We start from the raw sequence: 288,358 nt of genomic DNA, 5'->3' as shown, positions 1-288,358 counted from the left end.
TGCTGCATTGGTTGAAATTTGAAAAGTGTCCGTGCAAGGCTGTGCTAGTGTGTTCCATGCTGTGCATAGGAGTTGCCAATCAGCTGACCGGGAAGTAAACTATGGTGGCTCGTGAGTTCAGTAATCAGCAGACTTGTCCATAGAAAGCAGAGGAAGATGACGGTGTGGCGGAGCCACACAAAATTGCTGGAGTGTATGGTAGAGCATGAGGCTAGTCTGGTGCTACCTCCGTCAATGCATTTCGCACACACAGCCGTACACTTATGACATATGACATGAATTATCCCAGTCATTTCAAAGGACCCAGTATCCAATCAGCAGTTACCATGTTGTAATACTGTTTAGAGGCCATCTTGTGGTGACAAAACATATTGCATGATTTAAATAAGACAAATGCAAGATAAAGTAAATTGATATAAGGATTTTACATATTTGCATAGTACTTCCACCTAATACCTTTATCATATTAAATCTGTGCGAATGGATAATGCCAAAATCACAATTTTACATCACCCATGGCTTTTGGTGAAGGATCTTAGTTATAATTAAATTATGATTGTGAATTTATGCTGAATGAATGGGATTTATAGGTCCCAAAGTTACCTCGGATTAGTGACTATCCTAAGGTTCAAGGAAAACCTTGAGACTCATTATTTAAGCCATTAGGCTATAAAGTATTATGCCTAAAAATCCAGGATGTTTACTTTTTAAGTAGGACATTGTCATAGTCACCACTACAGACTGACAAATCTATGGCAAAAAATCCCTTGAATCTCAGGCCAAGTGGGCTTACCATCATGGCACAGTATAAAGTGTTGTGCGACTGGTGTCTCCTCCTTCAAGCGTATGCTTTTTAGGTGTGCACTAATTCTGATTCGAAGTGGACGTTTTGTCTTACCAGCATATCATTTTTTGCATGGGCACTCAATGATATACAGTACCCGTGCAATAGAGCAGTTGATAAAATGTTTAATCACAAATTCATGTTTTCTTGTAGAATCAGTGAACACAGTTGAGCGTTCAACATGACGGCAAACTCTACAGTGACCACAAGGGAACATCCTATTAAGTCTGGCCATATCAGTGAGCCAGTTTCTATTAGATGTTTTTGCAAATTCAGACTGGACCAATGTGTCAGCTAGGTTCCTGGCATGTTTTGGGACCATATGTGGCTAGATCTTAAAATATCCCCCTTGGACATGTCAGAATATGGCAGTGGTTCCGAAGAATGGAGCCAATCTGGTTCCATTGGGCACTGTACTGCACACTTAATCTGACGGGTCTCTCTTGTTCACTGCTAGCAGGATCACAGATCGATAAAAGATCCTTTCTTGTTTTAAATCCAGCAGTTTTCCTTGTCCGCTTCAGGGCACGGTGAGAGTAACCCCTCTCCCTGAATCAACGGTATAACATAATGGACTTACAGTGAGAGTCCACCTCGGTGGAGCAGTTTCTGCAAATTCTCAGGAACTAGCCCACCGGAATGCTTTTGACAAGTGGTCTGGGCAAGTGGATATCTGACAATAATAAAGTATTAGCAGCTGTAGCTTTCCTGTATGTTTTGGTTAACAATCTGCCATTCTTCAACCTAATGGAGGGATCAAGGAATGATATTTCTCAATGGTCCACCACAACATGTATGTTCCTGGAGTTATGGCTTAACTCATCCATAAATGCCTTCAATTCAGTAGTGGAATCCTCCCATATCATCAAAATGTCATTGTTGTACCTCAGTTCTGGTGTAATTTTGTGACAACGTTGTCCAAATGTATATGCGTGTTTCTTTTAACCACTTCAGATCCGCGCTATTGCCAAATGACGGCATTAGCGCGGACCTACATTTCCAGGACTACGTCTATTGACGTCGTCCTGGTTACGAGCGGCCTGCGCGCCCCCTGAGGGGCGCGCGCGGCGCGCTCTGTGATCGGCGAGTCCGTGAGACTCGCCTGATCACCGATCCGTGTAAGGGGTCGATCCCGACCCCTTATCACGTGATCAGCTGTCAGCCAATGACAGCTGATCATGTGATAGAACGGAGCCGGTAATCTGCTATTATTCCTCCTCGCGCTGACAGCGCGAGGAGAGAAAAAAAAGCCGATCACCGGCGGCCGTGATCGGGACATCAGTCCCGATCACGGCCATCAATACAAGGGACCACCTGCCACCTGCCTGTGCCCACCTGCCTCCCGCAGTGCCATCCTGAAGTAAAATAAAAGAAAAAGTAAGTGCCCCCCGTCAGTGCCCCCTGTCAGTGCCCATAGTGCCCACAGTGCCACCCACAGTGCCACCCACAGTGCCACCCACAGTGCCACCCACAGTGCCACCCAATCTGCCTCAAAGGTGCTGCACCCCAGTGCCGCCCATCAGTGCCCAGCAGTGCCGCCCATCAGTGCCCAGCAGTGCCGCCCATCAGTGCCCAGCAGTGCCACCTATCGGAGCCACCTATCAGTGCCACCTATCAGTGCCCATCAGTCCCATCTATCTGTGGTACCTATCAGTGCCCATCCGTGCCACCCATCCGTGCCACTTATCCGTGCCACCCATCCGTGCCATCTTATCTGTGCCCATCTTTGCCCATCAGTGCCGCCTTATCTGTGCCCATCGGTGCCGCCTTATCTGTGCCTATTAGTGCCGCCTTAACTATGCCTATCAGTGCCCACCAGTGCAGCCCATCAGTGCCCACCAATGCAGCCCATCAGTGCCCACCAATGCAGCCCATCAGTGCCCACCAATGCAGCCTATCAGTGCCGCCTAATCAGCGCACTTCAATGAAGGAGAAAAATGACCCGTTTGCAAAATTTTATAACAAACTATTAAAACATGATTTTTTTTTTTTTTTTTTTTGCATCTTTTTTTGTTTGTTTAGCAAAAAATAAAACTCCGAGCTGTAACTAAATACCACCAAAAGAAAGCTCTATTTGTGGGAAAAAAATGATAAAAATTTCATTTGGGTACAGTGTTGTATGCCCGCGCAATTGTCACTCAAAGTGCATCAGCGCTGAAAGCTGAAAATTGGTCTGGGACTGAGGGGGGTTTAAGTGCCCAGTAAGCAAGTGGTTAATTGTTGGATATTTGGGTAAATTACTCCACATTAATGCTATTTCTGACATTTGTTAGTGTCCTTTAACATACTATTTGAAGATCAATAAAACTTGTTAGATATTTCCAATGATATACCGTGGTGGATTCTCCTTATTGCTTTCTTGGGATATCTCTTTATCCCAACCCCCTTTCCTATATTCTAGGTATAGTTAGAGGCCTGAGTTGACATTAACACCTGCTTTGTAGCATTGGAAAACATTAAATATTTGTATGCAATATTTAGGGCTAAAATAAATAATTTTAGCCCTGAATAATATATATTTAATGAGTAGAGATACAAAACATTATACATTACCTTCAAGCAATAGGAATTGGGAAATATCACTAGTACATGAGGCTATGAAAAAGTGGCTGACATGGGAGGAGCTGGTTTAGCAACATATAGTTAAAAATATTTGTCTATGCAATGTACAGAGCAGAAGATGCAATGTTCTCTTTTTTTTTCATTTACTCAAATAGATGAAAGGTGAAACACTTATTTCCATCTAAAAAATGTGGGTCATAAACTTTCCGTTGGAATTGCCTACACTTTCTGACATTATGACATATTTGTCCTCAGCATGCATACTCAATTTACATTGTGTTATGTTCAACCATCCATGTGAAAAAGGACAATGTGTGAATCATCCTATACATTTTAAGTGGGTAAAGCATGGCTGTAAATAAAGATAATAACCGATTACTGGCTAATATATACAGATGTATACAGACAAGGGCAGCCAGGTGTATGAATTAGGTTTCTGTCACTTTCTTACAGATCACTAAAGGGAGAAATTATTGTTTGAAGTTTTAATATTCTTGTTTTCTCAGGCACATAAAGTGTGATATTTATGCATTATTATTTTTCAGTTATGTTATGCATATTTAATACCTTTTTGCAAATTTAGCTACACGTCACTGCTTTGGACTGCATTTCATATCTTATCTCTATTTTTTTTTCATTTATTATTTCAGAGTTTGATTTGACAATTTCAATAATATATCATAAAATCAACTGTTTAGTGAAAGGAATAGTATGATTTGGATTAAGGATTAGCTTGATGTACGGGTCGAACATAAGTTCGACTTGAACACCGTGTGTTAGCCCGTTCGCCAAAGAGCGAATATTATGGGGCATGCGCGGCAAATTTGAGCACCACAAAATGCCCCATAATGCACGGAGAGATTGCAGTGCATTGCTGTATGATGAATGGCTAAAGAATGCACCTGACCTGCATGCTTTGGACGATCACAATGCCCTCTGCTAAGAGAGCCATAATTGGCCAAAGGCAGGGTGCCTTCGGCCAATAATGGCTCGGCAGGACTAAGTCCACACCCCACACTATATAAGGCTGCTTAAACGGCGGCCATGTGTAGTGTTGTTGGTGTGGACAGAGTGATAGCTTGATTTAAATTAAGCAGGCAGGTTATTCAGTTAGTGTATTTGATATAAATATACAGCAGAGATGAACCGAACACCCCCCCCCCCGGTTCGGTTCGCAGCAGAACATGCAAACAGGCAAAAAATTTGTTCAAACACTGTTAAAGTCTATGGGACACGAACATAAAAAAATCAAAAGTGCTAATTTGAAAGGCTTATATGCAAGTTATTGCCATAAAATGTGTTTGGGGACCCTGTTCATGCCCCAATCGACATATAGCAATGCAAAAAACAGTTTTAAAAATGGTTAATAATGCTTAAAGGGTAACAATAAAAAAGACCCAGTGGATGCTCTGTTGGAAAGGTGTCCAAGTCTGGTTATATGGTTGCTTGAACTGATCAGACCTTGGCCGATGAGGACTGAAAAATTGTTTAAAGGCATCGGTCAGCCAGCTGCCTTCTCCACCACTCATCCTCTCAGCAACACGTTGTCCAGCACCAGGAAATTGTAACCTCCTAGGGTCTGGAAATGCGTTGTACAAACCTTTCTTCAAGGCCTCCTGAAGATGTTTCATTCTCTGCTCCCTCTGCGAAGGCAGGGTGAGTTCTGCAACCTTACCCTTGTAATGTGGATCAATAAGGTTTGTCAGCCAGTAATGATCCCTCTCCTTGATACCACGAATCCTAGGGTCCTTTCGCAGGCTTTGAAGAATCGGGGAGGCCACGCTGCGTAAGTTTGCAGAGGCATTCAATTCTGAGTCCTCTGGATCACTAAGGATCACATGATCTGTAACTACCTCCTCCCAGCCACGTACAACTCCTTGGGTTTCTGGGGACTGAAAACGATCCCTTGAAGACTGCTCCTGAGTGTTATCATCTACATCCATGCTGACACAATCCTCCTCCTCTTCTTCCTGTGTGTTTGGTGGGCCCGCAGGAATGCTATCTGGATAAAGGGGGCGTTGAGAGGTAAGGAAGTCCTCCTCTTCCTTCCGCTGTTCTGCCTAAAGTGCCCTGTCCATTATTCCACGAAGCGTGTGCTCCAACAGGAAGACTAGAGGGACAGTGTCACTGATGCATGCATTGTCACTGCTCACCATCCTTGTGGCCTATTCAAATGGTGACAGGACAGTGCATGCATCCTTTATCAGTAGCCACTGGTGTGGCAAAAAGAAACCAAGCTACCCTAACCCTGTCCTGGTGCCATACTCACACAGATACTCATTAATGGCCCTCTGCTATGTGTGCAGTCCCTGCAGCATTGCCAATGTTGAGTTCCACCTGGTGGGCATGTCACAAAGGAGGCGGTTGGTGTGCAGATTGCATTCCCTTTGAATGTCATCCAGTCGAGCACTGGCATTATGGCATTATATGCACTGGCATTATATGACCAGCGGAAATGACCACAGACTTTCTGGCCTGCCTCAGGAGATCCTGTAAGCCTGGGTACCTACTCAAGAACCGCTACACCACCAAATTCAGGACATGTGGGAAACATGGAACATGGGTCAAGAGTCCCTGTCAGAGGGTGGAGAGAAGGTTGGTGCCACTGTCGCCTACAACCATTACTGGCTGAACCTGGTGTGGCGTCAACCACCTCTGAGCCTGCCCCTGCAGAGCTGACAGAATCTTTGCCCCAGTGTGGCTCCTGTCCCCTCGGCAGACCAACTCAAGCACCGCATGGCATCATTTAGCCTGACTGCTTGCGTAGCCCTTTGAATGCTTTCGGAGCACCTCTGGTTCAGAGGACAAATCTGTAGAAAAGGCCATAGAGGAAGAAGAAGAGGAAGGGGTGGAGGAGAGATCTGTGAAAGAATCACCACTAGCATTTTGGAGATGTGGTGGCGGAAAAATCTCCAACAACACTGGGGAGGCACAGTGGTGTAGTGGTTAGCACTTTTACCTAGCAGTAAGAAGGGTCGCTGGTTCGAATCCCAACCACGACACTACCTGCCTGGAGTTTGCATGTTCTCCCTGTGCCTGCGTGGGTTTCCTCCGGGTACTCCAGTTTCCTCCCACAATCCAAAGACATGCAGGTAGGTTAATTGGCTTCCGTCCAAAATTGGCCCTAGTATATGAATGGGGACCTTGGATTGTGGGCTCCTTGAGGGTAGGGACTGATGTGAGTGTACAATGTACAGGGATAGGGACGATTGTAGACACTCACTCAGGTTGAACTAGATGGACTGGTGTCTTTATTCAACCTTACTAACTATGTAACTATGTAACACTGAACCCTGTCTTGCATCCTTTCCAGCTGCCATCAGTTACCCAGTGCACCATGAAGGAAAGATAATGTCCCTGCCCATGTTTAACAGGGGCATGTAATTTAAATTTTTGATATAATATTTCAACACAGGGCCCATTCCTGCGCCCAACAAAAGTATCTGTGAGGGGTTTCAGTGTTGTGGCACCACCACCACCACCACCCAATGCCCAATTTTTCTGCCCCTGTTTAACAGGGCATGTAATTAAAATTCTTTATATAATATTTCACAGCAGGGCCCATTCGTGTGCCCAAGAGTAACTGTGAGGGCTTACAGTGTTCTGGTACCAGCACCACCAAAGGCCCAATTTTTCTGTGCCTGTTTAACAGGGGCATGTAATTAAAATTTTTGATATAGTATTTCACAGCATGGCCCATTCCTGCGCCCACCAAGAATAACTGTGAGGGCTTACAGTGTTCTGGTACCAGCACCACCAAAGGCCCAATTTTTCTGTGCCTGTTTAACAGGGGCATGTAATTAAAATTTTTGATATAGTATTTCACAGCATGGCCCATTCCTGCGCCCACCAAGAGTTACTGTGAGGGCTTACAGTGTTCTGGTACCACCAACACCTAAGGCCCAATTTTCTCCAGAGTATATAGGGCAGTCTTTATTGTGTATATACTGCTGTTCAGAGTATATAGGGCCTAGGGGTGCGGGGTTCCCTTTAATATCCATACCAGACCCAAAGGGCCTGATAAAGTACTAGGGGAGACCCCATGCCTTTTTTTTCAATGATTTTCATCTATATTGCCGGGACCTGACAATTACATTACAGCTGCGAGTACTTTTAAATGACATTTTTCCTTTAGAAATGTCATTTTGATGTGGTATTGTTCTAAACACAGGAACAATGCGCTACTTTATAGGCATAATAAGGACACCCCCCATGCACGATATTCAAAGGAATATAACAATTTCATTTTTATTTTTTCACTTTAAGCATATGAAAATCACTGCTCCCGAAAAAACTGCTGTTTTTAAAACTTTTTTTGCATTGATACATGTCCCCTGGGGCTGTACCTGGGTCCCCATGCACTTTTTATGGCAATAACTTGCATATAAGCCTTTAAAATTAGCACTTTTAATTTTTCATGTTCGTGTCCCATAGACTTTAACGGTGTTTGCATGTTTTGCCTGTTTGTATGTTGCATACCGCAACTGAACCGGGGGGTGTTCGGCTCATCCCTAATTTTGATTAGATGAAACATAAAAACAATGAATTTTAAAGAACTGTATTGGAATCCAAAACTGTTGGACATAATCTAGTTGGGAAATATGTACTAAATGTTCGCAATGAAAGCCAGGGCACTCCCACATGGTCTCGATCTGTTAGTAAAGCATGAATTGTCTGTAAAATCATTAGCTATATCTGTAGTGTTGGTGCTGTCCATTGTTCTGAAAAAAATAGATTGAAAGCCCCGTCACTTTTTCCCACTTCCTTTTAAAAAGGGGACAACTTTATTTGTTCTATGGTAAAATCACATAGTAGCACTGTCACCCCATGGACAAAGTGGTCCTAAATGTTTTCATTTTTACTTTGCCAGTAGTTCTATTTTACTGAATACCTCTTCTTTGCTAAAACACATCTTGTCTAAATAAGCTCCCTTTGGCAAATTCAAATATCCCATTACCTTCATTTATGACATTGCTTAGAAAGCAACTCCAGGCAACACATAAAATAATTTGTTGAATAGCTATTACTATGTAGGAAAATGAAAACATACATTTTTTATACCTCTTCAGATAGGGGGGTTGGCATTCCCTACACATTTTTCTATCAGGCCTTTAGCTATGCAGAACATAAAGAATTCATATGCATGGTTAAACTCAGTGAGGATTTATTTACCTTAACTTTTTGTTTTATACTAGGGTTGTCCATAATTATTCTCAAATATAGTCATTCAATATATATATATATACAGTGGCTGCCCGTCCATAGGGGACACACGGGTGCCGCCTCCCCAAAGCCAGTCACAAAAGAATAAAAAATAAAAAAAGGCCCTTTACGAAAAAAGTTCCTTTAAGTGCACTGTGTTCGGGCACCGGACCCAGTGCACTATGGGAAGCGTGACACCAATTCTATCCCATGATTGCAGGCGAAATGCTCAATTTTCTGGATTTTCTGATGCTTTGTGGTGCACTGCAGGGCGCCTCTACACTCCATTATGTGTCATTCTTCTTCATGTCTGCACCGCCGTAGGAAATGGGCAGTGCTTTCCCGGGTGGCAGCAATCACTTCTGGTTTTGGCTCTGTGGATGGAGAAGCCAGGTAATGTGTTATAACAACACCCTGTAATTGTCTGTAGGCAACACCCTGTAATTGTTTGTCCACCACAACCATATACAGCAGCACCTTGGGCTGTATGTAGTCTTCTCATCCTTTGAACGGACTGAAGGCGGAGGGAGGAGGAGGGTGTCATGCTTCGCCTCTGCCCCTGGAATGAACCGCGACTCACCCGACAATCTGCTGTATGTGTATTACATGAGGGGTCCCAGCACTGTGTCCTAGCGCCATGGTTTACAGGTCTCTGTTCTCTCATCTATCTATCTATCTATCTATCTATCTATCTATCTATCTATCTATCTATCTATCTATCTACCTGTATATCTATTCATCTATTGGTAGATCTGTCTGTCTGTCTGTCTGTCAGTCTACAGTTGCGCTCAAAAGTTTACATACCCTGGCTGAATTTATGATTTCTTGTCCATTTTTGAGAGAATATGAATGATAACACAAAAACTTTTCTTTTACACATGGTTAGAGTTTCACTGAAGCCATTTATTATCAATCAACTGTGTTTACTCTTTTTAAATAATAATGGCAACAGAAACTACCCAAATTACCCTGATCAAAAGTTTACATTCCCCAGTTCTTAATACCGTGTATTGCCCCCTTTAACCACTTTCGGGTCACCCGTCACAGTTTTACGTTGGTACTTTGAAGAGGAGTATCATTGGTATGGAAAGTAGGCAGTCCGCTTTTAGATAAAAGTGGTCTCTGTGGCAGATGCGCCACGAGATCACTTTTATCGTCAACAGGAGAGGGCCCCCCGCCGTGCTCAGGTGCCCTCCGCCGCTTTCCGGAGACGTCGGCATCGGCCAAGGTTTTCCAATCCTTCTCCTGGCTTGGTATAGAAACGAGTGAGCGGAAGATGGCCCCCACCTGTCTCCATATCATTGCAGGGCCTAAGCAACGTCAAAACGTCACTTCCGCCCATAGCTCTTAAAGGGACATTTTTTTTTTGACCCCAGATCTCATATTTAAGAGGTCATGTCATGCTTTTTTTTCTATTACAAGGGATATTTACAGTGTAAAAATAAAAGGTTAAATAAATAAGAAAAAACATTTTTTTAAACGCTCCCCGTCCAGCCGAGCTCGCGTGAAGTGAACGCATACATGAGCAGCGCCCGAATATGAAAAAGGTGTTCAAACCACTCATGTGAGGTATCACCGTGATCAGTAGAATGACCTCCTTTGTAACTTAAAACATGCAACCTGTAAAAAAATGTAACATTGTCTATGGAGATGTTTAAGGGTAAAAGTTTGTCGTCATTCCACGAGCGGGCGCAATTTTGAAACATGACATGTTGGGTATCAATTTGCTCGGCGTAACATTATCTTTCACAATATAAAAAAATTGGTCTAACTTTACATTTGCCTTATTTTTTTATTTAAAAACGTGTATTTTTTCCAAAAAAAGTGTGCTTGTAAGACCGCTGTGCAAATACGGTGTGAGAGAAAGTATTGCAAGGACAGCCATTTTATTCGCTAGGGTGTTAGAAAAAATATATATAATGTTTTGGGGTTCTAAGTAATTTTCTAGCAAAAAATAAATGTTTTTAACTTGTAAACAACAAATCTCAGAAAGAGGCTCTGTCCTTAAGTGGTTAACATCAATGACAGCTTGAAGCCTTTTGTGGTATTTGTGAATGAGGCTCTTTATCTTCTCAGATGGTAAAGCTGCCCATTCCTCTTGGCAGAAAGCCTCCAGTTCCTGTAAATTCTTGGGCTGTCTTGCATGAACTGCACGTTGAGATCAGTGGCTCAATGATATTGAGGTCAGGAGACTGAGATGGCCACTCCAGAACCTTAACTTTATTCTGCTGTAGCCAATGACAGGTCAACTTGTGTTTTGGATCACTATCATGTTGGACTGTCCAAGTACGTCCCATGCGCAGCTTCCTGGCGGATGAATGCAAATGTTCCTCCAGTATTTTTTTATAACATACTGTACTTCATTCATCTTGCTAACAATTTTGACCAAATTTCCTGTGCTTTGTAGCTCACACATTCCCAAAACATCAGCGATCCACCTCCATACCTTTCATCATAGGCCTTGTTGACTTCTCTCCAAATGTAGCATTTATGGTTGTGGCCATGACCAGTGTAGTCCAGATGTACCCAACCTTCCTTTTACTGCTCAACCACTTGTACCCCAACACCCCCATTTCTTAACCTTTTAAAATGATGAGAGTACACCTTAATTTGGAGTATAAATGGCCATAGGAGCCTATTTATTAACACAATATAAATAACTCCAATATTAAAAGATGACAAAATATATAACATCTGTAGCAACTTGTTTAACCCCAGTCTGTTGGTCTTTGACAGCACCCCAAACTCTAACACATATTCCACCAATGCACTGCAGGACATTTTCAGCATGATAGGCCTCCAGCCGTATAACCAGCTCGGAAACAACCCCCTTCCCGAAGTGCAACCATTACAGTATTCCAGCTAACCTTTCTGCTGGAATACACTGGAGAGGCACATACTACCGATTAGCACCCCACCCCTTTCCATCACATATGTTTACTGCCACCGTCAAAGTCCAACAAAACACAGCCAATCCACAGCTGCCATGATGACCATATTCCAATGCTCCTGAACAAAAGAAAACAAACACACAAACAACAAACAATATATAGGGAGGGCGGGTGGGAAAAACTGCCTCCTCCTTTCTCTCTCCCTAACTTTTGTTCCCCAGCCAGGTACCGCCTTCTCCTTAAATAACACCACACCCCCTCAGACTTTCCTCACTGTCACCTCCCATCTTAGCACTTCTCATATTAACTCCTGCATTGCCTTCCCTTAACACACTGTCATGCCCGGCCCTGCTCTACTTTCCTTTCTTTCTTTTCTATTCCGGGCCTCACTTGACCAGTGTAGTCCAGATGTACCCAATCTTCCTTTTACTGCTCAACCACTTGTACTTCAACACCCCCATTTCTTCCAATTCTAAAATGATGAGACCACACATTAAGTTGGAGTATACATGGCCATAGCACCCTATTTATTAACACAATATAAATAACTCCAATATCAAAATATAACAAAATATATAACATCCATAACCTGGCCAGCAGAGGATTTGGGTAGAAGATGAAGCTCTGAGGAGGCTGTTGGTGGCCTAGGAAAGGTCTCCTAGGTCTAGGGGGGGCTCCAGGCTGGGCTCAGGCTGGCTTGGGAAGGTCCTTTCAGCAGAGGACAGCCTAAAGGGTAGTAGGAAGCAAGGAGGACAGAGTGAGTACATCACACCCAGGGATTTACAATGAGAGAGACCGCCACATGTAGCAAGCTTTCAAAGGACAGCTCTGTGTTTAACCATTTTATCCCTTATTCTGGGAGATCTTCAGAGCAACCAGGTGGGCTGGTAGACAAGGGACTAAGAGCTCCTAGTCCGCAAGGGACTTTTGCTACTGATCCTTAAAGACTCATTATGTCCAGGAAGGAGAACAGTCCAGGATATTTTCTCTATACATAGTAAAGAAGCTGTCCCCATTTGTTGCTTCAATTAGGCTGGGCATCCCATAACCCCTCTACCCCATCCAAGTTGTTATCCCTAATAACAACAACAAAAACAAGCCCAGGGGCTGATTTCTTGTGTCCGGATGAAATTGGAAAATGCATGTTGACTGGCTGTGCAGGAATAGGGAAGCCAGGTACCAGCAGCCCATGCGGAGGCAGTGCTACAATATACAAATTAACCCATTGCATGCAGAATGTAAATAGTGATTCTTACATAATTATATGTAAGAAAGTTCCAACTATAACTACAAGGTACTGTATTCCGGGACCCCTTTACATAGAAATGTGTAAGGTGCCATTCGAGGTTAAGACCCTCTGGAATTCTAGTGCATAAATGGAACATCCAGTATACCTCACATTTGCACAGTAATTCAACTACATTACCCCTCTTTTAGCAGTAACCACTTTTTCTATTGCTTGTAAATGGATAGCCATTGTATTTTCTCCATGACAGTCAGACAGACAAATAGAGCTTTCTTTTGGTAGTATTTGCGCTATAAACAAAAATAGAGCTACATTTTTTTTAAAAATGTAAATTTTTTTACTTTTTGCTATAATAAATATCCCCCAAAAATATATATAAAAAAAATGTTTTCCTCAATTTAGGCCGATACGTATTCTTCTACATATTTTTGGTAAAAAAAAAATCGCAATAAGCGTTTATTGATTGGTTTGCGCAAAATTTATAGCATCTACAAAATAGGGCATAGTTTTATGGCATTTTTATTAATACTTTTTTTTTAACCACCTTGTTATCCTCCCCACGTACAGTATAGCACATTCTGCACAGGTGATAAGGTATACCATATTCCTAATATTACAGCTGACAAATGAATTAATATTGAATTCCTCATTACTAATGGTGGACCTAAATCTGTCACGTTTCATAATCTTGGGACAACAGAGACAGTCCTCTTTTCAACATTTAAAATTACCCTTAAAACTCAACCAGTTTAACTGTTAGATTACTGGGAAAAAAGTAACTAGGAGACAGTGGCGGCTGGTGAAGTTTTTGGATGGGGGGGCGCCAGACCACCCCCATCATGACCCCGCCCATCATTTTGGCCCATCCCACTTCTCATAAACCACGCCCCTTATGTAATCCACCTAATCCGTCCCCTGTATTCCACTTCCTTCCACCCATAGTGTCATAGTGAGTTATCTGTACACAACAATAGGGCTGGGCAGCTTTAGTAACAGAACTTCACACTGAGATATTGGGACATAGCACAGGACTAAAACCACAAGGGACAAGGGAATTTAAACTGGGATAGTTTGCAAGTATGAGGCAGCTGCTTGGGGACACACAACAATGCCAGGGCCCAGGGCAGCTGCCCCTTTTGCCCGGCCTTAAAGATGTCCCTGCCCTGGGTTTATGTATCTGACCGAGCAGTGATATTATCAGTCTTAAAAGTTATATACAGCAAATGCCTTCTGAACCACTTAAGGACCAGCCTCGTTATAATTTAGGTGTTTACATCTTTAACCACTTCCCGACCAGCGCACGACGATGTACGTTGACAGAATGGCACGGGCAGGCATATTGGCGTACAGGTACGTCCAATATTCAATGCCGCCCTGCCATCGGGAGCACACCGTCGCGGGACCCGTGGACTTGGTCACCGCGGGCATCCCCGCGATCATCTCATGGAGCGGCCGAATGGAGGAAATGCTGTGTAAACAACATTTCTCCATTCTGCCTAGCAACTAGTGACGCTGATCTCTGCTGTGATTGGAGCAGAGATCAGTGTTCACTAAATGAAAGCCCAACCCCCCCACAGTTAGTAACACACCCCTAGGAACACTTAACCCCTACACTGCCACCCACTGGTTAAACCTTTCACTGCCAGTGTCATTTACACAGGAATCACTGCATTTATATAGCAGTGATTACTGTATAAATGACAATGGTCCCAAAAATGTGTCAAAAATGTCCGATGGGTTCCCCACAATGTCGCAGTCACAATAAAAATCGCTGATCGCCGCATTACTAGTAAAAAAAAAAATAATAAAAAATTATTAATAAAAATGCTATAAAACTATCCCTATTTTGTAAACGCTATAACTTTTGCGCAAACCAATCAATAATCGCTTATTGCGATTTTTTTTACCAAAAATATGTAGAAGAATACGTATCGGCCTAAACTGAGGGAAAAAAATGTTTTTTTATATATTTTTGGGGGATATTTATTATAACAAAAAGTAAAAAATAATGCGTTTTTTTCAAAATTGTCGCTCTATTTTTGGTTATAGCGCAAAAAATAAAAACCGCAGGGGTGATCAAATACCACCAAAAGAAAGCTCTATTTGTGGGAAAAAAAGGACGTCAATTTTGTTTGGGAGCCACGTCGCACGACCTCACAATTGTTAGTTAAAACGACGCAGTGCCGAATCGCAAAAAGGGGTCTGGTCTTTGACCAGCAAATTGGTCCGGTCTGCAAGTGGTTAAAGCAGTTTTTTTTGCTATAAAATTACTTAGAAACCCCCAAATATTATAATTGGTTTTTTTTTCTAACACCCTAGAGAATAAAATTGCGGTCATTGCAATACTTATTTTCATACTGTATTTGCACAATGGTCTTACAAGCGCACTTTATTTGGAAAAAAAATCATTTTTTTAAATAAAAAAATAAGATAACAGTAAAGTTACCCCAATTTTTAGATATATTCCGAAAGATAATGTTACGCCGAGTAAATTGATACCCAACATGTCACGCTTCTAAATTGTGCCCGCTCATGGAATGGCGTCAAACTTTTACCCTCAAAAATCTCCATAGGCAACGTTTAAAAAATTCTACAGGTTGCATATTTTAAGTTATAGAGGAGGTCTAGGGCTAGAATTATTGAGCCCAGTCTAACGATTGCAGCGATACCTCACATGTGTGGTTTGACCGCCGTTTTCTATGCGGGCGGCCGGGCGCAATACTCACGTATGCGTTCGCTTATGCACGTGAGATCGTCGGGACTAGGTGCTTTAAAAAACATTTTTTTTCACAGTTTTAAAAAAAAATGTTATCACTTTTATTCCTGAAAAGAAGAAAAAAAGCATGACAGGTCCTCTTAAATATGAGATCTGGGTCAAAAAGTCCTCAGATCTCATATTTACACTAAAATACAAAAAAGGTTTATAAAATGTCTTTGCCAGCAAATTAACAATAACTGTGAGTAACAAGCAACAGAGCAGACCATTACTTTGCACTTGCTGAATAAGAATACCGCATGGCATGATGTGATCCTCCTGCAAGAAGCATGAAATTATTTGTTTCTTTTACAAATAGCTTATTGCTCTCTAATATAATAATTCCTGCACAAGTGCACAGCACACAGAGAGCGGTCTAGTAAGTAAAGGCTTAGGTCAGGTGCATTTGGTAATTAATTATTATTTAATTACTTAATTATTTCATTTTTTTGTCAGTCAGAGAGAATTATGCCACTCACCGTCTTGCAGCTCCACTCGGGCTGAGGAACGGAGCTGCCGACGTCACTTCCGGGTTTCGTGAAGCAGCCGAAAGCCGGAAGTGACCTGCCTGTCTCTGAATGACAATGCTCCCGCCCGTAGAATCACAGTGATTTTACGGGCGGAAGCTAGTCGGCGTTCTACAGTGCGCCGCAAGGCGGGTTTTTAACCCACAAATGAAGCAATGCGCCATGGATCTTGTGATTGCATCGATGTGGCACTTCTCATAGTGCATTGCGACCGGAGCCACAGTACACTATGTTAAATTGTTAAATTACATTATTATTTTTTTAAATGTCTTAAAGGGCCCGTTTTTTTTCATTTTTTTTTTTTCATTTTTTTTTCCCCGTTTTTTTTCTTTTTTTTTTTGTTCGACTGAGGGGGGGGCGGCGCCCCTATGGACGGGCCGCCACTGCTAGGAGATAAATGCTGACCCAAGGATGGAGTCTTTCTCTATATCACCCTAATACCCCTCTCACATAACTATATGTAAGCAAGTTTGACTTTGTATGTTGTTGTATGTAACGCAGGTTTCCATTACATCAGAGGGGGGCAAGGTCACCCACATGTCATTGTGGAAGCCAGGCTTTCCCCCCTGCATCAGAGGGGGCGGGGTCAGGTGACGGGTGGCCCCACCCTCCTCATATAAGAAATGTCAGGCTGCCAGGATCCCCACAGTGTCTCCACCAGTGGAGACAGAGGATGGATGGACTGCCCTGCGCTCGACTGGAGGGAGAGATCACCCGTCGCTGGATCAGATCAGCCATCGCTGGACCCCTGAGAGATGATTATCTGTCGCTGGATAGCAAGAGTGGATTACCACCACTGGAATCTTTAAAAAAAAAATATTTTTAATAAAGGACTTTTTCAAAAGTGTGTTTGTCTTTTTTAACATTCTTTTACACTTTTTTGTGAAATGGTAGGGGTACTTTTGTACCCCCTTACTATTGCAAACAGGGGGGGTTGGGATCTGGGGGTCCCCTTGTTAAAGCCCCACCACCAGCAGACCCCCACAACCACTGTTCCCAACCACCAGCCAGGGTTGTGGGGATAAGGCCCTTGTCCTTATCAACATGGGGACAAGGTGCTTTGAGGGGGCTGTGCCCCCCAAAGCATCCTGTCAGGTCACCTTGAGGCGAGGTGACAGGTGCACACCATTGGGATCAGGAGTGCACCGCAAGGTTGTGGACCCTACGGCTGACTGCTGCAGACGGGGGACAGATCCCACTGGGGTTAGAGCATAAGATTCCCTGGGGAGTCTAAGAGCCAGCAGGTGTTCACCAGAGCCTCCAGTGGTGAGGATGGACTTGGCTGCAACTGGATCCAGGTCGCGACTCCCAGGGTCCCCCAGCTCACACCCACAGTAGGCAACAGGAGGATAGGGATGGTGAGGGACAAAGCCAAGGTCGGGGCCACAAGCAGACAAGAATAGTCGGGTACACGCCAAAAGGTCAGGATCACAGGCAAACAAGGATAGTCAAGACACGCCAAAGTCGGTAACGGAAAACAGTAGCAGAGCACACGGCAGGAAACGGGAAGCTAACACACAAAGGAATACACAATGGTTGATCAGCACTGAAGGCCTGCAGTGCACAGGTTAATATAGGGCTCCCTGATAGGGCCTGGGGTGGAGCCATGCTTAGAGGAGAGTTTATAAAAACCACCAGGTGGAAGTGGCTGACCTCTTAGTCTGAAGACATTTGGGAAGGTAAGCAAACACAGGAAGATCACTGCATAACCATGACACATCCTCCCAATGTTGAGGGCATGTGGCCTGATACGGTTCAGGAGGAGGGAACCCCACGTCCTTTTTTTTATTTGACACGGGGTTCCCCTTAATATCCATACCAGACCTGAAGGGCCTGGTAATTGAATTTGGGGGAACCCCACGCTTTTTTTTTTTTTATCAATGACTTTCAATGACTTCTTAGTATTATGGGGAGCCGACAATTCCTTATAGCCGCGAGTGATTTTAAATTACTTTTTTTTCCTGCAGAAATTACACTTTGTGCAGGGACATTTCTAAGCATGGGAAACGTGCCCCTTTACAGGCATACTATACACACACCCCAGGTACGAAATTTAAAGGAATATTACACTTTTATTGTTTCACTTTAAGCATTATTAAAATCAGTGCTCCCGAAAAAACGGCTGGTTTTAAAACTTTTTTTGCAGTGTTTTACATGTCCACTGGGGCAGGTCCCAGGTTCCCAAACACTTTTTTAGGACAATAACTTGCATATTAGCTTTTAAAATTAGCACTTTAGATTTTGAACGTTCGCGTCCCATAGAATTTAATAGGGTTCTAAAGTTCACAGGAAGTTTAGGTCTGTTTGCAGGTTCTGGTGCGAACTGAACCGGGGGGTGCTCGGCTCATCCTTACCTAGCACCAGTACTGGGTCTTTTAAGGACCCAAGGGATCCTGGTGCTTGGGTATCTGGACGACCTCCTGCTCAGAGATCACTCATTACAGGCTCTAGAACATGCACAGTGCGGTATTTTAAAAGCTTAGGCTGGATCAGAAATACCAAAAAGTCCGCCTTGAAACCAGCTCAAGGTCTAAAATATTTAGGTCTGATCCTAGATATGGGCCAAGCAAGAGTATTCTTGCCACCCTCAAGGATCTGTGCTTTGAAGAATCAGGTGCATCAGTTAGGGGGCACCAACCAGACAACCCTGCATTCGGCTCTGTATAAGTGTTCAAGATGGTAGCCTCCTTTGAAGTGTTTCCCTATGCAGAGTTCCAGTCCAGGCCTCTACAACAAGATATCTTGTTGGGTTGGAACAGTAGAGCACAAGCCCTGAGTTATCCAATGTTCTTATCTTCTCGGGCACGCTTAAGCCTAAACTGGTGGTTCCAGGATCAGAAGCTGTGAAAGGGAAGATCCTTCCTCCCTGTAACTTGGAGAGTACTGACTACAGATGCCAGTCTCTCAGGCTGGGGAGCGACCCTAGAGGGGCTCAAAGTTCAAGGGAAATGGTCAAGGACAGAACAGATCCTAACCATCAATGTCCTAGAATTACCGGCAATACAACTGTCCCTATGGTCATGGATGGTGGAGCTTCAGGACTGCACCTATCAGGGTTTAGTGTGACAATACCACTGCAATGGCCTTTATAAACCACCAAGGTGGTACCAGGAGTCGTTCGGCTCTGGAGGAGGTGAACCACATGCTAGCCTGGGTAGAGGGATATAGGCGGATTCTATGGACAGTCCATATCCTAGGAGTAGAGAACTGGAAGGCAGGTTATCTCAGCCGCCAGCAGATTTGCCCAGGGGAATGGTCCCTACACCCAGGGTTGTTCCAGGAAATGTGTCAATGTTGAGGATGGCCAGAGGTTGACCTACACCTACATGTGTATGCAATTCCGACAAACAAAATCTCAGGCATGCTCAGATTCAACTACGAGATGGAAGCTACTGGCTACTGGATATTGAACTTCCTTTTTCTAGTCCCGTTGTTCGTGTTGTACATCACTGTGTTCTTGACGATTGGAATTTGGTGTGACCGTGTGTATGCAAGACAGCTTGAGCGAAATCCCGTCGGAATTCCGTCTGGAAAACCATCAGAGCTTTTTCCGACCAAAATTCCAATTGTGTGTACGCAGCATCAGACTGCGCTGTACAGGTAAAGAGTCTGTACCTAGATCGAAGTTCCTTAGATCATTAGAATGGTCTTGAGCAGGGAAAGCTTCCATTACCTCTTTGCTGTTGGAAGCAATCTTGTGAAGCCTGAGATTAGAACAAGAAAGCATTTCCTGTATTCTTTTAAGAAGACAGATTGCAGACTCACTGGAAGGTAAGGATTTCAAACCGTAATCTAGATAAAAGTCTGTCTCTATGAATTGTTTTGTATCTGAGCCATACTCAAGTTCACCTTCTTGGGCGGAATTTCCGTAGATAGCGGCTGCAGGTGAAGGTCTATTGCCAAAGATGTGTACCCTCATGCAATACTCTGAGATGTCTTTAGAAGGGTCATTGTCATTGAACCAAAGGAACCTTAGGAAGTTTCTCTCTTCCTCTCTAACCAGGAAGCAATAGAACATCTGTTGGATGTCAGCTATGAAGGCAATAGAATATTTGCTGAAGTGTAAGGGCACTCCCAGGAGTTTGTTGTTGAGGTCTGGGCCTGTCAAGAGGATATCGTTCAAGGAGACATCCTGAAATTTGGCACTAGAGTCAAACACTACTCTGATTTGACCTGGCATTTTAGCATGTAAACTCCAAATATAGGGAGGTACCAACACTCTTCAGAGTCTTTAAGGGTGGGAGCTATCTCGCGTCATTAAAGAAAATAAATGTTCTCTCATCTATGGCTTTCTTTGTAAATTACATCTAAGGGAAGTAAAACGCTGTAGCAATTGTTCTCTGTTATTGGGTAAGTGTTGTCTCTTTGGTCTGAAGAGAACAGGTGCGACCCAGCTGTTTGTGCTATCTTTGACTAGTCCTTGCTCCATTATTTCTAAGAAGAGTTTGTCCACAATAGACATTGCCACACAATTGTCATCTTTAGTTCTTTGAAAGACTGTGCACCCTAAATGATCCTGGTCACTGTCACAGGCAAAGTTGTCACTAGTGAGGCTTGTGAAGGGACAAGACAAGTGGGTGGTGTAGGCCGATTCATTAACAAGGAAATGGTGCTGGCATGGCTGGAAAAAAGAGGGACACCCATTCTCTAGGGTATTTGTGAGCATGCTGCTAACGAAGTTAGGTTTATGCACGCTTCCTATAAAGATATCTCCTATGATTACCCATCCAAAGTCTAACCTCTGAGCATAAGGAGCATTGTTGGGACCATTAATTTGAGCTCTTGATTTGTGGACTCGTAAGATATCTCTCCCAACGAGTAGGATAATCTGAGCCTGAGGATCAAGTTCTGATATCAGATGCGTTATGCGTTTCAAGTGTGGGTGATGAGCAGCCACATCTGGTGTTGGAATTTCAGATCTATGGTAAGGGATCTGGTGGCATTCAATAGTAGTTTGTCCATCAATGGACTTGACTTGGTAGCCGGATGATCTCCTCCCGACCGTCTCCACTATTCCCTCAGTTTTTAAGGAGTAAGGGATGCTGGGGCCTTTAATGCCAAAGATGTCAAAGGAAGTTGAGCTGGCTAATGACTTGTTACTTTGGTCATCCAGAATTGCGTAAAGCTTAATAGCTTTGTCTTTTTGGCCTGCTAGGTAGACTCTGACTAGGCAGATTTTGGAGCAGGACCTGCCACCTATGACTCCTTTGCAAACCTCTGTACATTGTGAAGTGATCTCTGGTGTAGTTGTAATGGTGTGCTCTTCCTCCCCGCCATGCTCACTAGTACTGAGAGTGTGTTGTTAAGTCCATGGAGCTGGCCCAGGATGTAAACCTGTGTTGTGATGTGAGCTGTCACATTCCGTGCATTTTAAACTGACCTTACAGTCCTTGGCAAGGTGAAATGTTGAAGAGCAGCACCTGTAGCAGATGTGATTCTCCTTGAGGAAGGCATTGTGGTCCTGCAGAATTTTCTCCCTGAAGGCTCTGCATTTTAGGAGAGCATGTGGCTTCCAATGCAAGGGGCACTGCTTACCAGGATCTTTGACTTTTTTGTCTCTGAGTTAGAGAAGCTGGCAGACCTGTGAAAAGAATCTGGTGGAGTCACATTCATTTTGTGTACTCCTACTGGAGGTTTGCAAGGGTTAAGTCCTGAAGGAGCAGCACATGACAATGTAAAATCAAAAATTGGATCATTTCTTGTTTTAGCTTGTTGACACAAAGTCCACAAAAACTGAAAACAGAGGGAATGGAACATCATGCTGTCTTTTAAATGGGGATCCTTGTGTAATCCACTGTTCTTGCAAGTTATAGGGTCAATTTTGTACAATGGGGTTGACACCTCTGACTGTGTCAAGGAATGTAGGTCCTTGTAATTCCCCCTCAGATTTAGCTGCTTGAAGTTCCATTAGCAAGTCACTTAGCTTCCTAAGTTTCTGGTAGGCTTTGTTAGGTATTTTGGGGAAGTTATCAAGTCTTTTGAATAGTGCGCTTTCTACTGCTTCTGCTGAACTATAACACTCATCATGTCTATCCCAGATCATTTTAAGACCCGTGTCTAGGTGATTTATATTTATTGTCGTAGCGTGCTTGGCAGACTCATTTCCAAGCCATTTGATCAGGAGGTCTATCTCTCCACTGCAAGACAAATCTAAGTCTCTGATGGTATTTTGAAAGGAAGACTGCCAGGCTTTGTAGCTTTCAGGACAGTCATTAACCTTTTCAAGTCTGCTGGTCTGTGTGGGAGGGGTTATATAGGGGATCACTTCCTGTCTAAAGACCTTTGGTCTACCAGTGTCCATTCACCTGGAGATGGAGTATAACCTAGCTGGTAATGACTATTAGTCTCACTCTGTCTCATGATGTACTCAAAAAAAAGGATTTTACAGGTAAGTATGACAAAAAAAAATACTATTTTCACCACACTGCATGTAGAAACACAAATGAACAATGTAGCCTAACTGGAATGAATTTATTTATAAAACAGCTTCACCAAATTCTCTGGGCCCCAGTTTTTGTAAACTTCCCCCACTGTTTTTCTTACTTTTGGATATAATAGGTAAGAGTTGAAACCTATATCCTATTGTCCAACTTTATATTGTTCTCTGTGTGCACATTTAGATGATTTTTGCAAATCTTTCTATCCCACCAACACAATAGGAATTAACACAAGATCCCCTTTGCAAATTGATGGGACATTTTTGTCACATTATTATTATGCTTTTGACATTTTTTTTTCTGCAAACCTGTTTCTGTGACTTTTACATTTTTGACAGCAATTTACATCGTTACAAAATTAGTCAGGTTGCAAAAAAACACAAGTCCATCTAGTTCAGCCAATAAAAGGGGGGGAAAAAATCATGCAATCTTATATACACAATCCTATACCCACAACTGATGCAGAGGAAGGCAAAAAAAAAACAGCAAAGTATGCTCCAATTTGCACCAGAAGGGGAAAAAAATCCTTCCTGATCCCCCAAGAGGCAATCGGATTTTCCCTGGATGTTGGTATTCAGTTATATTATGTACATTTAGGAAAGGATCCAGGTCTTTTTAAAGCAATCTACCGAGCCTGGCAAAACCAGGTATCTTGAATAGAGACACAGATGGCAATAAAAACTCTCTGGAGGCTCTAACTGTTTCTTACTCTATCAAAAAGAAAAACTTTTGGCAAGAGTTCCACTTAAGACCTCATGTACACTGGATGTTTTAAAAGCCGCTTTTAAAGGCATCTTTCATTTTGTTTTGCCTCTAAATGCCCCTAAATATTAGCCTCTGTGTTTACAGGCAATTAAAGGCAGCGGTATTTAGAGGCAGAAAAAAAAAGAAAAGAAAAAAACCGCTTGAGGTGAGTAAACACGTCTAAACATATCTAAACATGCTTAAGTGCTAGACCATCAAGCGTTTGGGTGTTCATTCATTTCTAAGGGCAGAATAAATGAATATTCTGGCCAATGAAATAAAAAAATGCTCAAGTGCTTGTCGCGCTTAAACGCATTTGCAAAAACACAACTTTAGGTGCATTTTTGGCGCTGCTTTTCTCCTTCCATGAGAAATGTGTTCAGAGGAGCTATACAAATGCCTAGTGTGCTTCTAGGCCTTAACCACGTGCTCCCTCTCCCTCCTATCGAGACCAATTTTCATCTTTCAGCGCTGATGCACTTTGAATGACAATTGCTCAGGCATTCAACACTGTACCCAAATGAAATTTTTATCATTTGATCACCCGTGCAATTGTTTTTTTGTTAAAAAAAAGTAAAAAGACTGATTTAAAAGAAAAAACTTTTTTTTGTTATAAAATTTTAAAACGGGTAATTTTTGTCCATCATTGATGTACGCTGATGAGGCGACAGTGATGGGCACTGATAGGTGTTAGTGATGGGCACTGATGGGTGGCAGTGATGGGCACTGATCGGTTACACTGATAGGCAGCACTTCTATGTGGCATTGATTGGCACCACTGGTGGGCATAGATAGGTGGCACTTGTGGGTATTGATAGGTGCACTTGTGGTCATTGATAGGTGACACTTCTTGGCATTGATAGGTGGCACTTATGGGCACTTTCAGGTTCAAAATATGAGGCATAATTGCATCTTCTGCTTCGGGACCAATTAAGCTGAGCCGGTGATCGGCTTTTAAGCTGAGCCGGTGATCGGCTTTTAAGCTGAGCCGGTGATCGGCTTTTTTTTTTCTCCTCCGCTGTCAGCGTGAGGAGAAAAAAAAACGATCACAGAGCTTTTGTTTTGATCATGTGATTAGCTGTCATTGGCTGACAGCTGATCACATGGTAAGGGTTCGGGACCGGCCCCTTACTCAGATCGGTGATCACCCAAGTCTCAATGATTCGGTGATCACAGCACGCGCCCGGTAGGGCGTGCTCAGGGAGCGTGCACAGGGGTGGCTGTCATATGACGGCCTTCCGGGGAATTCACATCCATACTGTGGCCGTCATTCGGATGTCAGATGGTTAAAGTAACCCTCTACTATGCCCACAGAACACACATTTCTATGCAAAGCTGTCTTTCACTTGGACACAAACTGATATGTGACAAATGCAAATGGCTGTGCTAAACCATCAGGAATGTCCATGTATGCCACATACTCAGAAATATCAGGCCTGCATCAGGGCTCTAGAACCAGACTAGAATGATATAGAAGACTGGTATAGGTAAAGCATATTTTATACATGGTTGCTATAGAGGGTAAATTGTATTTTCAGTACATTTATAGTAAAATTCAAGCTGAAATATTTATCCCTATATCTATGTTATCATCTTTACAAACATTTTTGTTGTGTGGCTGAACCCTGCATTAATTGAGTCTTCCAGGGATCTCATGGATTTCACACAACATGGATAATACATGTATTTTCTACTGAATTCATCACAAGAGAGAATTGGAACTTAATAGCTTTTCATTTTACCAGGCCACCTGCTTCCTATCGATATTGCTTCTGTTAGAAGTTAGTGAATAAAACAGAAATAGAATCTGAAACATGTTGAATCCCAGACTTATGAAAAGTGAATAAACCATTGTCAGTCCCTTTAGCTTACTGTAAAACCAGGAAATTATTCAAGGAAAACAACTATGCTAAACAGAGAGCAGAAAGCAACCTAATTAATCAGCAGCCAAATCAATACTGCCTTCACAATGTTTAATGGAATTGTTAGTCACTCAATTTAGAGGCACTATTAAGAAGCAGGTGAACATTCTTATGATAAATCATTTTTTTTTCTTGAAATATACAATTTTATCTGTACCATAATCTGTAGGAAAGAATTGACCAGCCGTCATTTACATTTGTTAAACTGTACAGTGTGTTTTCTTTCTTTTGCTGTTATTGTTGGAAATCTATAGACTAGTGTTTTCACTTGATCAACTATTATGAATAAATTTTAGTTCTAGAATCAATGGATTTTTTTTTAATTTATAACATATGATGTCTCACAGCACAGAATGGCAGCACAGTAAATGGAAGCTTCTAAAGCATACATTGGAAATGAGTTGCTCTAAGAAGTTTAAGGCTAGAGGTAATTATGTGATTTTTAGTAACTTAGGCATACTTTAAGAACATTCAATCCTGAGGGAAAGTAGTGTATGAACATTTGAAAAGAAGAGAAAATGGCCTAAAACAATAGTCTAATAACTTTAAACCAGATAAGAAAATAGCCTTAACAATAGACCAAGAACATTCAACCAAGGAGAAAACAATAGCCTAATAACATTTCACCAAAAATAGTCTAAAACAGTAGCTTAAGAACATTCAACAAAGGAATTGATAACCTAAAACAATAACCCAACAACATTTAAACAAAATGAGCCACAAAAATATCTAAGAACATTTGATTTTGTCCCATTTTCAAAACAACTATGGCTTTTTACACTGTTTGTAAATGTATTTAAAATCATTAAAACGAATGAGAAAATGCTGAATTCTGGTTTAAATTCACACACAACAAATGCACCTACAGTTTTGCTTGTTGAATAGTTATGCAATTGTTTTATAAATAGACTAGTAGTGATTAATCACTAGGGATTTTAGTAGTGTGATTGAACTAAATTTGTATTTATATTTCTATATATATATATATATTTACAGTATATATATCATCTTAACATGTTTGCCAACTGCTTTGTGTAAAATAACCCCCAGGGTTCTGTCCTGGGACTAATCCTATTTAATATATTCATAAATGATCTGGAGGATGGGATAAACAGCTTAATCTCAGTATTTGCGGGAGAAACTAAGCTAAGCAGGGCAATAACTTCTAAGCAGGATGTAGAAACCTAACAATAAGATCTAAACAAATTAAGGGGGTGAGCAACCACTTGGCAAATGAGGTTTAATTTTGAAAAATTTAAAATAATGCATTTTGGTGCCAAAAACATGAATGCAATTTACTCGCTAGGGGGAGAACCTCTGGGGGAATCTAGGATGTAAAAAAAGGACTTGGAAGTCCTAGTAGATGTCAGTCTCAGCTATGACATGCAATGCCAGGCTGCTGCAAGCAAGGCCAACAGAATATTGGCATGCATTAAAAAAGGGATTAACTCCAGAGATAAAACAATAATTCTCCCACTCTACGAGACCTAGAGTATGCCGTCCAGTTCTGGGCACCAGTCCTCAGGAAGGATGTGCTGGAATTGGAGAGGGTCCAGAGAAGGGCAAAGCTAATAATGGGACTAGAGGATCTGAGCTATGGGGAAAGACTGCAAGAATTTAACTTATTCTCTCTGGAGAAGAGACGCTTGAGAGGGGTATGATTTCAATGTACAAATACCATACTGGTGACCCACAATAGGGAGAAAAATTTTCTGCCGCAAGGGAATTTAATAAGACACACAGCCATTCACCAAAATTAGAAGAGAAGCAGTTTAACCATAAACTGCGTAGACGGTGCTTTACTGTAATGTCTGTACACACGGTCGGACATTCCGACAACAAAATCCATCTGATTTTTTACGATGGATTTTGTCCTAAACTGGTGTTGCATAGACACGGTCGGACAAAGCTGTCAGAAAATCCAATTGTTCATAACATGATGACATTCGTTCGTTACGATGGGACTACGTTGAGGCTAGTAGCCAATAGCTTTGGTCTCGTAATTTGATCTATGCATGCGTGGCACTTTGTCTAAACGGAATTCTCTACAAACGATCAGAAAAAGTCTGATCAGATTTTTTTGTTGTAAAATTTGAGATCCTGCTCTCAAATTTTTTCTGTCAGAAAAGCAGTGGTTTCAGTGGGGAGCATCGATCATTTAAAAAAACTATTAAATGGGCACCTAAACGACCACATCATACAGGGGTATACAATGTACTATTAACATAAAAAAGCCTACACAGGCTGGACTTGTGTCTTTTTTCAACCTTGCCAACTATGTAACTATATAATATAAAAATAAATCTTTTGTAGGGTTTTTTTGGTTTAGCTTTACTGGAAAGTCAAGCGTGCTAAAGTTTTTCTTACGCCTGAGTGAACTCAGAAATAAACAAAATACAATGTAAGTAGTAGCTGTCAAGTATAAATAAACTTTTAAAATACAGTCTGTCTATATCAAATTAACCCTTGTAAGATGAATGGTTCATTGCAATGCATAAGCTACTGACTTTCTATATGTGATTGTTTTAGAAGTTTTTATGAAAATCGAATTTAATTAAAATTCAGACTTCTCATGTTAAAGTTAGTTACTGTATGTGAACACAACCTCACATACACAATATTAACATCAAAGATAATCAAAGGCTATCAGAAGGCTCTACAAATAGTTTGAAAACTTTCTAGTAATGTAAATAAATTACCAAGCTAATTAGCATATACATCAAAATCGATATTGTGTAGCTACAGTCTATTCATCTTAGTAAGATGCTTAATGTAAAAAATATAACATTGCTTACACATTTTATCTAAAATATTATGGATAATTTACTAAAGGGCTAAAGCATGTTCACTTTGCATAGGAAAATACCATTTAGCTGGGGGCATAGGGGAGAAGCTGCACTAATTGATATTGTGTAATGATGTGCAATCAAACTTTATGTTGTATTTATTTTTCCCTTGCATATTACACATTTATTAAGGTAAGTGAAAATGTCCTTGCAAAGTCCATTAGTAAATTGACCACATTGTGTATACTTACCTATATTGAGCCTGCACAGAACTTGATAACAAAGACTAATGCATTTTGGAGATAAAGTGCTTGTTGGTAAAAATTCCATGAAAGTGGGTAGCAATGGAAAATGAGTAGCAGAGCATCCCTGTGTATTCTGCCAACAGTCATTGTCCATATCACAGATGAAATCACAGCAATTCCCAGCACAATAACAACTGGTTGGAGGACAAACTGATATGTTACACCTACAGCTCTCAATGGGACATCTGCCTGTCTAAGCCCAGTTTAAGGTTAGTTAAAGGTGACTGAAGAAATAACAAGCATGTGCCCAATCTCAGTGTCCCTCCCTTGTGAGAGCCAGTCCATAGAGGTACATGGCAAGTGAAAAAGTTTTATGATGAACAAAATGTTACTATACATTTCTGCATGTGTATGTTAACTGTATTGGGAGGGGGACCGAGCCAAGGAGTGAGCAGATTTTTTATTAGTTATTCTCTCTTAACTACTGCTGAGATAAATTATTAGGCACATGGGCAGCGTGTTGCCTTCAGTGAGTTGGCCAGCTTATACACTTGCAATCAGATAAGGTGCATTAAGCACAAGTATTGTATAGTACTGCAAGACAGAAAGCATATCTTGCATTTGTAATGCAAACATTGCTTCCTTATAATTACAGTTTTTGTAGAATCAGAATGAACACAAACTGGTGTAGGTATTCACATTAAACTGATCTCTTTTATAAGTTCAGAAAAAAAAGGATTATGCATTCTATTTAGAACTTAGGTATAAATGAGATGATTGCTTCACATTATTATATTATTATAAATCAAATCACAAACATGGATATATGTATAGTCAATATAGCAAATATGGTATAGTGCCTTATACAGGACTTGACTATAGTATAACAGATGTTTGATACAGTTGCCCAGCCACCCACTCCATACCTTTCCCCTTTTTCCAGTAAAGGAGACCACACCGTATTGGAGCAATTTGTGGCTGTAGCAGCCCCTTTATTAATAAACAATAAATTTAACATGTAACGATAAACATCTGTTGACTGGAAACTGATAGTGTTGGTCTTCTGCAGGGCATTCCCCTTCCCACCCAATTACCGTAAGCGATCAACCATACACTGTGGTCGTCATATTAACTGTAAACTAGGCCTCAAGCTGACATACTAGCTCAAAGACAACCAACTATTGACCGTAGTGCACCATCTCAACATATTCCATATAAATCCTTATATGTAATATCACCAAGGAGCCCATATCTCCAATGGGTCCCACATCACCTTCACTGTGGGGAGGGGGTATCTTCCTTCACCTGTAGACCAACACCCACCAACTTCTATGACATTCATGAAGAACCGCTGAAAAGGAATATATGTTATTACAATCCACCGTACTTAAATATAGGGAGGGAGGGTGGGGATCTGTCTCCTCTTCCGACTGATGCTGGGGTGGGATACTCCTCTGCTTTACCCGCTCCCAGCTCTGCCCCATACACTCCTTAACCACTCCCCCTGCCTGTATACTTCCCCTGTTCCCATACTCATGCCAGCCCTGCGCTCATTATTTTCTTGTCTTACTCCGGGCTGTTCTTTCTAGTCGCTTTAGGAAAACCTGCGAACATAGAGTATTGTCTGAAACCTTGCTAGCCATAGATACCTTTATAAAAGAATATTGGGTGTTACTCACCGTCTCCTACATACCTGGTCCTTCTAAGAGCCTAAACAGGAAGAATGAAAGAGTGAGTGCAGGAAAGGAATCCACTTCTTACATTGAGTGAATACATTTTTAAATGATGTGACTTGCATGAGATTATTGAATTTGGGACGAGCTTCAGGTTTGGGTCGACCATGAGGTCAACCAAAACTTGAGAAATTAGCAGTTCATTCAACTAAATAGACAGATTTGTTAATTTGATAGTATTTTTTTCAGGGTTCCTGGTGCATACTATACATAGAGCTCTAGATGCCTTTAATACATATTACAAGCTTAGGCACAGGCCTGATTTAAGATTATGGTACCGTATATACTCGAGTATAAGCCGAGATTTTCAGCCTCTTTTTTGAGGCTGAAAGTGCCCCCCTCGGCTTATACTCGAGTCATCGCTGTCTGCCTGCTCGATCAGCGTGTCGAGCAGACAGACAGCGGCCATTCTATAATTCAAAAGCCGCGCCTCCGGCTCCGCCTTCGCCTGTGATAGGCGGAACACTGAATTTCCCAGCAGCCTGTGTTCCGCCTATCACGGACATCGTCTCATCCTCGTACTACGGACGAGGATGAGACGATGTCCGTGATAGGCGGAACACAGGCTGCTGGGAAATTGTGTTCCGCCTATCACAGACAGGGAGGCGCGGCATTTGAACAGGGGAATGGGCGCCGACGAAGAGCGGTGATCCTGGGACGGGACCGGACGGAGGCTCGGCTCGGGACGGGACGGGACCGGACGGAGTCTCGGGACGGGACGGGACCGGACGGAGGCTCGGGACGGGACCGGACGGAGGCTCGGGACGGGACCGGACGGAGGCTCGGGACGGGACGGGACCGGACGGAGGCTCGGGACCGGACGGAGGCTCGGGACACAGGTAGGCTGGACACACAAGGACACACACACACACACACACACACACACACACACACACACACGGATGGACACACACACACACAGGGATGGATGGATGGATGGATGGACACACACACACACAGGGATGGATGGATGGATGGACACACACACAGGGATGGATGGATGGATGGACACACACACACACAGGGATGGATGGACACACACACACACAGGGATGGATGGATGGATGGACACACACACAGGGATGGACAGGCATATCTCACCCTCGGCTTATACACGAGTCAATAGGTTTCCCAGTTTTTTGGGGGTAAATTGGGGGCCTCGGCTTATACTCGGGTCGGCCTATACTCGAGTATATACGGTAGCTAAAACTTTATTTCGTAAATAGACCATTTTATAAAACCATGTAAATCCAGTTTTTTTTTTTTGGGGTAAACACACAAACATTTGTATATAAATTGTTCAATTAAAATCCAGGCCTGACAGATATGACTAGCGACCTATGCATTTGTCTCTAGACTAGACTAGATAATAACCATGTGCAAACAAACATGAAGAGACAAGCAGCCTAGGGGTTCTTTTCAAAGGAGGATGTTTGTTAACTGCAGGTGTGAATTAGAGAAGAAGGGAAGTTATACTGGGTTTGATAATGCAGCATGAAAAGTATGTGATTAAATTTGACAATTTAATTTAAAGGCTGAGAAAGTATAACAAAAAATATTGGCTTAGATAGCCTAAATGAACAAACTGAAAGACATATACTGCCTTTAGCATTAAAGGCATTTCACATGTATTGGTACAAACAAAAAATATGTTGAGGAAGGAACCATATTTCTTTTGTTTTGGATTGAGTGGGTATAAGTTAGGACTTTAATTAGGTTTAATGCCATTTGTGACCACACTGGGGTATTTCCAGCTTTCTGGGGGCAGGAAAAGACTATTCAACATGGAACAAACTGCATTCAAAAATGTTAGTTTAGTTGGGAAAGACTGGACTACCTTCTTGGAATGTATTGCTTTCTATGCCACCAATTTCGAAATTGACAGTTGTTACAGATAGACAATGAGCCAGAAAAATGTGACAGAAGCAAACTTTCCACATTCTATCACAAAAAAAAAAGTTGCTTGGAGGTACATTTTCACATTTCAATTTAGGACAGTTATATATTCTCATATTCTCTTGAAAGACAGGAAGATAAGTATACGAAGCCATATTGTTTTTTTCATGATCATTTAAAAGGATAGCCAAGTCCTGTATACAATTATATTTAAGACAGCCTTAACGCCCCATGATTCCAGGGTTCCTTGAACCTATAGGCAGCAGTCCAATTGTAATCATCTATGCTATTTTGCCAAATAAGGATGAGCTCAGGCGTGTTCGCATGCTCCACGTGCAGAGCCCGCCAGGAAGTCAGAGCAGCGCTGCGCTAATCACAGGCAGTAAGACATTGCCCTGATGTGTGGCTGCAGAGATCGGGCAGTGTCTCACTGCCTGTGATTAGCACAGCGCTGCGCCGACTTCCTGGCAGGCTCTGCACGTGGAGCATGCGAACATGCCGGAGCTCATCCCTATTGCCAAATGCCACAAAATGCATATCAACAGAAACTGATCAGGTGCTTTGCACAATAGTTGATGAAAAATAACCTGTGCACAGCTCAATACAGAAAAGGTTGGAACAGACTCCTAAAAGCCATCAACATGAAACCCTAAACAGGATACTATCAGTATGCATATTTATACAAAAGTTGTAAAGATCAATAGGCAGAGATGTTCCATTAACCACTTTCAGACCGGACCAATTTGCTGGTCAAAGACCAGACCACTTTTTGCGATTCGGCACTGCGTCGCTTTAACTGACAATTTGCGCGGTCGTGCGACGTGGCTCCCAAACAAAATTGACGTCCTTTTTTTCCCACAAATAGAGCTTTCTTTTGGTGGTATTTGATCACCCCTGCGGTTTTTATTTTTTGCGCTATAAACAAAAATAGAGCGACAATTTTGAAAAAAACGCATTATTTTTTACTTTTTGTTATAATAAATATCCCCCAAAAATATATAAAAAAACATTTTTTCCCTCAATTTAGGCCGATACGTATTCTTCTACATATTTTTGGTAAAAAAAATCGCAATAAGCGATTATTGATTGGTTTTGCGCAAAAGTTATAGCGTTTACAAAATAGGGATAGTTTTATAGCATTTTTATTAATCATTTTTTTTTTTTTTTTTTTTACTAGTAATGGCGGCGATCTGCGATTTTTATTGTGACTGCGACATTGTCGGGGACCCATCGGACATTTTTGACACATTTTTGGGACCATTGTCATTTATACAGTAATCACTGCTATATAAATGCAATGATTCCTGTGTAAATGACACTGGCAGTGAAAGGGTTAACCAGTGGGTGGCAGTGTAGGGGTTAAGTGTTCCTAGGGGTGTGTTACTAACTGTGGGGGGGTTGGGCTTTCATTTAGTGTACACTGATCTCTGCTCCAATCACATGGAGCAGAGATCAGCGTCACTAGTTGCTAGGCAGAATGGAAAAATGTTGTTTACACAGCATTTCCTCCATTCGGCCGCTCCGTGAGACGATCGCGGGGATGCCCGCGGCAATCGAGTCCGCGGGTCCCGCGACCGGACTCACGGGGGTCCCGACCAGCGCGGGAGCGCGCCGCCGGCGGCGCGCTCCAGATGACAGGGCGCCATCGAATATTGGACGTACCTGTACGCCAATATGCCTGCCTGTGCCATTCTGTCGACGTACATCGTCGTGCGCTGGTCGGGAAGTGGTTAAGGTCAAAAGTCTATTTTAATTCAGAAGTTTAACAGCTTTTACATTGAAGTTAGTAACACTTGCTATACTAATAGCACATGAAAAACATTCCCTATATGTATAGCCTCCAAATTGTAATCCATCATCCATTCTTTACTGTCTCTACCCTCCTTCCACGTTATTCATGTATTATTACATTCCCTGTAGGAACATCAGCAAGGTCCCTGGGAGAGGAGAGAGTAGATTCTTCATAAAGCCAGCTCTTCAAAGTCCTATCACCTGGCCAGGAAACATAATTGTAGGTAATAAAATATATTAAACTACTGCAACACTTTCTTTTTTTTTACCCCATTTAGGATAAAAAATATGCTTTGTGATAACAGTGAGTGGCATCACTATATCCATAGCAGTCCACATAGCTGTTATTTTTAAAACAACAGATAGAAATAGTTACATTCCGATAACAAGCTGCCACCATCCCAAGTGGAAAAACAATATCCCCAAGGGACAATTGTTAAGATTAAGGAGAAATTGCCATTCAACAGAAGACTATCACCTCCAAGCAGATATGATTCTAGAGAGATTCCAAGAAAAAGGGTATAGGCCGGAACCATAAATCCAATTAAAGAGAAATATTGGGGGTTTGGAGAGGAAATCGCTACTGGAGAAACAGAAGAAGAAGGATAGAAAGATGGAACTAGCTTTCATCACAGGCTTCAATACCCAATATAGGGATTTTGAAAAAATTATTAAGAAATATTGGCCTATACTTCAAGAAGACAGAATACTATCAAAGGTCCTCCCTAAAAAACCCTGTTTTGTTTACAGAAAGGCTCCTACCCTTCGTTCCTTTTTAGTACATAATGCAATAGATCCACCAAGGCAAGTTAAAATCTTTAATGATATGAAGGGATTTTATAGGTGCCAAAGATGTCTCCCATGTAAAGTCAGTAAAAAGCAGCCACGTAAAAAAGAAACGTTTAGGGCAAAAACAGATCATAAAGAGTATAAAATAAGAGAATTAATTACCTGCCGGAGCACACATGTAACTTACGTTATAGAGTGCCCGTGTAATCTGCAATATGTGGGTAGGACCACACACCCCCTTTTTGTTAGGATTAGGGAACATATTAACAATATTAAAAAAGGTTTCCCGAATCACAACCTTTCCCGTCACTTTGATGAATTCCACCAGAGAGACCCATCTGGGTTAATTTTTTATGGGATAGATTGTGTCAAGGGGAATTGGAGGGGAGGTAATAAGACCACCCTTATCTCGCAGAATGAAACTGCGTGGATATACAGGTTGGGGTCTCTCGTGCTACGAGGCCTCAACCTGGACATAGATTTGAATTGCTTTATAGCTAATCCTTAGTTTCCTTTTTTCTTGATGGTCTATCTTTTTGCTCTTTGATAATTGATGTTTGCTCTCCGTCAATTGATTATAGATAAATATTAATATACCCCTCTGTGTTAGGTTGGGGTAACTTTGGTTAGCATCACTATGTCAACTTATAATGTAAGCCTTTTCTATACATACCACCTTTGTTTGGAGGTTGCAGACTCTGTTGAGCCTTCTCTAGTGGTGTGATAATTATATAGATGGGATTTTTCTCATAGATCTGGTTTTTTGGTATCCATTGTCCTGGTTCACCCCTTTTTCCTTCTTTCCTTGCATATATTTATATTTTTTTATATATATATATATATATATATATATATATATATATATATATATATATATATATATCTTTTTTTAGTTTTAATATTACTTTATTGTTTATATTTTCTCTTCTCTTTATTCTCCTTTGTCTTCCATCCTAGCCTATGGGTTTGTGGAGAGAGGAAGGATTAAAAGTTTTAGAAGATTACGTTTTACTATATAGTAGCTGGATTGCAAGAAAAAATAGAAAGGTCTCTCTGATGTTAGTTTAATGCTCTAGTTCTTGTTAAGATTTATTGTATTTAACCATCTTAGCTTTAGAAATGACCTATCTTATAGATGGATGTATTCAGACATTTATTTAAGTTTGGTCTTTGTAAATGTTTAAAAATTTTTTTATAAGGTCATTATGTAAAAGAGGGTTATTAAGGTCATTATGTAAAAGAGAAATAAATTATTTTTAAGTTCCCCATCGGATAGATCACCCTTGTGGGTTAATTTCTTAAGTGAGAGATACTAGTAATTATTTGATATTATTTTTATATATCTTTTACAGTTTGGCCGTTTTCTCTAGAACTTCGGATGTTCTTCCCCGCATTCCAGTCTGTGACTGGATGTTACGAACATGAGGAATGAATAGGGAGTTGTTTTTCCCATAGTCTCGGATACCTGTCCCGCCCTTCAGTATCTGATTGGGTGCTGGATATGGGAATGACCAATAAGGTGTCTATTAGTTTGTTTATTTTTCTATCTAATGTGCAGTACGTAGAAGCGTGACACCGCCGCTGAAGACGTCAATGACGAAACGCGTTCAACGGAGTTACGCTTACTACGTCATTTCCGGGTCGCCTACGGTGGTTGGAACGCAGTTGGAGCGCACGCTGCATACCCACCGAACGGTACCCGCTGTTTGTTTGGAATTCGCGCTATAAGGGCTCTATCCTAAGGGGACTTACAAATATTAGAGCTGTCTATATAAACAGAATTAATCCCGGGACATCGCTCTTGGAGCGATCTACTTTACTCGAGACTGTTTTTTGTTTTTCCTGGGGCAGAGAGCCATTAGCGTGTTTTCCATAGTTTGTTTTTATTATATATATTTTTTATCCTGTTTTTTCTGGATTGATACCGGAGAAGTGGATCAATAACCCATGGAGTCTATGTAAAGTAGATCTCTTGGTGGACTGTGTTTCCATATTTTTATTATATGAATTTTGTTTTTTATTTTTGTGGAAATAAATTTGTTTTTTATATACGGATTACACTATGGAGACTATAATTTCTTTCCTATGAGGATATAAATGGAATTCCCTTCTGGATACGAATGATTACAAAATATACGGGCCAAGGAGCTGGATATCGTCAGATTTGGTTTAAAGGCGAATTACCCCTGCAGGGGTGTATTCTTCTGGTGAGTGGGGCACCTTGTGGGGGAGCACGGAAGTCACTTTGAAGATTGCACAACAAGCACTAAAGTCACTTTATGAACATTCAATGCTGGATTTACACTATTGAAGATTTTTTTTGGACAATTGGACACTATATCATCACTTTTATTTTTATTATTTTATTTTTATAATTATTTTTATGTTTTGAGGTTCACTTTTTATTTATATATATATATATATCTTTATTTACAGGTGTATTTTTTATTATACATTTTTTTATTATACACTTTTTAGGTCTTGCGATTCACTTTGGGCATTGGTTGTGTCATATATTTTGCATCTTAAAATATTTTTTTGTTTTTCCACTTGCACTTTTTAATGCACTTTTATATATGTATTTTTTCAATAGATTTTGTATTTTCATATCAGATTTATTATTTTAGTTGATAGATTGTTGGTTATAATCACATCTTAGCACTGATGCGATTTTAAGGTTAAAGTCGCATCAAGTATCACTTTCTTTGTCATTTCGTTTTTTCTTCATAGGATTTATGTATGATTATTTTCCGGTAATTTATATTGATTTTTCAAATACGGTTATAAATAATTACACTTGCCACAGCCGTGTTCAAGTCGCAATAGGTCAACCTGTGCGACTGCACACGATTCTGGTAGAGGTTGCTTGGTGTTTTTTCTTGGACTGAACTGAAGTGAGTGGGTTCTAAAGGATTACATTGTCATCTGTTAAAGAGCAATTATCTTTATCTGGTTGTAATTGGAGATATGAAAACTACTAGTTGTGAAATAGGTCGGTGTTTTTATTGGACCTGCTGGCATTCTTTGACTTTTTCCTCTAAAAATACATCCTTTTTAGTATTGAGAATTAATATTCTTCCGTGTTAAATAGGTAGCGCCAGTTACCCCGGTTGTTAAGTTGTATTTATAGCTGTTAAAGGGCCTAGGTGTGGGAGAGAGGGCCCAGCTAAAAGACTGTTGAGTTAATAGTCATAGAATAACTGAGAGATGTTAAGACAGTCCATATCCAGTGCATTATGTATCATTTTGTGTTGGAGAGATTCCAGTTGAAACAGGCCCTAACCCTCTACGAGGAGCATAGCCAAAACCTAATGACAGATAATTGAGGAATCTTCAAGATTATCACTAGTCATAGCTTTCCCTCTTTTCTTTGCACAGTAAAACATGAGGTTTGTTGTCCTATTCACAAGTTTACATTTTCTTTAAGATGCAGTATATTTTAGGGTTATTGTATATCTTAGCAATAACAATCATGTCCTAATATAAAATATTATTATTATTAGGGATGGGCTTCGTGTTCGAGTCGAACATACGTTCGACTCGAACATCGGCTGTTCGCCCGTTCGGCAAATTCCGAACGTTATGGGCCGTTCGCGCCAAATTCGTGTGGCGCTCACGGCCCACAATGCACTGCGCCATCGCAGTGCATTGCTGGCTCATGATTGGCCAAGCATGCACTGTGACCCCGCATGCTTGGCCAATGACAGCGCCGACAGAGAGGAGAGCCATGATTGGCCACAGACAGGATGCCTGTGGCCAATCATAGCTCAGGCTGTGTAGTACACGCCCCACACTATATAAGGCCGCCAGCGCGGCTGCCTTGTGTAGTGTGTCGGCGTCTGTAGGAGTTAGTGGGTGTTCTGTGTACCTTCAACACAGTATATACCGATCGTTATCGGCCGATTTTTCGTTCTTGCTCTTCTGTAGTGGTTGTTGTCTGCGTGCCCTGACCGCAATATATAACGCTATATTCACCTATATAGCTAGCTATATTTCTCTTTTTTAATAGAGCTTGCAGTCAGCGGTAGGAGATTGTGCGTGCTGTCTGCGTGCTCTGAACCCAGTATACACCGCTATATCCATCTATATAGCTAGCTATCTTGCTCGTTTTAAATAGAGCTTGCAGTCAGTGGTAGGAGATTGTGCGTGCTGTCTGTGTGCTCTGAACCCAATATACACCGCTATATCCATATATATAGCTAGCTATCTTGCTCGTTTTAAATAGAGCTTGCAGTCTGTGCGTGCTGTCTGCGTGCTCTGAACCCAGTATACACCGCTATATCCATCTATATAGCTAGCTATCTTGCTCGTTTTAAATAGAGCTTGCAGTCAGTGGTAGGAGATTGTGCGTGCTGTCTGCGTGCTCTGAACCCAGTATACACCGCTATATCCATCTATATAGCTAGCTATCTTGCTCATTTTAAATAGAGCTTGCAGTCAGTGGTAGGAGATTGTGCGTGCTGTCTGCGTGCTCTGAACCCAGTATACACCGTTCTATCCACCTACATAGCTCTTCTCTAATTGAGCCATCTGCCATCTGCAGGAGTTAGTAGATGTTGTGTGTGCCTCCAGCACAATATACACTACCCAATTGCTGGTTTTCCCAACTCCCTTCAGGCCATTACCATGTCTGGAAGGCCAGCAAGGAGAGGCAGACAGGTGCGAGCCGATAAAAGAGGGTAAGCAGGCTCTGTGTCTAGAGACAACAGTGCTGGTCATGGAAGCGGTGCATCGTCATCATCAGCACGTGGCCATGGGACACACTTGTCCTTCTTTTCGGCAGCTGGACATATTGAGCCGCAACATGCCAACGACTTGGTAGAGTGGATGACCAAGCCCTCTTCATCCTCCTCATAATCTCTCACCCAGGCTCAGGGTACTAGCAAAGCGGCTGCCAACGCATTGTCTTCCCTCCTCTCAATGTCATCATCAGTGACTCCTTCCCTAGACCCACCACGTCCTCCTGAGGAGTCTACTGAACTCTTTGAGCACAGTGTTGGGTACATGCTCCAGGAGGATGCCCAGTGTTGTGTAGGCTCTGATGATGATACTCAGCTAGAGGAAGGCAGTAGCGTGAATGCAGAGAGAGGGGATGCTCAAGAAGGACAGCAATCTGACAGTCATGTTCCACAAGCTGCAGCATACTGCCAGGTTTGCTACAGCGATGAAGAGGGAGGGGATGATGAGGGCACTGACTCCACATGGGTGCCTGGTAGGAGAGAGGAGGAGGAGGAGGAGGCACATGTCCAACAAGGCAGGATGCCCTCCGGGGGCCAGCTTAGGGGCAGCACACCGACTAAATTACACCGCAGAGCTCCACCTGTGCAGGGCGCTGCCTCTGCGCGTTATTCTAAAAGTTCTTTGGTGTGGGCCTTTTTTGAGACGAGTGCATCAGATCGCACCGCTGCTATTTGCAACATATGTCTCAAGCGTATCTCGCGTGGCCAAAACATCAGCTGCTTGGGCACCACATGTTTGACCAGACATATGTTGACCTGCCATGCAGCTCGTTGGCAAGCGTACCTCAAAGACCCACACCAAAGAACAAAGCGGGCCTCTCCTTGCTCCTCATCAGCTGGGATCTCCAACCCCACTAGACCTTCAGTCCTCTCTGAAACCTGCTCTGAGAAGAATGAAGGTGTACAATTAGGTGTGTCACAGCCAAGTGCTTCCGGGCACTCTGCTAGCAGTACACCCACGTCCGATTATAGCAGGCAAATGTCCCTGCCCCAGCTGCTGAACCGGCGAAAGAAGTTCACTCCCAGCCATCCACATGCCCAGCGGTTGAATGCTAGCTTGGCCAAATTGCTAGCACTTCAACTGCTGCCTTTTCAGTTGGTAGACTTGGCCCCCTTCCGTGAGTTTGTACAATGTGCGGTTCCTCAGTGGTAGGTCCCCAAACGCCACTTTTTCTCATGGAAGGTGATTCCGGCTCTCTACCGGCATGTGGAAGGCAATGTCCTTGCCTCGCTGGACAGGGCGGTCAGCGGTAAGGTGCATATTACCACTGACTCATGGTCCAGCAGGCATGGACAGGGACGTTACCTGTCTTTCACGGCCCATTGGGTCACTCTTCTGGCAGCTGGGAAGGATGAAGGACAAGGTGCAATAGTGTTGGAGGTTGTTCCGCCACCACGCCTCCAAAATGCTACTATTGGTTGTGACACACCTCTCTCCTCCACCCCCTCCTCTTCGTCTTCCTCCATGGCCTCTTCCAGTGCTCTGTCCTCAGAACCAGCGGTGCTCCGTAGGCGTTCCAGGGGCTAAGCAAGTACGCAGGCAAAACGATGCCATGCCGTGCTTGTGCTGGTTTGTTTGGGGGACAGGAGCCACACTGGGGCGGATGTTTTGTCAGCTCTGCAGGGGCAGGCCGAGAGGTGGTTGACGCCACGCCAGCTTAAGACAGGAATGGTGGTTTGCGACAATGGCACCAACCTCCTCTCCGCCCTCCGACAGGGACAACTGACCCATGTGCCCTGTGTGGCTCACGTCCTTAACCTGGTGGTTCAGCGGTTCTTGGGCAGATACCCGGGCTTACGGGAAGTCCTGAAGCAGGCCAGGAAAGTCTGTGTGCATTTCCGCCGATCATTTAATGCTTGTGCTCGGCTGGCTGAGCTCCAAAAGGAATTGAACCTGCCCAAGAACCGCCTTATATGTGACATGCCCACCAGGTGGAACTCAGCGTTGGCCATGCTGCAGCAGCTGCACACGCAGCAGAGGGCCTTCAATGAGTACCTGTGCGACTATGGCACCAGGACAGGGTCGGCAACCTTAGGCAGGGAGGAAGTGATGTCATTCTCCTCTGTCAGGGCAGTTAGTGTTAGGTCCAGGGTAGCCCCCTACCACCCCCCAATAAAGGTTTAACCCCCTGATTGCCCTTAGAGTTAACCCTTTCACCCCATTTTGCCAGTGTCACTAAGCGATCATTTTTCTGATCGCTGCATTAGTGTCGCTAGTGTCGCTAGGTAGCTAGTTATTTTTTTAGGTTCACCGCCAGGTTTTTATAGCGCTAGGTACCCCGATATACTACCCAATAATGGTTTTAACCCCCTGATTGCCCCTAGTTAACCCTTTTACCCCCTTTTTCCAGTGTCACTAAGCGATCATTTTTCTGATCGCTGCATTAGTGTCACTGGTGCAGCTAAGTAGCTAGTTATTTTTTTAGGTTCACCGCCAGGTTTTTATAGTGCTAGGTACCCCCATATACTACCCAATAATGGTTTTAACCCCCTGATTGGCCCTAGTTAACCCTTTCACCAGCGATCACCGTATAAGTGTCACTGGTGATGCTGGTTAGCCAGTTAGTTATTTAGGTTCCCCGTCAGGTTTTTATATAGCGGCGGAGACCTCCATATACTACCTAATAAAAATTTGAACCCCCTGATTGCCCCTAGTTAACCCTTTCACCAGTGATCACCGTATAAGTGTTACGGGTGACTCTGGTTAGTTTGCTTTTTATAGCATCAGGGCACCCACCATTTATTACCCAATAAAGGTTTAACCCCCTGATCACCCGGCGGGTGATATCAATTAGGTTTTAGGGTCAGGGTCTGCGTCACCCCAGGCAGCGCTAGGTTAGTGCCAGTACCGCTAACACCCACGCGTAAAGCATAAATCTCCCGTAGTGGTATAGAATCTGAACAGATCAATATCTGATCTGATCAGATCTATACTAGCATCCCCAGCAGTTTAGGTTTCCAAAAAAACGCATTGTTAGCAGGATCAGCCCAGATACCTGCTAGCACCTGCGTTTTGCCCCTCCGCCCAGCCCACCCAAGTGCAGTATCGATCGATCACTGTCACTTACAAAACACTAAACACATAACTGCAGAGATCGCAGAGTCAGGCCTGATCCCTGCGATCGCTAACAGGTTTTTTTGGTAGCGTTTTTATATTTAAATCCGGAAGGCAGTGCTTGGTTTTCGGGGTCCCGTACTTGGCTAGGCTCCCAAAAAGTCCCCCACATGTGGTATTCCCGTACTCGGGAGAAGCAGCAGAATTTATTTTGGGGTGTAATTTGACTTATGCCCATAGCATGTGTGAGCAATATATCATTTAGTGACAACTTTGTGCAAAAAAAAAAAAAAGAAAATTAATATTCCTGCAACTTGTGGCAAAATATAAAATATTTCAAGGACTCAACATGCCTCTCAGTAAATAGCTTGGGGTGTCTACTTTCCAAAATGGGGTCATTTGGGGGGGGGGGGGTTTGTGCTATTTTGGCATTTTATGGCCTTCGATACTGTGATAGGTAGTGAGGAGTGAAATCAAAAATTTGCACCCTTAGAAACCCTGAAGGCAGTGATTGGCCTTCGGGGTGCCATACGCAGCTAGACTCCCAAAAAGTCCCACATATGTGATATCCTCATACTCAGGAGAAGCAGCAGAATATATTTTGGGGTGCAATTCCACATATAACTATGGCATGTGTGAGCAATATATCATTTAGTGACAACTTTTTGTAAAAAAAATTTTTTTGTCATTATTCAACCACTTGGGACAAAAAAAGAAACATATTCAATGGGCTCAACATGCCCCTCAGCAATTTCCTTGGGGTGTCTACTTTCCAAAATGGGGTCATTTGGGGGGGTTTTGTGTTATTTTGGCATTTTATGGCCTTCAAAACTGTGATAGGTAGTGAGTAGGGATGAGCCAAACAACCCCCGGTTCGGTTCGTACCAGAACTTTCGAACGGACCCCAAATTCGAACGAACTTTAGAACCCCATTGACGTCTATGGGACTCGAACGTTCTAAATTAAAAGTGCTAATTTTAACGGCTAATATGCAAGATACTGTCCTAAAAAGGGTTTGGGGACCTGGCTCTTGCCCCAGGGGACATGGGTCAATGCCTAAAATGTTTTTAAAAATGGCCGTTTTGGCGGGAGCACTGATTTTAATGATGATTAAAGTGAAAAAAAAAGTGAAATATTCCTTTAAATATGGTGCCTGGGGGTGTCTGTAGTATGCCTGTGAAGTGCCACGTGTTTCCTGTGTTTAGAACAGTCCCTGCACAAAATGACATTAAACAGAAATAACATCATTAAAAACTGCTTGCGGTTTTAATGTTATATCTGGTTCCTGCAATATGGTTGAAAACCATTGAGAAAAATGGCATGGGTAGCCCTCCCTGCCCATTACCAGCCCCTTTGGGTCTTGTACGCATATCAAGGGGAACCCTGTACCCATATTAAAAAAAGGAAATGCGTGTGGCCCCCATGCCCTATATACTCAGAACAGCAGTATACAGGCGGTGCAAACAAGACAGGGACTGTGTAGGTTTGTTGTGTTAAGTTGAATCTGTTTGTAATTTTCAACTGGTACATTTTTAATCACTTTCAGACCGGACCAATTTGCTGGTCAAAGACCAGACCACTTTTTGCGATTCGGCACTGCGTCGCTTTAACTGACAATTGCACGGTCGTGCGACGTGGCTCCCAAACAAAATTGACGTCCTTTTTTTCCCACAAATAGAGCTTTCTTTTGGTGGTATTTGATCAACCCTGCGGTTTTTATTTTTTGCGCTATAAACAAAAATAGAGCAACAATTTTGAAAAAAAAACGCATTATTTTTTACTTTTTGTTATAATAAATATCCCCCAAAAATATATAAAAAAACATTTTTTTCCCTCAATTTAGGCCGATGCGTATTCTTCTACATATTTTTGGTAAAAAAAATCGCAATAAGCGATTATTGATTGGTTTGCGCAAAAGTTATAGCGTTTACAAAATAGGGATAGTTTTATAGCATTTTTATTAATAATTTTTTATTATTATTTTTTTTTACTAGTAATGGCGGCGATCTGCGATTTTTATTGTGACTGCGACATTTCCGGGGACCCATCGGACATTTTTGACACAGTTTTGGGACCATTGTCATTTATACAGTAATCACTGCTATATAAATGCAGTGATTCCTGTGTAAATGACACTGGCAGTGAAAGGGTTAACCAGTGGGTGGCAGTGTAGGGGTTAAGTGTTCCTAGGGGTGTGTTACTAACTGTGGGGGGGTTGGGCTTTCATTTAGTGTACACTGATCTATGCTCCAATCACATGGAGCAGAGATCAGCGTCACTAGTTGCTAGGCAGAATGGAAAAATGTTGTTTACACAGCATTTCCTCCATTCGGCCGCTCCGTGAGACGATCGCGGGGATGCCCGCGGCGATCGAGTCCGCGGGTCCGGCGACCGGACTCACGGGGGTCCCGACCAGCGCGGGAGCGGCATCGAATATTGGACGTACCTGTACGCCAATATGCCTGCCCGTGCCATTCTGTCGACGTATATCATCGTGCGCTGGTCGGGAAGTGGTTAAAGTGTAGCTCCAGTCAAAAAAAATATTTTTAAGCTTTTTGGAAAACATAGGGAAGGGTTATCACCCCTGTATAATTTGTTTTGTTGTCCATCTTTTTTCATCTCACTTGCTGTTGTCTCCTTCCGTTTGCAAGTAGGAGATGTTTGTAAGTTGGATGTTTGAAAGTAGGGGCCTGCCCTATATGCTCTGCAGAAATGGCGGAACAAGGTGTTGGTTTGGCCACAACATTGTAAGCCCACAAAGTGACTCGTGCTGGGCGCTGGAGCGCCCTGCTGTGAACGATTATATCAAGAATTGTAATTACATGCCATTGTTGAACAGTGGTAGAAAAATTGACCTTTGGTGGTTGTGGTGCTGGTGCCACAACACTATAAGTCCTCAGAGTTACTCTGGGTGGGCACAGGAACGGGCCCTCCTGTGAAATATTATATCAAGAATTGTAATTACATGTCCCTGTTAAACAGGGGCAGAAAAATTGGGCTTTAGGCACTGGTGCTGGTGCCACGACACTGCAACCTCTCCCATATACTCTAGTTTTATTGCAGGAATTAGCCCTGCTGCAAAGCATTGCATCAAAAATTGTAATTAAACGCCCCTGTTAAACAGGGGCAGAAAAATTGGGCTGATGGCATCACCCAGAACCAGAAATGTTCTTCCAACATATCAGCGGAGGAGGAAGAGGATAGACAATCAACATAACAGGACAGTCACTCAGCATCAGCATAGGCAGTCTTGAAGGGATGTGATATTTCAAAAAAAATTATTTGGTTACATCAGCTTCAGGTGCTTGGTAGCTGTGGGTGATCCAAGACTGATTCATCTTGATGAAGGTCAGACGATCAACTGATTCGGTGGACAGGCCCACCCTGTGATCGGTAACAAAGCCACCAGCAGCACTGAAGGTGTGTTCCGAAAGAACGCTGGATGCAGGACAGGCCAGTAGCTCAATTGCATACTGTGCAAGCTCTGGCCAGTGATCCATCCTCAAGACCCAGTAAGCCAGAGGATTTTCGGTGGGAAAGGTGTCCAAGTCTGACCTTGCCCCTAGGTATTCCTGCACCATGTAAATCAGACGCTGGCAATGGTTGCTGGAACCGATCATACCTTGGGGCTGCGGACTAAAAAATTGTCTGAAAGCATCAGTCAGACGGCCACCTTCTCCACCACTCCTTCTGATCGATGCCTCAGCAACACGTTGTCCAGGACCAGGAGTTTGTAACCTCCCAGTCTCTGGGAACGCGTTGCACAGACCTTTCTGCAAGGCCTCCCGGAGATGTCTCATCCTCTGCTCCCTCTGCGATGGCAAGATAAGGTCGGCAACCTTACCCTTGTACCGTGGATCAAGGAGAGTGGTCAGCCAGTAATGGTCCCTCTCCTTGATCCGAAGAATACGAGGATCCTTCCGCAGGCTTTGCAGGATCAGGGAGGCCATGCAGCGTAGGTTAGCTGAGGCATTCGGTCCGGAGTCCTCTGGGTCACTAAGGGCAACATGATCCGCAGCTACCTCCTCCCAGCCACGTACAAGTCCACGTGTTTCTTGGGACTGTAAATCATCCCTACAAGACTGCTGCTGCTGATGCTGAGTGCCAGCCTCCACCTCCATTCTGACACAATCATCCTCCTCCTCCTCTTCCTCCTCCTCATCCTCTTCCTGTGTGATGGGTGGCACAGCAGGAACACTGTCTGGATAAAGGGGGCCTTGAGAGGCAAGGAAGTCCTCCTCTTCCTGCCTCTGTTCTGCCTCAAGTGCCCTGTCCATTATTCCACGCAGCGTATGCTCCAAGAGGTGGACAAGAGGTACAGTGTCACTGATGCATGCACTGTCACTGCTCACCATCCTTGTGGCCTCCTCAAACGGTGACAGGACAGTGCATGCATCCCTAATCATGCCCCACTGGCGTGGTGAGAAAAAACCAAGCTCCCCTGACCCTGTCCTGGTGCCGTAGTCGCACAGGTACTCATTGATGGCCCTCTGCTGCGTGTGCAGCCACTGCAGCATGGCCAACGTTGAGTTCCACCTGGTGGGCATGTCACATATAAGGCGGTTCTTGGGCAGGTTCAACTCCTTTTGGAGCTCAGCCAGCTGAGCACAGGCATTAAATGATTGGCGGAAATGAACACAGACTTTCCTGGCCTGCTTCAGGACATCCTGTAACCCCGGGTACCTGCCCAAGAACCGCTGCACCACAAGGTTAAGGACGTGAGCTACACAGGGCACATGGGTCAGTTGTCCCTGTCGGAGGGCGGAGAGGAGGTTGGTGCCATTGTCGCAAACCACCATTCCTGGCTTAAGCTGGCGTGGCGTCAACCACCTCTCGGCCTGCCCCTGCAGAGCTGACAAAACATCCGCCCCAGTGTGGCTCCTGTCCCCCAAACAAACCAGCGCAAGCACAGCATGGCATCGTTTTGCCTGCGTACATGCGTAGCCCCTGGAACGCCTACGGAGCACCGCTGGTTCTGAGGACAGAGCACTGGAAGAGGCCATGGAGGAAGAAGAAGAGGAGGGGGTGGAGGAGAGAGGTGTGTCACAACCAATAGTAGCATTTTGGAGGCGTGGTGGCGGAACAACCTCCAACACTACTGCACCTTGTCCTACATCCTTCCCAGCTGCCAGAAGAGTGACCCAATGGGCCGTGAAAGACAGGTAACTTCCCTGTCCATGCCTGCTGGACCATGAGTCAGCGGTAATATGCACCTTACCGCTGACCGCCCTGTCCAGCGAGGCAAGGACATTGCCTTCCACATGCCCGTAGAGAGCCGGAATCGCCTTCCGTGAGAAAAAGTGGCGTTTGGGGACCTGCCACTGAGGAACCGCACATTGTACAAACTCACGGAAGGGGGCCGAGTCTACCAACTGAAAAGGCAGCAGTTGAAGTGCTAGCAATTTAGCCAAGCTAGCATTCAACCGCTGGGCATGTGGATGGCTGGGAGTGAACTTCTTTCGCCGGTTCAGCAGCTGGGGCAGGGACATTTGCCTGCTATAATCGGACGTGGGTGTACCGCTAGCAGAGTTCCCGGAAGCACTTGGCTGTGACACACCTAATTCTACACCTTCATTCCTCTCAGAGCAGGTTTCAGAGAGGACTGAAGGTCTAGTGGGGTTGGAGATGCCAGCTGATGAGGAGCAAGGAGAGGTCCGCTTTGTTCTTTGGTGTGGGTCTTTGAGGTACGCTTGCCAACGAGCTGCATGGCAAGTCAACATATGTCTGGTCAAGCATGTGGTGCCCAAGCGGCTGATGTTTTGGCCACGCGAGATACCCTTGAGACATATGTTGCAAATAGCAGCGGTGCGATCTGATGCACTCGTCTCAAAAAAGGCCCACACCAAAGAACTTTTAGAATAACACGCAGAGGCAGCGCCCTGCACAGGCAGAGCTCTGCGGTGTGATTCAGTCGGTGTGCTGTCCCTAAGCTGGCCCCCAGAGGGCATCCTGCCTTGTTGGACATGTGCCTCCTCCTCCTCCTCCTCCTCTCTCCTACCAGGCACCCACGTGGAGTCAGTGCCCTCATCATCCCCTCCCTCTTCATCGCTGTAGCAAACCTGGCAGTATGCTGCAGCTTGTGGAACATGACTGCCAGATTGCTGTCCTTCTTGAGCATCCCCTCTCTCTGTGCTCATGCTACTGCCTTCCTCTAGCTGAGTGTCATCATCAGAGCCCACAAAACACTGGGCATCCTCCTGGAGCATGTACCCAACACTGTGCTCAAAGAGTTCAGGAGACTCCTCAGGAGGACGTGGTGGGTCTAGGGAAGGAGTCACTGATGATGACATTGAGAGGAGGGAAGACGATGCATTGGCAGCTGCTTTGCTAGTACCCTGAGACTGGGTGAGAGAGGATGAGGAGGATGAAGAGGGCTTGGTCATCCACTCTACCAAGTCGTTGGCATGTTGCGGTTCAACATGTCCAGCTGCCGAAAAGAAGGACAAGCGTGTCCCATGGCCACGTGCTGATGACAATGCACCGCGTCCATGACCAGCACTGTTGTCTCTAGACACAGAGCCTGCTTGCCCTCTTTTATCGGCTCGCGCCTGTCTGCCTCTCCTTGCTGGCCTTCCAGACATGGTAATGGCCTGAAGGTAGTTGGGTAAAACAGCAGTGTAATGGAGTCATACAACACCCACTAAGCCCTGCAGATGCCTCTATTAGAGAACCGCAATAAAGGGTAGATACAGGTGTATATTGTGCTGGAGGCACAAAAAAAACCACTAACTCCTGCAGATGCCTTTTTTATAGAACACCAGAGATAAAGGGGTATATACAGATGTATACTGTGCTGTGCTGGAGGCACACACAACTTCCAATAACTCCTGCAGATGGCAAGTGGGTTCAAATAGAGAAGAGCTATGTAGGTGGATATAGCGGTGTGTACTGGGTACAGAGCACACAGACAGCACGCACAAGCTCCTAACACTACTGACTGCAAGATCTATTATAAAAGATAGATCACTAGCTATATAGGTGAGGTGAATATAGCGGTGTATACTGCGGTCAGGGCACACAGACAACAACCACTACACAACAGCAAGATCAAAAATCGTCCGAAAACGATCGGTGTGTACTGTGTTGAAGGTACACAGAACACCCACTAACTGCTTCAGACGCCAACACACTACACTAGGCCGCCGCGCTGGCGGCCTTATATAGCGTGGGGCGTGTACTATACAGCCTGAGCTATGATTGGCCACAGGCATCCTGCCTGTGGCCAATCATGGCTCTCCTCGCTGCTGGCGCTGTGATTGGCCAAGCATGCGGGGTCACAGTGCATGCTTGGCCAATCATGAGCCAGCACATGAGCGCCACACGAATTTGGCGCAAACGGCCCATAACGTTCGGAATTCGCCGAACGGGCAACCAGCCGATGTTCGAGTCGAACGTATGTTTGACTCGAACACGAAGCTCATCCCTAGTAGTGAGGAGTGAAATCAAAAATTTGCACCCTTAGAAATCCTGAAGGCAGTGATTGGTTTTCGGGGTGCCGTACGCAGCTAGACTCCCAAAAAGTCCCACATATGTGGTATCCCCGTACTCAGGAGAAGCAGCAGAATATATTTTGGGGTGCAATTCCACGTATAACTATGGCATGTGTGAGCAATATATCATTTAGTGACAACTTTTTGTAAACTTTTTTTTCCTTTTTTTTGTGTCATTATTCAATCACTTGGGACAAAAAAAAATATTCAATGGGCTGAACATGCCCCTCAGCAATTTCCTTGGGGTGTCTACTTTCCAAAATGGGGTCATTTGGGGGGTGGGGTTTGTACTGCCCTGCCATTTTAGCACCTCAAGAAATGAGATAGGCAGTCGTAAATTAAAAGCTGTGTAAATTCCAGAAAATGTACTCTAGTTTGTAGACGCTATAACTTTTGCGCAAACCAATAAATATACACTCATTGACATTTTTTTTACTAAAGACATGTGGCTGAATAAATTTTGGCCTAAATGTATGACTAAAATTGAGTTTATTCGATTTTTCTTATAACAAAAAGTAGAAAATATATTTTTTTCTCAAAATTTTCAGTCTTTTTCCATTTATATCGCAAAAAAATAAAAATTGCAGAGGCAATCAAATACCATCAAAAGAAAGCTCTATTTGTGGGAAGAAAAGGACTCAAATTTCGTTTGGGTACAACATTGCATGATCGCGCAATTACCAGTTAAAACAGTGCAGTGCGAAATTGTAAAAAGACCTCTGGTCCTTAAGCTGAAAATTGGTCCGGGGCTGAAGTGGTTAATATGGGTACGGGGTTCCCCTTAATATCCGTACAAGACCCAAAGGGGCTGGTAATGGGCAGGGAGGGCTACCCATGCCATTTTTCTCAATGATTTTCAACCATATTGCAGGAACCAGATATAACATTAAAACCGCAAGCAGTTTTAAATTACGTTATTTCCGTTAAATGTCATTTTGTGCAGGGACTGTTCTAAACACGGGAAACACGTGGCACTTCACAGGCATACTATAGACACCCCCAGGCACGATATTTAAAGGACTATTTCACTTTTTTTTCACTTTAATTGTCATTAAAATCAGTGCTCCCACCAAAACGGACGTTTTTAAAACTTTTTTTTGCATTGACCCATGTCCCCTGGGGCAGGAGCCAGGTCCCCAAACCCTTTTTAGGACAGTATCTTGCATATTAGCAGTTAAAATTAGCACTTTTAATTTTGAAAGTTCGAGTCCCATAGACTTCAATGGGGTTCTAACGTTCGTACGAATTTGGGGTCCGTTCGAAAGTTCTGGTGCTAACGGAACCGGGGGGTGTTCGGCTCATCCCTAATTATTATTAATACTACTCTTTTTTTTCTTTACTGACTATTAAGCTATGACATTTAGCACATTCTTGAATTGGTGGTGCATCCTGATTTCTTTTACGTCTAATCCATATATATGCTGATGAAAGGCTGATAAGTTACTGAGAACAAGAACAGTTAGCTGTAAAATTAAACTGTATCTTGCCCCGAAAGCAAAAAAAATGTATATTGCAACTCACCAATCTTTACATTTCATGGTTCCATTTGTTTTCTTTTGTAGGTTTTTTTTTAATTTTTTTTTTTTTTTTTTTACTTGGTGATCCTGCCAGTAAATCTATTGTTTTTCAACTTACTTTAAAGTGGCTCTAAAAGCAAAAGATAATATACCTTTGGTATGCAGCCCCCCTCCCACCTCCAGCCTCACTTATACTTACCTGAGCCAGATGTTACTTTAGTGATGTACATGACAGTGTAAAACCATTGCATAGAGCAGGTAAGTAAAACATGTTTTTTTCATTTTATCTTTACAATCACTTTAACATATTAAACTGTCCAGCAAAAGTGACCAGGCTTCATGGGCACTTTCTGTCCAGGTTTCATAAGTACTAGAGGCCTTGCTTCGGTCCCTGAGCCTGTACATTGTTTACAACACTGTGCCTGTAACATGCTTTGTTGTCTGATTCTATACATGGAGGCAAATGTCCTGTATTAGGTGAACCCAGTATACTTTCCACTAACTGGTCGAGACTGCTTGCTGTGCACCATCCTATAGCAACAAGTGACATGTGTTAGCAGGAATCATGCTGCCCTCTGTTTTTAGAGTCTCTTCCTTTATCAAATTGCTCCTTGGCTCCATTGGGTGTGACTGCGTCATCTGCCATTTTGGCTGAAAATGTTATTATGGTCATGAAGGACGTTATGACCCAAAGTACCTAGTTGTTTTTCAACTCTGAGCACAGAAGGTGTATGTGCAATACTGTGCCATCGCTTGCACATTCTCTTTACATTGGAATTGCCTGTGCATTTAGAAGCTTCTGAACGAAGGGCCACAAATATTTTGGCAGATTTGCAGTAGGCTAAGTCTTTGACTTATGATGTTTCCCATGAGGAGTCACAGGCCACTGCTAATACTCCCAAGTTAGAGGAGACTGGTTTGCCTCTTATTGGTGCAATGTGCACCACATTGATGCTAGGAGATCAGCCTGTCACTTCTATCAGGGGCCTTGGGTCCAAAAGAACATCTAAGTCCACAAAGACCTTCCCTTTGCATACCTAAAGTTTGAGATCAGTGACATTGCCAGGTGCCACAGAGAACGTCTGTCAGGGCAACCATCACAATCTTACTATGGGCCCATGAGCTGTAGTTACACTCCTGACTTTAAATATGATTACTTAGTTGCTAGAACAATTACTAAGACCGGAACTGTGGGGTTGATTTACTAAAACTAGAGAGTGCAAAATCTGGCACAGCTCTGCATATACTGGTAAGTAGAAAAAATGTCCTTATATAGGCAGTTAAAAAAAAAAATCACGGGGGGCGTGGCCAGCGGCGGACATGTAGACAGCGCGTCTTGAGAGCTCCTCCGGCACCGAATAATCCTTTACAGCATCCGACTACCCTGACACTGTCCCGACCCCGCAGACGCCGCCAGAACACCCACTGCTTTCCCGGTGAGCCGTTAAAATGGGTCGGAACGGCCCGGCGAGTCAGAAATCCGTTGCGGAGCGGGCGGCCACGCAGGCGGGGAACAAGGCCAAAGATGGCGCCGGCGCATCCTCCTCTATGGGCAAGCCGTCCAAAAGCAAGCCGCAATCAAAACATGATTCCGGACCCTCGGCGGGTACACAGCCATCCTCAGGTAATCCCGGTAAGCCTAAGCCCCCGACGACCATTAGGGAGCATTTTGCGGACTCCCCACCCAGTCAGCATGCCCCCCCGCCGGTGTCGCCGCATGCGGAGGAGGACGTGGAGCCATGGGAGGAGGAAGGGGCATGGGAGAAGGACAGTGACCCTGGTGATCCCACACCACGGGCGGACCGGGGGACGGAGGCAGAGGGGATGGTGGAGGGTGAGGAAGAGCTTACTTTGAAACATGTCATGGAGGCTATCCATCAATGCCAGACTACACTGACCACACAGATCGAAACAGTCAGATTGGATTTATCCATTGTTAAACATGACATGCAGAAGATCCGCTCTAGGATTTCTACTGCAGAACAGCGAATCAGTGATATGGAGGACAATATGCAAAGTTATGTCTGCTACTATCCGTACGCATCAACAGGAGCTTAAAGAGCATGCCACTAAATTGGGGGACCTTGAGGACCGGATGCGCAGTAACAATCTGCGTTTCGTGGGATTCCCAGAAGGTGCGGAAGGCAAGGACACAGAACAGTTCCTGGAACAATGGCTGAGTACCTTACTGGGACGAGAAGTCCTATCACCCTTGTTTGCGATTGAACGGGCGCATAGGGTGCCCATGCGCCCTATGCCCCCTGGAGCGCGTCCGCGCCCCATTTTAGCCAAGCTGCTCCATTTTAGAGATAAAGAATGCATCATGCGTACTGCCCGGAACCTACAAGATATACAATATAATGGAAAGAAGATCTCCATTTTCCCTGATTTTTCTGCTACCACCCAAAGGCAAAGAGCAGCTTTCCTCCATGTTAAGAAGCGCCTTCGGGAGAAACATCTTCCCTACAGCATGATGTATCCTGCCAAGCTGCGAGTAGTTAATGAAGGCAGAGTGCAATTTTTTCTTTCACCCACCGAGGCTTCGGAATGGTTGGATGGACTGTAATAGTCCCATTTTTCTATGGCATTGCATAAACGTTGCGGAGATTGCCCTTACCAACTATTGTGGCTGAAATCCCTGATTATGGAGGAGGGCGAACATTATGTGGGGTATTTTTGTGTTATTTCTATGTTGTCCTACCCTGGAGCCATGTTTATTGCTGAGCTCCCCTTACGTTCAGCTGGCGGACCTAGACTTGGTGCCTACACCCAACATAGGATGCGCACCTTTTCATTTGGTTACTTCATCAAGTGCCTTATATGTGCCACGTTTAGCCGGGGGATGCACAAGATTTGCCTTTATTGACCTAACGAGGTTTTCTCTTACTGACTGAAGCTGGGAGCTACGTCTGGTCACCCCCTAGACTGAACTGTTTTCCCTTTTTGTTTTTTTGGGATGAAGCTCGTTATAGTTGGGGATAATGAGCAGGGAGGGGGGAGGGGGGAACCTAGAGGGTTGAGGTTGGGTTGTTTGTTCTTTATTTCCTGCATAGGTAAAGCACGCATAAACTGGCAACGAAAATACTGGTGGGATGTTCGATTTTTGTATTCTATACATAATGTATGTAGTATGTTGGTAGGGGGGGGAGCTGGGAACTAGGCTTTTTTTGGTCTGTCCTCTCTCCCCTCTTCTGTTGTATGGGGCCTGCATCCCACCGATGAGTTTTAACTGTATCACTTGGAATGTCAGAGGTCTAAACTCAAAGATTAAGAGATCACTCGTCTTTGATTACTTAAAACGCACTAAGGCGCAAATACTTATGCTCCAGGAAACTCACCTGGTGGGATCGAGGGTCATGACCCTGAAAAAGAGATATATTGAACATGCTTTTCATGCTACTTACTCGACCTATTCTAGGGGGGTATCCATACTTATACTAAGATCCTTACCTGTCCAGATACTGGAAGTCAAAACTGACCCACAGGGCTGCTATGTTGTGGTAATATTACAATACCTGGGAGTGTTATATACTTTAGTAAATATGTATATGCCGCCACCGTTTGATTTGCAAAGATTGAGGGCCTGTATGGCGGTGGTGCTTCCCATGTTACAAGGCCACCTTCTTATAGGAGGAGATTTTAACCAGGTTATGAACGCAGATCGGGATAGGCTACGTTGCACTAGACCATCGACCACAATGCTGAGTGACTGGGCCGCGTCCTATGACCTCAAGGAGGTATGGCGTTGGAAGCACCCTGAGTTGCGGGAGTTCTCTTGTGCATCAGCATCCTATAGATCGCTTTCTAGACTAGACATGTTTTTCCTCTCTGGGGCTGCGCTGCCCGGAGTAGAGGAGATTTCCTATTTACCCAGGGCAATATCGGATCACTCCCCTCTGCAATTGACTATGAGAGCGGGTAATGCCCTGGGTGACCCAGTGTGGCGGATGAGCTCGTACTGGTTGCAGGAGCCCATGGTAACATCTACCTGTAGGGACGCAGTGACACACTTTTGGCAGGAAAACAGGAAGGAGGTCCCCGAACTGATAACTTGGATTGCTTTTAAAGCGGTTTCCAGAGGGGCCTATATGAAGGGGGTACTGGATCTCAGGAGGGCGAATGGGGATTGCCTACGAAAACTGGCCTCTCAGCTACAGGAGGCGGAGGATTCTTATGTCAGGGATCCCTCTCCCCCCTATTATCAGAACTTGCAGAGTATTAGTAGAGAATATGAACTTGCACTTCTTTCAAAGACCCAAAAGAAAACCCTATACCAACGTCAGCGGATCTTTGAGATGGGCGATAGGAGCGGGAAATTGCTGGCATTTTTAGCCGCACCGCTCTCTGACCCTATTTTCATCCCTTGTGTCTATGATACTTCGAATACACTTAGAGATACTCAGGATGAGATTATGGAGATTTTTCACAGCTTTTACACAAACTTATATCGTTCCTAGGCCCACTATACCATTCCCGAACTATATGAATATGTTGATATGATTGACTTCCCGGTGTTGCCCCTAGAACAGAAGATGTCCCTGGAATCACCCATTTCCGCCGAGGAGATAACGATCGCCATTAAAAGCTTTGCCAAGCACAAGACCCCGGGCCCAGATGGATTCCCCATTGAATGGTACTTAGAATATCAGGATATCCTAATCCCTAGACTGAGAAAACTTTTCTCAACCATTTTTGCACAAGGCTGCCTACCTCCTTCCATGAAAGAAGCACTTATTGTATTAATACCCAAACCCAATAAAGACCCGCAGTACTGCGAATCATACAGGCCCATCTCCTTAATTAATACGGACTTGAAAATTGTATCTAAAATTCTAGCAACTCGATTAAATGCTATCATTAGCACCCTCATTAGCCCAGATCAGACCGGCTTTATCCCCGGAAGATCCACCTATAGTAACATTCGCAGATTATATACCAATCTACAAACCCCCAATCCACTGACAGTCCCCAGAGCGATTGTATCTCTGGACGCCCATAAAGCGTTTGATTCAGTGGAATGGCCTTATCTCATATATGTTATGGAAAAATTTGGCTTTGGACATAATGTCATCACCTGGATTAAGATATTGTATGACCAGCCCGTAGCACGCCTTAGGCTTAATGGTATCATTTCTAAACCCTTTAAAATTCATAGGGGAACCCGACAGGGTTGCCCTCTATCACCTCTCCTGTATGCACTGGCAGTGGAGCCTCTGGCAAGGTTGTTGAGGAGTTCCACGGAGCTACAGGGCATGTGGATAGGGCCATTGGAAGAGCGTATATCACTATGTGCTGATGACATGCTGCTTTATTTGTCAAACCCCAAATGTACGATTCCCAAACTGCTGCAGTTGATTACTGCTTTTGGCGCATATTCGGGGTTGAAGATTAATTGGACTAAATCCACTATATTTCCTTTAGACTCTGATTCCCCTGCTCAATTGCCACAGAACTGTCCTCTACAGATTGCCACAACGTTTAAATACTTAGGGGTGGTTGTCCGGCTACCAATTTCAAAATACATCCCAGATAATCTTCTTCCTTGCATAGCTTCCCTTAAGGTTAAACTTAATAACTGGGTTAACTTGCCCCTTACGTTGATGGGGAGGGCTAATTTATACAAAATGGTGTTTTTCCCCAAATTATTATACATCTTGGCAAACTGCCCGTTATATGTGCCCAAGGCGATTTTTCAAGAGATTGACTCTCTGGTGTCTACGTTTTTATGGTCTCCTAAAAACCCTCGGATTGCACTGACTACTTTACAATTACCCGTAAATAAAGGGGGATTGGCACTATCAAATCTGAGACTGTACTACTACTCCTCACAATTGGTATATGTACATTGGTGGCTATTTCCACAATTGAATAATGCTGCTACTGCGGCGGAGGCAGCATTGCTCTCCTCCTATGAAGCACTGTAGAATGTGGTATTTAGGGGAGCAGTTTTTGAGAAGAGGGGTACAGACATGATCAAAGTTTCTCTCAAGATCTTTAAAGTTTGTCAGACACTGGTACCTGAAGCCCACCCCACGATATCGCCCAATCAGCCCATATGGAATAATCCTTTATTTTCACATTTTAGAGATTTCCCTGCCGCTGGCAGCTGGGCTGAAAGGGGTTTGAAATATGTCCACCAACTGTACGAGGAGGGGGGATTTAAAACATTCCCAACGTTACGACAGGAGCTGGGTATACCTGAGTCCTGGAGGTTTAGGTACTTACAATTGAAACATGCATCCGAGTCTCAATTGGGACTCAGGGATGTTTTCTTTCAGAACTCCACTTTGGAAGGGGCACTTGCCCGACCAGAACATGTTAAACTTGTTTCCACTTATTACAAGATACTGAATGAACCTAAATCCACTAGATTACAAATCCTGAAACGACAATGGACGAGGGATATACCTGGGCTGTCGGAAGATAATTGGGAGGAACTATTGGATACTTATTTTAGCACTGCTATCTCCGCTAGAGATAAAATGATCCAGATACGCATATTTCACAGGATATACTACACCCCCCTACGTCTTTTTCGTATGCGGAAAATACCTACCCCAGTGTGTCATAAGTGTGGTAAAGAAGAGGGTGACTTGTTACATATGCTATGGGACTGTGAACGGATAAGACCATTTTGGTCTCAGGTGACCCACTTTGTTGCGATCACTTTTGACCTGCCCAATATATGTAGTCCTAAATGGTGTCTCCTCTCGGTGTTTGAGGAGGTAGATCTTAGTAACTGTCGGAAACAATTTTTGCGTTTTCTACTATATTATGCTAGGAAGACTGTACTATTACATTGGACGCAAACCACAATGATCTCCTTGAACAGATGGAAAGCTTTGATTAATCAGGACATACCAATATATAAAATAACATACGAGACAAGGGGCAGGCCAGGAAAATTTCTCAAAATATGGGGAGACTGGGTAGATAAGATTGAAACGTGTGGATCTGCTGAATCGTGACCTACCATAATATGAGAATGTTGCCATGGGATTCTTGTGACCTCAGAGGATTGGGTTGATGCTTTGACCTCATAGCCACCCGACTGTCTTACTTATGCGTGCAACTGTTTATTTACGGGTTTGTTTATTGTTGCTTGGGGGGTGGGGGGGGGGGGGAATAAAAGCAAAACCAGTACACACTTTCTGTATAACTGAAGCACAGGGAAGTTATTACTGTAAGACTTGATACTATTTATGATGTCTTGTTTGTACTACACAAAGATGTATAATATCTGTTTTATCATACCTGTCTGTACCAATTATTACTAATAAAAAAAGAAGTTTAAAAAAAAAAAATCACTGTTGGCACTGGCAATGTTACTTCCCTGAGAACAGCAGGTTCCTCCTTTCTGTGTACAATGGGCACTGCCAGCACCAGAGTAATACAGATGTTGCCTGCTTGCCACCAGATAGTGCTTGCACTCAGATTGCACCTGCACCCTGTCAATTGTTGTACCTAGAACTGAGAAGATTCATGGCCCAGCTTTAGGTGCATCAGTGCACACAGTTACTTTTTTTGTAAAGTGCTTCATGTATCTTAGTATACTATACAGGCAATGGTTGAAGCTGGTTTGCCTAAATCTAGAGTGATGAAAAGGTCTAGATCTCAATCAGTAGTACTGGTAATTCAATTTACCTTTGAGTTCCCTAAGTGGATAAAATGTATGTGTGTAAAATTTTGACTAAATATTAATTCTACACAGTAAATACCAATTTTTTTCTTGCTGAACAAAAAAAAGTGTATTTGCAAAATAGAAATGTATTGGTGACAGATTATATGGAAATAATGCTCCCAGCAGATCTGCATGCATATTGTATACAATCGTTTGGTTTCCTCAAATGCACCTGTACCAAGAGAAATGGGAAGGATTGCATTGCTGACCTTTTTCTGAAAGAAATTCTAAAGATTTGCAAAGCTGAAATGTCTTAAAATAAATAGTGCTGAAGTGCACATGGGCCCCCTTGGAGTCTGGTTGGCTGCCAACAATCTGTTCTTCAATGGGAAGTGGTGCTTGACATAACATTACCCTTGAATACTTGTTCTCTCAGCTCTGGTGAATTGAGAATTTAAAAAAACGATGCATAGAGATGAGCCCAGTGTATTCACAGTATGTTACAAAAGTGAGTACACACCTCATATTTTTGTAAATATTATATTATATCTTGTCATGTGACAACACTAAAGAAATGACACTTTGCTACAATGTAAAGTAGTGAGTGTACAGCTTGTATAACAGTGTAAATTTACTGTCCCCTCAAAATAACTCAACACACAGCCATTAATGTCTAAACCGCTGGCAACAAAAGTGAGTACACCCCTATGTGAAAATGTCCAAAGTGGGCTCAAAGTGTCAATATTTTGTGTGGTCACCATTATTTTCCAGCACTGCCTTAATCCTCTTGGGCATGGAGTTCACCAGAGCTTCACAGCTGGAGACATGCTTGGCCAGTCCATCACCTTTACCCTCAGCTTCTTTAGCAAGGCAGTGGTCATCTTGGAGGTGTGTTTGGGGTCATTATCATGTTGGAATATTGCCCTGCGGCCCAGTCCCCGAAGAGAGGGGATCATGCTCTTCTTCGGTATGTCACATTACATGTTGGCATTCATGTTTCCCTCAATGAACTGTAGCTCTCCAGTGTCAGCAGCACTCATGCAGCCCCAGACCATGACACTCCCACCACCATGCTTGATTGTAGGCAAGACACACTTGTCTTTGTACTCCTCACTTGTTTGCCGCTACACATACTTGACATCATCTGAACCAAATACGTTTATCTTGGTCTCATCAGACCACAGGACATGGTTCTAGTAATCCATGTCCTTAGTTTCCTTGTCTTCAGCAAACTGCGGGCTTTCTTGTTCATGATCTTTAGAAGAGGCTTCCTTCTAGGAAGATGCAGACCAATGTAATGCAGTGAAGCACTGAAAAGCTGACCCCTCCACCCCTTCAACCTCTGCAGAAATTCTGGCAGCACGCATACATCTATTTCCCAAAGACAACTTCTGTATATGACGCTGAGCATTCAACTTTTTTGGTCGACCATAACAAGGCCTGTTCTGAGTGGAACCTGTCCTGTTAAGCCATTGTATGGTCTTGGCCAATGTGCTGTAGCTCAGTTTCGGTTTCAGAGTCTTGGCAATCTCCTTATAGCCTAGGCCATCTTTATGTAGAGCAATAATTCTCTTTTTCAGATCAGAGAGTTCTTTGCCATGAGATGCCGTGTTGAACTTCCAGTGACCAGTATGAGAGAGTGAGAGTGATAATGCCAAATTTAACACACCTGAGACCTTATAACACTAACTAGTCACATGATACTGGGGAGGGAAAATGGCTAATTGGGCCCAATTTGGACATTTTCACTTAGGGGTGTACTCATTTTTATTGCCAGAGCTTTAGACATTAATGGCTGTGCTATTTTGAGGGGACAGCAAATTTACACTTATGCAAGCTGTGCACTCACTACTTTATATTGCAGCAAAGTGTAATTTCTTTAGTATTGTCAGATGAAACGATATAATAAAATATTTACAAAAATATGAGGGGTGTACTCTCTTTTGTGAGATACTGTACATTTGTTCTGTGTAAATGGGGCAAAAAATATTATTAGAATATCACCTGTGTTGAACAAATGTTTTTGGATCAAACACAACAGTGGGAGTCTTTGACAGGGTGTAGAGCAGAGTCCACTGTGTGTCCACAAGTGGCTTGCTATAGGGACACTTGACAGGGGGGGGAAGAGCCCAGAACACTGGTGGGGGACCCAAGAAGAGAATGATCTGGGCTTCTCTGTGCAAAACCATTGTACAGAGCAGCTAACTATAACATGTTATTTTATTATTATGTTTCATTTAGTATCACTTTAATACTGCAGTTTGTACACATGCATGATGGTGGTGTGGAACTCCTATGTACACATTAGAAGAATAAACTTGTCTCTTTGCAAAAGTTGCCATGAATCATTTGTAAGCCTTTTAGCAAGTGGCATCAAGTTGAGATGCTAGAGCACTGGCTTATGGGCAAGTACGTTGATTTTTGGCTTGTACTTTAGGCATACCTTTGTTTTGCTTCAGTCAGCAACAGTCATATCTATTTTGATGTCTGTGATCTTGACAAAGGGAACAAAACCTCATACATCCATTAGACTTTGAACCACTACACTTATCCTACTGTACATTGAACGAAAGCTGAAGATAAAGGTCCACCCTAAAGAATTTCTTCACCCAAAAACAAAAATATATTAGTTATTGCACCTTGCCAATAGGGATGGGCCGAACAGGCAAAAAATTTGGCAGAACACACGAACACCGCTAAATAGTGATGGACGAACTTCCGACGGGACGTTTCGCGAACGCGAAACGCGAACGGACACAAACGTTCGCGAAAACGACCGTTCGCCGCGGGCTCCATTGACTTCAATGGGAGGCGAATTTCGCAAACCTTTAGGTCGAATTTGCGGCCACGGGGTAATTATTAGGGGGTAGCACGTAGTCCCACCACCTGGACAATAGCATAATACATGTATGAGGTGAATTTGGGATCGATAACTACAAGCATTTTTTTTTTATTTGGGAAATTGTTCTGACAATTCAGGACTATGGAGCTAATGAAGGCAATGGAGGAGAGGGAAGGTCAGGGACCAGGGTAGGCAAACAAGAGGGTGCAGGAGATACAGAGCACTGACAGCAGCACCGTAATACAGAGCACTGACATCAGCACCGTGACATACAGCGCTGACAGCAGCTCCGTGACATACAGCGCTGACAGCAGCTCCGTGACATACAGCGCTGACAGCAGCTCCGTGACATACAGCGCTGACAGCAGCTCCGTGACATACAGCGCTGACAGCAGCTCCGTGACATACAGCGCTGACAGCAGCACCGTGACATACAGCGCTGACAGCAGCTCCGTGACATACAGCGCTGACAGCAGCTCCGTGACATACAGCGCTGACAGCAGCTCCGTGACATACAGCACTGACAGCAGCTCCGTGACATACAGCGCTGACAGCAGCTCCGTGACATACAGCGCTGACAGCAGCACCGTGACATACAGCGCTGACAGCAGCTCCGTGACATACAGCGCTGACAGCAGCTCCGTGACATACAGCGCTGACAGCAGCTCCGTGACATACAGCGCTGACAGCAGCTCCGTGACATACAGCGCTGACAGCAGCTCCGTGACATACAGCGCTGACAGCAGCTCCGTGACATACAGCGCTGACAGCAGCACCGTAAGCAGCCCCAGGAGGAAGTCAGCACAGCACAGGGATGGTGTGATCCCCTCATAATAAGAACCCCCAGGAGGAAGTCAGCACAGCACAGGGATGGTGGGAGCCCCTCATAATAAGAACCCCCAGGAGGAAGTCAGCACAGCACAGGGATGGTGGGAGCCCCTCATAATAAGAACACCCAGGAGGAAGTCAGCACAGCACAGGGATGGTGGGAACCCCTCATAATAAGCAGCCCCAGTAGAAATATGACACCGCTCAACCTCTTCAAAGAGGAGGGTAGGGGCATATAGTACGGTGTGCTTTTTTGGGTCAGGGAAGTGAGCCAAATGAATTAAGAAGGTCTGTGTGCTTGATTCCAAAAATTGTTTATAGACATATACATGGTCTACTGATCACATGTGTTGAATTCCTCCGAGATCCATGCCTCATTCATTTTTAGAAATGTGAGGTAGTTAACACTGTCGTGAGCTAGGCGAGTACGCTTATCGGTCACAATCCCCCCTGCTGCGCTGAACGTCCTTTCGGACAGGACACTGGATGAGGGGCAAGCCAACAGTTCGATTGCAAATTGGGCAAGCTCTGGCCAGAGGTCAAGCCTGCCCACCCAGTAGTCTAGGGGTTCATCACTCCTCAGAGCGTCCACATCGGCCGTTAACCCAATGTAGTCGGACACCTGACGGTCTAGGCGTTCCCTGATGCTGGATCCGGATGACACCTGTCGATGGGTCGGCTGAAAGAATGACCTCATATCCGAAGTCACCAACACATCTTCAAACCGGCCTCTTCTTGCAGGCGCTGTTGGATTGGTACCCGCAAATCCTTCTCTGGGAGTGGGAATTGCTCCTCTGCCAGCGCACGCAAAAGCAGAATGCAGCATTTCTCGAAGCAAGGCCTGGAAGTGCTGCATTCTGACAGCCCTCTGCGACGGCGGTAACATTTCCGCCATTTTGTGTTTGTACCGGGGATCTAAGTACGTTGCCACCCAGTACTGGTCCTTGACCCTCATGCTTTTTATACGGGGGTCCCTATTAAAACACTGGAGCATGAAGGCCCCCATTTGCACTCAAGCGGAAGGTATGTGGTGGTGGTGGTGTTGTTGGTGGTAGTGTCTTTGGGGGTGCACATAGCAGAGAGTGAAGAAGAGGGTGCAGATCGAGAGGATGAGGAGGGTGCAGAAGAATAAGGCTGAGTGAGCCACTCAACCAAGTCTGGTGCGTCCTTTAAAGTAATTGAACGCACCTTCTGCAACTTCCCACTTTGGCTCAAGGCTGTTGCTCCTGCCCTACCCCTACCACCCCTGCGGAAGGGCCTGCCTCTTCCTCTGCCTGTCATTTTTTAAATCACCCTGTGACAAAACTCTTAGTCCCTATACCGCTGAAGGACTGCTGCAGTATAGGGCAGCGGTCAGCAGTAGTGCACGTCAACCCTATGTATTGTGGACCGATAGCGGTCCTTACAGAACAGCAGACTGTACTGCACTCAGGCCTATGTACCGTAGCACCCTATACCAAGTTACCAGTCCTTATAAAAACTTTTGTGGACCAAGCAGGTTGTGTGTTAGTGATTAGCAGACTGTACGTCAGTCCCTATACCAATGAAGGACTGCTGCAGTATAGGGCAGCGGTCAGCAGTAGTGCACGGCAACCCTATGTATTGTGGACCGATAGCGGTCCTTACAGAACAGCAGACTGTACTGCACTCAGGCCTATGTACCGTAGCACCCTATACCAAGTTACCAGTCCTTATAAGAACTTTTGTGGACCAAGCAGGTTGTGTGTTAGTGATTAGCAGACTGTACGTCAGTCCCTATACCAATGAAGGACTGCTGCAGTATAGGGCAGCGGTCAGCAGTAGTGCACGTCAACCCTATGTATTGTGGACCGATAGCGGTCCTTACAGAACAGCAGACTGTAACGCACTCAGGCCTATGTACCGTAGCACCCTATACCAAGTTACCAGTCCTTATAAGAACTTTTGTGGACCAAGCAGGTTGTGTATTAGTGTTTAGCAGACTGTGCGTCAGTCCCTATACCGCTGAAGGACTGCTGCAGTATAGGGCAGCGGTCAGCAGTAGTGCACGGCAACCCTATCTATTGTGGACCGATAGCGGTCCTTACAGAACAGCAGACTGTACCGCACCCAAGCCTATGTACCGTAGCACCCTAGACAGACCAAGTTACCAGTCCTGATAAAGAGCTTTGTGGAACAAGTGAGTTGTGAATGATTAGCAGACTGCAGCAGAAGGGCAGCAGTCAAGTATAATATTCTTTCTATATTTGGAAGAAAGAATATTATACGTGTACAAGCCTATTACCGTACCACTGATACCAGTCCTGAAAAGAACCTTTGTGGAACTAATAGTAACAGCAAGTCTTTAAAATTATCCTCACTGCCTGACACACTGCTTCCTGCCTGTCCCTATACAAATTGGCAAAAAAGAGTAGGCTGGAACGATTAGCTGGAACAGCTCTTTTGTGGACCTGATAGTAACAGCTAATGATGATGATGATGATGATGATGAAGAAAGACTAATCTGGCTGAGCTGTCCCTAAAATAGCAGCATACAGCGCTCTGTCCCTTTATCTAAACTGACAAAAGAAACTCAGGCTGCTGACCTAACACCTATACCAGTCCTGAAAAGAACTTTTGTGTACCAAATAGCTAGCGTTTTCTCTGTCCCTACTCCACACAGGATCCTTTCCCTACAGTGACAGAAGAAAGAATGTAAAATGGCCACCGGATCGGGTGTATTTATAGGTTAGGGGGAATGTCCAAGTGTCCATGAGCTGTCATGTCTCAATTGGTTGTCCTGTAACACATGATAAACGTGTCACGAAAGGTTAAAGTTCTTGTATACATTAAACACGTAAGTCCGCCGGGGCGAACGACGGAAAAAGGCGTTCGAACCCGCGGACGGCGAAAGTCGGAAATTCGCCGCGAAACGACCGCCGGGCGAACCGTTCGGCCATCACTACCGCTAAACTCTATGGGACATGAACATGAATAATCAAAAGTGCTAATTTTAAAGGCTTATATGCAAGTTATTGTCATAAAAAGTTTGGGGACCTGGGTCCTGCCTCAGGGGACATGTATCAATGCAAAAAAAAGTTTTAAAAAGGATGTTTTTTTCGGGAGCAGTGATTTTAATAATGCTTAAAGTGAAACAATAAAAGTGAAATATTGCTTTCCTGACAGACTCCATGGCAGCAACGTGTGGGTTAAGTCCCGCCTCCACTACCCTATAGGACACTACTCCCATAAATCTTTGCTCCCTGCCCCTGGTTGTGTTCTTTTTTTGTCCTCCTCCGAAGGACCCAGAGGTTGATCGTGGTGGGAGTGGTGAGAGGTGCTATTGTTCATCATGGCAGCAGTTTGTGTTATCTTTTTATCTGTCCTTGTTTTTCTGTTTGTTTGTCTGTGCAGGCATGGCGGCTGGTTCTTCCGCGTTCCAACCGCCATTTTACTTCTGGGTTTGCGTTCTCGGCCATACTGTGCATATGTGACCGCGGTACAAGATCGAGGCTTGGTTTCGTGCATGCGCAGTAGCGGCAAACTGTCGCTATTTCGCGCTTGCTCACATGCGCGCCAATGACATCACAGGGGCGGGCTATTTAAACTGGGAATTAGTCTGCAAGCTTTGGGAATGCTTGCGGGCTGTTGCGGTGACTTCCCCCTGCCTCTGTTTTGCATCTATTGGTAAGTGGCATTCTGGGACAGGGTAGCTATCCCTTCCCTGTCCCTTGCACTGATCCCTTGTCATCTTTTCAGCGTGTATGGATATCGCTGAGGACATGGATTCTCTGCCACCTGTCTGTGGCCAGCCCTTTCATAAAAGGTATTTTTAATGTTGTCCTTTCACCTGAGGGTCCGGTGGGTAGAGGGGTGTATATCTGTTATCTTTTTCCTGATGTCTTGTCTCTTGTGGTTTCTTGTCTTGTTCCTATTTCAGCCCTTCCAGGTCAGAACAGCATCGCAGCTCTCACAGAGGGAGCGACTCTTCCAAGTCGCATCACCGGCACTACTCTTTTAACCTTTGAAATGTGAGTTTTTTAACTTTATGTGATTAAAACTGTTTTTAAATCTACACCCAGAGGCGCCTCTCCTTTTGTGTATCTTTTACAGTTTGGAACATGGTTTCTGTTTCCTTTGGGGCTGCCCTGTGTGTATGAATTCCCTGCCATCGGATCCTCATCTCTGACTAAAATCCTTTATGGACACTTTATATTATATGGACTCTGTTTGCATAAACAGCATGTGTATATAATCTCAGGCTACCTGCTCTGTGTGTGTAAAAAATTCTTAGTGATCTGGTTCACTGTGCATTTACTTGTATATAGACTTCCTTTGCCAAATACTTCTAGATAACAACGAGTGGTCTCTTCACGAGGAAGTGTTCAATTGGATCCTGACGTTGACCTGTTTGACCCAGAAGTCGACCTGTTTGACTCCCCCTGCAACAAAAAACTGGAGAGGTACTATTCAAGGTACAGGGATTAGTGATGGCCGAACGGTTCGCCCGGCGGTCGTTTCGCGGCGAATTTCCGACTTTCGCCGTCCGCGGGTTCGAACGCCTTTTTCCGTCGTTCGCCCCGGCGGACTTACGTGTTTAATGTATACAAGAACTTTAACCTTTCGTGACACGTTTATCATGTGTTACAGGACAACCAATTGAGACATGACAGCTCATGGACACTTGGACATTCCCCCTAACCTATAAATACACCCGATCCGGTGGCCATTTTACATTCTTTCTTCTGTCACTGTAGGGAAAGGATCCTGTGTGGAGTAGGGACAGAGAAAACGCTAGCTATTTGGTACACAAAAGTTCTTTTCAGGACTGGTATAGGTGTTAGGTCAGCAGCCTGAGTTTCTTTTGTCAGTTTAGATAAAGGGACAGAGCGCTGTATGCTGCTATTTTAGGGACAGCTCAGCCAGATTAGTCTTTCTTCATCATCATCATCATCATCATCATTAGCTGTTACTATCAGGTCCACAAAAGAGCTGTTCCAGCTAATCGTTCCAGCCTACTCTTTTTTGCCAATTTGTATAGGGACAGGCAGGAAGCAGTGTGTCAGGCAGTGAGGATAATTTTAAAGACTTGCTGTTACTATTAGTTCCACAAAGGTTCTTTTCAGGACTGGTATCAGTGGTACGGTAATAGGCTTGTACACGTATAATATTCTTTCTTCCAAATATAGAAAGAATATTATACTTGACTGCTGCCCTTCTGCTGCAGTCTGCTAATCATTCACAACTCACTTGTTCCACAAAGCTCTTTATCAGGACTGGTAACTTGGTCTGTCTAGGGTGCTACGGTACATAGGCTTGGGTGCGGTACAGTCTGCTGTTCTGTAAGGACCGCTATCGGTCCACAATAGATAGGGTTGCCGTGCACTACTGCTGACCGCTGCCCTATACTGCAGCAGTCCTTCAGCGGTATAGGGACTGACGCACAGTCTGCTAAACACTAATACACAACCTGCTTGGTCCACAAAAGTTCTTATAAGGACTGGTAACTTGGTATAGGGTGCTACGGTACATAGGCCTGAGTGCGTTACAGTCTGCTGTTCTGTAAGGACCGCTATCGGTCCACAATACATAGGGTTGACGTGCACTACTGCTGACCGCTGCCCTATACTGCAGCAGTCCTTCAGCGGTATAGGGACTGACGCACAGTCTGCTAAACACTAACACACAACCTGCTTGGTCCACAAAAGTTCTTATAAGGACTGGTAACTTGGTATAGGGTGCTACGGTACATAGGCCTGAGTGCAGTACAGTCTGCTGTTCTGTAAGGACTGCTATCGGTCCACAATACATAGGGTTGCCGTGCACTACTGCTGACCGCTGCCCTATACTGCAGCAGTCCTTCAGCGGTATAGGGACTGACGCACAGTCTGCTAAACACTAATACACAACCTGCTTGGTCCACAAAAGTTCTTATAAGGACTGGTAACTTGGTATAGGGTGCTACGGTACATAGGCCTGAGTGCGTTACAGTCTGCTGTTCTGTAAGGACCGCTATCGGTCCACAATACATAGGGTTGCCGTGCACTACTGCTGACCGCTGCCCTATACTGCAGCAGTCCTTCATTGGTATAGGGACTGACGTACAGTCTGCTAATCACTAACACACAACCTGCTTGGTCCACAAAAGTTCTTATAAGGACTGGTAACTTGGTATAGGGTGCTACGGTACATAGGCCTGAGTGCGTTACAGTCTGCTGTTCTGTAAGGACCGCTATCGGTCCACAATACATAGGGTTGCCGTGCACTACTGCTGACCGCTGCCCTATACTGCAGCAGTCCTTCATTGGTATAGGGACTGACGTACAGTCTGCTAATCACTAACACACAACCTGCTTGGTCCACAAAAGTTCTTATAAGGACTGGTAACTTGGTATAGGGTGCTACGGTACATAGGCCTGAGTGCGTTACAGTCTGCTGTTCTGTAAGGACCGCTATCGGTCCACAATACATAGGGTTGCCGTGCACTACTGCTGACCGCTGCCCTATACTGCAGCAGTCCTTCAGCGGTATAGGGACTGACGCACAGTCTGCTAAACACTAACACACAACCTGCTTGGTCCACAAAAGTTCTTATAAGGACTGGTAACTTGGTATAGGGTGCTACGGTACATAGGCCTGAGTGCAGTACAGTCTGCTGTTCTGTAAGGACCGCTATCGGTCCACAATACATAGGGTTGCCGTGCACTACTGCTGACCGCTGCCCTATACTGCAGCAGTCCTTCATTGGTATAGGGACTGACGTACAGTCTGCTAATCACTAACACACAACCTGCTTGGTCCACAAAAGTTCTTATAAGGACTGGTAACTTGGTATAGGGTGCTACGGTACATAGGCCTGAGTGCGTTACAGTCTGCTGTTCTGTAAGGACCGCTATTGGTCCACAATACATAGGGTTGCCGTGCACTACTGCTGACCGCTGCCCTATACTGCAGCAGTCCTTCATTGGTATAGGGACTGACGTACAGTCTGCTAATCACTAACACACAACCTGCTTGGTCCACAAAAGTTCTTATAAGGACTGGTAACTTGGTATAGGGTGCTACGGTACATAGGCCTGAGTGCGTTACAGTCTGCTGTTCTGTAAGGACCGCTATCGGTCCACAATACATAGGGTTGCCGTGCACTACTGCTGACCGCTGCCCTATACTGCAGCAGTCCTTCATTGGTATAGGGACTGACGTACAGTCTGCTAATCACTAACACACAACCTGCTTGGTCCACAAAAGTTCTTATAAGGACTGGTAACTTGGTATAGGGTGCTACGGTACATAGGCCTGAGTGCGTTACAGTCTGCTGTTCTGTAAGGACCGCTATCGGTCCACAATACATAGGGTTGCCGTGCACTACTGCTGACCGCTGCCCTATACTGCAGCAGTCCTTCAGCGGTATAGGGACTGACGCACAGTCTGCTAAACACTAACACACAACCTGCTTGGTCCACAAAAGTTCTTATAAGGACTGGTAACTTGGTATAGGGTGCTACGGTACATAGGCCTGAGTGCAGTACAGTCTGCTGTTCTGTAAGGACCGCTATCGGTCCACAATACATAGGGTTGCCGTGCACTACTGCTGACCGCTGCCCTATACTGCAGCAGTCCTTCATTGGTATAGGGACTGACGTACAGTCTGCTAATCACTAACACACAACCTGCTTGGTCCACAAAAGTTCTTATAAGGACTGGTAACTTGGTATAGGGTGCTACGGTACATAGGCCTGAGTGCGTTACAGTCTGCTGTTCTGTAAGGACCGCTATCGGTCCACAATACATAGGGTTGCCGTGCACTACTGCTGACCGCTGCCCTATACTGCAGCAGTCCTTCATTGGTATAGGGACTGACGTACAGTCTGCTAATCACTAACACACAACCTGCTTGGTCCACAAAAGTTCTTATAAGGACTGGTAACTTGGTATAGGGTGCTACGGTACATAGGCCTGAGTGCGTTACAGTCTGCTGTTCTGTAAGGACCGCTATCGGTCCACAATACATAGGGTTGCCGTGCACTACTGCTGACCGCTGCCCTATACTGCAGCAGTCCTTCATTGGTATAGGGACTGACGTACAGTCTGCTAATCACTAACACACAACCTGCTTGGTCCACAAAAGTTCTTATAAGGACTGGTAACTTGGTATAGGGTGCTACGGTACATAGGCCTGAGTGCAGTACAGTCTGCTGTTCTGTAAGGACCGCTATCGGTCCACAATACATAGGGTTGCCGTGCACTACTGCTGACCGCTGCCCTATACTGCAGCAGTCCTTCATTGGTATAGGGACTGACGTACAGTCTGCTAATCACTAACACACAACCTGCTTGGTCCACAAAAGTTTTTATAAGGACTGGTAACTTGGTATAGGGTGCTACGGTACATAGGCCTGAGTGCAGTACAGTCTGCTGTTCTGTAAGGACCGCTATCGGTCCACAATACATAGGGTTGACGTGCACTACTGCTGACCGCTGCCCTATACTGCAGCAGTCCTTCAGCGGTATAGGGACTAAGAGTTTTGTCACAGGGTGATTTAAAAAATGACAGGCAGAGGAAGAGGCAGGCCCTTCCGCAGGGGTGGTAGGGGTAGGGCAGGAGCAACAGCCTTGAGCCAAAGTGGGAAGTTGCAGAAGGTGCGTTCAATTACTTTAAAGGACGCACCAGACTTGGTTGAGTGGCTCACTCAGCCTTATTCTTCTGCACCCTCCTCATCCTCTCGATCTGCACCCTCTTCTTCACTCTCTGCTATGTGCACCCCCAAAGACACTACCACCAACAACACCACCACCACCACATACCTTCCGCTTGAGTGCAAATGGGGGCCTTCATGCTCCAGTGTTTTAATAGGGACCCCCGTATAAAAAGCATGAGGGTCAAGGACCAGTACTGGGTGGCAACGTACTTAGATCCCCGGTACAAACACAAAATGGCGGAAATGTTACCGCCGTCGCAGAGGGCTGTCAGAATGCAGCACTTCCAGGCCTTGCTTCGAGAAATGCTGCATTCTGCTTTTGCGTGCGCTGGCAGAGGAGCAATTCCCACTCCCAGAGAAGGATTTGCGGGTACCAATCCAACAGCGCCTGCAAGAAGAGGCCGGTTTGAAGATGTGTTGGTGACTTCGGATATGAGGTCATTCTTTCAGCCGACCCATCGACAGGTGTCATCCGGATCCAGCATCAGGGAACGCCTAGACCGTCAGGTGTCCGACTACATTGGGTTAACGGCCGATGTGGACGCTCTGAGGAGTGATGAACCCCTAGACTACTGGGTGGGCAGGCTTGACCTCTGGCCAGAGCTTGCCCAATTTGCAATCGAACTGTTGGCTTGCCCCTCATCCAGTGTCCTGTCCGAAAGGACGTTCAGCGCAGCAGGGGGGATTGTGACCGATAAGCGTACTCGCCTAGCTCACGACAGTGTTAACTACCTCACATTTCTAAAAATGAATGAGGCATGGATCTCGGAGGAATTCAACACATGTGATCAGTAGACCATGTATATGTCTATAAACAATTTTTGGAATCAAGCACACAGACCTTCTTAATTCATTTGGCTCACTTCCCTGACCCAAAAAAGCACACCGTACTATATGCCCCTACCCTCCTCTTTGAAGAGGTTGAGCGGTGTCATATTTCTACTGGGGCTGCTTATTATGAGGGGTTCCCACCATCCCTGTGCTGTGCTGACTTCCTCCTGGGTGTTCTTATTATGAGGGGCTCCCACCATCCCTGTGCTGTGCTGACTTCCTCCTGGGGGTTCTTATTATGAGGGGCTCCCACCATCCCTGTGCTGTGCTGACTTCCTCCTGGGGGTTCTTATTATGAGGGGATCACACCATCCCTGTGCTGTGCTGACTTCCTCCTGGGGCTGCTTACGGTGCTGCTGTCAGCGCTGTATGTCACGGAGCTGCTGTCAGCGCTGTATGTCACGGAGCTGCTGTCAGCGCTGTATGTCACGGAGCTGCTGTCAGCGCTGTATGTCACGGAGCTGCTGTCAGCGCTGTATGTCACGGAGCTGCTGTCAGCGCTGTATGTCACGGAGCTGCTGTCAGCGCTGTATGTCACGGTGCTGCTGTCAGCGCTGTATGTCACGGAGCTGCTGTCAGCGCTGTATGTCACGGAGCTGCTGTCAGTGCTGTATGTCACGGAGCTGCTGTCAGCGCTGTATGTCACGGAGCTGCTGTCAGCGCTGTATGTCACGGAGCTGCTGTCAGCGCTGTATGTCACGGTGCTGCTGTCAGCGCTGTATGTCACGGAGCTGCTGTCAGCGCTGTATGTCACGGAGCTGCTGTCAGTGCTGTATGTCACGGAGCTGCTGTCAGCGCTGTATGTCACGGAGCTGCTGTCAGCGCTGTATGTCACGGAGCTGCTGTCAGCGCTGTATGTCACGGTGCTGCTGTCAGCGCTGTATGTCACGGAGCTGCTGTCAGCGCTGTATGTCACGGAGCTGCTGTCAGCGCTGTATGTCACGGAGCTGCTGTCAGCGCTGTATGTCACGGAGCTGCTGTCAGCGCTGTATGTCACGGAGCTGCTGTCAGCGCTGTATGTCACGGTGCTGATGTCAGTGCTCTGTATTACGGTGCTGCTGTCAGTGCTCTGTATCTCCTGCACCCTCTTGTTTGCCTACCCTGGTCCCTGACCTTCCCTCTCCTCCATTGCCTTCATTAGCTCCATAGTCCTGAATTGTCAGAACAATTTCCCAAATAAAAAAAAAATGCTTGTAGTTATCGATCCCAAATTCACCTCATACATGTATTATGCTATTGTCCAGGTGGTGGGACTACGTGCTACCCCCTAATAATTACCCCGTGGCCGCAAATTCGACCTAAAGGTTTGCGAAATTCGCCTCCCATTGAAGTCAATGGAGCCCGCGGCGAACGGTCGTTTTCGCGAACGTTTGTGCCCGTTCGCGTTTCGCGTTCGCGAAACGTCCCGTCGGAAGTTCGTCCATCACTAACAGGGATACCTCAAGCCTACGGGGTGGATGCCTTGACGTAGAAATGGTGGTTCCACAGGGCCTATGTCTTCCCTCCAACTCCTATCATTCTTCAGTTCCTGAGGAGACTCAGGTCAGAGACAGCAGAAGTGAGAGCCATAATCCCTTACTGGCCCAACAGGCCTTGGTTTCCGTTTCTGATACTCCTCAGTGTCAGGGATCCAATTCCTTTACCATCCAGACCAGACATTCTGTCTCAAGGGACGAGATTACATCCTTGCCCGGATCACCTGCGCCTAAAGGCTTGGTTTTTGAAAGGGGACGGTTGGAGGCATTAGGTTGTCCTGAAGAGGTCATTCCCACTCTTCTTAATGCACAAAGAAGTAGTACCAATCGGGTTTATGAGAGAATTTGGGCGAAGTTTACAAGTCACTTGTATTCAAGGTCCAGTTCCTGTAATACCCTGACAGTCCGGGACGTTTTAAGCTTCTTACAGTCAGGATTGGATATCTCTCTTTCATTTAGTTCCCTCCGTGTCCAGGTGTCAGCAATTTCAGCTTTTTCTGGAGTCGCATGGGCCAATCATCCTTTGGTCCAACAATTTTTCAAAGGAGCAGTCAGGCTTAGGCCACAGAGGAGGCCTAGATTTCCAAAATGGGACCTTCCATTGGTTCTGGATTTCTTCTCTCAACTTGACAAAACTCTCTCAGTCAGGGAACCCTTAAAATCTATTTCCTGGTAGCCATAACTTCGGCAAAGAGAATTTCCCAAATTCAGTCTCTAGGTGCAAAGGAACCTTTTCTCACCTTCTTTCCAGATAGGGTAGTCCTAATTCCGATGTTAGGAACAAATCCCAAGGTTACCTCTGTTTTCCATGAAAACCAGTAAATCACTCTTCCTACCTTCAATTCTGCTGGGAGTCCAGATCCACATCCACTTGATTTAGGAGTTACTCTAAAGCAATATCTGGATGTTACAGCCTCCTTTAGTTAAACTGACTTTCTCTTCATGTTGTTTAATGGGAAAAATAGAGGCTCTAAGGCCTCCGTCAGATCCATCGCTGCTTGGGTGGTCCAGGCAATCCAATGGGCTTATAGAGAGAAGGGCTTGGCTCCTCCTGAGTTGGTTACAGCTCACTCTACCAGAAGTCTCTCAACCTCATGGGGGGCTTCTCGTCATGTTGTGCCTGAAGTAATCTACAGAGCGGCCTCCTGGTCTTCAATTCTTACCTTCGTGTCTCACTATTGTGTTGAGCCAGCATCCTTATCCTCTGTTGATTTTGGTTTGAAAGTTCTGTCGGCTGACAGCGTTAAATAAATCTTTTGGGGGGGGGGCGTGGCTTGGCACATGAAGGAGAAGGCAGCCTGAGAACTCAGCTCCCGCTCCACAGCCTTTCTTTATGAGCTGGAGGGGGACCGGAGACACCCCCCGCACCTCGGGGAGTCACAAGAACGGGGAAATCGGCAATTATTTCACCACGAAGGGACCCGCAAACCGGACTACGCCGGTTTCCAAGATGGCTGCGACCCGTGCGGCAGCAGCACAGGCAGTCCTCACTACCTCACAGGTACTGGCCACACAGCCTGCACCCTCCCCTCTCTCGCCGCAATCCCCTGATCTGGGAAATCAGAGCCCCCAGAGCCCGGTGCAAACCAGGAGCCCCTCGCCTCAACCACACAGCCAACAGGGGACATGGGATATGGAGAGTTATATCAAAGCTCTTCCTACTAAAGGGGACATTGAGGCCTACATCAGCAGACTGGAGCACTCATACAAATGAGAGATCACTGACCTGTGTCATGATATAGGGCAGCGCTTTGACGATATTGAAGCCACTGTTGAGGAGTCAGTGAACAGGATTATAGAACATGATCACATATTGCAAGAGGACACAAATCAGATCCAACAGTTGTTCTATGGTCTTGATGACCAAGAGAATAGAAGTCGCTGCAACAATATCTTCAGAGTCGCGGGACTACGTTCAGAACCCTCTAACAGCCACCTTGATTACGGGCGTGTGCCTGAAACGGACACAAACTTCTGATGTTTCTCAGCCACTCATGTGGCTCAATTTTGCACTGTTAATTGTTGGTTTAAGCTCTTTTACTGCACTGTGCTGTGCGCTTTAGGCAAGCATTTTTTATTAGTTATCTTACTATGTTGGGGCGGAGCCCTTGAGATTCGCCCTACTGCGTTCCCCACGTTAGGGTGTGCAGAGTCTTCACTGCCTCTGTTTTTTTATATATTCATAGGATTACTGTGTAGTGTTCACCTCCCCATTCCCCACTGAACACTAGGGGTGTAGTTTAACTGCGCCCTGCTTACCCTACCTGAGGGTGTTATATACATTTACGGGGGACCGCCGGGGCCCTCTTGGGGGTGACGGTGCTCCCGTGTGTCCTACTTGGACCTTAGTCTTAAGCCCCTTCATTGGGGCTGGTAACCTTCCATTTCCTCAGAGCCCTCCCTTTTCCTGAGTTTTACCCTCCCTTTACTGATCCCTCACCCTCGAAGCTGGAGGCTGCCTCTTCCAGCTCCTTAGACAGGAACCCTAATACCCCCCATTTGCCCCCTCCCAATATGTCTTCCTTAGAAATCTAAATTTCCTCACTTAACTGTAGAGGTTTTAACACACCGGAAAAACGTAGACAGATTCTACAGCAATTTCACAAAGCTAAAACGCAAATCTTATTATTACTAGAAACTCATTTCCGGTCAGATAAAATCCCCTCCATCTCCGACAAACGTTTCACGACCTGGTTTCATAGTACTAACCCCGATGCTAGGACACGGGGTGCCTCAGTGGCCTCCCATAGTTCCTTTAACCCTGTAATACTTGATCAGGAGATAGACCCCAAGGGAGTATATGTATTTCTGAAGTTACAATGTCATCAAACAGTTTTAACCATTGCTAATGTCTATTTTTCAAATCAGAATCAGTATCGATTCCTTTTCTCCGTGGTGTCCCGCCTACATGCCTTTGGAACTCACAACTTAATCCTAGGAGGGGACTTGAACATACCACTTGTACCGAGACTGGACTCGTTTACTGGTAAGTCAAATATCCACACTGACTAATATACGCACCGCTCTGACAGACATGTCCCTAGTGGATCCATGGCGGGTACTACACCCGTCTGAGAGGGATTATACTAACTACTCTCCTGCACATAACTCTTACAGTAGGCTTGATGACATCCTTATCTCCCAATCAATGTTAGACTGTGACCCTGTTAGCGAGATTGGTCTGAAAATATGGTCTGACCATGCTCCGGTGCATTTGACTCTTGGGAAACCCCCACACCTTTCTAGACGTAACTCCTGGAGACTGAATAACAATCTTTTAAATGACCCAGTATGTAGCGCAGCGATAGCCGCAGCGATAGTAGAATTTAATCTGACCCATGCTCATGATGATACCTCTAACTTAACCAAAGGGAGACACTGAAATGTGTGTTAAGGGGAATTTTCATACAGCATGGTTCTAGGTTAAAGAAAGCCCGTGCAGCAGATATCAGTCGACTGTTTAAGCTGATATCTACCCTCGAAGATTCCCATAAACGTTCCCTAGATTCTAGGACACTAGCGGAACTGTCTAACGCGCGTAGGGACCTCAAACGGATATTCACCGAGCGTTCGGTGAATGTCTGTCTTAAAGGCAGACACTTCTTTTATGCACACGCAAATAAATGCGGGAAACACCTCGCTCGCACTATACATCCCCAACAACGTAGACAAAATATCTCACACATCATTTCCCCCTCCCACACGAAACATTCCAAAAACTCGGAAATTGTTTCGGATTTCCGGGAATTTTATTCTTCTCTGTATAACCTCCCAGCAGCTACCAATCCCGGCCCCTCCTCACATTCAGACCTTTTACAATACATACAAGACACAGCCCTGCCAAGGATAACTCCGGAAGCGGCGGCAGACCTGGAACAACCATTGACCACCTCTGACTTTTTAATCGCTATCAACAGTCTTAAGAATGGCAAGAGTCCTGGCCCAGATGGCTACACACCCCTATTTTTTAAACAATTTGCGCAACAACTGGCCCCAATAATGGCGAAAGCATTCGAGGAAGTGGATGACCACCATCCATTGTCTCTTAAACTTCTGCAGGCCCAGATAGTGGTGATTCCTAAACCCGGGAAAGACCATGCACTGTGTAGTAATTATCGCCCCATATCTTTACTGAACGTTGATCTGAAGCTTTACTCTAAAATACTAGCTACACGATTAACCCGCCTTCTTCCCTCTCTAATTCACGGTGATCAAGTGGGGTTTGTCCCTGGTCGCGAGGCCAGGGACAACACCACAAAATCGCTCCACCTAATCTCCTATGCTAAGGAACATAACATCCCCACCTGCCTCTTGGCCTGTGACGCTGAAAAAGCATTTGACAGGGTAAGCTGGCCTTTCCTACAAGCATCCCTACAACAAGTAGGCTAAGGCCCTATACTGCTCTCGAAAATCATGGCCCTGTATTCCCAGCCCACTGCTCGGGTTACAGCTAATGGGGAATCATCTGCACCATTCACACTTAGTAACGGTACGAGACAAGGCTGCCCTCTTTCGCCTTTGTTGTTCGCAATAACGGTGGAACACCTAGCGCAAGCCATACGCAACAATGCCTCTATCCATGGTATTCCCACTCCATCGGCTCCCCGCAAGCTGTCACTCTATGCCGACGACTTACTTTTGTATGTCACGAGGCCCCGTACTAGTATTCCGTTCATTCTAATGGAGCTGGACCGCTTTGGCAGTTATAGTAATTTGAAACTAAACATCACGAAAACAGAAGCCCTAAACATCTCTCTACCCCAGCAGGAGCTGGCTGCTATTCAGGAAAAATGTCCGTTTCGGTGGCAATCACGCTCAGTTAAGTATCTAGGGAATGAAATCCCTAGAGACGTGCAGGACATTTACTCCTTGAACTTTAGCCCGCTGCTGACCAATATTAGGCGATCACTCGAGACATGGCACAAACTGAAGCTCACTTGGTGGGGAAGGATGATCGCCATTAAAATGGATATATTACCTAAAGCTTTATATTTATTTCAAACACTACCCGTACTCCTCCCCAGGGCTTTCTTCCTCTCCCTCCGCTCCATGATAATTAAATTTATCTGGCAAAACCACCCCTCTAGGCTAAAACATAAAGTCCTCTGTGCCCCTAAAAGCAGAGGTGGTACCGGCTTACCCGACTTCCAATTATATCACACGGCGTCCTTATTATCCACACTACTGGAATGGTTTCAGAGACCCTTGTTCAAACCCTCAGTCACCATTGAACAGGATATGGTCCCAGTTTATCTGAGAGCCCTTCTATGGGGATATCATGGCAGGTATCACTCGTTCCGACAGATTTGACCGCTAACGACAGCGGTCCTTGCCAAATGGTATAGCACGTCTGGTAAACTCGGCGTGTCTACGGACCGCAGTCCTCTCTCCCCCCTCTTTGATAACACGCACCTGCCCAACTACATCTCTGGAACACATGTTGGGGCATACCGAAGAGAGGACTGGCCTACGGCTAATCAATTTGTTCACCCTTCCACGGGACAATTGAGAGAACCATCAACCCCACTGTCCTCGACTAGCTTGGACTGGCTACACACTACGGTTCATATCCACAGACCGCTCACCATGTTTGAGGAAATCTGCACCCTCCCGCACACCCCTAAACATACCCTTTCTCTTCTCTACAAAGATATTCAAACTTACACCTACACCACTCTTCCGACATACACGCACAAATGGTCTAGTGACATTGGTGTGGAGATTACCCCAACACAATGGCAAACAGCCTTCATACTTACCCACCAATCGTCCAGATCAGGATTCACTCAGGAGAAGAATTACAAATTGATCTCACGGTAGTACAAAGTTCCAGTCTCGGTGCACAGGATGTTCCCCGGATCAACAGATATCTGCTGGAGATGCCTCGGAGGAAAAGGAACATTTCTCCATATATGGAGGGATTGTACTAAAGTTCGTCCTTTTTGGGATAAGTTTTTTGAGACGTATAATGCTATGTATCAGACTTCCTTGTCCCCTTCGCCCTTGGTTGCTCTCTTGTCCATCATACCAGGCTCAATTAAGTCGCACAAAAATTGCCTCCTCAGATTCCTTCTCTCTGCTGCCCGCCATAATATCACCCTTTATTGGAAAAAAGATAGTACCCCTTCTATAGTAGGATGGGCTGACATTCTTAACGATATGATGGTCATGGAGAAGCTACAGGCGAAGGTTGATGACAGGTATGACAAATTTGTTGCATTATGGTCCATATGGCGCCACTACTCCGCCTCGGAACATTTTCTGGATGGTTTGCACCCTTGAGGCAAAGAGCGAGAGGCTATAGAGTACGGACCAGTGGGTTAAGCAGACCAGCTGTTGGGCTTCCTCTGCCCCTACGTACCAGAAATTTTATCAGGTATTCCCCCCTGACCACTGGTTAGCCCATATCTGATGTTAGAGCATTGTTGTGAAGTTGACACTATGGGAAGATACGAAAAGTTGGTTGCACGCCACATGGCGTCTGATATGTGTTATATTTACCCATCAAGGGCTATGGGCCCTAGGGCCGTTGTTACTGTCATCACAAGTAGTAATACAGACTACAGGGCCACGGGGCCCATACCTTGCTCTCTGTTATTTGCCTCCCTTGGGGTTTCTGTCTACCTCTATTAATCCTCTCCCTCCTCCCCAGCCTCCTAGTCAGCCTACCTCTTCCTATGTCTGGGATAAAAGTTATTATATAATGTTATACCTAAGGCTTGGACATACTTTTGTATTTTTGTAATTTTGTATTATTGAACTTTAATCGATCTTGCAAATAAAATATATATTCAACCTTAAATAAATCTTTTGTTCAGCATTTTGCCCACCCGGGTGTGTTTGGCGAGTTATTTCCCACATGTTGCTGCGATGGAGTCTGTCAGGAAAACGGAAAATTGCTATCAAAATACTTACCGTAATTTTCCTTTCCTGATGGACTCCATGGCAGCAGGAGTTCCCTCCCAAATGGCTGGAGTAGGCTAGTTACCGAACACAGCCAGGGGCAGGGAGAAAAGATTTATGGGAGTAGTGTCCTATAGGTTAGTGGAGGTGGGACTTAACCCACACGTTGCTGCCATGTAGTCCATCAGGAAAGGAAAATTACGGTAAGTATTTTGATAGCAATTTTCCATTTTAAATTTCGTACCAGGGGTATCTATAGTATGCCTGTAAAGTGGCACATGTTTCCCGTGTTTAGAACAGTCCCTGCACAAAATTACATTTCTAAAGGAAAAAAAGGTAATTTAAAAGTACTCGCGGCTATAATGAATTGTTGGTCCTGGGAATACAGATAAAAGAAGTCATTGAAAAAATGTCATGGGATCCCCCCGGTCCATTACCAGGCCCTTTGGGTCTGGTATGAATATTAAGGGGAACCCCGAACCAAAATGTAAAAAACTAAATTGTGTGGGGGTCCCCCCAAATTCCATACCAGGCCCTTCAGGTCTGGTATGGATATTAAGGGGAACACTGCGCAATTTTTTTAAATGACGTTGGGGTCTTTCTCAAAATCCATACCAGACCCTTACGGGGAACCCCGTGCCAAAATGTAAAAAGAATGGTATGGGGGTCCCCCAAAAATCCATACCAGACCCTTATCTGAGCACGCAACCTGGCAGGCCACAGGAAAATGGGGGGGGGGAGCGCCCTCCCTTCCTGAAATGTACCAGGCCACATTCCCTCAACATGGGGATGGGGACAAGGGCCTCATCTCCACAACCCTTGCCAGGTGAGGCACCCGTCATATGACGTGTCTTCGCTTTGACAGTTCTTATATAACTGAGGGTGGGCCCACGCGATGACGTTCCCGGGTGACCCCGCCCCCCCGACGCACAAGGACTTCCCCGTGGTTTTCCAGGGGTGTCAAAGGGTGCGGAGCCACCCCGTTACATAACCGGTCCATCAGCGGAGCGAGAGAAGAAGATGAATGGACTTTGTGGGACATTTTTATTTTTTTATAAAGGACTTGTCCCAAGATGTGTTTTGTCTTTTGTACCATTTTGACACTTTTTTTGGTGAAATGGAAGGGGTACATTTGTACATTTCACATAGGGAGGGAGGCTGGGATCTGGGGGTCCCCTTGTTAAAGGGGGCTTCCAGATTCCGATAAGCCCCCCGCCTGCAGACCCCAACAGCCACCGGGAAAGGGTTGTGGGGATGAGGCTCTTGTCCCCATCAACATGGGGACAAGGTGCTTTGAGGTTCTGCTAAACTGTCACAATTGTAGACCTATTGGATATATGAGCTTAAATCTTATTTTCCTGAACCAAAATGCTAAAAAAATTGTGTGGGGGTCCCCCCAATTTCCATACCAGGCCTTTCAGGTCTGGTATGGATATTAAGGGGAACCCACACCAAAATTATAAAAAAAATGGCCTGGGGGTCCCCCCAAAAATCCATACCAGACCCTTATCCGAGCACGCAACCTGGCAGGCTGCAGGAAAAGAGGAGGGGATGAGAGCACCTGAACCTTACCAGGCCACATGCCCTCAACATGAGCAGGGTGCTTTTGGGTAGCCCCCCCCCAAAGCACCTTGTCCCCATGTTGATTGGGACAAGGGCCTCATCCCCACAACCCTTGCCAGGTGGCTGTGTGGGTCTGCGGGCGGGGGGCTTATCGGAATCTGGAAGCCTCCTTTAACAAGGGGACCACCAGATCCCGGCCTCCCTCTCTGTGTGAAATGTACAAATGTACCCCTACCATTTCACCAAAAAAAGTGTCAAAATGGTACAAAAGACAAAACACATCGTGGGACTAGTCCTTTATTAAAAAATAAAAAAATAAAAATGTCCCACAAAGTCCATTCATCTTCTTCTCTCACTCCGCCGATGGACCGTTTATGTAACCAGGTGGCCCTGCCAGAGTATGAACAGCGATCTGTCATCTCACCTGTGAGTCCCTCCAGTTAGAACACACACTAGGGAACACTTTAACCCCTTGATCGCCCCTAGTGTTAACCCCTCCACTGCCAGTGACATTTTTACAGTAATCAATGCATTTTTATAGCATTGATCGCTGTATTAATGCCAATGGTCCCAAAAATGTGTCGAAATTGTCTGACGTGTCTGCCATAATGTCCAGGTCCCGATAAAAATTGCAGATCACCGCCATTACTAGTAAAAAATAATAATAATAATAATAAACATGCCATAAAACTATCCCCTATTTTGTAGATACTATAACTTTTGCGCAAACCAATCAATATACGCTTATTGCGATTTTTTATTTTTTACCAAAGATATGTAGAAGAATACATATTGGCCTAAACTGAGGAAAAGATATATATTTTTTAAATATTTTTGGGGGATAATTATTATAGCAAAATATAATAAATAATGTGTTTTTTTTCAAAATTTACGCTCTTTTTTTGTTTATAGTGCAAAAAATAAAAACCACAGAGGTGATCAAATACCACCAAAACAAAGCTCTATTTGTGGGGAAAAAAGGACATCAATTTTGTTTGGGTGCAACACCGCATGGCCATGCAATTGTCAGTTAAAGCGACCAGGGCCAAATTGCAAAAAGTGCTCTGGTAGGGAAGGGGATAAAAGCTTCCAGGGCTGAAGTGGTTAAAGTAGGTACTAGTGACTAGGGATGAACTGAACACCCCCCAGTTCGGTTCGCATCCAGAACATGCGAACAGACGGAAAGTTTGTGTGAACTCTCGAACACCGTTAAAGTCTATGGGACTCGAACATGAGAAATCAAAAGTGAAAATTTTAAAGGCTAATATGCAATTTATTGTCCTAAAAAGGGTTTGGGGACCCGGGTCCTGCCCCAGGGGACATATATCAATGCAAAAAAAAAGTTTTAAAAACTTCAGTTTTTTTCGGGAGCAGTGATTTTAACCACTTGCTGACCAGCGCACGCCGATGTACATCGACAGAATGGCACGGGCAGGCAAATGTGCGTACATGTACGTCCCTTTAAATTTGCCGCCCTGCCATCGGGAGCGTGCCACCGGTGGCGCGCTCCCACGCTGGTCGGGACCCCCGTGAGTCCGGTCGCGGGACCCGCGGACTCAATCGCCGCGGGCATACCCACGATCCTCTCACGGATCGGCCAAATGAAGAAATGCCGTTGTAAACAGCATTTCTCCATTCTGCCTAGCAACTAGTGACGCTAATCTCTGCTCCATGTGATTGGAGCAGAGATCAGTGTTCACTAAATGAAAGCCCAACCCCCCCACAGTTAGTAACACACCCCTAGGAACACTTAACCCCTACACTGCCACCCACTGGTTAACCCCTTCACTGCCAGTGTCATTTACACAGGAATCACTGCATTTATATAGCAGTGATTACTATATAAATGACAATGGTCCCAAAAATATGTCAAAAATGTCCGATGGGTCCCCCACAATGTCGCAGTCACAATAAAAATCGCTGATCGCCGCCATTACTAGTAAAAAAAAAAAAATTATTAATAAAAATGCTATAAAACTATCCCTATTTTGTAAACGCTATAACTTTTGCGCAAACCAATCAATAATCGCTTATTGCGATTTTTTTTACCAAAAATATGTAGAAGAATACGTATCGGCATAAACTGATGGAAAAAAACGTTTTTTTATATATTTTTGGGTGATATTTATTATAACAAAAAGTAAAAAATAATGCGTTTTTTTCAAAATTGTCACTATTTTTGTTTATAGCGCAAAAAATAAAAACCGCAGGGGTGATCAAATACCACCAAAAGAAAGCTCTATTTGTGGGAAAAAAGGATGTCAATTGTCAGTTAAAGCGACACAGTGCCGAATCGCAAAAAGTGGTCTGGTCTTTGACCAGCAAATTGGTCCGGTCTGAAAGTGGTTAATGATGCTTAAAGTGAAAAAATAAAAGTGAAATATTCCTTTAAATATCGTACCTGGGTGATGTCTATAGTATGCCTGTAAAGTGGCGCATGTTTCCCGTGTTTAGAACAGTCCCTGCACAAATTACATTTTTAAAGGAATAAAAGTCATTTAAAACTGCTTGCGGCTATAATGTAATGTCGGGTCCCGGAAAAATGTTTGAAAATTATTGAGAAAAACGGCATGGGTAACCCCCCAGCACATTGCCAGGCCCTTTGGGTCTTATATGGATATTAAGGGGAACCCCGCACCCAAATAAAAAAAAAGAAAAGACCTGGGGCCCCCAGACCCTATTTACTCTGAACAGCAGTATACAGGCGGTCCCCAGAAAGACAGTAGGTTTGTTCTTAAGTTGAATCTGTTTGTAATTTGGAACATGTACATTTTGTAAATATAGCTCCAGCCAAAAAAATCTATTTTTAAGCTTTTTGGAAAACATAGGGAAGGGTTATCATCACCCCTGTACCATTTGTTTTGCTGTCTGTGCCCCTATTCAGAATATTTCACCTCACTTTCTGTCCCAATGACAATTGGATTTTGAAAATTTGTTTTTTTTAGGGAAACAAGGATTGGTGATAAAGCATCAGTGGAAGAGATACCTTTTTCCCATATTAACTCTTACAGGAGATAATTTCCCTTCCTAGGGGTAGATTTCCTCTCACTTTCTGTTGTCTCCCTCCTTTTGTAAGTAGGAGTCGTTTGTAAGTCGGATGTTTGAAAGTAGGGGCCTGCCCTATATGCTCTGCAGAAATTTGGGCCTTAGGTGTTGGTGGTATCAGAACACTGTAAGCCATCACAGTTACTCTTGGTGGGCGCTGGAATGGGCATTGCTGTGGAATATTATATCAAGAATTGTAATTACATGCCTCTGTTGAACAGGGTCAGAAAAATTGGGCCTTTGATGGTGGTGTGGTGGTGTTGCCACAACACTGTAAGCCCTCACAGTTACTCTTGGTGGGCGTAGGAACGGGCCCTGCTGTGAAATATTAGATCAAAAATTTACATTCCCCTGTTGAACAGGGGCAGAAAAATTAGACTTTAGGCACTGGTGCTGGTGCCACAACACTGCAACCCCTCACAGATACTCTAGTTGAGCGCAGGAACAAGCCCTGCTGCAAAATATTACAGAAAAAAATTGTAATTACACGCCCCTGTTGAACAGGGGCAGAAAAATTGGGCTTTAGGCACTGGTGGTGGAGCCCAGAACCAAAAACGTCCTTACAAGCTATCAACATGAACATTGAAGAAGAATAGGATAGTCACTCAGGATAACAGGATAGTCGATCAGCATCAGCATAGGAAGTCTTCAAGGGATCTTATATTCATAAAAAATGATTCGGTTACATCAACATCAGGTGCTTGGTAGCTAGTGAGCCAAGACTGATTCATTTTTATGAAGGTGAGCCGATCATCCGAGCCAGTGGACAGGCACACCATGTAATTGGTTACATAGCCTCCAGCAGCACTGAATGTGCATTCCAAAAGAACGCTGAATGCAGGACAGGCCAGTAGATCAATTGCATACTGTGCAAGCTCTGGCCAGTGATCCATCCTCAAGACCCAGTAAATGTCATGGTCCCTACCATGTCTTTTAGACGGCCAGGCGGGGTTGCTCCTCAAGTGGCTCTGGGTGGTAGTGAACTAATGACTGTTCGTTCTTGCTCCTGTTTCTTTACCTCTGAGCCATACCTCAGTTCTATTCAGCCTGCTTTCCAGCCATGCCTAGTTTAGTATAAAGTACTGTGGGCAATTCTCTGTTTGTACCTGTCATTCCTGGATCAGCTGAGGCAGGTTACCTAATAAGCTGGGTATAAAACCCTGTCTCACTCTGAGGGCTTTGGCAGTTAATTTTGTCATGTTTGTCAAGTGTTCTTGTGCTCCTGTCTTCTGTTGCAGAGTTCCAGTGTTCCAAGACTGACCCTGGCTTTGTTTATCGTTATCCTGACTTCTGGAATCCCTGACTACGGCTTTACCTGGACAATTCTTTGGCAAATTCCTGTCAAGCCCCCATGCACAGATTCACAGCCCAGGGGGCTGTGTCTATTTGCAAGGGTGAGCGTACAGCTCTGCGCCATGGACTCCAACCTAGGTAAGCCCTTACAGTAAATGTCAAAAATAAAGTGTAAGCGCCCAACTTATATATTTGTGACTCTCAGGCCGCGTACACACGCGCGGACTGTTCGCCCAACTTTGTCCGTCCAACAGTTTCGGCAAACAGTCCGCTCAAAATTAGCATGGACGGACATGCCCACACACGACGAACGAACAGTTTGCTGAAACCGTGCGCGATGACGTGAACGGCACGTACGACGGGACGAAAAATACGACGTCCTATACACTGCATTATAGCTTTCGGCGTGAAAATCCTTTCTGAGCATGCGCGCAACTTTGTTTGACGAACAAGCCTACACACGAGCGGACTGTTCGCTGAAACAAGGTTTCAGCGGACAGTTTTTCGGAAATTCCGAAAAACCTTGTCCGTCAAACTGTCCGCTGAAACTGTCCGCTGAAAGCCCACACACGAGCGGACTGTCCGCCCAAACACTGTTCAGCGGACAAAGTTGGGCGAACAGTCCGCCCGTGTGTACGCGGCCTTAAAGTAATACAAACGTGTGTGTACACCTGTGTGAAAAAATATGTGTGAAGTGACCCCAAAAGAGATGGGGGCAATACTAATATATGTATTGAAACAATTAATAAGAAAAAAAGTGATGACCTGTAAATATGTGCATGAAATCAATTGGGGACTGTATGAATACTTATCCCAGTGAAGAGGAAAACAAAGCAAAAACCAATCAATATAAACACATAAAAATATGATTAATAACAGTGGTAAAGTCCATAATAAGACATGCAAAATATAAAGTCCATATAAAGACGTGCAGAATGTCAGTCTCAACGTGTTACGATATCAACCGAGATCCTGTAGTGTTGTGACCAAGAAAGGTATTTCACCCTGTGACGATCCCACCACCTTATAGGGTGCAGGCTTACCGAATCAATATGACTCTAGCAGACGTACGCCTCAGGAGTCAACCAGAGCTTGTAATCTCGGCCAAAGTAGTCCCAAAATTGGATGTTCCAATCGTGCCACATACGGTTCACACAGACGACTAGGTGTGATCACTGTTTTTCATATACATGAACAACTCCGACAACAACTCAGGCATGGAAGATGAAGAAACAAAGCCAACATGGCATAATAACGTTTTAAAAAAGCCTTTTAATAAAAAAATGGTTCAAACTCACATTTCCAGAATGGTCAATAAAGCATATCAGAGGAAAAATAGGCAGTAGCGGAATCGTGGCACGATTGGAACATCCAATTTTGGGACTACTTTGGCCGAGATTACAAGCTCTGGTTGACCCCTGAGGCGTACGTCTGCTAGGGTCATATTGATTCGGTAAGCCTGCACCCTATAAGGTGGTGGGATCGTCACAGGGTGAAATACCTTTCTTGGTCACAACACTACAGGATCTCGGTTGATATCGTAACACGTTGAGACTGACATTCTGCACGTCTTTATATGGACTTTATATTTTGCATGTCTTATTATGGACTTTACCACTGTTATTAATCATATTTTTATGTGTTTATATTGATTGGTTTTTGCTTTGTTTTCCTCTTCACTGGGATAAGTATTCATACAGTCCCCAATTGATTTCATGCACATATTTACAGGTCATCACTTTTTTTCTTATTAATTGTTTCAATACATATATTAGTATTGCCCCCATCTCTTTTGGGGTCACTTCACACATATTTTTTCACACAGGTGTACACACACGTTTGTATTACTTTAAGAGTCACATATATATAAGTTGGGCGCTTACACTTTATTTTTGACATTTTCTCCCAGCTAAAAAGTTCCCAATTTTAGCGTGTCAGCAGCCTTTAGCTTATCCTCATTTTTCTCTAGCCGACTATTGCGCAGTATTGTTGTTATATAGTTTTTCCAAGCCCTTACAGTAAACCAGAGGATTTTCGGGTTGGAAAGGTCTGCAATCTGATCTTGCCCCTAGGTATTCCTGCACCATGTAAATCAGACGCTGGCGCTGGTTGCTGGAACCGATCAGACCTTGGGGCTGCTGACTAAAAAATTCTCTGAACATATCTTTCAGACGGCCACCTTCTCCACTGCTCTTTCTGTGACTGAACGAAGCCTGAGCAACACGTTGTCCAGGACCAGGAATTTGTAACCCCAGGCTCTGGAAACGCGTTGCACAAACCTTTATGCAAGGCCTCCTAAAGATGTTTCATCCTCTGCGACAGCTGGATAAGTTCTGCAACCTTACCCTTGTAACGAGGGTTGCCAGCCAGTACTGATCCCTCTCCTTGATACCACAAATCTGAGGGTCCTTTCGCAGGCTTTGCAGGATCAGGGAGGCCATGCAGCGTAGGTTTGCTGAGGCATTCATTCCGGAGTCCTCTGGGTCAAGAAGGAAGACCTGATCTGCAGCCACATTCTCCCAGCCACGTACAAGTCCATGGGTTTGTGGGGACTGTAAACGATCCCTCGAAGAATGCTGCTGAGTGCTAGGCTCCACCTCCATGCTGACACAATCCTCCTCCTCCTCTTCCTGTGTGATCGGTGGGCCCGCAGGAACATTGTCTGGATAAAGGGGGTCTTCCTCCCTCTGTTCTGCCTCAAGTGTCCTGTCCATTATTCCACGCAGCGTGTGCTCCAACAGGTAGACAAGAGGGACAGTATCACTGATGCATGCACTGTCACTGCTCACCATCCTTGTTGCCTCCTCAAATGGTGACAGGACAGTGCATGCATCCTTAATCATGAGCCACTGGCGTGGCAAAAAAAAGCCAAGCTCTTCTGACCCTGTCCTGGTGCCATATTCACACAGGTACTCATTGATGGCCCTCTGCTGCACGTGCAGCCGCTGCAGCATGGCCAAAGTTGAGTTCCATCTGGTGGGCATGTCACAGATTAGGCGGTTCTTGGGCAGGTTGTATTCCTTTTGGAGGTCAGCCAGCTGAGCACTGGCATTATATGACCAGCGAAAGTGCACACAGACTTTCCTGGCCTGCCTCAGGAGATCCTGTAAGCCCGAGTACCTGCACAAGAACCACTGCACCACCAAATTAAGGATGTGAGCCAAACGGGGAGTATGGGTGAAGTGTCCCTGACGGAGGGTGGAGAGGAGGTTGGTGCCATTGTCGCAAACCACCATTCCTGAAGCTGGCATGGCATCAACCACCTCTGAGCCTGCCCCTTCAGAGCAGACAGAATTTCTACCTCAGTGTGGCTCCTGTCCCCTAAGCACACCAGCTCAAGCACTGCATGGCATATTTTTGCCTGAGTGCTTGCGTAGCCCCTTAAATGCCTATGGAGCACAGCTGGTTCGGAGGACAAATCTATAGAGGAAGAAGAAGAAGAGGAGGGGGTGGAGGAGAGAGGTGTGTCAGAATCACCACTAGTAGCATTTTGGAGGCGTGGTGGCGGAACAAGCTCCAACAATACTGCACTTTGTCCTGCATCCTTCCCAGCTGCCAGCAGGGTCACCCAGTGCACTGTGAAAGATAGGTAACGTCCCTGTCCATGCCTGATGGACCATGAGACATTGGTAATATGCACCATACTGCTGACCACCCTGTCCAGCGAGGCCAAGACATTGCCTTCCACATGCCGGTAGAGAACCAGAATCACCTTCTGTGAAAAAAGTGGCATTTGGGAACCCGCCATTGAGGTACCGCACATTCCACAAATCCACAAAAGGGGGCAGAGTCTACCAGCTGAAAAGGCAGCAGCTGGAGTGCTAGAAAGTTAGCCAAGCTAGCATTCAGCCGCTGGGCATGTGGATGGCTGGGACCATATTTCTTTCGCTGGTTTAGCAACTTGGGTAGGGAAATTTGCCTGCTACAATCGGGCGTAGGTGTAGCGATAGCAGATTGCCTGCAAGTACTTGGAACACCTAATTCTACACCTTCATTCCTCTCAGTGCAGGTTTCTGAGAGAACTGAAGGTATAGTGGGGTTCGAGATCCCAGCTGATGAGGAGCAAGGAGAGGTCCGCCTTGTTCTTTGGTGTGGGTCTTTTAAGTGCACTTGCCAACGGACTGCATGGGAGTTCGACATATGTCTGGTCAAACATGTGGTGCCCAAGCAGCTGCTGTTTTGGCCACGCTTGATACGCTTCAGACATATGTTGCAAACAGCAACAGTACGAGCCGAAAAAGGCCCACACCAAAGAACTTTTGGAAAAACGTGTGGAGTCAGCAGCGCCCTGCACATGCAGGCTCTGCGGTGTGATGCAGTCAGTTGGCTGCACTTAAGCTGGTCCCTGGAGGGCATCCTGCCTTGTTGGAGATGTGCCTCCTCCTCCTTCACCTCCTCCTCCCCTCTCCTATCAGGCACCCACATACAGTCAGTGACCTTATCATCCCCTCCCTCCTCATCACCAGAGAAAACCTGGCAGTATGCTGCAGCTGGGGGAACATTACTGCCAGTTTGTTGTCATTCTTGGGCACCCCCTCTCTGGGCTCACATTACTGCCTTCCTCAATCTGGGTACCATCATCGGAGCCTTCAAAACGCTGCGTATCCTCCTGCAGCATGTACCCAACACTATGGTCGAACAGTTCAGGGGACTCCTCAGGGCATGATGGGGGGCTAGGGAAGGAGTGACTGATGACATTGAGGCAATGGAAAAGGGCGCTTTGGCAGCTGCATTGGCAGCCAAAGTACTCTGAGTCTGGGTGACAGAAGATGAGGATGATGCAGGCAGCTTGGTTATCCAACTCTTCTGCATGTTGTGGCTCAACACAGCCAGCTGCTAAAAAAAAAGGAAAAGCATGCCCACCAGCCACGTGCTGAGGATGCACCGTGTCCACGACCAGCAATGTTAGCTGTAGACACAGAGCCCCTACTTGCCCTCTTTTAGTGGCCTGAGAGCATCTGCCTCTCCTTGTTGGCCTTCCAGGCATACTGCATTTCATTTATTTATAATGTATTTGAATAGGTACATCAGGAATGGCCTGCAGTGAGATGTAGCTGCACAAAGCTGGGATGTATATATATACTGACTCTTAATATACTGCAGCTAACTGAATCAACTGCCTGCCTGTAGTATATTAGAAAGATAACAACAGGAACAGTCTGCAGTGAGATCTAGCTGCACATGATACAGTTCTGAATATACTGCAGCTAACTGAATCAACAAGTCTGCTTGTAGTATATTAGGAAGAGAATAACAGGAACAGTCTGCAGTGAGATCTAGCTGCACAGGATACAGTAATCAATATATACTGCAGCTAACTGAATCAACTGCCTGCCTGTAGTATATTAGGAACAGAACAACAAGAACAGTCTGCAGCGAGATCTAGCTGCACAGGATACAGTACTGAATATATACTGCAGCTGACTGAATGAACTGCCTGCCTGTAGCATATTAGGAAGAGAACAACAGGAATGGTCTGCAGTGAGATGTAGCTGCACAGGATACAGTACTGAATATATTGCATCTAACTGAATGAACTGCCTGCCTGTAGTATATTAGGAAGAGAACAGGAATGGGCTGCAGTGAGATCTAGCTAAACTGGATCAACTGACTGCCTGAAGTAGATTACAAATAGTGCAGCAGGAATGGTCTGCGGTGAGATCGAGCTAAACTGGATGAACTGCCTGGCTGAAGTAGATTAGAAACTCTACAGCATGAACAGTCTGCAGTGAGATCTAGCTAAACTGGATCCAATGCCAGCCTGAAACAGATTAGAAACCGTACAGCATGAACGGTCTGCAGTGAGATCTAGCTAAACTGGATCAAATGCCTGCCTGAAGTAGATCACTGAATAAACTGCCTGCTCAAAGTAAATGAAATGACACACTCTCTTTCTCTCTCTTTGGATGGGGGGTATGGGCGTATCTGAGGGGTTTGTGCTGGGAGGGGCATCTGTATTGAGGGGGTCTGTTCAGGATGAGAAGTCTGTATTGGGGGGTTTCTATTTGTCCTGGATAAATCAGTCTTTTCTGAGCATTTTCTGTTGGGGGGGGGGGGGGGGGGCAGTTTGTGCTAGAAAGAGAATCTGTACTGCATGGTTTGATCTCTAGTACTGTGGAGGTGATTTGTATAGTGAAGAGGGGGTCATTTTGGTTGTACTCTTTAAAGTGTTCTGTGTGTTTAGCATTTCTGACCCCCTGCACTAAAGACACTTAGGGAAATGTATCAAAACTGGAGCAGCCAGAATCTGGAGCAGCTATGCATGGCAACAATCATTTCTATCTTTAATTTTCAAAGCTTAACTGAACCAGCTGAAGATAGAAGCTGATTGATTGCCATGTACAGCTGCTCCAGATTCTGTTTGCTCCAGTTTTTAAAAATCCCCCTACCTGTGTTTTACATTCCATACTCCTGACTACTGCACTCTAGAAACATTACCCCAGAAGTTTTTCCTGTAAGGGCTCCTTCACACGGTTGTGTCCGTGTATGGAGCCCAATCTGCTTAGAGGGGGTTTGCTCTGTCGATCCCTGCTGAGCAGGAAGATGACAGGTCCGTCCCTGCACACTGTTAGAACACCGCTCTCCCCTACGGGGGATCGGATGAGGACGGACCGTAGAGTCACCCAATCTGATCCTCAGATGGCTGGAAAAGTAGGTTTTTCCTCTGTCACACTTTTTCAGATCGGACGGGTCGGATGTCAGCGGACATGTCACCGCTGACATCCGATGCTCCATAGAGGTCTATGTAGCGTCCGTTTTGGTCCACCTAAAAAACTGACAGGTGGACCTGAATGGACAGTCTGTGTGAAAGAGGTCTAAGGCATGTCTAGAAAAGCATACGTAAGGGAACCGCTTCATCTTATTAGGGTGTTTGCTTATAGGTAATTTGGCCACATTCACAATCTGGTGCAGTTTGCCAATTTTTTCTGGACGGGGGGGCAAAAATAATTATTAGCCCTGGGTGCCAGATGTGCTAGGTAAGCCACTGACTGGAGTGCGAAGGTTGTCTACCCCTGCTCTATACAAAGCTTAAAAAAAGGTTTTAGATACAGGTACACTTTAAAAAATAATGAATGTTTATTCACTAACACCACATTCACATGATAAATATTGCCTGTAAAAGAAGACAAATATCAGTAAACCCAGCATGGAGAATGTGCACAGATTAACCAGAGTTTCGAAAATATGTTCCCAGATATTTAATGCTGGCACAAATTGAGTCAAAATATGTGCTTAAACCTGACCTGTAAGATTTTATATATATATATATATATATATATTTCTTGATCATACATCACGGGACACAGGAGCTTCATTACATAGTGGGTTATATAGGCACCTCTGGTGATTGGACACTGGTTGACCCCAATTAAGGAGAATTCCTCCCCTATATAACCCCTCCCATCTGGGAGGCACCTCCGTTTTTTCGCCAGTGTCTATGGTGATGGTCACGTAAAAACTTTAGCTCTATGCAGGTCCCTGCGAGGGCCTAAGGGCTACAACAAACCGGATCCATACCTTGGGCCGATATTTGACTCCCAAGATGGTATGGTACCCGGGCCTCGTCAGCCGAAGAAGCAAGGTTTTGCCTGTAAGTCCTCTCCATTGGAAGACTGGGCTCTGGGAGAACCAGACTTGGTGTACTGTTTATACAGAGCGCACAAAAGTTTCTGGCAGAGGTTGGAGGTGGCCCAGGTGGGAGGTTCTTCCGAGAAGGAGCCCCAAATAAACCTGAAGGTTGGCTAACAATACCCGCCGTGATGGGTGAAGGCTGGAATTTGTCTGGTTCAGCAATTCCTGCGGCGAGGACAGGTAAGGGAAGTTATCCTGTATATTTAAATATATGAATGGATTTCTTCATTGTGAGTAGTTGTATGTCTTACCTGGTTTCCACCACTAGAGGGAGTAAGAGCAGCCTGATGCATACTTACATGCCTTTCAATACACATGCTCAGTGAAGCCTGGTTCTCCAGCTGACTCACGTCTCCATTGCAGTCCCTGCCACAGACGAAGGTAAACAGGGGTCCCACGCAGTTTAGGGGTCCCACGCAGCTCCGTTTTGAGTTCTCCTTCCCCCCCTGGATTCCGCGGTCCTCGTGCATGCGCGCAGGCGTGTGCACGCGCCGGGCGCGCTCCCGGCCTAATGGAGGAGGGGGAGTGTGGTTGCGAGCCGTGCACGTCAGTGTGCACGCCGCTGTACTGCGCAGGCGGCAATTTTAAAAAGCCCAGAGCGTCAGGGGGCTGTAATTGGAGACACAGGAGCTGTGGGCAGTAAGCATCCGTGGGGATTGGATCCAGGCAAACCTTAGACACCTACTCAGCATCAGGTTGTGCAGTTTAAGCATATATATTATTGTGAGACTTTAAGCACAACAGTGATTGCACTTGTACTAGTACCTCTGCTTTGTAGCCTAGTACTATGTCTCCTCGTAAGAGGGTCTCAGGGGGAGGTAGCAAAGGCACTGGTAAATCACCGCCTAGGTCCAGGGGTTCCAAAAGTGCCTGTAAGTTACCATCCCCCCCTGCAAGACTGGAGCCAGCCTCTTAAGACGAGTCAGTGCCCCATCAGGTTTTGCAGCCTCTCCTAATGTCGCAGCCCTGGTTTATGTCACTGAGGACTCCCTTAGGGCTACATTGGAGGGTTTTGAAGGGAGAATCATGAATTTTATTTCTGCTTCCCTAAAAGATAGCAGGAAAAGGGGTAGATCCCCTCCCTCTACTGAAATCCCTCTCTCAGATGATTCTTCTGAAAATGAGGAGGGATCCCTATCTTTGGATAGGGATCATGGGCAGTCGGATGAGTCAGAGGAAGAGGAGATAGTCCCCTCCTCCCAGGCGCTCAGAAAGCAGGTGCAGTATTATACCGAATTGGTGCGTACCACATTCAGAATGCCTGCTGCTGAAGTCGCTACGTCCTCTGTTTCTTCCCTGGGAGTCAGGAAAGCCCCACAGACTGCCTATTCCTTCCCAATTCCTCCCTTAATGGATAAATTGATGTATGAGGATTGGGGACATCCCGATAAACTGTTTGCTCCTCCTAAAAGGTTTTCCATGCATTATCCTGTGGAGGAAAGTTTCACCAAGAAGTGGGGGGTCCCATCTGTCGATGCGGCTGTTTCTTGTGTGAATAAGAACCTAACTTGTCCATTGGATAATGCGCAGGTATTCAAGGATCCAACTGATAAAAAGCTGGAAACCTTATTAAAAGCCTCCTTTTCCATGGCTGGCACTGTGGTGCAACCTACAGTCGCAGCCGTGGGGTTGTGTCAGTTCCTCAAGGAACAGGTTAAGCAGATGCTTGGGCTCCTTCCCAGTGAGGAAGTAGAAAATTATGCAGAATTGCCACACATTCTGTGTTTCATAATTGATGCGATTTTGGATTCCGTCCAACAAGCATCACGTGTGTCTCTCATGTTGGTTCACATGCGAAGGGCCCTATGGCTAAATAATTGGGCAGCTGAGCTGTCATGCAAGAAGCATTTGACTGGGTTCCCGTTTAAAGGGGAGCGTTTGTTTGGAGAAGAATTAGATAAATTCGTCCAAAATATTTCAGGAGGTAAGTCTACTCTCCTTCCAGTCAAAAAGAGCAAACGTACTTCATTCAGGCGTGCTCTCTCTCCCGAAGCATCAAGCTCTAAACAGTGGCAACGGCCTTCTCAGTCCTCCTCTACTAGAAAGGCTCAAGGCCGAGCCCAGGGACAGAAAAAGACTTGGGGGCGAAAGCCTGCCAAGCAGAGCCCAAAAACTTCCTTGTGAAGGGGCACCCCCGCTCGGCAGAGTGGGGGGAAGGCTCCTGCAGTTTGCAGGAGCCTGGTGGGAAGAGATCCAGGACACGTGGGTGATCTCTTCAGTATCTCTGGGCTACAAGTTAGAGTTTCAGGAGATTCCACCTTCTCGTTTCCTAAGGTCAAGGATCCCCGGGGATCCAGTAAAGCAAAAACCGCTATTTCTGGCCTTAGATCAGTTACTATCCCAGGGTGTGTTAGTAGAAGTGAACCCGAAAGATCAGGGTTCGGGGTTTTACTCAAATCTCTTCACCGTTCCAAAACCAAATGGAAGTGTCAGACCTATCCTGGATCTGAAGGATCTGAACCGGTTTTTACACATCCGGTCCTTCCGAATGCAGTCAATCCGCACTGTGGTCTCCTCCCTGCAAGGGGGAGAATTCATGGCATCAATAGATATCAAGGATGCATATCTCCATGTGCCAATTTTTCCCGCACACCAAAAATTTCTAAGGTTCGCGGTAGAGCGGCGCCATTTTCAATTTGTGGCCTTGCCGTTCGGGCTCGCTACAGCCCCTCGAGTCTTCACGAAGATTCTGGACCCTCTCTTAGCAATCTTAAGAGCTCAGGGCATAGCCGTCATGGCTTATCTAGACGACTTGCTTCTCATGGAGAAAACTGCAGCGTTCCTAAGTCACAGCGTCACCAAAACGCTAGAACACCTAGAACGCCTAGGTTGGATCATAAACCTAGAAAAGTCGTCCCTACAACCGACTACCAGGTTGGAATACCTAAGTATGATCATCGACACCGCTCAGGGCAGGGTGTTTCTTCCAAGGCTAAAAGCCTTGGCCATTGGGGATCTGGTGCGCCTGATTCTGGGCAGAAGATCTTCCTCCATTCGGTTGTGCATGAGACTGTTAGGGAAGATGGTCGCCTCTTTCGAGGCCGTCCCATTCGCCCAGTTCCACTCAAGGCCTCTGCAAGGATGCATCCTTGCGGCTTGGAACAGGAAGCCCCAATCTCTGGATCTTCCTATGCGTCTAACCCCAGGGACACGCAAGAGTCTTGTCTGGTGGTTATAAACCAAGAATTTGGTGAGGGGCAAAACTTTTCTTCCTCTCCCATGGAAGATTATCACAACGGATGCCAGCCTGACAGGCTGGGGAGCTGTATTGCATTACAGACTGCGAGGTTTCCCGGTTCGGGTTCAGTCTGACAATGCCACCGCAGTGGCTTATATCAATCACCAGGGCGGTACCAGAAGTCTGGTGGCCCAAAAAGAGGTGAATCGCATACTTGTCTGGGCAGAAAAGCATGTTCCGTGTCTTTCTGCAGTCTTCATCCCAGGAGTGGAGAATTGGCAGGCAGATTTTCTCAGCCGCCAGCAGTTGTGCCCAGGAGAATGGGCTCTGCACCCCGACGTGTTTCAGAACATATGTCACAAGTGGGGTACTCCAGACGTAGACGTAGATCTGTTTGCATCCAGGTTCAACAGGAAGCTGGACAAGTTTGTATCAAGGACAAGAGATGCACTTGCTCAGGGGTCAGATGCTCTGACAGTTCCCTGGGATCAGTACAACCTGATCTATGCCTTCCCCCAGAGCCCGCTTCTGTCGCGGTTCCTGGGAAGAGTCAAGAGGGAAACGAAGTCGGTCCTTTTGGTGGCCTCGGCTTGGCCCAGGCGACCATGGTACGCAGAAATCATGAAGTTGGCAGTAGGCAGGCCATGGACCCTCCCTCTCCGGCCAGATCTGCTCTCACAGGGTCCAATCTACCATCCTGCTTTACGCAGTCTGAATTTGACGGTTTGGCTGCTGAGACCCACATTCTGAGAGACCGTGGCCTTTCGGGGCCAGTCCTTTCTACTCTGGTCAATGCCAGAAAGCCGGCCTCCAGGCTTATTTATTACAAGATCTGGAGGACATATGTTTCCTGGTGTGAACTCAGGAAATGGCATCCTAGAAAGTATGTCATTAACAGAATCTTGGCCTTTCTCCAGTCAAGCCTAGAAATGAATTTGGCCATAAGCACTATCAAAGTGCAGATTTCGGCCCTGTCAGTATTTTTTCAAAATCCGCTTGCATCACATTCCCTAGTACGGGCTTTTATCCAGGGGGCAATGCGGACAAAACCGCCAGTTAAACCTCCGGTATGCCCATGGGTTCTGAATTTGGTTCTCTCGGCCTTACAGGGGCAACCATTTGAACCTTTGCTTTTGGCTTCTTTAGTTCTCCTGACTAAAAAGCTGGTCTTCTTAGTAGCCATATCTACGGCTAGAAGAGTATCAGAGTTGGCAGCTCTTTCCAGTAAGGAGCCGTATTTAATTATCCATAAGGACCGGGTGGTCATGCGTCCCAACAGGTCCTTTCTACCTAAGGTGGTTTCGGGTTTCCATTTGAATCAGGATGTAATCCTACCATCCTTTTTTCCGGACCCTCAGTCCACAGAAGAAGAATCTTTACACACTTTGGATGTGGTTAGAGCAATCAGTATTTATCTTCAAGCAACTTCTCAGATAAGGAAAACCGATTGTTTATTTATTCTGCCGGAAGGCCCTAGAAAGGGCCAGGCGGCGTCAAAATCCACTCTCTCAAGGTGGATCAGGCAAGTTATTTCTCAGGCCTATGGTTTAAAGGGGAAGATTCCTCCTTTTCAAGTGAAAGCGCACTCTACTAGGGCTGTTAGTGCTTCTTGGGCAGTGCATCACCAGGCCTCCCTGGCTCAGATCTGTAAGGCTGCGACTTGGTCATCAGTCCACACATTCACCAGATTCTATCAGGTGGATGTCAGAGGGCAAGAGGATATCGCCTTCGGGCGCAGTGTACTGCAGGCTGCAGTTTAGGTCCTCCGGTCCCTGGCGGTCTATATTTATGATCTGTGTCTCCCTCCCCTCAATCTGAGCATTGCTATGGGACATCCCACTATGTAATGAAGCTCCTGTGTCCCGTGATGTATGATCAAGAAAATAGGATTTTTATATACAGCTTACCTGTAAAATCCTTTTCTTGAGAGTACATCACGGGACACAGGGCTCCCGCCCCTCTTGGGTTTTACGTGGTTTCTTATTGCTTTGCTACAAAACTGAGGTGCCTCCCAGATGGGAGGGGTTATATAGGGGAGGAATTCTCCTTAACTGGGGTCAACCAGTGTCCAATCACCAGAGGTGCCTATATAACCCACTATGTAATGAAGCTCCTGTGTCCCGTGATGTACTCTCAAGAAAAGGATTTTACAGGTAAGCTGTATATAAAAATCCCATTTATATATATATATATATATATATATATATATATATATATATATATATATATATATATATATATATATAGATATAGAGAGAGAGAGCTGCCAAAACAGTGCAATGCTGTACAAGATTAATCTATACTATCTTTTGGATTATTTCTAACAAGATAGAAGGTTTGATGGTAATAAATCTAGAAACAGACATAATATTCAGTGCTTTCATTCTACTACATGAAAGTATAAAAAAAAAGTTAGTGCATGAGACAATCAGAAATACAATTTACTTCACTTGATGATTTATATCATCAACGTAAGACTACATTTTTTTTTTTTATACTTCCAGAAATTTGTAAATAATACACTTGGCAGAGACAAATATATAAAAAGAAGCACAGAGACTTAAAGAACATGAATATATCCTATGACAGTGGCACTGAAATCTTTTTGTGCAGAAACAACTATACTGCAGATAGGGAATAACTAATGCACTGTTACACAAAAAAAAAAAAAAACCCATATAAATAGAGAATTGTCTTAAAATCTCAGAAGGGCTGAAAGACCCACAGAAGCAACTTACAGATTGCATTAAATTGAATTATTGATTTACAAGCATTCACATATACAATACATCCTTTTAGATAAAAGTGACTGTTTCATCAGTACTTAAATTATTATTATTGTAAAATGTGTTCATTAGGTGATTTTAGTTAAGTATTTCTATGTAAAATATGCAGCTATATTTTTACATTGTATAACCGCAAAGGTCCATAGCAAAAGCATGCATAATATTGTATATAAATGTGTAATATACTGAATTCTCTTTACCAGATCAAGTGTTTAGAAAAGGAAGTTCAGTCCAAATAAATGTTACTATATATAAAAATTAAAAAAATCACATGCACATAAGTATTCACAGCCTTTGCCATCACATTCAAAATTGAGCTCTGGTGCATCCTGTTTGCACTGATCATTCTTGAGATGTTTCTTCAACTTGATTGGAGTCCACCTCCAGTTGATTTGACATGATTTGAAATGGTACACATCTGTCTATATAAGGCTCCACAGTTAACAGTGCATGTTAGACCATAAACAAAGCAATAAAGTCCAAGGAATTGTCTGAAGATGTCTAAGACAGGATTGTATCAAGGCACAGATCTTAGGAAGTATATAGAAAAATTTCTACAGCATTGAAGGTCCTAATGAGCACAGTGGCCTCTATCATTTGTAAATGGAAGACATTTGGAACCACTAGGTCTCTTCCTAGAGGGGACCCCTGGCCAAACTGAGCGATCAGGGGAGAAGGGCCTTAGTCAGGGAGGGGAACCTGATGGTCACTCTGACAGAGCTCCAGCATTTCTCTGTGGAGAACAGAGAACCTTCCAGAAGAACAACCATCTCTGCAGCACTCCACCAATCAGGCCAGTATGCTAGAGTGGTCAGGCGGAAGTCCATCCTCAGTAAAAGGCACATGACAGCCGTCTGGAGTTTGCCAAAATGCAGCTGAAGGACTCTCAGACCATGAGAAATAAAATTCTCTTGTCTGATGACATAAAGAATAAACTCTTTGGCCTGAATGGCAAGAGTCATGTCTGGAGGAAACCAGGCACCGCTCATTACCTGGCCGATACTATCCCTACAATGAAGCATGGTGGTGGCAGCATCACGCTGTGGGGATGTTTTTCAGCAGCATAAACTTGTAGACTAGGGAAAGATGAATGCAGCAATGTACAGAGACATCCTTGATGAAAAACTGCTCCAGAGAACTCAGAGGACTCTGGACCTCAGACTAAGGCGAAGGTTCATCTTCCAACAGGACCACGACCCTAAGCACACAGCCAAGATAATGGAGGAGTGGCTATGGGACAACTCTGTTAATGTCTTTAAGTGGCCCAGCCTGAACACAAACTTTGAACCTCATGAGAGGCCCTGCAAAAAGGAATGGGAGAAACTGCCCAAAAATAGATGTGCCAAACTTGTAGCATCATACTGAAAAAGACTTGAGGCTGTAATTGGTGCCAAAGGTGCTTCAACAAAGTATTGAGAAAAGGCTGTAAATACGTACATACGTGTTATTTTTATTTTTTGTTTTTTATTTTTAATAAATTTGCAAAGCTTTTCAACAATTGTATTTCAGGGGGTATTATTTGTAGAATTTTGAGGAAAATAATAAATGTATTCCATTTTGGAATAAGGCTGTAACATGACAAAATGTGGAAAAAGTTAAGAGCTGTGAATAACTAAATCTATACTTATTGAAAGAGTTCATTCCTGTATCTGTCCTGCAATCTCAACTGTGTGCCGCAATCTCAACTGTGTGCCGGGGTCCATCCTTTCAGTACTCGGTTATAAAGAGCTGTGCCAATAGGGTGCCATGGTTACGTAATCAAATTTAATCCAAGCAAGAGGTCAGCTTACAGGGGAGGGCTGGCAGGCTTAGGCCAGGGGGGCAAGTCCAGTCAAGTGGCCCATTGAACCACCGAATCAGCTCACTGAGGGCTTCATTCAAAGCAGAAAAACCAAAATGCAATGCAGGCCCATTAGGGGCACCAGGGCGCCGCCCCCTCTCTCCTCTCCACCCCCTATATGTATCGTGCTGCAATTCACCTGCTGCCTGACCCACCACTAAGATGGGGTAAGTGGCAGGCATGCAGAGGGCGGGTGTCCTCCCAGATCAGTCCGCACCACTGACCGGGGGGTCTAGGAGGTGGCTGTGTGTGTCTGTGCTGCTGGCCGTGCGTGCCGGAGGGGGGGGATTGGTTGGGCTAGTCCACTGGTGAGGGTGTTAGATAAGTCCGCTGGTGGGGGGGAGGGTGTTAGATAAGTCCGCTGGTGGGGGGGAGGGTGTTAGATAAGTCCGCTGGTGGGGGGGAGGGTGTTAGATAAGTCCGCTGGTGGGGGGGGGTGTTAGATAAGTCCGCTGGTGGGGAGAGGGTGCTAGAGAAAAACCAAAAGCAGCCACTGCCAAAATGTTAAATTGTCATGATGGCTATGCTATTAGAGGTGCGCATCTTCACTGGCCTCACGATTCGATTTGATTACGATTATCATGTCAACGATTCGATTCCGCGATGCATCATGGTTACTGTGCGCGGTTTTCTTAAAAAAAAAATTCAAGCAGTCAGGAGAACTTAATTTTCTTATTTTATATGTTCTTAAAAAAAAAAACGAAAAAACTCCGTGCATGCAGCAAAGTCTAATCACAGCAGACAACTTAGTTCCAGTTCCAACCCCCCCCCACCAAAAAAAAAAAATACTACAGGAGTTGATCAGAGACTGCAGACATACTACAGGAGATGATCAGAGACTGCAGACATAGTACAGGAGATGATCAGAGACTGCAGACATAGTACAGGAGATGATCAGAGACTGCAGACATAGTACAGGAGATGATCAGAGACTACAGACATACTACAGGAGATGATCAGAGACTGCAGACATACTACAGGAGATGATCAGAGACTGCAGACATAGTACAGGAGATGATCAGAGACTGCAGACATACTACAGGAGATGATCAGAGACTGCAGACATACTACAGGAGATGGTCAGAGACTGCAGACATACTACAGGAGATGGTCAGAGACTGCAGACATACTACAGGAGATGGTCAGAGACTGCAGACATAGTACAGGAGATGATCAGAGACTGCAGATGTAGTACAGGAGATGATCAGAGACTACAGACATACTACAGGAGATGATCAGAGACTGCAGACATACTACAGGAGATGGTCAGAGACTGCAGACATACTACAGGAGATGGTCAGAGACTGCAGACATACTACAGGAGATGGTCAGAGACTGCAGACATACTACAGGAGATGGTCAGAGACTGCAGACATACTACAGGAGATGGTCAGAGACTGCAGACATAGTACAGGAGATGATCAGAGACTGCAGATATAGTACAGGAGATGATCAGAGACAGCAGACATACTACAGGAGGTGATCAGAGACTGCAGACATAGTACAAGAGATGATCAGAGACTGCAGACATAGTACAAGAGATGATCAGAGACTGCAGACATAGTACAAGAGATGATCAGAGACTGCAGACGTAGTATAGGAGATGATCAGAGACTGCAGACGTAGTATAGGAGATGATCAGAGACTGCAGACATAGTACAGGAGATGATCAGAGACTGCAGACATACTACAGGAGATGGTCAGAGACTGCAGACATACTACAGGAGATGATCAGAGACTGCAGACATAGTACAGGAGATGATCAGAGACTGCAGACGTAGTACAGGAGGTGATCAGAGACTGCAGACGTAGTACAGGAGGTGATCAGAGACTGCAGACGTAGTACAAGAGATGATCAGAGACTGCAGACATAGTACAGGAGATGATCAGAGACTGCAGACATACTACAGGAGATGATCAGAGACTGCAGACGTAGTATAGGAGATGATCAGAGACTGCAGACATAGTACAGGAGATGATCAGAGACTGCAGACATACTACAGGAGATGGTCAGAGACTGCAGACATACTACAGGAGATGATCAGAGACTTCAGACATAGTACAGAAGATGATCAGAGACTGCAGACATAGTACAGGAGATGATCAGAGACTGCAGACATAGTACAGGAGATGATCAGAGACTGCAGACATAGTACAGGAGATGATCAGAGACTGCAGACATACTACAGGAGATGGTCAGAGACTGCAGACATACTACAGGAGATGATCAGAGACTTCAGACATAGTACAGAAGATGATCAGAGACTGCAGACATAGTACAGGAGATGATCAGAGACTGCAGACGTAGTACAGGAGGTGATCAGAGACTGCAGACATAGTACAGGAGATGATCAGAGACTGCAGACATGATACAGGAGATGATCAGAGACTGCAGACATAGTACAGGAGATGATCAGAGACTGCAGACATACTACAGGAGATGATCAGAGACTGCAGACATAGTACAGGAGATGATCAGAGACTGCAGACATACTACAGGAGATGATCAGAGACTGCAGACATACTACAGGAGATGATCAGAGACTGCAGACATACTACAGGAGATGATCAGAGACAGCAGACAGACCACAGGAGATGATCAGAGACTGCAGATATAGTACAGGAGATGATCAGAGACAGCAGACATACTACAGGAGGTGATCAGAGACTGCAGACATAGTACAGGAGGTGATCAGAGACTGCAGACATACTACAGGAGGTGATCAGAGACTGCAGACATACTACAGGAGGTGATCAGAGACTGCAGACATAGTACAGGAGGTGATCAGAGACTGCAGACATACTACAGGAGGTGATCATAGACTGCAGACATACTACAGGAGATGATCAGAGACTGCAGACATACTACAGGAGATGATCAGAGACTGCAGACATACTACAGGAGATGATCAGAGACTGCAGACATACTACAGGAGATGATCAGAGACAGCAGACAGACCACAGGAGATAATCAGAGACTGCAGATATAGTACAGGAGATGATCAGAGACAGCAGACATACTACAGGAGGTGATCAGAGACTGCAGACATACTACAGGAGGTGATCAGAGACTGCAGACATACTACAGGAGGTGATCAGAGACTGCAGACATACTACAGGAGGTGATCAGAGACTGCAGACATAGTACAGGAGATGATCAGAGACTGCAGACATACTACAGGAGGTGATCAGAGACTGCAGACATACTACAGGAGGTGATCAGAGACTGCAGACATAGTACAGGAGGTGATCAGAGACTGCAGACATAATGTGCCAAGTAGCCAGCGCTAGGTCCTAATGCGCTGTTGCCATGGAGACAGAGACCAGTGCTATCAAATTTTGGTGCCGGGAAAGCACCCCTGGTTGTTTGCCCCACTGGTCCGCTGTCGGAGGATTCCCCCATCCACCTGGAATGTGTAGATGGGGGGAATTGGATCATATTTTTTTTCCAGTGTAATGACAAAAAAAAGCGATCAATATATGGGCTGCATAAGTGGCTTAGTGGTAAGTGGATGTTGGGAGAACAGAGCGGGGGAGGGAGACAGACAGAGGAGAGAAAGGGACAGATCAGTTATCCATGTGTAATGAGAAATGCAGAGCTCACTTATTCAGGGAGGAGGCTGGAAGTTCACACAGCTTGGAATGTGTGGCTGCTGCTGTTCATATCTCCCGCGCACCCTCCTCTCTCCTCTCTCCTCTCTTCCCCCTCTCTCCTCTCTCCCCCCTCTCTCCTCTTCACAGCTGTACATCGGGATAGGAGAGTGGGCGGGCCAGGCAGACACAGGGAGAGAGAGGAGGAGGGGCTGTAGCTGTATGCTACATACATTCATTACTCCGTTGCTGGGAGGGGGGGAGTGAACTTGGCTGGGCTGTGTGTGAGACACACGGCTCAGCTGCAGCCACCAGCCCCTAAATGTTCAGACTGAGCATTCTGTCCTACGGACGGAACAAATCAGTCTGTTTTTTCTCTGTCACAAGGATAATGGGAGGCTGGAAACACTGCATTGTCCCTCCCACAGTGCTGGATCAGACAGACAGCTACATAAGCCCAGCAGGTCACGTGCAACGTGACGTTCTTGACGCCGGGCGTCCCCTCCCCTGACGTGCCACTCACCTGGCCGGCCTCTGAGACTCCCGGGAGGTGGGAGTTGTAGTTTGCTGCGCTCACACTTCCAGGAGCTTTAGTGCAGCCGGACTACAACTCTCACAATGCAGCAGCGCGTCACAGCCTGAAAAAAAAAAAAAATGAACAGCCAGCCAGCGCAGCGGCCGTTTTAAAGATAATGAAGGCACCGGCCTGGGGGGAAATTTCCACCCTGCCCCCCGGCCCAGCCCGCCCCTGTCAGCTTATATATAAATACAAACAAGAGGCAGAGTTTCAACCAATTACCCATCAGACGCGTATACAGATATATAAATCATGCACTGCACTTAGGATGGTCTCATGTCTAATTAAAAGACAATATAAGAATTTCCATCTTCAGAGTCTCATGAGATTCCAGAATAAGAATATACAACAAAGGAAGTTAAGTAGGTGACAAGTAACATCTAAGCATTGTTCTGTTAGGGCACATGCTGAGCAATAGTTAAAGCAGAACATTATGGCATAACACAGTCGGACTTTCTGACAGAAAATATACTATCGGACTGTGTTGTCGGAAATTCCAATTGTGTGTGGGTTCCATCAGACTTTTTCTGTCGGAATTTCCGACACACAAAGTTTGAGATCTGGATCTAACATTTTCCGACAACAAAATCTGATTGTTTAAATTCTGATCATGTGTATACAATTCCGATGCACAAAGTACCACGCATGCTCAGAATAAATTATGAGACAAAAGCTGTTGGCTACTGGCCTCTTTATAGTCCTGTCGTACGTGGTTACGTCACCTTGTTCCAAACGATTTTCCGACAACTTTGCGCGACTGTGTACTATGTACTCTTATACGGAATGTTCAAGCTAAATAGCTGTTCCAAAGCAAGAATAGCAATAACACAATAGTAATAACAATAATAGGATATAAAATACCTTGCAAAGCCTGAGTACCTGTGGTGGACCAGCCTGCAAAAATACCCCAAAACCTATGATGTGTATAAGCAAAAATCTTAGCTTACATCTATAACTGTTTTCCTTAATGTCTGTCCCTCATGATGTAATAGGGTATCATTTACCTCTCTCAGTTGCTTCGTCAACTGCTGAGTGCTATACAAAGGGTTGAGCAAAGATGTTAAAGAGGAGCTGCACCTAAAAAAAAAAATATTAAAAGCCAGCAGCTACTAATATTGCAGCTGCTGACTTTTAATAATATCACACTTACCTGTCCCAGGTTCCAGCGATGTCGGCGGCAGATGACGAGCGATCGCTCGTCTCGCTGCAGCCACCGCCGCCATCCTCTGTCAGGGAATCGGGAAGTGAAGCATGAGGGCTTCACTGCTCGGTTCCCTATTGCGCATGCGCGAGTTGCGCTGCGCTTCTCTTATGGTCCCCCGCTGTGTCTCTGGGAACTGTGTGTTTCCCAGAACACAACGGGGGGGGCGGAGCGATGCGGGGGTCTGCGGCGGTCTGGCCGGAAGTGGGTGCAGTTACCTGGATTATCCAGGTAACTGCACCCCCCTCCCCCCCGAAAGGTGCCGATTGTGGCACCGGAGGGGGGAGGGATAATACTAGCGGAACTTCCCCTTTAGGGTGAAGAACCGCTTTAATGATACGTTTGTGGTATATCTAATATCTGTACCTTGTACGTAAGATATAAGCTCCGTTTTTGTGGGGCATCTTATAAGTAGGTAGTGTTATGCCATAAACATTCTTGACACATCCACTAAATGGTAATTGCTTATCTACCTCAAAAATGTTTACAGGAGTGCAGCGTGGCCCATGGGGCGAGTGTGAGGCACATTCTTGGGAGGATATCATATGACATGCACCCAGAATGGTGAATGTGCCGCTTGGCTGTCATTTTACTATAGGCCAGGCATGAAGGTATTAAAAGATAACTATCATGATGCATACTGTGTTTGGTAACCTCATTAGTATTATGCTTACCCCCAGGAAAAACGTGTTAAATGCACATTTTAGGCTTTAAAATGTGCAAAAGTTCTAAATATTATACATTTTCTGAAAGCAGAGAACCTGTAGCCTAAAAATGATGTTAGTTGAAAATGCTGTAGGATATTTATTCAACAGTTTTTTTAGTAAATGTAATACACTAAAATGAATTTTAGTAAACACGATATTATTCCCATTTTTTTTTTTACATTACAGGAAGAAGACATTGTAAAGTAAGTAGACACCCAATAAGTTATGCCTAAAAGATAGTGTTTCCATCTGAAACTGCAAAAAGCTACGATACTCAAATTGGCAATGCTTAGGGGCCAGTTACCTGCTCTGCAGTTGCGATCTGCTGTGGGTGTCAACATTAACTGGCCAGAAAGGGATTACTTTGACACAGTTGGTCAGATTTAAAATCTATTGCAAAGCATGTGAACTAAAAATCCCCATACTATTTTTAACTTGTTTTCCTTTTAATAATAAAAAAAACACTGAAGATATCTGTTACCATTTGCCACCAAATGAAAGCGCAATTTGTCCTAAAAAAAACAAAGTATAATGCACCTGCCTACACAAGTAGTTGTGATGATATGTATAGTTCTACTAACACATGTCAAAGTTGCAAAATTGTGCTTAGGCATTAGCATTTCCTCTTTCATTCCCTGCAAAGGTAAAGCATAATGGACTACTATGCATCGCATAGTAGTCCATTATGTGTCACTTACCTGATACAGGAGCCAGCGAAGTCACCGCTGTCCCCTGTAGTTCCGAGCGTCCATCTTCTTGGTGGGTCTCGCTGCTCCGGCGTTGTGATTCGCCGGAGCAGCGATGACGTCACTCCCACGCATGCATATGGGAGCTGACACTCGCGGTATATCGCCGCGATCTGTGGCTTACCCAGTGCGCATGCGCCGTAGATAGCGGTGGCTGTCTTCAGCTAAATATCTCCTAAACCGTATAGGTTTAGGAGATATTTCTTGGACCTACAGGTAAGCCTTAATCTAGGCTTACCTGTAGGTCAAAGTGGTTTGTAAGGGTTTACAACCACTTTAAGTGCAAAATCACGTATTGCAATCTATGTGGACTAAAAATCTAATTTTTGTTCTGCAAAGTGGGGGTTCATCCACTGTTTACTGTTATCATGTAGTCACACCCCTTTAGCACCTGCTAGATTTTATACATGTAGAAGCTATTGAGATTTTAACACAGGTATATTTTTCTTATATTGCAATACAGGTCAGGGATTGGACCTGGGACTTGTAGCTCTCCTATAACTTGTGTCTATCTGCCCCATACTGGTACTGTATCCAATGTAACATTTGCATTTTGCAGAGCAGAATAGGACTGGCCAGAGAGGGATTACTTTGATGCAGTTGGCCAGCTTAAAAGAGAAGTGTGGCTTTTTATTTTTTTAAAATCATACTTACTTAGGTGGATGAGGTATCAATGCTGCATCTGTCCCCCACGATCTCTAAGGCTGAGAACTAAGCAATCAAACACCACTGATTGCTCAGTTTTCCCCGCTGCTCTGTCAGTCTCTGGCACTCTGCTCTGCCCCCTGCACCCTCACTGGAGCACTGAGCTGTGGAGAGTGTGGGAACAGCTGGCTCAGGCTCTTGGTGGCTTTCTGAGAGACTGAGCCAGGTGCAAGTCATGGCTCCGAGGTGGATCCCGACCATATGGTCACAATCTTTCCCCAGCCTGGACCGGCTGCGTGACGTCAGCCAACAGCGAGCTCTAGCCTGCTGTTGTCTGAAAACAGGTCACAGGAGTGCAGAACAAATTGCACTCCTGTGATATACAAGGGAAGTACAGCCAAATGAGTTTGGTTGTACTTCTCCTTTAACCCCTTTGCACTGACAGTATGCATACATGCATTCCCACTGGACTGGGCTTTTTTCTTTGGGGCAGCATATATGCATATCTGTCTTTGTACTGGGAACGTGCCATACAGCACACTCCCAGCACAGTGACTGGGGTCTCACCGGGAGCCTCAGGTACTAACGATTGGATCCAGGTCACCTGATCACTGTGATAGCCTCTTATTGGCTATCAACAGTAATCAGTCACTGTGAAACCCACCCCTGTGTTTCTCTCTGTGAATAGAGAGGAAAGATACATTGTACCTCTCTCTATACTTGCAGAGAGAAAAATAAACAACAGTGTACCAGGGTTAGTGTTGAGGAGAGGGAAGGTCAGGGTAGGCAAAGAAGAGGGTGCAGGAGATGATCACCAACAGCGTGACATACAGCAATGACTCCTGCACCGTGATAGAGTCATCTGACACCAGCACCGTGATAGAGAGCACTGACATCAGCAGCATGACATACAGCAATGGCCCATGCACCGTGATAGAGTGATCTGACACCAGCTCCGTGATAGAGAGCACTGACATCAGCAGCGTGACATAAAGCAATGACACCTGTATCGTGATAGATTGATCTGACACCAGCACCATGATAGAGAGCACTGACATCAGCAGCGTGACATACAGCAATGACACCTGCACCGTGATAGAGTGATCTGACACCAGCACCGTGATAGAGAGCACTGACATCAGCAGCGTGACATACAGCAATGACACCTGCACCGTGATAGAGTGATCTGACACCAGCACCGTGATAGAGAGCACTGACATCAGCAGCGTGACATAAAGCACTGACACCAGCACCGTGATATACAGCACTGACACCAGCACCGTGATATACAGCACTGACACCTGCACCGTAAGCAGCACCAGGAGTAAGTCAGCATAGCACAGGGATGGTGGGAGCCCCTCATAATGAGCATAGCACAGGGATGGTGGGAGCCCCTCATAATGAGCATAGCACAGGGATGGTGGGAGCCCCTCATAATATGCACAGCAGAGGTACAACCCCAGGAGTAAGTCAGCATAGCACAGGGATGGTGGGAGCCTCTCATAATAAGCAGCCCCAGGAGGAAGTCAGCACAGCACAGGGATGGTGGGAGCCCCTCATAATGAGCAGCCCCAGGAGGAAGTCAGCATAGCACAGGGATGGTGGGAGCCCCTCATAATGTGCATAGCACAGGGATGGTGGGAGCCCCTCATAATGAGCATAGCACAGGGATGGTGGGAGCCTCTCATAATATGCACAGCAGAGGTACAGCCCCAGGAGGAAGTCAGCACAGCACAGGGATGGTGAACTTTACAAACCTACAGGTCATATTTGCAGCCACAAAATAATTACTAGCTGTGCACACATAGTCCCACCACATGGCCAATGACATAACACATGTATGAGGTGAATCTGGGATCGACAACTACAAGCATTCTTTTTTTATATGTGAAATTCTGACAATTCAGGACTCTTGAGACAATGGAGGCGAGGGAAGGTCAGGGTAGGCAACCAGCACCAGCATCGTGATATACAGCACTGACACCTGCACCATGATAGAGTGCACTGACACCAGCACCGAGATAGAGAGCACTAACAGCAGCACTGATACCAGCAACTTGCTGCTGGGCCCCAAAAATATGACACCGCTCAACCTCTTCAAACAGGATGGTACGGGCATATAGTACGGTGTGCTTTTTAGGTAGTGATTAGCAGACTGTACCTCACTCAACCCTATATACTGTAGTACACTATACTTTACCAGTCCTTAGAAGGACCTTTGTGCAAATAGTAGGTTGTGATTAGCAGACTGTACCTCAGTCCCTATACTCATAAAGGACTGCTGCAGAATAGGGCAGCAGTCAGCAGTAGTGCACCTCAACCCTATATATTGTGGACCTATACCAGTCCTTAAGGATTAGCAGACTGTACCTCACTCAACCCTATATACTGTAGTACGCTATACCTTACCAGTCCTTAGAAGGACCTTTGTGCAAATAGTAGGTTGTGATTAGCAGACTGTACCTCAGTCCCTATACTCATAAAGGACTACTGCAGAATTGGGCAGCAGTCAGCAGTAGTGCACCTCAACCCTATATATTGTGGACCTATACCAGTCCTTAAGGATTAGTAGACTGTACCTCACTCAACCCTATATACTGTAGTACGCTATACCTTACCAGTCCTTATAAGGACCTTTGTGGAACTAGTAGGTTGTGATTAGCAGACTGTACCTCAGTCCCTATACTCATAAAGGACTGCTGCAGAATAGGGCAGCAGTCAGCAGTAGTGCACCTCAACCCTATATATTGTGGACCTATACCAGTCCTTAAGGATAAGCAGACTGTACCTCACTCAACCCTAAATACTGTAGTACGCTATACCTTACCAGTCCTTAGAAGGACCTTTGTGCAAATAGTAGGTTGTGATTAGCAGACTGTACCTCAGTCCCTATACTCATAAAGGACTGCTGCAGAATAGGGCAGCAGTCAGCAGTAGTGCACCTCAACCCTATATATTGTGGACCTATACCAGTCCTTAAGGATTAGTAGACTGTACCTCACTCAACCCTATATACTGTAGTACACTATACCTTACCAGTCCTTATAAGGACCTTTGTGGAACTAGTAGGTTGTGATTAGCAGACTGTACCTCAGTCCCTATACTCATAAAGGACTGCTGCAGAATAGGGCAGCAGTCAGCAGTAGTGCACCTCAACCCTATATATTGTGGACCTATACCAGTCCTTAAGGATAAGCAGACTGTACCTCACTCAACCCTAAATACTGTAGTACGCTATACCTTACCAGTCCTTAGAAGGACCTTTGTGCAAATAGTAGGTTGTGATTAGCAGACTGTACCTCAGTCCCTATACTCATAAAGGACTGCTGCAGAATAGGGCAGCAGTCAGCAGTAGTGCACCTCAACCCTATATATTGTGGACCTATACCAGTCCTTAAGGATTAGCAGACTGTACCTCACTCAACCCTATATACTGTAGTACGCTATACCTTACCAGTCCTTAGAAGGACCTTTGTGCAAATAGTAGGTTGTGATTAGCAGACTGTACCTCAGTCCATATACTCATAAAGGACTGCTGCAGAATAGGGCAGCAGTCAGCAGTAGTGCATCTCAACCCTATATATTGTGGACCTATACCAGTCCTTAAGGATTAGCAGACTGTACCTCACTCAACCCTAAATACTGTAGTACGCTATACCTTACCAGTCCTTAGAAGGACCTTTGTGCAAATAGTAGGTTGTGATTAGCAGACTGTACCTCAGTCCCTATACTCATAAAGGACTGCTGCAGAATAGGGCAGCAGTCAGCAGTAGTGCACCTCAACCCTATATATTGTGGACCTATACCAGTCCTTAAGGATTAGCAGACTGTACCTCACTCAACCCTATATACTGTAGTACGCTATACCTTACCAGTCCTTAGAAGGACCTTTGTGCAAATAGTAGGTTGTGATTAGCAGACTGTACCTCAGTCCCTATACTCATAAAGGACTACTGCAGCAGAAGGGCAGCAGTCAGCAGTAGTGCACCTCAACCCTATATATTGTGGACCTATACCAGTCCTTAAGGATTAGCAGACTGTACCTCACTCAACCCTATATACTGTAGTACGCTATACCTTACCAGTCCTTAGAAGGACCTTTGTGCAAATAGTAGGTTGTGATTAGCAGACTGTACCTCAGTCCCTATACTCATAAAGGACTACTGCAGCAGAAGGGCAGCAGTCAGCAGTAGTGCACCTCAACCCTATATATTGTGGACCTATACCAGTCCTTAAGGATTAGCAGACTGTACCTCACTCAACCCTATATACTGTAGTACGCTATACCTTACCAGTCCTTAGAAGGACCTTTGTGCAAATAGTAGGTTGTGATTAGCAGACTGTACCTCAGTCCCTATACTCATAAAGGACTGCTGCAGAATAGGGCAGCAGTCAGCAGTAGTGCACCTCAACCCTATATATTGTGGACCTATACCAGTCCTTAAGGATTAGCAGACTGTACCTCACTCAACCCTATATACTGTAGTACGCTATACCTTACCAGTCCTTAGAAGGACCTTTGTGCAAATAGTAGGTTGTGATTAGCAGACTGTACCTCAGTCCCTATACTCATAAAGGACTACTGCAGAATTGGGCAGCAGTCAGCAGTAGTGCACCTCAACCCTATATATTGTGGACCTATACCAGTCCTTAAGGATTAGTAGACTGTACCTCACTCAACCCTATATACTGTAGTACGCTATACCTTACCAGTCCTTATAAGGACCTTTGTGGAACTAGTAGGTTGTGATTAGCAGACTGTACCTCAGTCCCTATACTCATAAAGGACTGCTGCAGAATAGGGCAGCAGTCAGCAGTAGTGCACCTCAACCCTATATATTGTGGACCTATACCAGTCCTTAAGGATAAGCAGACTGTACCTCACTCAACCCTAAATACTGTAGTACGCTATACCTTACCAGTCCTTAGAAGGACCTTTGTGCAAATAGTAGGTTGTGATTAGCAGACTGTACCTCAGTCCCTATACTCATAAAGGACTGCTGCAGAATAGGGCAGCAGTCAGCAGTAGTGCACCTCAACCCTATATATTGTGGACCTATACCAGTCCTTAAGGATTAGCAGACTGTACCTCACTCAACCCTATATACTGTAGTACGCTATACCTTACCAGTCCTTAGAAGGACCTTTGTGCAAATAGTAGGTTGTGATTAGCAGACTGTACCTCAGTCCATATACTCATAAAGGACTGCTGCAGAATAGGGCAGCAGTCAGCAGTAGTGCATCTCAACCCTATATATTGTGGACCTATACCAGTCCTTAAGGATTAGCAGACTGTACCTCACTCAACCCTAAATACTGTAGTACGCTATACCTTACCAGTCCTTAGAAGGACCTTTGTGCAAATAGTAGGTTGTGATTAGCAGACTGTACCTCAGTCCCTATACTCATAAAGGACTGCTGCAGAATAGGGCAGCAGTCAGCAGTAGTGCACCTCAACCCTATATATTGTGGACCTATACCAGTCCTTAAGGATTAGCAGACTGTACCTCACTCAACCCTATATACTGTAGTACGCTATACCTTACCAGTCCTTAGAAGGACCTTTGTGCAAATAGTAGGTTGTGATTAGCAGACTGTACCTCAGTCCCTATACTCATAAAGGACTACTGCAGCAGAAGGGCAGCAGTCAAGTATAATATTCTTTCTATATTTGGAAGAAAGAATTTTTATCCGTGTACAAGCCTATTACCATACCAGTCCTAAAAAGAACCTTTGTGGACCTAATAGTAACAGCTACGGATTAAACTGACTGTCCCTCACTGCCACATACAGCTTCCTGCCTGTCCCTATTTAAACTGACAAAACACAGGCTCCTGCAACAATAACTTGAATAGCACTCAAAACTATATCCTGTACTACTTTACCATACCAGTCCTGAAAAATACTTTTGCGGACCTAATAGTAACAGCTAATGATTAAACTGACTGTCCCTGCTGCACACAGCATCCTGTCCCTCTCTCAGCCTTGACAAAAGACAATCTGCAGCAACAATGACTTGAACAGCAGTGCCTCAAACCTATATCCTGAACTACACCTATACCATACCAGTCCTTAAAAGAACTTTTGTGGACCTAAAAGCTAGCGATTTGGGTCACTGCAATCTCTCCCTGCTCCACACAGCAACCTCTCCCTATAGTGACAGAAGAAAGAATGTAAAATGGCCGCCGGATCGGGTCTATTTATAAGTTAGGGGGAATGTCCAAGTGTCCATGTGCTGTAATGTCTCAATTGGCTGTCCTGTACCCCATGATGGATGTGTCATCATAGGTCAAAGTTCTTTTACACAGTAAACACGTAAGTCCGCCGGGCGAACAGCGGCAATAGTCCGCCGAACGGGCGGACCGCGAACAGCCGAAATTCGCCGCGAAACGACCGTTGGGCGAACAGTTCGGCCATCCCTAGTAGTCACAAGAAATATAGAGCTACATTTTTTTTTTATGTATTTTTTTTTACTATTTTGAGCTATTTTTCCTTTAATAATAATAATAAAAAAAATAAAAAAAAAACATGCAATATCTGTTACCATTTACCACCAAATTAAAGCCCAATTTGTTCTAAAAAAAAAAAAAAAAAAAACATGGTATAATGCACCTGCCTGCTTGCACAAAATAGAAAAAAGTTTCAAAATTGTGCTTTGGCATTAACATTTGTTTTACCCAGGTGCAAAGGGGTTAATCAAGTATTGCAATGTACGTGAACTAAAAATCCCCATTTTTTTTATTGTAAAGTTTACTAGAGAGGGTGCATTGCAGTGTGCAGAGGGCTCATCCAAAATTTTAATGTTAACATAACAATGTCCCAAATGCAGGTCACATACGCAGTGCATTTACCTGCACTGGATCACATGGTACAGTAATACCATGCAATCCAGTTCCTGTGCATTTATATGGTAGTGCATGCAGTGCAGTCCAGCACAATTTCAGTCCATTCAAATGAATGGGCTGAAATAACACTGCATTTAGACCACACTGTCCGATTTATGGTGGGAACTGGCCCTAGCAGATTCTCGCATGTTTTTATTTATATTTTTACCCACAGTTAACAAGAGAACAGTTGTGAAGCAATTGTGACAGTGAGAGGAGAGCATCATCAGCTACAGCAACATTTATTTATTTTTATTTAAAGATGCGTCACAGGTACAATGAAAAAACACAAAACTTCTCAGAATAAACAATCAATGTCGAGCTTGTGTATTACAACCGCTACTTTGTACTGTATTGTGGAAGATCAAAACAAATGTTGAAGGCAATAAAAAATATAAAAAATATTATCTATATGTATGAAACTCCTCAAGCAGGTTATACTGAAGGTGGGCCCGTTCCAGGACGAATACTCTTAACTTGCCAGGGAAATCCTTCACATCATAGAGGGAATGGGGTAGAGAATGCTGTCCTGTACACACCATATTTTCATATATTTATTTTAAGAGAGTTAGAAGCAAGTTACAAGCAGAAGCAAACATGAGGTAAAGGTAGGAAGGGAGAGAAAGAAAAAAAAAAAAGGTGGGGGGCTGTGGTGGAGGGATGGAGGGGTCACCTCCCAGGAGAGGGCATCAACAGCGGCAGTCAGGCGATGGGAACTTCTATTGACGAATCTCAATTAGATATATTGGAGGAATTCATCTGAGAAGCATTAGAGGTCCCAATGAATCCATCTGGACTTGTGTTCCTCCGATCTCTCCTGTGATGCTGGGGTCAGATCTTCCATTTGCTCTATGTCCTTCACTCTTGCGAACCACTGGGCCACCGTTGGGGGAGACTGTTGCTTCCATAGAAGCGGAATGCATGCAGCATTAAAGTGGAAGTAAACCCATCGATTTAAACAGTTAAAAAAAAAAAGGCATTCCGGGAATGCTAACTGCACATTGGCTGTGCTCTCAGCCAAACTATCAAATCATCCAATGGCTGGTGTCATAACGAATCACATGTGCAGCACCATAGCATTTGAAGATTAAACAGAGGCAAAGATGGCAGCTTCCTTGGCTGAAAACGATAGGGGAGTTTACTTCCACTTTAAGGAGGTGCTTAACCACTTGCCGACCGCCGCACTACGATATACGTCGACAGAATGGCACGGGCAGGCATATGGGCGTATATATACGTCCCTGCCTTCCCGCGGGTGGGGGGCCCGATCGGGCCCCCCCCCGGTGCCAGCGGCGGTCGGTATCCGTGCAGGAGCGATCTGGGATGAGGGGGCGGCCATTCATTCATGGCCACCCCCTCGCGATCGCTCCTGACGAATGGAAGTGAAGCATTGCATCACTTCCTCTCCTGTAATGTAAACACAGGCAGAGGAAGTGATGTAATCTCTCCTCCGTGTCGGTATTTTTCATCCCGGCACCAAGGAGAGAGGATCGGTGAGTTGCACCAACACGACACTACACAGTAGAACATGCCAGGCACACTCACACCCCCCCTTCACCCCCCGATCACCCCCCCCCCAATTACCCCTGCCCCCCCCAGTCACAGTGACACCAATTGCATTTTTTTTTTTTGCATTGGTGTCATTTGTGACTGTAATAACTGTTAGGGCAGTTAGGGTTAGCCCCATTTAGTTCTAATGTACCCCCCTAACCCCCCCAATAAAGGTTTAACCCCGTGATCACCCCCCGTCGCCAGTGTCACTAAGGCTGGGTTCACATTGCAGCGGTTTATGAGAACGGATGTGATTCGCACCGCACTGCAGTGCAAATCACATCCGATCTCTGTGCGATTCGAGTTCAGCCATACAGATAGTATGGCTGAATTCGCGCCGCACCCGCCGCAAATTTGCACGGGACCCTTTTTTTGGTCCGCAGCAGAATCGGATCGCATGGGTGTTCACACCATGCGATCCGAGTTTGCAGATCGCACTGCGATATGCGAACTGATCTGGGGGTGTCATTAACATTTTACTGACACTCCCAGCAGTTCGCATAGGACAGTGTGAACTGCCGCCGGGAGGCATGCGATGTGGGAACCCGCCGCGGATTTGTGGCGTTCCTGCATCGCTCCAGTGTGAACCCAGCCTAATAAGCGATCATTTTTCTGATCGCTGTATTAGTGTCACAGGTGACGCTAGTTAGGCAGGTAGGTATTTAGGTTCGCCGCAGCTTTTTATAGCGCCAGGGACCCCCATATTCTACCGCATAAAGCCCCCTGATTGCCCCCTAGTTAACCCTTTCACCAGTGATCACCATATAACTGTTACAGGTGATGCTGGTTTGTTAGTTATTTTTTATAGTTTCAGGGCACCCGCCATTTATTACCTAATAAAGGTTTAACCCCCTGATCACCCGGCGGGTGTCATTTGTGACTGTAATAACTGTTAGGGCAGTTAGGGTTAGCCCCCTTTAGTTCTAAGGTACCCCCCTAACCCCCCCAATAAAGGTTTAACCCCGTGATCACCCCCCGTCGCCAGTGTCACTAAGGCTGGGTTCACATTGCAGCGGTTTATGAGAACGGATGTGATTCGCACTGCACTGCAGTGCAAATCACATCAGATCTCTGTGCGATTCGAGTTCAGCCATACAGATAGTATGGCTGAATTCGCGCCGCACCCGCTGCAAACTCGCACGGGACCCTTTTTTTGGTCCGCAGCAGAATCGGATCGCATGGGTGTTCACACCATGCGATCCGAGTTTGCAGATCGCACTGCGATATGCGAACTGATCTGGGGGTGTCATTAACATTTCACTGACACTCCCAGCAGTTCGCATAAGGCAGTGTGAACTGCCGCCGGGAGGCATGCGATGCGGGAGCCCGCCGCGGATTCGTGGCGTTCCCGCATCGCTCCAGTGTGAACCCAGCCTAATAATCGACCGTTTTTCTGATCGCTGTATTAGTGTCACAGGTGACGCTAGTTAGGCAGGTAGGTATTTAGGTTCGCCGCAGCTTTTTATAGCAACAGGGACCCCCATATACTACCGCATAAAGCCCCCTGATTGCCCCCTAGTTAACCCTTTCACCAGTGATCACCATATAACTGTTACAGGTGACGCTGGTTGGTTAGTTATTTTTTTTATAGTTTCAGGGCACCCGCCATTTATTACCTAGTCTCACTAGTGTACCCCTAAATTTAGGGGTGTCTACTTTCCAAAATGGGGTCATTTGGGGGGGGGGGGGGGGTTTGCCATCTTGGCATTTTATGGCCTTCAAAACTGTAACGCCCTTAGAAAGCCTGAAGGCGGTGCTTGGTTTTCGGGGCCCCGTACGCGGCTAGGCTCCCAAAAAGTCCCACATATGTGGTATTCCCGTACTCAGGAGAAGCAGCAGAATTTATTTTGGGGTGTCATTTCACATATGCCCATGGCATGCGTGAGCAATATATCATTTAGGGACAACTTTGTGAAAAAAAAAAAATAAATAAAAAAGTTTGTAATTTTCCTGCAACTTGTGGCAAAATATAAAATATTCCATGAACTCAACATGCCTCTCAGCAAATAGCTTGGGGTGTCTACTTTCTAAAATGGGGTCATTTGTGGGGGTTTTGTGCCATCTTGGCATTTTATGGCCTTCAAAACTGTAATAGGTAGTGAGGAGTGAAGTCAAAAATTTACGCCTTTAGAAAGCCTGAAGGCGGTGCTTGGTTTTTGGGGCCCCGTACGCAGCTAGGCTCCCAAAAAGTCCCACATATGTGGTATCTCCGTACTCAGGAGAAGAAGCAGAACTTATTTTGGTGTGTCATTTCACATATGCCCATAGAATGTGTGAGCAATATATCATTTAGTGACAACTTTGTGAAAAAAAAATAAAAAAAAATAAAAGTTTGTAATTTTCCCGCAACTTGTGCCAAATATAAAATATTCCATGGACTCAACATGCCTCTCAGCAAATAGCTTGGGGTGTCTACTTTCTAAAATGGTGTCATTTGTGGGGGTTTTGTGCCATATTGGCATTTTATGGCCTTCAAAACTGTGATAGGTAGTGAGGAGTGAAATTACAAATGTATGCCCTTAGAAATCCTGAAGGTGGTGCTTGGCTTTCGGGGCCCCGTACGCGGCTAGGCTTCCAAAAAGTCAACCACATGTGGTATCCCCGTACTCAGGAGAAGCAGCAGAATGTATTTTGGGGTACAATTCCACATATAACCATGGCATGTGTGAGCAATATATCATTTAGTGACAACTTTGTGTAAAAAAAAAAAAAAAATTTTTTTTTGTCATTATTCAATCGCTTGAGGCAAAAAAATAAAATATTCAATGGGCTCAACATGCCTCTTATCAATTTCCTCAGGGTATCTACTTTCCAAAATAGGGGTCATTTGGGGGGGTTTTGTACTGCCCTGCCATTTTAGCACCTCAAGAAATGAGATAGGCAGTCATAAACTAAAAGCTGCGTAAATTCCAGAAAACGTACCTTAGTTTGTAGATGTGACAGCTTTTGCGCAAACCAATAAATATACAGTTATTGACTTTTTTTTTACCAAAGACATGTGGCTGAATACATTTTGGCCTAAATGTATGACTAAAATTGAGTTTATTGGATTTTTCTAATAACAAAAAGTAGAAAATATCATTTTTTTTCAAAATTTGCGGTCTTTTTACGTTTATATCGCAAAAAATAAAAATCGCAGAGTCAGTCAAATACCTTTAAAAGAAAGCTCTATTTGTGGGAAAAAAAGGACGCAAATTTTGTTTGGGTACAACATTGCATGACCGCGCAATTACCAGTTAAAGCAGCGCAGTGCCAAATTGTAAAAAGACCTCTGGTCATTGACCAGCAAAATGGTCCGGTCTGAAAGTGGTTAAGAAGGGATTTGTGGTTACGTTTCCTTGACAATGGGGTGAAGTTAAGCAGGACCATAGCTGGGTTATCTTGTAGTGAGATGTCTGTGAGCTTATGTATGAGCTTAAGCACTGGTTACCAGAAAGTGGCAAGCGTAGGACATACCCAAAAAATATGTAGAAGGGTACCCGAGTGGAGGCCACAACGCAGCAATGATCCGTTTAGAGAGGGAATATTTTCACCAGAACTGATAGGGTTCTATACCAGTGCATAAAAACTTTGTACATGGTTTCCTGGTACTTACTACATAGGGAGGATTTCTGTGCAAAAAAAAGTATTCTCTCCTTTTGGGGTTCAGTAAAGGTAACTTGCGATTCTCTTTATCATTTTGCTAAGAACAGAGGGTCTTTTGTGGCATTGAGATCCAATAAGGATTTGTACGAGGTTGATAAGGAAATCCGTTTCGGTCCCTCTCCCATACAAAGCGCCTCAAAAGAGTGGAGCTTACGAGTAAAGAGAGTTGGGCTAGGCAACGATTTCAGGAAGTGCGATAATTGAAAAGTTCTCCAGTGATCTAGTTTAACCACTTGACCACTGGGCACTTAAACACCCTTAATAACCAGACCAATTTTCAGCTTTCGGTGCTCTCACATTTTGAATGACAATTACTCAGTCATGCAACACTGGACCTATATGAAATTTTTGTCCTTTTTTTCACACAAATGGAGCTTTCTTTTGGTGGTATTTAATCTGTTTTTTTTTATTTTTTGTGCTATAAAAGAAAAAATACAGAAAATTCTGTAAAAAAATGAATTTTTCTTCATTTCTGTTATAAAATTTAGCAGATTAGTAATTTTTTCTTCATAAATTTTGGCCAAAATTTATACCACTACATATCTTTGGTAAAAATAAGTACAAATTGGTGGATATTATTTGGTCTTTGTGAAAGTTATAGAGTCCACAAGCTGTGGTGCCAATATCTGAAAATTGATCACACCTGAAGTACTGACGGCCTATTTCAATTTTTGAGACCCTAACATGCCAGAAAAGTACAAATACCCCCCAAATGATCCCTTTTTGGAAAGAAGACATTCCAAGGTATTTAGTAAGAGGCATGATGAGTTTTTTCCCACAATTCTTTGCAAAATCAAGTTTTATTTTACTTTTTTTTTTTCACAAAATTGTCATATTATCAGTTTATTTCTCACACAGCATATGCATACCACAAATTACATCCCCAAAACACATTCTGCTATTACTCCCGAGTACGGCGATACCACATGTGTGAGACTTTTACACAGCGTGGCCACATACAGAGGCCCAACATGCAGGGAGCGCCATCAGGCGTTCTGGAGCACCCAGGACAATTCTGACATTTCTCTCCTACATGTAAAAATCATCATTTATTTGCTAGAAAATTACATCGAATCCCAAAACATTATATATGTTTTTTTTAGCAAACACCCTGGAGAATACAATGGTGGTCGTTGCAACTTTTTATCTCGCACGGTATTTGCGCAGCAATTTTTTGAATGCTTTTATTTGGAAAAAAAACTGTTTTGTGCTTAAAAAAAAAACAAAACACAGTAAAGTTAGCCCAATTTTTGCATAATGTGAAAGATGAAGTTACACCGAGTAAATTGATACCTAACATGTCACTCTTCAAAATTGCACAGGCTTGTGGAATGGCGCCAAACGTCGCTACTTAAAAATCCCCATAGGCGACGATTTAATTTTTTTTTTACTGGTTATATGTTTTGAGTTACAGAGGAGGTCTAGGGCTAGAATTATTGCTCTCGCTCTAACGTTCGCAGAGATACCTCACATGTGTGGTTTGAACACCGTTTTCATATGTGGGCGGGACTTACGTATGCGTTCGCTTCTGCATGCGAGCACATGGGGACAGGGGCGCTTTAAAAAAAAAAAAATTATTGTTCATTTTACTTTATTTATTTTAGTTTGACATTTTTTTCCCCAAAAATAAATTTTTTGATCACTTTTATTCCTATTACAAGGAATGTAAACATCCCTTGTAATAGGAATATGGCATGACAGGTCCTCTTTACAGTGAGATATGGGGTCAATAAGACCCCGCATCTCACCTCTAAGCTGGGAAGCCTGAAAAAAAAAAAAAAAAGATTCTGGATTTGATAGTATTGGCGAGTCGGTAGAAGCACCGGAGGGCGGCGGGAGGGGGGGGGTGTCTATGGCTGGGTATTGCAGGGTATCACCGACTATGGCTGGGTATGGCTGGGTATATCAGAGTATGGCTGGGTATCTCAGAGTATGGCATTGCAGAGTATTGCGTTGCAGAGCATTGCAGGATATTGGAGGGTGTTGCAGAGCATTGCAGAGCATTGCAGAGTGTTGCAGAGCATTGCAGAGTGTTGCGGGGTATTGGCGGGTGTTGCAGAGCGTTGCAGGGTATTGCAGAGTGTTGCAGAGTATTGCAGGGTAATGCAGAGTATTGCAGGGTATTGCAGGGTATTGCAGTGTAATGCAGAGTATTGCAGAGTATTGCAGAGTATTGCAGAGTATTGCAGAGTATTGCAGGGTATTGCAGAGTATTGCAGGGTATTGCAGAGTATTGCAGGGTATTGCAGGGTAATGCAGGGTAATGCAGAGTAATGCAGAGTAATGCAGAGTAATGGCAGGGTATTGCAGAGTAATGGCAGGGTAATGCAGAGTATTGCAGTGTAATGCAGAGTATTGCAGTGTAATGCAGAGTATTGCAGGGTATTGCAGGTTATTGCAGAGTAATGCAGAGTAATGCAGAGTATTGCAGGGTATTGCAGGGTATTGCAGAGTAATGGCAGGGTATTGCAGAATATTTGCAGGGAATTGAGGGGTTAATTTTCGGTGAGCAGCGATGTGGGCACTGCACATGCAGCCCACATCGCTGCTGACACCGATCTCTTCCCCCTCCGCTGTTCCGATCGGTACAGAGAGGGGGAGGGAGGAACCGGCGTCATAACGCCGGTTTGTTTACAAGTGATCACTCCGTCATTTGACGGAGCGATCACGTGGTAAACGGCCGCGACGAGCAGCCGTTTACCGTGATCCGTGATGCGGCGGGTCCTGTGGACCCAGCGGTCACGGATGCTCTCGAGTGCGCGCCCCAGGGGGCGCGCGAGAGCGGAATTCTGGGAGGACGTCATATGACGGCCTCCCAGAGTTAAGAAACCGCCCTGAAGCTGTCATTCGGCTATAGGGCGGTTATTAAGTGGTTAAGAGGGGCCCTTCCTGAGAGGAATGTTTCTGAAGGCATCCAACCGGATGACCGCGAGAGCTGCTAAGCCCTCAGAAGTCCCTGCGAGCTCTGCAATAGGAAATCCGGGTCAGTGAGACCAGGTACAAACCCAGGGTGTCCTACAATCGGAGTCATTGGTGAAGGGAAACTTAGTGTAGATAGCGGAAAAACCTGTTCAGATCTGTTAAAGTGGGGCCAATCAACAGATCAATAGTTAAATGTGCAACATGGGTTTTCCCTGCCCAAGGTGTAAATGATTTGTATTATTATTATTATACAGGTTTTATATAGCGCCAACAGTTTGCGCAGCGCTTTACAACATTGTATGCTTTATGTTATAATTCAAGTTCAATTGTTATGCCTAGTTCCTTATGCATGTAACAGTTAACAGTTTTGGTCATGTGATCTCAGGGCGGGGAGCTGTGGTTAGTTCTGTAAGATGGATGCTGCTGAATAAATACCAAGCTCACGTTCAAGCTCTTGCTGTCTGCCTATTCTTGGTGTTAAAACTATCACATGGTACCAGAAGTTGAGTCAGAAGAGTCATGGCAGCAAACAGCAACACAAAGAACATTCTATCCCTGGATTTGGAATCAGGGAATGTATCTGAAAACTAGTCACAGTGGAGGGAGCTGATAGTTTGTGTTTGCAGGACCAGATGCAGACAAATGGTCTGATCAGCAGAAAGCAGCTCACTTTCTGATGTGTGGGACAAAAAGGATGTGATGTGTGCCGAGCCTGGCAAGCAAGTGGGGAGATCACTGTCAAGAAAGGACATGCAGGTACTGGAAGGAAAACAGCTCCAGATTAATGCTATAGAAAATCACAGCAGCAGATATGGGCAAGAAAAAGCATGCAAAGGAATAAAGGGAACCTATGGCACTGGGACAAGTAACGCACAAGAAGCATGTGGATATTGTGGAAATATGAACCATAAAAATAGTGTCTGTCCGGCAAGGGGGCAGATATGTAATAAATGCAAGAAAGGGGGACATTTTGCCAACGTGTGTAAACTGTCTTTACAAACCGGAATGTCAAAAAACATGCTGTGTACACGCCATAGAGGACAATGATGACAATGCAGGGTCAGACCCCAATATGTCTTGCAGCAGTACAAAAAACACATCAGTCTGCAGGTGAAGTAATTGTAACATTACAGATAGGGGCTAACAAAACTCCAATCACATTCAAAATAGACAGAGGAGCACAAGTAAATTGTGTGCCAAGTCACATATACCTGGAACACCTCAGTAATGAATCCCCCTTAGAGACTCAAGACCTACCAAAACTAATGAGATATGGTGGTGAAAAGCTGAAAGTAATGGGTCGCTGTCATGCAAAATGTTCACACAAGGGATCTGAAAAGGTTTTACAATTGTTTGTGATAGAAACACAAGCCCCAGCCGTGCTAGGTCTCAGAACAAGTAAAGAGATTGGACTTGTGAAGATCATCATGACTGTGGATGGTGGGTACAGAGGTCTGACAGACGCTGACTTTAAACGTGAGTACTGTGATCTATTTAAGGGCCTGGGGTGCCTCCCAGGTGTAAGCCGCATACTTATAAAAGAGGGTGCACAGCCTGTCATTCACACCCCCAAGGAGAATACCTTTAACTCTTGTGGATAAAGTCAGCCAAGAACTCACTAGGAGGGAGAAGCTGGAAGTAGTAAAAAAGGTCACAGAAACATTAGAATGGGTCAGTTCTATGGTTGTGGTGGAGAAGAAGAACACAGATGCAATTTGTATATGCATTGACCTACATGATTTGAATGAAGTCATAATGAGAGAACACTACAAGCACCCCACCATAGAGGGTATAGCACACAAGCTAGTAGGAGCAACAGTATTTGGTGTACTAGACGCCCAATTCGGGTTACTGGCAATTGCGTCTTGATGAAGCCAGCAGTTACTTGACCACTTTTAACTCTCTTTTGGGTCGGTGCCGCTTCATAAGGGTACCTATCGGCATAGCATCTGCACAGGAAATATTTCAAAAGAAATCACACAAATTGATCGCTGAGCTACAGAGTGTTGAAGTAATAGTTGATGATTTGCTGGTCTATGGAAAGGATCAAATGGAACATGACAAAAACCTTACTGCTTTGTTCAATCGGTGTTGTGAGAAGAATCTTACTCACAATACAAACAAAATGCAAATTGGGGTAGAAGAAGTTACATATTTTGTACAGCTACTAACCAAAGAGGGCTTGAAGCCTGATCCAAAGAAGATTACAGCAGTTCTCAACATGAAGGCCTCAAACTCCAGAAAGGAGCTGGATACATCACTAGGTATTTTCAACTATCTATCCAAATTCTCTCAGAGCCTTGCTCAACAGATAGCACCGCTATGTACACTACTACAGATGGATGCTGTTTGGTGTTGGGATGCAAACATGGAAAATACATTTTACAAAGTGAAAAAACTGATCACTAAACATCCAGGGCCAATACTGAAATATTTTGACGTAAACGGGGACACTGTACTTCAAGTTGATGCATTCCAATTTGGGTTAGGTGCTGTACTGACTCAACAAGGACATCCTGTGGCATATGCTTCAAGAGCACTGGCCACAATGCATGCCAATTATGCCCAAATTGAGAAAGAGATGCTGGTTATTGTGAATGGATGTGAGAAATTTCACCAGTACATATATAGTCGCCCGGTAGTTTTTGAAACAGACCACAAGCCATTGGAGTACATCCTACAGAAATCACTAGCTTCTACACCTCCACGTCTGCAGCGGATGGTTATGAAATTACAGCAGTATGATCTCACAGTAAAGTATAAGCCTGGAAAGGAAATTCCAATGGCAGATACCCTGTCTAGGGTGTTTCTAGAAGGTTGTGAAGCACGGGATGAACCTGAGTTGGAAGAACAGGTACATACAGTACTAGCGAACATTCCAATATCAGATGTACGGCTTGATAAGATAAGACAAGACACCAAACAGGATAAAGTCCTAGAAAAACTGACTTGTGTCATGTGCAATGGCTGGTCAGAAAAGCAAAAGCAGCTGTGTCCTGAACTACAGAGATTCTGGCCTATGAAAGATGAGCTTTACAGTCATTCGGATATCATATTTATGGGTGACCGTATCCTCATTCCTAAGTCACAGCAGGCAGAAGTACTGAAACAAATCCACCAGGGGCATTTGGTCATCATTCTGTGTAAGCACAGAGCGCGGAAGTTGGTCTACTGGCCTAATTTGGACTTTGATATTGAGACACTTGTGAAGAAGTGTGAAAACTGCCAGACATTTCAAAAACACAATGCAAAAGAACCTCTTACACCGCGGAATTCTCCTTCACGGGCATGGCAGAGACTGGCTACAGATATTTTTCATTTTGAGTACAACCATTACCTGATAGTTGTAGATTACAACAGCAAATACTTTGAGGTAGTGCAACTGAGAAATTTAAAAGCATCAACAGTCATATGGGCTTTCAAAACAATACTTTCAAGACATGGAGTGTGTGAAAAACTTGTGTCTGATAATGGGCCACAATTCTCATGTTCTGAGTTTCAGTGCTTCCTGTGTGAATGGGGAATCGGGCACAAACCCACAAGCCCCTATCACCCACAGGCCAATGGTCTAGCAGAGAAGTATGTTGGCATAGCCAAATCCATTATACTGAAAGCACAAACATCAGGGCAGGGTGTGTACCTAGGACTGTTAAAATAACGTGCAACACCTACTGAAGGTTTATGCTCACCTCCACAGCTGCTAATGGGTAGAACACTGAGGACCACAGTGCCTATTGCACCACAGAAATTGCAGCCTTAGTCTATTCCACAGGATCGAATAACAGCTCAGAGGATCATAAACATGAAAAGGCAAAAACTGTATTTTGATAAATCTACAAAATCCTTTTATCCACTCTTTGCTGGGCAAGCTGTGCGACAAAGAGTCACTGGGAATACATGGGAACCATTGAGTGTTCTCTGTATTACGGAGCCGACAATTCATTATAGCCGCGAGTGATTTTAAAAGACTTTTTTTCCTGCAGAAATTACACTTTGTGCAGGGAGAGTTCTAAGGACAGGAAACATGCACCCCTTCACAGGCATACTATACACACCCCCCAGCTACGAAATTTAAAGGAATATTACACTTTTATTGTTTCACTTTAATCATTATTAAAATCACTGCTCCTGAAAAAACTGCAGTTTTTAAAACTTTTTTTGTATTGATCCATGTCCCCTGGGGTATGACCCAGGTCCCCAAACACTTTTTAGGACAGTAACTTGCTTATTAGCCTTTAAAATTAGCACTTTAGATTTCTCCCATAGACTTGTACAGGGTGTTCCGGCTGTTCGAATTTGCCGCGAACACCCCAAATTGTTCACTGTTCGCTGAACAGGCGAACAGGCAATGTTCGAGTCGAACATGAGTTCGACTCGAACTCGAAGTTCATCCCTACTTGAGAGGGAAGATGTAATGATGTGTATGCTTTATGTTATAATTCAAGGTCAATTGTTATGCCTAGTTCCTTATGCATGTTATGAAACAGTTAACAGTTTTGGTCATCTGATCTCGGGGCGGGGAGCTGTGGTTAGTTTTGTAAGATGGATGGTGCTGAATAAACACCAGGTTCATGTTCAAGCTCTTGCTGCCTGCCTATTCTTGGTTTTAAAACTATCACTCAAGGCAGGCCAGGAAGCAGAGCTTGGGCTGCTTTTTGTTGCAGCGATACCCAGAGTTTCAGGGCACTCTGTAGGCACCAGTCCACGTCCCTGGTCATATTCACCACAGTTTAGTACAGGGCCGGGAAACCTACTCCGCCCTTCAGCTTAGGTCGCAACAGTAACGCTCTACTGAGAGGAGGATGTTTACCTTGCCGAATTAATTTGATAAATTCCAACCATACCGCATGAAAAAAGGTCTGAGATATTTTAATCAGCAGTGCCTTCAATAAGTATAGAAGTCTGGGCATCATGTTCATCTTCAAGTATGTTGCAATGGCCAAACCAAGAAAGTGCCAGAGTATCCTATTTTTTAAGGTCAACGGTTAGTGTTGACAGGAATGGTTGGTAGTTGAGAGGGAGAATTTCATTTAGATTCGCTGGAATTTTTTTCGTTCCCAGATATTGAATCGAGTGGTCAGCCCATTTGAATGAAAAATAGGGGCATAAGCTTCTGATTTTTGTAAATTGACCTTGAACTTAGACAGGCTACTATAGTGTTTCAGCTCCTTTAACAAGGAGGGTAATGAGGTAAGAGGCTCATTGATATAAAATAAGAGGTCATGAGTAGGGATGAGCTTCGTGTTCGAGTCGAACGCATGTTCGACTCGAACATTGGCTGTTCGTCCGTTCGGCGAAATCCGAACTCTTGGTCCGTTCGCGTCAAAATTCTTGTGGAGCGCGCAGACCACAATGCACTGCGGTGGCGCGGTGCATTGCTGGCTCATGATTGGCCAAGCATGCACTGTGACCCCGCATGCTTGGCCAATCGCAGCGCCAGCAGCGAGGAGAGCCATGATTGGCCACAGGCATCCTGCCTGTGGCCAATCATAGCTCAGGCTGTGTAGTGCACGCCCCACACTATATAAGGCCGCCTTTGAGGCGGCCTCGTGTAGTGTGTTGGCATCTGAAGCAGTGGGTGTTCTGTGTACCTTCAACACAGTTACACACCAATCGTTTTTGGCTGATTTCCTATCTTGTTCTTGTGTAGTGGTTATTGTCTGTGCCCTGACCGCAGTATACACCACTATATTCACCTCACCTATATAGCTAGTGATCTAGCTTTAACAATAGAGCTTGCAGTCAGTAGTGGCAGGAGATAGTGCGTGCTGTCTGCGTGCTCTGTACCCAGTACATACCGCTATAGTCCACCTAGATAGCTGTTCTCTATTTGGGCCCAATTGTCATCTGCAGGAGTTATTGGAAGTTGTGTGTGCTTCCAGCACAGCACAGTATACATCTGTATATACCCCTTTAACTCTGCTGTTTTCTGGTTATTGTCTGCGTGCCCTGACCGCAGTATACACCGTGATATTCACCTCACCTATATAACTAGTGGTCCATCTTTAACAATAGAGCTTGCAGTCAGTAGTGTCAGGAGATAGTGCGTGCTGTCTGCGTGCTCTGTACCCAGTACATACCGCTATAATCCACCTAGATAGCTGTTCTCTATTTGGGCCCAATTGTCATCTGCAGGAGTTATTGGAAGTTGTGTGTGCTTCCAGCACAGCACAGTATACATCTGTATATACCCCTTTAACTCTGCTGTTTTCTGGTTATTGTCTGCGTGCCCTGACCGCAGTATACACCACTATATTCACCTCACCTATATAGCTAGTGATCTAGCTTTAACAATAGAGCTTGCAGTCAGTAGTGTCAGGAGATAGTGCGTGCTGTCTGCGTGCTCTGTACCCAGTACATACCGCTATAATCCACCTACATAGCTGTTCTCTATTTGGGCCCAATTGTCATCTGCAGGAGTTATTGGAAGTTGTGTGTGCTTCCAGCACAGCACAGTATACATCTGTATATACCCCTTTAACTCTGCTGTTTTCTGGTTATTGTCTGCGTGCCCTGACAGCAGTATACACCGTGATATTCACCTCACCTATATAACTAGTGGTCCATCTTTAACAATAGAGCTTGCAGTCAGTAGTGTTAGGAGCTAGTGCGTGCTGTCTGCGTGCTCTGTACCCAGTACATACCGCTATAATCCACCTACATAGCTGTTCTCTATTTGGGCCCAATTGTCATCTGCAGGAGTTATTGGAAGTTGTGTGTGCTTCCAGCACAGTATACATCTGTATATACCCCTTTAACTCTGCTGTTTTCTGGTTATTGTCTGCGTGCCCTGACCGCAGTATGCACCGTGATATTCACCTCACCTATATAACTAGTGGTCCATCTTTAACAATAGAGCTTGCAGTCAGTAGTGTCAGGAGAGAGTGCGTGCTGTCTGCGTGCTCTGTACCCAGTACATACCGCTATAATCCACCTACATAGCTGTTCTCTATTTGGGCCCAATTGTCATCTGCAGGAGTTATTGGAAGTTGTGTGTGCTTCCAGCACAGCACAGTATACATCTGTATATACCCCTTTAACTCTGCTGTTCTATAAAAAAGGCATCTGCAGGAGTTAGTGGGTGTTGTGTGCCTCCAGCTCAATATAAACTACCCAACTACTGTTTTACCCAACTCCCTTCAGGCCATTACCATGTCTGGAAGGCCAGCAAGGAGAGGCAGACAGGCGCGAGCCGATAAAAGAGGGCAAGCAGGCTCTGTGTCTAGAGACAACAGTGCTGGTCGTGGACGCGGTGCATTGTCATCAGCACGTGGCCATGGGACATGCTTGTCCTTCTTTTCTGCAGCTGGACATGTTGAACCGCAACATGCCAACGACTTGGTAGAGTGGATGACCAAGCCCTCTTCATCCTCCTCATCCTCTCTCACCCAGTCTCAGGGTAGTCGCAAAGCAGCTGCCAACGCATCGTCTTCCCTCCTCTCAATGTCATCATCAGTGACTCCTTCCCTAGACCCACCACGTCCTCCTGAAGAGTCTCCTGAACTCTTTGAGCACAGTGTTGGGTACATGCTCCAGGAGGATGCCCAGTGTTTGGTGGGCTCTGATGATAACACTCAGCTAGAGGAAGGCAGTAGCGTGAGCGCAGAGAGAGGGGATGCTCAAGAAGGACAGCAATCTGGCAGTCATGTTCCACAAGCTGCAGCATACTGCCAGGTTTGCTACAGCGATGAAGAGGGAGGGGATGATGAGGGCACTGACTCCACGTGGGTGCCTGGAAGGAGGGAGGAGGAGGAGGAGGAGGCACATGTCCAACGAGGCAGGATGCCCTCCGGGGGCCAGCTTAGGGGCAGCACACCGACTGAATCACACCGCAGAGCTCCGCCTGTGCAGAGTGCTGCCTCTGCGCGGTATTCTAAAAGTTCTTTGGTGTGGGCCTTTTTTGAGACGAGTGCATCAGATCGCACTGCTGCTATTTGCAACATATGTCTCAAGCGTATCTCACGTGGCCAAAACATCAGCCGCTTGGGCACCACATGCTTGACCAGACATATGTTGACCTGCCATGCAGCTCGTTGGCAAGCGTTCCTCAGAGACCCACACCAAAGAACAAAGCGGACCTCTCCTTGCTCCTCATCAGCTGGCATCTCCAACCCCACTAGACCTTCAGTCCTCTCTGAAACCTGCTCTGAGAGGAATGAAGGTGTAGAATTAGGTGTGTCACAGCCAAGTGCTTCCGGGAACTCTGCTAGTGGTACATCCACGTCCGATTATAGCAGGCAAATGTCCCTGCCCCATCTGCTGGACCGGCGGAAGAAGTTTACTCCCAGCCATCCACATGCCCAGCGGTTGAATGCTAGCTTGGCTAAATTGCTAGCACTTCAACTGCTGCCTTTTCAGTTGGTAGACTCGGCCCCCTTCCGTGAGTTTGTACAATGTGCGGTTCCTCAGTGGCAGGTCCCCAAACGCCACTTTTTCTCACGGAAGGCGATTCCGGCTCTCTACCGGCATGTGGAAGGCAATGTCCTTGCCTCGCTGGACAGGGCGGTCAGCGGTAAGGTGCATATTACCGCTGACTCATGGTCCAGCAGGCATGGACAGGGACGTTACCTGTCTTTCACGGCCCATTGGGTCACTCTTCTGGCTGCTGGGAAGGATGCAGGACAAGGTGCAGTAGTGTTGGAGGTTGTTCCGCCACCACGCCTCCAAAATGCTACTATTGGTTGTGACACACCTCTCTCCTCCACCCCCTCCTCTTCTTCTTCCTCCATGTCCTCTTCCAGTGCTCTGTCCTCAGAACCAGCGGTGCTCCGTAGGCATTGCAGGGGCTACGCAAGTACGCAGGCAAAACGATGCCATGCCGTGCTTGCGCTGGTTTGTTTGGGGGACAGGAGCCACACTGGGGCGGATGTTTTGTCAGCTCTGCAGGGGCAGGCCGAGAGGTGGTTGACGCCACGCCAGCTTAAGCCAGGAATGGTGGTTCGCGACAATGGCACCAACCTCCTCTCCGCCCTCCGACAGGGACAACTGACCCATGTGCCCTGTGTAGCTCACGTCCTTAACCTGGTGGTGCAGCGGTTCTTGGGCAGGTACCCCGGCTTACAGGATGTCCTGAAGCAGGCCAGGAAAGTCTGTGTGCATTTCCGCCGATCATTTAATGCCTGTGCTCGGCTGGCTGAGCTCCAAATGAGTTGAACCTGCCCAAGAACCGCCTTATATGTGACATGCCCACCAGATGGAACTCAACATTGGCCATGCTGCAGCGGCTGCACACGCAGTAGAGGGCCATCAATGAGTACCTGTGCAACTACGGCACCAGGACAGGGTCAGGGGAGCTTGGTTTTTGCTCACCACGCCAGTGGGGCATGATCAGGGATGCATGCACTGTCCTGTCACCGTTTGAGGAGGCCACAAGGATGGTGAGCAGTGACAGTGCATGCATCAGTGACACTGTACCTCTTGTCCACCTCTTGGAGCATACGCTGCGTGGAATAATGGACATGGCACTTGAGGTAGAACAGAGGCAGGAAGAGGAGGACTTCCTTGCCTCTCAAGGCCCCCTTTATCCAGACAGTGTTCCTGCTGTGCCACCCATCACACAGGAAGAGGGTGAGGAGGAGGAAGAGGAGGAGGAGGATGATTGTGTCAGCATGGAGGTGGAGGCTGGCACTCAGCATCAGCAGCAGCAGTCTTATAGGGATGATTTACAGTCCCAAGAAACACGTGGACTTGTACGTGGCTGGGAGGAGGTAGCTGCGGATCATGTTGTCCTTAGTGACCCAGAGGACTCCGGACCGAATGCCTCAGCTAACCTACGCTGCATGGCCTCCCTGATCCTGCAAAGCCTGCGGAAGGATCCTCGTATTCTTCGGATCAAGGAGAGGGACCATTACTGGCTGGCCACTCTCCTTGATGCACGGTACAAGGGTAAGGTTGCCGACCTTATCTTGCCATCGCAGAGGGAGCAGAGGATGAGACATCTCCGGGAGGCCTTGCAGAAAGCTCTGTGCAACGCGTTCCCAGAGACTGGGAGGTTACAAACTCCTGGTCCTGGACAACGTGTTGCTGAGGCATCGGTCAGAAGGAGCGGTGGAGAAGGTGGCCGTCTGACTGATGCTTTCAGACAATTTTTTAGTCCGCAGCCTCAAGGTATGATTGGTTCCAGCACCCATCGCCAGCGTCTAATTTACATGGTGCAGGAATACCTAGGGGCAAGGTCAGACTTGGACACCTTTCCCACCGAAAATCCTCTGGCTTACTGGGTCTTGAGGATGGATCACTGGCCAGAGCTTGCACAGTATGCAATTGAGCTACTGGCCTGTCCTGCATCCAGCATTCTTTCGGAACGCACCTTCAGTGCTGCTGGTGGCTTTGTTACCGATCACAGGGTGCGCCTGTCCACCGAATCAGTTGATCGACTGACCTTCATCAAGATGTATCAGTCTTGGATCACCCACAGCTACCAAGCACCTGAAGCTGATGTAACCGAATAATTTTTTTTTAAATACCACATCCCTTCAAGACTGCCTATGCTGATGCTGAGTGACTGTCCTGTTATGTTGATTGTCTATCCTCTTCCTCCTCCGCTGATATGTTGGAAGAACATTTTTGGTTCTGGGTGATGCCAGCAGCCCAATTTTTCTGCCCCTGTTTAACAGGGGCGTTTAAGTACAATTTTTGATGCAATGCTTTGCAGCAGGGCTAATTCCTGCAATAAAACTAGAGTATATGGCAGAGGTTGGAGTGTGGTGGCACCAGCACCAGTGCCTAAGGCCCATTTTTTCTGCTCCTGTTTAACAGGGGCATTTAAGTACAATTTTTGATGCAATGCTTTGCAGCAGGGCTAATTCCTGCAATAAAACTAGAGTATATGGCAGAGGTTGCAGTGTGATGGCACCAGCACCAGTGCCTAAGGCCCAATTTTTCTGCCCCTGTTTAACAGGGACATGTAATTACAATTCTTGATATAATATTTCACAGGAGGGCCCCTTCCTGTGCCCACCCAGAGTAACGGTGAGGACTTATAGTGTTGTGGCACCAGCACCACAACCACCAAAGGTCAATTTTTCTACCACTGTTCAACAATGGCATGTAATTACAATTCTTGATATAATCGTTCACAGCAGGGCGCTCCAGCGCCCACCAAGAGTCACTTTGAGGGCTTACAATGTTGTGGCAAAACCAACACCTTGTTCCGCCATTTCTGCAGAGCATATAGGGCAGGCCCCTACTTTCAAACATCCAATTTACAAACATCTCCTACTTGCAAACGGAAGGAGACAACAGCAAGTGAGATGAAAAAAGATGGACGACAAAACAAATTATACAGGGGTGATAACCCTTCCCTATGTTTTCCAAAAAGCTTTAAAATAGTTTTTTTGACTGGAACTACACTTTAAAAATGTACCAGTTGAAAATTACAAACAGATTCAACTTAACACAACAAACCTACACAGTCCCTGTCTTGTTTGCACCGCCTGTATACTGCTGTTCTGAGTATATAGGGCCTGGGGGCCACACGCATTTCCTTTTTTTAATATGGGTACGGGGTTCCCCTTAATATGCGTACAAGACCCAAATAGGCTGGTAATGGGCAGGGAGGGCTACCCATGCCATTTTTCTGAATGATTTTCAACCATATTGCAGGAACCAGATATAACATTAAAACCGCAAGCCTGCGGAAGGATCCTCGTATTCTTCGGATCAAGGAGAGGGACCATTACTGGCTGGCCACTCTCCTTGATGCACGGTACAAGGGTAAGGTTGCCGACCTTATCTTGCCATCGCAGAGGGAGCAGAGGATGAGACATCTCCGGGAGGCCTTGCAGAAAGCTCTGTGCAACGCGTTCCCAGAGACTGGGAGGTTACAAACTCCTGGTCCTGGACAACGTGTTGCTGAGGCATCGGTCAGAAGGAGCGGTGGAGAAGGTGGCCGTCTGACTGATGCTTTCAGACAATTTTTTAGTCCGCAGCCTCAAGGTATGATTGGTTCCAGCACCCATCGCCAGCGTCTAATTTACATGGTGCAGGAATACCTAGGGGCAAGGTCAGACTTGGACACCTTTCCCACCGAAAATCCTCTGGCTTACTGGGTCTTGAGGATGGATCACTGGCCAGAGCTTGCACAGTATGCAATTGAGCTACTGGCCTGTCCTGCATCCAGCATTCTTTCGGAACGCACCTTCAGTGCTGCTGGTGGCTTTGTTACCGATCACAGGGTGCGCCTGTCCACCGAATCAGTTGATCGACTGACCTTCATCAAGATGTATCAGTCTTGGATCACCCACAGCTACCAAGCACCTGAAGCTGATGTAACCGAATAATTTTTTTTTAAATACCACATCCCTTCAAGACTGCCTATGCTGATGCTGAGTGACTGTCCTGTTATGTTGATTGTCTATCCTCTTCCTCCTCCGCTGATATGTTGGAAGAACATTTTTGGTTCTGGGTGATGCCAGCAGCCCAATTTTTCTGCCCCTGTTTAACAGGGGCGTTTAAGTACAATTTTTGATGCAATGCTTTGCAGCAGGGCTAATTCCTGCAATAAAACTAGAGTATATGGCAGAGGTTGGAGTGTGGTGGCACCAGCACCAGTGCCTAAGGCCCATTTTTTCTGCTCCTGTTTAACAGGGGCATTTAAGTACAATTTTTGATGCAATGCTTTGCAGCAGGGCTAATTCCTGCAATAAAACTAGAGTATATGGCAGAGGTTGCAGTGTGATGGCACCAGCACCAGTGCCTAAGGCCCAATTTTTCTGCCCCTGTTTAACAGGGACATGTAATTACAATTCTTGATATAATATTTCACAGGAGGGCCCCTTCCTGTGCCCACCCAGAGTAACGGTGAGGACTTATAGTGTTGTGGCACCAGCACCACAACCACCAAAGGTCAATTTTTCTACCACTGTTCAACAATGGCATGTAATTACAATTCTTGATATAATCGTTCACAGCAGGGCGCTCCAGCGCCCACCAAGAGTCACTTTGAGGGCTTACAATGTTGTGGCAAAACCAACACCTTGTTCCGCCATTTCTGCAGAGCATATAGGGCAGGCCCCTACTTTCAAACATCCAATTTACAAACATCTCCTACTTGCAAACGGAAGGAGACAACAGCAAGTGAGATGAAAAAAGATGGACGACAAAACAAATTATACAGGGGTGATAACCCTTCCCTATGTTTTCCAAAAAGCTTTAAAATAGTTTTTTTGACTGGAACTACACTTTAAAAATGTACCAGTTGAAAATTACAAACAGATTCAACTTAACACAACAAACCTACACAGTCCCTGTCTTGTTTGCACCGCCTGTATACTGCTGTTCTGAGTATATAGGGCCTGGGGGCCACACGCATTTCCTTTTTTTAATATGGGTACGGGGTTCCCCTTAATATGCGTACAAGACCCAAATAGGCTGGTAATGGGCAGGGAGGGCTACCCATGCCATTTTTCTGAATGATTTTCAACCATATTGCAGGAACCAGATATAACATTAAAACCGCAAGCAGTTTTAAATGGTGTTATTTCCGTTTAATGTCATTTTGTGCAGGGACTGTTCTAAACACGGGAAACACGTGGCACTTCACAGGCATACTACAGACACCCCCCAGGCACCATATTTAAAGGAATATTTCACTTTTTTTTTTCACTTTAATCGTCATTAAAATCAGTGCTCCCGCCAAAACGGCCATTTTTAAAACTTTTTTTTGCATTGACCCATGTCCCCTGAGGCAGGAGTCAGGTCCCCAAACCCTTTTTAGGACAATACCTTGCATATTAGCCGTTAAAATTAGCACTTTCCATTTCGAACGTTCGAGTCCCATAGACTTCAATGGGGTTCTGACGTTCGTAACGAACGTGGGGTCCGTTCGAAAGTTCTGGTGTGAACCGAACTGGGGGGTGTTCGGCTCATCCCTAGTCATGAGCATACGCCGCGATCTTGTGTTGGTATTTGTAGACTGTAATGCCTCGGATAGACACGTTGTCCCTTATATGTTTTAAAAAAGGGTTCAAACGAGAGAACGAATAGTAGTGGAGACAGGGGACAACCCTGTCTGGTGCTGTTTGATATGTAAAAGGGGCTGGAATTGTAGCCATTTACCCATACCGTAGTGGTGGGATTCTTATAAATGGCTGATATCCATGACAGGATGGGGTCTGGTATTCCCAGGAATTTGAGTGTTTCTTGAAGAAAGGCCCAGTCCACCCTGTCAAAGGCCTTCTCGGCATCTGTGGACAGGAGTAAGAGGGAATACAGGAGTGTTTTGCTGTGTCTATGATGTTCAGTGTCCGAATACTGTTGTTCCTAGCCTCCCTATTTTGAATAAAAACAACTTGATCTTGTACGATTAAGCTTTGCAACACAACATTCATCCTAGAAGCCAGCATTTTGGTGAATAGTTTCATATCGCAGTTTAGAAAGGAAGTAGGCCTATAGCTAGCACATAGTAATGGGTCTTTACCCGGTTTAGGGATCAATGAAATGGATGCACGTTGCATGTCCCCAGGGAACTTGTGTCCCTCTAAGACAGCTTTAAAAGCCGTGATGAAGTGAGGTGCCAAGGAATCCTGATGCTGTTTATAGTAAGGGAGGGTGAATCCGTCGGGGCCGGGAGCCTTACCAGGCTGAGTGTTAGCTATGGCTGAAGCAAGTTCCTCTACTGTAAGGGGCTTAGAAAGGTCCTCATGCTCTTCCGTAGTCAGCATAGGGAGATTGGATTGCCTAGGATAAATATAGATGTCCAAGGGGCTCCGGGATGATAAGTGGGAAGTGGGAGGTTGGTCTAAGTTATACAGTTTAGAGTAAAAGTCACGGAAGCTCTCCGCCAGTTCTGGAGAAGAGTGAACGTTTGAACCAGGTGATGAAAGTAAAGCTGGTAAGTATGTCTGTGGTTGCTTGGTACGTAAGGCGTTGGCCAATAGGCAGCCACACTTATCTCCATATTCATAAAAAGAACGACGTGCCTTTAACAGAACGTCGCAATTTTCTGGGTCATTCAAGTCGCCACGTGGAAGTCTTGGGGGGCGGTTGGGAGAAAGCTAGCTCCAGAATGATTGGGGCATGGTCCAAGAGTATGATGTGGCCGATGTTTGTCTTGGTTACCAGAGGTATCGCTGAGTGTTTTAGAAAAAATAAATCAATTCTAGAGTAAGAGCCGTATACATTTGAATAAAAGGGGTCTCACCCCTGTGGATGAAATAGTCTCCATATATTGACCAATTGATGGGAGTGCAAACGATTTTTAAGGTGAAGTCAGGCTCCACCGAGGCAGGGAGGATAAATTTGAGGAGGAGTCTCTGTGTGGGTCTAAGGTCAAGTTAAAGTCCTCTCCCAAGACAAGGGTTCCCTCGAGAAAAGAGTGGATAAAAAGGTCTACAACTCCTGAGTGTGGATGTAATGTTTTCAGTCTAAATGCAATCTAAATGCTCAAGGTACATAACTAGGAAAGAAAAATACAGAAATATGTGATATCCATGGGCATACAATGCAGTTCAATGAGCAACATGAAAGTAGAAAGGGAAACCATATTTAGTCTTTATAGGGTTATCCCTCATAATAACACAAAAAAAGGGGGGATCATTTGCATTTTTTGTTTTTTGGTTACATAGTAGAGATAAGTAGTTCATTTTCATGACATAAAGTGGGGCTGTGTTTAGACTGACAATCTGCAGTGGAAAGTTCAGTGAGCCACCTCTTCATTCAGGAGCGAGGAACGGAGTCCTGTCGCTCTAGCTCGTGAAAGGCTTTCTGGACCACGGCGATGGTAACGGGCCCTTTGCGGTCTGCCTGGGGGGACCTGGCGCTGGGGATCTCCCGAGACAAGCACCAAAAGCCAGTTGGGTATTGGAATTGGATCTATCTCAGCAAAAGCAAACAGTTCCGGAAGCTCCAAAGGATGACATAAAAGGAAGGTGTCTGTACCTTTGCAGATAATGAGATGGAATGGGTGGCCCCACTTGTAGGTAAGACCCTTTTCTCGCAGAGCATCCAGGAGTGGTTTAAGGGACCGTTGCTTGAGAAGGGTTTTCCTGGAAACATCCGGTAAAAGGTGGATGGCTGCACCATCAAACTCCAGGACTCCTACCCTCCAAGTTCACTGTAATATGTCTTCCTTGAGGATAAAAGAGTGTAAGCAGCATATGACATCCCTAGGTCTGTCTGATGGATCTGGTCTTGGGCCCAGAATTCTGTGAACTCTGTCAATGATGACCTCCGAGTCTGGTGTGCGATCCAGATAGCGAATAAAAATATTGGCCACTGTCACATGCAGTTCTGATTCTGGGACCCCCTCAACCGTATATTCTGCTTGCGACTGTGGTTCTCCAGTTCATCGAGGAGTAAGTGTAGTTGGACAACTTGGTCATTTAGATCAAAATTAGAAGATATTAATATTTGCACAGTCTGAGACATTACACCCTGTTCCTGCTCCACTGCTGCAACCTGGGTGTCCAGTTCAGACACTTCTTGTTTGATAGTTTGTATGTCACCCTTCAAAGTAGTCTCCATTCTCTGTACAAGAGACTCAAAGTCTGCTCTAGTGGGAGGCTGCTGGAGAAATGCTCATAACCTATGCTCAGAGTTGGGGGTGAGAGGGAGAACAGAGGTCCGAGGTGGACTGCCGAGGGTACTCACTGTGACCTGGTGTGGAGGTATCAGTTCTTGTTCTGCATTGTGCTCTGGGCTGAAGCTGGTTTTGTAGAAGCTGTTGTGGCTGAGCAGGTCCTCCTCCATATCTGCAGTGGCTGTCAGCGATCTGGGTAGGCGGGGAGACAGATCACTGGGGGGTGAGAAAGGTGGCATTGTGTGGTCATCTGACCGCTGTCCTGCACTGTGGAGTCCCCTGATGTGTTTGAGGCTGCAGAGCGGGCCGGTGCCATCTCAGGAGCTGTTGGCGTGGAGGCCGCTGGCTGTTGTGGCCGTAGTTAGTGATCCAGGGTGTAGGCTGGGATGGCGGGATGTCAGCCAGGCTTCCTAGACCTCTGGTAATGTGGGGTAAGTGAGCGGTATTCAGCTGCAGGGAATCCGCTGGCCAGGAGCTCTGTTAAGATGTGTCCTCATGCCCCTATGCCAAGATAACACCCCAGCAAGATTTATTATAAAAATGAAAAAGATTTAAACTCTAAAAATAAAAGGTGACCATTGTAAGCACCCAGTGTTTTAGTTTGTCCCAACTCCTGTCACTGCCCCTTTTTGACAGCTCGATCTGCATGTAAATATACTGAACATATAGAAATATAGAAATTAATCTACTCAATATTATCATTACAAGAGATGGGCCGAAAGACCCCCTGTTCAGTTCGCCACAGAACATCGCAAAATTTTAAACCAGATAACGAATTGTATTAACTGTTTCTCAACTGCCTCCCGCAGATATATTGTGGTAGAAGGGCACGTACAGGCAGATTAACGTACCTGTATGTTGCCCTTTATGAGGCGACTTGCGGCGCACGCGCAACTGCCTAGAGCTCCGTGAGCGTGATCGTGGGTCCCGTGGACTCGATGTCCGCAGGGATACCCGCGATCATCTCACGGAGAGGAATAACTGGGAAATGCTAATGTAAACAAGCATTTCCCCGTTTTGCCTAATGACACTGACACTGATCACAGCTCCTTGTGATCAGGAGCAGTGATTAGTGTCGTGTCACACACAGTGCCTCCCCCCACAGTTAGAATCACTTCCTAGGGCACACGTATCCCCTACAGCTCCCCCTAGTGGTAAACCCCTTCACTGCCAGTCACATTTACAAAGTAATCAATGCATTTTTAATTGCACTGATCGCTGTATAAATGTGAATGGTTCCAAAATCATGCCAAAAGTCTTCAAAGTGTCCTCCTTAATGCCGCAGTTCTGATAAAAATTGCAGATGCCATAAATGCCATAAAAGTATCCATGTTTTTGTAGAATCTATAACTTGTGTGCAAACCAATCAATAACGCTTAGTGTGATTTTATTTAACCAGAAATATGTAGAAGAAAACGTATCAGCCTAAACTGAGGAAACAAATGTTTTTTAGATGTTTTGGGGGATATTTATAATGGCAAAAAGTAAAAAATAAATAAAAATGAATGTGTTTTTATCAAAATTGTTGCTACTTTTTTGTTTATAGTGCAAAAAGTAAGACTGCAGAGGTTATCAACTACCACCAAAAAAAGCTCTATTTGTGGGGAAAAAGGGATGTCAATTTTGTTTGGGAGCCACATCGCACGACCGTGCAATTGTCAGTTAAAGCAATGCAGTGCCGAATCGCAAAAGGTGCTCTGGTCTTTGACCAACCAAATGGTCCGGGGCTTAAGTGGTTAAAGTCTATGGGACCCGAACTGGAAAAATCAAAAGTGACTATTTTAAAGGCTTATATACAATAATTGGGCATACAATGGTTATGGGGCTGCCCTAAGGAACATGTATCAATCCCAAAAAAGTTGGTAAAAAAAATAATTATTAAATGAGCAGTGATTTTCTGATGCTTAACCACTTAAGCCCCGGACCAATTTGCATCCAAAGGACCAAGCTCCGTTTTGCGATTCGGCACTGCGTTGCTTTAACTGACAATTACGCGGTTGTGCGGCATGGCTCCCAAACAAAATTGACGTCCTTTTTTTCCCACAAATAGAGCTTTCTTTTGGTGGTATTTGATCACCTCTGTGGTTTTTATTTTTTGCACTATAAACAAAAATATAGCGACAATTTTGAAAAAAATTCAATATTTTTTACTTTTTGCTATAATAAATATCCCCAAAAAATATATAAAAAAACGTTTTTTTTTTATAAAAAAAAAAAATCGCAATTATCGATTATTGATTGGTTTGCGCAAAAGTTATAGCGTTTACAAAATAGGGGATAATTTTATAGCATTTTTATTAATATATATATTTTTTTACTAGTAATGGCGAGATAAGAGTTTTTTATTGTGACTGCGACATTATAGCGACCACATCAGACTTTTTTGACACATTTTTGGAACCATTGTCATTTATACAGCAATCAGTGCTATTTAAATGCACTGATTCCTGTGTAAATGACACTGGCAGTAAAAGAGTTAACCACTAGGGGGCAGTGTAGGTGTTATGTGTTTTTTTTATTGTAGGGGGCGTGGCTTGGTATGTGATGTCACTGATCGTCCTTCCCTATAAAAGGGAAGAGACGATCAGTAACAGCCACACAGGGAAGCACGGGGAGAGGTTTGTTTACACAGACCTCTCCTCGTTCTTCAGCTCTGTGACCCGATCGCGGGACACAAACGGCGATCGGGTCCGCTGGTCCCGTGGTCACTGTCACGGAGCACAGGACCGGGTTGGGAGCACACCGCCGTCGCCATGCTCCCAACCCACGGCTGGGCACTTAAAAAACAACGTACAGGTACGTGCTTGTGCCCAGCCGTGCCATTCTGCCGACGTACATCATAACATAAGTGGTTAAAGTGAAAACCATCAAAATGTGAAATAACAATGAAAGTGAAAGTTTTCTTTAAATTTAGTGCCTGGAGGGTCCCCTAATGCCGCGTACACATGACCAGACTTTCTGGCAGAAAAGGTCAGATGGAATAATTCGTAGGATATTATGATCGTGTGTGGTCTTCATCTGACTTTTTTCTTCAAAAATTCAGACCCACCTAGAAATAGAACATGTTTCAAATCTGTCTGACGGAATCAATTTCTATCGGGAAAACCGTTCGTCTGTATGCTGGTCCGACGGACCAAATACGATGCAAGGGCAGCTATTGGCTACTGGCTATTGAACTTCCTTTTCTAGTCCCGTCGTATGCCATCACGTTCAAAATGAACGGACTTTGGTCCGTTCATGTGTGGGGAAGTCCGTTCGGTCAGAAGTCCATGGGAACTCCATCGGTACTCCATCAGGAAGACCGTCGGACCTTTTCTGCCAGAAAGTCCGGTCGTGTGTACGAGGCATTAGTTTGTCTGTAATGTGACACATCTGTACCATGTATAGATCTTGTTTCAGCAATACATACATTTATAAAGCCAAACTAATTACATTTTCCATTCAAACTTTCTTTATTCTATAAACAACGGCTTGGGGGGCCAATCTGTATAATGAGGCCACAATTTAGTGCACTTGGAACAAGATTAGAGATTTTCTATAAATTCTGGTGTCTCTTTCGCAGACTTTTGATAGATGTAACAAGAAACTGGACTTTAGGTGTTGGTGGTACCTTCACACTGTAAACCTATCAAGCTACTCTTGATGAAAAGAAGAATTGGCCTTGCTGTAAAAAATTGCAATGATATGCACCTGTGAAAAATTGGTATTTCTCTCTATGTCAATATCACACTGAAAATGGCCGCTATGGGGAGAATATTTTTATAGTGTGGGCGGGACTAAGCACAAGGAGCCATGATTGAGTAAAGTCATCATTACTTTCTCCAATCATGGCTCTGACAGTGCTCTGTACCCTGATTGGGCAAAGCTTTCATTGCTTCAGCCAATCAGGACTTCCAATGCACTGTGCGGTGACGCAGTGCATTGTGGTTGTTTGGCGTGCCGAACAAACAGTCAAACGCTTCGATAATTTGGGTGTTTGTCGATGGGTGAACAGCCAATGTTTGGCCCAAACTCATGCTTGGGCTGAACTGTTCGCCCAACTCTAATCATTACATGCAGTAACAGTTCTGAGACAATATGTTTCCCAATGGTGTTTTCTTTTTTACATGAAATGTTGAAAATTCGGCTTAAAAAATATGCAGTAGATTAATATACTATTTTATATATCTAAAAAAGCTCCAAGATGGAGGCTCCCATAGATTAGAGTTTGAGATCAAAGTTCACAGAGGAGCTTAAGAAGGCAGTGTGGTTTCCATATACACTACAGTGCAAAAGTTCTAGGCAAGTGAAAAAAATGCTGTGAATTAAAAATTCTTTCAGGAATAGAAGTGTTAATAGTTTATTTGTATAAAATAACAAAATGGAAAGTAAATACATAGAAGGTAAATCCAAAGCAAATCAATATTTGGTGTGACCACCCTTTGCCTTCAATTCTCCTTGGTACACTTGCACACAACTTTTGAAGAAACTCTGCAGGTAGGTTGTTGAAAACATTGTGGATAACTAACCACAGATCTTATGTGGATGTAGGCTGTCTTAAATCCTTCTATCTCTTCATTTAATCCCAGACAGAATTGATGATGTTGAGATCAGGGCTTTGTGGGGGCCATACCATCACTTCCATGACTCTGTTCTTTTTACTGAAGATAGTTCTTTATGACATCGGCTGCATGTCTTAGGTCGATGTCCTACTGCAGAATAAATCTGGGGCCAATCACACTTCTCCTTGATGGTATGGCATGATGAATAAGTATATATCTGTATTTCTCAGCATTGATGACACCATTGATACTGAAATCTCCAACATCATTTGTATAAATACAGCCTCAAACTTGCTAGGAAGCTCCACTATGCTTCACTGTTGCCTGCGGACACTCATTATTGTACCACTCTCCAACCCTGCGGTGAACAAACTGCCTCCTACTAAAACCAAATATTTCAAATTTTGACTCATCAGTCCAGGAGTACCTGTTGCCATTTTTCTGCACCCCAGTTCTTATGGTTTCCTCCATAGTTGCGTCACTTAGCATTATTTAGACATCAGAGGCATGCCATTTTGGATGAAATTCTTTCATAAAGACCACTTCTGGCCAGACTTCTCCAGACAGTAGATGGGTGATCCTGGGTCCCAATAATTTCTACCATTATTATTATTTCTAAGCATGATGTGTCTTTCATCTGCTGAATAAAGTTTCCTTGGCTGACGACTGCATCTACAGTCCTCAATGTTGGCTGTTTTTTTGTGCTTCTTAGTGTAGCACTCTCTAGTAGTGTGCTAAGTATTAGTGTAGATGTGTTAGTGTAGGAACATTTCTTAGATCAGGGCTAAGCCTTGGCTGTGAATCTAGGTCAGGTTTCAGTGAGTCAGGGCTGGATGACTCATCCTAGCAGCCTCCCTGGTGTCTCCCCCTGTTTTCTGGGACATTGGACAATGTTCTAGACATAGTGGGTGGAGGTTAGGAGGAGCTGCTTGGAATATTTATGAGGGCCTCAGCCAATCCCCTGTAAAGGGCAGGCAGGAGGCAGGCACCTTATAAATAGGCATGAGTCATGCCAGCAGGGGAGTCGGGTGGAAGATGGAGATGGAATACTGAGGAGGCTGTTGTGGCCCTCAGGAGTGGCCCCTAGTCTGGGGGAGGGGGACCTTGGACCAGGGCTCAGGTGCTGGGAGGATCCTGCCATAGCAAACAGAGGAAGTCCTTCCTGCAGGTACGGAAGCAAGGAGAGAGGACAGCAGGAGAAGGTCAGCACTACTAGAAGATCTCCTGAGAGTCAGCTGGGTGGACTGGTGAGTGTCTGTAATGTTTATGCAGAATCACTCTGACCCTTAACCCCTTTCTCCTGATGCATGCTGGGAGAGGAGCTGTACCAGGAAGTCATACAGTGTGTGTGGGACTGGAAGCAGCAGCATGATACTTAGAGGGAGACCTGTTGTATATGACTCATCCATGTAAGAATGTACATCGCTTTCTGAGTGAGTAATAAACCCTTCCCTGGTTAAGAAATGCATCCAGCCTGTGTGTATCTTGATGAGCAGACACTGGCAGCATTGTTAGCATCACCCTGAGAGACCCTGTGTTAAAGGGACATAACAGTGGCGACAAGGATTGTGGATTTTAGCACACATGGCTTTCATAGGGTTTAGTCAACCATTTGATTGTGCTGCTGAATCATGGAGCTGCTGGGTGGAAAGGCTGGAGCAGTATATGGAAGCAAATAGTGTGGCTGTAGAAAAGAAAGTTGCACTTTTCCTCACAGCATTGGGTCAGGCTGCATATGGCACTCTCAGAGACTTAATTTCTCCAGACAAGCCGGCCTCTAAGCCCCTGCCTGAGTTAATTCAGAGGCTACATGAGCACTACAACCCAAAGCCGTTAGAAATTGCAGAGGGGTTTAAATTCTACAGTAGGAGGCAGCATGCTGGGGAGGATATAAAGACTTATATCATTGCTTTACGTAAACTAGCTGCCACTTGTCAGTTTGGAGACTACCCGCAGATGGCTCTCCGTGACATGTTTGTCATGGGACTCTGCGACCCAGCCATACAGAAACATTTACTCACAGAATCCGACTTGACTCTGACGAATGCCAAGGACCCTGCTACGGTCATGGAGTGGGCTACACGGGACGCCACCCTACTGAAGGCACCAACTGAACCTCCTGCAAGCCAGGGAGAGGGAATATTCCACACTGCTATCACCCGACACCCACGATGGCCATTGTCAAATCAACCTAAACCTTGCCACCCTAATTCTTCTGTCTCTAGGATACCAACTTGCTACCGTTGTGGTAACACTTCTCACAGTGCACCTGCTTGCAAGTTCAAGGATGTCATTTGTTTTCTTTGTGGAAAGACTGGCCGTATTGGGCCTGTTTGCCGCAGCTCACACTCCCCAAACACTAACACAAAAAGTAGACGTAAACAGACATTTCATGTGGATACTGACAAGAGCGGCTCCAGCTCTGATGGAGAGACCTGTGCCCAACATGTTGGACTGTTTCGGGTAGCTGGGAACACTCCTGCGAAAGTGGATGTCGCACTCAATGGCTGTCCTCTCTCCGTGGATGTTGATACAGGGGTGGCTGTGTCCGTCATTTCATGGACTGATTTAAAGGCATCGGGTCTGTCCCTACCGCTCCAACCTACAAATCTCACACTACAAACCTACAGCAAGGAACTGCTATAGCCCTTAGGTTATGTGAAACCCATTGTGACATTAGGCAAGCACAGTAAATCTCTACGCCTTTATGTTGTAAAGGAGGTCCTCCGTTGTATGGTAGGGACTGCATCAAAGCCCTGGGCATGTCCCCTCTTGCCATTGCCCAATGTACATTGCTTTCTGAGGTAGACCATTGGGTGGAGTCCCTGAAGTCACACTTTAAGGTGGTTTTTAAAGACTCTTTGGGCTCGGTAAAAGGAAAAACGGCCCACCTTATCTTAAAGCTTGGTGCTACACCTAATTTTTGTAAGGCAAGATCAGTGCCCTTTGCCTTGCGGAAGAAAGTGGAAGCAGAGCTGGACCATCTATTGGCTGAAAAGATCATAACTAAAGTTGATAGAAATGAATGGGCATCGCCAATTGTGCCTGTCAAGAAAAAGAATCGAGACATTAGAATTTGTGGGGATTTCAGGGTTGCCCTGAACAACCAACTTCTTGTGGATCAATACCCGTTGCCTCAACTTGAAGATCTATTTGGCTCACTGGCTGGGGGCAAACGTTTACAAAAATAGACTTAAATCAAGCTTACCTGCAACTGCAAGTACACCAAGATTCATGCCATCTGTTGACCATTAACACCCATAAAGGATTATTCCAATATAATGGTTTTTGGCATAACCCCAGCTCCAGCCATCTGGCAGCGGATCAGGGATGAGGTCCTGGCAGGCATACCTTTTACCCAATGTTTACTAGATGACATGCTCATTACTGGTCCCACTGATGAAGAAAATAGAAAGAATGTTGAAGCTGTACTAGAGAGACTCCAACGGTATGGTTTACGTGCCAATCTTTCAAAAATGCACATTTTTCAAGTCTCAATTGGAATTTTGTGCCCACACTGTGGACTGACATGGGTTACACACTACCGAAGAAAAGGTTAAAGCCCTTACCCATGCCCCTACTCCCCAGAATGTCACACAGCTCAGGTCCTACCTTGGCTTCCTAAATTACTACCACCGTTTCTTGCCGAACCTAGCACACCAGCTCTACCCGTTACATCGCTTTCTGGATACAAGAGCTAAATGGATATGTACAGACAAATGTAAAGAAGCTTTGCGGCTTTCTAAAGAGCTCATTCTGTCCTCTCAGGTTCTGGTCCACTACGATTTAAAGAAACACGTCTCCTTGGCTTGTGACACTGGGACTGGACTGGGTGCCGTGCTTTCCCATGTCATAAGAAACAAGGGAAGAAATAGGGGGAAAACACTGCGCTATAGCCAAATGTAAACAAAAACAGCAGCCAACACTAAAACAAACAAAGTTCAACAGACAAAAAGCAAAAAATAGTGTAGCGCTTCTATGGTGGTAAATGTGATCAACATATACTCAAAAGGATGGTCATATAACGGAAATCATATGAATAAAGCAAAGTCCAATTCAAATGGGTATAAGCTTCCGTAGTGTAGCTGGTACAAAGATGATTAGGCCGTTTCAAAGTAAGAAAGGGATCTTACTGAACGAATATGTCCATGTAAATCAGCTTGTCTGTAAACATTAAGGAGAGTAGATAAATACTTCTTACCAACTCTGTTGGACTCACACGGTCATATGACGGTTGAGTCTATAAGGCTTGAGGTACCAATCTCGGACCAAGGAGTGGATCGATGAGGGTCCGTCGAACTGGTGGGGAAACTCCAAACGACTGTATGCCCAACGATGTATTTCACGGGTGGAACATCAGGATGGTTTCTAATCCAGCTCAGACGTGGCCCAGTAAACACCAATACTCCAGTCACCCCAAAGTGAAGTGGAAGATGTTAGGGGTTTAGACCAAAAAGGAACAAAGAAAACAGAAAAAAAGAGCTCCACATGGTGCGGGTCAGACGGTATGAAACGGTAATTTATTAAAAGTCAAAAAAATTATTTAATGACTTGGTGATCACAAAGAAATTGGATAAAAATAAGGGTAAAAGCAATGTAGGGTGCCAACAGCTAGCCCGACGCGTTTCGACACATATGTCTTCGACAGGGGCATGTTGGGGCCCACCACATTGCTAACAAATATATAGAGTGTCTGAGACAGTTCCCCCTACAAAGGGGCGGAGACTCCTGTCTGGGACAACCCCTTGCAAGTGAATTAAACAATCTAATCAGATCAGGGTAAACATGTTCAAACATGGTAAACAAATGCAAGTGCCATCCAGTATAACAGTCCTACTCATACAAATAGTCAAATTGAATTTGGTGACAGTATAAAATAGATAAAAACAACCGTAATAATACATAAGTCTCATACATTAGTCTGAACCTCCTCAAACATATAAGTCCAGGGGGGACCAGTACAAAAATAAGGCACATGCGAAATTCCATCTAGCGCATGGACAAGGTGATCAACCATGTAATATTACCACCACATATACTGTATTGTAGATCCATCACCTGGAGGAGCTTGCTCACGTTTATGTTGTATCAAGGTAGATCTATGCGTGTCAAGATGGTAGTATCTAGTGGCAATCAATCATTATGTGAGTTTGGATGTATCTTAATAACTTGCTGGCGATGTACAGCCGAGAGATGTGTATGTGTTGCCATAGTAACTATTAATACGTGCTGTCTTGTTACATGGGATTCCGGTCACGTGACTGAGATGCGTCATGACGTATAATGTGAAAATAACGCCTCAACCAATCCCTAGGTGTACATATCACATCACCGTGTAGGGGAGGTGTTAAAGGGAACGTACGTCCACGAGGTGGGGACGTGCACGTATGGACGTCCCGCAATGTATCCCTATGTAAGACTATAGGGGAGGGGCATCAGGACTTGGCGCCATTTAACCGCGTAGTATACGTCACCCGCCACGGGGCGTGACACGCGGCATCTCTAGCCATTCAGGGCGATCAGAGGTGTAACGTAATCGCACATGCGTCATGACTTGTGACGTAGTCACGTCGCGTCGTGCGTCATGACGTGCGGTGTCCTCACTACACCCGGAGTAAACAAAGAATGTGACGTGACGACGTCACGCCGCAATAGGCGTCGGGTCACATCAAAACCATGGCAACCGCAACCCGTCCCCTAGAGCGAGAAAACAATCGTCATAGGGAAAGGAAAAAAGAGGAAGAAAAAAAGAAAAACAAAGGAAGAGAAAAAACCAGATTCCTCACTAAAGCTAACACATTAAAACTTGACAGTAGATCAATAATGTCAAGTAAGAGAAAAAATTGGAGTAAAAAAGTGATTATATCCTATGCGATCTAATTACGGACCCACTAACAGGACAAGGCCCTGGGACACCTAGGGCACGAAAGCTACAGAGTGGGCAAAGTTAAAGTAGTCTCAGAATGGGGCAAACATAGCGAAATCACAAAATATGCCCGATACACAACTGGAAGAATTATGTGTATTTCTATGTTTCCCAAAGAAAAAAACGCACCTGCCCTAGATCGCATGAGGCTAGGGAAAAATGCAATGTAGGCACACATGTCTGTAGTGATACATGAGATAGAAATTGGAAAACATATGAAAAGAAAAGTAAATTAGACTGAAAATGTAAATATGAATGGGTCCCATGTGGAAACAACAAAGCACAAAAAGTGCACAACGTGTACCATGGACATCAATTGTTACATGGTTAATATGTGGAAGGACGGTAAATAAGTGATAAAAGTGAAAGGAATGAAAAAGATGTTAGATCAGAAAAAATGAAAAAGTGCGATGTTACTGACCTGTAACTGAGTGCATTAAGCCTGGTTAATGAAACTTCTCAATCAGAGTCAATGAACACCTTAGTAAAATTAAAAAAGGCTGTGACAAACACACGGTCCCGAGACACTACCTTGAAAAACACAATAGAGACCCTACGGGTACACGTTTCCAAATCATTGACAAATTTGTCCCGAGCTGGAGGGGAGATTCATGCCTACGGGGGGTGTCGCGCCTCGAGACGTTTTGGATCTATGAATTGAGGTGCTACTCCCCCTTTGGCATGAATACAGATTGGGACATTAATAGTTTCATTGACCAGGCTTAATGCACTCAGTTACAGGTCAGTAACATCGCACTTTTTCATTTTTTCTGATCTAACATCTTTTTCATTCCTTTCACTTTTATCACTTATTTACCGTCCTTCCACATATTAACCATGTAACAATTGATGTCCATGGTACACGTTGTGCACTTTTTGTGCTTTGTTGTTTCCACATGGGACCCATTCATATTTACATTTTCAGTCTAATTTACTTTTCTTTTCATATGTTTTCCAATTTCTATCTCATGTTTCACTACAGACATGTGTGCCTACATTGCATTTTTCCCTAGCCTCATGCGATCTAGGGCAGGTGCGTTTTTTTCTTTGGGAAACATAGAAATACACATAATTCTTCCAGTTGTGTATCGGGCATATTTTGTGATTTCGCTATGTTTGCCCCATTCTGAGACTACTTTAACTTTGCCCACTCTGTAGCTTTCGTGCCCTAGGTGTCCCAGGGCCTTGTCCTGTTAGTGGGCATGTAATTAGATCGCATAGGATATAATCACTTTTTTACTCCAATTTTTTCTCTTACTTGACATTATTGATCTACTGTCAAGTTTTAATGTGTTAGCTTTAGTGAGGAATCTGTTTTTTTCTCTTCCTTTGTTTTTCTTTTTTTCTTCCTCTTTTTTCCTTTCCCTATGACGATTGTTTTCTCGCTCTAGGGGACGGGTTGCGGTTGCCATGGTTTTGATGTGACCCGACGCCTATTGCGGCGTGACGTCGTCACGTCACATTCTTTGTTTACTCCGGGTGTAGTGAGGACACCGCGCGTCATGACGCACGACGTGACGTGACTACGTCACAAGTCATGACGCATGTGCGATTACGTTACACCTCTGATCGCCCTGAATGGCTAGAGATGCCGCGTGTCACGCCCCGTGGCGGGTGACGTATACTACGCGGTAAAATGGCGCCAAGTCCTGATGCCCCTCCCCTATAGTCTTACATAGGGATACATTGCGGGACGTCCATACGTGCACGCCCCCACCTCGTGGACGTACGTTCCCTTTAACACCTCCCCTACACGGTGATGTGATATGTACACCTAGGGATTGGTTGAGGCGTTATTTTCACATTATACGTCATGACGCATCTCAGTCACGTGACCGGAATCCCATGTAACAAGACAGCACGTATTAATAGTTACTATGGCAACTCATACACATCTCTCGGCTGTACATCGCCAGCAAGTTATTAAGATACATCCAAACTCACATAATGATTGATTGCCACTAGATACTACCATCTTGACACGCATAGATCTACCTTGATACAACATAAACGTGAGCAAGCTCCTCCAGGTGATGGATCTACAATACAGTATATGTGGTGGTAATAGTACATGGTTGATCACCTTGTCCATGCGCTAGATGGAATTTCGCATGTGCCTTATTTTTGTACTGGTCCCCCCTGGACTTATATGTTTGAGGAGGTTCAGACTAATGTATGAGACTTACGTATTATTACGGTTGTTTTTATCTATTTTATACTGTCACCAAATTCAATTTGACTATTTGTATGAGTAGGACTGTTATACTGGATGGCACTTGCATTTGTTTACCATGTTTGAACATGTTTACCCTGATCTGATTAGATTGTTTAATTCACTTGCAAGGGGTTGTCCCAGACAGGAGTCTCCGCCCCTTTGTAGGGGGAACTGTCTCAGACACTCTATATATTTGTTAGCAATGTGGTGGGCCCCAACATGCCCCTGTCGAAGACATGTGTCGAAACGCGTCGGGCTAGCTGTTGGCACCCTACATTGCTTTTACCCTTATTTTTATCCAATTTCTTTGTGATCACCAAGTCATTAAATAATTTTTTTGACTTTTAATAAATTACCGTTTCATACCGTCTGACCCGCACCATGTGGAGCTCTTTTTTTCTGTTTTCTTTGTTCCTTTTTGGTCTAAACCCCTAACATCTTCCACTTCACTTTGGGGTGACTGGAGTATTGGTGTTTACTGGGCCACGTCTGAGCTGGATTAGAAACCATCCTGATGTTCCACCCGTGAAATACATCGTTGGGCATACAGTCGTTTGGAGTTTCCCCACCAGTTCGACGGACCCTCATCGATCCACTCCTTGGTCCGATATTGGGACCTCAAGCCTTATAGACTCAACCGTCATATGACTGTGTGAGTCCAACAGAGTTGGTAAGAAGTATTTATCTACTCTCCTTAATGTTTACAGACAAGCTGATTTACATGGACATATTCGTTCAGTAAGATCCCTTTCTTACTTTGAAACGGCCTAATCATCTTTGTACCAGCTACACTACGGAAGCTTATACCCATTTGAATTGGACTTTGCTTTATTCATATGATTTCCGTTATATGACCATCCTTTTGAGTATATGTTGATCACATTTACCACCATAGAAGCGCTACACTATTTTTTGCTTTTTCCCATGTCATGCCAGATGGCATGCAGCACCCCATTTCTTTTGCCTCCAGGTCTTTAACCTCAGCAGAACAAAATTACTCCCAGAAGGAAGCTTTGGCCATTGTATGGGCCACAAAAAAAAATTCACACGTACATCTATGGACAGAAGTTCACACTTATCACTGACCACAAACCTCTGTTGTCCATACTGAATCCTGAGAAAGGAATTTCTACAACAACTGCATCTCGCTTACAAAGGTACGCTTTATTCTTGGGAGGTTATACTTATTCTATCAGATACCGCTCCCACGAAGCCCATGGCAATGCAGATTGTCAGGAAAGGTTCCCTCCGCTGGTAATATCAATCATTTGGCATGCAGTACTGCGATCCACCAGCAGGTGTCTCCTGCTGGAATTATGTCATCTTTGGTCCGCAGTACTGGTGTCCACCAGCGGAGGGATCCTGGCAGTATGGAGCAGGTATTGCCCTCTGCAGTCAGGCGTCACATGACTGACAGCAGCCATTATAAATACCCGGCAAGTTCATATACACTTCGCCTTGGTATTGTCCTTGAGCCCTGACCTGCAGCCTGTTTGATACCTGTTACCTGTTACCTGTTACCTGTTACCTGTTACCTGTTACCTGTTACCTGTTACCTGTTACCTGATCCCCGATCCCTGTTTCCTGTATCCTGCCTCTTGTACCTGTTCCCTCTCTCCTTGTCCCCCTATTCTGCTTACCTCCTATTTATGACCCCAGCCTGGCTTGACTACGATTCTGGTTCTCCCTTTTGTTACATTATACTGGTTTACTTGCTTATCTGCACTGTTTGGTTGTTAGTTTGTTCACTTAGTTTGTATTGGTGGTGTGTTCACATTTATATGTGTTTGCTTAATAAATTTACCTTCACTTATTTGTGTCTGGTTCACTTGTCGCAGTCACACAGTTCTGGTCACATCTGGTTCATGACAGAATACCAAGGCCATTCCTGACCAGAAGTGGCTGCACAGGGGAACTATTTGCTTTAGTTTGGTTGCAAACATGAATGCTGATGAGATCATTTATTTTTCTCTGCTGGCATCTTAGAGTGGTGATTATTGCCGCCAGGTTTTGAAAGAATGGTCTAGTGACCAGTTGTTTGCAGCTATGCGTTTGGCTCACTCCCTGGTCGATCAGGGTTATTCATTGTTTGAGGAGGTGCAGCCTTTGATAAAGATCTGTACTGAGCTAGCCCTGCCCTGTATCCCAGATGGCCGTGATGATTTCACTCCTCCTTTTTATATGAATCAGGTTGTATCTTTAGTATGGCTTTTTGAAGATGATCCTTCTGATTTTTGTGAACACTACTCAGCCTGTTCTCCACAGGTGATTGCTGAGTGCATTGTATCTGCTCAGTCTTTGGTTAGACAGGGAGGCTTAAAACTTCAGTTTGTACAACCCATACTTTCAGCATGGTCTGACATGGTGCAATCAGCCCCAGCCAAACAATCCACCTCTGCCATCAGGTATGAGCCTACCCAAAAGTATGTTTCCCCACCAGCCATGTCAGCCTCAGTTGCAGCCCAGTACACGCTGCTCCCAACCAAATACTCCTATCCAGTCTCTGCTCCCTGTACTTATCCTGCATTCAACCCACCTGCCTCCTCTCCGCTGTCTACAAACCCACAAGTTCTTTCCTCAGCTACTGGTACCTCTTCTCTGCCATATCACAATCCTCCTTTCCAGTCTGCTGCACCCCTTATTTACAGTCCTGTAGTCACCTACAGAGCTTCAGTGGCTAAGCCAAAGAAAAAACGAAAGTTTTTCCCAACCAAAATGGTCTTACCATTAACCCAACCTGCCTCCACACCTACCAATCTGTCCCAGCCCGGAGTGCCAGAGCCAGAGCTCCAGCCCGGAGTGCCAGAGCCAGAGCTCCAGCCCGGAGTGCCAGAGCCAGAGCTCCAGCCCGGAGTGCCAGAGCCAGAGCTCCAGCCCGGAGTGCCAGAGCCAGAGTTCCAGCCAGACGCCTTCCAGCCTGATGTCCCGGCCTTCCAGCCAGACGCCTTCCAGCCTGATGTCCCGGCCTTCCAGCCAGACGCCTTCCAGCCTGATGTCCCGGCCTTCCAGCCAGACGCCTTCCAGCCTGATGTCCCGGCCTTCCAGCCAGACGCCTTCCAGCCTGATGTCCCGGCCTTCCAGCCAGACGCCTTCCAGCCTGATGTCCCGGCCTTCCACCCAGACGCCTTCCAGCCTGAAGTCTTGCAGTCTGATGTCCCGGCCTTCCAGTCTGACGTCTTGCAGTCTGATGTCTCGGCCTTCCAGTCTGGCGTCTTGCAGTCTGATGTCTCGGCCTTCCAGTCTGGCGTCTTGCAGTCTGATGTCTCGGCCTTCCAGTCTGGCGTCTTGCAGTCTGATGTCTCGGCCTTCCAGTCTGACGTCTTGCAGTCTGATGTCTCGGCCTTCCAGTCTGACGTCTTGCAGTCTGATGTCTCGGCCTTCCAGTCTGACGTCTTGCAGTCTGATGTCTCGGCCTTCCAGTCTGACGTCTTTCAGTCCGATGTCTCGGCCTTCCAGTCTGATGTCTTGCAGTCTGATGTCCCGGCCTTCCAGTCTGATGTCTTGCAGTCTGATGTCCCGGCCTTCCAGTCTGATGTCTTGCAGTCTGATGTCTTGCAGTCCGATGTCCCGGCCTTCCAGTCTGATGTCTTGCAGTCTGATGTCCCGGCCTTCCAGTCTGATGTCTTGCAGTCTGATGTCTTGCAGTCTGATGTCCCGGCCTTCCAGTCTGATGTCTTGCAGTCTGATGTCCCGGCCTTCCAGTCTGATGTCTTGCAGCCTGATGTCCCGGCCTTCCAGTCTGATGTCTTGCAGCCTGATGTCCCGGCCTTCCAGTCTGATGTCTTGCAGCCTGATGTCCCGGCCTTCCAGTCTGATGTCTTGCAGTCTGATGTCCCGGCCTTTCAGTCTGATGTCTTGCAGTTTGATGTCCCGGCCTTCCAGTCTGATGTCTTGCAGTTTGATGTCCCGGCCTTCCAGTCTGATGCCTTCCAGTCTGATGCCCCGGCCTTCCAGTCTGATGCCTTCCAGTCTGATGCCCCGGCCTTCCAGTCCGATGCCTTCCAGTCTGATGCCCCGGCCTTCCAGTCTGATGCCTTCCAGTCTGATGCCCCGGCCTTCCAGTCTGATGCCTTCCAGTCTGATGCCCCGGCCTTCCAGTCTGATGCCTTCCAGTCTGATGCCCCGGCCTTCCAGTCTGATGCCCCGGCCTTCCAGTCTAATGCCCCGGCCTTCCAGTCTGATGCCTTCCGGTCTGATGCCCCGGCCTTCCAGTCTGATGCCTTCCAGTCTGATGCCCCGGCCTTCCAGTCTGATGCCCCGGCCTTGCAGTCTGATGCCTTCCAGTCTGATGTCCCGGCCTTGCAGTCTGATGCCTTCCAGTCTGATGTCCCGGCCTTGCAGTCTGATGCCTTCCAGTCTGATGTCCCGGCCTTGCAGTCTGATGCCTTCCAGTCTGATGTTCCGGCCTTGCAGTCTGATGCCTTCCAGTCTGATGTTCCGGCCTTGCAGTCTCATGCCTTCCAGTCTGATGTTCCGGCCTTGCAGTCTGATGCCTTCCAGTCTGATGTTCCGGCCTTGCAGTCTGATGCCTTCCAGTCTGATGTTCCGGCCTTGCAGTCTGATGCCTTCCAGTCTGATGTTCCGGCCTTGCAGTCTGATGCCTTCCAGTCTGATGTTCCGGCCTTGCAGTCTGATGCCTTCCAGTCTGATGTTCCGGCCTTGCAGTCTGATGCCTTCCAGTCTGATGTTCCGGCCTTGCAGTCTGATGCCTTCCAGTCTGATGTTCCGGCCTTGCAGTCTGATGCCTTCCAGTCTGATGTTCCGGCCTTGCAGTCTGATGCCTTCCAGTCTTATGTTCCGGCCTTGCAGTCTGATGCCTTCCAGTCTGATGTTCCGGCCTTGCAGTCCGATGCCTTCCAGTCTGATGTCCCGGCCTCGCAGTCTGATTCTTTCCAGTCTGATGTCCCGGCCTCGCAGTCTGATTCTTTCCAGTCTGATGTCCCGGCCTCGCAGTCTGATTCTTTCCAGTCTGATGTCCCGGCCTCGCAGTCTGATTCCTTCCAGTCTGATGTCCCGGCCTCACAGTCCGACGCCTTCCAGTCTGATGTCCCGGCCTTGCAGTCCGACGCCTTCCAGTCTGATGTCCCGGCCTTGCAGTCCGACGCCTTCCAGTCTGATGTTCCGGCCTCGCAGTCCGACGCCTTCCAGTCTGATGTCCCGGCCTTGCAGTCCGACGCCTTCCAGTCTGATGTCCCGGCCTTGCAGTCCGACGCCTTCCAGTCTGATGTCCCGGCCTTGCAGTCCGATGCCTTCCAGTCTGATGTGCCTGCTGTCCAGCCTGATGTGCCTGCCTTCCAGCCTGACGTGCCGCTGCCCGCCTTCCAGCCTGACGTGCCGCTGCCCGCCTTCCAGCCTGACGTGCCAGCTTCCCGGCCCGATGTGGTTCTGTCTGCTGCCCTGCTTGAAGTGTCTGTTACCCAACCTAATGTGACTTTGCCCATAGCCCAGCTTGATGCAGTGGACTTTCCCCAGCAACTGCTAGTTGGAGCGTCCGGAGGTCGCTCCTTTGAGGGGGGGTACTGTCAGGAAAGGTTCCCTCCGCTGGTAATATCAATCATTTGGCATGCAGTACTGCGATCCACCAGCAGGTGTCTCCTGCTGGAATTATGTCATCTTTGGTCCGCAGTACTAGTGTCCACCAGCGGACGGATCCTGGCAGTATGGAGCAGGTATTGCCCTCTGCAGTCAGGCGTCACATGACTGACAGCAGCCATTATAAATACCCGGCAAGTTCATATACAATTCGCCTTGGTATTGTCCTTGAGTCCTGTCCTGCAGCCTGTTTGATACCTGTTTGATACCTGTTACCTGTTACCTGTTACCTGTTACCTGTTACCTGTTACCTGTTACCTGATCCCTGATCCCTGTTTCCTGTATCCTGCCTCTTGTACCTGTTCCCTCTCTCCTTGTCCCCCTATTCTGCTTACCTCCTATTTATGACCCCGGCCTGGCTTGACTACGATTCTGGTTCTCCCTTTTGTTACATTATACTGGTTTACTTGCTTATCTGCACTGTTTGGTTGTTAATTTGTTCACTTAGTTTGTATTGGTGGTGTGTTCACATTTATATGCGTTTGCTTAATAAATTTACCTTCACTTATTTGTGTCTGGTTCACTTGTCGCAGTCACACAGTTCTGGTCACATCTGGTTCATGACACAGATGAATTTTCCAGATTGCCAATTGGAGACCACCCACCTAGAGACATACGCATAGTGGAAGTACACAGGCCACGGTCCTGCTTGTCCACCTCCCTAATTGCCAAACATACAGCCACAGATCCCTTCCTGTCTCAGATATTCTCGTATGTTCAGGCTAGATGGCCAGAGAAAGTCCCAGGTGAATTTCGTCCGTACTTTACCAGAAAATGTGAGCTTGTGACTAATGCTGGTTGCCTACAGTGGGGCAATAGAGTGATTATACCTCATTATTTGCAACCAACCATGCTAAGGATACTGCATGAGGGCCATCCTGGCATGGTACGCATGAAGCAGCGAGCCTGGAGCTATGTTTGGTGGCCACAAATGGATAAAGCAATTGAAGATTATGTGGCTCAATGTCCTGGGTGCTGTCAAGCTCAGCGACCCTAAAAGAAAGGAACCCTGCTACCTTAGCCATGGCCGACAGACCCGTGGTCAAGACTCCATCTTGATTTTGCTGGCCTAATCCTGGGTAAAATGTATTTGTTCATGGTAGATGCACATTCAAAATGGCTGGAGGTATTTCATATGCCTTCTACTATCTCAGCTGCTACCATTCTAGTCTTAAGGAAGCTGACCAACAGCCATGGTCTCGGACAATGGAACTCAATTTACATCGCATGAGTTTCAATCCTTCCTCAGTGGCTTGAGCATCCAACACTACAAAACAGCTCCTTATCAACCAGCCTTGAATGGGCTGGCAGAATAGTTTGTGCAGACATTTAGGAAGGACTTACTGTCCACTCTGGACCAGATTGGACTGTCAGAAGAGAAGCTGCTGGACTTTTTGACCATGTACCGAAACACAAAACACGCTACTACTGGGCTGTCCCCTGCTTTTCTTATGTTTGGCAGGCATCTCCGCACCAAACTGGATTTAGTCCATCCACAGGAACAGTCACCAACACCTCCTCCACCAGGCCGTCCTGGATTCCGTGCCGGTGATCTTTTATGGTTTCAGAATTACAGAGGTTTGCCTCATTGGCTTCCTGGCATAATTGATGGACCTCTTGGAAGAAGAATGTACCTTGTTTGCCTGGAGAATGGCGTTTATGTTCGACGACACCTTTGCGCAATTGAGGAAGCGCATTTGTCGACCACTAGAGACAAACCCGACCCATCTTTCTAACCAACCACTAGAGTCTACTCAGGGCTCTACTGGTGACATATGGCATGGTGTCTGGCATGATCCCACAAGTTCATAACCAACCCCTGAAAAGGTTGGTGACCATATTCCTGAGGAGTCCAGACATGTGCCTGGAGTCGCAGAGACTGATTGGTCTGTTGGAAACCCACTGACATCTCCAGAACCCTTGACTGACTCTATCCCTTCCAGTGCTGGGTCACTTGGTAAGTCTGCCCGCCAATGACATCAGACTACTCTTTGGCAAAGCTCTGAAATCTTACGGGACAGGAAATGGAGAAAAGGGGCTCCTGAAGTGCTGCGGGAGCCACAGGACTGAGTTGGAGATACTACTTGCTGAACTGATACTGATACTTAGAGGGAGACCTGTTGTATATGACTCCTCCATATACAACAGGAGACCTGTTGTATATGACTCCTCCATGACTCCATCGCTTTCTGAGTGAGTAATAAACCCTTCCCTGGTTAAGAAGTGCATCCAGCCTGTGTGTATCTTGCTGAGCAGACAATGGCAACATTGCTAGCAACACCCTGAGAGACCCTGTGTCAAAGGGACATAACAGTGTCAGTCTGGAGGACTGTGGTGGAGAAATTAGCATAGGGGGCTAGTAAAGAGGCAACTGCAGCCAGGTGGATTGGCAGTGCCTGAAGAGGTGGTGCTGCAGCCACAGGAGGAAGAGTACAAGTTGGACACTGTTTTCTGCTACACCAAGGGACCTTGAGTTCCTGCCTGAAATGGGCCATTGCCTTTAATCTGACTTAGTGACTGTCAGATCTTCACACAGTGATCCAGCTGGGTTCTGCCAGCGTGTGCTGAAGGAAGAAGCGGAGCTGTATATAGACTATATACAGTATATACTGTATGAAGAATGTCCCTGAAGTTTTGCTAAAGTCAAGTGGGCATCCCATAATCTCCCATCCCTATCCAAGTTATTAACCTTCATTGAATAACAAAAACAAAGTCATGGACTGTTCTCTGTCTCTGTAATGCCTGTGAAAATTCACGTTTTCCATTTACCTGTATTTGCAAATGCATGTGACAAAAACCTGTATTTAACACAAATTGTTGAAACAGTTTTGGTCTAGTTTGTCAGTGTGCTGTTAAATTTATATATTGTGTTTGTTACACGAAAAGTTCTTTCCATGTGTGCCTAACTTTAAAAAGCTAGTTTTAAATTGAATGGAGTGGGTGGCATTTTTTTTTGCTTGCTAATATATTATTTTATCAGAATTTTTCATGACATGTTGCTGATGATATTTTTATATCTGCCTTAAACTTACTTTCATGATCATAAACTTTCAGTAATTTTCCATATTTTTTTTTTTTCATTTGGAAGATTAAAAAAAATCCTATATGATCACAATGTTAAATTTTATTTCATGGTATATTATTTATAGTCTGCAATTATATCACACCTACATATGTCACTCAACATTAACTAAGCCGAACAGTGATGTTAATGTGGCATTAAATCAAGTATTCTGTAAGTTACTCCGCTGTAACTATAAATGTACATCTACGGTATTTTCATCAGGCGCGGTTCTGTATTTAATGATTTGTGTACTGTATTTACTTCATGCCATGCTTTAAGGCTCTGAAACATCAACAGAAATCTATTTTAAATAAAATGAGGTCTTCTTTCAATTGCCACAAATCTCAGTTATGCTGATTTTAACCACTTTCAGACCGGACCAATTTGCTGGTCAAAGACCAGACCACTTTTTGCGATTCGGCACTGCGTCGCTTTAACTGACAATTGCGCGGTCGTGCGACGTGGCTCCCAAACAAAATTGACGTCCTTTTTTTCCCACAAATAGAGCTTTCTTTTGGTGGTATTTGATCACCCCTGCGGTTTTTATTTTTTGCGCTATAAACAAAAATAGAGCGACAATTTTGAAAAAAACGCATTATTTTTTACTTTTTGTTATAATAAATATCCCCCAAAAATATATAAAAAAACATTTTTTTCCCTCAATTTAGGCCGATACGTATTCTTCTACATATTTTTGGTAAAAAAAAATCGCAATAAGCGATTATTGATTGGTTTGCGCAAAAGTTATAGCGTTTACAAAATAGGGATAGTTTTATAGCATTTTTATTAATAATTTTTTATTATTTTTTTTTTTACTAGTAATGGCGGCGATCTGCGATTTTTATTGTGACTGCGACATTGTCGGGGACCCATCGGACATTTTTGACACATTTTTGGGACCATTGTCATTTATACAGTAATCACTGCTATATAAATGCAGTGATTCCTGTGTAAATGACACTGGCAGTGAAAGGGTTAACCAGTGGGTGGCAGTGTAGGGGTTAAGTGTTCCTAGGGGTGTGTTACTAACTGTGGGGGGGTTGGGCTTTCATTTAGTGTACACTGATCTCTGCTCCAATCACATGGAGCAGAGATCAGCGTCACTAGTTGCTAGGCAGAATGGGAAAATGTTGTTTATACAGCATTTCCTCCATTCGGCCGCTCCGTGAGACGATCGCGGGGATGCCCGCGGCGATCGAGTCCGCGGGTCCCGCGACCGGACTCACGGGGGTCCCGACCAGCGCGGGAGCGCGCCGCCGGCGGCGCGCTCCCGATGGCACGGCGGCAACGAATATTGGACGTACATGTACGCCAATATGCCTGCCCGTGCCATGCTGTCGACGTACATCGTCGTGCGCTGGTCGGGAAGTGGTTAAAGGGAAAGATTATTAGATCAAATGTATCTTCTTTGTTCTTCTGTTTGTAAATGTGTGTGCATATACATACAGTTTTGTTATTTACATACCCTGGCAGAATTTATGATTTCTTGTCCATTTTTCAGGGAATATGATAACACAAAAACTTTTCTTTCACTCATGGTTAGTGTTTGGCTGAAGCCATTTATTATCAATCAACTGTGTTACTCTTCTTAAATCATAATGACAAAAACTAGCCAAATGACCCTGATCAAAAGTTTACATACCCCAGTTCTTAATACCGTATATTGTCCACTTTAACATCAATGACAGCTTGAAGCGTTTTGTGGTATTTGAGGAGGAGACTCTTTATCTTCTCAGATGGTAAAGCTGCCCATTCCTCTTGGCAAAAAGCCGCCAGTTCCTGTAAATTCTTGGGCTGTCTTGCATGAACTGCACATTTGAGATCTCCCCAGAGTGGCTCGATGATATTGAAGTCAGGAGACTGAGATGGCCACTCCAGAACCTTCACTTTATTCTGATGTAGCCAATGACAATTCGATTTGGCTTTGTGTTTTTGGATCATTGTCATGTTGGAATGTTCAAGTATGTCCCATACGCAGCTTCCTGGCTGATGAATGGAAATGTTCCTCCAGTATTTTTTGATAACATACTGCATTCATCTTGTCATCGATTTTGACCAAATTTCCTATGCCTTTGTAGATCACACATTGCCAAAACATCAGCAATCCACCTCCATGTTTCACAGTAGGAATGGTGTACCTTTCATCATAGGCCTCGTTGACTCCTCTTCAAATGTAGTTTTTATCATTGTGGCCGAAAAGCTAAATTTTGATCTCATTACTTCAAATGACTTTATGCCAGAAGGTTTTAGGCTTGTCTCTGTGCTGTTTAGCAAATTGTAAGGGGGATACTTTGTGGCATTTGCATAGTAATGGCTTTCTTCTGGCGACTCGACCATGCAGCCCATTTTTCTTCAAGTGCCTCCTTATTGTGCATCTTGAAACAGCCACCTCACATGTTTTCAGAGCGTCTGTATTTCACCTGAAGTTATTTGTGGGTTTTCTTGAACAATCTTCCTGACCGTTGTGGCTGAAATTTTAGTTGGTCTACCTGACCGTTGTTTGGTTTCAACAGAACCCCTCATTTTCTACTTCTTGATTAGAGTTTGAACTCTGCTGATTGGCATTCTCAATTCATTGGATATCTTTTTATATCCCTTTCCTGTTTTATACAGTTCAACTACCTGAATTTTCTCACAGATCCTTTGACAACTCTTTTGCTTTTCTGGATGAAAGATGCAAGGGTCTTTAAGGAGTCCAGGAACTCAATGATCTTTTATACACACACACACACACACACACACACACACACACACGCACACACTAATTACAAGCTAACAGATCACAGGTTTGTTACCTGTGAGGATGGTTACCTATAATAGCCACTCAAACCCCTTTGTGTCAACTTGTGTGCATGTTATCATCAGGCCAAAATCACCAGTGTGTAAGCTTTTCATCAGGGTAATTTTGATTTTTTTCTGTTATCATTATGATTTAAAAAGAGTAAGCGCAATTGATTGATAATAATTTGCTTCAGCCAAACACTAACCATGAGTGAAAGAAATGTTTTTGTGTCATCATTCACAAGAAAAATTAAAAATGGCCAAGAAATCATAAATTCTGCCAGGGTATGTAAACTTATGAGCAAACTCCTTGCATGTTTGTAAAGATTTTATTTTATTATATCTTTTCATGTGACAATACTGAAGAAATTATACTTTGCTACAATGTAAAGTAGTGAGTGTACAGCTTGTATTACAGTGTAAATTTGCTGTCCCCTCAAAATATCTTGACACACAGCTATTAATGTCCAAACTGCTGGCAACAAAAGTGAGTAAACCCCTACAGGAAAAATGCCCAAATTGGGCCCAATCAGCCACCCCCCCGGTGTCATGTGACTCGTTAGTGTTACAAAGTCTAAGGTGAGAGTGGAAAACAGGGGTGTTCAGTTTGGTGTTATTGCTCTTACTCTCTCATACTGGTCACTGGAAGTTCAACATGGCACTTCATGGCAAAGGACTATCTGAGGATCTGAAAAAAAAGAATTGTTGCTCTACAAAAAGATGGCCTAGGCTATAAGAAGCTGCAGCACGGTGACCAAGACCATATAGTGGTTTAACAGGACAGGTTCCACTCAGAACAGGCCTCGCCATGGTTGACTAAAGAAGTTGCGTGCACGAGGTTAGCATCATATCCAGAGGTTGTCTTTGGGAAATAGATGTCTGGGTGCTGCCAGCATTGCTGCAGAGGTTGAAGAGGTGGGGGGGGGGGGGGGGGGGGCGGGAGACCCCAGAGCTTAATAAATACTTTAAAAACCTGTGTACTGTGTTTATTTTTGACAGTTGTTTTAGGTGAATGGGTAAGGGTACAATGTACTCCATAGTGTCAGAAACCATGAAACAGACTGAGACAGAAGTACAATCAAATCACACTTGTTTATTAATAAAAAATAAAAAGGTAAATAGAAAAAAGTGTAGTCAAGCATAGCCACCAGAGTCCAGTAGCCAGATCGGGTAGTCAACCAGTCCAAAGTTCATTAACTAGATTGGGTAATTAGCCAGGCCAGAAGTCAGGGATCCAAGGAGAGCAACTGCAAGCAGGATAAGAAGCCAGGAGGGATGTCAGCAGGCCAGTCTTGAAACAAACAGCAGGAGATGGTTCCTTGTGATGTGACCACCACGATGGCAAAGGAAAAAGTGAGCTGGAAAGCTTTAAATAGGCAGGTCAGATGAGCATCATCGGGAACAGCTGGTAACTGTGGAAAGAGAAGAGAGCTGGCAATTAGCCAACAGATGAGCGGCCAGCACAGAGGAGGAAGGGCTAAGCCAACCCTGACACATAGTCATTCTCACAGGGTGGGGGACCGGGATCTTGGGGCCTCTTTGTTAAAGGGGGCTTCTATATTCCGATAAGCCCTTACCTACAGACCCCAACAACCAATGGTCAGGGTTGTCGGGGAGAGGCCCTTGTCCTCATCAACATGGGGACAAGGTTCTTTAAGGTGGAGGGTGCCGGGCCCCCACTGCCCCAAAGCACCCCCCATGTTGAGGGCCCGTGGCCTGGTGTGGTCCAGGAGGGGGGCGCTCGCTCGTTCCCCTTCCCCCTTTCCTGACTTACCATGCTGTGTTCTTGGATAAGGCTCTAGTGTGGATTTTGGGGTTGTCAGTGCTCAGGCCATACGCTGCAAGCTGCCTCAAAATGGTCTGCATGGCTGTCATTCCAGAAGGAAGCCTGTTCTAAAAATTATGCACAAGAAAGATTGCAAAAGTTTGCTGAAGACAAGTAGATTAAGGACATGGATTAGTGGAACCATGTCCTGTGGTTGGATGAGACCAAGATAAAATTATTTGGTTCAGAAGGTGTCAAGCGTGTGTGGCAGAAACCAGGTGAGGAGTACAAAGACAAGTGTGTCTTGCCTACAGTCAAGCATGGTGGTGGGAGTGTCATGGTCTGAGGGTGCATGAGTGCTGCCACCACTGGGGATCTGCAGTTCATTAAGGGAATCATGAATGCCAACATGTACTGTGACATACTCAAGCCGAGCATGATCCCCTCCCTTTGGAGACTGGGCCGCAGGGCAGTATTTGAACATGATAACGACCCAAACTCACCACCAAGATGACCACTGCGTTGCTAAAGAAGCTGAGGGTAAAGGTGATGGACTGGCCAAGCATGTCTCCAGACGTAAACCCCTTTTGAGCATCTGTGGAGCCTCCTCAAACAGGAGGTGGAAGAGTGCAAAGTCTCTAACATCCACCAGCTCTGTGATGTTATCATGGAAAAGTGAAAGAGGACTCCAGTGGCAACCAGTGAAGCTCTGGTGAACTCCATCCCCAAGAGGGTTAAGGCAGTGCTGGTAAATAATGGTGGCCACATAAAATATTAATACTTTGGGCCTAATTTGGACATTTTCACTTAGGGGTGTACTCACTTTTGTTGCCGACGGTTAAGACATTAATGGCTGTGTGTTGAGTTATTTTGAGGGGACAGCAAATTTACACTGTAATACAAGATGTACACACACTACTTTACATTGTAGCAAAGTGTCATTTCTTCAGTGTTGTCACATGAAAAGATATAATAAAATATTTACAAAAATATGAGGGGTGTACTCACATTTGTGAGATACTGTATGTATATATATATATATATATATATATATAAAGAATCCCTGAAGTAAAATCTGTTGGCTAAAGCGAAAGTACAACAGTGACTACCTACCTTGTAGCTCTATTTGTAGGAAACCTTTGGAGGGAGACAAAAGATAAGGCACTGAGTCACTGGGTTGAGTGATCCATTTTTAGGTGTAATATGTAGCTTAACCACTTAACCACTTTCAGACCGGACCATTTTGCTGGTCAAGGTCTTTTTACAATTTGGCACTGCGCTGCTTTAACTGGTAATTGCGCGGTCATGCAATGTTGTACCCAAACAAAATTTGCGTCCCTTTCTTCCCACAAATAGAGCTTTCTTTTGATGGTATTTGATTGCCTCTGCGATTTTTTTTTTTGCGATATAAACGTAAAAAGACCGCAAATTTTGAAAAAAATGATATTTTCTACTTTTTGTTATTAGAAAAATCCAATAAACTCAATTTTAGTCATACATTTAGGCCAAAATGTATTCAGCCACATGTCTTTGGTAAAAAAAAAGTCAATAACTGTATATTTATTGGTTTGCGCAAAAGTTGTCACATCTACAAACTAAGGTACGTTTTCTGGAATTTACGCAGCTTTTAGTTTACGACTGCCTATCTCATTTCTTGAGGTGCTAAAATGGCAGGGCAGTACAAAACCCCCCCAAATGACGCCATTTTGGAAAGTAGACCCCCTAAGGAAATTGATAAGTGGCATGTTGAGCCCATTGAATATTTTATTTTTTTGCCTCAAGCGATTGAATAATGACAAAAAAAAATGTTTTTTTTTTTTTTACACAAAGTTGTCACTAAATGATATATTGCTCACACATGCTATGGGCATATGTGAAATGACACCCCAAAATAAATTCTGCTGCTTCTCCTGAGTACGGGGATACCACATATGTGGGACTTTTTTGGAGCCTAGCCGCGTACGGGGCCCCGAAAACCAAGCACCGCCTTCAGGCTTTCTAAGGGCGTAAATTTTTGATTTCACTTCTCACTACCTATTACAGTTTTGAAGGCCATAAAATGCCAAGATGGCACAAAACCCCCACAAATGACCCCATTTTAGAAATTAGACACCCCAAGCTATTTGCTGAGAGGCATGTTGAGTCCATGGAATATTTTATATTTTACCACAAGTTGTGGGAAAATTACAAACTTTTTTTTTTTTTTTCACAAAGTTGTCACTAAATGATATATTGCTCACGCATGCCATGGGCATATGTGAAATGACACCCCAAAATAAATTCTGCTGCTTCTCCTGAGTACGGGGATACCACATATGTGGGACTTTTTGGGAACCTAGCCGCGTACGGGGCCCCGAAAACCAAGCACCGCCTTCAGGCTTTCTAAGGGCGTTACAGTTTTGAAGGCCATAAAATGCCAAGATGGCAAACCCCCCCCCCAAATGACCCCATTTTGGAAAGTAGACACCCCTAAATTTAGGGGTACACTAGTGAGACTAGGTAATAAATGGCGGGTGCCCTGAAACTATAAAAAAATAACTAACCAACCAGCGTCACCTGTAACAGTTATATGGTGATCACTGGTGAAAGGGTTAACTAGGGGGCAATCAGGGGGCTTTATGCGGTAGTATATGGGGGTCCCTGGCGCTATAAAAAGCTGCGGCGAACCTAAATACCTACCTGCCTAACTAGCGTCACCTGTGACACTAATACAGCGATCAGAAAAACGATCGCTTATTAGGCTGGGTTCACACTGGAGCGATGCGGGAACGCCACGAATCTGCGGCGGGTTCCCGCATCGCATGCCTCCCGGCGGCAATTCACACTGCCCTATGCGAACTGCTGGGAGTGTCAGTGAAATGTTAATGACACCCCCAGATCAGTTCGCATATCGCAGTGCGATCTGCAAACTCGGATCGCATGGTGTGAACACCCATGCGATCCGATTCTGCTGCGGACCAAAAAAAGGGTCCCGTGCAAATTTGCGGCGGGTGCGGCGGGTGCGGCGCGAATTCAGCCATACTATCTGTATGGCTGAACTCGAATCGCACAGAGATCGGATGTGATTTGCACTGCAGTGCGGTGCAAATCACATCCGTTCTCATAAACCGCTGCAATAAGAACCCAGCCTTAGTGACACTGGCGACGGGGGGTGATCACGGGGTTAAACCTTTATTGGGGGGGTTAGGGGGGTACCCTAGAGCTAAAGGGGGCTAACCCTAACTGCCCTAACAGTTATTACAGTCACAAATGACACCAATGCAAACAAAAAAAAATGCTATTGGTGTCACTGTGACTGGGGGGGCAGGGGTGATTGGGGGGGTGATCGGGGGGTGAAGGGGGGGTGTGAGTGTGCCTGGCATGTTCTACTGTGAAGTGTCGTGTTGGTGCAACTCACCGATCCTCTCTCCTCGGTGCCGGAACGAAAAATACCGACACGGAGGAGAGATTACATCACTTCCTCTCCTGTGTTTACATTACAGGAGAGGAAGTGATGTCACGCCTCACTTCCATTCGTCAGGAGCGATCGAGAGGGGGTGGCCATGAATGAATGGCCGCCCCCTCATCCCGGATCGCTTCTGAACGAAAACCGACCGCCGCTGGCACCGGGGGGGGCCCCCCACCCGCGGGAAGGCAGGGACGTACAGGTACGCCCATATGCCTGCCCGTGCCATTCTGTCGACGTATATCGTCGTGCGGCGGTCGGCAAGTGGTTAAGGACCAGGCCTCTTTTTCAGACTTGGTGTTTTCATGTTTAAAACTGTTTTTTTTGATAGAAAATTACTTAGAACTCCCAAACATTTTATATTGTTTTTTTTCTAACACCCTAGAGAATAAAATGGCGGTCATTGAAATACTTTTTTTTACACCGTATTTGCGCAGCGGTCTTACAAGCGCACTTTTTTTTAAAAAAATGCACTTTTTTGAAATAAAAAAATAAGACAACAGTAAAATTAGCCCAATTTTTTTTTATATTGTGAAAGATAATGGTATGCCAAGTAAATTGATACCCAACATGTCACGCTTCAAAATTGCGCCCGCTCGTGGAATGGCGTCAAACTTTTAGCCTCAAAAATCTCCATAAGCGACATTTAAAAAATTCTACAGGTTGCATTTTTTGCGTAACAGAGGAGGTCTAGGGCTAGAATTATTGCTCTCGCTCTACCGATCGCGGCGATACCTCACATGTGTGGTTTGACCACCGTTTTCATATGCGGGCGCTACTCACGTATGCTTCTGTGCGCAAGCTCATCGTAAAGGGGGGTTTTTAAAAAAAAAAATATTTTTTTTCTTATTTATTTTAATTGATTTTATTTATTTTTACACTGTTTTAAAAAAAAAAAAAAAAAATGGATCACTTTTATTCCTATTACAAGGAATGTAAACATCCCTTGTAATAGAAAAAAGCATGACAGGTCCTCTTAAATATGAGATCTGGGGTCAAAAAGTCCTCAGATCTCATATTTGAGCTAAAATGCAAAAAAAAAAAAAAAAAGAAAATCTGACATTTAAAAAAAAAATATACCTTTTGACGTTTTGAAGTCGCTTCCGCCCTCCTATGGTATAGAGACGAGTGGGGGCCATCTTAGCCTCACTTGTCTCTATGCCCAGCTAGGAAGAGGACCCGATCGCCTCCGCCGCTACCGACGGCTCCGGTAAGTGGTGGGAGGGCGGCGGGAGGGGGGGTGGCACCTCTCCCGTCGCCGATAGCGGTGATCTCGCGGCGAATCCGCCGCGGAGACCACCGTTATCGTACAGCCGACTGCCGCCTGAAGAGATGGATATCTCGGTTGTGGCAGCAGCTGCTGCCGTTACCGAGATATCCCTCTTCAAAAAAAGGACGTACATCCCCGTGAGGCGGTCCACAAGTGGTTAAGCTTTGGAACCTTAACTAAAGGATTTTTTCAGTGAGCCATAAATAGCTTTAGACACATATTTTTAAGGGAATTGAAAGCTCCACCTATTGGCTCACAGAAAAAAATGCAAATTATGAATATATTATTTTTTATATTTACCTGGCTAAATTTTGTAGCTCAAACCACAATCAAAAAAGAACAAAAAAGCTACGCAATACCCTTTGGAATGGAACAGTCCCGTCCCCCCCAATTGAAGGATTGAAAATAATAATCTTATTTGTTTCTTTGGAGGTGTTTTTTTTTCTTCTATAAATGAGAACGTAGCGTTTGGATTCTAATATACTCAGTATCAAGAAACACAAAATACCTCTACATCTATATAAGGGTAAGAAGTAGACAACTACTTCTCACCCTTATATAGATGTAGAGGTATGTTTATATATTGATAAACTAAATGTTTATCAATATATATATATATATATATATATATATATATATATATATATATATATATATATAGTTATGTATATATATATATATATATATATATATATATATATATATATATATATATATATATATATATATAGATATATATATATATAGATATATATATAGATATGTATATATATATATATATATATAGATAGATAGATAGATAGATAGATAGATAGATAGATAGACATATATTGTACAGGACGCCAAGGTTGGGTCCTGGACGGGTGCTATGTAGCATCACTTCAGGGGGTCACCCAAAATGGGTGAGAAATTCCGGGTATAGTCATCGGGAGAGGACTGACTCGCGGTCCTCCCTATATTAAGAGAGAGATAGTTGGGACCCGGAATTTGGGGGGCTCTGAAGTGACATTTGGGTGGGAAAGAGCCTCCCTCCCTGACCACAGGAATTCTGCACAGAGGGGTTTAAGGCCTCCAAGAAGACAGCTTATTAGACAGGAAGTAGTGAAGAGTTGGTGGTGAGGAGGAGTAGGAGATTAACACCTGTCTGATGAGCTGTGTTGCTGTTTTGGAGGCTGCAAAAGATTTCTATAGGGACTGTAGGTGTTTTCTTTAATTCTTGTTTTTTGTACTGAAGATAAGCGGACTTTAATTTATGTTTTGATCTGTGTGCTGAAGAAAGCCTTATTTTTGATTTAATTATAAATAAAAGTCTTTTGGTTTCACCTTTGAACTGTTTATGCACTTGGTCCCGCGGAGCTATTATCCCCAAAGTTTACAATATATATATATATATGTTGTCAAAAGCATTGGGGCGGCTGCCTTTACAGGCACATGAACTTTAATGGCATCCCAGTCTTATTCTGTAGGGTTCAGTATTGAGTTGTTTCACCCTTTGCAGCTATAACAGGTTTAACTCTTCTGGTAAGGCTGTCCACAAGGTTTAGGTGTGTTTCTTTGGGAATGTTTGACCATTCTTTTAGAAGTGTATTTGTGAGGTCAGGCACTGATGTTGGACGAGAAGGCCTGGCTCACAGTCTCCGCTCTAATTCATCCCAAAGGTGTTTTATCAGGTTGAGGTCAGGACTGTGTGCAGACCAGTCAAGTTCCTCCACCCCAAACTTGCTTTAAGGAAATTGTCCCTATAATCAAAATTAGAATGTTGGCAAGTGCTATATATATTGATGGAAGGTTCAACCCAGCCAACTACACAAAGCAACAAAACATAGCAGTCACAAAGAAAATGGTCTCCACACACACATAAAATGGAAAACTCTGCACTGCCTAAAAAAGTATATAAGCAGTAGGACACATACTTCACAGTCAGGGAACATTGAGGGTAGGTACACAACATACAGTAATGTAACTACAATTGTTCAGATTAACAGTGAGCGCTGCTTCCTCAATGCAAACTACATACAATAATTTTAGCAGTCCTGCCATATGCAGTAGACCCTCTACTTTAAACCTGGTAATGCCAGGCTGGATGCAGCCTAAGCTGATTTATATAGTCTGCTTTCTGTGAGTCACCCTCTCAGCTCAGATGATCGTTTACTTTCTCCTGCTGCTAGGGAGTGTCTGTAGCGATGGTGTGGGAGGCAATAATTAAAGGCCTGAGCTTTGATGATGCCCCTTTTAAAGGTGAGAAGGTGAGCAGAATAGTGATGGACGAACTTCCGACGGGACGTTTCGCGAACGCGATCCGCAAACGTGCCCAAATGGACCCCATTCACTTTAATGGCAGACGAACCTTAAAAACCTCCAGGTCATATTTTCAGCCACAAAATACTTACTAGCTGTGCACACATAGTCCCACAACATGGACACTGACATACCAGAAGTATTAAGTGAATCTGGGATCGACAACGACAAGCATTCTATTTTTATTTGTGAAATTTTGACAATTCAGGAGCACATGAAGGCCATGGAGGAGAGGCCTGGCACCTCTGGACCACCGCAGTGGGGCCCTCTGCCTGGCCCTTACCCCCACCTATGCAGGGCCCCACTGCGGTGGTCCAGAGGTGACAGTCCAGTGCTGATCCTCAGCCATAGTGCTGGCACTGCCTGCTGATTGGCTTCTCTGCTGCTATCTCCCTCACTGTCTGATACCAGCACTGAGATACAACACTGACACCAGCACTGTGATAGAGACTAAGCACTGACACCAGCACCGAGATAGAGAGCACTGACACCAGCACCAAGATAGAGACCACTGACGCCAGCACCGTGATAGAGAGCACTGACGCCAGCACCGTGATAGAGAGCACTGACGCCAGCACCGTGATAGAGAGCACTGACACCAGCACCGTGATAGAGAGCACTGACACCAGCACCGTGATAGAGAGCACTGACACCAGCACTGACACCAGCAACCCGCTGCAGGACCCAAAAATATGACACCGCTCAATCTCTTCAAACAGGAGGGTAGGGGCATATAGTACGGTGTGCTTTTTTTGTACAAGCGAGCCAAAGGTAGAAAAAAGGTCCGTGTGCTAGATTATATAAATAGTTTATAGAGTTATGCATATACATGGTCTACTGGTCACATGTGTTTAATTCCTCCGAGATCCATGCCTCATTCATTTTTATAAATGTGAGGTAGTCAACACTGTCGTGAGTTAGGCGAGTATGCTTATTGGTCACGATCCCCCCTGCTGCGCTGAACGTCTTTTCGGACAGGACACTGGATGAGGGGCAAGCCAACAGTTCCATTTCAAATTGTGCAAGCTCTGGCCAAAGCTCAAGCCTGCCCACCCAGTAGTCCCGGGGTTTATCACTTCTCAGAGAGCCCACATCGGCCGTTAACCCAATGTAGTCGGACACCTGTCAGTCTAGGCATTCCCTGATGCTGGATCCGGATGACACCTGACGATGGGTCGGCTGAAAGAGTGATCTCATATCAGAAGTGACCAACACATCTTCAAACCGGCCTCTTCTTGCAGGCGCAGTTGGATTGGTACCCGCAACTCTCTCTGGGAGTGGGAATTCCTCTGCCAGTACACGCAAAAGCAGAATGCAGCATTTCTCTAAGCAAGGCCTGTAAGTGCTCCATTCTGACAGCCCTCTGTGATGGTGGTAACATTTTCGTCATTTTGTGTTTGTACCAGGGGTCTAATTACGTTGCCACCCAGTACTGGTCCTTGACCTTTATGCTTTTTATACGGCGGTCCCTGTTAAAACACTGGAGCATGATGGCCCCCATTTGCACTAAACTGGAAGCGGTGTGGTGGCCTGGCTCCTGCTCATCATCCAGGATAATGTCGTCCTCCTCGTTCTCCTCTCTCCATCCACGGACAACAACAGGGATCCCAGAAAGGTTTAAAGCATGCTCTTCTTGCTCCTCCTCATCCGCCCGGCACCATCCTCTTCTGACTCCTCTTCAGACTCCTGTTGTTGACTTGTCTCAGATAGAGTAGCCCCCCTGGGAATTCATCCAGCATTGCGACTTCCTCATCTTCCTGCTCCTGCTCCTCCACAGCTTGATCAATGACACAACGCAACGCACGCTCCATAAAGAAGGCATAAGGTACGATGTCACTGATGGCGCCATGGCTGTGACTGACCAGTTTGGTGATCTCATCAAATGGCCTCAGAAGTCTGCATGCGTGAGTGGCCACTGGCGTGGTGAAAAAAAAACAAGCTCCCAGAACCCATTCTGCTGCAGAGTTCGTACAGGTAGTTGTTAACTGCACGTTTCTGCTGGAGCAGCCTATCAAGCATATAGAAGGTTGAGTTCCATCACGTCGGGCAATCGCAAATAAGACGTCTGACTGGCAGATTGTGTCGCCGCTGAATGTCAGCAAGGCGAGCCATGGCCGTGTAAGATCTTCTGAAATGGGCCGAGATTTTCCTTGCCTGCCGCAAGATGTCCTGGACCCCAGGGTATTTGACAACTAATCTCTGCACGACCAAGTTTATGCATGGCACATGTGTAATTTTGCCCTGTTTCAATGCGCTAGGCAGATTGGCACCATTGACACACACCACTTTACCAACTGTTAAACTGAGCGGTGTTAGCCACTGATCTGCCTGTGAACACAAAGCTGAAAGGAGTGCAGGGCCAGTGTGGCTCTTGGCTTCCAGGCACAACAGATGCAGCACTGCCTCTTCTTCTCCTCCTCTTACTCCATCCTCCCTCCTCGGCTGACTCCTCCTTTTCTGCTGCTAGCGTTTCCATACTGGCAACGTCTCACCTGACATGTCAAATAGGTTCTGGGGAACTTGGGCGGTGCAGCAGAAGAGACGCTAGCAGCGGAAAAGGAGGAGTCAGCCGAGGAGGGAGGATGGAGTAAGAGGAGGAGAAGAAGAGGCAGGCCTGCATGCAATCCGTGGCGGTAAAACCAAATCTGCACGGGTGCCATGGGTTACATGCTTGACGGCCATCAGAAGGTTCACCCATTGGGCAGTAAAAGTTATATACCTTCCCTGCCCGTGTTTGCTAGACCACGTGTCTGTGGTCTGATGTATCTTGGCACCGACACTGTGTGCCAGAGATACATTCACTTGCCGCTAATCATGGCCATATAGCTCTGGGATGCCCTTCTGTGAGAAATACTTCCTTCCTGGGACCTTCCATTGTGGTGAGCCAATGGCCACAAATTTTCGAAAGGCCTCCGAGTCCACCAGTTTATATGGCAGTAGTTGGCGGGCTAACAGTTTTGACAAGCCAGGGGTCAACCGTTGGGCAAGAGGGTTATCCGGCGTCATCATTTTTTTATGCTCAAACATTTGGCCCACGGAAGCCTGCCTTTTTCCAGAAAAACTTGAGGATGGCATGATGGAAGGAGGAGGGGAGGACAATTCTGAGGAGAGAGGAGAAGGAGAAGTAGAAGAGGCTGGATGGTGAGAGCCTGGAGTGTGGCTTTGTGGGTTCCATTGCTTCCACTGGGCTCGGTGATGGCAGCTCATGTGCCTTCTTAAGGTGGTCGTCCCTAGGTGAGTGTTGGGCTTACTGCGACTTATGCGTTGACTGCAAAGGCTGCAGATGGCAACACTATTGTCAGCAGCGGACACGTTAAAAAAAGCCCACACTGCAGAGCCATGTGCCAGCGTCCTGGGAGCGCCAGATGTGACCGTACATGGTTGATGCCTCGCTCCTGATACATTAGCACTCTGGTTTGTCCCTCCTGTGCAATGTAAGTTCCGCCTGCTTCTCCTCCCTATCTGCTGGTCCATATCTCCCTCTGAACTCCCCTCCTCTTCCTCTCTTGTGGGCACCCACGTGACATCACTAGACACGTCATCATCGACGTCACCTTCCCCACCGCTATAATTAGAGATCTCGGAGTAGGCAGCAACACCGGGGACCAACCTCCTTGGGCTGATCTGGGTACTGTCGTCAGACTGCTGAGTGGCGGTTGTTGCTAGCTCCTCTTCCTGATCCAATGCAAAGAATGGCTGCGCATCGGCAATATCTTGTGATGGATCGGAAAATAATTCCTGTGACTCAAGCGGAGGGTATATGGTAGTGGTGGTGTTGGTGGTAGTGTCTTTGGGGGTGCACACAGCAGAGAGTGAAAAGGGTGCAGATTGAGAGGATGAGGAGGGTGCAGAAGAGTAAGGCTGAGTGAGTCACTCAACCAAGTCTGGTGTGTCCTTTGACGTACAGTAATCAAATGCACCTTCTGCAATTTCCCACTTTGGCTCAAGCCTGTTGCTCCTGCCCTACCCCTACCACCCCTGCGGAAGGTCCTGCCTCTTCCTCTGCCTGTCATTTTTTAAATGGCCCTGTGACAAAAGTCTCTGGAGAAGTGCAGTATATGTGGAAGAAGGTATATAACACTCCGCTTCAATCTGTCGTTTTGGGGGCCACTGGTCTATCACACCAGTTATAATACTTTTTTCTAATTGCGTTTGTCACTCTTTGTAGTGTCACTGCAGAACCGCTCAGCACTCACAATGCTGCACAGTGGAAATGCACTATACTATGCTGTCTATATTTGAAAGTATTTTATATGTGTATTACACCCCTATAAGCTGCACATCAAATAGTACACCTATACTAGTCCTTAAAAGGAACTTTGTGGACCTAATAGTAGCTAGCTAGTAGCTAGTGAATTGCAGACTGTCCTTGCTCCAAACACCAAACTGTCCCTTCCTACACTGAGAAACAACAGCTGCAGAATCGATCAGCAGCACTGCATGCAGTGCACTATAATATGCTTTCTATATTTGAAAGAAAGTATATCATAAGTGTATTACAACCCTATATACTGTACACTTATACCAGTCCTTAAAAGGACTTTTGTGGACCTAATAGTAAGTAATAGCTAGTGATTAGACTGACTGTCCCTGCTCCACACAGCATCCTTTCCCTACACTGACAAAAGACAGAATGTAAAATGGCCACCAGATCAGGTCTATTTAAAAAGGTAGGGGGTATGTCCATGCGCTGAAATCTCTCAGTTGGCTGTCCTGTACCCCATGATGAATGTGTCATGGGTCAAAGTTCTTCACAATGTAAATAAATATGTCTGCCGCGAACAGTGCCGGTTTGGCGAACCGCGAACAAGCAAAGTTCGCCGCTGGGCGAACCGCAAGGCCATCCCTAGAGCAGAAGCATAACTGCTAGTTAGGAGCATCCTGAAGAGAGAACTTCATTGTTGTGATAGTCCTAGGGGGCTGGGGACAAGCTGCTGACAGTAGATACTTCAGGAAGTCTGAACTTCTTGCTTTGCAAGCAAGTATTTACGTTCTTGACTTAAAGGCACACCAAACCAGTCTGTGAGGGGGACTGGATTCTTTTTTTTCTTCATTTGTGAAGCTGTTAGGCATTCCATACACCAAGAGTGGTAAACCTGTGGCCCATGGGCCACATGTTGCCCTTGGAGCCCTCTGATGTGGCTCTTGACCTCAAACCAGGGAAACACGTTTCTCTTATATCCTGCAAGTTTTCTGCTACCCTCCCAAATTCAGAAGAGAAATTATTATGATACAGTTACATTAGACAACACACAACTATAATAATGAACAGAACAAGACACATCAACACAATACATTTACCAATAAAAGCAATTAGTACCAAATAAAATAAATTAAAAAACAATTAATCCCTAATAGCTTTGTATGTAGCTGCTAGGAGATTAGTAAATGGAGATACTTGAGTGGCAGTTCTAAATTTTCTCAGGCTGCTGACATAACATCCAAGATAGTGGCACCTAGCAGCCTAAGGCCTTTTGGATGTCTATAGAGTGGAGGTTTTTACAGCTAAATAACCAGCATAAAATATGTTAAATGCACATAAAAGATTTTTGCTGAGATAAAGAGATCCTGTTGCCAGACAATTTACCCCAGGCCTGTAATACTTTATTCTAACCCAAGGACTTCTTTAATCCAGAGTCACATTATTAGGTATTATAACTAAATGCAGACACACTAAAAGCTATCAAAGCAGTACAGTTATATATGCATTATACAGTAAAGTACTTTTACGCTGTTAGAAAAAATGACAAACATATAGCTGCCAGTATTTAAACAGCACTTCTTTGGCCACTTTACTGCTGGGCAGGCAAAGTTAAATGTCTCAATTCTGTTTCTACTATTCATATAATCCATTTATGATAGTGTCAGATGTATTTATCACACTAAGAATGTAATTTATGGCTACTTTAAACAAAATGGGGCTTTTTTGAAGCTACACTTTCTAAAAGGAGTAAATGTGCATAATTTGCCCTGGTGGGCCTAATGTGCATTTGAATCCATGAAAACCATAGGAAGAGCATATTATTTGAAAGAAACATAGCCCTCTTCATTTCTTTATCAAAACTACACAGGAAGGCATTCTATTAGACATTCTTAAGCAAAACCTTGAGCCTAAGTATTTTCAATCAATATCCACAAACTAATGTCCAATAGAGCGAATAAAAAATCCACTGTAATATGTTTTTAAGGATTACACCTGAAATACCTAAACCGTTTCTACCCCACACCTACATTTTTCTACCTGGATTATTAATATTTAGGTATGAATAGAAAACGTCAAAAGGGCACATGTGCCACAAAAGTTTGATTTAAAATTACTATTTTAGAAATGTCATTTTGCATTATTATTTAGAAGCAGAGTATCTTTTGCAAAGAATTAGACACAATAGTATTAAACACATAAACAGATTAAATGTAATATAGATATAAATTATTTGTAAAACAGAATTATATTAAAAATGCACATCAAGATGTGTAACAGTCTTCCAATAAATACAAAATAAAATTAAAAAAACATGCAGATACTGGAATTTTGATTAAAAAAATTGGATTTAACATTTTTGAAAAGGAAGGGTGACATTATTTGGTTTAAATGGCTTTAAGAAAATTCATTTGAACCTATATGTCCACTAAGTTATTAACATTTACTAAGAACAATACCAAAAATGATTTGACCCTTTCGCTGTCAGGGTTTTTTTTCCTTTTTTGCATACACGTTAAAAAGCACATTTTAGACCTAATTACCCCCCCACACACACACACACCCAAAAAAAAAATGTTAAAAAGGGGAGCCCCTAAAAAAGGCAGTTGCAATTTTCCACATTACAATTGAGCTACTGTTTGCCAAATATCTATATTTTCAGTAAAAAAAAAAAATACACCTTTTAATTTTACTTTAATTTTAATGCACCTTTAATGTTAAAGCTGCTGTCTCTCTTTTTCTTTTTTCTGTGGTCCAAGGCTACAGATGCCTGTGACAAGTGTATCACAAACTACCTGCTTCCAACCAAATAGAGAGCCTGCTGTGTGCTTGAGCCATCCAACACCTCTACTCTATGAAAAACCAATGACATGCTCATGCATCGCTAAGCCCTTATTAGCTGCCTTTAATGGAGTTGTTGCAGTATCCGCACAGTTAGTTATTGTTAAACTTGTGCACAGAATCCACTTATACTGTATAAAAGATAGTTCAACATAATAGCATTGCATTACTAAAGGCAAAAAGGATGTTCATTTTGCAATGGAAGCTACACTTATGGTGGTGAAATTTCACTTTGCAGAAATACCCAATCATGTGCAAGGAACATTCAAAAACTGTATTTTTGCTTCCATAAGACTGGATCATGGAAAGCAGCAGAGCTTCATTCAATTTGCTAAGGTCTGCAGAAAAATCTTAATGTTTTAATTTAGGAAGTATGCAACTCAAACAAGAATTTAGACCCTTTTTGCGGTAAGTTATATTGTGAGATTTAATATATCTCAGCTATGTATTGGGAAATAAAAGTTATTTGATCATGAGTGAAAGTTTAACACAACAAAATGTATTGGTAAGTAGTTAGAAGGTCTAAATACATAAAATACATAGCAATCAATCTAGAGTACAGACACAGTAAGGAAATCGTAGGTTAAATGAAGGAATACAGAGTATAATACTCAAAACACTAAAATACAAATAGCAAGACAGACAACAAATAGGACAAGCATGCATACATGTAAGTGCTAGGAGATGTCCTGATATTTACCAGCGGTATTGTGTGAGGGCCCCAATTGAGGAATGTCTCCTTCTGCTATCTCTGTTTAAAACTTAAACGAATAAAGACCCATCTCTCATAGACTTGTATAGGGCCATTCCGATTGGTGGAACTATCTTACCCCTCTCCTCCCTCTGGGCGTATCTCATTCAGGATTGGACAATTTCCCCATCCCCTAGATTTAGCAGAACTCGGCCCCTCACTAGCACAAGGCCAGGTCATTACCTTCTCTTGAATAGGGCATTAGTTATGCAAGGTCATATCCTGGGCAAATTGTCCATTCCTGAACAGATGGCCATATTCTCTGCATATCAAATGTGTCCTTTGAAGTAGACAGATAGTTATTGAAGGGGGTTAAAGAGGCCTCCTGGTCTAGATGATTACCTTGCCTCTAAGGGAATTTATCGGCATATAACACACACTTTTACCCCTTAAAACAAGGGGAAATTCAGGTGTGCGTGTTATAGGCCAATATAGGACTGCCTCAGAGGGAAAGGAGGGAACAAGTGCTGCCAAAATAGATAGAGTCAGATCTCCTGTGTACTCAGCTTGGCTCGGCTCGCAGTCACGCCCAGTCCCGCCTCCTAACATTGACATCACGCCATTGGACTGGTGTTACATCCATCATAGGAGCAGGGCCAAGAGCGAGACCGGGTGTGACTGTGACCCGAGTACACAGGAGATCCGGCTCTGTCTGTTTCGGCAATAAAAATGCTGCAGATGGGCACTGATTAGGCTGCAATGATGGGCAAGGCTTCAGATGGGCACTGATCAGACTGAAATGATGGGCAAGGCTGCAGATGGGCACTGATTAGACTGCAATAATGGGCAAGGCTGCAAATGGGCACTTATCAGGCTACAATGATAGGCAACGCTGCAGATGGGCACTGACCATACTGTAATGATGGGCAAGGTTACAGATGGGCACTGATCATGCTGTAATGATGAACAAGGCTGCAGATGGGCACTGATCAGGCTGCCATGAGGGTCAAAGCTGCAGATGGGCACTGATCGGGCTGCAATGATGGCCAATGGCGAGGCTGCAGATGGGCACTGATCAGGCTTCATTAATGGCCAATGGTGAGGCTGCAGATGGGCACTGATGAGGCTGCATTGATGAGCACTGACCCTTATTTTGCTTCAAAATTCTTTATTTAAAATGTGCTTTTTTTTCCTGAAACTTTCCTCTTAAAATGAAGGTGCGTGTTACACCCCGATAAATACTTTTTATAATAATTAATTTGGTGTTGTCCTATACACGCATCTGAGTTTATGACGGGTAAATAGCAGAGTGTCTCCTATGTCTTACACACACGCACACACCTAACATTCCTCCACTTCAAAAGGAACTGGTAAATCAATTCAGTTCTTATACTAAAGCCTGCCAATCTTGTTCCCATATGTGCAAATGTCATTATATTCAACCCTTAGTAAAAACAAAACCCAATATCTCATACCACACTAAAAATATATATCTTAGTTGTCATTTTGTCTCCCGCTTTCTTTCTCTCTCTTTTTAGCCTTTTATCTGCTCTTCTCTCTTTCTCCAGGGATACTGGAAATATCTAAATAGATACCTAAGTACTGAAAGTATATTCCTTTCCATAGACATGACAAACCAAATCAAAAAAAGTATTTTTTTTTATTTTTCAAATATAACAGTTCTGATTGGATGCTTCCCCAAATGCATTTTCTCAACATCTGAAAAATCAGCTCATAAATCTGTCTTCATTTTCTTGATTCAAGAAATTATACATTCTAAATGGAGGTTTTGTACCCCAGAGATAGATATCATTTTGTACTTGAGAACTAATATCCTTGCAATTGTAAAATAAAAAGATTGCTGCTTGAACAGTTCTTTAACAATGCTTGTATTAAGCTGTGAGGCCATTGGAGGCAATGTGTTAGAATACTCCATATAAATGCTTTCTATAGAAACTGTGATATCTTCAAATATCCTTTTTACTTTCAATACACAGATGCATTTAAGGCAGACAATAGAACTCTAACAATGTGAATATACTGACTTTTCAGACATCCACTTCCTAGCTGATTCTAGTCACATATTCTGTGTGTTTGTTAAACTTCTCTCGGCGTGCAAACAGCATAAATAACAGAATATTTCTGAACAATGTGCCTATCTGCCGTCTAATCATAACTCAATTGTTAGATATAAAGAATTAAACATAAATATCTTATGTAAGTCCTTCAATTTCAAACCTGTTAAATAATTCAAAAGTCTGCACACAAATTTAAATATGAAATCTGTTACTAGAGTCCCTGAGTGAAAAAGCTGTCTGAGAATAACAAAAGCTGAAAAGTTAAGAAAACAGCACAAAGGTGTATTTGTAACTGTCAAGATAGTGCCGTATTACAGCTTGCACCCATGTTCATGACAGTATATAATAAAGGGGAAAATTACAAATAAATATAAATTCACTTTATTCTTGATTTGGAAAAGCAAAAAATACAATAAGTGGCCTATACCAAACACACATATTTTTTTTTTTTTTTTAAAGTTCAATATTCCTATATCAGTTTAAAAGTAACTAGTTATAGTAATTATTAATACTAAACAGAAATTATCTTATATTTTATGTTAGTTTAGTATACCGCAATCTGTTTTTTTAAATTATTATTATTTCTTTAGTAATTTTCTGTATACAAAATAGATAAAAATCACGAGTTTCAGACATGTTTACAACAATCTTCCTAATATTCCCTCTCCATCCCCCCTCCCCTCTCCTATCACCACCCCCCCCCCCCCCCCCGATATCTCTTTTGTTTTATTCCTTCTTCCTCTCCCTCCCTCCTCCTCACCTTCATCTCCACCCTTCCTCTTACTCTGCTCCTCTCCTATACACCCCAAATTTCCGCATATTTCCCTGTTTTCCTAAACTCTAGCTTTCCCATATATTAGAAAATGTCTCTATCTCAATTTTTCCACTATAACGCAGGTATTCCATATTATGTATATATTCAACTCTTTTAAGCCAATCTCTCATTATAGGGCTTTCTGGGGCTTGCCACTTTGTTGGTATCGCTCCTTTTGCTGTGTTCATCAAGTATGGTATCACTGTGTTCTTATATTGTTTTATTGTTCTGTTCGTACTATGGAATAAACCAAACCATGAGTCATGTGGGCATGTCTATACCCGTGATCGCCCATGTCTGTTGCCTCATCTTCTGCCAATATTCCTGTATCTTTGGACATTCCCACCAAAAGTGGTCCATGGTACCCTTCAGATTACATCACCACCAACACAATGGGGATTTCTCTGATTGATCATTTTGTGCTTTAACAGGTGTTATGTACCATCTTGCCAGACATTTATAGTTTATTTCTATCATGTTTATATCTACTGCAAAGCTATGTACAGCTCTCAGTGTTTTTCCTAATTGCTCCTCATTCAAACATGCTCTTAATTCCTATTCCCATCTTCTATAATCCCTTTTTTAATGGTCACTGTGCTCTAATTATCACCTCTGCTTGATGCCTTGTGAGCGAGCACACGTGTCTAAAGGAGCCGTTTTTGTTACATATTATTGAAGAGAATATTCACACAATTTATTATGTGAATATTTTCAACTTAATTAGTAAATTAGTCTTATATCTAGGCTTGCTAAGATAGCCTACTATCATTACTTACAGTTTAAATAGCTACATTTTACATTTTACAAAGTATTTCCTGGGTACTATAAAGTACTGCAAGACCACCACACTTTTTGAAGCAAAGGTGCCTTTATGCTTAGCAAGCAAATGTTTGTCTATTGGCTAACCTGGTGAAAGTCCAAAAAATCATTTTTTTCTATTAATTTGACACTACTGGGATGATTAATCAGGCATGTACTGGCAATTGGGACTACAGGGAGTTTCCCGGTGGACCGATGGCTCAGTGGGCCGGTTTCAGTGACAAAGTAATGGCTGCGCGGCTTGCCCTCAACTTCACGCAGTGATGTGAAAAAAATTAGAAAAATACAGAGGAGAATAAGTGAAATAATAAAAGAGGTTAGTGAGGACTCCTTATGTTATGTTACTTATGTTTTTTTTTGCACAATTATGTATAGTTTTATATACTGTTTTTGTGCTTGTTTGCAAAATTAAAGTGGGCTGGTCTGGATGAAGTCCAGAGCCAAATTTTTGTCCCAGTCCAGCCCTGATGATTAGTGGTGTGTAAAGTGTAGCACCCAGCATACAAAATTAAGTGATCTTGAGCATGTATCATACAACACCACAAGAAATGTCCAGAGTATGTAATATACATCTAGCCAAGTGTTTGGCTAGATAGGGAGCAAGTTAGAACACAGTTGCCGCTGCTCTCTTTGCCCTCACTAGACAGTTATCCTGGATCTAGTAACACTGTCTGCTTCCCAACAGCAGTAGGAGCAGAAAAGCCAAAGGAGCTCCATACAATTGCGTACTGGCTGCACTGAACTGTGAGAGTTGAAGTTCCTAATGGGAGCCATGCTGTAGAATCCTATAGACCATTCAAGTTCCCATATGGAGGAAGTGAGAGGGAGGATAAAAGGCTGTATTTCCCAGGCTGCAGACCAAGGAGCTTCCTCTTTGCCACAAAGGGGCCAGAGTGAGCACATCTGTCCACCATCCAGAGATTGGGGTCCTGTGTGCTGGAGAAAGAAGATCCGAGTGCACAGAGGCTGAAGACTAAGCTACTGACAGTTCACAGACCATTGCTGCAGAGAGACTGGAGCACTATATACCTGTGGGCTAAGTACTGGAGAAGCTTCAAGCAGATTTAGATCTTTAGATAAGCTGCTGCCCAAGGACTTCATCTACTGACTATAATAAGGGGTATTATCACAAATCGCTGCACTATAACCAAAATATATGTAATAAGGTGAAATATATGATAAGCAGCTGACATCAACAAAGTCCAGTACTGAAAACTTCTAAACAAACATAATAGCAAAACAGATGCTACGCTAATAACAAACTCTTGAGTATTTGTGAAAATGGGTGATCAATTACAAAAAGAAAAAAATGTGCTAAAAAAAGAAAAAAGAAAAACGAATGCAGAATCCCATTAGAAACAATGGTGAAAAAAACACAAATAAATAAAGTATTAATGATAGCATCTGTGACATGTCTTCAAAAGCATGCAGAGTGCGTCCTCGTCCCCACAGATAATAAATCAATTGCCTGCTTACCAAAGGGCGATGACTGCCAAAACAGTCTCGCCCAGCTTCGGGAAGTAAGGTCTCCCTCAACCCTATAGATGTTCTTGGAGCCTCCGTATAAAGTATTCAAGGATGGAAAACAAAAGAGACTTCTATAGTGTAATACGTAAAATCAATAAGTTTTAATGAAAATAAAAGTTTGTACTCACAGACTAGTAGCCATCAAATGGCTGAAAAGTTTGCTCGGAATACATAAACATCCAATGCGGTCTCACGAATGGGGCCTTGCTGGTGACGTCATCACGCTAGCTGCGAGATGGTGGATGGACATACGAATTAGGAAGTAGAGCAAGATTAAACTGAATATACTGTCTTGTGAATTGTGGTTGGCAAAATTCTCGATCTGCCCATTTATGAATATACTGCCATTTACGATAATCATTTATGTGCTATGGTCAGGCAGGTGCATCGCCAATGCAGGTGGATGTAACCGTATGTCCTCCTGCATCATCCTCTCATGCATTCTCTAGAGAATGCAGAGCAGGTTTGGTGACCCACTGTGTCCACTGGACACAGCCAATCGCCAATCACTGTGATTGGTCACAGTGACCACATCACAATGTAAAAAAAATCCTGATCACCCTCCCCAGAGTAGTACAGTATCACTTTGGTTACGCTGCACTGCTCTGATGACAGTATGTAAAAAAAAAAATGTAATATAATATACTATATAAAAAGTTACAGTGTCCACTGTCCTAGTGCTCCAGGGCCTCCAAAATGTGATAGGTAGTCTGGAAATTAGATGTGTATTTTATACACTTAAAACACCTGAAGGTGCTCTTTGGATTTTGGGCCCCTCTATGTGGCTAGGCTGTATATATATATATATATATATATATATATATATATATATATATATATATATATATATATATATATATATATATATATATATATATATATATAATGTGCTCTCAACAGTATTGCAATTTCTATCTGCTTAACTCAGTGTGTCAGAGGGGCTGAGGTTATCCACAGTCGAAGCAAAGAACAGAGAACCAAACTATCAAGTGGCTCCTGCAAGAGTATATAGTAGCACTATATACAGCAGTGTACAGCAGTATTAGGCGGTTAAAGCCATGGAGTCACTAGCCCCTGGCATCCAGTACCTATGCTCCAGGACTACTGATACAAGTTTCAGGCTATGTGAGCTTCCTTACAACTAGAAATCAGCAGCAAAAAAAAAAATTCTAAATCCCAATGTATTCCTCCAACATTTCAACATGAGGAGAAATTTCAGTTTTGCTAATTTCTCTGGAAATGAGAAATTTCCCCTGGGATATTTTCTACAAAATTAATTGAGTCAATAAGAGGCAAATTAAATTTTGCTCAGTCAAAACCAATTGAGCAGAAATGTCACTGATCATCCCCACATATAACCAATGTTTTTTTTCTAAACCCATAGTACCCATGTCATGTTCCCTGACTACCTGACATCATGCAGGATCCTACCAATGCTACTGGTCAACAATATGCAAGATACAGCACAGCTTCCATAAACCTAGTCTGTAATAAGTAGGATAGCACAGACAGCACACAGTGCAGTCTAAAATGGTCCTTAGTATATGCGTATACTACGTATATGAATATACATTCTCCACTGGACACCACAGTGTTTATTCTACACTAAATCTATATTCATCTTTCCATTGCTACTTTTTTGCCCATCCATCACTATGTCATATGCATATAATTTATATTGTGTGTTTATATATGCTATTTAGATAAAGTAAAATTTGACCTAAGTTAAAGTGGAACTTATTGCTGGTGCATCGCTGGTTCCAAGGTAAGTATAGGTCTGCTTAGTTCTGGGTTTGTTTACCTTTACCCAAAAACTGCCTATGCAGGTGTAGCATTAACCCCCGAAGGAGCTGCTGGTTATTTTTGGGGTTACCGTTACCTTCTTTTCTCCTTGTGGCAAGTCTAGGGGATGTCCCGTGGTAAATAGCCCAGTAACTAGAGACTGACGACAGATCCACTTGAATGGATTTTATTTGCAAAACTCAGTCAATTAAACAGTCTTTCAACTTGGGATCAGAGGGTTGGAAAGGAAGTTCAGGTACTCTTATGTCAAAGTCCAAAAACATTAAAGAACTTGCTTGCTTTGGCTGCATCCAGAGAACAGCCATTGGCAGCTGGATGAACACTCAGGTTGGACAGTCCCTCTCTCACAAGGCCTAGCAGCCAACAAGGTGCTTACTCAGGAACAAAGTCTTTGTCACAGACGTTGTTGCAGAACATGTAGGGAAACTAAGCTTTAGAACACTTGTAGGATACTTGGATCTTTCAGCCTGCTTGGCGATATACACAAGACCGGATTCTCTCGGTTACTTCAGCCCTTCCAGGCTCTTGTTAAGAAAACCAACCCATACGTGGTATTCTTCTAAAGAGTCCTCCCCTGGAATGTTCGAAGTACTCTGGGTCTCTCCCGAACCGGAGACGGCACCCAACCACCTCAGAATCTTCCTTTAGTTTCCTTGCCTCAGGCTAGCCAGCCCTGAGACATGAAACTTCGGTGGATCCGCACCCCAGGTCATAGCCTTCCTAGGGGCTGGTCTGGAGGACCAGGACCATGTAATCAACACACATACTGGACCGGAACCCCCCGAACCACGTGACGTCTGTATCTTAAATACCCTCTCCCAGAGGGCACAACGAGAGGACCACTCCCACTGACCTGGCTCCGAAAGAGAGTAACTTAAGCGCCTGACCAGACCCTAGTTCCATTCCTGCCACAAGAGACAGTGCCCCCTGTGGCCAGGCTGAACATCTCACAGTCCAGTCTGATGCAAAGGTCCAATTTAGACAAATAAAACCCAAACCAAACTGCAGTTTAGGTAAAGTTTAACTTTGAAAAATGCATAGCCCGTGCTCTTCAGGAGACTCTGCTACACAGGTAAATGGCATCTGTAGTTTAACCACATTGTGCAGCACTGACTAAAGTTGTATAACGCCCTTGCTATAGGTGTAGGCCATTTATTTACCTCCCACAGCCTGGCTGAAAAACTACCAGATATGGCATGATCTTGTATAGCTTTTTGCTAGGATATTACTAAGACACTCTAAGCTGTTACTGCACAGCCGCACCATCACATGAGCAAGCGGTCAAACCCCCACACATGTTTGGTCCACTATCTCCTTTGTAGCAGCATTGCTTGGCTCAATGCTACTACAAAAAGGGAGAGAGAATGCATATCATCAACTGCATTGTATTGACTGGGAGTGTCTTAGAAATGTCCTAGCAATAAGGCAGGATAGGATAATGCCATCACAGGGAGCCTTCCAGTCAGGTTTCAGGAGGTACATACAGTGCTGTGATTAACCACATTTTTTGGAAAGCTGAGTTAAATTTTACATGCCACACCCAGACCTGTTGAATCAAGAAATCACATAAATAGAAGCTGTATGACAAAGTGAAACATGCCATAAGATCTAAAAAAGCAACATATCTTGATGCAATTAAACAGCCTGTGCATACACCTGCAAAGATGGTGTCACACACTATGAGGGAAGCATCCAATTCCAGGCACTCAGCTGATTTTGAGGATAGACAAGACCCCTCTCTCAGAACCTGGAAACATCAGAAAGCATCCTTCTGATGTAAAAGAGGTAAATTGTAAGAAACATCATGTGGGAAAAACTTACCAGAGCTTGTACCTCACATTGGAAAGCCATCGGGAAATTCAAAATATAGGTTATGTACAGCCTCCCTTGAAGGGAGACTGGACAATGCTATAACAGCTCTGAAAGGCCATAAACAGAACCATAAATCTGCACAAAAAAGAAAAAAATAACTGATCTTTCTATGTGACCAGGTAGAAGATTTTGAAAACAAGGCCCATTGCAGCAACATTTATATCTGGGGTTTGCAGGACTCTGACATGATCCTGTTCCAGGAGCTAGCTGTCAACCTACCGGTAGAGAAACTCAAGATAGACTGGGCCCTGGGTCACATTCCAGAAGACCCACCATGGGACATCATTGAAAAACTTAATTTTTTCCTGCACAAAAGACTGCCTTTTCCAAGCTGCCAGAAACAACATGCCCAGCCTCACTTTTCTAGGTCATGCCTACACTTTTGCCTTACCTTGTAACACTGCAAACTACAGGCATCAAGTATCTCTGAGAATATCCTGTTAAGTTCCTCTTTATGCATAGTAGTAAAGCATTCCCACTTCAGATCCAAGGGGAAATGTGTGCCTGCTTCGAAGAGCTTGACATTCAACTCCCCTCAGACCCTGCATCTTCAAAATTATTAGGAGAACCCCCTGAAACAGAACACAAACATTACAGAAGACCTCCACTTCATAGAAATTTCTATCAAATGAAATACCTCAACTTCATAGAAATCTCCATGCTGATCCCAAGCTCGTACCTGATCTGGGTTCCCAGATTTTCCATACCAAGGCCTACAAATTATCTTAATGCTGTTTCTCCTCCATTCAACCTTCTTTGACATGAGAAGATGCCTGCCCCATTCCATGTTTTCTTCAGTTTGCCTTTGATTGATCTGCACTGTTTAATATTTGCTTGATCCCTGTTTGCTTGGCCATTTGACACAGATTTTTTATTTATTTTTATCACCTTCATCCAGAACCCATAAGAGCTAGTACAGTTATGATTCCAAAACCTGCTGACCCCCACGCATGATCTAATTACACAAAAATGTTGGCAAAAAAATTTCCTCCAAGAATAATTTATTTCTTTATTTCTTGAGCCAGCTTTTACACAAAGACCAAGATAATGTTCAATGCATAATCCAGCTTGTTTACTTTGCCTACTCTGGATCCTTGTTTACTTTGCCTACCCTGGATCCTTGTTTACTTTGCCTACTCTGGATCCTTGGGAAACAGTTTACAACCCCCTTCTTTATAATGTCCCCCTTATACTTACCATTTCCCCTTCCAATCTTCCCTCTGAAAACCCTTTGCTCTCTTCCTTTCTGCTTGTAGGGAACTGAAACTCTTATGCCCTATACACACGGTCAGACATTCCGACAACAAAATCCATCGGATTGTTTCCGACGGATTTTGTGTCAAACTTGTCTTGCATACATGCGGTCGGACAAAGTTGTCAGAAAATACGATTGTTCTTAACGAGGCGATGTACAACGCGTACATGGGGACTATATATGGGCCAGTAGCCAATAGGTGTGGTCTCTTAATTTATTCTGAGCATGCATGGCACATTGTCCATCGGAATTGTCTACACACGATCGGAATTGAAACAATCGGATTTTATTGTCCGAAAATTTTAGATCCTGCTCTCAAACTTTGTGTGTCGGAAATTCCGATGGAAAAAGTCAGATGGAGCCCACACACAATCGGATTTTCTGCCAACACAATCCGATCGCACATTTTCCACTGGAAAGTCCGACCGTGTGTACAGGGCATAACAGTCCCCATCACAGGCTCCATGGCTCCCTTAAATAGTTACACACTTGTCTGCACAACTTCAATAGCATCAAGGGGGTCAGACACCTAGCTACACTGCCAGAAAACCTTATTAAGTGATGCTCTACACGTTATGTACTGGCCTTTGTTGCCATCCTATCTGCCTTTTCTTTCCTGCACTGTATTTAATGTAATTGTTTCTTTATTTTGTGCACCTTGAATCTATTTGGACACTTCTTTGCTGTGTAAAATTTTGCATTTCTGTAAACAATTCTAAACAATGTAAGAGAAAACATGTGTTAAAAGCTATAGGTGTGCACGGGTCCTTTTTTGGTCACAATTGAAATTCTCTAGAGAGAAATTATCTTCTCTCCTACTCAGTGATACACTTTTGGCCAAAAAGATTAGAGAACTAGTGAGCAAGACAGGGTAGACTCTTTTAAAAAAGGATCTAAACGAAACTATGTAATGTATCTTAGAGGTCAGACCTAAATATTTGGAAAAAAAGCTGATTGGTTTTTAAATGTTAAGAAAAGGAGAGTGGCCATTTCCATTATTTGCTTAAAGCAAATTTCATTTTTACAACTTATCCAATCATGACTTGACACAACATTAATTAGATTTTTATGAATACATTCAATCTTTTGTGAGCACAAACAGATTGAAGATTGCTGTATACTTCTATCTAGATGTAACAAACTGTAAAATATGATTGTATGTCACCATATATAGACTGATCATTGTCCATACTGTATATATTAGGCTTTAACTATTGGTAATATGAAAACATTGATTTGTGAATTATCTATGTTTCCATCCCAAGCTCTGCAGCTTTCTCTCCACAGAAATAGTTTCTCATGGTAACCAACATATCTGTCTGAAAATATTACAACAATGTTTGTAGATATAGTTCACTTTAAAGCGCTTTCAGGTTTATCTTATAATTACTGCAAAACACAACAGATATGTTCACAGGATGGTAACCCATAGTAACTAACTAGATTTCAGCTCTCTAGCGTCAATTAAGAAGTTATTTTTGATTGCTGTGAGTTTTTGAGTGCATCACTCTTCAGTGATTATCGCTGGGTAGCCTTGGAAGAGCACAATGGTTATAAATGGGAGGAAGGGGCCAAGGAGGACCCTTCAAAGTTTTACAAGAATTTTCTGGTAACACGTCCTTTTAGAATGCACTACTGGGAAAAACAAACCCTCAAAATAGAAAAAACGATATAGGATTTTCACAGTACGACACCCAAATGTAGATGAAAATGATTGCATTTTATTATCACATACAGGATATACAAAAGCTTTTTGTGTGAACATTAAAAATGCCCTATAGCCAGGGCACATAAAGATACATCTTTACATGATGCAAATACATATATTACATAGTATTAGGCCTCGAAGAGAAGGACAGTCAACCGTATCATCGCCATGTGTGGTGTAATAACTTGGGTGTTGATTGCTTGTAACTTATTTAAAGCGTTTTATGGGACAAAGGCCTGCTTCATCAGGAAGAAAACAATAAATGCAATTCTGAAAGTGAAAATCAGAACAGCCTAGTCTTGGCATAGCTCAGCTAGGATGAAGAATGTTTCCAATAAAAGTGCATCGTGAGACATGGTAGCTAGTGTGATATTCAAGCAACATGCAACTGCTTAGACAGGAATGAGAGAAAGAGAGAGATTTTCAGGGGCACACTAGTGGAATGCTTATTATAGAGAGTCACTGAAAATGGCAGGGGTACTGTTGATTAAGGGATGAACGGATGAACATTGGCATGTCCAGGAACCTACATTTTTCCTCCATGGAGACTATTACTTAGTCTAGAATGTGTACGATGACGTTTTAAGGTATATTGTACTGTAAAGTTGGGCATGGGTCAGTGGCAGCTGATGCTCAAAATTTTTGGGGAGGCGCAAACAAACTGAAAAATACTGAAACCCCCCATAAATTGCAGCCTCACTGTGCCCATCAAATGCAGTCATTGTGCCCATCAAATGCAGCCACTGTACCCATCAATTGCAGCCATTGTGCCCATCAAACACAGCCACCATGCCCATCAGATGCAACATCTGTGCCCATCATGTGCAGCCATTGTGCCCATCAAACACAGCCACTGTTCCCATCAAATGCAGCCATTTGTGAACATCATATGCAGCCACGTGTGCCCATCAAATGCAACCATTTGTGCCCATCATATGCAGCCCCTTGTGCCAATCAAATGCAGCCATGTGTGCCCATCATATGCAGCCACGTTTGTCCATCATATGCAGCCACTTGTGCCCATCATATGCAGCCATTGTGCCCATCAAAGGCAGCCACTATGCCCATCAAATGCAGCCACTTGTGCACATCATATGCAGCCACGTGTGTCCATCAAAGGCAGCCACTTGTGCCCATCAAATGCAACCACTTGTGCACATCATATGCAGCCACGTGTGCCCATCAAACGCAGCCACTGTGCCCATCAAATGCAGCCACTTGTGCCCAAAATAGGCAGCCATTGTGCCCTTCAAATGCAGCTATTATGCCCATCAAATGCAGCCACTTGTGCCCGTCAAATGCAGCCACTTTTTCCCATCATATGCAACCACTTGTGTCCGTCAAATGCAGCCACCTGTGCCCATCATATGCAGCCACTTGTGCCCAAAATAGGCAGCCATTGTGCCCTTCAAATGCAGCTATTATGCCCATCAAATGCAGCCACTTGTGCCCGTCAAATGCAGCCACTTTTTCCCATCATATGCAACCACTTGTGTCCGTCAAATGCAGCCACCTGTGCCCATCATATGCAGCCAATTGTGCCCATCATATGCAGCCACTTGTGCCCATCAAATGCATCCACTTGTGCCTATCATATGCAGCCACTTGTGCCCACTGACCCCCCCTCCACTTGCTGGGCTCTGGCAGCACCCCCAACCACCCCCCCACGCATGGCTCTGACAGAGCTGAGGGGATATACTGCAGTACTGCAGCAGCTAATCTCCAATGCACCAGAGCGGCAGTGACCTTCACTCCAGCGCGTGTCTCTTCCTCTCCTTTTCCTAAGTGCCAGGCATTCAAAAGGGTGGCCTGGCGCATTAGCCAATCAGGTAACAGGTCTGACACCCTGCCTCCTGATTGGCGGGGAGCAATGTTAGTGTTAAAATAGCAAAAATATATTTTCTATTTTCACACTCTTTGGTGGGATCAGGGCACACTCTCTGCTCCTAGAGTCCACCCTATTTTGAAGCCTATTAGAGCCCCTGGTTCTAATCAGGTGCTTCAAAAAGTACAACCTCCACCATAGGAATCCATGGGTCCAGCGTCCAGAAAGGGGCCAGGCGTATGGATGGGGGGTGGTGCCTATGCGCCCACAATGCACGGGCCGCCACTGGCATGGGTGACACATAGATTTCTGGGTACAATGTGCTGTTAAGTCTGGATTGATGGCACAAGGGCAGTTTGAGGTATGCTGAACTGCTAAGATAGGGAGAAAGGGTAACTGTATGTGAAAATTGCTGTATAAGGTTTGATGGATACCAAGTTACATTATGTTGCTGATCCGGAGATCAGGGCACTTAGGGAGTTCCTGGGGACACTGAGTGGAAAAATGCATAAGAGTAAAATGCTTTAAGTGAAAATAGCCAAGTAGATTTTGTAAAAAGCTTTTGCGAAAATGTGGCTGATAATTTAACCCACCCTAGCCCAGATGTAATCCATTTTTTTTTAAGTATACCTGTATTCTGTACCAATTTATTTAGTTAGGCAGAAGTGTTGGTAGCAGACGCAATAGGATACATGCATGCATGCACCTTTCCCAATCTCACCCACTTCACCAAATGAAGTTCCTTTAGACGTTTTGAAAGGCAAAAACCCACACAGAGCCATGATATTTCCTCTCTTATTTGAAATTGTGGGAAGTTACATAGTTAATCTGGTTGAAGACACAAGTCCATCTAATTCAACCAATAAAAGGGGAAAAAATTATAAAATCATATATACACAATCCTATACTCACAGTTCATCCAGAGGAAGGCAACCCCCCCCCCCCCCAAAAAAAAAAAAAAAAAACAGCAAAGCATGATTCAATTTGCTCCAACAGGGGAAAAATCCTTCCTGATCCCCCAAGAGGCAATCGGATATTCCCTGGATCAACTTTAACTATAAATATTAGTATCCAGTTATATTATGTACATTTAGGAAAGAATTCTGTTTTATTTTTTTTTATTTTTTTAAGCAATCTACTGAGCTGGCAGCTTGTCTTGATCTTAAATTTTCACAGCTTTTACCATGAAGATACCTTTCTGTATTTGGAGATTAAATCTATTTTCCTCTAGATCAAAATGCCCCCTAATAATAATAATAATACCTGTTATACTCACCTTCTCTATGCAGTGGTTTTGAACAGAGCAGGCCTGATCCTCCTCTTCTGGGGTCTTCCGCCGACACTCCTGGCTCCTTCTTACTATGGGGGAACTTGTGTGGGTTTGATCTCAAGTCATCCTGTCTGCATCCATTGGCACAGACTGGGTGCCCCCCCTGCTCCCTTGTCACAGCATTTGACTGACAGCCAATGGCTCCCACTGCTATTATTCTGCCCAGAGACAGGGAGACAGCAGCGGGAGCCGCTGCTCTTGTGTACATCGCTGGATCAAGCTCAGGTAAGTATGGGGGGTGGGGCTGTGAGTATCCTGCAGCACAGAAGGTTAAAATGTATTAAGGTACCAAACAAACTGTAAGGCTTTAGAATCAATTTAAATGAGTGAGTCTATAAAAAGAATAGATCTACTTTGAATTTCAAGAACTTCCATCAAGGCTGTTTTTTTTTTTAATAATGCCATTACTTACACTGTACTTTTTAATTTTTTTTTAAATTTTTATGGCACTTCTAAGCTTTCTTACTTGGATTTATGCTGGAATAAAATGTCTACTTAAATAGGCCAAATTGAAAGGAAACACTTATGCCGCATACACCCGACCGGTCCGACGGTCTTCCTGATGGTCTTCCCAACAGAGTTCCGTCCGAACGGAATTGCCCACACACGAACGGACCAAAGTCCATTCGTTTTGAACGTGATGACGTACAACGGGACTAGAAAAACCAAGTTAGACTTGTTTTCCAGAAGTCTTTCAGGACAGCACTTGAAAGATAGTCCCTTGATCCCTTGATAAAGTCATGTGACATATGATGCAACGCGTCAGGTGGAGCCAGTGACGTTACGTTTGGAGCCCTCTGAGAATCCAGCAAGGTGACTTGTCTGGGAAACACCTCCAACCGTATCCAGCTGATTGCTTTTAAGCGCTATCTGCTTGGGTTATTGCCAAGATCGGATCGAATCTCAAGGCATACGACCGTGTGTGTTGACGTCCTGGAAAGTTTTTTCCTCTTCGCTTTACAGCGGGAAACGTTCGTCAACTATACTATCTCATGATAGTGAAGGGACTGTTTTTCCTTTATGTATTAGAGACTGCACTCTGTATCAGTATTCAGCATATGTAGTGATATTTATTACTATCCTGTGTTTGCAGTATGCTGAGTAGGAGTTATTTAAAACAATAATAGATGATATATACATATAATTTTTTTTTCTCTAGGATATTTTCTGTGATTATGACATACTTAGGCCGCGTACACACGCGGGGACTGTTCGCTCAACTTTGTCCGCTGAACAGTGTTTCGGCGGACAGTCCGCTCGTGTGTGGGCTTTCAGCGGACAGTTTCAGCGGACAGTCTGCTGAACAAAGTTTTTCAGAAATTCCGAAAAACTGTCCGCTGAAACTTTGTTTCAGCGAACAGTCCCCTCGTGTGTAGGCTTGTTCGTCAAACTAAGTTCCGCGCATGCTCAGAAAGGATTTACACGCCGAAGTTTGCATTGCAGTGTATAGGACGTCGTTTTCTAGTCCCGTCGTACGTGCCGTTCACGTCATCGCGCACGGTTTCAGCGGACTGTTCGTTCGTCGTGTGTGGGCAAGTCCGTCCATGCTAATTTTGAGCGGACTGTCCGCTGAAACTGTTTGACGGACAAAGTTGAGCGAACAGTCCCCGCATGTGTACGCGGCCTAACGCTCATTGGAGTGTTTTTATATGTTGTTTCTACATGTCCCTGACACCTGTTTGAATTTTTGGGGTGTTCGGGAAACAAGCTCAATGCCAAGAAGCACAATAGCACTTTTATTTTATTTTTTCTATTTACTGCTTATTTGCACATCTTTGCGAAAAGTGCACAATTGTGGGTTTGCACTTTGTTAAATTGATTACACTAAATCCTTTATGCACTTTAAATTACTCAATTTTTATATGACATTACTGTAACTCTGTATAATACTCTTCCCCTGAAGTAGTTTCGGGATTTGGAGCTTTGCTGTTCATGAACTAGGTGGAATAGCAATTAGCACAAATAGCACTTTGTATTGGATGTGAAGGAGGTTTGTTGACAGTGACATCCATTATGGTTTACTTGCACATGCTTTTGTGATTAGTGCCGAGTATTTTTCATATTTTTTGGTTAGTGCACATATATTTGTTAGCACTTTATATAACTTATACAACTTTTTATTGTTCACATACTATTATTGCAATTTTGCACGGCTGGTGTTCAGCATATATCCTCTATAGTAGTCTCAGGACCAGTATCCCTGTTTTTTCCATTGTAGATTGTGTAAAAGAAAGTTGATCAGAGCGCACCATTATACATAAATTTACCTGAAAGATAGTGACTCCTCCCTCATCCTTAGGAAACGCCTTCTTCCTCCAAACTTTAAAGGGAGGCACCTCCCTACCAAACCTCAGTTGTAGCAGAGAACCTCCGGCCCCGGCTGGAACACATAAAAACATACGTTAGTCACAGCGTAGCATAATAAAATACAATAGGGAGGGATTTTGCTGTCCTGAACGACTTCCGGTAAGTCTAACTTGGTTTTTCCCAAGGCGTCTTTCAGGACAGCACCTGAGAGGATAACAGAGACTTACCCTTTAGGGCGGGACAACAGCCTTCAGGACCTTCCCGCCAAACGCCTGATCGCTGGCAGATATGAGGTCCAGCCTATAATGTTTCACAAATGTGTGAAAACTCGACCATGTAGCCGCCTTGCAGATCTGTTCAGGGGTGGCACCAGCTCTCTCTGCCCATGTAGATGCCAGAGCCCTGGTTGAGTGTGCACAAATCCCTGCTGGTAGGGATAACCCTGCCTGGGAATATGCCCCTGAGATAGATAATTTCAGCCATCTTGTTAAAGAAACTTTAGAAGCTTGGTAACCCTTTCTATTACCTGAAAAAAGTACAAACAGTGAATCTGAACATCTGAAGTTCTTTGTCCTTTCTAAGAAACACAACAGAGTCCTCCTGATGTCCAACATGTGGAAAAGGGTCTCCTTCTCTCCTCCTGGGTTAACACAGAAGTTTGGAAGTACTATGTCCCAAGTACAGTTCTGTACTGAAGCTACCTTCGGTAAGAATTTAGCATCTGTCCTAAGAATGACTCTGGAAAAATAGACAGATAAGGTTCCTTAATAAATAGAGCATTTAGCTCACTGATCCTGTGTGCAGAGACAATGGCAATCAGAAAAACAGTCTTTAACATGAGATATCTGAGAGGTGCTTCATCCAGAGGCTCAAAAGGACCCTTTGTTAGAGACTGCAGGACTACCGACAGATCCCATTTAGGAAAAACCTTAAGAGGTGCTGGTCTAGACCTCTTGAGAGCTTTAAAGAATCTGATCACCAATGGATCTGAGGCCACAGATCTTTCTAAAAACAGATAGTGCCGCCACCTGCACCTTCAGAGTACTAACTGCTAGTCCCTTGTCTGCTCCCTCTTGTAAAAACTCTAGGATAGAAACAAGGCTCCCTGGGACCTTGGTGGATGAAATACACCATGTATTATAAACCTTCCAAACCTTAGAGTCAATGACCCTTGTAACCCTTTTTCTACTTGACAAAAGAGTTGAGATCAAACGGCTGGAAAAACCCTTGCTCCTAAGGAGCTGCTTCTCAGAAACCAGGCTGTGAGAGCAAGGCTGGCCACTCCTGGATGATTTACCAGGCCTTGTAACAACAGATAATGCCTGAGGAGCAAATGCCAACAAGGCTTGACTGTCAGTCCTAGAACAGTCAAAAACCAGGCCCTTTTTGGCCAAAAGGGCGTGATTAGTATGACCGGTACCTATTCCTTCTGAATTTCCCTTAATATCAATGGAATTAATTGAAATGGGGGGAAAGTGTAGCAAAGACGGAATTCCCATGGATATGCTAGCGCATTTGTCCCCAGTGACCCGTGACGATTGTTCAGGGAGAAGAACTGGGGAACCTGGGCATTCTCTTTTGAGGCGAACAGGTCTACCTCTGGTTGCCCCCAATTTTCGGCAATCATTGCGAAAACCTCTAGGTTCAGAGACCATTCTGCTTCCTGAATAGGGTTCCCGCTTAGGAAATCCGCCACCCTGTTCAGGTCCCCTTTTAGGTGGACTGCCGATAGCGACAACAAATGTTTTTCTGCCCACCGAAGGATTTCTAGGGCTAGCACTTGCAGCAATCTGCTCCTTGTACCCCCCTGCCTGTCTAAATAGGCCACAGCCGTGGCATTATCTGTTAGGACCTGAACATGCTGGGACTGAAGATCCTGAGCAAACGACTCCAGAGCTAAGGCAATCGCCTTGAGCTCTTTCCAGTTTGAGGACCTCACAGCCTCTTCCTTCAACCAGGTTCCCTGAGTGAAAGACTTTCCTAGGTGGGCTCCCCACCCCCAGGAACTGACATCGGTTTTTAGTTTTTTCTCGACTGGAAAAGACCAGACTAACCCTTCCGATAGGACATCTTGTCTCTTCCACCACCACAGTGACCTTTTCACCTGGGTTGGCACTCTTACCTCTGCCTCTAGGGATACCACTGTGTGATCCCAAGATCTCAGAAGAAAAGCCTGCAGACACCTGAAATGCAGTCTTGCCCACTGGACAGCCAGCATTGTTGAGGTCAGAACACCCAAAGCTGACATAACCTGTCTTACCGTCAGACGCTGGCTGGTCTGTAGCATTGACACTGCACCGTGAATCCTGTCTTTTTTGTCTAAAGGAAGAAAGATCCTTAGATCCATTAGAATTGATTAGATACCCTAAAAACCAAATCTCCTGGGATGGGTTTAGGAAAGACTTTTGGAGGTTCAAAATCCACCCCAGAGCCTCCAAATGGTTGCATGCTCTGCCTAAATTGATCTGCAATTCTTTGCTTGATGGGGAGAAAAATAGCAGATCATCTAAATAAGGAATAACTGCGATTCCCTGAAGACGCAGCGGAGCCCACGCTTCTGGCATCACCTTGGTAAAAATTTGGGGGGGCGATGACAGACCGAAGGGTAAGGCTCTGAACTGAAGATGATGAACCACACCCCCCAGGAGAGGAACCTCTGAGACTGGGGTGAGATTGGGATATGCAGGTATGCATCCTTCAAATCTACTGACGCATTGAAGCAACCTGACGTCGGAAGATTCCTGACCAAGAAAATCGAGTCCATCTTGAACCTTCTGTACTTGATGGATTTGTTTAAAGGCTTTAGATTGAGAATCAATCGAAATTTTCCTGTCGGCTTTTTTACCAGGAAGACATGCGAATAAAACCCCTCCTGCTGTTCCTCTAGTGGTACTTGAACTACTACACCCTGCTGCATCAGTTCATCGAGAGAGGACTTCATGGTCAGGGCCCTTACCGAGTCCTGTGGGGTGTTTGTAAATAAAAACCTTTTGGGGGGGCGTAGCCTGACGCTGTATGGAGTAGGATGTGCTGCCCCTGAGCTCCGGCAGCTAATCCTTTAATAATCCTCTGGCTCATGAAAGACTGACTGAAAATACCTGTACAGGTACCTGGGCATGTCCTCCACACTCCAGCTGACCCCCGGCGACTCTCGGATCAGCGGCAGTCCGCTCGGAATGGCGATCTCCCGATCGGTGACCGAAAGCCACAGGAAAGTCCCCGGCTTCGGCCTACTTCTGGAGCTGGCGGCCATCTTGGTACACTCAAAACTCTGGCCAGCACTGCAATTGGAACCTGAGGACCACCCTACACAAGCTTGGAACCTGCTGCATGGTCACCCCAGACCCCTGAGGTATGTTACCAACAAAATCGCAGTAGACGGCTGTGACTAAATTGGACCAGTTTCGCAGACTGGAAAGGGGGGGCATGGAGGTTAATGTCGCGCCCCGGAAGGTGGGGGGGAGTGAGCCACAGACCAGTGACACTGATAGACTACTTGAAGCGATCATGTTGTGCAGAACCTCGCTCACAGCACAAATTGAGGAGGTGAAAATGGATATTTCCCTCATTAGGCAGGACTTTCAAAAGCTCAGGGACTGGGTGACGGAGGCAGAGACCAGAATGAGCACAGTAGAAGACACCATTCCACCCCTGCGGTCCTCCTCAGACCGCATGCAACAGCAGATACGCCAACTCCAGTTCAAACAGGATGACATGGAGAACAGATTGAAAAGGTGTAATTTACGCTTTATTGGTCTGCCGGAGGGGACTGAGGGAAGGGACACTACTACGTTCTGTCAGGGCTGGCTTAGCCCTTCCTCTTCTGGGCTGGCCAATCAGCTGTCGGCTAATTGCCAGCTCTCTTCTCTTTCCACAGTTACCAGCTGTTCCCGATGATGCTCATCTGACCTGGCTATTTAAATCCTTCCAGCTCATTTCTCCATTGCCTTCACGTTGGTCACATCACAAGGAACCATCTCCTGCTGTTTGTTTCAAGACTGACTTGCTGACATCCCCCCCTGGCTTCTTATCCTGCTTGCAGTTGCTCTCTTTGGATCCCTGACTTCAGGCCTGGCTGATTACCCAATCTGGTTAATGAACTTTGGACTGGCTGACTACCCGATCTGGCTACTGGACACTGGCTATGCTTGATTACGCTTTTTCTTTTTACCTTTTTCTTTTTTATTAATAAACAAGTGATTTGATTGTACTTCTGTCTCAGTCTGATTAATGGTTCCTGACACGTTCCTTGAACAACTTCTCATTAACACCTATGGAAGGGAAACATTTTCTCCCATGTTCGCAGTGGAGAGAGCGCACCGCATGCCGACCAGACCCCCCTCCCCGCAGGGAGCTACCCCCCCCCCCCCCCCCCGCACCTTCACAGCTAAACCACTTAACTACAAAGACCGAGATGCGGCACTGCGAATGGCAAGAGAGAAGGGCAACATTCCAGTGGGTAATGTTAAAGTGGCCATTTTCCCAGACTTTTCAGCAGAGATACAACGCCACCACCAAACCTTTCTGGAGGCCAAACGCAGGCTGAGAGATAAGAACTACAAATACTCCATGCTTTTCCCTGCCCGCCTCAGGGCGGAACATGATGGCCGTCCGATCTTCTTTGAAGATCCGGAGGATGTCATATCCTGGTTGGAACAACGAGCCCCGCCTGAAAGAGCCGGGTGACCGTGACCCAGGTACTCTATTTGGACCCATTTACCTGTATACTTTATCCTATTTTTATTTTATTTTATTTTTTCTCCTTGCGCTGTACTCACAACAGCACCTGGTACAACTTCCCCTTCTTTTATTTTTATTTTTTTTTTCTCTCCAAAACCACTTAACCAGGTGGCTCACTCAATTACATGGGAAACTTACTGTGTTATGTTCGCTTACAAGCAAGGAGCGATTCACACCGCTCATGATGAGCCCCTGTTGGCATTGGAAACCCAGGAATACCTCAATGGAAGTACAGAGTTTGAACCTCAGAGACTTGAGAGCCTTATTCCTCCTACCTACCACTAGGGATGAGCTGAACACCCCCCTGTTCGGTTCGCACCAGAACATGCGAACAGACCTAAACTTCGTGTGAACTTTAGAACCCTATTAAAGTGCTAATTTTAAAGGGTAATATGCAAGTTACTGTCCTAAAAAGTGTTTGGGGACCTAGGTCCTGCCCCAGGGGACATGGATCAATGCAAAAAAAAGTTTTAAAAATTGCCGTTTTTTCAGGAGCAGTGATTTTAATAAAGATTAAAGTGAAACAATAAAAGTGTAAATTTCATAGCTGGGGGGTATCTATAGTATGCCTGTGAAAGGGGCGCATGTTTCTGGTGCTTAGAACTGTCCCTGCACAAAGTGTCATTTGTGCAGGAAAAAAGTCTTTTAAAATCACTTGCGGCTAAATTGTCAGCTCCCGTAATACAGAGAACACTCAATGAGTGTTCTCTGTATTAGCCGACAATTCATTCATTCATTGATAAAAAAAAAAAAAAGCGTGGGGGTTCCCCTAAATTCAATTACCAGGCCCTTCAGGTCTGACATGGATATTAAGGGGAACCCCGTGTCAAATTAAAAAAAAAATTGACGTGGGGGTCCCCCTAAATATCCATACCAGACCCTTCAGGTCTGATATGGATATTAAGGGGAACCCTGCATCAAATTTTTAAAAAAAAATTTACGTGGGGGTCCCCCTAAAAATCCATACCAGACCCTTTATCCGAGCACGCAACCTGGCAGGCCGCAGGAAAAGAGGGGGGGACGAGAGAGCGGCCCCCCCTCCCTCCTGAACTGTACCAGGCCACATACCCTCAACATTGGGAGGATGCTTTGGGGGTCTGTGACCCCTCAAAGCACCAACCCTAGACAGGCTACAAGTGAATTCGCCCATCCGAAATGTACCTACTGAAACCAAGCTCTCCAGGCTTATTTCCGCCTTTCATTTAATAGACACATGGCGCCACAAATTCCCACACGTAACCTCCTACTCGTCGTTTCTCGTCCACACACAACTCAATGTCTTGTATAGATCTCATACTAGTCTCCCATAGCCTAATGCCTAGATTGCTGGAGGCTGCATTCTCCCCCAGGACACTATCGGACATAGTCACTTTTGGATAACATTGAGCGTCCCCATTGACAAGCCACAGAGGACTTGGCATCTGAACCCGTTCTGGCTCTCACTCCTGCTGGAAGGCGATGAGCTTGAGAACAAATTTAAACAATACTTTATGGAGAATGATGATTCGGCATCGCCCTCGGTGGTTTGGGACTCGTTTAAGCTCTTTGCTTGCTCGGTGTTAATCGCAGATATCAATAAGATTAAGGCGGACACTGCTGTTGCCCTCGGTAAGGCGATGGCGGACCTGTCCACCGCTGAGCGAGATTTTGCCACTGACCCGACTCCTGCAAAAGCCACCACGCTCAAACTACAAACTAGAGTAGCTACCCAACTCCAATTCCAAAAGGCAAGACAGAAACTTTTCTTCTCCAAGCAGAAGATGTTTGAGCACAGGGAAAAGGCAGGCAAATTACTGGCGTATCTGGTGCACAGTGAGGATAGACCCCCAGTGGTAATTACGTTAAATGGCCCCGGAGGACAACAAATCACAGACCCACCTATGGTAAATTCCATGTTCAGAGAATTTTTTGCAGATTTATATAGAACAACAGCCCCCGCTGAGACAGACTCAATGTCCCTCTTCTTTGAAGGAGTTGCTCTCCCGCAGCTTTCACACAAACAAACTGACCTCTTGGAGGCACCCCTCACTGCGGACAAAATAAAGACTGCCATAGTTAGTTTTGCCAGATCTAAATCCCCAGGTTCAGACGGGCTCCCAATTGAATTTTATTCCCAATACAGCGACACTCTTGTCCCCAAACTACTGACCCTATACAATCATCTCTTTGACTCTAGAGCTCTACCCCCTTCCATGACCGAAGCAACAATAGTTCTAATCCCTAAGCCAGGGAAAGACCCAGGATACCCAGAGTCTTACCGCCCCATATCCTTGTTACAGGTTGACGTCAAAATACTAGCCAAAGTCTTGGCCATTAGGCTTAATCAAGTCATCCTATCATTGATCCACACAGACCAGGTGGGCTTTATGCCCCGTTGGAACACCTCATTTAACCTTAGGAAACTGTATATAAATATGCAAACCACACATGAGGAAGTTGGAACACGGGTGGTGGTGACTCTAGATACAGCAAAAGCATTTGATTCGGTAGAATGGAAATACCTTTGGAGATGCTTGGAGGGATATGGTTTTGGTTCCAAATACATTCAGTGGGTACAACTATTGTATCAAGCACCCACTGCCAAAGTGGTGGCCAATGGGTGGCAGTCTTGTATGTTTGACCTCAGCAGAGGCACGAGACAGGGCTGCCCCTTGTACCCACTGCTCTATGCCCTTGCAGCAGAACCACTGGCGATATCTATCCGAGCGAACCCGGAGATTAGAAGTCTGACAATGGGCTCCTTGATTGAGAAAATTAGCATGTATGCTGATGACACATTATTGTACTTGGCCGACTCGGGCCTGTCCCTGCAGACTGCACTCCACACGATTGAACAATTTGGAATTTTCTTGGGGTTAAAGATCAACTGGGATAAGTCTCAGGTTTTACCGCTTGGCAGCTTCCCATCCTCGGAGTCCCAGGCTAGTCTTCCATTGAAAAGAGTTAGTGTCATTAAATACCTAGGGATACACATATCTAGATCCCCAGCTGATTATATTCCCCTTAATATAGAACCTCTGATCTCCTTGGTCAAAAATAAAGTGAGGGTATGGTCTTGACTTCCACTCGGGATCTGGGGCCGCATAAATTTAATTAAAATATTCCTGCTTCCTAAAATACTTTACGTTTTATGGCATACCCCGGTATATCTCCCCCTGAAGCACTTTAAATCTTTAGAGGCCCTTTTAAAGCCCTTTGTGTGGGGTGCTAACAGACATAAATTAGCGTGGCAATCCCTCAAGAATCGCACAGACCTGGGAGGCACGGCCCTACCCGATTTCAATTTATATTATGTCGCATACCAGCTATCACAATTATTCCATATAGATAAGTCAGATGGCAAGAGATTTTTAACTCTACTTTGTCCCAGATGGGCGCAACATACCAAAGACCTGCTATGTGTGATAGTGGCGGGTACGCAAGGGCTGACACAAGGGGGACATAGACACACCACGCTATACCACTATAGGAGGATATGGGATCTGGCTTCCTCAAAGCTGGACTTCCCACGGTATGATTATACGCCGTTATGGCATAACAAACACCTACAGGAATTCACCAAAATACAAGATGCAAGTGTATGGATCAGGCATGGAGTGTTCTATTTACACCACATACTAGGAGCTGGAAGCCTTAAAACCTTTGATTCACTCAAAACTGAATTCCTCCTCCAAAACCGATTGTTCTATAGATATCTGCAGGTCCGTCACGCCACACAGTCTCAGTTTCAGGACTCATTTCCATACTCTACCCCCAATGCCCTTATGGCAATAATCAAGGGCACTGATCCACATAAACTAATTTCAGCATTCTATAACATGCTCTCCACCCCAATTTCTACCAAAATAGTGTATGATTTAAAACCTAGGTGGGAGAGAGAGTTGGGCCCCTTGGCAGATGAGGAATGGGGGGAGGTGTTGGAGACACGTAAGGCAGTATCCCCTAAATTGTCAGACCGCCTTTCACAGCTCTATATTCTACACAGAGCGTATCTTACACCTCTCAGGGTGGCAAGGTACAAATGTTCTCAGTCCACATTATGTTTACTATGTGGAGTGGAAGAGGGCATCTTTTTTCATTTAATTTGGGCCTGTCCTAGAATACAGGGGTTCTGGAAACAAATTGTGGCATTCTTGCATGATACCATGGGGTCACCTCTGGCGCTGGACCCAAAACAGTGCCTCCTTGGTGTCCTACCGGATACCATGGACAAGTACACCAACATATTCGTGCATGAGACGCTATTCTCAGCTAGGAAAATCATAGCCAAAAAATGGATTTGACAATCACCCCCTAAGATGGTGGACTGGAAGCTCGAAGTGAATACTTGTTTCGTAACAAAATTACACCATCCAGGGGCACGGGCAGCGCGCCACATCACCTCTATTTATAGTGCCAACACCCATTCAAGCCTCGCTCTGGGCCAACGACGAGTTACGCTTGTATTAACCAAGTCTCGTTTTCATTGGTAAACATCCTGTCTGCTCCCCCACTGCGCTCGAAATATCGCAAGATCAATGTCAATCCGAACCTCGTTCGGAGTCACCAATAGCGAGCGGCAGATTCCGCTCGGACTGCCGCTCGCTATTAGTGACTCCGAACGAGGTTCAGATGGACATTAATCTCACGATATTTCGAGCGCAGTGGGGGAGCAGACAGGATGTTTACCAACAAAAACGAGGCTTGGTTAATACAAGCGGAACTCGCGGTTGGCCCAGAGAGAGGCTTGAATGGGTGTTGGCACTATAAATAGAGGTGACATGGCGCGCCGCCCGTGCCCCTGGATGACGTAATTTTGTTACAAAATGCGTAGGGTGAAGCGGTGCACTGACATCACCTCATGTTGGAGTCGTTTGTATCCAAGAAGGACGGGTTTGTCTGTGTGCGTCCGGCCGGCGCAGCGGACTTAAGGTTTTTTCCTATACACTGTAAGTGCAATTTATCTTTATTTGGTTTTAAATAATAAAAGGTTTTACACTATTGGAGCTTCACTTTCCTTTTATGCAAATGATGTGCATCCTCGAACTCTGACCATATGGGAGATTCACTGGAGAGGGGTACCCATTAATCCATCTGATAGAAGAGGCAGTCTAAGGAGAGCAGCAAAAGATCTATTTTGGAGTGGGGGAGAGCCTTATACCTAAGTGTGTTCTGTGACCCTCTGTAGTGGGGGGTCATGAAGTTCTGGTAAGAAGTAGATCTGTACACTTTGGTGGGGGACTGGGCACTATATACGAGTGGAGGATTTCATTTTTTACATTCAAGCTGATTTGAAAGACTCTTTTTTCACGGCTACTTTACTCATTTTTATATGGTTTACATTGTCTAATAATAGCACATTGGGGTGTTTATTGCACTGTTATATATTGTGTATTGTCACTCATGATCACTGATATTTATGAATTTTTGTATTACCCATATTGTAAGGGTAAGGTTAATGTTTATGTGACATTTTTAGTAGGTCATGCTATATATAGACAAGAGGTATTAGCTTTTTTTGGCACACTTTTGGTTTAGCGCAGCTTATTTATTTCTTATATTGTTTTTCTGTAATTATGTGATACAGCCAAGCTGCAGCTTATCTGGGTCCCTTTGGTTACCAGTCACTATATGATTTATTATTTTTTTCACTATAGTGCAGTTTCTTTCTCTATTTTCCTCCATAGTAGGTATGCAGAAATCCACCTGTGGCTTCACATGCCGCCTCCGGACTCCCATAGTGCCTCTGCACCGGACCGGAAGCGGAAATAGGCACCAGCTCCTGTCCTCCCTCCTCCCCCCTGTGTCCATGCTGGAAACAACATTTTCGCCAACCCAGTGACCCACTTTGTCACTTTCGGCATGACCGCCGACAAACATGCCCCTGCGGGCCACCGAATCTTTGGCTCTCCCTGAGCACTAGGAGGGGAAGAGGAGCCCGATTGCTACCACTGCTGAGGCCTGGGTAGGTCAGGAGGACAGCGGGTCCCTAGAGGAGGAAAAAAAGGGAAGGAAGTCTTGTCCCTCAGGAGCACCCAAGAGACCCTGACTCTCTCCCAAAAGATGTTCTCTCCGGGCCGGAGGAAACACAATAACTGAGGTTTGGTAGGGAGGTGCCTCCCTTTAAATTTTGGAGGAAGAAGGTGTTTCCTAAGGATGAGGGAGGAGTCACTATCTCTCAGGTGCTGTCCTGAAAGACGCCTTGGGAAAAGGAAGTTCAGTAGCCAGTAGCCAATAGCTGCCCTTGTGTCATATTTGGTCCGTCGGACCAGCATACAGACGAATGGTTTTCTCGATAGAAATTGATTCCATCCGACAGATTTGAAACATGTTCTATTTCTAGGTCCGTCTGAATTTTTGAAGAAAAAAGTCCAATGAAGCCCACACACGATCATAATATCCGATAGAATGATTATTTTCTGACGGAAAGCCTGGTCGTGTTTACGCGGCATTAGCCTTGCGTGTAACCAAGGAGAAACTATCAATTCTCTTTCTTTTTTAACAAGTTAGGCACCTATGAATATATCTAATAGATTGTAACAAACCCTTTACAGCTGAGCATATGCTCAAGTATGTAGCTATTAGGAATTGCTGTTAGTCTAAGGTCCCAGTCTATCTAGCAGGGCTGCTACCCTGTTTCCCCTAAAATAAGACCTAGCGTGAGTGTCGGTGATGGCTGCAATATAAGCCCTAACCCCCAAATAAACCCCACCCTCTTTCCCCGAAAATAACCCCTACCCTGAGAATAAGACATAGAAGGACTTTAACCAGGGCTTATTTGGGGGGTAGGGCTTATATTGCAGCCATCGTCGACAATCACGCTAGGTCTTATTTTAGGGGAAACAGGGTATATGCAACCATTTTAGCACTCACTGGAAAAAATTGGTGTTTCTGCTTAGCGGTTGTTAAAACATAAACACAAATTGATGCATGCATGGTATTTAGCTGTAGCTCTCAAGAGTATCTAAGTATAAGTTTACTTTTTGGTTTTTGTTTTGTTTTTTTCAATTATTCATTTTTTAACACAACCCTACCACGTACCTAAACTCTATCCAGCAAGCATGTAGCTGTAAAGAACAGAATGAATATGTACCTTGCTTACAGAAGACAGAGCAGTGACCTAGAGGTCAGGAGGAGGAACCAGTGAAAGCTGCAGGGCCAGGGCCAGGGCAAAGGGTGGGCACTGTGGTATCATATGATGTGGAGGGGGGCACTGCAAGGAGATTGGAGAGAGGGGAATTTTGTTGGAAGGCGGAATTTGGGGGTGACAGGGGGTAAGTATTGTTCTATGAGGGGGAATTGGGGGGGGTTGCTAAGAGTGATAATGTAGGGAGATTTGTCCCAAGAGGGGAGCTGGTAGGAAAAAGATTTGTTCTAGAATTAGGATTGGAGGGGATTTGTGCTGGCAGGGGGTGATTTGGAGTGGGGGAGGGGGGGTGTACTAGGAGGGGACATTTTAGGATTAGAGGATTTGTGCTAGAAGGGGTACATTTTTGGGGTGAAAGGGGCATTTGAGCTGGGGGGATTTGGGGGATGGGGACAAACATTTGTGCTGGGAGGAGGATTTCAGAGGGGGGGTGGATATGCACTAGGAGGAGGGGGAAATTTATGCTTAGGGGGAAAGCATGCAGATTAGTGCCGATTTTTTGGGGGCGGCAGGGTGATTTTTTCTGACACATAATGCTCATACATATTGGGGGTTGCAATGTAAAAAGTGAAAAGTAGCGCGACTTTGGAGTCGGGCAAGTGTGAACCGAGCCTAAGGGTTGATGAAGTAGTATCATTAAAATCACAGCTTGTGGCACAGAGCCACAGAGGAAAAAGAGCCCCACTGGAGGTGTGAAACTATACATTGCCAAGCACACACACACACACACCTACGCAGAGCCAGGGAGGAGAAAAACTCCAGTGGAAGTGTAGAACATATAGGTGACAGCACAGGACCAGGGGTCATGAACCAGGAGAAACAATGTAAATCTATGGATACAGCACAACTCGAACATAGCTTCTAACTATCAAACACGTGGAGTAAGCCATTCAGCCAAATATACATTATTAGTTTTTTTTTTGTTTTTAATGGAGGAGAGTTATTAGAAGAGGCTATGCAGAAAGAACATAATTTTTTAACCAACACTCTGTACAGTAATTCAATAGAAAATATGCAAGTCCAATTTAAAGAATTTACTTAGTAGATCACACTCTGCATATCAATATTAGCTTGCAATTCAGTATAATATAATACAACCAAACAGAAGGGTAAGTATAAAAAGCACAGCAGACTAGCAGCTTTGAATGTAGTTATAAATCTTGGCACAAGCACTCTTCTGCAACACTATAAGAGGGACAGTAGTTTAAGAGTTTCAAGCTAAGAATGCAACATATTATGATCATTCTTGATTTATAGACAAACATAACAGCTTCTCAAAGGAAAAAGAAATAGCCAATTTTCAGCCTTATTATATTTATGTTCAAAAACTATAACTGCATCATGCTTCACTTTAGCATTTGTGGGACTGAAGTGAGACCCTTGCTGGATATAATGTTTCTTTATTTATGGTCTATTCAGCAGAAATAATAGCAAACTCTTGCACACAACCTAAGTGCATATGCACTGAAGCAAAGAACTAGATTCAAAACATTCAGTTTGCTGAAGGCATTCTGAGTGCTATTGTGTGAAATATTAATAAATCTAAGTTTATTTTTGCTTCGTTTAATCTGCACAGAAAATACATTTTATTAAAGACATCTCTTAAAACATACATCTTCTTAGCTCCAAACATTGCATCAGCTGGAGTCTAAAGCTAGGAAATGAATGAAGCATGAACAGATATGCCAGAGGTATTGGACTGGCATTTAAAGAAGTTCTTGTTCTTTTTATGTTCATGCATAGCAAAGCTCTCATGCAGTGAAACAAATTCTCTACATTGTTGTTTTCCATCCTTTTTAGTGTGTTAATAAGGTACAAATGATGACAACAGGTTTTGTTTATAAAAACTAGAGGAAGAAAGGGATTATGTGTTACCCATAGCAATATACCGGGTGGTAACTGTCACTATTTAACATGCATTAGACAAATGTCTGATAGAAGTTGGTTGCTATGAGCAGTGCTACACAGCAAGTCAGTGCTACACCACATTAAGGAGATATCAGCAACGTGCTGAGTATAGTGGTGGCTGGTGATTTTAGGATGGGGGGGGGGCGCCAGACCCTGCCCTTTTTGACCCCTCCCACCTTGTGAAAATGGGTGTGGTTTCAGCAAAACCGTGGGCGTGGCTCTAAGGTGGTGTGGTTAGCATCTGAGATGAAAGAGGGATGGAGGGAGAGGGAGATAGGGATGGAGGGACAGCAGGTCCAGATCCTACACAACAATAGAAATGTGTATTCTAGAAAGTTTAACAATCAGCAGATAAAGATACCCCAAACACCTGGTGTTAGCACTTCAATCATCCCGGCACCATGGTTGTTATGGTGTCAGGATGATTGAAGCACATTATTTCTATTATTACATTGTAATATAAAATTAAATCATTCAACTCACCATAATGCAGAATTAGTGGGAGTCTTGAGCGTGTCACAAGCCAAGTCACCTGCCACCGGATGCCATCAGGTGTCCTCAGTGGAGTCCGTCCTTACATCCGGTGCCCCCAGCAGAGTCCCTCCTTAGATGCAGCCTGTGTCCCATCAAATGCAGCCTGTTTCCCACCAAATTCAGCCTGTGCCCCATCAAATGCAGCCTGTGTCCCACCAAATGCAGCCTGTGTCCCACCAAATGCAGCCTGTGTCCCACAAAATGCAGCCTGTGTCCAAATGCAGCCTGTGTCCAAATGCAGCGTGTGTCCCATTAAATGCATCATGTGTCCAAATGCATCCTGTATTCCATTAAATGCATCATGTGTCCAAATGCAGCCTGTGTCCCATTAAATGCATTCTGTGTCCAAATGCATTCTGTGTCCAAATGCAGCCTGTGTCCCCCATTAAATGCATCCTGTGTTCAAATGCAGGGTGTCTTACATTAAATGCAGCCTGTGTCCAAATGCAGCATGTGTCCAAATGCAGCCTGTGTCCCATTAAATGCAACCTGTGTCCAAATGCAGAGTGTGTCCCATTAAATGCAACCTGTGTCCAAATGCAGAGTGTGTCCCATTAAATGCAACCTGTGTCCAAATGCAGAGTGTGTCCCATTAAATGCAACCTGTGTCCAAATGCAGAGTGTGTCCCATTAAATGCAACCTGTGTCCAAATGCAGAGTGTATCCCATTAAATGCAACCTGTGTCCAAATGCAGAGTGTGTCCCATTAAATGCAGCCTGTGTCCCATTAAATGCAGCCTGTGTCCCACCAAATGCAGCCCGTGTCCCACCAAATGCAGCCTGTGTCCCACAAAATGCAGCCTGTGTCCAAATGCAGCCTGTGTCCAAATGCAGCGTGTGTCCCATTAAATGCATCATGTGTCCAAATGCATCCTGTATTCCATTAAATGCATCCTGTGTCCAAATGCAGCCTGTGTCCCATTAAATGCATCCTGTGTCCAAATGCAGTGTGTGTCCCATTAAATGCATCCTGTGTCCAAATGCAGGGTGTCTTACATTAAATGCAGCCTGTGTCCAAATGCAGCCTGTGTCCCATTAAATGCAACCTGTGTCCAAATGCAGAGTGTGTCCCATTAAATGCAACCTGTGTCCAAATGCAGAGTGTGTCCCATTAAATACAACCTGTGTCCAAATGCAGAGTGTGTCCCATTAAATGCAACCTGTGTCCAAATGCAGAGTGTGTCCCATTAAATGCAACCTGTGTCCAAATGCAGAGTGTGTCCCATTAAATGCAACCTGCGTCCAAATGCAGAGTGTGTCCCATTAAATGCAGAGTGTGTCCCATTAAATGCAACCTGTGTCCAAATGCAGAGTGTGTCCCATTAAATGCAGCCTGTGTCCCATTAAATGCAGCCTGTGTCCAAATGCAGCCTGTGTCACATTAAATGCATCCTGTGTCCAAATGCATTCTGTGTCCAAATGCAGTGTGTGTCCCATTAAATGCAGCCTGTATCCAAATGCAGAGTGTGTCCCATCAAATGCAACCTGTGTCCAAATGCAGAGTGTGTCCCATTAAATGCAGCCTATGTCCCATTAAATGCAGCCCGTGTCCAAATGCCGAGTGTGTCCCATTAAATGCAGCCTGTGTCCAAATGCAGCATGTGTCCAAATGCAGAGTATGTCCCATTAGAAGCGGGAGTCCGCCGTTTTTTTTTTTTTTTTTAAAAGCCAGCAGTTACAAATACTGCAGCTGCTGACTTTTAAAATAATGACACTTACCCGCCCAGCGTGCCCGCGATGTTGGCACCCAAAGCCGATCTCTCGATTGTCTCTCGGGTGCTGCCGCCGCCATCTTGGGTATGGGAATCAGGAAGTGGAGCCTTTCGGCTTCATTTACCGGTTCCCTACTGCGCATGCGCGAGTCGCGCTGTGCAATAAGGATGGTCCCCGCTGTCTCTGGGATCCGTGTGTTTCCCAGCAGGTAGCGGGGGACCTTCAGAAAGGGGCGTAGATTCTGCGGAAAGGGGCATACCTTCTGCAGAATCTACGCCGGAAGTGGGTGCAGATACCTGTACTGTACAGGTACCTGCACCCCCTGAAAGGTGCCAATTGTGGCGCCGGAGGGGGGGAGGGTTCCAATGAGCGGAAGGTCCACTTTAGGGTGGACCTCTGCTTTAAATGCAGAAAAATCCTGTGGCCATTCACCTACAGGGATAATTTATACAAGCTCATATGATCTCTTGGTGGGATCATTCTTTCTGGAAAGCAGTTCACCATATTAATTCAGTGGGGTGGTGATATTTCCTTAATGTGAGATTAGTGGATTCTCAGTGCGATCAATCATTTGGAAATGCATATGGGAAGATGCATTCACAGACTTGTATTTTTTTTTTATCTGTCTTTCATTACACCTTGTTTTTTTTTTTCTATTTATTATTGTGAACATATTATATTGTGATATATCATTTTTCATGTATATTATTCGCGAGATTGATACATCTTTTTTTAGCTATTAAACCCACATGCTGTGGGCAGTTTTTAGGGACCCACTTGTTGTGGTTTATTGTGGTTTTCTTTACACTTTTTGTTTCATGCATTGTTCCAAAATGGTTTTGATCCCTTTATAGTGTTTATAGTTATTAAGTTATATATTGTGAAATATTGTTCTCATTTTTCATGTATTCACAGTAATTTGAATAGGTTTGCTATACTGTATGGTGACATAATTTCGTTTTTAATGACCCTTCTAAGTATATGGCAACATAGAATACGTTCATGACACTGATAAGGCAATTTATGTTCACACGCTGGAAAAAAAAAAAACTTAAAAAGTGAATTGTTAATTAGTACATGGTGTGTGTCATTAATAATTGAATGCAGACATCTTACATATGAAACCTTCCTTATCAGGTGTGCAGTGGCAAAAAAAGGCGCTCTCACACATTATGTGAGATAACAATAACATTATGATGTTTGAAGATAATATTGTGTTTGAAGAAAGAAATATCATAATTAAATTTTTTAGAACGTTTCAAAGTATAACAAAGCTAGTTAAACAACAGCAATTGCTCTAATTCCAACTATTTTAAATAAAACTGATATGCCATGTGTGTTACTAATTAAAAAAAAATTCACAAAACTGCCATTTTAAAAGGAAAATGTAAAGTGGTTGTAAAATAAAAGATCCTGTTCCTTTAAAGCATATTAAACTGCATAGTGCTTGTGCAGTGTAATTTTTCCTTCTCTAAGCTGTAAAAAACCTGGTTGATCCTGCCAGTTCCTGTGCCCCCCTGTGTGTCCTGAACACGGTAATCATGGCTACTGAGCCCTGATTATCATGTTCAGTTTTACGAGCCTCCATCATCCCGCAGCACTCCTCTCTTCCTCCTTCTCTCCCTGTCATCTCCTTGTGTGAGCCACCCCTCCCCTTCTATCGCTGTTCCGAGCTGGAGTAAAGTAACTGCTCACAATTACTGCCAGCTCCTCTGTTAGGACAAAATGTACTATAGAGTGTATGTGCTCTTTAAAAATTCTTCTAAATGTCTTATTTCATCTCATTAATCCGTGGTCACGTGATCGCCTGGCAGATGTCAGAGGGAGATCTCAGCCCCTCCCTTCTGTAGTTAATATATCGGAGGAAGAGAGCGATGGGTGGTCACATGACCGGTGATCGGCAAGGTGAAAAAAGGTAATTAAAAGAAGAATTATAAAAAAAGCACAAACACTGTATAGTATTGTACACTTTGTCCTAACAGAGGGGCTGGCAGTGATTGTAAGCACTGCCTTTGCAATCTCCTTTAAGAGACCTGAGGCACATGAAGAAAAGTGGCTGCAGGAATTTTCAGGCATTAAATGTATACATTTTAGGCAAGGCTGTTTAGGTTAAGAGGGATGTAATAAAATAGCAAAAAGAGGTTTCAGTTTTTACATAATAAAAAAAGTATAAGCTGAAATGTTTAAACTTGCCTCACCAGCTCCTTCACTCACTTTTTGGCCTTCTCCTCTACCTTCAACTAATTGCATTAGTTAGAAAGAAATCCCAAGCTAAAAGCTCCTAATGCACACCAAAAACCTTGGTCATGTGATATTTCCTGTATTCTCTATCCTCTTTACTGCAGAGGAGGATGGCCTTCCTTTAGGTGGCCATGTTGCTGCCTGAGTAATGTGGACACTTTCTATTGACCATTAGAGATTGCATCCTCTCAGGCTCCAGAAGGCTGCACGGTATAAAGATCCTACCAAGAGGGGGCTGGCTGGTGCATAAACTTTGTTAGAGGACTTTTCTAATGAGAATGGGTGGGAAGATTGGATGGGAGGGTAATTTGTGTAAGCCTGGAGTTGGGCTTCAAGGCTTCATTCACACAGGCATAACATTTTTACTGATGTTATTACACGTTAGGAGAAACGTTTCTGCGCAATGATCAGTAAAATACTTGCGTATAGATGAGTTTAAACGCATAAAGATGCTGATGTTTATATAATTTGTTTTTAAGATACATTTATTATAAACAAAGGGAAAAAAAGTATGTGCTTACAAGTGCGTACACAAGCTTGCATGTGTATACATTATATGCACAAGGCATAAGGCACACAGATTTTTGGATTCAGTGAGTCATGTTTACGCACCTGTGTGAATGGCTTGATTGAAAACAATGCAGCTTCATTCAGATCCGTAATTAAAAAAAGCTTCTCTATGCATTTTTTTTATGACCTTGTGAATGAGGCCTAAAGTCTGTAGCACTTTTCAAAAGTCAATATTTGCTGAATACCCCAGAAGTGAATCACTAATCTCAAATACTCTTTGCTTGGTAACATTTAATAAGATACCGTATACAGTACTCTGCTATATATTTCCAAACAATGTATCATACTTGAAATATCTACTAATGGTTAGTCATTTTATATGATGTTTCTTAAAATGTTTGATTAACATATTGAAAGAAGCACATATAGCACTAACCAAGAACCAGTACTATACTGTATGTTATGTAATCACATGGCAGTGTTGTTAGTTTGAAAAAAAAAAACGATGGGATGCCCCACTTCAATGCTTATAATAACTAATTTTCATAACATGTAGTATATGCACAGGCTCTGTTGAGATTGTATGATGACACAACAGCATAATACAGGGGTGCCCAACCAGTGGCCCGAGGGCCACATGTGGCTTGCGGAGCCCTCTGATGTGGCCCGCGACCTACTGCTCTTGGATAGAATAGAATTTAAAGAATACTGTTATTAAAGGTCAGTTTATTACTAAAATTACAGTGTTTATATGGGCATATCTTTTCTGCAGTGTTAACTGGGCTGCTTTCAAACTAATCTGCAGGCGCAGAGTAGTTTACCTGTGGGTTACCTGCACTGAGCCATAGACTTCGATTATTACCTACAAGTTTGGTGAGCGTTCTGAAAGTGCACTAAACCTGCAGAATATAATAGAAGTCTATTGCAAACTGCAAGAAAGCCAAAGGTACACTGCATTGCACAAGTGGTGCAGGTAAACCACAGTACATCAGTGTGAAAACAGCCTTGGACCCTTTTCACGCAGTCAGTCTGACCAATTGGACCCTCTAAGTAGTGGCAGACATAAACTGACTTGTGTTCTACCTCCAATACGATTCGCTAAAAAGTATCGTGGCCTGTGTCCGTGTCCACTCTGCAAATGCAGAGTGGACACGGACATGCCATTCACCCGCTCCGCACATTGTGGCCCATGACCGATTTCCAAGTTGCTTAAGTGCCCTCGCTCTTCAAAAGGTTGAGCACCCCTGGCATAATATATGTTATATATAGCTACATAGAGTTATATAGCATAATATAATAGTTCTAATCTAGTATAATCTGTACTATAGATATCCCCAGCACTTTAAATGCCACTTCAGAAATTCCCCTTCCTCCTCAGTAAGGTTTATTCCCATACCCCACACTTTAACACTGAGCAACATTTTTTAAAAAGGCAGCATATAGTGTTATTTTTGATTTGCCACAATTTTTTGTAGTCTGGACAAATAAAAAGCCAATAGCACAACTAAAAACACTGCTTGCCAGCAATTACTTTGTCCTACAATAATGTGCATATTCACAAGTGGCGATGTCCATATTGGGATAATGAACATTTCCATGGTTTTCATTGTATTTTTGAAGGATGAATTTCAATATACCTGAATGTGACCCCAAAGGGCTTCAGACCAAAGTGTATCATTTTTTAAGCATATGCAGGGCAAAATGCAGGGCAATGTTCCAAGATGTTAAGGAGCCCTAATGTAGCTAAGCGTCTAAAATAATGTCTCAAAACACTTATCTCATTTTAATTCTACATTATTGCTGTTCTAACTGCCAAACTAATGTGTTTACTTTTTGATCACATACTGATTTACAATGCTGATTCCGAACTTGAAAATTGCTTTGTAAATAGAGTGACACTTGAGTTTTTTATAGATACAAATTTAAAAGACTGTTTGGAGTTATCTCACACTGGCACTCTACCAGCACTTCATCACTAAGAAGCAATTTACAGGCAATTTGGTGATTTTTAACCCAAACCTAACCCTACATCACAACATTGCTGCCATTTTATAAGAAAGCAAAAAATGGTGCCAGTAACTATGAGAAGGTCTGTACAGAAGGCTGGTTGCAAAGAGCTGTGCTCTTGACCTGAACAGAAAACCACAGCGCCTAGAGGCGATTCAGTTCGCATTGTGCGCTATATAAGTATTTCATTCATTCATTCATTCACAGAGGGAAACTCTGGCAAGGAAGGTTCTTTATCCACCTCCCATGCAGTGCCAAAGTAGAATAAATGCATTGAAATTGCTGGTTTAGTGCCTAAGATACCCAACAGGACACCCAGGGCACATGGTTTAAGTTTGAGTGATGGAGCCTGCCATATCATAACATCCATTTTTTCCCATTAAAAATGAAGGTTAAATGAAAAAACAGCTTGTGTGTTTCTGTCATTCCGCCTTAATAAAGTGCCAGGAGCACATCTCTGTCTCCAATATCTTCCCAAGCACACCTCTGCTTCCATTCACTCTGCCCCCCCCCCCAGCACACCTCTGTCACCAATGCCCCTACACACATTTGCCTTCCCTGCTCCCTTCTCCTGCAGGACACCTATGCCTCCACCCCCCCCCCCCCTTCCCAGCACACCTCTGCCATCACTGTTCTCACCATCTCCTTTATGATCCTGGCCAAGCATCAGTATGTGCTGAGGGCAGACCTGGAGCTTGCCCACAATGTCATGTGACTGCTTTGCATAGGCATTCCTCAGCCTCTTTTCAGAAGCTGAAATATGCACTAGATTCCCCTGTGGTGTGGTGTGGTACAGAATAGTATGCTCCACTGAAATGCCTGCCAGGCTAAAGAGTATGTAAGTGTGTGGGAGCACTCATTTCCAGGACACGGCTTGGGACACAGTTGAGCTAGGAGACTTAACGACAAAGCAGGACTGTCTCACCAAATGAAGACAGTTGTAAAGTATAGTCCCACTGGGAGGATTTCTCTTCTCTTCCTGTCTATAACTAAAACAAGAAGTGTGAGGAAATCCCTCTAAAGTGATGGAATCCTTGATAAGCACAAAGGTCACAGAACTAGTGTCCCCGTTGAAATATTTCCCCTCTTAGCATTCTGGGAACAGCCCAATATTTGGGATTTCTTTTACTTTTATTTTCAATGATAACAGTAAATATGACAAAAAGAGAGGATGAATCTCCACAATGGGGTCCTAGATAGCGATAAAAATCTGACAGGTATTACCATCCCTCTCCAATCTATCCAAAGCTAAAAAAAAAGGTTTTGCCTTTAATTATACTAAAAAGTATATCTAGTTTAGGATGCAAGGGAGGGAGAGACTAGGAAAGTTGTATCTATCTATAAAAATTAGAGAGTAAACTTTGAGAGACCAAGGTCTCAAACACAGTGGCTGGACAGTATATAAGAAGTTTAGTTAGTCCACAATATAAACAAGGGAATATAGACAGGTTTTCTCTTAAAACAAACATTGGAATGTATCTGAGAGACAATAGCCACAATTATTTTTGAGTGCCAGAGTAGGCTGAAATAGGCTGAAACTTTGAGGTGCAATGCTATATGATGAGCTAATGGCGTGGTTAAAAAACCTCAGCACCTCAGAGCCTTCCCCATACCATAATCACCCATCAACTCATTAATTCCTACCACTGGTGCAGCCTCTGCAGAATGGCAAATGTTGAATTCCAGCTTATGAGGGTGTCACAGATGAGGCAATTGGCAGGCAGTGCATGTTGGCATTGCATTTCTCTGATGCTAAAGCCAGGCATGACTGCTTGTGGCCACAAACCATCCTGGCATTATGAGTAACCTCTTGGAAGCCAAAGTACCTTGATATAAACTAATGCACCTCCAGGTTCAGCCCATGTGCCAAGCAAGGTTCATGTGTGATTCGTTTCCATTCCAGAGAAAGGAGAGAAGACATCTAAAGCCCCGTACACGCGAGCGGACTTTTCAACATCCAAAGTCCGACGGACTGAGTCCGTCAGACTATTCGATCGTGTGTGGGCTGCAACGGACTTTTGACTCACCAAAGTCCGAAGGACTTTAGAATATGGAACATGCTTCAAATTTTTCCGAAGGAACTCCGCCGGACCCGGTCCCTTCGAAAAATTTGCTCGTGTGTATGCTACTCCGACGGACTAAAACCGATGCTAGGGCAGCTATTGGCTACTGGCTATGAACTTCCTTATTCAAATCCAGTCGTACGTCATCACGTTCGAATCCGTCGGAGTTTAATGTGATTGTGTGTGGCCAAGTCCGCTCAGCCGAAAAGTCTGTCAGAACTCCGTCGGAATTCCAGCAGAACTCCGACGGAACTCCTCCGGAAGTCTGTCGGACATAAGTCCTCTCGTGTGTATGGGGCTTTAGAGTAAGTTGCACCAACACTACACTGACACAATACACATAGGTACACTTGTCACCCCCCGATTGCCCCCCTGTTAACCCCTTCACTCCCTGTCGCTGCTGTGTCACCCAGTGCAGTGTTCATATTTTTCTTTGATCACTGTACTCATGTCATTTTTTACACTAATTAGCATTAGGGTACTTAGTAGTAGCACCAGATAGGTCTAGGGATCCCCTAACCCCCCCAATAAAGGTTTAACCCCTTGATCACCCCCTGTCACCAGTGATCACTGTATTAGTGTCACGATGACGCTGGTTAGCTAGTTATTTTTTTATAGCATCAGGGCACCCGCTGTATACTACCTAAATAAAGGTTTAACCCCCGGATCACCCAGTGGGTGATATCAGTTAGGTTTTAGCTTCAGTTAGGGTCTGTATCACCCCAGGCAGTGTAAGATTAGGGCCAGTAGCACTAACACACATGCACTATACACCTCCCTTAGTAGTATAGTGTCTTAATGGATCAATATCTGATCTGATCAGATCAATACTAGCGTCCCCAGTAGTTTAGGGTTTCCAAAAAACACAGTGTTAGTGGGATCAGCCCAGATACCTCCTAGCACCTGTGTTTAGCCCCTCCACCAAGCGCAGCCCAGCCCACCCAAGTGAAGTATGAGTCGATCACTGTCAGTTACAAAACACTAAACACTTAACTGCAGTCAGGCCTGATTCCTTTTGTTAGCGTTGGAAGCAGTTGCTGACAGTCAGTGCTCTTTTTTCCTGCACAGTCTCACTAGTGTACCAGTAAATTTAGAGGCAAAAATATCAAATCGAAGGTACACTGGTAAAGAGGTCTACATGTTTCTGCGCATGACTAATCACTTGTTTGATCATGGAATTGGCGCATGTGGCACCATGCGATCTAATCACCGGGGCTTACCCCAGCGGCTTGTAGTTTCCTGTCTTAGGCTGATGGAGAGAGCCTGCTTGAGATGTAATAATTTTCTCGCTGCGAACTGGAGGGATAATAAGAATGTTTTTGTTCTGTTCTCCCTTCATGCAGACACGCTGGTCCAAATTTCAGCGGCGACTGGTATTGTGGAGAAACCCCTCTTTGTCCATGAATGTATCCTTAATATGGGAGGGGAGGGCCTCAACGACCAGTTATTGTCGCCGTACCTAATTGTCCATAAAGTCAGACGCTGGTATAAAAAAGTATCTATATACTCATTCCAATTGGCTCTGCTGAATGCTTATGTGCTATAAAAAGCAGACAAAATGGATCCTTCCTTAAATTCCAGGAAGAGATCATTACAGCCCGTCTGTTTCCAGACGGTCCTGTGCCATAACTTGCAGCCATTGTGCCCATCAAATGCAGCCACTTGTACCCATCATATGCAGCCACTTGTGCCCATCATATGCAGCCACTTGTGCCCAGTAAATGCAACCACTTGTGCCAATCAAATGCACCCACTTGTGCCTAGTATATGCAGTCCTTTGTGCACATCATATGCAGCCACTTGTGCCCAGTATATGCACCCACGTGTGCCAATCAAATTCAGCCACTTGTACCCAGTAAATGCAGCCACTGTGCCCATCATATACAGCCTCTTGTGCCCAGTAAATGCAGCCACTTGTGCTCAGTAAATGCAACCACTTGTGCCCAGTAAAGGCAGCCATCACTTCACTAATCCCCCCCCCCTTGCAGCCAGTCCGGCGGCACTTCCTGATCCTCTCCTGGAGTGACGGGGCTCTCCTCCTCGGTGGTTTTCCTCCTCGGCGGCTCGGCGGCTCAGCAGCTCTCTTCCTACGCCATGTGTCCTCTTCCGTCAAAGCATTAGGCATCCAAAGGATCGCCTAATGCTTTGGCCAATCGGGAGACAGGTCTTACTGACCTGCCTGCTGATTGGCAGGGAGGAACGTTAGTGTGAAATAATGAAAATTAATTCGCTATGTCACACAACAGAGTGGGATCGGGATGCATTCCTGACCAGCCTGGTCTCTGTATCGGTGAGTGTTTTGAGCGCTACCACACACTAGTGCATTATTAGCGTAGGGTACAGCATTGCACATTCCTAGGCACACTTACTGAGGGTCTCAAAAGATGATATGGCCATCACATTTTGAGATGCCCTAATCTGGAACATTTACAGTTTATATAAAAGTTAAAAAAAAAAACGCACAAAAACACACAAAAAAAAGCCAAAAATGGTTGTGGTTTTATTTTTCTTCTCTATTGTTCTCTCTCTTATGTTCGCTCTCTATTGTCCACTCTCTATTCTTTACCTATTGTTCTCTCTATTTTTTCTGTATTTTAGAACTGTAATGTTTTATTTTTACTATGTTTTATTGTATTTGCTTTGCAGCTATGGTATGTCTTACTGTTATACTGTAATGTTACTTTGTTTTATTGTTAACCATCATTTGCTTAGCAGGTACGCCATTCAGCTGCAGCATGGGTTTATTTATTCAGCAGCAGCATTTGCTCCCACGATACATAAAGCTGTGACACCAGCGCTGTAGGAGGTGATTTCACCACCACAGTTTGAAAAAAGAGCATATATGCTGAAGCATGGGGGCAGGGGTGGATTCCTGTTTATTCCTAACATTAGGGATAGATTGCCTCATGCTTCGGCATATATTTTTTAGGCACGTTAAAAAATCAAGTTTTTTTATTGAGTTAATGTTTTATCGTTACCATTGTTTGCGTTTTCAGGTTCGCCATTCAGCTGCAGCACTGATTTATTTATCTTAACAGCATTTCATGACTTAGGTTTCACTGGATATAAACAGCACCATTGGGCAATTGCAAAAGCATTTTATAACACTGATCTTGGTGTGGTCAGATGCTTTGAAGCATAGGAGAGATTTAGGGTCTAATAGACCCCAATTTTGTCAAAAAAAAAAGAGTACCTGTCACTACCTATTATTTATTTACATTCCATGAGATAACAATACAAATGATAAAAAGAAAAAAAACTGAAAGGAATAGTTTAAAAATAAAACAAAAAAGCAAAATAAATATAAAAAAAAGCACCCCTGTCTCCCCCATGCTCAAGCGTAAAGATGAACACAAGAGTCGGCCTGGTGTCATATGTAAATAGCAATTGCACTATGCATGTGAGGTATCACCGCAAAGGTCAGATCGAGGGCAGTAATGTTAACAGTAGACCCCCTAAAGTAGACCCCCTCTAAAGTGGTAACCTGTAAAGCATTTTAAAAGCTTTTAAAAATGTATGTGGTTTGTCGCCACTGCACGTTTCTGCTCAATTTTAAAGCATGTCGTGTTTGGTATCCATGTCCTCGCATAAGATCATCTTTTTTATTCCATCAAACATTTGGGCACTATAGTTTGTTTTAATGCATTAAAATCTACAAATGTGCAAGTGTTTTTTTTCCAAAAAAAAAGTGTTTGAAAAAAAAAGTTGCAACACCTACCATTTTAATCTGTAGGGTCTTTGCTGTAAAAAAATATATAATGTTCAACGTAATTTTCTAGCAAAACAAAAGGGCTTTGTCTTCAAGTGGTTAGAAGAGTGGGTGATGTGAGATATAAGCTTCTAATGTTGTGCATAAAATGCCAGGACAGTTCAAGCCCAGCCCCCCCCCCATGTCCCCTTTTTGGAAAGTAGACACCCCAAGCTATTTGCTGATAGGCATGTTGAGTCCATGGAATATTTTATATTTTGCTACAAGTTTTGGGAAAATGACAAACTTTTTTTTTCTGTGCGCAAAGTTGTCACATAATTATATATTGCTCACACATGCCATGGTCAGATGTGGAATTACACCTCAAAATACATTCTGTTGCTTCTCCTGAGTATGGGGATATCTCATGTGTGAGACTTTTAGGGAGCCTATCCGTGTACAGAACCCCGGAAACCAAGCAGCACCTTTGGGATTTCTAAGAGCGTAATTTTTTTATTTCACTCCTCGCTACCAATCAGTTACAAAGGCCTTAAAATGCCAAGATAGCACAACCCCCCCCCCCCCCCCCCCCCCCAATTACCCCATTTTGGAAAGAAGACAAAAGTTTTTTTGCTGAGAGGCATCTTGTGTCCATGGAATCTTTGATATTTTGGCATAAGTTTCAGGAAAGTTATTATTATTTTTTTTGCACAAAGTTTTCATTAAAATGATATATTGTTCAAACATTACATGGTTACATGTGGAATATTTGGTATTTGCTAAGAGGCATGGTGAGTATTTTGAAGCTCTCATTTATTAAGAAAGAAAAATAAACATTTTTTTTTTCTTTTTTCAATTTTCAACACTTTGTGACAAAAAGAGCAAAATACTCTACATGCCTCTCAGCAAATAGCGTGGGGTGTCTACTTTCCAAAATGGGGTAATTTGGGGGGGGGGGGGGGGGGGGGGGGGTTGGGGGGGGGGGGGGTTGTGCTATCTAGCAGAATGTATTTTGAGGTGTAATTCCACATATAACCATGCAATGTTTGAACAAAATATAATTTAGTGACAGTTTTTGTGCAAAAAAATTGTAATTTTCTCGAAACTTGGCAAATTATAAAATATTCATGGACTTACATGCCTCTCTGCAAATAGCTTGAAGTGTCTTATTTCCAAAATGGGGTCATTTGGGGGGGGGGGGGTTGTAGTATTTTGACATTTCATGGCCTCCGAAACTGTGATAGGGTAGTGAGGAAGTGAAATCATAATTTTACGCCTTTAGAAAGCTGAAGGCAGTGATTGGTTTCGGGGTCCTGTACACGACTAGGCTCCCAAAAAGTCTCACACATGTGGTATCCCATACTCAGGAGAAGCAGCGGAATGTATTTTGGGGTGTAATTTCACATGTGCCCCTGGCATGTTTGAGCAATATATCATTTAGTGACATCTTAGTGCAAAAAAAATAAAAAATTGTAATTTTCCGCAACTTGTGTCAAAATATAAAATATTCCATGGGCACAGCAAAAAGTTTGGGGTGTCTACTTTCAAAATTGGGTTATTTGGGGGAGGGGGGTTGTGCTCTCTTGGCCTTTTATGTTTTTCAAAACGTGATAGGTAATCAAAACTTTACGTCCTTAGAAATCCTGAAGGTGGGACTTGGTTTTCGGGCTCCTGTACATGGCTAGACTCCCAAAAAGTCTCACACATGAGGTATCCCCATACTCAGAAAAATCAGGCGAATGTATTTTGGGTGTAATTCCACATATAACCATGGCACGTGTGAGCAATTTACAATTTAGTGACAACTTTGTGTAATTTCTTTTTGTTATTATTCAATCACTGTGACAAAAAAATAAAATATTCAATAGTCTCAATATGCCTCTCAGCAATTTTTTGGGGTGTCTACTTTCCTAAATGTGGTCATTTGGGGGGGGTTGTACTGCCCTGCCATTTTAGCACCTCAAGAAATGAGATAGGCAGTCAAACTAAAAGCTACGTAAATTACAGAAAATGTACCCTACCAAAGACATGTGGCTGAATACATTTTGGCCTAAATGTATGAGTAAAATTGGGTTTGATGGATTTTTTTTTTTAAATAAGAAAAACTAGAGAATATAATTTTTCTTCAAAATTTTAGGTCTTTTTCCATTTATATCTCAAAAAATAAAAACTGCAGAGACAATCAAATACCATCAAAAGATAGCACGATTTGTGGGGAAAAAAGGACACAAATTTTGTTTGGGTGCAGCATTTCATGACTGAGCAATTACCAGTTAAAGCAGCACAGTGCCAAATTGTAAAAAGTGCTCTGGTCATTGAGCAGCCAAATCCTCCAGGGCTGAAGTGGTTAATATGTAAGTGCATTACTCTTTCTAATAAATGAAAGTGCCTTTATAATACTTCACCATGTGGGATTTACTTTCACTTGCTTGTGAGAAAACATGAGGAGGGGCAACCCAGGCAGAGATGCACTGGTATCCACCTGATTTAATGCTTCTTAAAGCATAATACCTGCGACCACGTGTTCCAAAGCGATTTTGCCTTTCTTGAGAGAAGTTGGCAATAAAAGTTGATGAGTGTGTGTTAAACAGGTGCTGGAGGAAAGAACTTATGTGATCACTATTTCTGTCTAATAAGAAGAGGACTTTTGTGAAAACTAGTGGGTGGATTTCACATTTGTTTTAAGGATTATATTCAACAAATTAATTGCTTGGACACTAGGCGGACTAATTTCATACTTTAGGATTTATTTATATATATATATATATATATATATATATATATATATATATATATATATATATATATATATATATATATAAAATGTTTGATACTTGATTGGGAGCATTGTGCATGGAGATTCTTTTTTATTGTTGTAATATGTTAGAATCTAATCACATCAGCACTTTATATAGAATTTTATATTATTGAGGTGTATATGCATTTTGTAGGCCCAATGGTGAAATTCATCAGAAGTTACCAATACATATTGGTGATCCTCAACTATGCCACACAGAACACTGAAGCTATACTTATGTGGAAACAAATAATTGCCAGAAATTGATCCATGTGTTTATTTGCACTGATTTTCTGAGAAAAAATGTCACTTACCAAGGCATGCTTTTTATTTTAAGGGTTATGGCAGAAATATGCACAGCTGCCTAATCTGAAACAGTGTGAACATTTCTGTCTACTTGGTTGAATGATTTAACAAAACCCTAAAATTCATGCTGAAGCAGGTGGTGTAAATAGATGGGAAAGCCTGGGATCGCCTACTGCCAACACTCCTATTTACCATCAATGAGGTGCCTCAGGCTTCACTCTAAGCTGGTATATGGATGTAAATTCTCGGGTTTCCTTGACCTGGTGAAAGAAGAATAGAAAAGTGAGTCCAACCCTTACAAGTGCGTTCCAGAATATCTATCACAGATTAAAGAAAGGATCACAAATTTGATGCAACTGGTCAGGGGGGAAAAGCAAAGTGCCCAAGAGGAACAATGATGGATTTACAACAGATAGTTTAAAATAAAACACTTTCAAAGCATGATAATATTACTGAGCCTGGTCTTAAGGTTTATGTTAGGCCATATCGCATTCCAGAGGTACTTTTAGTAAATTTGGTGTCACTTGATAAAATTCGAGTGTTTTGCATGTTTCCTGATGCATCTGTAGGAACAGTAATAGGGAAATAGTTTTTTCCCACTGAGGGTCAAGGGAGAAAGAAATGTACCGCTGGCTCCTGACGAGCAGGCATATTTAAGGTACAAATGCCACATTGGTGGGGTCATTTTATTTTCTGTCTGTTCGGTTCTAGTGGTCCTCCTGACCCAGCCCCATGGCCCTCGTGGCCTGGGGTTCGGAACCATGCATCCCGAGTCTCGGGGCCAGCTGGCCCGAGGTGACACAACTGCAGGGACAGGCCCGAGCGAGTTTTGGAGCCTAGTGATCTGAGGGTGCCGTCTCATCTGAAGGGAGAGGCCCAGCAACTGAAGAACCCCAGGAGAGGACTCTTTCAGGAGAAGACCGTGCACAAGGCTGGCTTCTCTGGAGGCTTAGTTGAAGGACACAACCTGGATCAACATTCATACGGTATCGCCAGATCGGCTGAGAGAACCTGGTACTGCATGTCAGTTCTTTTAAATTTATCGAAATCCCTCAGTAATGCTCAAGTGTGTCTCACAAGTCTGTGGCAGAGACTTTGTCGAGCATCCCACTGACTGCTAGGCCTAGTGAGAGAGGCCTGTCCGGGGGTTGTTAAATCCAGTTGTGAAACGGTTTCTATTCTCTGGATTTTCTCTAAAGACTTCAATTTTTGCAATCTAATTGCCTGAACTCACTCCTAACCCTCTACCCTTTATTGAAAGATTCTGTTCTGTTCTAAATAAATAACCCAAAAGCGGATTCAGTGTCAGTTTCCACATTCTTTGGGCCATCTACCATGGGAACCCCAAGACGGAGAAGCAATCAAGTGAGGTAACGGTAAGCCCAAATAAAACCAGCAGCTCCTTCGGGGGTCAGTGCTACAGAAATGATGAGCTATGTGCTGTAAAGTGCAATTCTGGATGCTTCACAGCACAAGCAATACTGTAGTTATCCTTGATAATGTGTAAAATAGTAACTTCTTGGTTCTTTTCTCATTTGTTCGCCAAAAAAGGCCTTTATCACAAAGTGTGAATTGATGATAAATCAAGGGGGCCTTTTTCCATATGTATCACAATAATGAGGTACTTTTTTGACTTTCATCATTTTTATCATACTACTGTTACTATCATTAAGAATACACAGTGAAGAAAAGAGATGAGATTAACTGTTTTAATTCCTACCTGCATTATCTTCTTTTAAACCCCTCACTAGGGACTTATCACAGTGATAAATGATGAACAGTGTTATTACCACTTTTCATATCGTATTAAACATACAATTATATATACCTATACTGTAATTGCATAAAGTTTTTGAGGGTGAACAGCACCAACAGGTACTAGATACCAAGCACATAACCAGGGTGTGCTTAAAAATACCAAAATAAATCCACACACAAAATGTGTGTGTGTGATTTTATATATACGATATACAGTATAGAACTGTAGAGAATGAGAGAGTGGAAAAGGGAGATTGCAGATTTGATTAATTCTAAAATGCAAATTGAAAAAATATATTTCCTTTCTTATTCTTGTCCAGTGCATCAGGACTTCAACATTATTGCCACTTCATTTTATAATCTAGGCAAATTTTTGTTATAATGCCAGTTTATGTGAGACTTTTCTACATTAGAAAAACAATGTATATTCCTATTCAGTATCTTGGTTCTGATCTTTTCAATTATTTTATTCATTAACATTGTATATAAACTGTAATGGAGAAGCAATGATAATTAACTGGGTAAGAAATGTTTCAAATGTTTCATAATTGTCTTTCATAGTTAATTGCGACCAATGATTTTTACATCCATATTGTTCACAATCATAATTGAATCAAATATTCTATAGCAGATAGTTTTAATCTTTATTGTACTGGAACATAGAAGAAATGCAATAGAGAAAAATATAACAGTTTCAGTATTTTTAATTATTTCATTAAAATGTTTAATGTCTTTCAAAAGATAGTAATATGGTGCAAAAATGTGAAATGCAGTTTCAGTCTTTACAAGTCATCAACATAAGACATCAGCATTGCTAGTAACAAAAGACAATAATTCAGAAAACTGTAGATTAGGTAAGCGGAAATCAATAAATAGTTTTGTTCCCGATAGTAAGGGCCCTTCTACAACAAATTATATGAAATGACGATCTTAAAGGGATATTTTTTGTATTCAAATGCATCCTTTTATTCATTTTCCAGGCTATCTTTACCTGCCTTGCTTAAAAAGCCTGTGAGTCATTTTGCCAGTCTAATGCCGTCAAAGGATGAAAAGCAAGGTAAAAACAGAGGAGCCAGGTAAGGGAAAAAAATTAAAAGACAAGACAGGTTACAGTAGGGGTTAGCTTAAGTGGGGATCACCTTCCCTGGGAAAAAGATAGTTCAGACACCAAGTCTTTCTTATAAGCTGACTTGTAGTTTTATTTAAAAGGTTGCATGAAAAATCAAACAAAATAGAAAGTAAATCCTTGCCATCCAGGCACTAATTAACATTTCAGGTTCCTAACACATAGGTGATCGGCTTCTCCCAGTCACCCACACAACAAAGATAATGCAAACCTTTTCCTTTCTCTTGCAAAGAGTCCCAGGCCAAGAGCAATCTCTTGCGCCGGTCCTGCTTTATTTATACCACCTGCTGGTGGACACAAGTGGACTGCAAAATCTAGTCTGAAACAAACCCTGCCAAGGAGGCTAGTAAAACCTGGACCAGATTTTTCCTTAGTTCCCTGAAAATGAACGCATGCAAGGTGAAACATACCGTCCAATCACTTCACCTTTCATAATGACACATATCCCCCCCCCCCTTCTGCTCAAGCCCCTGCGGCTGAGCAACTGTCCCAACAAGACAATGGACACAGGAAAGGGAATCTCTGAAATTTCCCATCTCTATGTTCTACTGTGAACTTACATGCTTGAAGCGCAAGGAACCACCTTATGACATGACGAGCCAAGGTATTTGGCCTCCTCTAAGCCTATGGCACACTTTCTGGGATGGCAGTGAGTCCTACTTTCCTAAGGGAATCTACTACTTCCCAATCTGGGCTGTGGATGACTACATAGTCCAAATAGGCGGCTGTGTATTGGAAATGTGGCCTTAATGTCTTGTTCATCATTCTCTGGAATGATGCAGGAGTACCATGCAATCCAAAAGGCATCTGCTTATACTGGAACTCTTTTGCAGATTCCGTTATCTGCCAATAACTATTAGACAGGTCTAAAGTAGTTATGTGCCGGGCACTTCCGAATCTGTCGACAAGCTGGTCGACCTGAAGCACTGGTATGTATCGAATTTGGACACACTGTTTCAAGATCCTGAAATCATTACAAAACCTTATAGTTTCATCTGGCTTTGGGACCAACACAATGGGACTTGACCAGTCACTGTTGGATCTTCTACCATGTCCAACTCTAACATATTCTTTATTTAATTTGCAACACCTTACTGCCTAGCCTTGAGTATTCTATAGGGCATTACATTTTTGTGGACACCTGATTCAGTAATTATGTCATGCTGTATAAGTGTGGGTAGGTGAGACAAAAAGTCTCTATTCTTAATTACAAATGCTTTAACATCCTTCTGTTGGGCCACTGACAAAGTTTCAGTTATGGGTATCTTGGGTGTCACAGGGGACATGTCATTTTGGGGGTGGTGGCACTGCCAGTAAAGTCTCTCTGTCCTTCCAAGGTTTCAAGAAATGAATGTGATATATTTGCTCTAGTTTGCTTTTCCCTGGCTAGCAATATTTGTAGTTTACTTCCCCTACTCTTTCCATCATTTCAAAGGAACCTTGCCACCTTGCTAGGAATTTACTTTCAACTGTGGGGACTAGTACCAGCCCTTTATCAGCAGTGTTGAAGGTCTTGGCACCCTGATTATAAACCCTTCTCTGGGCCTCCAGGCTTTGTTCCATATGTTCCCGTAAAAGCAACATGACAGCCGTGATTCTATCTTGCATCAGTGAGATATGCTTTGATGACGCTTCTATAAGGTGTGGGCTCTCCCTCCCATGTTTCTTTTGCGATGTCTGGCCCCTAGGTAGTCTACCATACAGTAGTTCAAAAGGGGAGTAACCTGTAGATGCCTGAGGTACCTCTCGTATAGAAAACATGAGGTATGGCAACAAAAATCCCAATTTCTCCATCTTTGTCCTCCACCTTTTTTAACATGTTTTTGAGCTTCTTGTTAAATCTCTCCACAAGACCATCAGTTTGGGGGTGGTAGACCGAGGTATGGAGATGGGAGATTTTGAACAACTTACACAATTCATTAGTGACTCTGGACAGAAATGGAGTGCCTTGATCTATTAATAACTCTTTTGGAATACCCCCACGACTAAATACCTGGGCAGGCTCTTTGGCAACAGCCTTTGCTGAGGTATTCCGCAAGGTAATAGCTTTAGTATACCGTGTGACAAAGTCCACTATTACCAGTATGTGCTGATGGCCCCAGGCAAACTTTACCACTGGTCCCAGGTGTCATCTTCTGCAGGTAATAGCACCATTTTCTTTTCCACCGGCAAAGGACCTGCAGATCCCTTCTTTAATTCCATCAGAACCACCACAAAGTGGTGGTTGGTTTCCTGCTGGGCTGCAGTAACCTGGTGATTCACCTCCTGCTGGGTTGCAATGGCCTGGCGATTTTCACTGCAGTGGCCCCTGGGAACTAGTGGATGATTTCCTGCTGGGCCTCTGCAAACTGGCGATTCACCTCCTGTTAGCGTTTGCCTTCCTGCTGCTGGTGGTGGTTTCCTGTTGGTCTCTTAACACATCCTCCATCTTTCCACTTGCCCAGGAAGTTGCCCACCCAAATCCACCATATGTGGGGGTTAGCTCAAGTGGGGGATCACCTTCTCTGGGAAAATGGTAGTCCAGACAGCAGGCCTTTCTTAAAAAGCTGTCTTGTAGCCAGTTTTATTTGAAAGGTTGAATGAAAAATCACACAGATGTAGCACCCCTGTGTTTAGGCAGGGTTGCTAAAAAAATTTGTTTGCCAGGTAGTAATTGTCCTGGCCAATCACGAATGGATAAGGTGTCTCAGCCAATAGGCAAGGTTTTCTTTAAGTCCCTTGGCCTACTGGGAGAGCCTATTTATTTGGGTAGAGTCAGGTGATTGTGTTTCTGTGCCACCTAGACGGTTGTCTGGGTGGACGTGTTTTATGTCGCCCTGAGCTGCTAGGCCGGAAACCTGATGCCTATCCTGGGGACACCTGTCAGCTAGGCTGCCTGAGGCATATCCAGGAGCAGGAGAAGCAGCGTAGGGTTGGGACTGCAGGATTGGAGTCCAAACACGTTTAGAAGATTGAGATGGATGGGGAACCAGTCGGAGGTAGAGGGGAAGCTGTCGCCACTAAGAGGCCTTAAACCTTGTTACTGGAGACTGTGAGTAAGTTGAAGCAAGTACCTGAGCAGTCTTCTTACCAACCGGAGGTGGTGAAGAAGTGGGAAAGTATCATCAAGTGTCAAGCCAGGGACCCAGCAGGATAGCGGGGGTGACACTGGAGGAGTGTGCAGCGGGATAGCTATGGAAGGGCTCAGGGGATCCAGTGACTACTGTGATCTGGAAGTCTAGTGAGAGACTGGGAGCTCAGTGAGTGAAGATCTACAATTGGATACTGTGAGATAAGTAAAGGACTGTTCTGTGTTACCAAGAGTTATGTACAACTACTGTTAGTGACTTTTACAAGATTAGTTGCCATAGGAGACAGCGGTCCTACCTATACAATAGTGTTATCCGGCTGGAGGCCATTCACTGTATAGCTGTCTACCTATAGACGTTGCGGAGTCTGACAATTACCATTGCATCTACTCAAGGGTGTAATGGCCCTAAACCTCTCTCACACAGTTCTGTTAAGAGACAATAAATCTCTTGTTTACATCCAAAAGTGACTGGCGCCCATCATTTCTTTTTGCATTTCTCCCCCCATGGCTGGTAACCCACTGCTCTCTCTAACCCTCAAGGTCACCATTAGGCCTCTGGGGATCTTGCTACATTTGGCACCCCAACGTGGGGCAAAGGTGTTATTCCTGCAGCGGTCGCCCCTACAACCGGCTACAGCTCCATCAAATTTCATCTGGCTCTATGGGAAGGTGGCAAGTAATATCTTTACTTCATATAGACTGTGTTATTGTGCATTCCAACAATGTGGGGAAGAACCAACAGGTCTCATTGCTCATGGGAGAGTGTCAGCCTGGTCTTTTTGGCACTACGCCAGTGCTGCATTGGTTAAAATGGACTCCATTAAAGTTTTGGCGTGCTGCAAAAAGAAAGAGGCGGCGCTGAGTTTTCCAGAGAGTGTTTGGACCAATCCCTTGGCTGGGGTAGGAGATACCGCTCTGCAGACGAGGATAAGGAAGTGCTGCCACGTGTATCTGATTGTTAGATGGAGAAGATGGCGCAGCCTGGAGACCGGAAAATGTGCATTCCGGGTGTCTGAGCAGAGCTAAAAAAGTGTTCTGACTGACCCCAGGATTGCAGTACACACCTAAGGGCAGCCTTACCCTGTATACAGCTGAAGGCTATGAAGCCTTGGGAATGATCTGCAGGAAGTGTTCTGGCATGGCCAGGCACCTGCTGCCTTGAATCGTCCTTGGATGCAGCGGGGAACCCTTGCTTGAGGTAGTCACAGCAGCCCAACCCCTGAAGACACCACAATCAGATTGTAACAAGAATGTTGCCATCCCAGCTGGGGACAGTATTGAGAGTCCCCCTGCTATCACCTGTCTTGTGCGAAAAGCTGCTCTTCTCATCTCTGTGGCTGCTCCAGGGCCCAATGCTTCGGTTATCACTCGAGGTCATGGTCAGGCCCAACTGTATTCCTTGATGATGGAACTCCCTGGGGGAAAGACGCCAGAGCCGAGTGAGCCTGAATTGGGTGAAAATAGTATGCCAGTGGGGGCTGTGATTCCTTTGGCCATTAAGGGAGACAAGGTTGCTTGTCAGTTGTTGTTAACGCAAAGCACAACCTATATTCGATTCAGATATACTGTCACAGATCAGCTGCAGAGCTTATCTGTGTCTCACCTTTACTGCTGTATGCCGGCTGGCACCTGTTTTTCCACTAGCTTGTGTTCAGCTCTGCTGCACTCTGAAGCTATGGGTGTCGCCGGCTTCACCTGTTGCTTAATATGTTATTCCTTCCTGCTACTTCCTGTCCAGCCCCTCATGTGCTTCTCTATTTAAATCCCTTTCAAATCACTTTCTGGTTGCTTGGGCAATGCTTGTTTCTGAGCCCCCTTCGTGGAACCTGCTTTAACCTGACCTCTTGCGAACTGATCTCTTGTGTACTGACTCGGCCAGTCCTGATTACGTTGTCTGCAGCCCATCCTGACCTTGGCTCTCTATCCGGCTCTCCTTTGCTTCATCCATCCATCGATCCTCGTCTGACTCTGTCTTCTGGTACTTGCCTAGCAAGCAGGGTGAACCCGGGGGTTGTGACCTAGGGTCAGCACGCAGCTAAGCCCAAACCTCATGAGGGGGTCCCTGGCAGAATACCGGCTGGCCCTTAGGATCCACGCCCTGGGGGATCCTGTGTCACCTGCTCTCCTGTGGGCTCACTGTAGTAATACTGTGACATATACCATCTGATCGGATTTCTGAACTGTTCTCAGATGCTACATCATGGACTGGAAAGTAGACGGATAGTGAAGAGAAGCAGGCATGCGATTTATAGGAAGATGTGGTTCTTCCTATGCAAGCTACTAGCGTGGAGATTGAACTGTCTGCCAGTGCAGCACCACGCCTGTGTGTTACTAATAGAGGGTAGAGTGGAAGCTGTCGCCACTAAGGAACCATCCACCTTTTTACCAGAGACTACTGCGAGTAAGCTGAAGCAAGTACCTGAGCAGTCTTCTCACCAGCCAGGGATGGTGAAGAAGTGGGAAAGCATCAGCAAGTACCAAGCCAGGGAACCAGCAGGATAGCGGGGGTGACGCTGGTGGAGTGTGCAGCGGGATAGCTGTGGAAGGGCTCAGGGGATCAGTGACAACTGGGATCTGGAAGTCTAGTGAGAGACTGGGAGCTCAGTGAGTGAAGATCTACAGTGGGATACTGTGAGATACGTAAAGTACTGTTCTGTGTTACCAAGAGTTATGTACAACTACCGTTAGTAACTGTTACAAGATTAGTAGCCAGTAGACAGCAGCCCTATCTATACAGAAGTGTTATCCAGCTGTAGGCCTTTCACTGTATAGCTGTCTACCTATAGAAGTCTCGGAGTCTGACAATTACCATTGCATCTACTCAAGGGTGTCCTGGCCCTAACCCTCTCTGCCACAGTTCTGTTAAGAGACAATACATCCCTTGCTTGCATCCAAAAGTGAGTGGCATCATTCTTCTTGCATTACACCCACCATGCCTGGTAACCCACTCTACAAGGAAGGATGTCAGCTCTCCCTAACCCCGGTGGTCACCATTAGGCCTCTGGGGCCCCCAGGACCTTGCTACGCATACAAAACCGTAAATAAATCCTTGCCATCCAGGCACTAACTAAACATTTAATTATCCTAACTCACAGCTGAAAGGTTTCTCCCAGTCACCTGCAAAACAAAGATAATGCAAACCTTACATCTGTAGCTCTCTCAGGTATGGCTTCCTGAGTCCCTTGCTCCAGTCAATCTCTATTTACACCACCTGATGGTGGACACAAGTGGACTGCAAAATCTGGTCCAGAACCAAGCCTCCCAAGGTGGCTAGTAAAACCTCAAGCAGGTTCCTCCTTAGTGCCTTACAAATGAAGGCATACAAGGTGAAACATAATGTCTTTCAATCACCTCATATTATCACAGTACATAAAATAATTAAAACATAAAATAGGTACCCATAAGTGGTAGATTAAGCAGTATGATTGGAGAAAAACCTATCCAGTCATAAACTACACAGCTGCAAGGGTGCCCTGGTTGAAATCAAGTTAAGATTGAACATCAGAGTTTTCAAACCAGGAGAGGCTTAATGCAGGTGGGTAAGAAAGCTGATACTTCACAAAGGAACTTTACTCCAGGATCTCAGAACAGAAGAAAAGAATATGTCATTGAGGGCAGTGAATGTTTTTAAAGACTAGAGAAGGGGCTGTCCTAGGGTCTTGAGGGATAGAAGCTAACCCATGTGTGCTGACATGGGGAGGTACCTGGAAAGCCTGTTTACAGAACCCAATAAATTTAGCTGAAATGTACACATATAATGAGATGTGGTAATGGACATGGACACCAGTGGGTAGGTCCTTGTATCACCATGGATAAAGAATACCATTGTATCTTGGTTATAGATACTACTTCACCAACCAGATTGTCTTGTACCAGGATCACCATACTCCCGAGTCCGGAAGACCCATAACTGGAACCTGGTTGATAATTACGGAGAATTAAAAAAATTCCCCCATCAGAAAAGGTGTGTGCAGTACAGGCTTCCTGGGTTGAAGAAAGATTGGGGAAAGCCCTGCATTGCATGGGCTCCTCTTTCCATGGGCATTTCTCCCTAGTATTATAACACCTCCAGCATGGTATGGGGCTTCCCTTCTGGGCATAGAGACTGCAGATTAAACCCAAAGGGGGCAGGGGCTGACTCTTTTTGGGATTCCTATATGCTGAGTTTTTTTTTTCTGCAACATGGTTTTACCAGAAGGAAAAGTGTTTCTCTGGCGTGTAGAAACAACCTCCTTCCATCTGGTAGGGGTGAACAGATCCTCTGTCATCATGTTTGCAGCAGATTGTAAAATCACACCCACCTTTGCAGAAGAATCAACAGAGGCCAAATATACTGGCCATCATGACCCTTTCTCCCACTTCGGGCTCTGTCAAGTGGTTGCAGCCACTTTCTGACAAGCTGAATCAGCTGTGACCGCAGATGCCAATCAGTAGCTCAATCAGTGCACCCACTGTGTTGCTACAGACATTAGATGGGCTACAATCTTTAGTTTCAGGTCATAGACCCAAGTGTTCTGAGGAGTACAGTCATATTTTGCTTTTTGTGGATCTCTGACAAGAAAGTAGCAATTAAGTCAGCCCATTTATCTTGAGGCCACTCTTCTTGTTCAGATGTTCTCTCAAATGTTGTCAGGAAAGCCTCTGTCATCAATCCGTGTCAGATTTTGCACAAATGGCTCACTCTGGTGGTTGCCAGGGACAACAACCACTGAGTTGCAACTTTAAAAGAGTTACTTCACTGCTTGAGCCAAGGTCAGGATTGCTGTTTTTATTTCTCTCATGGTGGTCATCTGGACCTCTAGATTTCTTTGATGTGCCTCTATATTTTTCTGGAGTGCCATATTTGTTTGCTGTTGCACAGTGTTACTCACCTGCAGATGTATTATTATATCTTCCATTTCTGACTTCAACAAGGGATTCTATACATTTAAATGTCAGTTTTGTGCCCATCCTATCACCAGTTGTGATCTGTGGAGGTCAGCAGGATTGCTTCCTAAACAAAACCGGCTTTATTCAATTTAAATAGCTTATCTTCCATCTTCTCAGCAATGTGCACAAGAGCTTTCTCTACCCTCTCCCTTCTCACAGGGCACATTGTTAGCAGTGGGAACCATTGGCTCCTGCTGCTGTCGATCAAATCCTATAATGAAGGACGGTGGCTGTTGGTGCTCAAAATTTTTTGGGGGGTGCAAACAAACTGAAAAACACTGAAAAAAACCCCCATCAATTGCAGCCTCACTGTGCCCATCAAATGCAGCCATTGTGCCCATTATATGCAGCCATTTGTGCCCATTATATGCAGCCATTTGTGCCCAAATTCCGCCACTTGTGCCCATCATATGCTGCCACTGTGACCCCCGCCTGCCATCTGCCCAGAACTTACCCCATCATAGTGATGGATCAGGCAGTGTGTTATGGTGGTGAGCTATGGGATGGCTCTTGTGTCCTCCATGCTTCCCCCTCCTCTTTTTTTCCATTCTGCTAGGCATCCAACTGGAGCGCCTGTGCCTTCAGCCAATCAGGTGATGGGTATTAGACCCGCGGTTCCTGATTGGCTTAGAGGCAGTTCAGTGTTAGAAAAGCAAATATTACATTTTTTTTCTAGCACATCTGTGTGGACTGCAAGCATAATGCTCTGTGCTCACAGTCCACCTTTTTTGAAGCCTATGGCTCTAATCAGGTGCTTAAAAAAAAAAAAAAACTGCCGCTGGTTTGGGAGTGAGTCACCATAAGTACCCCCCCTACTTGCTGGGGGGAGGAGCCAGCAGCATCAACAGTGGACCCGAGAAGAGGAGGATCAGGGCTGTTCTGTGTAAAACCATTGCACATAGCAGGGAAATATAATATGTTTGTTATTTAAAAAGAAAAAACCCTGAACTTTTAATATGACTTTAACCTCCTATTTAACCCTCCTGTGTTAATCCCTGCTGCATTTATTGGAATGCTAATAATGAACCTACATTATTATTTTGTTGAATAGATTCCGTGACTGCTGAGAAGCATAAACATATATCAGCGCACGCATGCAAAACTAACATTTACCTCCATCCAGGCTTTTTAAAAACACCTAGACATTTTCAAAAAACATTATCAAAAAATATGGGGGTTTGGTCACACCATATTGCTATATGGTGCTTAAGCCCACTTACTGCGACAAAGTACCCCATAATTAGTGGGTCCTACACTATCCATAGACTAGGAGATCCTGCTTCTCTGAACCATGGGAGCTATACTCCTCTATATGGGAGAACATGAGGTCTCCACCATGACACAGGTGGTCACTAATTAGAGGTACTTACTGAGGGAGTGGGGTGCTCCACCCAAAAGGATTTGGTCAGAATCCATACAATAGACAAATAAGATATTTGGGGGGCACACCCTAAAAAAATGCATAAAGATGGTGCTGCCATAAGACCATACAACAGAACAAAAATATTACAGCGCACACATGCAAAACTAACATTTACCTCCAGCAAGGTTTTTTAAAAACACCTAGACATTTTCAAAAAATATGGGGATTTGGTCACACCATATTGCTATATGGTGCTTAAACCCACTTACTGTGACAAAGTACCCCATGATTAGTGGGTCCTACACTATCCATAGATTGGGAGATCCTGCTTCTCTGAACCATGGGACCTGGAGAAACTGAGAAGCATAGGCTCATTTATGACCAACTAATAAACCAATACCATGCCGCCCCCCCCCCCCCCCCCCAAAAAAAAAAAAAGAAAAAAAGACACGGAAGCTGATAAAGTTGAAAATGGGGCAAGGCCACAGCTTTATTGAACTTTTCAAAAGTATAACTTTCCAAATGTACCAAACAACAATGCCAGTCACAGTATACCATGAGCACCCATAAATAATAAACTCACATAGTCTAAGAGGCCTGTCCTTACCATCAGTGCCAGACAGGCATTAGACTGACCCCAGAATTTACCAAACGACAATGCAAGTCATAGTATGCCGTGGGCACCCATAAACATAAACTCACCTAGTCTAAGAGGCCTGTCCTTACCATCAGTGCCAGACAGACATTAGATTTACCCAAGATATTTAACTTGGGCATAGCCCATAAAGCAACATCAATTGCTGGCAAGGTCAAGACCGCCACATGCAAGTCAGTGGTACACTGGCGAGCACCCCACCGCAGCCAGCACCTGCTTGACCCCAGATTGTAGGCCGAGATTAACATATTTAGGCCAATCATTTAAATTAACCCCATCAGGTCTCATTAAATACTGTTATATACCTTAGGACCCCAGTGGCGGACAACGACACCACCAATCCCATGGACAAATGTGAAAACCTAGGCATTCACCTTGCGGTGAAACAGCCTGAAACAAGAACAAAGTATGTGATGGGCCAAAACCAGAAAATCGGGGACAATGTTGGACCAAACAATAGATTTGTAAAACTGGCACTACATTAAGCAATAACATGCTTAATAGAGGAGATTAAATCTACAGACCGGTAATGTCTACATTGTTACTCCATACATGAATAATAAGATTGAAGGGGCAAGAAACAAACTGTCTCAGGTAATACCAGCAGCCAGTGTAGGCCATGAAAACTGCGACAACAAATGTTGTCGCAGTTCTGTCACTTCCGTAGCAAACTGCGATGGGTCACCGAATATGTCATTACAGTGGCTCTCAGGTCCTCTCGCAGTCCCGAGCGGAGCCAAGATTAGCCGAGTGTACTCAGCTCGGCTCACAGTCACCCCCAGTCCCTGGGTTATGTCCATCATAGGGCGGGACTGGGCGTGACTGTGACTGTGAGCGGAGCCGAGCCGAGTACACTTGGCTATGTATCTCGGCAGGGCCCGCGGGGCCCCCTATTGGGTGGAGCTCATGGGCTTGAGACCAGTCAAGCCAAATGGTAAGTTCGGCCCTGCCCTGAACACAGCCTCAACAGTGTCCATCAATGCAGGCTCACCTGTGCCCGTCATTGCAGCGTGATCTGTGCCCATCATTGCAGCCTCACCATGCATTGCAGTCCCACTGTGCCCACCATTGCAGCCTCACTATGCCCACCATTGCAGCCTCACCGTTCCCACCACTGCAGCCACACCGTGCCCACTATTACAGCTGGACCATGCCCACCATTTCAGCCGCACCATGCCCACCATTGCAAACTCTCCGTGCCCCCCATTGCAAATTCACCATGTCCAACATTGCAGACCCACCGTACCCAACATTGCAGACTTATTGTGCCCCCCATTGCAGGCTCATTGTGCCCCCCCCCCCCATTGCAAGCTCATTGTGCTCCCATTTTAGACGCGTTGTGACCAACATTGTAGCCTCATTGTGCCCCCATTGTAGACTCATTGTGCCCCCATTGCAGACTCATTATACCTACATTGGCGGCCGGATCATGGCAGGAGGAAGAGGAAAGCTGTGCAGTATAGCACACTAGAACAGCTTATATTTAAATTGCCTCGGCTCTGCTCGCCGTCACAAACAGCCCCACCTCTTCCTGACCCCATGCCTGTGATAGACAGAAAGCAGGTTCAATGCATGGATGCATTCTGTCTATCACAGGCACAGGGTCAGGAGGAGGGCTGTTTGTGAGTGAGTAGAGTGGAGGCAATTTCAATGTAAGCTGTTATAGCAGGCATATGCAATTAGCGGACCTCCCATGAGGCATAGCAAGACACTGACAGCCACAAGCATGACACCCAGAGGCAGAGGCATGATGGGACTTGTAGTTTTGCAGCAGCTGGAGGTCCGCTAATTGCATATCCCTGTGTTATAGCATGCTATACCGCTCTGCGATCCCGCGGTCCTCCTCTTCCTCCATGCTCTCTGTCATCAGGTCGATCGCAGGGAGAACGACTCCCGATCAACCCCGCCTGCTGGTGGTGCTCGCCTCACCACTCCCAAGCAGCCCAGTTCGCAAGCCCTCATTTTCCACTCGCAAAATGCGAGTAGGCAAGTGGAAAATTTGAGGGCTGTTATAATTTATTTATTTGTTTTTCTGGGTACCCCACCATGTGAGCAGCATTAGGGGAGGCATGAAAGGGATCCAAAACCCCAGATGAAATCCCAACAGTAGGCTCCAAGATTCCCCACTGCGAGGGTACTGTTCTAGCCAGTCCTTGAGACATCCTTGAGACTTTTACTGGCATCCTCTGTCTTCAGAGGGTCGAATTTGGAACCTGGTTTAGCAGGTGGTATATTCCCCTTTCAGAAAGAGTCGATGAGCAATGGATAGGCACAGAAACCCTACAGCCATTTCCTAAAATATAAGGAAGCTGCTTTGATTTTTCACCCTAAGGCTCCATGCACACTGGACTTAAAAAAAAAAGTCTGTTCTCTTTAGAGTAAAAAACGCTCATATAGAGCATTTTTTGCACAAAGTTTAGATGAGTTTAGGAGAGTTTTACGTTTACATCCAGGAGTTGACCCTGTGTGTCAGAGGTTGTGCTGGAATATACAGGGTTAATAAGAAGGAGCCTCCTGCCTCAAGTGACACAGAAGCCCTGTCAGAGAATCTAAGGCATGTCACTTGGGGAGGCTGTAACACTGGAACCACATCTTGCTGAAGAAGAGGAGAGCTGGCTGGCATGAAAGCTGATGCAGGGATGCAAACAGTTAATGATCATCACTTCCTGCTGTATGGAAACCTGATCTTTCACACATGCAGTGAGAGGAGATGAGTGAAATGCTGGAGGGGATGAGAGATGACAGGATATGTCAGAACCTGCCCTGTAGGGCACAGGGAACTCTATTGCACTGACAGAATCCAGGGAGTGAGATGCTGCACGTGTCAAAGGTCCGAGGTCCATTCACATGTGATGGCAGTGCTCTGGAAATCCTAGGATGGGGAAGACGGTGTCCATTAACAAAGGCAGATACTGTATTATAAGTCTTCACAGGTTGTGGGCAGAGGAGTGAGTGGTGAAAGTAAGAGAGGAGCCAGCACCAGTAGCTGTGGTGAAGGACAACATCCCATGCAGGAATGAGAATAGGGGAAGGCTGTTGGGTGTAGAGGAGAGACACCTTCTGGTCAGAGCAGCAGTTTTCAGGGGATGTGATAGCTGAGCAACACTCTGGTGTGGGTAGCAACTGGGGTCCATGAATTAAAAGAGGTTGGGGCTCTGTAAATGATCCTGTAGAGCTGTGGGTAGAGTGGGGATTGTAGGAGTGCAGACATCCCAACCTGCAAAAACAAATTTCAGGAAGGTATCAAACTAATTTCAGGGAGGTGACGCTTCGCCCCCCCCCCCCCACCCTCCCAATAAATTGCAGCCTTACCAGTGCCCATGAAATGCAGTCTGATCGCACAGCTGCTGGGGCTGGGCTGCTGGAGCTGGGCTGCTGGTCCTGGGGTCTGGCTGCTGGGGCTGGGCTGCTGGGGTCTGGTTGCTGGGGCCTGGAGTCTGGTTGCTGGGGCCAGGGGTCTGGCTGCCGGGGCCAAGGGTCTGGCTGCTGGGGCTGGGCTGCTGGTCCTGGGGTCTGGCCGCTGGGGTGAAGGGTCCAGCTGCTGGGGCCAGGGGTCTGGCTGGTGGAGCTTGGCTGCTGGTCCTGGGGTCTGGCTGCTGGGGCCAGGGGTCTGGCTGTTGGGGCAAGAGGTCTGGCTGCTGTAGGTAAGGGTACGGCTGCTGGGGCCAAGGGTCTGGCTGCTGGAGCTAAGCTGCTGGTCCTGGATCCTGGGGTCTGGCTGCAATGGGGCTGGTGAGCCATCCCAGTCAGTGAAATTCCCAGAAGGAAGGGGGTGGGCGGAGGCAGAGAGAAGAATGGACGCCCCTGATCTGCAGGCTGTAGCAATTAGAAAAAAAAAAACTTTCCCCAGTCAAGCGGTCTTTCTTTACTTTTGGGTGCCGCCACACAGTAATCTCCTGTGCGACAAGTACATGACAGTCCCGGTCTGCCTGGCAGATTGATATAGAAGAGCCGGGACTGTCATGTACTTGTCACACAGGAGATCACTGCGCAGCAGCACTCGAAAGCCTAAACTTTTCCTAGAGTTCAGGCCTTCATTATGGATATTTCTAAACCCCTTTTACAATAAAATGTCTCCACTATCTTTTTGCATGATTTACTAATCTTAATCTTAGCAATTGTTTTGCAATCTGTCATCTAGATAGCCACAAGAAGAAGAACATAAAGATCTGTATAAAACACAATCATGAGGCACAAGCAAGTAAAATGTAAAAAATCACATCAAAAAGACTTCAGGCAAACTTTACAATGATACTTCAAAATGCCAGCTCTTTGAAAGTACACTGTAATTTTCCTTCAAGTGTCTTGGCAAACAACTTAGGAAATTATTTCCTCCCAAATGCTGTAAAATGCACATAATTCGCAAATCATGCATAAACTTCCTTCATAAATGCAGTACTTGTATTTCAAACAGGACAGAAACACTTCAGTAATAACAGCACGCCCCTTCTAAAATAAATTATCTTTGCATTGACAGAAATCAGGTGTCTTCACAATGATGTCAATGCCTTGTAATACAACTCCTTTCAATTAAGTGGCAGACTGTCTAGCGTTGTGTTAGTCATAATTTAGGTAACACATGCCCATCAACAGGAAAGTAGGTCAGAACTCTTGAGGAATATAAACACTTTATTTGCAAATAATTGTATATGCTAAAAGTAAGAAGGTGCCAAGAAAATGTCATGATGATATATTGAAGAAAAATATCTGTAATTACATTATAAACACCATTTCCAGAGGAAGATCGCATTGAACCAAGTGTCTTTAACCCCTTCCCCACCAGCCGCCGCAGTTATACTGTGGCAGGATGGTTCCCCTGCATGAGCTGTCGCAGCTGTACGTCGGCTTCTTAAGATGCTGTAGCAGGTGCCCGCATCGTGTCTCCGGAGCCGACACTTGTGCCCGGCGGGCACGATAACCACTGGGCACCTGTGATCGCTCATGACAGAGCAAGAACCAGGATCTGTTTGTGTAAACACACAAATATCTGTTCTGTCAGGAGAGAGGAGACAGTAGGAACAATGATTTCTCTCCTCCTCTAGTCAGCCGCATTCCCCCACAGTTAGAACACATCTAGGGAACACATTTAACCCCTTGATCGCCCCCTAGTGTTAACCCCTCCCTGTCAGTGACATTTATACAGTAATCAGTGGCTATTTTTAGCAACAAGAAGCAAGCTTGTGAGGGAGAATGGCCTCCCTGGAGGAGCTTTTTTCTAGATTAAAGGCTGAGTAGGAGGGTCTTTATTGGTGCACCAGGATGGGCTGTCCCTATCGCAATTTCAATTTGCATTCTTTAGGAAGTGTTTGGAGGCGTTGGGTTTGGGGGATAAAAATGTTTCCTCTCACTCATTTTGCATTGGGGCAGCTACAGAAGCAGTCTGGTGGGGGTTGGATGAGGCGGCAGTAAAATGGATTGGGAGGTGGGAATCTAGGAGGTTTCAATCATATGTTCCTCCTCACCTGTTGATTGTATAAGGTGGCAAGGGGGAGGGGTAGCAATGGACGCTGTACTTTGTGTTTGAGGTAAATATTGATGGTTTTGGGGGTTGTGTTTTCTTCTCTTCCTTTCTTGCAGGTAGAACGCAGGGCTGGTCTGGATAGTAGGCCACTCTTATGTTGGGGGGCTAGGAGAGGTGATGCTCGTCCAGATGGAAGGCAACTTGGGTTTTCCAAACATGATGCATGTATAAAATTGTTGGGGGTGCCGGGCATGCTGTGGGGCAGGGCGGTGTCGGAGGTACATAGATTTGCACGCCTGGACAGGCCTCCGGATGTGTTGGTACTACATGTGGGGGGCAATGACCTAGGCAGCAAAACCATGCTTGACTTGGTGAGGGACATTAAATTTGATTTTTGGCAGCTCCGCCTTGCCTTTCCACACATGATAATAGTGTGGTCGGACATGGTGGCCAGGACCTCTTGGAGATTGGCGAGATCGGTGAAAAAGATCAATAGGACCAGGAAGAAAGTGAATAATCAGGTCAGTGGTTTTGTGGTCAGGAATGGGGGGGTTGGCTATACAGCACCTGGAATTGGAAATGGACACCTGGCTTCACTTGGAGAGATGGTGTTCACCTGAACAATGTGGGGACTGATTTGTGGTCCTTGGGTCTACAGGATGGGATACAGTGAGCGTTGAGGGTCTGGCAGGGCACGCAAGGGTAAGGTTTTACCCTTGTGTGCTGTGGCATGTTGTTGGTCTGTGCGGATGAAGGATTAACCCCAGTGATATAAGACTTTGGGACCTATCGGTGGTGGTCCAGCTAACAGTAGTTTAGCTGAAGTTGGTTATCAGGTGCACTGCGGTCAGTGTTTTGCCTCTGAGCTAGCAGCTTGAGGCCAATTCTAGTTTGGGTACCGCAGTGGATATGATGGTATGATTGGTGGGTTTCTCCTGCACAGACCAATGGGAGGAGTTTAATGGAGGAAGTGCCTTAATACTTTATTCAGTTATGTTAAGTTATGTTATCAAATCAAAGTGTAGCGCTTAACAGAGTGATGAATGATCTAATTAGTACATCATCATACAATTTAACCCAGACACCTTAAGTGTGAAATTTCTCAATAATATATAAACATAAAAATAAAATTACAAATTCGAAAAAACTATAAATGAATTAAAGTCTCTATATGAAAAATTGATCCAGTCCAAACGTGAAATACGGGTCACCATCCACCTTCTTAGATGAGACTAGCATGCAGACACCCTGTGATATTCCCGTCACCTTTAGAAATAAAGGCTTACCGGATATTATGGATCCAAACGAATATACATTCGAAGGATCATGCAGGCTTATACATTTAGAAACCAAGATCGTAGATGTAAATTTTCAGGGAAGTAACAGGTCAGACTCCTCATGTGGTTGTCCCAACTAGTTGTTAAATCCACATCGGTACACTCCAGCTCAAAATGTTGAACTCATACAAAGGAAAATAAGGAGCCACAATAGTGTAAATCCGTTTAAAAGAAAAAAATTTAATAAAAAGTAATGAACTCACATGAAACCAAAGAAATCAAGCGCTTAATCCATAAAAACAGTGCTACAGCAGCATGTTAAGTTATGTTAATTATTTGAATATTTTATAATAAAGATAATTGGCTGCTACGGCCATGTTTACTCCAGATTGGTGTGGTCTCATTTTCTGGGGTTATGTTAAGGGGGGACGTAGCAGTTGGAGGTATGGTTGTGGTAGCAACAAGTAAGTAAGACACATCTGTTATACAATGGTCATGAGATTTACACAACACAACCCTGTTTGGCAGGGGAGAGACACCTGCTTTTCTCTGCAGCAGATTCACTTCAACTTGCATGTATGCTCCCTACTCTTTGACTGGACAGTGAAAGAAGCACACTGTTTAGCTTATCTCTCTCTCTCTCTCTCTGCTCTCTCCTTCAGGCAGGATTCTCCTTGCACTGCTCACACCTGATTGGCAGTACCACCAACTCTATCACTGTGCCCTGTCCTGCATCCTTTTCAGCCACCAGAAGATTCAAAGTGCAGTGTGGGATTTCAAAATAACAAACATACATACTGTCCGATGCTGCTTCTGTTTATTGCCACATTTACATCGAGAACTGAGTGATCAAAGACCAATCATTGTTTAGTTCTTGGTCTTCAGTGAGCAGACAGCCTGGAATTGTCAGTCTCTGGCTCTCTGCTCTGCCCCTCCAGCATTCACTAGAGCATTGGGCTATGGAGGGGGCTGGAGCAGCTTTTTCAGGTTTTCAGTGATGCACTGATCAATGCCTGGACCAATTGAATGGTGTTATCTGACAGTGAACTTTACCTCACTGTTGGCTGAATGTGGGTAACAGGATTGCAGAACTAAGTGCACTCTTGATACCCACAGAAGTAGGGCCAAATTAGCTTTGGCCTTGCTTCTCCTTTTACCCAGTGTGCCACAGAGGGTATGTAGTTCCCCTGACAATTCTTTTCATGTGGATTGATGGGCACTTGACTGTCCTGCCTTTCTCTATACATACAGTAAGGCTGCTTTCACACTGGGGCGGCGGATCCGTTAGCTGTAAAGCACTTTCCGGTCGCTAGTGGGGCGCCTCTAACCCCCTCTAGCAGCCAAAGAAAGGGTTAAAAACTCTAGTTTTACAGTGCTCCTACACCGCCCCTGCCCACTGAAATGAATAGGCAGCGCTTTCAAATCGCTGCCCATTCATTTCAATGGGCAGGGGCGGTGTAGGAGCGCATGGGGGGCAGTTTTCAGGTGCTTTGCAGGCGATCCCGACAGACTTTCGGCAGAGGTCCGACTGACTTTCTGAACGAACGGACTTGGCCACACACAACCGGACTAAGTCCGTTCAAAAGTCCTTTTGAACGTGATGACGTAAACGGGACTAAACAAGGAAGTTCAATAGCCAGTAGCCAATAACTGCCCTTGCGTCGTATTTGGTCCCTCGGACTAGCATACAGACGAACGGTTTTCCCAATTTTTAGTCCGTCTTATAGATTTGAAACATGTTTTATTTCTAGGTCCGTCTGACTTTTGGGGAAAAAAAGTCCGCTGGAGCCCACACACGATCGAATTGTCTGACGGATTCCGGTCCACCGGACCAAGTCTGCCGAAAAGTACGGTCGTGTGTATGCGGCATTAGAATTGTCATTGTTTATTATATTTGATCACAGCACCAGTTTTGCACATGGATGTGTAATTGGACACATTTTTTTTACACGTTTTCTATTTATTTAGGTGCAACTCTGCATGTAATTAAGGTTGATATTAGCTCACTAATTGTTTACAATTATTTGTTTACATTTTTGTATTTATTTACACAGTGTGAGAGCACATTTAATTTTAGTTTTAGCAGCTTTTATCATTTAGTTATCTTTTTTTTTAAATTTTCAGACTTTAAATTTTATCAGCGCTCTAGTAGCAGCCAAAAATGGTTAAATCCACCCGCAAAATGCCGCCGGAGCGGTGTTTTGCTGGTGGCATCGCAGCCCTGCCCCATTGATTTCAATGGGGAACAGCGGTGGAGGAGCGGTGGAGGAGTGTTGAGTTCACCGCTCCAAAGAAGCTGCTGGCAGGACTTCTGCCAGTGCTCCGCTCCAGTGTGAAAGCCCTCGGGCTTTCACACTGGAGTGAATGTCAAGCTTTGTCAAGGTGCTACACTTTTGAGGGTGCTGCATTTTTGCAGGTGTGAGGGTGCTGTATTTTTTCAGGTGTTGGGGGCTGATTGTGTACAGGTGTAGAGGTAGGGTTGCCACCTTTTCTTCAAGTCAAACCCGAACACTTTAGCGGCGCACAGCAATTTTTTTTAATAGTATAAACTATACATATATTTTTCTATTAAATAACATTTCTAAACATATGAAGTTAATAACAAGAGTCCCTCTTTACATCAGAGTCCACAGAGTTCCCCTTTTACATCTGAACTCGTAGAGTTCACTTTCACTGTAAGGGGGGACTCTGCAGACTCTGATGTAAGGGAGAACTCTGGGGCCTATAACATAAGCGATGCTCTGGGAACCATGATTTATGGGGGGACACTGAGGACTCTGATGTAAGGGAAAACACTGTGGCTTCTGGTGTAAAGGGGAACTCTGATGTAAGGGTTGCTCTGAGAGCCCTGATTTGCCTTAGTGTACTTACTCAGATGTGGGAGAGAGAAGGGGGAGACTTCAGTCACAGATAGGGATGGATGGTGAGCTCAGAGTTGTAAATCGAGCCCTGTCTCCTCTCCCGCCTCTGTCTGTGTTTGGGGGGAGTTGTCAGTGCTGGCTTTGGGCAGTGAGAAAGGGTGTAACACACACTCTAAGCCAGCAACCCTGCTGGCAAGCCATAGTCCAGTCTAAATACAGTGTCCGGGTTTCAGGCAGTCTGAAACCTGGACACATGATTCCAAACCCGAACTGTCCGGGTGAATCCTGGACAGGTGGCAACCTTATGTAGAGGGAGACATGTATAGGTGTGGGGGAGCTGTGTGTGTGTGTACAGGTGTGGGAGCAGCTGGGTGTACATGGGGGGGGGGGGGGCTGTGCGTATATAGGTGTGAGGCAGAGCTGTGTGTGTGTGTGTGTACAGGTGTGGGGGGTTCACATACATAGGTGTGGGGGAGAGCTGTGTGTGCGTACAGGTGTGGGGGGAAGCTCTCTGTATGTGTACAAGTGTGGGGGTGGCTGTGTGTGTTTTTTTAAGGGGTGGGGGTGCTGCATGTGTGGAGTAGAGCTGTGTGTGTACAGGTGTAGGGGGAGCTGCACATATAGAGATGTGGGAAGAGTTAGGTGTGCGTACAGTTGTGAGGGGAGCTCTACTTATGTGTACAGGGGTAGGGAGGATAGGTGTGTGCATACAGATGGTGGCTGTATGCATACTGTGTGTGTGTGTGCGCATGCATTTGTGTACAGGTGTTGGGGGGGGGGGGGCTGTGTGTGTACAGAAATGTGTGCACTGGTGGTGGCTGTATGTGTATAGGAGAAAAAAGGGGCTAAACAAGCCCCATGATTTCTAATTGTGCCCCACCCCTTCAACCTCTGGAACAACATTAGCAGCACTCATACATCTATTTTCCAGAGACAACCTCTGGATATGAAGCCGAGCACGTCCACTCAACTTCTTTGGTCGATCATGGCGAGCCCTGTTCTGAGTGGAACCTGTCCTGTTACGCCACTGTATGATCTTGGCCACCGTGCTGCAGCTCAGTTTCAGGGTCTTGGCAATCTTCTTATAGCCTAGGCCATATTTATGTAGAGCAACAATTATTTTTTTTCGGATCCTCAGAGTTCTTTGCATTGAGGTGCCATGTTGAACTTCCAGTGACCAGTATGAGAGAGTGAGAGCCATAACACCAAATTTAACACACCTGCTCCCCATTTACACCTAAGACCTTGTAACACTAACAAGTCACATGACATTGGGGAGGGAAAATTGGTAATTGGGCCCAATTTGGACATTTTCACTTAGGGGTGTACTCCCTTTTGCTCCCAGCGGTTTAGACATTAATGGCTGTGTGCTGAGTTATTTTGAGGGGACAGCAAATTTACACTGTTATACAAGCTGTACACTCACTACTTTGCATTGTAGCAAAGTGTCATTTCTTCAGTGTTGTCACATGAAAAGATATAATAAAATAAGTAATAATAACAAAAATCTGAGTATAGCATCAAGTCAATTAACCGGTTCTCGACCGGCTCACATCTTTTTACGGGGGCAGAATGGCACCCCTGCGCAAAAACCCGCCCCCACCTCACTCGCGACCATCAGATTCATTCCAGAACCAATCAATCTTCAGGTCCAGGCCTGGACCTGCTGATCGGTGTGAACGGTGTGAACACAGGCAGGGGAAGTGTTATCATCTCCCCTCGGGAACTCTTTTGCGTTCCAGTGAGAGGGGAGAGGACATCTAACTGTAAGTCGCACCAACACTACACTAACACCAGTACACAGCGTACCTGTACATCCTCCCCCTGTAGCCACGGCGATAGGATTCGTACCAGGACTGATCAATCTTCAGGTCCAAGCCAATGGTTTCTGGTCTGGACCTGCTGATCAGTTCTGCCGAATGAAAATACTTCTCCTGCCTGTAAGTGTAAACACAGGCAGGGGAAGTGATGTCATCTCCCCTTGTGGAATTCTTTTTAGTTCCAGAGAGAGGAGAGAGGGAGAGGACGTCTAAACATGGAGTTGCACAACACTACACTAACACCAGTACACTTGTCACCCCCCAATCGCCCCCTCACCCCAGTTAACCCTTTCACCCCCTGTCACCAGTGATCACCGTATTAGTGTCACAGGGGACGCTGGTTTGTTAGATTGATATCAGTTAGGTTTTAGCTACGCCTACTATGCAGACTCATCCCTTTTATCCCAAAGAATGATAAAGCAGTGGTAGTTGGAACAATCATTAATTCACCACTGTACTACGCAAACTCGCTTTACATAGGATTACCACAATATCAACTTGTGCGATTAAAACTGATCCAAAACATGGTGGCAAGTCTGATAACAGGAAAAAAACCCTGGGAATCAATCTCTCCTTCCCTGAGGAGCCTACATTGGCTAACCGTAAAAAAATCAGATCACATTCAAGACCCTTTGCCTCACCCACAAATGCGTGCATAGAGAAGCTCCTCAATACCTAGCTGAGAAAATTAATCATTACACACCAATCCGCAGTCTTCGATCAGCCAACAAAAACCTCCTCCTCGTGCCCAAAACTAGGTAAAAATCTAAGGGGGATCGGAGATTCGCTGTCCAAGGACCTTGGCTATGGAATGCTCTACCAATCAACATTCACCTGGAAGAAAACCACCTGGCTTTTAGGAAAAAACTCAAGACCTTCCTCTTCTCACAGCGCCTTGAGGCGATTCAATTTGCGTTGTGTGCTATACAAATATTTCATTCAATCATTCATTCATTAGCGTCAGATGGGCCAGCCCAGATACCCGCTACCACCTGCATTTAGCCCCTCCACCCAGTGCAGTATCAATTGATTACTGTCACTTACAAAACAAAAAACACATAACTGCAGCGTTCGCGGAGTCAGGCCTAATCCCTGCGAACGCTAACAGTTTTTGGTAGCGTTTGAAGCAATTACTGACAATTAGGTGTTCCTTTTTCCTGTGAGTTTCTCTAGTTGTACCAGTAATTTTAGAGGCCACAATGTTAAATTGAAGGTACACTAGTGAAGAAACCTACACGTTTCTGAGCATGACAGATAAGAGTGTAGAGGAAGTCACCCATCTGTCAGATACAGGCTCAGAATACTAACCTGTAGACAGCAGCAGCGCTCTGACGATGGAGTAGTGGTCCCTGCTAAAGTCAGATGTACCCGATCCTGTTCTTCTGCTGTTGTTGAGAGAAAGTACTACTGCCGCTCATCCTTCTAGTGAACTTGCAAGCACCGGTGGCCCAGTACATCCTGGTGGTACATCCAGCACTGCAGTAACACTTGGTGATGTGGCAAGTCCCATAAGTGCAGTTCAAGCTGGTGCAGTGGCTAGAACAAGTAGTGTCTCACAGCCACCAAGAAGACAAAGTAAGGCCCGTTGAGCCCATAGTGCTCTTCCTGCTGTATTTGCCAAACTGAGTTGGGAGTCCACCACTTCTGCAGCACTCATACTTCCCCCATTCACTGGCCAAACCAGAATTCATGTGGAAACAGTTGATTTTACAGTTGATTTGACATCACTTGATCTATTGTGGACCAAAGCAATTTGTATGCCGGTCAATTTATCGCCGCTAATCCCCAGCTGACCCTTGCCAGAGATTGGAGACCTATTACGGTCTCCAAATTTAAGACCTTCCTGGGCCTATCCCTCCTCATGGGCATAACTAAAAAAAATGAGTTGCGGTCATATTGGTCCACTGACCCAGTTCATCATATGCCCATGTTCTCTGCCTCCATGATCAGGACACGATATGAGCAGATCTTGCGGTTCATGCATTTTAATGACAATGAACTCTGTCATCCTCAGGCTGACCCTGAATACGATCGGCTCAACAAAATTCGGCCCCTCGTAAACCACTTCAGCCAACAGTTCGCATCCTTGTTTACTCCTGATCAAGTTGTCTAGATTGATGATTCCCTGATTAAGTTTTCTGGCCGCTTGTCATTCAAACAGCATCTTCCCAGCAAGCGTGCCAGATACGGGGTCAAGATGTATATGCTCTCTGCCCAAACTACATAGGGGGCGCTGGTAAGATCGTGTGGGACTTGGTGTCACCCTTATTTGAAAAGGGGTACCACTTGTACATGGACAATTATTAGACAAACGTGCCACTTTTTAGTCACTTGTTTGATCATGGAATTAGTGCAGATGGCACTGTGCAATCCAGACGCCGGGGTTTACCCCAGCGGCCTGTAGATTCCCACTGATGGAGAGAGCCTGCTTGAGAAGTAATAATTTGCTCGCTGTGAAGTGGAGGGATAATCGGAAAGTTTTTGTTCGGTCCTCCCTTCACACAGACACGACAGTCCAAATTTCTACACGACTGGTGTTGTAAAGAAACCCTTCTGTGTCCACGAACACAACATTAATATGGGAGGGGTGGACCTCAACAACCAGTTGTTGGTGCCATTCCTAATTGCCCATAAGGTGACGACGCTGTGGCCCAACTTCAAAATCCAAATGCAGTGAGCCGGCTGCATGGGAGGCATTTTCCGTATACCTTCCCTGGTACCCCTACCAATTGATCACCCCAAAGAAGATGTCGTGTCTGTGCCAAGCGCGGATATAGGCATGACACCTGATATTGTTCTCCCTCCTGTCCTGGCCAACCTAGTCTTTGCATTGGTGAATGTTTTGAATGCTACCACATGCAGTATTAGCATAGGGTACAGACAGCATTGCACAGACTAGGACACACTTTTACAGGGTCTCCAAAGATGCCATCACATTTTGATAGACCCAAACCTGGAACCGTTACAGTTACAAAAAAAGTGTAAACAAAAAAATAAATAAATATATAAAATAAAAAAGCCAAAAATATTTGTTGTTTTATTCTGTCTCTGTTCTCTCTCTATTGTTCTGTTCTGTTTTGCTGTATTTTTTAACTGCAATGTTTTATTGTTACTATGTTTTATCATGTTTAGATTTTCAGGTATGTAATTCTTTTATACTTTACTGTTTACTGTGTTTTATTGTTAACCATTATTTTCTTTTCAGGTAGGCCATTCAGCTGCAGCACTGATTTATTTTTGACAGCAACAGCGCTTGCTCTCACGATGCGTAAATCAGCGACTCCATTGTTGTAGGAGGTGATTTCACCGCTACAGTTTAAAAAAAGGTGCATGTATGCCTATCATTAGAAATGGATGGATACAGGGTGGTATTTTAATTGTGGGCATACCCGCCGACCAATATCTTTTTTCGTTCAACCCACAGGCTGCATGAAAAAAAAAGAACATTCGATTATATACCCAACAAGGACCAGCGACGTACTGGTATGTCTCTGGACTTTGAGTGGTTATACCAGAATGGTGCCTGCAGGTCTAGGTATCATCTTGGTATTGTTCTTTTCAGCTAGCGGTCAGCTTTCATGTAACAGCAATCCTAACAGCTAATTAGCTGTTAGACTGCTTTTACAAGTAGTTAAAGGGAACGAACCCCCCCCCCCTCCCCACCATCTTCCATGGTTTTCTCATTCTCTCCTGTCCCACCGGGAACCTGAGAATGCAGGCGATGATTCCACCAGCTGACCATAAAGCTGATCGAAGACCAGAATGGCTCCAATCATCTCTATGGCTTAAGAAACCGGAAGATAGGAGCATTTCAAGACTTCAATTTTGCTGCATATAAACAGCGCCATTGGGAAAGCATTTTTTTATCACACCAATCTTTGTGTGGTCAGATACTTTGAGGGCAGAGGACAGATCTAGAGTCTAATAGACCCCAATTAAAAAAAAAAAGATTTACAATCCCTGTGATAACAATAAAAATTATAAAAAAATTTAAATGAAGGGAACAGTGTAAGAATAAAAAATAAATAAAAAAAAGCAGCTCTGTCCCCCCCCCCCCCCCCCCCCACCCCAGCGCTCGCGTGCAAAGGCGAACATAAGAATTGGCAATTGTACAATGCATGTGAGGTATCACTGTGAATGTCAGATCGAGGGCAGTCATTTTAGCAGTAGCCCTTCTCTGTAAATCTAAAGTGGTAGCCTGTAAAGGCTTTTAGGCTGCATTCACACCTGAGCGTAGCTTTTCAAGCGTTTTTTGCTGAGTTTTTTTCCGCGATTCGCAGCGTTTTTTACCGCGTTTTGTCGCGAATTTGTGCAGGGCAAAAGGTCACCAATGTTAAAAGAAGAAAAACGCCCAAATCAGCCCAATTCGCGTGACAAAAAAGGGTCCGGAACTTGTTTGAGCTTCAGGCGTAGGGCTTCAGGCGACTTGGAGTGGAGATGTGAACCATCTCCATTGAGAATAATGAATTTTTTCCCCTCCAGCGTTTTGTAGCTTCAGGCGTAGGGCTACAAAACGCTCAGGTGTGAATGGGGTCTTAAAAATGATGTAGTTTGTGGCAGCTGCACGGTTGTGTGCAATTTTAAAGCATGTCATTTTTGGTATCTATGTTCTTGGAATAAGATCATCTTTTATATTTTACCAAACATTTGGGCAATATAGTGTGTTTTTGTGCATTAAAATTTAAAAAAAGTGTTTTTTTTTCAAAAATAATTGTAAAAAACAAAACGCTGCACTAATACTATGTGCAAATTTTTTTTGCAACACTCACCATCGTAATCTGTAGGACCTATGCTTAAAAAATTGAATAAATATAATATATAATGTTTGGGGGTTCAGAGTAATTTTCTAGTAAAACAAAAATATTTTCTCATGTAAACAAAAAGTGTCAGAAAGGGCTTTGTCTACAAGTGGTTAGAAGAGTGGGTGATGTGTGGCAAGTAGACACCCCAAGCTGTTTGCTGATAGAGATGTTGAGTCCATGGGATATTTTATAAGTATATTTACTTATTTTGCCATAAGTTTTGGGAACATTTCAATAATTTTAATTTTTTTATTTTTTTTACACAAAGTTGACACTAAATGATATATTGCTCAAACATGTCATGTGCAACCTCTTTTATACAGGTTGCACAGGCAGTCCAACTCTTCCTGGATGGCACATCAATATGTGCCATTGCCAGAAGGTTTGCTGTGACTCCCAGCACAGTCTCAGGAGCATGGAGGAGATTACAGGAGACAGGCAGTTACTCTAGGAAAGCTGGACAGGGCCGTTGAAGGTCCTTAACCCATCAGCAGGACTGGTATCTGCTCCATTGTGCAACGAAGAACAGGATCAGCACTGCCAGAGTTCTACAAAATTACCTCCAGCAGGCCACTGGTGTGAATGTCTGGCAAAACAATCAGAAACAGACTTCATCTTATCTTATATATCTCTTCGACTGCCTCTACCCACTCCCACATCGTTGAACTTTCCACCTCCTGCCACAGTTTCTTCGCTGCGTTAAGGAGGTGTGGGATGATAGTTTCTTGATATTGTTTTTCGTTACTCTTTGTTCCGTGGAAAAGTACAATCCAAGGATCCGCCTTCACGCTTATTTTAGTTATTTCTCTTATCTTTTGCAAGATCTTTCCCCAATAGATTTTGATTTTTGGGCATCCCCACCAAAGATGTGCCATTGTTCCTGTGGTTTTACAGCCCCTCCAACATTCTGCCGATCTTCCCTGTTGGTATTTTGCAGTCTTATCCGGCGTGTTGTACCATCTAGTTAGACACTTATAGTTAATTTCGGCTGTTTTACTGTCTATTGCCGAACAATGTGTTAATCTTAATATTTTACTTATTGTGTCTTTATCCCTCTGTGTTCCTAATTCCTTTTCCCACTTTTTGATATATGGCGGGATCTCCAGCTCTCCCAACGACATCAACAGTCCATACATCCTAGATACGATTCCTTTAGAATTGTCTGTTATACAAAGTCGCTCCAACATGGTCAGCTCCTCTCCAGATCTTATTGGTTGAGGTAAGCTTCCAATAAAATGGGCCAGCTGGAGATACCGCCATTCACACATTACCATTAAGCCCTTATGTGCTAATACCCTATGTTATGTGTTATGAGTTTCCCTTCTTTCATAAAATCTTTTATTTGTATTTTTTCTTTTTTTATCCAATTACCTCCTATTTCCTTTTTCCCCGGGGGAAAAAAATCATTTTCCTTCAGTGCTATAAACGGTGAATTAAAGTGTCCATTTAATTTTTTATAAACCCCATCCCAAATTTTAAATGCTATTTGTGTCAGCTCATTTGTGTTCGCATCCAAAACCCTCAATTTTGGAGGGTTCCATACTATTTTATCTAAATGTGCCTTACTATATGTGTATTCTAGGTGTATCCACCTTTTCTCATTTCCTGTCTCACCCACCCATTCGATAATTCTAGACAGCACAATTGCCTTGTAATAGTTGTATATATCCAGGACTGCAAGCCCCCCTCGCTTTTTTCCCTGTTTTAATATTGAATAGGAAATCATTGGTTTTTTATTCTTCCATATAAATTTAAGCAATAAGGATTTCAACTTTGAAAAATAACCAGCAGGGATTTTGATCGGCATCATCTGGAATTTATACAAGATCTTTGGGAGGATAAACATCTTTAATGGGTTTTTTCGTCCCAGCCATGATAATGGTCTATTACCAAGTCTTCTAAGTTCTTTTTTGATTTCGTTTAATAGTGGGATGTAATTTAGTTGATATATCTTCTTTCAGGAATTTGCCAGTTTTATACCTAAATATTTCAACTCTTTACTCCATGTATATTTGCATTCTTTTTGCATCTGTTGTACTTCTTGTTTACTAAGGTTGATGTTCAAGATTTCAGATTTTATTTGATTAATTTTAAAATTCGACATTTCCCCATAATATTCCAGGGCCTTATTTAACTTAGGTAATGTGTTCTCAGGGTTGCTAATATAAAACAATACGTCGTCTGCAAAGGCAGCCAATTTATGTACCTCTTTCCCCACTTCAATTCCTGTAATTTCTGGGTTATTTTGAATCGTAGAAAGTAATGGCTCTAACGATAATACAAATAAAGGGGGGACAGAGGGCACCCCTGTCTAGTCCCATTTTCCATCTCAAAGGGCAAGGAGGGAGTCCCATTTATCTTTATAGTTGCTGTAGGGTGATAGTATAATGTTTTGATCCATTGGATCATCCTTGGTCCAATTCCCATTTTTTCCAGTGTCTGGAACATAAATCCCCAGTCCACCCTGTCGAAGGCCTTTTGAGCATCCGTTCCATATAAGATGGAAAAGTTGAGTAGTGGAGAAGAAAATAAAAGTGAAGCGGTAATAAAAAAAAATGGAAGTGTTGGAAAGATTTTAAGAAGGATTGGAGTTACACAGAATATTTAATACCATAACAGACCTATATGGGAGGAGGATAAGAGGAGATGGAAAAACGCTGACATTTAGCTTGGGACGGGGGGGGGATGGGGAATGGGAATAACAAAGAGGTGTATGATGAATAAAAGATATGAATTTAATAAGGGAAAAATATTTAATTGTTATTGATGTTGATACTTTCTGATATATAATGAGATGCTACAATGATGTGAAGACGAAAGGAGACAGTGATGAACGGAAAGTTGATTTATGTCTCTCTAGAGAATTCGCTGACCTGCCAAAAGAAAAAAAAAAAAGAAACAGACTTCATGAGGGTGGCCTGAAGGCCCAACGTCCTCTAGTGAGCCCTGAGCCCTATGCTCACTGCCCGGCACTGTAAAACTCGTTTGGCATTTGCCACTGAGCACCATAATTGGCAAGTCCGACACTGGTGCCCTGTGCTTTTCCCAGAGGAGAGCAGGTTCACCCTGAGCACATGTGACAGACGTGAAAGGGTCTGGAGAAGCCATGGAGAATTTTATGCTGCCTGTACATCATTCAGCATGACCGGTTTGGTGGTGGTCACTGACGGTCTGGGGAGGCATATCCATGGAGAGACGCACAGACCTCTACAGGCTAGACAATGGCACCCTGACTGCCATTAGGTATCAGGATGAAATCCTTGGATGCATTGTCCTAACCTACGCTGGTACAGTGGGTCCTGGGTTTCTCCTGTTGCATGACAATCCCCTGCCTCATGTGGCGAGAGTATGCAGCCAGTTCCTGGAGGATGAAGAAATTGATACTATTGAATGGCCCCCGTGCTCGTCTGACCCAAATCTAATAGCACACCTCTGGGAGATTGTTTCGGTCGATCCTATGCCGTCAGCTTGCACCAAGTGCTCAGTGATGTCCTGGTCCAGATTTGGGAGAAAATACCCCAGGGCACCATCTGTCATCTCATTAGGAGCATGCCCTGACTTTGTCAGGCATGCAGACAAGCACATGGAGGCCATACAAACTACTTGTACCATTTTGAGTTGCTGCAATGAAATTTCAGCAAAATGGACTAGCCTGCTGCATCAATTTTTTCACGTTTATTTTGGGGTGTCTTTGAATCCAGCCCTCTGTATTTTGATCATTTTAATTTCAGTCAAACTATGTGGGATCCTTATTTTTTTTTTTTTTTAATTACCCAGTCCATATCAGTATAGATATCCAGCATGATATTTTTCTCCGTTGAGATCTGATGTGTTTTCAAAGTGTTCCTTAAATTTTTTTGAGCATGGCACACATCAAGCCATGCCCCTGACAAGTGTCATAGATGACGAAACGTGTAGGATGAGTTGCAGAAGTGAGACGGAACTTGCACGCTGGGCCGCGCATTTCTCTTTTAACCCAGTTAAGAGAGAAAAAGAGACTCCTCATAGTGCAGGCACCAAAATGATAGTTTAATGATAAAAGGCTAAAATGTTTGCCCTCACATTTCAGCATGTTAATATAAGCATCGTAGGAAACGTCCATCGTTTCCTACAAAGCTTATATTAACCTGCTGAAATGTGAGGGCAAACTTTTTAGCCTTTTATCATTAAGCTATCATTTGGGTGCCTGCACTATGAGGAGTCTCTTTTTCTCTCTTAACTGGGTATTGAGACTGTGAAGGAGATACAGAGTCATCCCCGTGCTGCTGAGGAGCTGTCAGTGATTTATATCCATGCTTGTTATTATAAGGGTAAGAGGCAGTGTGTTTGGGTGGCGTGGCGGTCTCTTCACTTATATGATACCTCAAGATACATCTCTTTGTCTTTTTTGGACTTTTTAAAATTGGATTACATTTATATGTTTTTGCTAGTTGAGTCTGTGCTAGCAATATATTTTGGGTTCATGTTGGGCTTCACCATTTTCCATATATTTTGTTTGTGTTTTCTCTATGCATGTTGTGATAGCTGCTGTTTAATACCAATTTTAGTTGAATATACTATATGCTCCCAGCGCAACCAATTTGGGTTTGCTTATATATATATATATATATATATATATATATATATATATATATATATATATATATATATATATATATATATATATATATATATATATATATATATATATATATATATAAAAATAAAAGAGCACAAACAATGTATATATATATATATATATATATATATATATATATATATATATACACACACACACATACAAACACACACAGTATCTCACAAAAGTGAGTACACCCCTCACATTTTTGTAAATATTTTATTATATCTTTTCATGTGACAACACTAAAGAAATGACACTTTGCTACAATGTAAAGTAGTGAGTGTACAGCTTGTATAACAGTGTCAATTTGCTGTCCCCTCAAAATAAGCAACCAAGTGAGGAGTACAAAGACTTGCCTACAGTCCCACATGTTGGTGGGAGTGTCATGGTCTGGGGCTGCATGAGTGCTGCCGGCACTGGGGAGCTACAGTTCATTGAGGGAACCAGGAATGCCAACATGTACTGAAGCAGAGCATGCTCACCTACCTTAAGAAACTGGGCTGCAGGGCAGTATTCCAACATAACGACCCCAAACGCACATCCTAGATGACCAATGGCAACCTGTAAAGCTCTGGTGAACTCCATGCCCAAGAGGGTTAAAGCAGTGCTGGAAAACAATGGTGGTCACACAAAATATTGACACTTTTGGCCCAATTTTGGCATTTTCACTTAGGGGTGTACTCATTTTTGTTGCCAGCGGTTTAGACATTAATGGCTGTGTGTTGAGGTATTTTGAGGGGACAGAAAATTTACACTGTTATAATAAGCTGTACACTCACTACTTTACATTGTAGCAAAGTGTAATTTCTTCCATGTCGTCACATTAAAAGATATAATAAAATATTTACAAAAATGTGAGGGGTGTACTCACTTTTGTGAAATACTGTATATATAAAAGAGGCGCATTCAAGTCGAACCTAATTCCAAAGAGTGGAAACTGCATTTATTTTTCAACATACTCCCCTGCTACATTTATACACTTATCCCAGTGTTTAACTAATGCCTGGAAAGCTTTGGCATAGAAAGATTTGTCAGTATGCCTGAATCATCCTAGGATAGCCTGCTTCAGTTCATCATCAGTGCTGAAATATTGACCTACGAGGAACTCTTTTAGGGGGCCAAAACCCAAAGTTGTCTTGATACCCAGCATGCACTAACTTTTTGAAAATGCAAATGTTCGTAAATGATTGTCTTCACTGTTCCCAGGAAAGATTTGTCTCTTTCCAGCAAATTCATAACAGGTTATGCATTGATTATCCAGGGTTAGGTGTTCCATGCTCCATGGGTGTTCCACGGGATCGCTACTAACACGCATACAGCCATCTTTGAAACGTTTATACCATTCAAATGTCTTACTGTGGCTGAGTGTCTCATCACCGCACTGTGCTTGAAGTCTTCTGTAGATATTATGTCTTTGTTCACAAGAAACTACTACACCCTGTTGAATGCAAGCACTAACACCGTTGTCTGCCATCTTAAATACTGGTCTGTGGACTGGCTCACAACAAGTGTTCCACGATGCGTGTAGTACCGCCAAGATAGCATCCTTTTTTATACCAGTAAAATTCAAAAGTCCCAGTTTGACTTTAATGCCGTGTGTGTGTGTGTACATAGTGATATTGGGATGTTTAGCTCAAGTGGATAGATGCATTTTTGTGCAGTGAGTCCATATCCGACAGGCATTTATAGTTAAGGGCCTGGTAGCCCACGTTTATTAAAGGGAGGAAACAAAACAAAAGTCCAACCAGAAATCCCACGCAGGGGTTTAACTTCATTAAGCACTCATAAATGAAAACATACCATGCTACCTGGCTCTCTCTTGTCAGCAGTTAATCTGCTTGCTCTCAACAGAGTTGATTCTTTCCAGCCCCCTGGACTCACTGGCTTCCTTAGCCTTTCCGACTCTCAAGGATGGCCAGCCTTTCCCAGCCCCTGGGCAAAGAATCCCCCTTACACGGGCTATGGTCTCCCATAGGGCAGACCACTCTCCAGACTAGGGATGAGCTGCGTGTTCGAGTCGAGCCCATGTTCGACTCAAACATCATCTGTTCACCCATTTGGTGAAATCCGAACATTATGGTCCGTTCGTGCCAAATTCGAGTGGTGCTCACGCCCTATAATTCACTACGGCATCGCAGTGCATTGCTGGCTGATGATTGGCCAAGCATGCACTATGACCCACATGCTTGGCCAATCACAGTGCCGTCAGTGAAGAGAGACATAATTGGCCACAGGCAGGATGCCTGTGGCCCATTATGGCTCAGGGGGTTTAGTACACGCCCCACACTATATAAGGTCGCCTGCTCAGCGGCCTTGCGTAGTTGTTGCGTCAGCTAAGAGAGAGAGAGATAGACAGAAAGACAGTGTCTGTATTTCCTTTGAAGCTGTTGCAATTACAGTCCGTGTATTGTGCCACCTGCACAGTGTGCACCTAAAGCTACCCCAATTGCTGGTGTTCTGCTTGTCCTATACCACCGGAAAGACCGTTGGGAAGACTGCCGGAAAGTCCAGTCATATGTACATGGCATAAGGAAAGAAGAAGATAGTAGCATTGAGAAAACACTGCACGTTTACATAATTTCTAGACCAGTGGTTCTCAACCTGGGGGTGGAATGATGATTTGCAAGGGGTCACAAAATCCTTGGCTGTTTCTGAAACCCCCACCGCTCTCCCAGTCTTTTGGCGACTGCCCAGCAGGGCTGTCCATGGAGCCTGCAGCCGCCTATTCAGTTCACGGCATGGCTGGGGGGCAGAGACTAGAGGTCAGACTGGTGAGGAATATGAAGTTGGAGGGGCTGGAGGAGACCCTGTTTCCTGATTTTGGCAAGGGTGTTACTGCTACGAGACACCACAAAGTTGGATACACAGTGAAGCCGGAGTGTTAAGAACTTCGGGTATTGAGTCTGACTTAGTGGAAGGGGACCTCTCTTACGGCTCTGGTTCTGGTCTCACTGGAATGGGAACAGAGAGACCGGAGCACAGTGGGGTAGGAGAGTCCAGCCAGGTACAGCAGCAGGTGTCAGGAGATGAGGATCCTCTGAAGCAGGAACTCTCTGTAGCAGGGAAGCAGAAGGCTGCAGGCCACTGGATCAGGATGGATGGATGGATCCTCCGGAGGCAAGGTAGCAGATACAGGAACAGGCAGGAGACAGCAGAGGTATCAGGTGCAAGCAAGGTTCGGCAACAGGGAATCAGTCCAAGAAGGGTCAAACAAGCCGGGGTCGGAGCAGGAGAGGTCAGCAAGGTCAGACGGAGCCGGGTCAGATATCAGATAGGTAGCAGGTAGGTAAACAGGTATTCTCAGGCACTAGCTGCAGACGAGACAGCACAGAACCACTGCAACTGCGCCTTTAAAAAGGGCCACTGGCGCCAATCGAGCTAACGCTCGTCCGTGCGTGCGTGTACCGCGCGCACATACGATCGACGTGCACCCGCGCGCGTTGGAAGACGCTCGTGCCCACGACGACCCGCGGCACGAATGCGCGTGCGCGTACGGAAAGTCGATCGTACGGAACGGACGGATTCCTGACATTGCCCCCCCCACAAGGGGCAACCTCCGGGTGCCCCAAGTGGCTCTTTTCTCCGGGTGTGCAGCAAAGAAGGCTCGGATCAGTCTATCAGCATGTATATTGGAAGCAGGTTCCCAAGAATTATCCTCCGGGCCATAGCCCTTACATTTAATTAGAAACTGACCTTGTCCCCGTCGTTTTCTGAAATCCAGAATGGCCTCCACTTCAAATTCCTCGCTGCCATCAATCAGCACGGGGTCAGGTGGCCTTGTTTCTCTACCAGGGAAGGGATCAGGTACAGCAGGCTTGAGAAGAGCTACATGAAAAACTGGGTGTATACGCATGGAATCAGGCAGGGACAACTCATAAGACACCTCGTTTATCCTCCTCTTAACGGGAAACGGGCCCAGAAACTTGGGTGCCAATTTCCTGGAGGGACATGCTAGTTTTAAATTAGAAGAAGACAGCCATACCTGGTCCCCGACTTGAAGGATCAATTCACCCCTTCTTCCACGGTCAAAACTCTTCTTGATGTCAGCCTGAGCCTTGGTTATGACCTCCTGCAGGGTCCGATTATTCTGCTGGAGAAAGGATACCGTATCCTGTACTGCTGGCACATGAGATTCTGTAAGAACATCGGGAAGAAAAGACAAGTTAAAACCGTAATTGGCAAAGAACGGGGACTGCCCGGTGGTGGCATGGCTGGCATTGTTGTAGGCGAATTCCGCCAGTGGTAACAGGGAAACCCAATTGTCTTGGACAAAAGAAGAAAAGCACCTAATATACTGCTCGAGGGTCTGATTGGTGCGCTCCGTTTGCCCATTGGTCTGTGGGTGGTAGGCAGAGGACAGGGCCAAATCGATCTTTAAAGACTCACAAAGGGCTCGCCAGAAACGGGAGGTGAACTGAACCCCTCTATCAGACACGATATTGGTGGGCACCCCGTGGAGCCTGATTATTTCTTTAATAAAGACATGGGCAGTCTCGGTCGCGGAGGGGGTTCCCCTTAAGGGTAAGAAGTGTGCCATCTTGGTCAGACGGTCACAAACTACAAAGATGGCAGTGCAGTTCTCAGACGGGGGAAGTTCCACAATAAAATCCATAGTGATCATCCGCCAAGGGCGGTCGGGTGCGGGAAGAGGTTTAAGTAGCCCCCAAGCCCGAATTCTGGGAACCTTATTCCGATTGCATACGGGGCAGGAACTTACATACTGCTTGCAAAACTCCCTCATTCCTGGCCACCAGAAGGAGCGCTGTACCAGTTCAAAAGTCTTACGGACACCAAAGTGCCCAGCGAGTGGGTGGTCATGAAGGAGGCCCAAAACCTTAATTCTCACATCTTCGGGGACGAAGATCAGGTTATCCTTCCAAAACAAACCTTCTCTGGACGCTAGTGAGAGTCCCGGGGGACAGGAAGATGTGGAGGAGGCACTCCTTAGCAGAGACACTAGGTCTGGCTGAATGAGTAGGAAGGTGTTAGCAGGGAGGATGGTATCCGGGGGTGTGATGTCCTTGGGGCTGTCAAACATACGGGAAAGGGCATCAGGCTTGACGTTTCTTGATCCAGGGCGATAGGTTATGTGGAAACAGAACCGGGAGAAAAAGAGGGCCCAGCGAGCCTGCCGAGGTTTTAAGCGTTTTGCGGTATGGAGGTACTCGAGGTTCTTGTGGTCCGTGTAGATGAGCACGGGGTGTACCGCCCCCTCGAGTAAGTATCTCCACTCCTCCAAAGCAGACTTGATGGCAAGTAACTCCCGGTCGCCCACATCATAATTCCTCTCCGCCGGAGAGAGTTTTCGGGAAAAGAACCAGAATATAAGGTCTAAATGGATCCGGGTGGCTAAGGATAGGAGCAGAGGTGAACAGGTCCTTAAGTCTTTTGAAGGCGGCCTGGGCTTCAGGGCCCCAATGGAAGCGCGTATTCAGTTTGGTAAGCTGGGTGATGGGCGAGATAATGGCTGAGAAACCCCTGATGAATTTTCTATAAAAATTGGCAAAGCCCACAAAGCGTTGGATGCCTTTCTTGTCAGAGGGGGCTGGCCATTCGAGGACAGCAGCGACCTTCTGCGGGTCCATCCTGATGCCCGCTGGAGAGATTTCAAGGCCGAGGAATTGGATCTCCTGTTGTTCGAATTTACACTTTTCGGCTTTAGCGTAGAGTCCATGTTGCCGGAGCCGAAGCAATACTCTGCCAACGTGTCCCCGGTGCTGCTCCAGGGACCCAGAGAAGATCAGGATGTCATCGAGGTATACGATGACGAAGATATCCAAGAAGTCCCGGAAGACGTCGTTAATTAAGTGCTGAAAGGTAGCTGGGGCGTTGCATAACCCGAAAGGCATCACCAGATACTCGTAGTGCCCAAAACAAGTTCGGAACGCAGTTTTCCATTCGTCACCTGCTCGAATGCGGACCAAATTATAGGCTCCCCTCAAGTCTAGCTTAGTGAAGATAGTGGCCGACCTTAGCTTTTGGAAGAGTTCTGGAATCAGGGGTAGAGGGTAGCGGTTTTTAATTGTGACCCTGTTCAGCTCCCGGTAGTCCACACAGGGTCGAAGGGTCTGGTCCTTCTTAGTAACAAAAAATATTCCAGCCCCGGCAGGAGATGTAGAGTGCCGGATGAACCCCTTTTGGAGGTTCTCAGAGATGTATGTCTTCAGAGCCTCCTGTTCTTTCTCGGACAACGGATAGACTCGTCCAAACGGGATCTCTGCCCCAGGGAGGAGCTCTATGTGACAGTCATAGGGGCGATGCGGGGGTAAGGAATCAGCCCCCCGTTTACTGAAAACGTCCAGAAACTCATGGTAAGGCTCGGGGACGGATTGACATAAGTCCAGATCTGGGTCTAGGCTGAGAAGAGTTCCGGATTGTTCAGAAGCCCCTGAAAAGCAGTGGTCCTGGCAGTAAGAGGAGAGGAACTTCACCTCCCCCGAAGTCCAGTTAATGGAGGGATTGTGGGCCTGCAGCCATGGGATGCCCAGAATCACAGGAAAAAGTGGGGATGAAATTACATCAAGGATCAGTAGTTCCGTGTGTTGGCAAAAGGTGGAGGTAGGTAGTGGAAGGGTCTCCTGGGTGACTCGGCCGGACTTAATCTGGGACCCATCAGCCAAGAAGATAGCGAGTCCATGAGTCTTTTGCTTGAGTGGAATGGAGTGTAGGTCGGTGAAGGCGGAATCAATGAAGCAACCGCAGGCTCCGGAGTCAAGGATGGCGTTGACGTGGATCGTTCTTCCCGAAAGCTGAAACGAGAGCAGAAGGGCGACATGGAGAGAGTTGGAGGGAGAAATACAGGTACTGCGAGACACTGAAGAAAGGCACTTACGTGACTTCACCGGACAGTTGGCCACATAATGTCCGGAGCCGCCACAGTATAGACACAAGTTCATCTGACGGCGGCGGGCTCGCTCTTCAGGTGACAGGGAAGGTCGGAGAAGTCCAAGCTGCATAGGTTCCTCAGGAGCAGGAGGCACGCTGGCAGGTCCTCTTTGAGGGAGAGGAGAGAAGAAAGGTGTGGAAGATGGGGTCCTGGCCGTCATCCAGGCAGGTCTCAGTGGTTGGGAGGAGCGTTCGGCCCTGCGCTCGCGAAGTCTGCGGTCTATCTGAATGGCCAGAGCAATCAAGTCCTCTAAGGCGTCGGGAGCGCCAACGCGAGCCAACTCGTCCTTGAGACCTTCAGACAGGCCCACGCGGAATTGGTGTCTAAGGGCCGACTCATTCCACTGGGTATCTGCGCTCCAGCGTCTAAAGTCCGAGACATAGTCCTCGGCCGTTCTACGGCCTTGCTGGAGCGCAGTTAATGCAGATTCTGCGGTGGCAGCCCGTTGGGGGTCATCGTAAAGCTGTGCCATCCCTTCGAAGAAGGTGGAGAGGGTCTGTGTAAGGGGGCTGTCATTCTCCAGGAGATGGTGGGCCCAAGACTGAGGTTCTTCTTGCAAAAGAGAAATGACGAAACCCACCTTAGTCGCCTCCAGCGAAAAAGTCCTGGGCTGGAGGGCAAAGTAAAGCTGGCAGGCGTTGCGAAAAGCCCGGAACTTGGAGCGATCCCCAGAAAATCTTTCCGGAATGGGAACCCTAGGCTCAGGTGGGAGCATCATGACTGTCGAATGAGCTGCAGGCTGGGCAGGAGGAGGCTGAGGTGTGGTGTCTGGAGACCCTGAAATGGAGAGATGCTGGACCCGCTCCTCCAATCTAGTGTAGCCATCCTGCAGGGACTTCACGGCCTGGGTGAGAGCCGCAAGGTGAGAGCAAATCTCCTTCATGGCGGAGGCCCCTTCCGCAGACTCAGACATGGCTGTCTCGTACTGTTAAGAACTTCGGGTATTGAGTCTGACTTAGTGGAAGGGGACCTCTCTTACGGCTCTGGTTCTGGTCTCACTGGAATGGGAACAGAGAGACCGGAGCACAGTGGGGTAGGAGAGTCCAGCCAGGTACAGCAGCAGGTGTCAGGAGATGAGGATCCTCTGAAGCAGGAACTCTCTGTAGCAGGGAAGCAGAAGGCTGCAGGCCACTGGATCAGGATGGATGGATGGATCCTCCGGAGACAAGGTAGCAGATACAGGAACAGGCAGGAGACAGCAGAGGTATCAGGTGCAAGCAAGGTTCGGCAACAGGAAATCAGTCCAAGAAGGGTCAAACAAGCCGGGGTCGGAGCAGGAGAGGTCAGCAAGGTCAGACGGAGCCGGGTCAGATATCAGATAGGTAGCAGGTAGGTAAACAGGTATTCTCAGGCACTAGCTGCAGACGAGACAGCACAGAACCACTGCAACTGCGCCTTTAAAAAGGGCCACTGGCGCCAATCGAGCTAACGCTCGTCCGTGCGTGCGTGTACCGCGCGCACATAGGATCGACGTGCACCCGCGCGCGTTGGAAGATGCTCGTGCCCACGACGACCCGCGGCACGAATGCGCGTGCGCGTACGGAAAGTCGATCGTACGGAACGGACGGATTCCTGACACGGAGACACAGTGAGTAACACTACCTGTGATTATAGTTGCCATTAAAAGTCCCTACTACAGTTCTCAGATCAGCAGATGACCTTGATCAAGAGCACCTAAGTTGGCTGATCAGGACTGCATTGCCACTCATCCCAACTCCCTGTCAGCACTGCCACTCATTATATTCCCCCCACCAAGGAGTAAGAGAAGGAATAAAAATAGAGAATACATGGAATGGAGAGGAGAGGAGGGGGAGGAACAAAGAAAAAGGGAGGGAAAGAATAAGAGAAAGAACAAGAAAGACGGCTGGAAAGAGGGATGGGGAAAAAAAAAACAAGAAATTTGTATAGAGAGAGAGATAAAAGAGAAATAAAGGAAAACAAAGAGAGTGGTACAAAATGTACTATAAGGGGTTTTAATGTTGTACGAGTGGAAGGGGCTCAGTGAGCGCTAAATGTCCATGGATTAGGGCCGCAAATTACTTGTTTTGCCTTGGGTGCTCACAGCTCACACCATGAAAATAATTTCACAGTTGGGGCCCCCACAACTTGGGAAATTTTATCAATGGGTCACCGCACTAGGGGTTTGAGAACCACTGTTCGTGACACTGCTCAGTTCCAGCCTAGACCTTGATTGACTGCTTTTTCAATATTCTTCTTCTATTTTAGTTTGCATGCGTTTTCACCCCTTGTGCATGGCATGGGTTCCCTCATATCTTACCCCCCAAGATAGTATATGAAGCCTGCTTTTGGTTTCATATTGCCATTGTAATGGCAATTTACTGTTTTGTACAAGGAACACAAGGTTCTGCCTGATGGCCTGGTTTCTGATTGGGAGGCATTTTGATTTTTATTCCACTTTCCTGTGGAGGAAAACAAACTCTTCCCAAGCAGATGTTTTACAAACAGTACAAAAAGCAATGCTGTGTAGCACCAGTAATTGGTAATTACGCTATTAGCCCATGTGCAGTCCTATTTCATTAATTATTATTTCTTCTCTTACTGTTACGCCCTGTACTTTTTAAATTCTGGGCATTGCAATGTTTGTTATTTAACTTTACTTAGCAGACATCCAAGGCCGATAACCTTAACTACAAATCTGAAACAAAAATACAAAAGGAAAAAACGATTTTCCTTACCTCCTTTATCTATTTTGTACAAATTACAAATGCTCGCTGCTTTGTTGGATGGAGTTGCTGGTACGCAGTAATTAATATTAAGTCTGCTTTAGTTCTTAGCTCTTGGAAAGTTTTCTGCACAGCTCAGCATCATGCTGTCTGTCTGTTGTGGTGATGATGTAATCAGTCAGGACTAATGCACCGTCTGTTTTCAGTAGACACTAACTCAATGTGATATTAGCTGTATGCGCTATGATGTGGAAGCTCAAAAGTGGGCATAAAGCGTATCAGAAACTCAATATTATCAGTTCCTCAAAGTGACATTTTCCATTGCCCTATGCTGCACCATTTCTAAAGGAATATACTCAGAGTAATCCGTTTCTGAAACTGACATTGATTTGTCAATTGCTTTGTGTTTCTAAAAGGAACATTAAAAATACTGTATAATAAAAAAGTGTCATTAGATACATTAAAACTATCATGTAAGAAAAACAAATTTTTTAGATTACGGCATGGTCTTACAAAGTAGGTTGCCTTTGCAAATTTGTAGCTTAATCACTTCAGCCCCGGACCAATTAACAGCCTAAGGACCAGAGGTCTTTTTACAATTTCGCACTGCACTGCTTTAACTGGTAATTGCGCAGTCATGCAATGTTTTACCCAAACGAAATTTGTGTCCTTTTCTTCCCACAAATAGAGCTTTCTTTTGGTGGTATTTGATTGCCTCTGCGATTTTTATTTTTTGCGATATAAATGGAAAAAGACCGAAAATTTTGAGAAAAAAATATATTTTCTACTTTTTGTTATAAGAAAAATCAAATAAACTAAATTTTAGTCATACATTTAGGGCAAAATGTATTCAGCCACATGTCTTTAGTAAAAAAAATGTCAATAAGCGTATATTTTTTGGTTTGCGCAAAAGTTATAGCATCTACAAACTAGAGTACATTTTCTGGAATTTACACAGCTTTTAATTTATGACTGCCTATCTCATTTCTTGAGGTGCTAAAATGGCCCAAGTGATTGAATAATGACACAAAAAAAAAAAGTTTACAAAAAGTTGTCACTAAATGATATATTGCTCACACATGCCATAGTTATATGTGGAAGTGCACCCCAAAATATATTCTGCTGCTTCTCCTGAGTAGGGGGATACCACATATGTGGGACTTTTTGGGAGTCTAACCGCGTACGGCACCCCGAAAACCAATCACTGCCTTCAGGGTTTCTATGGGTGCAAAGTTTTGATTTCACTCCTCACTACCTATCACAGTTTCGAAGGCCATAAAATGCCAAAATAACACAAAACCCCCCCAAATGACCCCATTTTGGAAAGTAGACACCCCAAGCTATTTACTGAGAGGCATGTTGAGTCCATGAAATATTTTATATTTTGCCACAAGTTGCAGGAATATTACAATTTTTTTTTTTTTTTGCACAAAGTTGTCACTAAATTATATATTGCTCACACATACTATGGGCATAAGTCAAATTACACCCCAAAATAAATTCTGCTGCTTCTCCCGAGCACGGGGATACCACATGTGGGGGACTTTTTGGGAGCCTAGCCACGTACTGGACCCCAAAAACCAAGCACTGCCTTCCGGATTTAAATATAAAACGCTACCAAAAAAACCTGTTAGTGATCGCAGGGATCAGGCCTGACTCTGCGATCGCTGCAGTTATGTGTTTAGTGTTTTGTAAGTGACAGTGATCGATCGATACTGCACTTGGGTGGGCTGGGCGGAGGGGCAAAAGGCAGGTGCTAGCAGGTATCTGGGCTGATCCCGCTAACAATGCGTTTTTTTGGAACCCTAAACTGCTGGGGACGCTAGTATAGATCTGATCAGATCAGATATTGATCTGTTCAGATTCTATACCACTACGGGAGGTTTATGCTTTGCACGTGGGTGTTAGCGGTACTGGCACTAACCTAGCACTGCCTGGGGCGACGCAGACCCTGACCCTAAAACCTAATTGATATCACCCGCCGGGTGATCAGGGGGTTAAACCTTTATTGGGTAATAAATGGTGGGTGCCCTGATGCTATAAAAAGCATACTAACTAACCAGAGTCACCCGAAACACTTATACACTGGTGAAAGGGTTAACTAGGGGCAATCAGGGGGTTCAAATTTTTATTAGGTAGTATATGGGGGTCCCTGGCGCTATATAAAAACCTGACGGGGAACCTAAATAACTAACTGGCTAACCAGTGTCACCAGTGACACTTATACTGTGATCGCTGGTGAAAGGGTTAACTAGGGGCAATCAGAGGGTTAAAATCATTATTGGGTAGTATATGAGGGTACCTAGCGCTATAAAAACCTGGCGGTGAACCTAAAAAAATAACTAGCTACCTAGCGACACTAGTGACACTAATGCAGCGATCAGAAAAATGATCGCTTAGTGACACTGGCAAAAGAGGGTGAAAGGGTTAATTAGGGGCAATCAGGGGGTTAAAACCATTATTGGGTAGTATATCGGGGTACCTAGCACTTTAAAAACCTGGCGGTGAACCTAAAAAAAGAACTAGATACCTAGCGACACTAGCGACACTAATGCAGCGATCAGAAAAATTATCGCTTAGTGACACTGGCAAAAGGGGGTGAAAGGGTTAACTCTAAGGGCAATCAAGGGGTTAAATCTTTATTGGAGGGTGGTAGGGGGCTACCCTGGACCTAACACTAACTGCCCTGACAGTTTTTACTTTTACAACTGACACTGAATGCAGTGATCAGTAAATAAATGATCACTGCAATCAGTGACACTGTGACTGGGGGGGGGGGGGTTGTGTGCCTGTGTGTTATTTAGTGTCAGTGTAGTGTTTGGTGCAGACTTACTGTGTCTTCTCCTCGTAGTCCGGTCAATAAGACCGCCCCGAGAAGAATGACATCACTTCCTCCCTGCCTCTGTATACAATACACAGTGGGAGGAAGCTTCTCATTCGCCAGGAGCGATCGAGAGGGGATGGCCAGAAACCAACGGCCATCCCCTCATCCCGGATCGCTCCTGAAGCGAACCGGACCGCAGCATCCAGCGGGAGGGGGTCCGAACAGACCCCCCACCCGCTGGAAGGCAAGCACGTACATATACGTGCTTGTGCCTGTACATGCCATTGTAATGACGTACAATGACATGCGGCGGTCCTTAAGTGGTTAAAGCAGAGCTCCAAATACTGACTTTTAATATAAAGACTCTAATGCCGCGTACACACAAACAAAATTCTCGTCGGAAAAAGCTTTGATGGTTTTCCCGACGGAATTCCAACGGAATTCGGCTCAAGCTGTCTTGCCTACACACGGTCACACCAAATTCTGATAATTTAGAATGTGGTGACGTACAACACGTACGACGGGACTAGAAAAAGGAAGTTCAATAGCCAGTAGCCAATAGCTTCTGTTTTGTAGTTGAATCTGAGCATGCGTGATTTTTGGCGTGTCGGAATTGCATACACACGATCGGAATTTCCGATAGAAAGTTTTTCCGTCGGGAAAATTGAGAACATGCTATCAATTTTTGGCTGGTGGAAATTCGGACAGCTATTCCGATGGAGCATTTTCCGATAAAAAGCTCTAATTTTCTGGCCGGAATTCCGATCGTGTGTACGTGGCATTAGACTCTTACCTATCCAGGGAGCCAACTTCACTGCCAGTTTCCTCCTGCGCATGCACGAGTCACGTGGCTCTTTCTGAATGGTCCTGTCATCTTCTGGGACATATACGGGGGGGGGGGGGGAGGGGCGGATAAAAACTTTGAAATTATGTATCTCACCACAGGGACATGGGACGGAAGTCCTGAAAAAGCATGGAAAAACGGTACCAAAAAGAAAAAAAATATACAATAACGAGGGGGGGGGGGGGTGGGGGTCATCAATTGTTTGAGACCAAGTTCACTTTTTGCCAGAAACTCTGCTTTAAGAAACTATCAATAGCATTTAATCAGGATGTGAATTAAGGCAAAAAAAACACAAGTTTTAGCTAATTTCTCTGCACAATATTTCTAAATTTTTCTTGAATGGATAGACAATTACACATTTACTAAACTGCTGTTCTCACTATTTCTTCAATATCGTTACTTTGGACACAGAATATCTTAAAGTCAACCTGTGTTTTGCCCATCACTCCCCTGCTGCTTCATTAATTTGGGGAAATGAAGAGACAAAGAAGCACTTTGGGCTATTGGGGAGCATGTGACTGACCCCCCTTCATAAACATATGAAATGTGCTGATACTGCAAATCTGAATCCTGCAAGGCTTCACTGCTACCATGGGTTAGGGGTGAGTCTTGCAGGTTTCAGATTTGCAGTATCAGCACATTTGTGTGCAGTCACATACTATAATGCTGCATTCCATGGGTTTTGAACTATGGACAAATGGCTTAAGCCCCGTACACACGAGAGGACTTATGTCCGACAGACTTCCGAAGGAGTTCCGTCGGAGTTCTGCCGGAGTTCCGACGGAGTTCTGACGGACTTTTCGGCGGAGCGGACTTGGCCACACACAATCACACTAAACTCCGACGGATTCGAACGTGATGACGTACGACTGGATTCGAATACGGAAGTTCATAGCCAGTAGCCAATAGCTGCCCTAGCGTCGGTTTTAGTCCGTCGGAATAGCACACACACGAGCGGAGTTTTCGAAGGGACCCGGGTCCGGCGGAGTTCCGTCGGGAAAATTTGAAGCATGTTCCATATTCTAAAGTCCTTCGGACTTTGGCGAGTCAAAAGTCCGTTGCAGCCCACACACGATCGAATAGTCTGACGGACTCAGTCCGTCGGACTTTGGACGTTGAAAAGTCCGCTCGTGTGTACGCGGCTTTAGAAGGGCAAGTTGGGAGGCTTTTTGAAGTCAGCTCCCTCATTAGAAAAGAGAGACACGAAGCAGCCATAAAGCCAGTGAATTGGAAGCGGCTATCAGTATAGAATAAGCAGCCCAGTAACCAGTGCAGAACAGATATGCCCATATATACACTGTGATTTTGTGGACAGGTGTCTTTTATACTGGTAACGAGTTCAAACAGGTGCAGTTAATACAGGTAATGAGTGGAGAACAGGAGGGCTTCTTAAAGAAAAAATAACAGGTCTGTGAGAGTCGGAAATTCTTACTGGTTGGTAGGCGATCAAATACTTATGTCATGCAATAAAATGCAAATTAATTATGAAGAAATCATACAATGTGATTTTCTGGATTTTTGTTTTAGATTCCGTCTCTCACAGTTGAAGAGTACATATAATAAAAATTACAGACCTCTACATGTTTTGTAAGTAGAAAAACCTGCAAAATCATCAGTAGTGTATCAAATACTTGTTCTCGATGTAACAGAGCACCCAACATGAGCACTATGCCCTTTTCTGACAGCACAAGTGCCAACATGCAGTTTGGAAGCCAGAAGCAGGTGGGAATGAGAGCTCCAACACCACCTAGTAAAGCTAGCATAGTTTAAATGGCAGGTACCTGCTGTCTGTGATTAAAGTGACAGCGGGATAAAATGAGGGTGATGCGAGACAAACCAAAGATCCATGGGATTTTGGTGAAAATGTGTTACAGTCCCCATCCAGGACTGTTGGGCGGTATGCACACAGTAATAAAATCCTGACATGGGTTCTAAAGCTTCCTCATTTTACTAGAAAATTAGGAAGAAGAATGATGCCATCTGCCCAAATCGCCTCAGGATCCAGTTTAGGTATCTTCTAATCTCATAAACAAGGAGCTGCTGTAAATACCTGGTACAGGTTCTAAAACTCCAACACTATAAAAAAAAGTGCTTGGAGCTAGGTTTTAAAGTGAAACTAATCATCGCAAACTGGAAAAAAAATACATAAATTTAAAGCGGAGCTCCACCCTTAAGTGGACCTTCCGCTCATTGGAATCCTCCCCCCCTCCGGCGCCACAATTGGCACCTTTCAGGGGGGAGGGGGGTGCAGATACCTGTACAGTACAGGTATCTGCACCCACTTCCAGGGTAGATTCTGCAGAAGGTACGCCCCTTTCCACAGAATCTACGCCCCTTTGCGAAAGTCCCCCGCTGCCTGCTGGGAAACACATGGATCCCAGAGACAGCGGGGACCATCCTTATTGCGCAGCGCGACTCGCGCATGCGCAGTAGGGAACCGGGAAATGAAGCCGAAAGGCTCCACTTCCTGATTCCCATACCCAAGATGGTGGCGGCAGCACCCGAGAGACAATCGAGAGATCGGATTCGGGTGCCGACATCGCGTGTCACTATTTTAAAAGTCAGCAGCTGCAGTATTGGTAGCTGCTGGCTTTAAAAAAAAAAAATGGCGGAACTCCCGGCGGACTCCCGCTTTAACTCATTTTTTATATTCAAAGCAAACTCATCCATCCATCCATGTTTATTTTGCTGAAAAATCACTTTGAAAAACACCCCCTAGCATTTCTAGCCTAGGCCATCTTGAGTAAGGGCAGATGATTAATCTAGAATTTACTTCTAGAATCCACCTTCCCTTAGCTCAGGCATGCATTCAGAAGGGTGCGCTTAGCTGAGAAAACTCCTCCTTCCCTCCTGTAGACTCCTGGGATGTATTAAATCATTTTGCCTAGGCCTGGAAACCAAGAAGTGACTGAAGAAATGTGAAAAAAAAAGTAAATGTGATATACTGTACTCTCCAATCTATTTATTAATGCTAGCAGCATAAGGATACTGTTTGAAATAGTCACCGCATGTAAATATACGTCGGCTGCCTTCCAGCGGGTGGGGGGTCCGATGGGACCCCCTCCCGCTGGCTGCGGCGGTCCGTTTCGCTTCAGGAGTGAACTGGGATGAGGGGATGGCCATCCCCTCTCGATCGCTCCTGGCGAATGAGAAGCTTCCCCTGCCTGTGTAGTGTAAACACAGTCAGGAGGAAGTGATGTCACTCTCCTCGGGGCGGTCTTTTTGACCGGACTGCGAGGAGAGAAGACATAGTAAGTGTGCACCAACACTACACTGACATGTAGGTACACATAGGCACACTGTCACTATCACCCCCCCCCCCCCTCCCCAGTCACAGTGTCACTGATTGCAGTGATCATTTATTTACTGATCACTGCATTTAGTGTCAGTTGTGACTGTAAAAAGGGTCAGGGCAGTTAGTGTTAGGTCCAGGGTAGCCCCCTACCCCCTCTAATAAAGGTTTTAACCCCCTGATTGCCCCTAGAGTTAACCCTTTCACCCCCTTTTGCCAGTGTCACTAAGCAATCGTTTTTATGATCGCTGCATTAGTGTCACTGGTGATGCTGGTTAGCCAGTTAGTTATTTAGGTTCCCCGTCAGGTTTTTATATAGCGTCAGGGACCCCCATATACTACCTAATAAAGATTTTAACCCCCTGATTGCCCCCTGGTAACCCTTTCACCCCCTTTTGCCAGTGTCACTAAGCAATAGTTTTTCTGATCGCTGCATTAGTGTCACTGGTGCCGCTAGGTAGCTAGTTATTTTTTTAGGTTCACCGCCAGGTTTTTAGAGCGTTAGTTACCCCCATATACTACCCAATAAAGGTTTTAACCCCCTGATTGCCCCTAGAGTTAACCCTTTCACCAGCGGTCACTGTATAAGTGTCACTGGTGACGCTGGATAGCCAGTTAGTTATTTAGGTTCCCCGTCAGGGACCCCCATATACTACCTAATAAAGGTTTTAACCCCCTGATTGCCCCTAGTTAACCCTTTCACCAGTGATCACCGTATAAGTGTTACGGGTGACTCTGGGTAGTTAGTTTGCTTTTTATAGCATCAGGGCACCCGCCATTTATTACCCAATAAAGGTTTAACCCCCTGATCACCCGGCGGGTGATATCAATTAGGTTTTAGGGTCAGATAGGGTCTGCGTCACCCCAGGCAGTGCTAGGTTAGTGCCAGTACCGCTAACACCCACGCGCAAAGCATACACCTCCCATAGTGGTATAGAATCTGAACAGATCAATATCTGATCTGATCAGATCTATACTAGCGTCCCCAGCAGTTTAGGTTTCCAAAAAAACGCATTGCTAGCGGGATCAGCCCAGATACCTGCTAGCACCTGAGTTTTGCCCTCCGCCCAGCCCACCCAAGTGCAGTATCGATCGATCGCTGTCACTTACAAAACACTAAACACATAACTGCAGCGTTCGCAGAGTCAGGCCTGATCCCTGCGATCGCTAACAGGTTTTTTTGGTAGCGTTTTATATTTAAATCTGGAAGGCGGTGCTTGGTTTTCGGGGTCCCGTACGCAGCTAGGCTTCCAAAAAGTCCCACACATGTGGTATCCCCGTACTCAGGAGAAGCAGCAGAATGTATTTTGGGGTATAATTTCACATATGCCCATAGCATGTGTGAGCAATATATCATTTAGTGACAACTTTGTGCAAAAAAAAAAAGTTTGTAATATTCCCGCAACTTGTGGCAAAATATAAAATATTCCATGGACTCAACATTCCTCTCAGTAAATAGCTTGGGGTATTTTATGCACAACATTAGATGCATTAGAGGGTCATGGGGGGGGGGGGGTTGTGCTATTTTGGCATTTTATGGCCTTCGAAACTGTGATAGGTAGTGAGGAGTGAAATCAAAAATTTGCACCCTTAGAAATCCTGAAGGCAGTGATTGGTTTTCGGGGTGCCGTACGCGGCTAGGCTCCCAAAAAGTCCCACATATATGGTATCCCCGTACTCAGGAGAAGCAGCAGAATATATTTTGGGGTGCAATTCCACATATAACTATGGCATGTGTGAGCAATATATCATTTAGTGAAATTTTTTTGTAAACTTTTTTTTTTGTCATTATTCAATCATTTGGGACAAAAAAAAAATATTCAATGGGCTCAACATGCCTCTCAGCAATTTCTTTGGGGTGTCTACTTTCCAAAATGGGGTCATTTGGGGGGGGGGGGTTGTACTGCCCTGCTATTTTAGCACCTCAAGAAATGAGATAGGCAGTCATAAATTAAAAGCTGTGTGAATTCCAGCAAATGTACTCTAGTTTATAGATGCTATAACTTTTGCGCAAACCAATAAATATACGCTTATTCACATTTTTTTTTACTAAAGATATGTGGCTGAATACATTTTGGTCTAAATGTATGACTAAAATTGAGTTTATTCAATTTTTCTTATAACAAAAATTAGAAAATATATATATATTTTTTTTTTAATTTTCAGTCTTTTTCCTTTTATATTGTAAAAAATTAAAATCGCAGAGGCAATCAAATACCATCAAAAGAAAGCTCTATTTGTGGGAAGAAAAGGACGCAAATTTCGTTTGGGTACAACATTGCATGACCGCACAATTACCAGTTAAAGCAGTGCAGTGTGAAATTGTAAAAAGACCTCTGGTCCTTAGGCTGACAATTGGTCCGGGGCTTAAGTGGTTAAGAGAGTTTTGTTCCTTTAAGGCTGGGTTCACACTATTGTGAATTGGATGCAGGTTTACCCACATCCAATTTGCAATAGCAGGAGATTTTGACCGGCTCTCTATGGAGCCAGTTCACATATCTCTGCTGTGGCTCCGGAGAGAATTTGCACAGGAGCCCTGTGTGTCTTTTGGTCTGTTTCAGGTCCGAATTTAGCCAAAAATTTGAGCTGAAATGGTGAACGGGGACGCACAGGACCCCTGCTGTAAGCTGCATGCGAAGATAGTGTGTACCTTGCCTTAGGCCCCATACACACTATCAGATTTTCTGCAGATTTTTGTCCTTCAGATTTACCAAAACCATATAATATTAGGTCAAACCTTAGGAGTTTCAATTTGTATGCAATCAGGCAGGCCCTTCCACTACATGGTTTTGGTAAATCTGAAGGAAAAAAAAATCAGAAAAAAATCTGGCTTTAAGCCCCATACACACATTTAGAAATTCCGCCAGCAAAAGTCAGATGTGAGCTTTTGGTCAGACAATCCGACCGTGTGTATGCTCCATCGGACTTTTGCTTGCAGCATTCCAGCCAGCAAAAGATTGAGAGTATGTTCTCTATTTTTCAGTCGGAAAACATTCCGATTGGAAATTCCAATCGTCTGTACAAATTCCAACGCACAAAATTCCTACGCATGCTTGAAAACAATTTGACGCATGCTCAGAAGCATTGAACTTAATTTTCTCGGCTCGTCATAGTTTTGTACATCACCGCATTCTTGACGGTTGAAAGTTCAGAGAACTTTTGTGTGACCGTGTGTATGCAAACCAAGCTTGAGTAGAATTCCGTCGGAAAAACCATCCAAGTTTGGGGCATAAATGTTTCCCTGCCATTTATATCCTTTTATTGCCACCTCCTATCCCCTTCTTACCTGTAGATGCAATATCTAGTTAAGGCCATATGCACCCTGTTTGTTTACCCCCAATGCATAAGGGTCTGATGTTTCGGTTTGGGCAGGGGCACCATCATGTTTTGCTACTGTCAGTCTGTAATGCCGCATACACACGATCGGAATTCTTGTTGGAAAAAGCTCTGATGGTTTTCCCGTCATAATTCTGGTGGAATTCCACTCAAACTGTCTTGCCTACACACAGTCACACCAAATTTCGACCACCAAGAACACGGTAACGTACAACACTTAGGCGGGACTAGAAAAAGGAAGTTCGATACCTAGTAGCCAATAGCTTCCATCTCGTAGTTGAATCTGAGCAAGCGTAGGTTTTTGAGCATCGGAATTGCATACACACTATCGGAATTTCCGATAGAAAGTTTTTCCGTCTGGAAAATTGTGAACATGCTATCAAATTTTTGCTGGCGGGAATTCGGCCAGTTAAATTCCTTAGAAGCATACACATGGTCGCATTTTTCAATGAAAAGCTCTCATCGGTCTTTTGCTGGCCGAAATTCCGATCGTGTGTATGTGGCATTAGATGCTTTTAACATATTTAGGGTGATGTGTGACGTGATGTGTGACGTGCACTGGGTTAACCCAGGTTACAATTTTAACACTTGTACAATTGTGAAAGATGAAAATTGTCCTGGGCAGGAAGGGGGGAAAGTGCCCGATATTAAAGTGGTTAAGCACCCAGTCTTCAGCATTGCTACATATAGTTATAGAAATGTACGTGAATACATTTTAACATATTGTCTGTGAACAATGGCAAATAATTCACACAGATATAGAAGAAAGCTTCGTGACTGGAAGCATACTGTTTAACGCTCCTAAAATTGGGCTATTGCAATTTTTGACACATTCGGCTGGTCCACCCAGGCTACCACTAATATTCATCTTTCTTGTTTCAATGGATTTCGCCATACCATTCTGCTTATATTCTCTCATTATACTATTATTTACATGCCCTACAAAGCATCTTCTCCCATTCGGATTCAAACTGCACCACGCCCCTTTGTTGTTTGCTTTGTGAAATAGCCGTATTTGTCCTTCGTTTCTATAATTGAGCACCCCTGCATTTTATGCTCAGCAATGCCCTTCAGCGTCAAATTGTATTGCAGGTTTAAAATTCAGGATTCGGAAGCGCACTTTGAATTTCCTATTTTATTTATCATATACAGTAACAAACCAAGCCTGGAAATGATAGACAGCAGGCAGCAATGAACCTTGGATGTGTTATTTTATAAGAGGACATTTTAAAGCACAGTGTCTGAGAATAGTCACATAGTCTAAGTGTGTGCTTCTAAACAAAGGTAGGAGAGATTTTCATCAGGTATTAAATTATACAGATGCTCATGGATAGCTCATTCTTCAACGCAACACTTATTTCATTGATTTGCTGATTGAACGTTCCTGTCTACAAACATGCAATTAACAGCTCTTTCATATAACACTGATGAAAGGGTAATCTTGATTTCCAGAAAGTATATTGAACAGGAAATAACGGAAATAACAGCAGTACAATCTGTAGGATTGTTTCAAAGTCTAGGTATTTAATCAAAAGCTCATGAAAGATTAACAGATTATTTATACCTCTTTCCATCTTGCACATAGTATTTATCTTCATGCCAATCCATCATGTCTCTACTCCACTGGCATAGGTATAAATTGATGAATGCTTAGAGGCTGCTTTGCTGAAAGATTGTCATATTTTCTGATTACAAGAACTGGGTCGGGATAATTAACTATTTCATATGTCACCACATGTCATTTGTAAATCAGCCATCTTTCTTTAAATAAATATAAACTACACCATTTGATTCCAAGATCATTAGAGGAAATTAGAGCAAATCTACAAATAGGTTTAAAGAATTAAAGCCGAACTCCATGCAGGTATAAATGACATGGTAGAGTATCCTTGTATTCAACAGCACATCTATATTTTTTTATGAAACTAGTGAAATTATCTGAATTTAATTTAATATGCATCTTGCAGTCTTCACAGACTGAAGCTAAAAGTGGGTGAAGGAAAGGAGAAACCATGTTGTGCTGCAGTGCAAAGAGCATACTGATAGAAGGGAAGAGCAGAGTGACAGCATGATGAGCTTATCTTTGTGCTTCTTTTACACTTAAAGAGTAAAGCCCCATACACACTATTAGATTTTCTGAAGATTTTTGTCTTCAGATTTACTTAAACCATGTAGTGCAAGGGCCTGCCTGATTGCATACAAATTGAAACTCTGATGCCGCATACACACAATCAGAATTCCGGACAGAAAATGCGACCGTGTGTATGCTCCATCAGAATTTATTTGTACAAATTTCCGCCAGCCAAAAATTGATAGCATGTTCTCAATTTTTCAGACGGAAAAACTTTCTATCGGAAATTCCGATCGTGTGTATGCAATTCCGACAAGCCAAAAATCACGCATGCTCAGATTTAACTACGAGACGGAAGCTATTGGCTACTGGCTATTGAACTTCATTTTTCTAGTCCCGTCGTACGTGGTGTACGTCACTGCATTCTAAACGATCAGAATTTTGTGTGACCGTGTGTAGGCAAAACGTGTGTACGCGGCATTAGGCTGGATTCACACCTATGCATTTTTAGTGCTTTTTGCATTTTGCTGATTTGCATTATAGAACGTCTTCCATAGGAAACAATGTTAAACGGACAATAGTGCAAATCTGCAAAATGCAAAAACACTTAAAATGCATAGGTGTGAATCCAGCCTTAAGCCCCATACACATTATCAGATTTTCTGCAGATTTTTGTCTTCAGATTTACCAAAACCATATAATATGAGGTCAAACCTTAGGAGTTTCAATTTGTATGCAATCAGTCATGCTCTTGCACTGCATGGTTTTGGTAAATCTGAAGACAAACTCCAGCAGAAAATGTGATAGTGTGAATGGGGCTTAAAGGTTTGACCTCATATTATATGGTTTTGGTCAATTTGAAGACAAAAATCTGCAGGAAATCGAATTAGTGTATATGAGGTCTAACTCCCAATGAGAAAAAAAAGAATGCCTTCTGGGTAATCTTTGTGCATTGCAAGGTTTTCTACAAACTTTGTAACAGGGTCTTACCAGTTTCCATTCTTAAAGCAGACCTTCAGTAATTCTCTCTCTCTCTCTCGAGAGAGAGAGAGAGAGAGAGAGAGAGAGAGAGAGAGAGAGAGAGAGAGAGCTTGCCCCAGAAAAGGAGCAGGATGAGTCATAAGAGGACCAATCAGAGCTTTATCACTGCTTTAAATCACTACTTCCCATTGTAGCAAAGTGTAATTTCGTCAGTGTTGTCACATAAAAAGATAAAATTTAATATTTACAAAACTGTGAGGGGTGTACTCACTTTTGTGAGATGTTGTATCTTGCTGCAGACTTCAGAGAAAATCAGTGAGTCAATTACATAAGAAGGAAATTAAATCTCCGGGGAAGTTCTGTACACCAACTGTGCACAGAAGGACTCCAGGTTGCCGTATTGCTTTAAGTTTTACAGAAAATGACATCATCTGCAGATTGAAAATTAAATGTATTTTTAATAACATTGAATTACAACATGGCTTGTGTAGCATTTGTGCAGTATACGTTATTTTTTTATTTGCTCTATTTACTTTTTTCATGAAAGTGGTGTTAACCTATAATGTCCAGTCATAGAGTGGGGTGGGGGTTAGAGTTAATAAACTGCAGCAGAGATACATCTACCAGACAGGGCTGTGTGGTGTGGAAGAGCTGTATAAATCTCAAGGCTGGGTGGACAGAATAAATCCTTTGACAGCTGAAAAAAAAAAAACCCTTATCTGTATTTCTATTGTATTGTATTTAGCTGTTTTCTTGAAATTCAGTTGCCATAATGTGCAAGCAAGCAAAGGTCCTCGTCTGTTCTCCTCTAGTGATGCAAGGTATGTGCTCCCTCTGCTATCTCCTGGTCTTCCTCTGGTCTGGCATCTTCTATATTCACTTCAGCCCCGGAAGATTTAGCTGCTCAATGACCAGGTCATTTTTTGTGATACGTCTCTGCGTCGCTTTAACTGCCAATTGCGCAGTTGTACGACATTGTACCCAAAAAAAATTTACGTCCTTTTTTCCCCGTGTAGCGATGACACTTTGGACAAGGTGTCTGTCATGTGTTTTGCCTCAGAACGGTAATGGATTCTGAGGGTTAATTGTGTAGGTTAACTTTGACATCAGTTTGGCTGGGCTGTGTTATGCCGCGTACACACGGTCAGGGAATCCGTCGGAATGCGTCTTATTGGACCGTGTCGTCAGATAATCCGACTGTGTGTGGTATGCATCAGACTGATTCCGTCCGAATCTCCGTCGGACCCAATTTTCCAACATGTTGGAAATATTTCCCGACCAACTGGGCCGGTCGGACGTAATCCGATCATGTGTAGAGAATTTTGTTCGGACCAAGTGCCACGCATGCTCAGATCAAATTCCTACATCAAAGCTATTGGCTACTAGCCTGAATGTAGTCCCATCGTAACGAAATTACGTCATCACGTTCTCAAAGATTGGATTTTTCGACAACTTAGTCCGACCGTGTGTATGCAACAGTTTCGGACCCAATCCGTCAGACTAAATCTGACGGACAAAATCTGACGGATTTGGTTGGCAGAATCTCCGACCGTGTGTACAGGGGCTTAGAGTTCTGCCTGGTCATGTGTACAGTTAGGTGCACATGACAGGCTCAGAACCAGGCCTGGTTGGATGCTTTGGGTATCGGCGTTCCCCGGAACCAATCAGTGGGTGTGCTGGGTCCCGCTGAGGAGTCTGGGGAAGGGTACTTAAGATGTTGAAGTCACGTGTTGATGGTTCGTTTGTGAGGCCATAGTGGCCTGTTCCTGATACTGGACCAGGGTAGCCTTGCGAAGGGTCCAAGTCACGGGAGTGTATGTCGCTTCGCAACATGCTTCAGTGTGAGGATCTGTCTGTTCCCGAGTCTCGGAACCGGCTGGTCCGAGGCCCCGCAGCTCGTGTAAGTGACCGGGGGAAGGACTCTTCGGAAGAGGGCCGATAAGCTGGCATACTGAGAAGTGCTTGGTTGCTGAGTTGTGGAGGACACTGACAAATTCACGTTTTTCCAGTACTGCCAAGGAGACAGAGAATGTTCCAGGTACTGAGGAAAAAGGTTCCTGTTCCCTTCAGTTACAAGTTACTTAAGGTCCAAGGTTTCTGGATCAAAGTGCTGACTGCCATAATCTCTGGCTAGAGATTTGTTCAGCCTTGAAGTGCCCAACTGCGAGTGGCTACTCTCTGGGTGGTATTAGAGACTTTCTGATATTAGCAGTTCAAGATGCCTAAGTTTCTTCACCCTTGCCCTCTGTTCCCATACGAGACTGTGCTTGTTTGTTGGATGTTACCACTGCAAATAAAAACCTTTTCTAAAGAACTTTTATGGTGTCAGAGTCCAAAGTTGTTGGGTACTAACTCTGGGAACCCCTAGCCGTGGAAGAACCAGCCAAGCGGAGGTAACCGGTAAGCCCAAAAGTTAAGGCTGCCCTGCCAAGGGTTATGGCCGCTACACCCGAAAATAGAGCTTTATTTTGGTGGTATTTGATCATCTCAGCTTTTTAATTTTTTTACGCTATAAATAGTGACAATTCTGAATTTTTTTTTATATTTTGTACTTTTTTGCTATAATAAATATCCCCAATTTGTTTTTATTTTTTAAAAGCTATGCTTTTCCTAGTTTGCCTAGTGGTAGCACTGGTCCTGAGAGCCTGTTAGCCCTTGTACACACGGTCGGACATTCCGACGACCAAATCCGTCGGATTTAGTCCGACGGATTCTGTCCGAAACTGTTGCATACACACAGTCGGACAAAGTTGTCAGAAAATCTAATCGTACTTAGTCCTTGTACACACGGTCGGAGATTCCGACAACCAAATCCGTCGGACAAAGTTGTGGGAAAATCCGACGTGATTACGCTATTTTGTTACGACGGGACTATGTTCACGCTAGTAGCCAATAGCTTTGGTCTAGGAATTTGATCTGAGCATGCGTGGCACTTTGTCTGATCGGAATTCTCTACACACAATCGGACAAAGTCCGATCAGATCATGTTGTCGAAAAATTTTATAGCCCAGCTGGAAAACTTGGTCTGTCGGATACTCCGACGGAAACAGTCCGATGGAGCCCACACACTGTCGGATTATCCGACAACACGGTCCTATCGCACATTGTCCATCGGAATGTCCGACCGTGTGTACAAGGGCTAAGGGATGTCTGGATTTAAAACTGGATAAATGGAATAAAATATAATTTTTCATGTAAGGCAGTTCAGATATATGTATTTAAACTGTGCATTTAGCTGTTTTTCTACACTTGTGCTTGAAAATATTGCTATACAGATCACAGGTTTGTTTCCGCAGATATATTTTATTTAGTTATTACCTTTAAATGCTCAGTGTAAAAATCTCAGAAGACCTAATGCCTTTCTTTAGAGACCTGGGCTTATGGTAAATACTGTAACCTTAATATATGGTGACATTATTCATCCATTCCAACTAAACACCTGT

This window comes from Lithobates pipiens, unplaced genomic scaffold (genome assembly GCF_037356315.1).
Source record: "Lithobates pipiens isolate NorthernLeopardFrog02 unplaced genomic scaffold, aLitPip1_a1.2 Scaffold_19, whole genome shotgun sequence".
Lineage (NCBI taxonomy): Eukaryota > Metazoa > Chordata > Amphibia > Anura > Ranidae > Lithobates > Lithobates pipiens.
The sequence above is the reverse complement of the archived record's forward strand: the minus strand, read 5'-3'. Positions refer to the sequence as shown.